The sequence below is a fragment of the Ambystoma mexicanum genome, chromosome 7q (assembly GCF_040938575.1).
Source record: "Ambystoma mexicanum isolate Mex_15411 chromosome 7q, UKY_AmexF1_1, whole genome shotgun sequence".
NCBI classification, from domain to species: domain Eukaryota; kingdom Metazoa; phylum Chordata; class Amphibia; order Caudata; family Ambystomatidae; genus Ambystoma; species Ambystoma mexicanum.
Genome location: NC_090941.1, coordinates 863,729,090 through 864,017,447, shown reverse-complemented (window position 1 = coordinate 864,017,447; position 288,358 = coordinate 863,729,090).

Genomic DNA, 288,358 nt, shown 5'->3' with positions numbered 1-288,358 from the left:
GACGCCTGGGCGCGTTTGCCTACGCAGCTCAGTCACGTCACGGATAGAGGCGGGGAACATGAATGTTTTGATAAAGTCTGTTTCAGGGGCGGGGGATTTGATTTAGTGCCGCAAAAGCAGGTGAGCCAGGGCGATGGGGGGAAATGATAGGATTATCAGAAAATGGCGGCTGATTTCGAGTGCGTTAATGGACGAAAAGTCGGGTAAGGTCCATAGGAAAGTTTTCTACGATCTACCGAGTTATGCTTAAAAACACATGGCCGAACCGTAGGGACAATAAAAAAAAAGTCCCAGAACTATCCTTTAAGACAAATGTGCAATGTGATGACACTTATCTTCAACGGTCATGTGATGTCACTTCCTGTGATATCACTCCTTTCCATTTGTTATTTTCGTGACCTGGCAGCATGGTCACCCTTCCCAGCTATTGCCCCACCTCTCCTCTGCAAACGTATATAACACGCGTACACATTGCGTTATCTTTTCAACTTCCAGCCATCATGTAAAACGCAAACACAATACATATAATAAGACAGGAAGATAACACATCTAACCACGAGCGCAAAATGAAAACTGCTCTTGGATCCGCCAATTCATAAATCAATGTTCAATTCAGAGACAACTTTGAAAGAATAAAATGTGCCTCTCGGAGCCTTTGCTTTGAAAGCAAGGCGCACGAGCGGGGGAACATATACATTTACAATGCCGAATCATCAGAGCAGCAAAGAGAGGGACAGGCGCGTCTTTGTTGTAGCTTGCTCATCAGACTTGACAGACTGGCATGTTTCTATTTGTAACAAATGAATAAAAGGTCAGCCTTGGTCGATTTGTCTTTTTCAAACTGCTTGTTTTTCCTCTCATACAAATCCAAAACAGTTTAGTGGATGATGGCAGAATCTGAGTGCAGCCCAGCTGCAAGCAGACAGCAGTGAAATCTTATATGTAGAGGTGGCTAAATCTCTCATTACATTCCCTGAGTGGCCAATTTGACACACTTTGGAAATGTAAGAAATTTAAGTGAATCGGTGCATTTTCCCTTCTCTGTTTCCCTCCAATTCTAATGCAATTAATGAAGCGCCATGGAAACGCTCATTACACACCTGGTGCCACATGGAAAACATATATTTTGAAAACTGGCAAAATTAAGTTAATTGAAATTGAATCCTCCTTGGAGCTAACCGTAGTGGGAATGCAAAAAAAGTAGCTGGCTGTCAATATGGAAGGGGCACACTGTAATCCCTACACTAGGCCGGGATCCTCAACCCACACACAAGAGCAAAACCCAGTTAGATTCAGGATAGTCACAAACATCGGTCTGAATTTTTTTAATAAGGAAGAATGTCAGCAGAGATTATTTGATAATGTGTTCCTTTTAAAAACCAGACTGAAATTCACTGTTCGGTGGTTTGATATGCACAACCCTACCACATGCAATTCAGCAGAACATATTAACAAGAGCATGCTATAAATGTCACAGTCAGATATGAGCATTCCTGTCAAAGGAGGGAATTGAGATTACATGTTTTTTTCTTCACGTTTTATTAATAATTCTGTTTTTAGGATTTTAATGTGGACATGTATATATTAATGTTATTTATACTCCTGACTTCCCAGGTTCAGTTCACGGGACTGTACATATTTCACAGCGCCAGAGTTTACAACATGTTCAGACTTTTGAGTGCTGTTCCGGTTCACCAAACGTTTTAGGTTTCACTAAGCCTCCGTGGTTTACATCTTATCAAAGTACACGGCTCTTCAGAGTGTTCTGAAAAGTGCAGGATTCACAACTTTTTACAGACTTCCCAGAGCTTCAGCCCACACTTCCTACTGCTCACAAAGCTCAAGGCCTTACCACTCTTCTAAGGGCTCTTTGAATTTACATGGATAAGTAGGGTGGTGGTAGGCGAAGCTGAGGTAGACATTCTGGAAGTAAGCTTGAGTTAACCCCCTCATAGTCTTCAGGTCCACTGCAAGTTCAAGGATTTCTTTATTTTCCTTGTCTCATCCTCATACCCATTCTGTTTCAATACATACCTAAAACCTCTTTGAAACTTTCAGTAAGGTGCCGATGTCTGCTTGGATCAAGGCTATGCTGTCAATTGTCTGTGATATGAAAGTGTCAAGACCTCTGCCATCAGGGATTTGGGTTGCTCGTGGCATTCCAGGGAAGGTGCAATTTGCACTTGGAACATGTTGTAAAAAGAGTAGAGATATTCTTCTAGGCTGCTTTCGAGTTAGTTATAACATTCTCCTGGGGAGATTTCGTTGGCCTTGCAGCGTGAGGTCAGATTCCAAGCTCCTTGCAGGGACAGATCTTGTGTCGCCACCACTGAATGACGCCTTCTGATGAGGTTGTACCTATGTTTTGCACCCTGGCTTTGGGCAGTTTGCCCATACGTTGCTTTTTTTGTTACAGCACCAATGATAGCATGCTTCTGTCAATGCATGTTGCCCTCAGAAACTGCAGGCCTCTCCATCAAAAGGATGCTGCCTCTCTGGGTTGTGATTTAGTCCTGAGTCTCTGAATACAAAGCCTGATTCCACCTAAAAATTGAGAAGTTGCCCCATGTTCTGGGACAACTTTTTCAATATGATACAGTCACGTCGTGATCCATGCAATCATCAACATCCACTATGGATGTTTAGGACTTTGTACTATAGCTCAGATATGTAGCCTGTAAAGTCTATAGGCCTCATCATGGGTCCGGTGTTAACCATGCTGGTGCTACCGGCAAGTTGCCGCCAGACCCTTAAATATTTACCAGTGCCTGACTTCCCAGTGCCCCTGGGAGATTACAAACCGGAAAGTCTGGCGCTGGTAAAATGTAAGTCCCCATTCCCATAGAGACACAGAAGCACCAGTACCGCTGCTAACAGTGCCAGTGCTTCCATGACTGGTCTGCCTACCATGGGCACTGTTCCCGGCAGGGTCACACCTGTCAGGGACACTGGTTCCTGTAGGCATACCTGTAATATGCTGGTCTGGAAACAACAGTGCAGGGAAGCATACCGGCACCCTTGTTTCCAGACCGGCAGGGTCATAATGAGGCTGTATGTTTCCTTTGTATACGCATTAGGTCAGAGACTTACAATGGTTCTCTCAGGAATAGATGGAATTTTGATTGCCCCATCAGCCGTGGATTAAGGCATTCAGTAGTGATTTAAAAGCAAAGGTGTGAAAAACAGCTTCCTCAGATGGCAATTATAAACCATGTGTAGCATGAAGGCCACTGTTGTCTAAACCAAATAAAGCAGTGAGGGCAAAGTGTTGCTTCTTGCCAGTGTCAGATTGTGTTATCCTCTGGGCTATTTGCTAACACCCTGAGATAAGAAGGCATTTATATAGTATAAACTAAGTAAATTCTGGTGTCAAAAGGAATGTAGTGTCTCCTAGAACTGCACAGGTGAGTGAAGAAGTCCAATGTTCAGCATACGAACACTGCTCAGCTATCCCTACTACAGAACCAGGGCATGCTGTTTAATGATTTGCCGTTGCTGCTAACATGGCAGCACAACCTACTATGAGTTCCACTACAGAGGTGAAACTCTCTGAATAGATTCTATCTGTGACACTACTTCTCTCCATCTCCTCAATGTATGCATCTTCCTAGCTTTGTGTCGCAATAAAGGCTCCTTTCAGAAAACAAACAAGCAACCTTCAGCAAGCACCTGATGTTCTCCGTAATGAATGGCATGCTATGTTTTACCACATTAGATATGTCCCATAAAATCCAAATAATTCAGGCTAGACAACTGCCATGAAAGGCCCTCTCGATGAAAGGTTACAAGAGAACAGGCTGTCCATGAAACCTCAACATCGTCTTAACCTTTCCCGCCAATGGTATTAGGCAACGTGTTAGGGAATGAAAGGCAGAATCAGTACACTTTGGAAATCAAGCAGAAATCGCTGTAATTGGTTTGAAAGGAATTTTGGAGTATATGTGCACACTGTTTGCACTGTGAGGCACATGTCTTGCATTCAATTTGTAATTTAAATTAAATCCGATCTAGGTTTTGAAGAGCTTTGCTGATATAGCCGTGTTTGCTGAGGCTGAAGGCCGACCTATCTACTCTTTCTTGACTATTCTGCGGTGTGCCAATCTCTTTCTTTGAGAGATAATTGTATTAAAGTTGTCTAGATTTACATAAAAAGTACCTTGATTATTTGGATTTTGTTATAACGTCAAAATTCTGCAAAGTAGATTGAACTAGAACTTGCACTGGCTCACTGTTGAGAAAATGTGTTCAGAAACTGAGAATTGCTGGTAAAATATGATGCTGATGTTTCTTGCTTAATTGACTGGGAGCAGGTCAAGCCAAGCTGAAGAGGACCAGGCTGCAATGTGGGATTTCCTTTCTTAGATTGGATCTTTCTGGTAATGAAAATTAGGTACCTTACTGACAGCCAAATTTGTAACAGAGGAATGCACAAAGATAGAGTCACATTTGTGTGTCGTCATCATACATATTGAAGGAAATGTTAAAATGATCAAGTAGTGTAGTTATTGGACAGGTGTAAATGTAGAAGAGTCATGGAAAAAGTATTCAACCCCATAGAAATGTGAAGGTAAGGGCCATTAGTTATAAAGTAACAGTGCCTCTTTTTAATGTGACTGGGCAAATTCCACCAATGTCCATACAAAATATCAATCTGGATAGTGAGATAACATGTTCTAATGTGTGTAAAGTGCAAGAGGATGACGGCTGTATGTAGGTTTCAGTCCAGGTTCTGAGGGATGCTTCTTTACTGTTGAGGAGTGTTGGTTCTATGACCCTATCAGGACAGAAGCCAGTTTGTCCTCAATATGTTCACTCCATCTCCCAGGATGTATTATTTAGGTAGCACTTTCAATGCCACTGCTCCTTTAAAATGTGCCAGGGTCAGAGAACCTGCTCCCACCCCATAACGTTATAGCAAATTGAGTCTCAATGACTGGATCTCTCACCAGAACAAATATTTTAAGAGCAAAGTCTTTGAATCAATGCACTCTCTGGTTTGGTGCATGTTGGTCTGCAGCAACTCTACTGCAAAATAAACTCACAACATGACTTCTGACAAATCTCATCACGTCTTTGGACAGTATGGAAGAATCACCACTATTGACTATATATCACTATCTGGGTCTATAGCATCTCCTAAAACACCCAGTGGCTTAAGTTTCTCAGTGCCTCTGCAGCTCCCATTGGATTGGTGCTTCTGGGTTCATACATAAATTGCTGCTTTGAAGAGGTTAAAAAGGGGTGATTCATTAGACTGCATTATTCCACCTTCTTCCTTTTCTGTGTCAGCTGCCAAAACGTAGCCATAATTTTGAAAGTATGCAATTAAAACATCTTACCTGTCATTAGGTGAAAATACAGGACTATTAACATATGCAAAAAATACTTCTCCATTCTTTGAGAACTTCGCAGTGAAGGATGATGTCCTAAAATAAACTGATTATAGAAAGCCTCTCTGAAAGAATGAGAAAACATAGTTAACTTCTATTGACTTGTGCATTTTGCTCGCTGCCATGTTTAGATAGTATGCCATTGGGCAGTCTAACTAAATGTGTGCAAACATTCTATTCAACAAAGCAACAGAACATACTCATCTGCAGACATTTCAATGTTCATTTTCAACACGACAAGGTATGAATATCATGTTATAATGCTTAAGCACCTGGTATAAATTGTCAACATAAAAATCCAACCTGGGTCCCAAAACAGTCTCACAACATTAAAGCTTAACAGGAACTGGCTTTCTTAACAATTTGCATACCATGTGATAAAGCTATCTTTACTATGTGTTTTATAGTATAAGATGATGTAAAATTAAATGTCTACCGCAGCCTTATCAGACTCTGTTCAATCATTGGAACATATAGGGTAAATTGCGCAGGCACTACTGTATATAATTTCAGTGACTTGATTTGCATATGTGTCATTTACCAAAAATAATATGAGATGTACAATTATACAGGAAATAACAATGGATGTTCTATTTTATTCTACCATGTCTGTAATTCTCATTAAAGCACACTGTATTTAAAACTCGAAGTTAGCATGGCCCATTGCTAAAAAGAGTTTGAAACTGCCCAAAGGGGAACCTGCAGCCCTTCAATGATTCACATCCCCAGGCCCACACATTAATTTATTGTGCTGAAGGCTGGTGTCTAAGCAGATAGCCATGTAAACCCACTGACACATGCCAACTAAGTGGTTTGAGTCCTGGGCTCCAAATGACTTGCAACCATCCATCAAATATCATGCCTCATCAAACCCATTTTGCCCAGATCAAAGCAGAGGTTGTCGATTACCATGCAAAAACAGAAGAATCCTTGCATTGACATTCATTATCTAATCTGGAAGGAAGCATACATCAGTTGTGTCAACAGTGCACTCTTGGGGCTGGAGCCGCAATGACTTCACTTTATAAATTGACTAGAAAGCGAATGGATCAGAGACAATTAAAACCCAGACATTCAATCATTAACATAATCATAGCATCATTATGCTATGTCAGATTGGCACAAAAGAAACTACATTTTGAAGCCAGAAGCCATGTAAAAATGTACATATTGTGCCTTGTAAAGATAAAACACATAACTACCCCATATTTTATCACAGGGCAATCATTCATGTGTCTAATTGTGTGCACTGATCTACAGAATTAGGCTTTTTAAACTGCAAAAATTATAATTTCTTTAGTGGTGCAAATTACCAATGTCATTTTCTGATGGGAATGACATAGTTTTCTAGAGGAAATTGTTGTGTAGCCTTCGAGACATGTTAGTTAAATCGTTTATATTTTCACACACTGTGATTTGTATCAGAAAAAATTCTATTGTTCATGTCTCTATATTCATAAACAGAGTCAGCATCAGTTTAGTAATGTTAGTGTCAGTCAAGTATTTATTCATTTGACATCTGCTGCATGTCCAATCCGGCTAGATCCACTTCCACTGGCTTGTTGTATGTACTCTTGTTTCTGTGTATCAATTATTGTATTAGTTTCTTAATTTCTTGTGTTCCCTGACTTCACTTTATAAATTGACTAGAAAGCGAATGGATCAGAGACAATTAAAACCCAGACATTCAATCTTTAACATAATCATAGCATCATTATGCTATGTCAGATTGGCACAAAAGAAACTACATTTTGAAGCCAGAAGCCATGTAAAAATGTACATATTGTGCCTTGTAAAGATAAAACACATAACTACCCCATATTTTATCACAGGGCAATCATTCATGTGTCTAATTGTGTGCACTGATCTACAGAATTAGGCTTTTTAAACTGCAAAAATTATAATTTCTTTAGTGGTGCAAATTACCAATGTCATTTTCTGATGGGAATGACATAGTTTTCTAGAGGAAATTGTTGTGTAGCCTTCGAGACATGTTAGTTAAATCGTTTATATTTTCACACACTGTGATTTGTATCAGAAAAAATTCTATTGTTCATGTCTCTATATTCATTAACAGAGTCAGCATCAGTTTAGTAATGTTAGTGTCAGTCAAGTATTTATTCATTTGACATCTGCTGCATGTCCAATCCGGCTAGATCCACTTCCACTGGCTTGTTGTATGTACTCTTGTTTCTGTGTATCAATTATTGTATTAGTTTCTTAATTTCTTGTGTTCCCTCTTTCACTTTAAGAATGTTTATGCACATTGTTTGTAGACATGGATTTTTTGTGAATATAATACACACATATTTACACACGTGTATACCTATTTAATATGTGCATAATTTGTTGTATGTTTTGTGTTTCATCTGGGCTTTGGTGCTTATGTAAGTGAGTTTCCTATGCACATATGTGCAATGAAACACCCCTCCTGCTTGAGCACACTGTGCAGAAGGATGGAGAAGCAATTTGCACCAGGCACCTATTTTGGTTCACTCACACACAAAACAGCTGTTGAAATATTTAGCAGGAGCAGAAAAGAATTTGGAAGTGGCAGAAAAAATATTGGAATTGGTGACAGAGATAAGACAGTGAGCATATTTGAAAGAGTGCACTTTGTGGGATGTCTCAACCCACTAGTCCAAGCCCTGCAACATTACTGTGCATTGCTTGCAGCAGAAACATCATAATGGCTGCCAGAAAGCGTGCTGCTCGCTAAAAATCACCATAAAGTGGGCAGTAAAAATCTGAAAAATAGGCTGCCATCCACTTTTGCCTATGTCAGTGGTAACACAGGAGACCACTGCCAAAACCCATCACTTGGCTACCCACAGAGCAAAATCATTGCAAGAGAAACACACAGCTGTTTTAAATATCAGTTTTTATTGGTTGTCAAAATTGCAAAAATCATGGCTCACAAACCACCCAAAAAGATCCAACCTCCTTGTTGGGTGTTGAACATCATTCTACTCCAAGAATCCACATAAATACAATGTCCACAGAAGTACACTTATCAGAGGAAAATCCACATTGAAGATTGCTTGCTGAAAGAAATCTGTCAAAAATGGGTGTAGTACCGTTACTCACCTCTGTCAGAAGCCGGCAATTTAAAACCTATCATGTGTAAAGTTGAACATTGAACTCAAACTATGCCAAAGAAGAGATTTCCTTCAAAATGCCATATAAGAGCGCCACACATTGATTTCATGTTGAAAAAGGACTGGAAGTAAAGATGGGTTTGCTTATTTTAAATGAATAAATTTATTTTTTTCACAAGAAACTATGTTACAATTGACCAGAAGGTAACCTGATTCAGTTAAAACTTCCAAGAGGCCTTCTTCCCCTGAGAAACTCACACCAGGTTCCTTCCCACCAAAAGGAGAGCATTTCTCATTGATCTGTTAATCAGAAGGGGAGGAGATTTCCTCTGCTGTCCTGAGCAAGAAACAATGGGTTCCTTGAACTGAATAGAAAATGCTAATTCGGTGTGAAGGCAAGCCATGTGACCCTCTGACTCAGCCCAGCATTGGAGACGGGCCAGACTGAAAATGTGGATTGAAGTGGAAGTAAATATATGTTTTATAAAAATGATTATAGCAAAGTGTAATGAACTGACAAAAATATGAAACTTAGAGATTGCTAAAATGGTAAATTCGCTCACAATTTAAGAATAAGCTGGAATCTGTGCAATGTTCTGAGACTGAAGCCCGGAAATTATTCATATTGTAGCCATGGTGTTTAAGTTAGGAAATGAAAAATTACAGGAATGTGCCCGGATGAGATGTGCATGCATGTATAAAAACTGGTGCAGAACTAACATTGAGAAACCCACCAAAAGCGTGAAAAAGTTGTCATTTATGAACCATAACTCATAGGAAAATGAGAGTTGGACAGAAATGTACCTTAGGCAATCTGTCATGTAATTTTGTATTATGAACAACTTGTGAATCTTGGAAATATGTTTTTTGGGAAAAATAGAGTTTCTATGTAAAAGCAAAGGGGAGGGATTTCTTTTTGATCATAAACGCAGTGTTACTCCGACTCATGATGACACACTGCTCCTTTCTCAAATCAGGAGAGGGGAAATCCTCTGACCTATCAGATCCTTAGAGGGTTGGGCATAGATAATCACCCTCCCCACCCACTTTGGAAATGGATAAATAGGGACTATTGAGGACCCAGAAGGACACACACTTTCCACTCAACTGATTCCTTTGCGAAGCACCCTGCAGGAAGATCCCGGCTCCAGACTTTAGGACCAGACCCAGAATCCAGACTCTAGAACTTTGAAGCAGAAGGGCCCAATCCCAAAAGCTGAACTCTTCTTAGCTGGACTTCAGAATCTTAAGCAACTTGATTCTAACCCCTAAACCTCCAAGGGGCACCACAAAATCCAGCAGCCTGGCTGAGCTGTTTCGCTGTTCTAGCTAAGAACCCTGTGCTAGAACCAAGAACCAGATCCGTCCAGCAGAGCTGTAACCCAGAACCCGTCAGATCCAGTCCAAGAGGCCGTGCAGACTAGAGTGCCTTGCTTAGAGTAGAGTCCAGGTGCCCTGATCCTGTCCGGTGGCGAGTGAAGTCCAAACCCTTGACCAGATCGTTGACGGGCCCATTCCATTCCAAAGCCATAGGAGTGAGTATTTAGTCTAGAACTGTCCATAGTCATCTCTTAGTTTAAAGTAATCATATTCAATCCATTGCAACCTATCCAGAACTGCATTATAGAATCTTGTGTCCATCCTGAATACTTCTCATTATATAGTCTGTGATAATTGTAGCGATAATCATCTGTGCGCTGATATTTTCTGAAGAAAAATCAGAATGGAAGGTGCCCTGTTCTGGTGGTTGTCCCGTTGGGTATCTTGCTCGTTCATCTGCCCTTAGTATATGTCGATCTTGGTTCCTAATCTTTAAAGCACATCTTTCATTTTTGAAATCTTGATTCTTTTCTGAAAAATTGACCTTCACAAAAACCTCTGTAACTTTTTAACCGCACATCCTACAAAAGGAATTTTGAAGCTAACATCCCCAGATTTCAAAAGAACCCAAAATGACATTCCAATTCCTTGTAGTTTATCCATAATCACGTATCCCGCACGTGGAAAAGTTGCCGTGATTTCGCATTTGGCTCAATTTCATTGCATGTAAAACAGCTACTTCTTATTTTCAACTTCTGAATTTCGTTTTCCACCTGCTAATCATTCTACAATAATTCCTAGTGTTGACCTGAACCAATCCAAAGCAACTCTCACTAGTTCTGAATCCATTTAGTGAATTAAAATCATTTTTTAGCATTTTCCCATTCATTGTGAATCACGTTCAAAAGCATTTTGACCTGTTTTTAAAAGCATTCCTGTTCTCTCTAAGCTTGCTGGGGGGATTGGGATTGAACTGCAATTGTTGATTGTTATTCCGGATACCTGTGTGCCCTCATTCCATCTCTTCATATTGCATAGTGGGGGCAGTGAGTAGTCACAGGGGAAAGAGTGATCACATTGTCTTTGATTGAAGTCATATCAAGTTCTATTTCTGTGTTACATTCCTTCCTATCATTGCAATTTCTTGAACCCATACAACGTATTCTCTGCTACATTATTCTTCCTATTCCTACTCCTAATTGATTAAAGAGATTGTTCATATTGTCATATTACCCATTGCTGATCATTGTTCATATTCATAAGTGTGATATTCCGATATTATTCATATTCATAAAAGTATAATCTATATACGTTCAATTCTTCAAATAAATCTTTTAATTTGCAAAACAAACCTATTTCTTGGTTCAGTGAGACCGGGGGGATTCAAAGAGAGGGGCATTATATAAGGGTACATCATCCAGAATTAAACAAACTTTTGACATAAAAATATATAAATAGGGGTTTCCATTGGGCATCCCATACTAGGCATTGATTTAGTTGGAGTGCTGGATTGAAATCACTTACAGATTGGGGGCTCGGCCGGGATTTCTGGATTAGAACTACCACTTGTGCAGCTTAATACAGTGTGCTAACTGACAGGATACATAAATCCTGTTGGGCTACTACGCTGTGTTACACTGTAAAAGCACCCCTCAAAAGGGAACACTCTAAGGAAATGGTCTGTTTTGCAAACATAAAATTAAAAAAAACTTCTGTAAGTCAGGAAGGAAATTAATATTTCCAGAATGGTGACATTGGTAGACCTCGAGATAGCTAGAGAACACCTGTTACATAAGTTATTTGTGAGAGGTGATTGGACTGAGCAGGACCAGAATGTGTGTTTGCAGGCAATCACACAACAGATCACTGCAACTGGGTTAGATATCTGGAGAGATCAGGGTCCCTTACATGTGGCCCTGAGTGAACTATATATAGCCCCTAAGGCCAAGGATGAGCAAAATAAGATTGCCAAAATAGCGGCATATTTATATTTATCTATGGGAGCCATACAGGACAAATATGCTGAAGGCCAAGATCTGGCAAGTAGGCAACTGATGGCATTAGAAAAGGCCCAATCTGACCTGGACTCTTCTGAGCAGAGGCTGCAGAGGAGCCAGAAGTCAGAAAATGACAGCAGGCAGTGTATAGTTAAAATCAAAGCGCATATGGGTATCCTGCAACAGGAAAAGGCAGAACAGGATACCAGAATTCTGGCTTTGCAGAAGGATTACAAAGAAGGTGTGGACTCTCTACTGCAGAGCCAGAAAAAGCTAGAGCAACAACTGGACTTCAGCAGGGTATGCACAGAGCAGGTAGTCACCCTGCAAAGACACCTAGATAGAGAGAAGGCAGAGAGCAACAAATTAATTCTGAAAGACCTGGACACCCAGGCAGAGTTTGATGCAGAGCACCAGAAAGCTGGTGCCCTTCAAAGACAGAGGGACGACCTGGCGGTACAGAGGCAGGCTATTGCTCAGGAAAGAGACACCTAAGGCCAGGAAGTCTGTCACTTAAAAGGGAAACTGTAAGAAAATCACCTGGCCCTCCAGGCACTGGGTGACCTCCAAAAGGAGCATGATAGAATGTTAGAGCACACCAGGAGGGTGGAAGATGCTCTGGCAAGGAAGGAGCAGGCCAGTAGGGACGGGACTCAGGAGGTAACCCTCCTGCAGCAAAGACTGGCCCAGTACTCAAAAGCAACCCAGGAAGCACAGAGAGAAAATGAGGCTCTCTGTCAGAATAATGACAAGCTCCACAGACAGGTAGCCATGCAAGAGAGACTGATAGAGACTAGTAAGGCCTTGATTGAGGAACCGAAAGCTCAGGTTCTTGCATGGCAACAGGGAGCAAGGGCTGATAGAGATGAGGTTCGCTGGGAAAGGGAAACACCTGAGCATAACCTCAGTAACCCTAGTACCAGAGGCCTTCAGCTCTCCCAGTCCCTGGACTCTGCCACCCCCATGTCCACTGGCGCACATGAGCCCAGGGCCATGGGGATGGCAGATTACTATCCAGTCAGAAGTATGGGGCTCATAGGCCAGTACCTCCCAGGAATAGATGGGCGGGCACCTGGGTATGGGTACCCAAGTACAGTGAAATTTAGTGAGGAACACCAGGAGAGTAGGCCCACTAAGGGCATCCTAAAAACCTCTCCCCAGCTAGGACAGTGGAGGGGTACCCATCAAATCCTGGGAGCAAGGAGGAATCAGAAGACTCCTCTGAGCACCCCAGGACACAGGAGATAGGTCCCCACATTCTGCTAGCCATTCCCAGGCTCTCAGAATCCGGGAGGACCTGGAAGATCACACAGGCACCTCTGGGAGCAGTGCATCTGAGTCAGAGGATGAATGGACCATGGTTACTCGAACCAAGAAGGCCAATAAGGCAAAAAGGGCCTTGCTTAAGGACCCCTTAAAACAGATCAAGGCAATAAGGAGCGTCATCACGCCTTATCATAAGAACGGTAAGTATTCTGTTTGGGAACACTTAGAGCTCTTTGAGCAAATGATGGAGACTTTCCATTCGAAGGACAGCAGTAGCTGCATTCAGTATGTGAAATGGAAATTCTCCCCAGAATACTCCAGTTTCTTTGCGGGGCTGGAGGACCAAAATCATTCAAGAACCCTCAGATGGGCATGCCGGCACAGAATGCCTCAAACTCTGGACCTGGTGCTCCAGAACAATGAAGAGGGAAGCACCCCGACAAACCACCGGTTCCCAGGGAGGAGGCACAAGGGGAAGGGGGGGTGTAAAGCCTTGGAGGAAGCTTCCTTCCCCACTTGTAAACAGCCCCTGGAAACCCAGGAAACGGAAACAAAATCTCCTGCCCCTGAAAGTCTGCCACCCAAGGAGCAGAGAGGGGGTAAGAGAAACAAAGGACCCAAACAGTCCAACTTTGTGGAGGAGGTACAGATCTTCCAATTTGAAGGAGAGGGGTCCTCAGAGGATCCTGGGAAAAGGATCTTCTCCTTCAGAGATGGGGGAACTCCTCCCAAGGAAAAATGGGTCCCAAAGAATTCAAATCCAGACTGGGTAGATGAGGTGACTGAGCTAGTGCCTCCCATCATCCAATCCCAGAACCAACAACATGAAAATTCCCTGGTTCAAACCCATCCTGGTGACTGCTTCCAAAAAGGGGGAAGGGGCGGCCCAGAACCAGAACCAGGGGAACTCAAAACCTCTCCCATCTCTAGTTGCCACCTTTTTCTTTCAGATTCCCTAGACTCCCCACATAATTCTGCCCAAATCTCTTCTCTCTCAATGTCCAAAACTAGAAAATTAACCCACCAGTTGTCCAAAAATGTGCATTATCTGTGCCCCCTTGCGGAGAAGGAGGGAAGATACTATGCCCCGGTTCAAGTACAGGGGCAGGGTACAATTTTGGCACTGGTGGACACTGGATACCAAGCTACCCTTCTGTCTAAAAAGGCCTTTGATGGACTGAATTCAGGAAGGGGGGAGAATTATCAAATTCTTCTTACTTCTCTTCCTGGACAACTTCAGAACTTTGACGGGAAGGAAATTCCTGTCGAGGGGACTGCGGATTTGGACATTAAAATTGGGCGACACAAGGTGAAGCACCCGGTCATAGTTGTGACTCCAGAGGGCACACCTTGTTTACTAGGGAATGACCTCCTGAGAAGGTTGTCACCCCTAATAGACTGTGTAAACAAGGTCCTCTGGACCCAGACTAGCCGACTGATAAAATTAATACAGAGTGTCAACCATGTTAGTTTAAACGGCACATGCCACATGGTTGAACAAAAATCTGACCAAGTAGAATTTCACTTCCAGAACAACCAAATTCCAGATGTGACATTAATAGCAGTAGGACAACAGACTGGTGATGGGGGGTCCTCTCTATTTCTGAAAATCAACCTTGCTTCCAAGGTGGCATTCCACACTGGAAGGAAACACTCTGAAATTCTTTACCAATCCACAATCAGACATTCCCACTCCTATAGTCCAGAAAGATGAGAAATCAACTCAGAGCCTGGCTGATATTCAGCAAATTGGAGAGCAGTTGTTCATCCCTGTTCAGTTAAATGAAGGGAAGGACTCTGTTCTCGCCCGAGTGTGTGTGAACAACGCTAAGACGCTAACAAACGCTTCATCAGCGAAGCCATGTTCCGCCAACTCCCAAAAGATCCAGCCATTCCCACATTCAAACTGATAGACAAATGTGAAATGGATCTGGAAACACACAATTCCAAACATCTCCTGCCAAGCTGGTGTATGCTCAAAATCTCCATAGGCAACAAGAGCATAGTTCATAATTGTTGTGTCGTGCGAGACGTCACTGCCACCTTTTACTTAGGTATTGACATTCTCAATCGCTTTGCCATTAGTTTGGACCTGATAAACTTCAAAGCTTGGTCCCGATTAGTGGATAATCCCGTGGGTTTTAATGATCCAGAGAAAGCATTTAGGTCAGCTCAACTGCTGCCTTATGCAGTTGAAATTCAGATTGGAGAGGAAGTCACCATCCCTAGAAGGACCCGACAATTCTCCCTGGAAGTGAAAGTTAAAAGAGGACAGAAATTGAAAAACACTGATGCCTATATTCATCTAAATGCTTCTCTCCAACAGCAAGGGTTGGGGATAAACCCTACACTATTAGCCAACAAAGAACATGACACCATTCCAATAGAGGTGGATAACAGCGACTTAAAGAGTATCACTCTAGCCGCAGGCACCATTATTGGAATGGCAGTTGATGACCATAATTTTTCTATTGATTTCGGTAATGAACTGTTAGGACCAATCCCCAAAGACTGTTTTGACAGTGACAGTGATGAAAACACAACACCAGACAGGATCTTTACCCGGCATGGGGGGAACTTTTTGGTGTACACTTCCTGCCCGTATGGTAAGGAAGATGTGACTTGTGACTTCAGGAGGGATGAGGTGATGTTCCAAGTCTGTGAGGACTGTTTTCCCTACCTGAAGGCACCAGTCCAAATCAACACTTTGACCAGGGACTTGTCCACCCAGCTGGAGGAGGCCGCTGAGATAGCAAAACCAGAAGTCTTTCCAGGCTTCTGGCAGATGGTTGAAGAGAGAGTCAACCTAGCTGATGCCTGTGAGACTCTAGAGCAGAAGCAAAGGTTGAAACAAGTTTTCTTGGATTTTCAAGATCTCTTTGCGGTGGACTCCTATGACTGTTGCCGCACCGACATCCACACAACAACAATTCCCATGGACCCTGGCATGACTCCAGTGTTTGTAAAGCAATATCGCTTGCCTCTCGAATCAATGGCGTCCCTTACTGAAATAATTAAGAACCTTGAGTCCCGTGGGATAATTTGTCCAGTCCACAGCACCTACAATAATCCGGTGCTGGGGATATTGAAGCCAAACGGCCAGTGGAGACTCTGTGCCAACCTTAGGGAGCTCAACAAATGGGTCCATACTTCCTGATGGCCTCTTCCCTACATTGACCAAGGGCTGGCCCAGATCCGGGGGTCACAGGTATTCACTGCAATAGACCTGACCAATGGGTTCTGGACTGTACCTGTCAGTAGGGAGGACCAATACAAGCTGGCTTTTACCTTTGGGGGCCGCAGTACACATGGACCCGGACTCCCTTCGGATGCATCAACTCCGGCAATGAGTTCAACATTTTTCTACATAAGGCCATGCCCGACCTGGGTGGGAGGGATAACCTGGCCTATGTAGATGATGTTCTCATCAAAAGCTCAACTGCGGAAGAACACATAGCAGAGATCTGTTATGTTCTGACACAGTTGAGGGCCGCCAGAGCAAAACGTTCCCTTCAAAAGGCACAGTGGTGTAGAACATGTGTCAATTTCTTGGGCCATGAGGTTTCTCCTCAGGGTCTCTGTCCCCAGGAAAAGAAAGTGGAAGCATTCCAGAAACTAAAAGACCCCACGACTCTGCGGGAACTAAGGAGCCTCCGTGGACTGACTAATTACAGTAGAAAGTTCATTGAGGGCTACGCAGAGATTACAGATTATAAGACCCCTGATTCATCTTTTGAAGGGGGGTCAAGTGGGAATGGGGTCCAGAACAAGCCGAGGCAGTAAGACAACTCAAGCAAAGCCTCTCACAAGTGCCTTGCCTAGCTTACCCTGTCAGAAGCAAGGAGTTCTTCTTGGAGACAGAGTTCTCAAATCCTTGATTGACTGCAGTATTATACCAAAAGCATGAAAAGGTCAATAAAGTAATCTCCTATGCGAGTAAAACTTTATCCTCTGTGGAGGAAACATTGAACGATTGTGAGAAGGCACTCCCTGCAATGGTGTGGGCATTGAAGAATTACCTCCCGTTTATCCAGGGGGAACACATCATAGTGGAGACTCCACACCAGCCTCTGCAATATCTCCAAAGTGACAGAATCCAGGCCGGAAATGTGAGTAATTCCCGGATTACTTCCTGGATTCTGTCAATGCAAGGCTTTCCTGTAGAGGTCAGATATGGCCAAAACAAGAAGAATCCCTGCGCGCAAAGTCTGGCTGACTTGCATGATTGTGCCAGAGAAAACTGTCTCAAGGACGAAAGTCTAAAAATCAAGGACAACATGGAGGCATACCTCAATTCCCCACACAAAGCCTTAGAAGAAAACAAGTGTGAGGGAATGCCCACTACTGTCTATGTGGATGGATGCTCTTACCATGTTGACAACAACGGAGAAAAAGAACTTGTGGCCGGCGTAGGGAATGCATGGATGAATGAGACCCCAGAACCCTCCGCTGGGTACAAGATTGGTCCCCGAAGTAGTCAAGTGGCAGAGTTGATGGCTGTGCATCAAGCCATCATCACTGCTGTCCAACATCAACTCCACGATCTGGTCATAATCACTGATTCGGATTATGTGCGGAACGGGTTCGTGGAGCACCTGGTTAATTGTAAAACCAGAGGCATGCTATGTGCTAATAACAAACCCTTGAAACATGGAAGTTAATACAAAATATTGATGATCTGGTCACCTTGAATGGGATGACCATCTTATGGAAAAAAATCAAGGGTCATTCCAAAGTAGAGGGACCAGACAAAACTGGAAATTACTTAGCTGATCAGCTGGCCAAAACCGGGGCCATCCAAGGGGATCTAATAGAGATTGAGTCCCTGTTGGGGGAAATCCAGGTCACTGCTATCACTAGGTCCCAGACAAATGCTCACAATGACCTCTCAACTGCACAATGGAGTAAGGAGACCCCAGATGCTGATTTGATTACGGCTCAGAAGGGGGATCCAATAATTGGTAAGTTTTATCAACACATTGAGGACCCTGAGAATTTTCCCCTGACGGATACCGATTACATAGGGAAAGAGGACCTCAGAGTGTTGATGAAATGCCCATAAATGTTCAGAATCTAAGACGGTTTGTGGGTGAGGAAATCCCTAGCTGGCCATGATCAATGGGTGGTTCCTACCTCATTCCAAAGTCTGATGTTACGTCATGCCCATGTTGCGGCCACAGCCGGTCATATGGGGTTTCATACAACACTTGAAATCTTAGGAGAGGTTGCATACTGGCCACACATGGGGCAGGATCTCGACCAATACTTGAAGGGGTGTCTTGTGTGTGCACAATTTCAGCCAACATCCCTCACACACGTGCGCCTCTCCAAAAGAGGGGGATGACACTGCCATGGTAAGATTTGCAAGTCGACTTTATTGGGCCCGTGATTCGCTCCTCCAGGGGGAACAAGTACATGTTGACCGTGACATGCTTGTTTACTAAATGGGTGGAATGTCTCCCGGCCCCAAACTGAAAGGCAGAAACAGCAGCTGCCCTGATGATCAACCATATCTTTTTGTGTTTTGGATTACCCCAAAGGTTCGAGTCAGACAGAGGTAGCCACTTCACCAGCGAAGTAATGACAAGGATGTGGGAGATACTTGAGGTCAAAAGGAAGCTACATATTGCTTACAGGACAGCCTCTAGTGGTGCGGTGGAGATATACAACAAAACCATTGTGAGCATATTAAAAAAGTTTGTGGCAGATTCTGGGCCAAGTTGGGATATTTGATTACCTCTTGTTCTAATGGCCATCATATCTACCCCTTCATCTGCAACTAAAATGTCACAGTTTGAGCTGATGACTGGGTGCAGGTGTTACTCACCGGGCGGGAAGTATACCAAATCGGTGGCCGGAAGGCACAGGACTGAACTATTGATTGAAGAGCTAGGTCGGGGCCTCCAACCTAGCCTCCTCTCTGTGAGGGCACAAGACCTTTTTAACGATATGACTCTCTGCTGGGTAGGACCAGGCAGAGGGACTGATCGCTCAAAAGGGTGGGGAGGACACGCCGCCAAGAACCCAGCTGTAAAGGAAAAACAAGAGGTGAGCAATTGGAAATTTAAGAAAGATCCCTTTCCCTCGATACTTCTTTCTAGTAGTACCTGAACTATGCCCTCCCCTTGTTTCAAGGCAACCAGAACCACCTACAAGTAAGAGAGGAGAATGTAACCTATCCTGACTATAGTTGTCAATTAGCTAAGGAGAATGGATAATCATACAAAAGAAAACCCTTACCACTGATGTGCTGTTGAGTCTGTGTTGTCCCAAAGAGTTCATGAAAACGGAAGTGCAAAATAACAAATGGGTAGGTTAGTTAGGGAAACTGAACCCGGGCGGAACAAGGGCCGCACTAGAGTCAGGTGGGTGCACTATCCGCAAAGCGTCCCTGTGCACTAATGAAGAATGTCCAATGGAAGTCTGATTGTAGAAGGGATGGTAACAGTAACAAAAAGGACACAATTGTGTTGGAGTATTGCAGGTGATATAGTTCAGCGGCAAGATACAATGAGTACTGGAGATATGCTTGTTAGCAAGTGGTGAAAAGAAGAGTCTTACCGATGCCGTGATCACAAGGTTCCAAAAGCGGCAGGCACAAGCAGTCTGTGAATGAGGAAACAGGTCTGGTACACGGGTAAGTAGTTTTCCAAAAAGCGGCAGGCAAAAGCAGTCCGTGAATGAGGAAACAGGTCTGGTACACGGGTAAGTAAAGTAGGATTGAAGACGGAACTTCTAAATACCGGGATGCAACTTTAATCAGAAGCAGCGTTTCGCGTGGTTCCGAGGTTTAAATCGGGAAGGAGAAGGCGGAACTGGACGAAACGGAGGCTCACGCATCATCGCCTCTCAGCTGACAGCGGGAGGTGGAAATCTGGGAATTGTAGTCCAAACTTGCCGCAGAGTGCTGCGGAGTGAGCCGAAGCCACTATTTTCCAGGGCGGTTGCCAGTGGGCGTAGAATGGGTTTGCAATATGACGCATACCCTTACGGAGGGCAATAAACTTCCTGTGGGCCTGCCGAGGCGTAACAGCAGGATGGTGCTTCCCCAGCATCTGCTCTACAGAACTCAAGAGAAGACATTGATCAATGCCTCCACAACTCATGAGTATGTTGAAAATCTAAGAAAACACCTTCAACATGCTTTTGCCTATGCTCAGCGAAATCTAGAAAGATCAGCCGACAGCATGAAGACCCACTATGACTTGAAGACTACCATAAAAGCATACAATGTAGGAGACCGGGTCTACTTATACAATTTCCAAAGGAACCAGGCCAAACAGCGAACATGTCTGCCTACCTGGAGGGGTCCTTTTGAAATGGTAGACAGAATCGCCTACAAGATCCACATCCCCAAAGGCAGTTTGGCAGAAGGGGAAGATAAGTGGGTCCATATTAATCAACTAAAGTGTTGCCATCCTAGGCACACTCTGCAGCAACTGGAGGAGTCTTCTGGAACCCCAGAGGGGGCCACTCCAGATCCATAAAACTCCAACTATAAAATATTTCACATATAGTCTATAAAATACAATAATGCAAATGTCTCTTGATTTCTCAAAATGTGTATGTCCGCCCCACTACATTAATAGTGGTGGGGAAATGTCTACAAATGTGGTTTTGCTTTGTCATCCTAGGAGAGAGCGAGATAACCCATCGTGGATTGGAGAACATGGAGACTAACCCAGGAGAACTACCCGTAGACCGTGAGCAAAGATCCGAGGGCCCAGAGTATCGCTCAATACTCCCATCAGGACTGGCGAGGAGAACCGATTGATCCACCCCTGATGGAGGAAAAGATGATGAACTTTGCCATTTGTGGAATCAGAAGAGATGAGGCTGACATCCCAGTCTTGCGAATCCCCATTGATGGACGAACAACGGCAATCACAAGAGGGGGGCTTGTGGGATGTCTCAACCCACTAGTCCAAGCCCTGCAACATTACTGTGCATTGCTTTCAGCAGAAACATCATAATGGCCGCCGGAAAGCGTGCTGCTCGCTAAAAATCACCAGAAAGTGCACAGTAAAAATCTGAAAAACAGGCCGCCATCCACTTTTGCCTATGTCAGTGGTAACACAGGAGACCACTGCCAAAACCTATCACTTGGCTACGCACAGAGCAAAATCATTGCAAGAGAAACACACAGCTGTTTTAAAAATCAGTTTTTCTTGGTTGTCAAAATTGCAAAAATCATGGCTCACAAACCACCCAAAAAGATCCAACCTCCTTGTTAGGTGTTGAACATCATTCTACTCCAAGAATCCACATAAATACAATGTCCACAGAAGTACACGTATCAGAGAAAAATCCACATTGAAGATTGCTTGCTGAAAGAAATCTGTCAATGGGTGTAATACCGTTACTCACCTCTGTCAGAAGCCGGCGATTTAAAACCTATCATGTGTAAAGTTGGACATTGAACTCAAACTATGCAAAGAGATATCCATAAAAATGCCATATAAGAGTGCCACACATTGACAACTTCCAAGAGGCCTTCTTCCCCTGAGAAACTCACACCAGGTTCCTTCCGACCAAAAGGAGAGCATTTCGCACTGGCATGTTAATCAGAAGAGGAAGAGATTTCCTCTGCTGCCCTGAGCAAGAAACAATGGTTCCTTGAACTGAATAGAAAATGCTAATTCGGGTGTGAATGACCACAACTGCTCTGGCAGGAAGGCAAGCCATGTGACCCTCTGACTCAGCCTAGCTTTGGAGGCAGGCCAGACTGAAAATGTGGATTGAAGTGGAAGTAAATGTATGTTTTATAAAAATGCTTATAGCAAATTGTAATGAACTGACAAAAATATGAAACTTAGAGATTGTTAAAATGGAAAATTCACTCACAGTTTAAGACTAAGCTGGAATCTGTGCGATGTTCTGAGACTGAACCCTGGAAATGATTCATATTGTGGCCATGATGTTTATGTTAGGAACATGAAAAATTACAGGAATGTGCCCGGATGGGATGTGCATGCATGTATAAAATTTGGTGTAGAACTAACATTGAGAAACCCACCAAAAGCATGAAAAAGTTGTCATTTATGAATCATAGCTCGTAGGAAAATGAGAGTTGGACAGAAATGTACCTTAGGCAATCTGTCATGTAATTATGTATTATGAACAACTTGTGTATCTTGGAAATATGTTTTTTGGGAAAAATAGAGTTTCTATGTAAAAGCAAAGGGGAGGGATTTCTTGATCATAAATGCAGTGTCACTCTGACTCATGATGACACACTGCTCCTTTGTCAAATCAGGAGAGGGGAAATCCTCTGACCTATCAGATCCTTAGAGGGCTGGGCAAAGATAATCAGTCTCCCCACCCACTCTGGAAATGGATAAATAGGGACTGTTGAGGACCCAGAAGGACACACACTTTCCACTCTTCAACTGATTCCTTGGCGAAGCACCCTGCAGGAAGATCCAGGCTCCAGACTTTAGAACCAGACCCAGAATTCAGACTCTAGAACTTTGAAGCAGAAGGGCCCAATCCCAAAAGCTGAACTCTTCTCAGCTGGCCTTCAGAATCTTAAGCAACCTGATTCTAACCCGTAAACTTCCAAGGGGCACCACAAAATCCAACATCCTGGCTCAGCTGTTTTGCTGTTCTAGCTAAGAACCCCGTACTAGAACCCTGATCCAGATCCGTTCTGCAGAGCTGTAACCCAGAACCCATCAGATCCAGTCCAAGAGGCTGTGCAGACCAGAGTGCCTTGCTGAGAGTAGAGTCCAGGTGCCCTGATCCTGTCCGGTGGCGAGTGAAGTCCAAACCCTTGACGAGATCTTTGACGGGCCTATTCCATTCCAAAGCCATAGGAGTGAGTATTTAGTCTAGAACTTTCCATAGTCATCTCTTAGTTTAAAGTAATTCTATTCAATCCATTGCAACCTATCTAGAACTGCATTATAGAATCTGTGTCCATCCGGAATTCTTCTCATTATATAATCTGTGATAATTGTAGCGATAATCATCTGTGCGCTGATATTTTCTGAAGAAAGTCAAATGTCCTGGCGCACAGCAATCAGAGCGGAAGGTGCCCTGTTCTGGTGGTTGTCCCATTGGGTATCTTGCACTTTCATAGCCCTTGGTATATGTCCATCTTGGTTCCTAATCTTTAAAGCGCATCTTTCATTTTTGAAATTTTGATTCTTTTCTGAAAAATCGACCTTCACAAAAACCTCTGTAACTTCTGAACCACACATATTAGAAACAAAATTTAAATGTCATTTTGAAGCTAACACCCTCAAACGAATCCAAAATGACTTTCCAATTCCTTGTAGTTTTTCTGTAATTGCGTTTCCCGCATGCTGAAAAGTTTTGCAGCGATTTTGCATTTGGCCCAATTGCTCAGGAAACAGCCTGAATGTTTATGTCTCTCCAGTCTTGTATGGATGCGGGGCACACTGAATGATTTTATCTCTACTGTATGGCAGGGATGATATTATAGCCTGAATATTTTCATCTGGCCTGTTTCGCAGAGGTTCAGGGCAGATTGTTGGCGTCCTTCCTACCTTGCAGTGGTGGAGGCACAGCCTGAATATTTGTGTCAGTCTTGCAGTGCTGATGGTAAGTGGTAAAGGTACTAGTGGACGATGTATCCAAAAGGTGGTCTAAATCGATGGAATCATTCAGTTTTAGTGGAGTGAATTTACAGGACTAGAACGCTACCAGAAGGCTACTCAGTGGAGAGTATCTGTCTCTGGGTGTCTTGGTGATAAAAAAAGCCCCCATAGTCTTCTCTGGGGGTTGTCACTGAAGAAAAGGTCCAGAAAACTGGGCTTCCTCCAGGTTAGCGCACTTTAGGGGGGAGCTGTGTGCAGGGTGTGGCAGTCAAGGCAAGAGGCAAGAGATGCTGCTACATTGTGTCCAGCTCGAGAGTCTTTCCATTACTTTCATCAAAGGAGGGGGAGACTGTATAAAACACAGCCCGCAACGTGGAGCATTCTTGGAGATGTGCGCAAAGGTGTGACAGTGAAGGTAAGAGGCAAGAGGTGCTGCTACATTGTGTCCAGCTCGAGAGTCTTTCCATTACTTTCATCAAAGGAGGAGGAGACTGTATAAAACACAGCCCACAACACAGAGTGTTCATGGCGCTGTGCGCAGAGGTATGGCAGTCAAGGTAGTCCAGGCACGAAAGCGTAAGGAGGCATGGAGAGATACCATTAATGGATGCTGTTACCGATCTAGAGCTTTGTGGCACTCTGATCCAAACTCAGAATGGAACAGGCCTGGCGGTGCCGGTACCAGACGCCATGAGAGTGAGTGAGACGGAAATGCCACTGTGAAGAAACTGATGAAAGAAGCTGCTAATAAAACGGGCACAATATTCTGTGCCCAGAAAGATGAGTCCACCCCTGTATAAGAAGGGAAGTGAGAAGGGAAAGTGCCCGCAGCGCTCTCACACATCAGGGGATGGATTCCATATCTGTTCAACATCTAGGTTCCCATCGAGGCAAGCACAGCTCTATAGATGGACACTAAGTAGGCTAAGGTCCAAACTTCCATCCTGACCGCTCGCAATATAGAGGGGGAGGGGGAGAGATCGACACTAGTACTACAGAGGGACTCCAGCCTGCCTAAAAAGACTGCAGCAGTCTATCAGGAGCCTGCAAGGACATTGCGGACTATGCTACCAGCTGATCAGGTGAAACCTGCTGGAAGCGGGAGTCAGAAGGACAAGGAAGTTGTGACGACCACAGCAGGACCAAAATGGGATTGATTACCCCGATAAATGAATGTGAGGTCTTTGACCCAGAGATGGGTCATATGACTGGAGCAACGTTGAACCCTCCAGTGTTAAAAGGTCCTGTGTCACCGTGCAGCAACATGATTAATACAACAATCACACCACTAACTGGAAACTTTCCATCTAACAACATTTCTACGTCATTCATTCAACAAGGAGGCAGTATTTAAAAAAAAATATTGTTTACCAAAAGCTTTTGGGACAAAGAAAGTGTAAAGAATTCAAGTATACGACAACAATTAGACAGAAATATATGGAAACCAACAGGATTAAAGCTGCATAATTACCTGAATGGATGCCTCTTTTTTTCATGAATTGAAACCATTAGGGGAGAGACCGGCCTTAACAGCATCCTGCACACTCAATAATCGTAAATTGGAGAATTAAATTTCAGACCACCTATTAATGGAAACCTCCTTGGTGGTTGAAATGGCTGGGGCCTCCCCTCGGAGGCAGGAATCAGGTGACTTTAACAGAAATGATTTGAGGCCAGAAGAAATGAAGGTCCCGAATAATTCAGATGAAGTATATCATTATAAAGATCTGGAGGGGTTCGCTGGAGCAGGAGTCCGCCTGAACGCAACAATGCGGTCTGATTATTCTGCCATAATCACAAATCATTCAAAAAAGTCAAACGCATAATACAAAAGAGTCAGAATAGACTCTGAGGAAAACCGACAAGAGGCAAAAGGGGTGATAATAGAGACAGTCTCCAGAGCAACGCAAATAACTCAAACGGACGACATCAACCCCGTAAATGATTAAACAGGTACTTTTCTCAGGATTCCGAGAGAACTGGACTTTTTAGCAATCTCAACTCTAGCATCTACAATGGCCCCGTTCATGAAACTATATGATCAAATGGGGGACCAATTGAAGGATCAAACCACAATGCTAGCAATGCTCCACTCAAAGCTGGTGTTCATAGAGGGGTTTATTACAGGAATCCAGAATAACTTGGATAGCAGCACAGCGCGAGTGACCACCCTACTGCACACCATACTTGACCCAATAATCAAAGAGAAACAAAATAGAGGATCATCTAGAGTATTTGATCTGATGGAGACATCAGATGACAACCCAAACCGAAGCAGACAGTTCTTTACAGGTACCTCCCACTAGCTTGGGTACATTGTTAGTGAAGCGGGTTCCTCACAACGGTTGTATGTCCCCTTAATTAATAAGGAAAGAACTGTCACAGAAGATAATGGAACTATTGAAATCTTTCAACTTAACATCTGGTGAATTAAAAATTGTTGACAAAACAAAAGATGTAATAGAAAGCAGTACTAAATCTCCACAAAAAATGTGTAAAATTTTTATCAAATCAAAGTCAAAGCTAAAAGAAAAGGTATCAAAAGGACACAGAAGGGCAGAAATAAACAGGAGGAAAACAACCCCCGAACAAGGGACCGTTGATTAAAAAAAACCTGCAATGAAACCTTAGAATCAAGCGTCCCAACTGAAACTGACATTTAATGGAAGCCCGGCCTTTATTAAAAACATCACATTAGCGAAAACAAGCGCTATTAGAATCACGACTGCAGCTAAGCGGAACCCAATGGAAAATGATAAACCATCACAGAAACAACAGACGGCAATCTATCGAGAAACGCAGCAACCCAGTGAAGAGAGAGATGATATGATCGCAGAAGATCTGTTGGACTTATCGACATACACAATCTCAGAGCAGGAATCGAATGAGATCAGTTGCTCTGAGAGTGAAGATACTACATACGACCCAGCCACTTCCGAGAGCGACTCGGATTTGATGGAGGGATGAGACCCAAGATGGAAAAAAGGCCATTAGGCCCGAAGTTATTTAAACAAAAAGAAACCAAGGAGCAAACATCACAGTAAAAACATTAAACCCACAGAGGTCTCAAATAAATCTGTGTGTGAGCTGGCAATATGACGAAGTGTCAGAAACAACAAAGTAAAAAAACAATTCTACAAGAAGTAGGGGTCGGGGGTCTTTGTTGATAAATATAAGAGGCTACCGACAACAGAAAATAGACATCAAATGACTCCGAGTGGAAACGTTAATGAGAATGATGCAGTGAGCAGTCCCATGTCGGACAAAGATGATAAATATGTAATGTTGCTACTTAAGATCTCAAAAATTAGAAGAATACCGATGGAGAGGAAGCTTGATGAGGATCGATGACCAAATAAAAAGCAAGCAACAAAGGCCTTAACAAAGGTTTGTTATGATTTTGAAAAAAGTCACACCTCGTACAAAAAGGACACGCATGTGATATCTCTTTTAAAAATAACTGATGTTATGAACAGAGGTTCGGAAAGGCAGTACCAAAAACAGACTAGCTCAAATTAGATCAATGAGGGATTTGATAGGATATAGACCTCAAGAACAGCTAACCTACTCAAGGCTTGGTATTGGAGAGAATGATCTTCTTAAATGATGGCCTAATTCAGAACAGGGCCAACTTGATTCGGCTATTGCGCCATGTCCCTAGTTTAAGACCCCTAACAATGGAAGACTTGGTCACAATCAAGTTTCCCGAAGAAGAGAGGACAGATAGGGTGATCCTATGCCCATCAACCCCATTGATAAAACAATTGTTAATGGAAGAGGCATGTCAGTTGAGGCCTATAGTATTCGATCTAACAGACCAAGAAGTTCCAAAATGGGAGGCCGTAAAAACGCAAAGAGAGAAGCCGGAAGAGTCACAAACACTGAGGTTTGAAGTGCAGCCCAAACAATCGCTGGGCAAAATCAAAGACAGAGAAAGAAGATTGAAACTAGCCATAGAAGTTGATAGGTCATGCTCCCAGAAAAAGGAGAATAAACTAAAAGACAAAGAAGGTACCGAAGAGAACTGGAAGTGGCTGGTGGACCTATTGGCCGAAAAAATGTATAAACCATAATGCCAAGGAAACCCTGACACTAAAGATTTCACAGGGGGTTCGCTCACCTGTTTGTCAATGATAATCGGTGTAGAGGAAACTATGATGCAATCTGCCTACAAGAAACTTGGCTCAGAGAATCTCCAATTTTAGATGGGTATACAGTGTATTTAAATCCAGCCATCAAAAGGAGTATGAGGTAGACCAATGTAGGGTGATTTGATAGCTATCAAGAACAAATCACAGTTTCACCTCTTAAAAGAGTTTAACCCCAACCCTTATATTCAATTATTGTCGGGTAAGATATACAGAGGACAGGAAAAAACAGAGAAAATTATGTCCTTCATAAATTTATACTGGAACCCAACAATACAGGAGACTAAGAACTTTCCTGACCAGGTGGCAGACTTGATTGACAACCAGAGAGAAACATGGAAAGGTCCCTATTTTATTGTGTGCGGCGACCTGAACTGCCAATGTTGCATCAAAAATGGACAGGCAATTGAAGATAACTTGAGGACAATTGTGGAGGAACACCATTGAATCCAGAGATATATTTATCTTAAATGGCAGCACTCAGGGTGACATCCCAGGAAAAATTACCTGGAAAGGGAATAAAGATGGTCAAATTATCGACTATATCTGCACATGTCAAAATATGATCATGGCAGTGCAGATTTTGATAGTTAAAGAGATGGCTTCAAGCGATCAAAACTTACTAAATTTGATTTGTGCGCCTTTAAATCAGACTAAATGGAGGTAAATACAGTATTGATTCATATGTGACTCCTTGTAGGAATAGATTGAGGATCAGAGGTAACAAAATCCATGGTTTAAGGGAAAAACTTAAATGGGTTATACTCCAGACAAACATGAAAAGGTGAGATCAAACAATTGACTATAACCAGTTATTGAAAGCTTTTGAAAATAAGAAGCAGACTAGGAACAGACCAGCTATCTGTCATCCCCATGCTTTTGACTTAGTTTGTCTTTGAAAAAAAGATCCATAACCATCGTATTCGCACATTAAAGAAACAACCAAGAAAACAGGCGATGGCGACAATTTGCAAACTAAGGCAACAATATCGAAACTGGTGAAAACTGCACAACAAAAGGCTAGTTCAGCAAGACCTGGAACAAATGCTTCAAAATATGAGAACTAAAAATACGTCAGAAATCTGGATCATGATTAATGGACTGGATGCGCCACATGATGCATTAACATCAATCCCTATCCCAGCGACAACATGGATGACATAATTTTTCCAAATTGTTCGATCCAGAGCAATCTAACGCGACACATAAGACAAGAAAGAGCATTGGTTTGGATCACTTAGGCATTGATATCATTTCTGTACAGGAAATCATTAAAAAATGTTACAATTCAAGAGCCCCGGGACCTGACAGGATGACAAATGCAATATTAAAACAGGATCCAATTAAGTGGTCTGTATTTTTGTTGACCTTGCTCAAGTACATTATAAAATCACAAAAAATACCACTCACATGGAAAACGGCAGTAATCATCCCGATTTATAAAAAAGGGGCCAGATCTAAACTGAATAACTATCGCCCAATTGTGTTGCTAGATGTGGCTGGCAAGGTATTTGCTTCACTGATCTTGAAGATTATTGTGTTGTGGAGAATCGATACCACCCATAGAAACGAATGGCAAGCAGAGTTGGTAAAGGGCGTAGGAACATCACTAAACATCTTCATTATCAACATTGTTAAGGCCCAAGCGGAGAGAAAAAAGAGAAGAAGATCTATATGACATTTAAAGACCTCACTCAGGCATTCGACACTGTAAAATGGCCAAAATTATGGAGCATGATTTAACATTAGGGATGTCCCAATGACGCATTGGAAGTAACCAAAGATCTTTACTCAGATACCTCAATAAAAGTAAGAATGGATAGATCAGGTCTCTTCTCAAGTGAAATACCCACTAACAAAAGGTTAAAAAAGGTTGTCCACTGGCACCTTAAATGTTCAATTTATTCTTATCAGACATAAAAGAGGCCTTTACAAACATCCAATGTTTTCCACCAAAAATCAGAAGATCTGTACTACGAAGACTACTGTATGCCGACAACATGGTCTGTTGGATGAGACGTCAATAGGCTTACAACAGCAACTAGATGCACTACAGAAATATGTAGAGTTAAATGGCCTGATAATAAATCCAACTAAATCAAGGATTATGACTTTTGGAGCTCCGAAATGGGCACAGCTGAAAAAAATCCAATGCATGGTATCTACTAGGAGAAAAGAATCCCAGAGGTGAAATCAGTTATCTAACTTGGAGTCTGCTTGAATACAAGTAAAATCAATGCTCCAGGTTCAGAATCATTGAGCTCTGAAGCCAAAAACTTGTCAAGCCAAGGAAGACTACTATTGAAAAGATTCTGCAGTTTCTCACTGAGCCCGTTGGTTTCGTTTCACTGAATGAAGGCTTTACCAATCCTAACCTATACAGCAGAAACCTCCTTCTCTTTTCATGCTGACAACTGGTCAAGGATAGAGGCAATTTTTTGGAAACAGGTACTCTGGCTTCCAAAAGGTACGCTATTCCAGGCAATTCGAATGGAACTACGTCTCACATTAATGAAGACCATCGTACCTGGAAATCCCTATCCTCTTATAGGAAATGTATTAACAAATCAATGAGAGGTTGCTTCGCAGCTCTAAAGAACACATTGACAAAAAAACCAGCGAAACCGCACTCTCAGAATGGAGAATAATCTGTGAAGTGATCTTAACTGATTTGGGGGAATCCTATAAAACTTTGTGGAAGAACCCAGATAAAGTAAAAAATAAATTGTACATACAGGACTGGATTCCAACTCAGGAAGAAAGACAATCCTTGAAATTCTATGGCAAACCTTTCCAAGAAGTGAGAAGCTTAAATTCATTGACGAAATATCTCCAGCTATTCCCGAACTGGTATTACAGGGATCAGTTTATGAGATTCCGATTGAATCTCTTGCCCACCATGGAAATTTTGAGCCAAAGAAGCAACACATGTGGGATATATTGACCCACTCAACGGCATTTCCCACATCACTAAGTCACATTTGCGCAAAAAACAGCAACCTGGCCGTGCTGGCTCCTGTGCGCACCAGGATCTCAAAACTGCGTTTTGGCAGCAACAAAAAAATGGCTGCACCATCCAGCCTAGCACACTTCAGGCAAAATGGAACAAGTTGACACACTGAAAAAGTATGCCAGTGTGTTCTGAAACATATAAATGGAATCAAGAGAAAAGGCAGCACTGCATTGCTGCAAAAGCCAAAAATCTCCTTCAAAATGAAACATTTTCACCCTTTAAACATGCTGCTTTGACGCTAATTCCATCTGTTCATTCTGAAACCACTGTGATTCAAAAGGCCCAGTCATGCCCAGGATATTTCACTGGGCTTCACCAAAACCAGGCATAATTCCTGAGTGACAGGCCCAGTCAAACCAGCTCTGAGAGAAATTTATGAGCAACTTTACTTTCACTCGCAGGGGAACATGCGTTTATTTCTTTCCAAATGTATCCAGGCTCAGCAGTTCAAAGAGACTTTAACTCTCAGAGCCAGGTCATTGGCAAATGTATCTATGCTTTAGATAAAAGTCCTGCATTCAAGGAAATGACTACAGCTGCAAAGACAGTATGGGCAGCTGAGGGACCTGCAACACCAAATTTAAGGAAAGAAATGCTAGCAATTTTAACACATGGGCTTCGCTGGCTGAAGAAAAACATTGGCCAGTTTCTTTCACAGGCTTGTTGTAATTCAGGACCCAAAATAAGAAATGAAATAGTTCAAAACACATGGACTGGTTTGCAAGCTCTCTGAAAAAACAGTCATTCCAGTTGCCAGGCATGAAATTTCCCCAAGGAAAGGAGACACACCATAAATCCAGGACACGTATGTGAAAATTGCCAGCTTGAAAAAAATTTTGAATGGGCTAGGACAAAGAAAGTTCACACGCTCGTCAGACATTTGTCTATGCTCCAGGCTGGGACAATAGAAGTCCTGGGACACTAACCAGTCAAGTGTAAGGGACAATGAAATCTTCAGTTAAGATGGGAAACCCCCCTTGCCCTGAAAGGAAATGACAGTTGCTTGCAGTTGGAGGAAGAAAAAAAAAGATCTAGTATCAATGGACTGCCTTTTGGTTACAAAGTCTAGTTTATAAAGAAACTTTAAAGACGTTTTATCTCTGCAGCAAGAAGTAGTAAAAATATAATTGTATGGGCTTTCTTTTAAAACTTGGTAGAACTCATTGCCGCATGGGGAATAGAAGTTATAATATGACAGATTACCAGGAGAGTATTAATGTTGCAAACATCACATTTTGTACATACATCCCTGGGGATAATTTGCATCTGTGTATAAAATTGTAGAATTTTAGGCCAAATCTGTTTAAAATTACCAAAATGTATCTGAAAGGCAAAACAAGGTCGCACACACTGGAGGATTGGACTGATCTGTGCTGCACATCATATGTAACCTGTGGGTATAATTTGCCAAGAGATTTCTATTGTAGAAATGTATATTTTTGGCAAAATCAGATTTTCAGTAAAATAACTGTGGGAGTTTGGACATTGTAAAACTCACCTCATAAACCTGACATCATTCCCTTAGAAATCCAACCAGTTGAGAGCAATGTGGGGACTAGCACCCCTGCCCAATCCAAGTAGTTTAGGGGCCTGCATAGTTAACCTTGCCCAGCCTATACTTTGTTGATGTCATTTTACACTTTAAATAAGGGTCCCTGACAAGACCTTAGACACAGACACTCTTCCTGATTTTCCTGAGCGAGCGTCCTGTTCCTGTTTCAGCTATCCAGACTCCATATACCAACTACAAGGCCAAGCATTGCTGATCCTGCTCCAGCAAGGCCTCCAATATAAAAAAAACCCACTAATTTTCCATTAACCAGCAGAAAACTGTGGTACCTTTGGCATCCTGATCCAGCTTGGCTTGCCGCCACTCATTGCATGCTGCTGCCATCCTGCTACCCTGATGGCCTATATTATCCAATAACCAGAATTGCCAGTCCAGAAGTGCTGCCCGGTAACCAGTCCCTGCCCAGCTGATCCTGTCCTGCTGATCTTGTCTGGCTGTCATTTGCCCGACCAGATCTGTATGGTGACCAGAGCGCTGACTGTCCAAAATCCAAAACTAAAAAGTGGACTGTGAGTATCAATAGGAACCATAGAAAACCATAGTATACCTTGCCTTGCCTTGTCCTTAGTTACCCTCTTGTAACTTGTAACTTGTAATTTTGTCATAATTATTCTTGAAACCCTGCCTTTGATTCTTGTGCTAGTGTCATCTTTGTAGTAATTCTGCCTGTGTAAATCCTAAGCTATCAATCCTATTTTGAGTGATCGGACTGGTTCCGCCAGGGCAGGCACTGGGGAACTAGGTTTGAATTTGTGAATCAACCCTGGAGCTTACTGTGCTCCTCTTTTGTATCCTAGCCTGAATGCTCTAGTGTAGAGTAAAACTCTTCTTGTCAAAACTGATTTCCTTTTCTTTTTCACCACTTTATTTTACTCAAAATGCACCTCACTCTATCTTCCAGTACTCAGTCTATTTACCAGCTAGAGACATAATTTCTATTCCATATTGTACCTATGATCGATAGCTACACCCCAACACAAAAACCGCATTGCACTTTACAAGATTTCACCCCTTTTTATTAAAAACCGCTTTGGTAATTTCAGGTGGGAATTGCAAAGGTTTGGTCATTTCCAACATGTCATTTGCTGCAAACATGTTTTAAAACCTGCCACTCATTTTCTCGAGCTGTATGCTCATGGTTATACATTGCTTGTGATTGTTTGTATTTCTACATTGTTGTGTAGTGAGGAATAATATTTGTTTCAAGGTTTTTGCACACATTCATTAATTTATTCATCCAATTCTGAGTGTCATTTTTAGCATTGCCAGGGTTTAAAATCCGTTTTTCTCTCTTTTTTGGGGAGGGAAGGTCCAATTTCCATTCTGTTTTCCATTTGTCATTCCTAATTCCCTGCTGTTTCTGTTTATCTATTTAGAATTGATTGTTTGTGGGTTGAGGGAACATTGCAGGGGGAAATTCTAACTCAAGAGCTATGTTACCTAAAATCAAAAAGGAAGGGAAAGAATCTTAGCCTAAAGTGCGAAATGGCAAAAGGTTTCCTGTATTGTAGAACCACACAAAGGCCAATAAAATAAAAAAAATCAAAACCTTTAGGGCATAAAAATAGTTCAGTCTAGAATTGTCACATATTCCAAATATGTCTGGGTATGTCTATGGGTGGGCATGCAGAGCTTCACCTGAATGTAGCAGATTCACAGGTAAGCACCACAATCATCCTGGCATCGACTGCAGCAAATAGGGGGGAGTGTAAAGTGTGTGAGTATTCCAAGCATTAGCCGCAGTGGAAGTGTTACTCGAAAAAACTGTGAGCATCTGAATGCTGGCAGGAAGGGGTTTATATAACCATTATCCCAAGATGATGCCCAGGACTTCCTGATCCCATGACATTTCACAGTCTCACAGTATTTTGCAACATGCAATTCCTTTTTTTGTGCTGCACAGTGCTCTCGTCCAGTCACAACTGGCTCCTGTAATGTAGCCTGTCTCTAATCATCCACCATATTAGATAAGGGAACCTGTGTTTGGGCCTTCTTCCTGTAGGTGATATATATGACCTGGGTGTTTCCCAGATCACATGGTTCCCAGGCCATGGCAGAAGGTAAAACAGAATATAAAGCTGTAAATCAGCTCTCAAAGCAAACTTTAAAGTTAAGACAGGAATTTTAGATCCCCCAACAATGTCCAATAGATGACATCTTCCACCCAATAAAGGCACATTAGAGGGACACAGTCTGCAGATTTAGCAAGCATTCCATGCCACTGTGTGACATTTTAGAAGCCCACAGTTAAAATGTCCTGGGTTAATTAGTGAGGACCATAACATAGGACTCTCCTCAAACCAGGTGGCATTGGCTCATTCACAATTTCGAGAAATAGATGGAAATCGCTGGCTCAGGGTTTCTGGAGTCACCCTAACAAGAAGAAGACTACTGCATTTGGTCCAGCCAGTAGCATTCAAAAATAGATATTGATGTCTCTGACTCTCTGCCTGATGGGGTAGGGAGACACCTCACTGAAGCCTCACTGCCTAGATGGCATGCTCTGTAAGGGGTTTTATCTTTGGGGCTATTACCTAATTTGGCGGTAATTTAGTATTGTGGTATTTTGGGTGGTAAATTGGCATTACATCATTTTGGCGGTAATTTAGTGGTGAGAAAATGGTTTACACTACCCCATATGATAAGACAAACCTTCTCCCTTTTATATCTATGATACACTTCGGGCTGACTATAAGCATGTACACAGACTTAGTACATTCATAGGAACCCAGGCAGATCATAAATAATGTCAAGAATCACATAAGAATTGCCAATGACTTATCTACATCCTCAGCATGCATGGTGGAACACATTCAGACAACACACAAGTTTTCTAGCTTGCATTTATATTGTCCCTTTTGTTTCTTTTTTTGTACCTCTAGCGGTAAACCCTTTCACCTTTGTGATAACCCCCCACGGTGTTTCCCAGTTACTTTTCCCCACTGAAACAGTGATCATCAGACATATGAGAAGAGAATAGAGAAGAGGAAAAAAATAGACACCCACTTTTCTGTTATTGCAGTTATTATTTCAGTAATACACCTGATTATGAAACAAAATAGTACATTTCATTATGACACAGTTATGAGCTCTTACCCACAGATCAGCACCACGGCAGTTATCAAAGAGACAAGGTATACATGTGCATTGTAAAACTTTTTCATTTTTTTCTTACAGTTCCCCATGTGCGAAATACCCATGACTTAGCCTTATTCTTTTCTAAATAGTCACAGAGAAAATTGGTAGTCACCGAACACTCTCCTCAGTTCCATAAATACTTAAATAAGAACTTGAAGAAACTGTTTTATCTGCGCGACCCATCCTTGCTCCTGCCTGCACTGAAGCCTTCCCAAGCCACACGATCCCTGACACTCCCGAGATGGCCTGGGGCTTCCTGACAGATATGACTGCGGCCCCTCTGCAGCCAGCAGTAAAAATCCAGTACCCAGCTGAAGCGTAGGAAAGAAGAGAAAAAACCCAGCCTTTCGGTACAGCCCCCTATTTAATCAATGTGCCTGTCAATCAGGAGAACAGCTGACTCCCCCTTGATGTAGCTGAACACCTCCTATACTCCTGATCCCACTGTCCAATCAATTGACAAGAGTATGGATGTATCAACTTATTTCCTGCATACACAAAGGACTCTCAGAATGCATAAACTATCATATCATATCATGAAAAGAAAATAGCTCATTCATTTCTCATTTTGTTTTTTTTAGTGTAACTTTCTCTTCCATGGAGAAACACTAAACCAGAATTTCCATCCGTGTCCACTGACATTGCATTGCAATTTTAATCAGGAGAACCAATTAGTTAGTGGGTTGTTGTTAATAGGGAAATTAGTTAATTAGCACAGGTCATTTTCACAATGCAATTTTACACAGATGGGAATTCCCATAATCCATATACATAATGCCCTTTGAATTCACTGTTTTTTTTCTGCATTCTGCTTGTCATGGTAAGCCTAATTCAATGTTAAATTGAACGAATATGGCGTCTCACCTGCTTCATATCATTTCCCATCACCTTTCTGCATTTAGACTAATCCCACTAAAATGATTACCTGTATCCCTAATCTGCTAGAGGTTTTGCATTTTACTTTTGAAATGACTGCTTCTATAGAAAACATTGTCACCTGCATTTGGCCTCCTTTTGCTGGCTGCTTCTATTGAAAACCCTGTCATATATCCTTACATTTATCCCTTCCTTTTCGGACAATTATGACTGCTCGCAATGTCATAGTTGGAGGAACTACACAGCAATGTCTCTGGTATAGCTCATTATCAGTCATCAGATAAATAACGGTTGAAAAAAATACTACAGTAATGAAAATGAACATATGGGTATTTCACAATGAATAATAGCATGAGTGTAAAGCAACATGAAACAGAATAAATAGATTGTGTATATCAGTCCTCACAAGTATGTGCATATGTAATAGACTAACATATGTGCACACTCCCGATTGAAGTGTACACATCCAACAGTTCACATGCCCATGGATTGTTCAAACCCCATAACATGTCTGAATGATTGTCTCTATCTATATGTTTTACAAGAGGGGATATGCCATCTACAGTATCAAACAGCCCTTGCCATTCCGTGAGAAATTTAGAATTTTTGAGCCTGTTCTTTCCAAAATGGTATTTGTACACCTGATCACCTATTTTATATTCTTTTACAGATGTCTTTTTATCATAATAGGTCTTTGCACTTTCAGCAGCTCTTTCCAGATTCGCTGTACAAATGCAAATGCATGTTGCAAGTACTTCCTCAATTCTTCCACATATTCCTGAACTGTGGATGCACTCACAAGTGTTTGCTCGTCTGTCCTGTACAATAATTGTTGTGGCAGTACCATTTTTCTTCCTGTCAATACTTCATGAGGGCTGATGTCTGTTGCTTTAGCAGGAGCTGACCTAATGGCCATTAATACTAAAGATAACCATAGGTCTGAACTGGAACCTGCCTCTGCTATAAAATTATTTAGTATTGCTACTATAGATCTGTTACTTCTCTCTTCATTTCCAGAAGAAGCCTGCCTATTTGAAATATGCGATTTCCTTTTTACCCCCAATATCTGCCATACCTTGCTCATCAATTCACTCATGAAATGTCTTCCTCTGTCTGATTCTATCCTTTGGGGAAACACAAACCTTGAAAATATGTGATTTACCAACGATGTGGCTGCTGTTTGTGTACTACAGTCTGGTACAGGAATGCATTCCAACCCCTTCGACATCAGACATACCACTGTTAACAAATATTTATTTCCCCTTGCTGACATTTTCACAGGCCCAACATAGTTGAATTTCAAATCTGACCATGGAAGAGTTAACCCTCTTTTCATGAATGGAGCGCTATGCATTGGTGAAGCAGGTTTAAATTGTGCATATACCAGACAACCTCTGGTGTATAGTTTTACATCTTGGGACATATGTGGCCAGTAAGCATAGTCCTTCAATATTTTTAAGGTTTTTGGTGAACCCCTATGTCCTTTAGCTATTGCGTCATGTGCGTGGTGTAACATTAACCCTCATAATGAAAGAGGCACCACCCACCGTACAGAGATCAGTGACTTTTACCAACATGCTTCTGATCTAGATAATAGACTTCTAGAAAGAGGCGATCCACGTCATACTATCTCAAGATCTAAAAAAAGAGCAAGGTTCAGCAATAGAGATTCTATGCTAGCCGGAGAAAGCACAGTAGTCAGGAAACAACATGAACCCACAACCACCTGCGTCATCACAAATGGAACACATGCCCCTCAAATTTGAAAAATAGTATCTAAACATTGGGCCCTCACAAGGCTGAGTCTACCAAAGGAACCCCTGCCCCGCATTGCCTACAAACGTGCAAAGAACTTGAAAGACCATTTCGTTCACTCTAAATTTGTACAACCGCCACCAAGAGTTGGTCTATGGAATTTAAGAACTACTGTGGGCCATTTTACATGTGATAGCTGCACAGTGTGCCGATTTACCAAAAAAATCAAAGATTTCACAAGAGGAGAGCGAGTCTGGGCACTACGAAATCTTACAAATTGTAAGACCAAGCAAGCTATTTACGTAATAGAATGTCCATGTGGCTGTCGCTATGTGGGCCAAACAACCAGACCCGTATATGTCAGAATCTGTGAACACAGATCACGAATTAGATGCAAAAATCAAGGTACGCCCCTGGTTAATCACTACCTGAAAGCACACCATACGGTAGATGATTTAACATGGTGGATCGTAGATACGATAAACAACTCAGCTAACATCACCAGATGCCTACTCATTAAAGAAGCCCGTTGGATACATAGATTGGACAGTTTCAACAATGACCTCAATGAAAATGTTCTAGTTCCAGTCTAAGCTCCATACCTAGCTTGAACATGGGCCTCACCCTACAGAGGTTAGAATCATAAGTCAGGATGCAATGGCCTCATTTAAGACTTTCTAGTCACCTACCAAGGTCCAAACCCAGTTCCAACACAGGCCCCACCAAATAGAGACCAGCATCACAAGTTTTGAACCATATTTACTATGCCTCAGCAAGGACACTCCATGTTTTGCTCCTATCCCCTACCTTAGGGCAAACTCCAAGGCCCCTTTGCGGCCATTCAACACTAGCCGTACACCAGGTTTTGATAGATCTATCTGGCCCGTATCCCTCAATCTGTCCAGACCTGAGCCCTATCTAGATTAGGTAATGGTTAGGATGAGATCAGACCCTGTGGTACCTACTGCCACACATGGGTTTAATGATGCCTAGGCAACTGCCTCTAACTATTTAAGGGCTCCGTTGGCTACTATTCCGCCACACCTTGCAATTCTCTGAATTTTGCACTATAGAAGAAATGTTGAATGCGTATGTGCCTGAACCCATAACACTAATCACTAGTGTTCAATAATGTTCCTGTACCCATGCTGCCATGGCCCTGGCCCACACTAAGAAAACATGCCTCGTTTCTTTCCCTTTCTGATATTTTAACATTACATTTACCGTTTTCCAGAAGAACAGCTCAGTTTTTAATCTGTCGTCCGTCTCCATGGCAAATATTTGAGGAACCGGAGACGCTATGTCTTCGCGCATGCCCTGCTACACTAAACGCCAGTCGCCATGGAAACTATTCGAGCAACCGGAGACACTATCTCTCCCCGCATGCCCGGTTTGCTACCATCCCTCTCCTCTTTGCAGAGAGGACGCCATCACATCTCAGACACAGCTCACCCTGAAATCGACATGAATCTCACTCCTGCCACCAGGCGTTTTGCCGTGTAAGTCCCCATTTAGCTTGAGGACAAATTTTGCACCTATAGCACATGGAGCAATTTATTATTCCCAGCAGTGGCTTTGTTTCTTACACTGTCTCCCGTTTGTTTCTTTCTGTCTCCGACAGAACGGGCAAGATTTTTTGCTTATGCTGATTCAACCTGATTGCCTGAAATACACCGCGCCCCTGCATGGAAGCTGGCAGATTCTTCAATCCACTTTCACGTGCAATTTCCCTCCCTGTGAACTACGATCACAAGGTAGGACTCTTCATCTTTCTCCTTCTTATCCATGTTTCGCATTAGGGAAGTTCTTTTAAACATAAGGCATCCATTTGATTTGACTCCGGGTACCTTTTTATTATCCCTCAGGCAGCTATCATGCACTGACTGCCGTGTATTTCAAGTCTTGGGCCAAATCATACACCCAAGAACCAGAGCACCAATCCTACATATTTTTTGACAATCCTAACTACAGCCATCAGCTAAAGCCACCACAAGAGTTCTGTGATTCCGGAAATCAGACTACACCTCAGTAGCACATTGTCTAGACCTTTCCATTTAGAATGGAAAATGCTGTTGTGTTCTTCATATTTAATTGATACTCCCCTTCTTTTTCTGTTTTTTTTTTCCACTTGCCTTTCCCCCCCTCATCTCTACCTACATTTTAGGAGACTGAGGTCATTCTTTTCGCCCTGAGGAAGGCTGAACTAAGATGCCGCCAATTCTGGCCAGCCGAAACATGCAACAGAGTTTAATCTAAACCACATTAATTGTCTTTACTTTTTTGTGTGTAATACGGTCGAGGTTTACTGATTGAGGAAGCTCTGTGTTTAACATTTTGAAACTTAGACAAACACGTTGACCTATTTGGCAAGTTTATAAATTCAGAAATTATCAGATTCTGATCATACAGACTTACATAACAAGTGCATCTACATGTACAACTAGTTAAGACGATTTACCTCTAAAAACAAAAAAGTAATATTGTTGGTGCATGTAAGCGGTGGATAAACAGAATGAAGTATCTTCTTGAACTTTGAATTCTTTTTGTATTGTTTCTACCATAATAATATTATTTATCATATTTGTTGACTGTAAATGTGCTCTCCTTTTCTTGTTTAACAGTGTGTTTCTCTTCCGTTAACACATATCTTTTGTTGTAAATTTTTCTTAATTGTTGTGCATTTTAAATCAATATTCATAAATACATTTTAACTTAGTGTTAGAATTAAAACCATCTAATTTTGAAGACACATGTGTATATTTATTATTTCTCTATCTGATGGCTTGCGTGGATCATTGGGTCAGGTCTCTTCAATAAAACCTTAATGACTAACACCTTGAAGTAATAGGGTGTATATATGTGGATTTTTGTTCTTCCTTGTGTGATTACCACCCACTGTAACAGACCTGTCACAGACTCTCTAATCATCAGACCATCCTGTAGTTTAATTCTTCTTTTATTCTTCAACAACACGTTCAGCTCTTCCTTTCCCTTGCAATCGTTTTCAGCTAGGGGATTTTGTTCAGGATCTATCAAATGATTATAAAAAACACCTAACGTTAGGTCCTCTTTTTGCACCTTAATCAGATCCTGATCTGGCCTATCATAACTCCATTGCAACACAGGTTGTTCAACTTCTTTCAGAGACTTGGAGCGTGTAACTGCATCCCCCTGCATTTCACCAATTAGGTGTTCAATTGGCAATACTTCTCCCATGACAGCCCCAGTTTTGGTTAATTGATCTGCTTTGTAATTTCCCTCCTTATCCTCTCCTGGTGTCTTTAAATGTCCACAAACTTTCCTCCAGTGTATTATCAAACCATTCTCTGACAATAATGTATCTATAGGTTGTATCATTTTCCCATGTTTGAGGGGCTTTTTGTTATATGTGAGAAAACCATTTGCTTTCCAGCCAGGTAAATATTCTACAAAACTATTTTGTGCATAATCAGAATCAGTTACTATGACAATTTTGTTTAATTTGTTTTGAACTGCGGTACCAAAAGCCTTATAAATGGCAACTAACTCTGCTACTTGGCTAGTTTAAGGGAGGAAATAAAAATGAAAATGGACAATTGGGGAAGGAAATAAGAACAACAAAAAATGTGATAGCCTTAACCTTCTCCAATTATATGCAGCAGGAGACATCCTAGGATTGGGCCTACAGCCTGTAGAAGGTGGCTGTTGCTTTGAAGAGTACTTTTACTTCCACTACACAATTGCACAAGATGGAAAAATGGAAACACTAAGGGCAAATGTCATATGAGGCAAGAAGAACACTTAACTCATGTTCGTTACATTGTCCTTGTTTTATAGAATGTGTCCTTGTTTTATAGACCTTCACAGAATTTGGCTTAGGCTTTTTTTTAAGGTAAATATAATAAAGACATATATGGCGTTAACCTGTGTGCTAACACCCCCTCTCTAACTGCATTCTTCCAATCTCTTCCATTTGTCCATGCCCATCTTATCGTCTCCTTGTTCACTCTGTGGAAAGCACACTGCAACACCATTTGTTTGGGGTGATATGTGGCACTTACACAAAGTGTGATGGCATAATTACCTAAAATATTTTTCCATCTCCCCCAATCTGCATTGTATCCTGTTACCCACCAGAATTGTTTTGGGATACCCTTCACAACCACACAACTCCTCCAGAAACTCAATCACTCTCCTCATACTCACATGTGCTGTCATCAGTATTTCTGCCCTAGTCAGAAGATATATCACCACTAAACTGTAAGTCTGTACTCCACCACTCCATATTGGACCAACAACATCCATTCATAATTTTTCCCATGGTTTTCTTGAACATATGTTGCAACCATTGGACACTTTGTGCTCATACACACATCATCACTGTTTTCACAAATGATACAATTCCTCACAGTTCTTTCTATCTGTATATTACATCCAGGCCACCAGTAATAATGTCTGATTCTCTGTTTTGTTTTCACTATTCCTTGATGACCTTTGTGTCTCAATTCAATCAAACGTTGTCCTATCCCTTCAGAGGGTACATACTTTTCTCCCCCTTATAGAACACCACCAGTACCACCCGTTGTTCCCCAGGTATGCATATGGGGGTCTGCTATAGCCTTATGTATGTTTTATTGTGTCATAACTTCCTATGTTTGAAGATTCACAAAATCTTCAATCTTCCAAAATCGCCTATACTGATAGCACAGGGCTGGATCACGCTCCACCCCTGTGCAGGGTGAATGGGTGGGGTTGGTCATATTTCACTATTGCCAGTACACCCCAGACTGGTATGCTGACCTCAGGCCAACATTTAAGCCCATCAACTGTTGTGGAATTCAAGCCAACAATTGCAAAATCGTCAATCTCCCGAAACCACCTATACTGATAGCACAGTGCTGGACCCCACCCTGTGCAGACTAAATGGGTGGGGGTGGTCAAATTTCATTATCACCAGTGCACCCCAGACTGGTATAATGACCTTGGATCAAAACTTCAGCCCACCAACTGTGCTCTAGCACCTTGAAGTGTCTCTTGTGCTAGATGGAGTTACCAATCAAGATCTCAGACCAAATAACCGGACAGACTCAAAGAATAAAGTGATGCTTGCATACTCACAAACTTGATTACACAACATACATCTATGATGTCAACATACGTGGCAAACTCGTAAACCTGTGCGGAGGAGGGATTGGTTAGCGGAACATATCTAGTTATAGAATACATATGGGTTAGTACTTTCTTGGCTGTCTCTTATCTGTAAGACACGCCTCAAACTACCTCTAAATACGTATAACACTGATTATAGTGGACACAGTGGTAGCGGATTGGCCTATGCAATGTCCATAGACGCACTGATTGGTTGGCATTACCACACAAACTGATACCCAGGAACTTGAGTCACGTTAGATTACTCACCAATTTCCAAATTAGTCCATCTCCCATCAGTCTGACCATGCGCCAAAGTTTCCCTTCTGTGGTTGACCTTGTAGTCTTCTCTCTGTTCTGAGACATTCAAGGAAGTATGAGCACATCACTATCTTCATCCACAGCTTAATGAATAGCCCTTGTCTTCAACTTTTGCATCATGTGTGATGAGACTGCAAATGTGTCCATTTCAACCTCTTATTTGCTGCTATTTGATTCAATTATGATGGGTGTTGTTGCTCCTCTTGGCCTCTAGAGACTTGCTTACTCCATTTTATAGGAACCTTTTTCATTGTTAATTGTCCAATACTTGGCTCTTAATAATGTTTTCTTCTTCTTTAATCTAAGAGAAATATGTCTCACGTTCATGGCTAATCTGTCTGCCTCCCTTTGTGTTTTGCAATTATTTATTGAAATAGCATCCTTGACCCCAGACCATCATAGACGTGTTTACACACACTGCTATTTTCCAGTGTCTCCTGACTCTGCAGCCCTTTTCTATTTCTGAGTTAGCTGGAATTAATCTTCGCACAAGTCGACATTCATTTTCCTATCGTGGCCCTCCTTGTCATGGTCTATTTTCCTTTAAAGCAAGATTCTATATTTCTCATCTACCTTGCATTACTATGTATTTACACTTATTGATCAGCAAGTTACTTCATCTTATTTTGCATACATGATTACTTTATCATTTCGTACATGTCTCTCTTGTTGCTTCAATGACATTGTTACTCTTAAGTATTTTCACATTGTTTCAGTATGTCCTCGAATATATTCTTCATGACATCACTCTGCCCTCATCAGATGTCACTCATCGTTACATAATGTCCAAAGGTGCTTGCAGACATCCTTCCACTCTCTCTCAGTGCAAGGGTACATTCGATACAGTTGTCTGTGTGCATATCGTCTCTCCTAAACTTTATGTTGTATAGGGACAACACAGGGTTCCCTACAAACAGCTCTTCTCCTAGTGTTCCAGTATGACGGCAGTGAAGGGGCAGGAGTTAGGATATATGCAGCTACCTGCTCGTCTGCATTTCACCATCTGGTCGAGGCTTCGGCCACATTCTCACCTTCAATTTCCTTCATCTTCTCTTCAAACTGTCGTTTCTTTGGTATCCACATCTTTCTCACCCCCCCTCAGGTGACCTGCATTTTTTATATGTTCATCCACACTCCAGGTCAGATTGCAGCATTCTCCTGATGCCTGATGGTGGACAGAATATACAGCGTCCTACATATTCGTATTATCCTTACGGTAGTAGAACATTGTTCCTGAAGGTTGCTTTTCTTTATATTCTCATGGATACTTTCCTTATTTTAAATTTCTAATGTGGTAAATACCATTGACCCATGCACCTGAGCAAGGCCTTGATCAATGAATGGCAGCAGCCATCTAGACACTGGCACTCTTGTATTTAATTCCCTCAGGTCTGCACACAGACGCCATTGACCATTTGGCTTTAATACACCCAAAACTACAAGAAGTAGTTATCCCTTTTCAGTCAGCGAAGAATAAGCAACCTCTTTCTTCTCTGGTGTTCATTCATTTTTGGAAATTCATCGATATTGAGATCACTTTGAGGAATCACTAATGCTGGAACATATATTAATACAATGGAATATATTCCTCCCAATTTTAAAGGCAACTGAATGGATGCTCTGGATCCAGAGGCCCAATATTGATCCATCAGTACTGTAGTTCCCCCATTCATTCCTGGGAATTCAAGCAACTGTGTGCATCCTTTATTTTCTCTAACCAGAACTGAGCCTCTATTCCTGAAGCATGTTGTTGCATTCTTCAACGGTATTATGGCTACTGGTCCTGCTTTGTTGTCGACCCATGTTAGTAACTTGGAATACTGAGCTCATGATTCTAGGCATCTGTCATTCACTATTTGCACTATGCCTACTGGTTCTTTCTTCAATAAGTGTGCAGGGCAAGATAATAGTCCTTGTTTTCATCTGGTACTAGTGGCAACACACCCACAGACCAATAGCTGAACTCTTGCGCAGCATCCTGGCTCTCCTGATCTTTCAGTCATATCTGAGCAATCCTTCCTCTTCATCTCAACAGTTGTTATTCCCTCTCCAATCTAGGATGGATACATGTGTTTTCTGCTTGTCCACTCCATCCCACTTTACATTCTTTTTGTATTCACATAAGTATCTTCATATGGAAATGTTCCTCTTGATCGCCATTGTAAAATTGCCCATTTTATTTTGAATTTCCTCTGGTTGTGCACGGTGCTAGATGACTGAGACATATTGCATCATGAATAGACATCCCTTTGGCAATAAATGTCCTTTCTACGTTCATGGCAGACAGTATTAAGGAACAGACATAACAGCTTTCATCTGAGATTCTCTCTCCCACCTCCTTCATGGCCTGATACATGGGTTATTTTTTAAATGAGTCATATTATCAAGATATGTATTTATATCTTCATGATCTTCCCCAACATCCCATTTTAAATCAAAATAGATGACTATTCAGATTATAATGGATACAGTTCATGCTTTCATCAGGGGCAAAAACTGTCTCATTGTTCCCCTCCATGTCGACATTGTTATTTGCATCGTGTCTAAATGCCATAATAATCAGGAGAAAAACACAAATTCTAACAAAGAATTATATCACAATTATTATTCCCTGAAAGCTCATTGATTTTCTTGATGTCAACAAGCCTCTTATATTCTGGAGCCTACTCATCTTGTTTTAATTCTGACTATATATAACTCTGTAATTCTGTATGAGTCACACTTTTAGATCAAGAACTGCAAGATGATTGCTATAATTACTCTAAAAATGGTATAGTTATTCTTAGGATTGCCAAAAAATGTTAGTATATTGATGCGTCATCCTAAAAATCAGGATAGGACTGTAGTATGTAAGTAAAAACAGCATACAAGAATGTGTGTATCATTATTATAAGGGAACATAAAACATGATATGATAAGTCATATATAACACGCCTGTACACAAGTGTTTCTAGGTGTGAAAAGACAAGGGAGGGAGGACAGAGGGTGGACAAAATAACGATCTTACCAGGCCTTGTGTGATTCAGATCGTGCAAGTGTGGGAAGGAGGGAGGTGTAGAAGTGTCAGGGGGTGCAGGTAACTCATAAGTGCTGCTGGTACGTGACTCCTAAGTGCAGAAAGTCAGGGGAATGTAGGGTTGCAGATACATACAAGTAAGTGCAAGGGAGGACCGGAGGCAGTGCCGGGGCAACTGAACATGTAGGAGCCTGAACCCGAGTTCAGTTGGTGTCCAGGATGCCACTGTGTGGAGCAGTCAGGGACACCAGCAAGGGAGAGAGAGAGAGAAAACAGAAGCAAAAAGGAAGTTCTTGAGTTGCTTTCGGAAACGTAGGAGGTCCTGCTCAAATGTGAGAGAGGCAGGGAGGCCGTTCAAGATGGAGGCTCCAGCAGAAGAAAGAGATCTACACTCCACTCTCTGTCTGGAGAAGCATCTGACCCTCCGAGAGTTGGAGGGAAAATGCTTATGAAGAGAAAGTTGGAGGTAGTGTGGTCCCCTATGCAATTAAATGAAGTGTGCTCCTCTTCTTGCAGCTCCAGTACGCTAGACACATTGTTCCTTGAGCTTATCTAAAAGGTTCCAGGATGATTGCAAGTCTATTTTTTCCTTATCAAATGTTGAAAGATAGTTGTCTCTACTTTAAAGTGCAGCTGTGTTCTTCATTTTCCATTTCTTTGCTCTTGGCCATTGATCGAATGTGCATGCGCAGAACTTCTTCTCTTGCTTCACCATCGGTAGTTGCAGGAGAGGTCTGATATTCTCCTTTATATTGGTGTTGTGCAAATGAAGCCAAACTCTTCTTCCTTTTAACTTCACATCTGTGGAGGTAACTCCTTCCACCTCATATGATCCTTGAAAAGAGGACATTCTCCAAGTATGTACAAACCTTCGTACCAGCACCTGCTCCTGTGAGTATAGACTGGGTTGTTTTGACAAATCTTCTGTTTCAATGGATTGATGGTCTTTGTTGCTTCTCTTTGACCCCTCCCTTTAATTCTCAACCTTGTATCCTGATGCTCTTTGTGTAGTCAGTGTACTTTTAGGTTTCTCTAAAATTGCTAAAAAGCATGCTCTACAAATAGTGTTACTGACCATCCCATTGTTATACTTGAAACATTTTCATTTTGAGAATGCAGCAGCAGCTAAAGACTGCTCACAAGGATAATGCTGTTTCATAACTGGATATAAAATCCCACTATAATAGGCCAATGCTTTGTGTCTGTGTCCGAATGTCATTTTCTTTGTAAGAACTGCTGCCATGACTTCTCCATTTGAATGAGAAAATAGGTAAAACTCTTCATGATAATCTGGAACTGCCAAGGCTGTACTGATTGCCTTTTTTTAATTCTTCAAATCTTTCAGTCATCTCATATGTCCATGTTATTTTGCTCATGCCCACCTGTGTTTCTTTAAGCCCTTTTAAAAGTGGTTGAGTATAGGTACTATAATCAAAACCCAGGCCCTACAATAGTTACATAGGCCTAAGAAGTGTTGCATTTCCCTCACCTTTTAGGTTCTGAGGTCTTCATAATTCCTTCTGCTCTCTAAGGAGTCACTTTCCTCCCTTCATGAGAAATCAGCTGTTCTATATACAAGACCTCTTCCTGACATTATTGTAGCTTCTCCTTTTCCACTTCATACCCTTTCTCTGATCTTCTCTGCATCTTTCCTCTGTCTCACTACACACTAAAATGTCATCCATGTATTGAACTATTGTACTTTTGAGCTGGACATTGCCCACGTCCATCTGAAGGACTCTGTTAAAGATTGAAGGGGACTCACAGTACCCAAGGGGCAAATGAGTATGTTTCAGGTGAATATTTCTATATGAAAAGGCAGTCAAACCGTGTAAGTCTTGGTGAAGGGGAATTGAAAAGAACACATTTGTTTAGGTCTATGACTGAAATACTTGGCATTGGATGGGATTTTACACAATATTGTTGTAGAGTGTGGAACTAAAGGAAACTCAGCTTCGACGATATTGTTTAAGGGGCAAAGATTCTGTGTAAATCTCCAGAACGCCCCATTCATTTTCTCATTGGGTACACAGCCGTGTTACATGGAGAATCAGATTCCACCAATATTACCTGCTTCATTAGAGAAGAGATGGTCTCAAATATACCTTAATTTGCCTCTCTGGACATTGGATATTACTTTGCGTGTGGTAAAAGGGCTCCTGGTTTAAGTTTAATTTTAACTGCTTCAACTCCTTTTAATAGACCCACATCATATGGACTTGTGGTCCATAAAGTATTTGGTGCTTTCTCTAGATGTTCCTGGAAAAATGATGGTGTCCTTGTTACCATCACCATTCTCTGTGGTATTTCACTATTCTCTACTGTAATCCAATAAGTAAAATTTATGAAAAATACTAACTCATCATCTGAGTATTCATCCTTAATCTGCTCCTCGTCTGTCAAACCTGTCAACCTGTATCCTTCACTGAAGGCTATCACTGTTCTCCATCCTCTTCCCTCATCATCTGTCCATTAAGAACCACCCTTTCATCTCTGGTTGCATCTCCAGTGTCACCCCACCTTCATTGCTCATCAAAACCAGTCTCTCTATGGCCATTTTTGAAAACTTCTTCTGAACTAACTTTGCTTCCTCCTGCATCCTAATCTCAACGTTCTTTTTATTTTTCTCCTGTATTAATTGGCAGTGATGCACGATCATCAGTTGTGTTTCTGGCCATAGTTTCACTTGCATTCCCACCTGTTTCTTCATCTGCCCTGGCACTGGCTCTGGCAGTCCCAGACACAAAATGTGGTAAAATAATGCCACTGTTTTATCCCAAGTTTCATGTGTCTCAAGGCACCATCTCTCTTGAATATCTTCAGAAATGCAACAGGGTTCTCATCCTCCCCCATTTTCCTAGTCATAATCACACCCATATCTGATGTATCAGGATACTGTAGTCTGAGCGCCCGCCATACATCTGCTCTACAATTATTAAATGGCACTCCATCATGTGTCGTGTTTTGTGCAGTCACACCTGCATATCCTGCTTGCTTTCAAATGTCATCAGCTTTCTCTCCTATGATGGCTGCTAACAAGCCTTTTATATCACCCATGGCTAATGTCATTCTTGATGTCATTCTCTCTAATTCATGAATCCATGTCCCAGCAAAAGAAGTTAAACTCAGCAATTTATATCTTGTATTGTCCTTATCCATTTGCAGCCATGTAATATATTGTGGTAATCCTCCCCTTTCTCCAATAATGGGAATTTTGAAAATCCTGGTCCGTAATCATACCTGCCTACACTCCTCGTTTTCCAGACTGGCTAGTCTCACCTGTTTGTCTCTGTACTTGTAGTGCCATTAATACATAAGGTGGGGATACATCCCCTGTACTGTGCAATGAGGCTTGTTGTCCCTCAGCATCTGGTCGATTCTGGTGTTCTCTCTTTCGGGTCCTCTAAATATGACTATTTTACCACTTTTTCTTCACTCTATTCTTTTGAAAATGCACATGCACCCTCCCTCCACGCTCTTATTTTTTCTTCCCTTTCTTCATCTGACATCATTATGCCCCAGCTTGTATGGCTATTATCCTTTTCCGCATCATCAAGATCAAGTCTACATAAAGACAGCATTCTGTGCTCGTCTGTTATAACGTCATCTAACCTTCATCCCGTTTCCCTCGATGAAGATCCTTCTATGTTCTCTTGGGTTTTATACCCTTCTTTATCCCTCACTTTCCTATATAAATCCCCAAGTCTTTTCTCTGTATTTTCTCTGTCTTGCACATCAGCCTAGGTTGGTATTCTTGGTATCCCTTGCAGCTCCCTACGGGATGTTGTTACCCTCTCTCTTCCTCAAGTTGTTCTTTTTCTTTGATCAGCACTATGTTTCTATGACATAGATACTCAATCACTTCAACTTTTAGTCCCTACTTTTATACATTTTTTCTTTCCTTTTCGTCATCTCCCTTAATTTATTTTCCTCTCGCCTTTGATCTCAACTGTCTATATTTCTCATGCTGTTACAGTATGAGGGCAGTGATGGCGCAGGAGTTAGAGTATATGTGTCTACCTGCTCCTCTACACAACTGTTATGGGGCTGGAGTCAACCCCGAACATACAAACAATATGCATTTATTATGTCACACTCCTATAGCCTAGACATCCATTGCCTCATCTTCGACAACACTTCATCCAGACCTTTCAATTTTGTTATTTCCAATAGTGGCTTATGGTGAGTGTGCACTTCAAATTGTGTTCCCCACACAAACCTCCTGAATTTCACTGTTGCCCATTTTATCGCAAAGACCTCCTTTTCAATCTTAGCATATGTCTTCTCTATTCCATTGAACAATCTGGATGCAAAGGCTGTTACATACTCTTTATTTCCCTTTGTCTGTATCGAAACCGCAACCAGGCCCACATTACTGGCATCAGTCATGATGGCTGTACTCCTTCCTCCTTATAATTGTGTAATGCTGGTGCACTTGCTAAAGCTTTCTTTATGTATGTAAATTCTCTCTCAGAGAGCTCATCCCATTCAAATATTACTCACATTCTCACTAGGTTCATCATTGATGCTATGTGCTTATCAAAATTCAGGATACATTTCGAATAGTGTTCTGACACTCCCGGAAATGTCCTCATTTGTTCTTTACTATTGGGAGTAGATGTTTTTCAGAATGGTGTACACAAGTTCTTGCTTGAGAGATATTCCTTTCTCAGAGATGACATGTCCGAGATATTCAATTTCTCTTCTATTCATTCTGCACTTCTCTTTGCTAACGTCATCCCTGCAATATGCAACTTCCTCAGTACACTGTGGAGTATCTTGTTGCGTTCCTCTATGCATAGACTAGAATATCTACAGAGACTAGAATATCATACAGAAAAATATTACGCCCTCATCATTGACAAAGATCCTGTACATAATCTTTTGGAAACACGGAGGCTGAATCAGCCCGAATGGCATCCTAAAATATTGATAAAAATCTTTCTGGTGTTGCAAATGCTGTCAGGTGCCGAGACTCTCTGTGGATCTTCACCTGATATGGGGATGAAGTGAGATCAAGTGTTGGACAAACATTTGCTGGAACCATTGTTGTTTTCAGATCTTGAATATTTGACATAGGGTGTCTTTCCAGTACAACACATCTATTAAGTTCTGTCTTCACCACATCTCTCATGGAGATAAGAATGTTCTGCAGTTTTTGAGCAACTCGTCTAAAGCCATCCTTTAGTTTAATCTGATGGGTGAAAACTTACAAACATCCTTTGCCCTCCTGAAATAGTACTTCCTGTATTTGTTGTGTCTCCTGTGATTTCTCACTTCCTATTTATAGTACAGCATCCTCTGCATCTGTGTCTAGTTTCACTTCTAACTTTTCCTGATGTGCCCAACTCAACAGTGTCAATGATCATTTTTTCATAGACACATACACATTTCCAATGGCTTCTCTCCCTTTGAATCATAAGGTGGCTTGCAACCAACCAATTAGTTATATTTGCACTCCTCCATATGCCTTTGGATTTATGTCAACTTCATGTAAATACTTATGGTCAAATGTACCTCTCAAATGCCACTTCCGGCAGTAAAGTGTATTTGGCTCCTGAGTCAATCATCATCATAATTGGTACATCTTTCATAGTAACTGTTGCTCTGGTGCTTTCTAGGTCATCTTCGTTGTCTCTGACTGTAGATATGCATTCAGCACCATAATCATCTTCCTATATCTTGTTAATCCAGTTTATCAAGTTGTTCTTTCTCCGGCAACATCTGGCCAGGTGACCCTTCCCATTACAGATCCTGCAGATGATCCAGAGTCTGGGAAATTTGGGCTGTTAGCCAAGAGTGACACCCCATCACATCTGTAACACTTCCTTGTTAGACTTTGAGATTTCCTGAGAAATCTCCCTCTCCACCTTGGATTGTTGAATCTGTAGGCAGCCCTCTTATAATTGTTCTCTTAAGGGACGAACCCTGGATTCTTCTTTCCGGTTGTGTGACTCCCTATGGCAGATATCGTCTCTGTCATCCCTGCAGATGAGTCTGATGTTACCTTAATTGTTGCCTCCTCCATCTTGCATTCTAGTACTGTGACACATCTTTCTATGATTTCTACTTGTTTTGCTATATTTTTCACTGTTTCGAGTGGTGGGTCAGACTCTGCCCATAACCCCAGTCTGTCATCCAGTAGTTGGTTAAAATTGCATGATCAGGCCATCTTCCATAGTTCTGTGTTCTATTGTTCTGCATACTCTCCTTCTTCTTGAACTCTCTTTCCAAACTTGTGGCATTCCAATATGGTGCTAACCCTTTTTTCAGAGTGTTTATTCCTTTTTTTAACATATTTCTCATATTCATTCAAATTGTGACACTCTCCTTTGGGTAGTTCCGGAAGATCTTCATATTTCTCCTGGCCTGCTGACCCTAGGCAATGTAGTAGTTGCAAATGTTTTCTACCTACAATGTAATTTGTGCCACACACCAGATTCACATAGTGCTCAAAAGAGGTGAGCCACCTTTTCCATGGATTTACCTCTTCTCCCACTTCTGGGATACACATTGAAGGTGAAGGTTCACTCTGCATGCTCAATAGGTCACCTTCCGCCCTCGAAGGAATCATAGTTATTTCAAATGCAGGACTTCTGCTTTCTGTCAATTTATATTCTTCTCAGTTCCAAGTGGTCTTTTATTTACTTTGTGTAGACAACCAAAGCAAAATTCTTGGCCAAAATAGATTCATCTAGTAGTCAAATGTTTTAGTATCCTCTAGGCGTATTTGTTTCCAATGATGCTGATCAGCGTGTGTAGCACAGCCGCTCTGGTTATTCCATCTCTAGGCAATAGCACGGAAGGGTGAACACGTTCTGTGTATTGAGCATCACACTCCTCCCTCATGAGGTGGCACAAACTGCCTCATTGCCAAGTGTGTAGTGTTCACAGACAGGAGACAGAGAGGGTAAGTTGTTCTCTAAATATTTATTTATTCATCTCTTTATGTATATTATAGGGTTAGGAGCATTGGTAAATGGAGCTATGCCATCTTCTTCCTCGCCACTGTCCTCTCAACCGTCCCTCTTCTCATCCCTGCATTCCACCTTCATCACGAACAAACAATATACCGTCCAGTTGATTTTACAAAGGAATGGTCCTTTATAATGAAAAGTAGGTTGATTGTGAAGGTGTTAAGTAATGACTAATGTTGAAGAAATGCCGTTGATATTTGTATATGAATGGAGATATCCGAAATCAAAATATAAATCACATGAATTGCGCTGAAGACTTGCTAGTTAAAATTAACCATGACACACTTCACTGCATTTAATATCTCATATTCTTAGCATAGCAGGGATGTAGAGTGCATTTCACTGGAAGAAACACGTCTGTTTGGCAGCCTTATATATTTCTTTGCATTTATAATTTGGTATAAATTAAGTATAAACGGAATGTACATTTCTATGTGTTTTTAAAAAAATCTAGTTTGCCATGGGTTTTGCATGGATATTTCTTCAAAATTTAATTGCATTAAGTCTTGACAGAAATCAATGAAGTGAGCAGACAAAATAAGATGTCACTGCTCTAATTGATGCACTTCACTTGGAATGCTCTCCACACAGAATGAGAAATTATCCAGGGCTAATTTCCTGATTTTGTATAATGGCTGGACATTTGCTTTAACTTTTAAAGGATCTCCAGCACCTGTATTCATATAGCTATTGTTAAGACAGCCTAGGAATTCCCCAATTACACAGAGGTTCTGGAGCCATATCAAACCGGACTCAATAACGGAAATGAGCAAAGTGAAAGCAAAACCCAGATATATTATCATCCAAGTAAGCAGGGAAAACAATACATCATAACAATCTTGACACTCTTGAGGTGCTTTTCAAACACAACTGTTTTTATGTTCAATATTAAGTGACATCACACCGTAATTTAGTTAGCAAAATCTACGGGGAATGGGAAATAGATAATGGTAGTAACTTCACATACATTCTATATGGGTTACATTTCTAATTGGGTAACACTTGCCTGATGGCTTCCTCTGAGACAAACTCTAAATTGATAAAAATAAAAATACATCATCTCTACAATAAGTTACTGGTTGACATCAGGGGTTTTTATTGGTTGGCTCTCTACCGACCAACCTTGAACAACTGAGTAGGGGTAGATAGGTCTGTGTAGGCATCATGAAGCAAGACACAGACAACATGTTCAAAGTTCAAAATAAAAGGATGTATTCACTCAAATGCCTAACTTGCCCTATACTAATGTGAGCCTTCCCTAACTGAACAAAACAAAGGAAAGTCTGAGGCTGAAAGTTCAACTTAAAAGCCTGTCTATGCTCAAAACCTATCCTTGCCCTCACAACTAAAGCTAAACAATGTGCAGGAATGTCAATAATCAAAGACATGATAATAGACAAAAAGTGCTCTGAGCTTCTACAAGATCTTAGCTTCCTTTTCAGCTTCCCTTTCCCAAATTCAAGAAAAGTCTCTGGATTACTGTTCTTAAATTTAAAATTGTTCCACAAAACCATGGGGCTCCCTTCCCAAAGATAATGAAAACAAAGTTCCACAGATACTCAGGGTTCCCTTCCCCAAGTTCAAAGCAACACAGTTTCACAGAAAAGGGCCCGATGATTCCATTCTCAAGACAACATCAAAGTTCAGCAAGTCTCAGGATTAACTTCTCCAAGACTTCAACTTGTCAGCCTCTACTTGGCTTCTGTTGTCCAGTGTTCAAAACAAAGTTATCTTTCCTTCTGGATCAGCTTAATAACTCTTTCAACATATTCTTCCCTGGTTTGCTAAAAAAGGTAATTGGCTTCTATAGTTGCGGCTTCCCTGGTCTAGGTGCAGTTTTTAGACCAAACGGTCCACCTATCATAGGTTGGGCAACCAGGAACCTTAGGCCTTTTTACCTACACAGGTTCTTCTGCTTGTGTTCCTATGTGGATGCTCCCATTCACTTGGCCTTTCATTGTCAGTCTCTTGGCATCTCCACACTGTGTTACCTAACTTGGGCCATACTTTGTCTTGCCACACTGTATCACACAAATTGGACCAATCCTTGGTCTTGCCACCAAAGAAGAAGGTCCAAGGGGCGTTGGAGTGCGAATACGCTCAGGTTTCTCACAAGTCCCTGGACTGTTTTCTTTTTAATTAAAGAAGATACCATCCCTCATTTCTAGACTATGAGCAAGGATGAACCCTTTGTATTTGGCTTTGTGTGGCATATCATGCCAGAGTGTAGGTGTAGGAAGTATAGCAGGTGTCATATTTGTGTTTTTTGCTAATAAATAGACAGTGTACTTCAATTATGGGTCATGTGTGATGATACCATGTTTGGAATTATTTCACCCTGCATTTATTAGGATTTTAGCTAATATCTGTGCAAGCTATGTTTTCTCTTACCACTGAGGACATTCGTGAGCTATTGTTCATGAGGTCACTTGGCTTAGGATTGTCATGTACCTGGCTTACAAAGGCTGGTTGTTCTTTTATAAAAACCTTAATTCATTCGGAAATATCCTTATGTTCTGGGAATTTGCTACGTAGTGCCTTCATTGCAATATTCTGACCCTCCCTTCAATCATGGTAACCTTGGCTGGGGTTGTCAGCCTGCCTGAGCTCAGTACAAATATGTACTTTGTCCAGCATGTTCAGTTCTCTTGAAGCCTTGAGGCCTTTCATTTACTTAGAAGCATGTTGTGGCTTCCATTTTGAAAAAGATGTCTGCCCACTACTGTGATTTCTATGTTAGTGAGCTATATACGCATGTGATTCATGTTACATTCAGCTTATGCATTGCTTATGTTAGTATTCTCCATGTGTTATGTAGTGTTTGCGTTCTTCATGTTGAGTGCACATTTGCATTGTGTCTAATGCATGCACATGTATTGTCACAATGTTTGTTTGATTTTACTTATGCCATCTTCAGCTTTAGATTGTGTCCATCTCCCGCTGTACCTGCCTGAGATAAGGGCAGCCTTAGTGAGCTATATACACATGTGATTCATTTTACATTCAGTTTATGCATTGCTTATGTTAGTATTCTCCATGTGTTATATAGTGTTTGCGTTCTTCATGTTGAGTGCGCATTTGCATTGTGACTAATGCATGCACATGTATTGTCACAATGTTCGTTTGATTTTACTCATGCCATCTCCAGCTTTAGATTGTGTCCATCTCCCGCTGTACCTGCCTGGGATAAGGGCAGCCTTAGTGAGTAACGCTTCTCACCTGTGCAACATCGAGCTGGGCGAGGGGCAGAAGCGATGGCATGCCGTATTCATATGCCTCTCAACATTCCCCCATGGTTCAGTCCTCGGCCATACTCTCCCTTCTACACTCCCCCACATAGGGCTGTTTAGGTATCCATATTTTAGTCACCACCTCAAGTAGCCTGCATGTCTTATATGTTCATCCAAACTCCAGGTCATATAGCAGCATTCCCCATTGGAGTCACAGTATACTCAGTGCTCGGTGTAATTGTGAGGGTCCTGAGGATGGACTCTCCATTGCATGGGAAGAGTGAGGTCATCTATTTGGGTATACTTGTGCCAGGGTCTGTGGACTCCTCCCTCCCTCCCTTCCTCCTCACCTTGATCTTCAGTGGAGCTTTCCTCAGGATCGTTCTTCTTGCACCTTCGGGTCTTCCGAGATTCTTCTTTTCCTTCTTCTTTTGAATCAGGTAGGGTCTCTCTCCTCTGGATGCCATGCTGTCAGTTGAGAATACCCCAGACAGTGTGGTCTCCCCGGGAGTGAGCGCCAAATGCAGGGGAAAAGCCTCCTGGCTGAAAAAACCATGTCTGTCCTGGGATGAATGGGGACGGTAACTTGCAAGGGAAGTTGCATGTCGGGTTTGAAACCACAAGACCAGAAGTGGTCCATTATCACGGCTGTTCATACTTTCATGCCTGATACATTGAAAATATGCTTTCACGTTGGGTTCATTCCAACACGCAGTGCACCATTATTTCTGAAGTACAGGGTGGCATTTTATATGGTCATTATGCGTACTGTAGGGGAGGCATTCATCACAAGTATGACACCGACACAAACTGTACAATTTGTAAAACTTTATGAAAGTTTCTAGGTTTGTCTTGCCCATACAATAAGAAATAAAACAGTCCCAGTGAAGCTTATGCTAACAAAACCTAATACCTGCCCTATCTCTTGTACAAAATGTGTATAAAGGAGATATGTATGTAAATTAAAATCAGTGTTCAAATATAAAGAATAAATGTGGCTGAATCAACTCTCCTGCCCACGTTAGACAGTATGGAGTAAGGTGGTCCACGTAGGCAGGATGACACACTCTGGCTTGCGTTTTCAACACAAAAAAGTTCAAGACGTGGATCGAGGCCCAGCTGGCCCTCCACATTAAAGTCTCTCTTCCCAGACTTCCAAATAACATTTGAACAAAAAGTTCATGCAGATATCCCTCTGAAGGGCTCAGACCTCTACAACATAAAAGTTCACATTGGTCCCCCTCTGTCGGGCTTGGACCTTTCACTACAAAAGTTCAACAATGCTTGCAGGGGGCTATGTTGCCCAAACTTATTACACTTTGGCTCTCCCTCAGTCAGACTCAGACCGCTTTCGGATGTCAAGACTTTTGAATGTGCGTGGCTTTCTGTACAGACCCCCGGAGGACCACTTGGACTGAAAGTTCAATGTTCAGCTTTACACTCTCCCCTTCTGTCGGGGTTAACTTTGTTTACTTTTGCTTTTACAGTTCATTCACTTTATCGCTACAAACAATGCACCTTTCACAGAGACTTTCAAGTGGGCTACTTCCTTTCGCCAGACCACTCCGTTACTCAGTATCACTGATTTCACAGCTGTCCTTACTTCAAGGTTCATTCACAGGTCTGCCTTTCTTCATAACTCATCCAGACGTGTGAAGCCTTAACTTGTGATATAATGTTGCCACTTCAGTCTTTCTTTACCACACATCGGTCTCTCAGGTCGCTTACCATCTCACTGCTGTGTGTGTTTCTTTCTTGGTTTTACGATTTCCAATTCACAAGTCAAGGTAAGTACCATAGGCTTGGTCTTGCTTCCGCAAATCTGCCGTTCACCCGGGAGGATCACTGGCATCCTTGAAACACAATGCAGTCTTCTACTTTGGGATCTGGCCTTCTTCATGTGCCTTTCACAGCCTTTTGTAGGCAGCAACCTCCGATAGGATACTCCTGTTTTTTCAGCCTCTACTTGGCTTCTGTCTTCCAGTGTTCAAAACAAAGTTATCTTTCCTTCTGGATCAGCTTAATAACTCTTTCAACATATTCTTCCCTGGTTTGCTAAAAAAGGTAATTGGCTTCTATAGTTGCGGCTTCCCTGGTCTAGGTGCAGTTTTTAGACCAAACGGTCCACCTATCATAGGTTGGGCAACCAGGAACCTTAGGCCTTTTTACCTACACAGGTTCTTCTGCTTGTGTTCCTATGTGGATGCTCCCATTCACTTGGCCTTTCATTGTCAGTCTCTTGGCATCTCCACACTGTGTTACCTAACTTGGGCCATACTTTGTCTTGCCACACTGTATCACACAAATTGGACCAATCCTTGGTCTTGCCACCAAAGAAGAAGGTCCAAGGGGCATTGGAGTGCGAATACGCTCAGGTTTCTCACAAGATCTGGACTGTTTTCTTTTTAATTAAAGAATATACCATCCCTCATTTCTAGACTATGAGCGAGGATGAACCCTTTGTATTTGGCCTTGTGTGGCATATCATGCCAGAGTGTAGGTGTAGGAAGTATAGCAGGTGTCATATTTGTGTTTGTTGCTAATAAATAGACAGTGTACTTCAATTATAGGTCATGTGTGATGATACCATGTTTGGAATTATTTCACCCTGCATTTATTAGGATTTAGCTAATATCTGTGCAAGCTATGTTTTCTCCTACCACTGAGGACATTCGTGAGCTATTGTTCATGAGGTTACTTGGCTTAGGATTGTCATGTACCTGGCTTACAAAGGCTGGTTGTTCTTTTATAAAAACCTTAGTTCATCCGGGAATATCCTTATGTTCTGGGAATTTGCTACGTAGTGCCTTTCTTTGCAATGTTCTGACCCTCCCTTCAATCATGGTATCCTTGGCTGGGGATGTCAGCCTGCCTGAGCTCTGTACAAATATGTACTGTGTCCAGCATGTTCAGTTCTCTTGAAGCCTTGAGGCCTTTCATTTACTTAGAAGTGTGTTGTGGCTTCCATTTTGAAAAAGATGTCTGCCCACTACTGTGATTTCTATGTTAGTGAGCTATATACGCATGTGATTCATGTTACATTCAGCTTATGCATTGCTTATGTTAGTATTCTCCATGTGTTATATAGTGTTTGCGTTATTCATGTTGAGTGCACCTTTGCATTGTGTCTAATGCATGCACATGTATTGTCACAATGTTTGTTTGATTTTACTTATGCCATCTTCAGCTTTAGATTGTGTCCATCTCCCGCTGTACCTGCCTGAGATAAGGGCAGCCTTAGTGAGCTATATACGCATGTGATTCATGTTACATTCAGCTTATGCACTGCTTATGTTAGTATTCTCCATGTGTTATATAGTGTTTGCGTTCTTCATGTTGAGTGCACATTTGCATTGTGTCTAATGCATGCACATGTATTGTTACAATGTTTGTTTGATTTTACTCATGCCATCTTCAGCTTTAGATTGTGTCCATCTCCCGCTGTACCTGCCTGGGATAAGGGCAGCCTTAGTGAGTAACGCTTCTCACCTGTGCAACATCGAGCTGGGGGAGGGGCAGAAGCGATGGCATGCCGTATTCATATGCCTCTCAACATTCCCCCATGGTTCAGTCCTCGGCCATACTCTCCCTTCTACACTCCCCCACATAGGGCTGTTTAGGTTTCCATATTTTAGTCCCCACCTCAAGTAGCCTGCATGTCTTATATGTTCATCCAAACTCCAGGTCATATAGCAGCATTCCCCATTGGAGTCACAGTATACTCAGTGCTCGATGTAATTGTGAGGGTCCTGAGGATGGACTCTCCATTGCATGGGAAGAGTGAGGTCATCTATTTGGGTATACTTGTGCCAGGGTCTGTGGACTCTTCCCTCCCTCCCTTCCTCTTCACCTTGATCTTCAGTGGAGCTTTCCTCAGGATCTTTCTTCTTGCACCTTCGGGTCTTCCGAGATTCTTCTTTTCCTTCTTCTTTTGAATCAGGTAGGGTCTCTCTCCTCTGGATGCCATGCTGTCAGTTGAGAATACCCCAGACAGTGTGGTCTCCCCGGGAGTGAGCGCCAATTGCAGGGGAAAAGCCTCCTGGCTGAAAAAAACATGTCTGTCCTGGGATGAATGGGGACGGTAACTTGCAAGGGAAGTTGCATGTCGGGTTTGAAACCACAAGACCAGAAGTGGTCCATTATCACGGCTGTTCATACTTTCATGCCTGATACATTGAAAATATGCTTTCACGTTGGGTTCATTCCAACACGCAGTGCACCATTATTTCTGAAGTACAGGGTGGCATCTTTTATGGTCATTATGCGTGCTGTAGGGGAGGCATTCATCACAAGTATGACACTGACACAAACTGTACAATTTGTAAAACTTTATGAAAGTTTATAGGTTTGTCTTGCCCATACAATAAGAAATAAAACAGTCCCAGTGAAGCTTATGCTAACAAAACCTAATACCTGCCCTATCTCTTGTACAAAATGTGTATAAAGGAGATATGTATGTAAATAAAAATCAGTGTTCAAATATAAAAAATAAATGTGGCTGAATCAACTCTCCTGCCCACGTTAGACAGTATGGAGTAAGGTGGTCCCCGTAGGCAGGATGACACACTCTGGCTTGCATTTTCAACACAAAAAAGTTCAAGATGTGGATCGAGGCCCAGCTGGCCCTCCACATTAAAGTCTCTCTTCCCAGACTTCCAAATAACATTTGAACAAAAAGTTCATGCAGATATCCCTCTGAAGGGCTCAGACCTCTACAAAATAAAAGTTCACATTGGTCCCCCTATGTCGGGCTTGGAACTTTCACTACAAAAGTTCAACAATGCTTGCAGGGGGCTATGTTGCCCAAACTTATTACACTTTGGCTCTCCCTCAGTCAGACTCAGACCGCTTTCGGATGTCAAGACTTTTGAATGTGCGTGGCTTTCTGTACAGACCCCCGCAGGACCACTTGGACTGAAAGTTCAATGTTCAGCTTTACACTCTCCCCTTCTGTCGGGGTTAACTTTGTTTACTTTTGCTTTTACAGTTCATTCACTTTATCGCTACAAACAATGCACCTTTCACAGAGACTTTCCAGTGGGCTACTTCCTTTCGCCAGACCACTCCGTTACTCAGTATCACTGATTTCACAGCTGTCCTTACTTCAAGGTTCATTCACAGGTCTGCCTTTCTTCATAACTCATCCAGACGTGTGAAGCCTTAACTTGTGATATAATGTTGCCACTTCAGTCTTTCTTTACCACACATCGGTCTCTCAGGTCGCTTACCATCTCACTGCTGTGTGTTTTTCTTTCTTGGTTTTACGATTTCCAATTCACAAGTCAAGGTAAGTACCATAGGCTTGGCCTTGCTTCCGCAAATCTGCCGTTCACCCGGGAGGGTCACTGGCATCCTTGAAACACAATGCAGTCTTCTACTTTGGGATCTGGCCTTCTTCATGTGCCTTTCACAGCCTTTTGTAGGCAGCAACTCCTGTTTTTTCAGCCTCTACTTGGCTTCTGTCTTCCAGTGTTCAAAACAAAGTTATCTTTCCTTCTGGATCAGCTTAATAACTCTTTCAACATATTCTTCCCTGGTTTGCTAAAAAAGGTAATTGGCTTCTATAGTTGCGGCTTCCCTGGTCTAGGTGCCGTTTTTAGTCCAAACGGTCCACCTATCATAGGTTGGGCAACCAGGAACCTTAGGCCTTTTTATCTACACAGGTTCTTCTGCTTGTGTTCCTATGTGGATGCTCCCATTCACTTGGCCTTTCATTGTCAGTCTCTTGGCATCTCCACACTGTGTTACCTAACTTGGGCCATACTTTCTCTTGCCACACTGTATCACACAAATTGGACCAATCCTTGGTCTTGCCACCAAAGAAGAAGGTCCAAGGGGCATTGGAGTGCGAATACGCTCAGGTTTCTCACAAGTCCCTGGACTGTTTTCTTTTTAATTAAAGAATATACCATCCCTCATTTCTAGACTATGAGCGAGGATGAACCCTTTGTATTTGGCCTTGTGTGGCATATCATGCCAGAGTGTAGGTGTAGGAAGTATAGCAGGTGTCATATTTGTGTTTGTTGCTAATAAATAGACAGTGTACTTCAATTATGGGTCATGTGTGATGATACCATGTTTGGAATTATTTCACCCTGCATTATTAGGATTTTAGCTAATATCTGTGCAAGCTATGTTTTCTCCTACCACTGAGGACATTCGTGAGCTATTGTTCATGAGGTCACTTGGCTTAGGATTGTCATGTACCTGGCTTACAAAGGCTGGTTGTTCTTTTATAAAAACCTTAATTCATCCGGGAATATCCTTATGTTCTGGGAATTTGCTACGTAGTGCCTTCATTGCAATGTTCTGACCCTCCCTTCAATCATGGTAACCTTGGCTGGGGTTGTCAGCCTGCCTGAGCTCTGTACAAATATGTACTTTGTCCAGCATGTTCAGTTCTCTTGAAGCCTTGAGGCCTTTCATTTACTTAGAAGTGTGTTGTGGCTTCCATTTTGAAAAAGATGTCTGCCCACTACTGTGATTTCTATGTTAGTGAGCTATATACGCATGTGATTCATGTTACATTCATCTTATGCATTGCTTATGTTAGTATTCTCCATGTGTTATATAGTGTTTGCGTTCTTCATGTTGAGTGCACATTTGCATTGTGTCTAATGCATGCACATGTATTGTCACAATGTTTGTTTGATTTTACCTATGCCATCTTCAGCTTTAGATTGTGTCCATCTCCCGCTGTACCTGCCTGAGATAAGGGCAGCCTTAGTGAGCTATATACGCATGTGATTCATGTTACATTCAGCTTATGCATTGCTTATGTTAGAATTCTCCATGTGTTATATAGTGTTTGCGTTCTTCATGTTGAGTGCACATTTGCATTGTGTCTAATGCATGCACATGTATTGTCACAATGTTTGTTTGATTTTACTCATGCCATCTTCAGCTTTAGATTGTGTCCATCTCCCGCTGTACCTGCCTGGGATAAGGGCAGCCTTAGTGAGTAACGCTTCTCACCTGTGCAACATCAAGCTGGGGGAGGGGCAGAAGCAATGGCATGCCGTATTCATATGCCTCTCAACATTCCCCCATGGTTCAGTCCTCGGCCATACTCTCCCTTCTACACTCCCCCACATAGGGCTGTTTAAGTATCCATATTTTAGTCACCACCTCAAGTAGCCTGCATGTCTTATATGTTCATCCAAACTCCAGGTCATATAGCAGCATTCCCCATTGGAGTCACAGTATACTCAGTGCTCGGTGTAATTGTGAGGGTCCTGAGGATGGACTCTCCATTGCATGGGAAGAGTGAGGTCATCTATTTGGGTATACTTGTGCCAGGGTCTGTGCACTCCTCCCTCCCTCCTTTCCTCCTCACCTTGATCTTCAGTGGAGCTTTCCTCAGGATCTTTCTTCTTGCACCTTCGGGTCTTCCGAGATTCTTCTTTTCCTTCTTCTTTTGAATCAGGTAGGGTCTCTCTCCTCTGGATGCCATGCTGTCAGTTGAGAATACCCCAGACAGTGTGGTCTCCCTGGGAGTCAGTGCCAATTGCAGGGGAAAAGCCTCCTGGCTGAAAAAAACATGTCTGTCCTGGGATGAATGGGGACGGTAACTTCCTTGATGGGATATCCTCAGAAAAAGTGCTGGTATAGGCAAACTCCTCCTACAGCAAGCAGGAACTGACAGTCATGTTACCGGAATGGAATGCAGATGAGGAGGGAGGAGCTGCTAGTCCCAGGTAGGTGAGTGGCGTGACACGGCAAGCACTGCAAAGGCAGGAAGATAGTAAGGGCAGAAAGAAGAAAGGTATATAAGTAGGAGCTACAACTCCGGCCAGAACCCCGGAATCAGGGAAACAGTAAGGAAGAAGAAGAAAGTAGCTCCTTTGAGCCAGTAAATAGCAGGCAGAGCTAAGGAGGGACAGAGGGAGTGGGCCGTAAGAAACGTGCAACGCACCAAACGCTGTCCCTGGGGGCTATATATGATGGAGTCAGCCATCTTGAAAAGAACTAGACCATTTGATGTGGAATGGCTAATACGTGGTGGAACTTGCTTATGGTGTCTCCATTGGTCCCAAACTTTCCAGGAGGGCATGACAACTTGTCTATGTGAGTATCCAAGTGTATAACTATCTTCATTTCTACTGACATTTTGGCAGTCTTTTTGCATTGGCTTACAGCAATTCTTAGAACACAGAACCCAAAAAGTACTAGTCCTAACATTGCCATCAGTATTTTGAATGCCAACCAGGAGGAAATCCTTGTGAACAGGTAATTGCACCAGTCATCATCAGAAATATCATCTACCTCCTCCACCATTCTTGTGTGTGTATATCTATTAAAGTGGCTATGGCATCTGTGAGGGTTTCATTCTTCTTATCATGGGCGAGTGGGTATGTGCAGCAAGAAGGCCCAATTTAAGTGCACACACCCACCTCCGTGGTCATTATCAGATTTAGATCATACCTGTTCTGTATGGTCATGATTCTTCTCTTAGGGCATTAAAGACTTTTACTGTTGTGTGTATTGTCTGCAACAGCTCCCAGCAGGTTATCTGCAGCCATTTTGAATTCCTGCTGGCTTGCAACCTGCCAGTAAAGAGAGATTCAAAGAACATCTCAGTTCTGCAAAACAATTAGTACTCATCTGGTATGGCGTCATACAACTCTTCCATCTTCATTGAGTAATAATTGACCCTTTTCATGCTTGCACGCATGAGGGCTCTCTCGTGTCATATGTGTGTGTTCATTTTGGGAAAATCACCAATCTGCACCTCACTCTGGGGTACTACTAAGGTTGGTGCACTAATAATTACCACAGAAGCCAAGGCCTCCCCAATTTTGGGGAAGTTGCATGTCGGGTTTGAAACAACAAGACCAGAAGTGGTCCATTATCACGGCTGTTCATACTTTCATGCCTGTTACATTGAAAATATGCTTTCACGTTGGGTTCATTCCAACACGCAGTGCACCATTATTTCTGAAGTACAGGGTGGCATCTTTTATGGACATTATGCGTACTGTAGGGGAGGCATTCATCACAAGTATGACACTGACACAAACTGTACAATTTGTAAAACTTTATGAAAGTTTCTAGGTTTGTCTTGCCCATACAATAATAAATAAAACAGTCCCAGTGAAGCTTATGCTAACAAAACCTAATACCTGCCCTATCTCTTGTACAAAATGTATATAAAGGAGATATGTATGTAAATAAAAATCAGTGTTAAATATAAAGAATACATTTGGCTGAATCAACTCTTCTGCCCACGTTAGACAGTATGGAGTAAGGTGGTCCCCGTAGGCAGGATGACACACTCTGGCTTGCATTTTCAACACAACAAAGTTCAAGACGTGGATCGAGGCCCAGCTGGCCCTCCACATTAAAGTCTCTCTTTCCAGACTTCCAAATGACATTTGAACAAAAAGTTCATGCAGATATCCCTCTGAAGGGCACAGACCTCTACAAAATAAAAGTTCACATTGGTCCCCCTCTGTCGGGCTTGGACCTTTCACTACAAAAGTTCAACAATGCTTGCAGGGGGCTACGTTCCCCAAACTTATTACACTTTGGCTCTCCCCCAGTCAGACTCAGACCGCTTTCGGATGTCAAGACTTTTGAATGTGCGTGGCTTTCTGTACAGACCCCCGCAGGACCACTTGGACTGAAAGTTCAATGTTCAGCTTTACACTCTCCCCTTCTGTCGGGGTTAACTTTGTTTACTTTTGCTTTTACAGTTCATTCACTTTATCGCTACAAACAATGCACCTTTCACAGAGACTTTCAAGTGGGCTACTTCCTTTCGCCAGACCACTCCGTTACTCAGTATTACTGATTTCACAGCTGTCCTCACTTCAAGGTTCATTCACAGGTCTGCCTTTCTTCATAACTCATCCAAACGTGTGAAGCCTTAACTTGTGATATAATGTTGCCACTTCAGTCTTTCTTTACCACACATCGGTCTCTCAGGTCGCTTACCATCTCACTGCTGTGTGTGTTTCTTTCTTGGTTTTACGATTTCCAATTCACAAGTCAAGGTAAGTACCATAGGCTTGGCCTTGCTTCCGCAAATCTGCCGTTCACCCGGGAGGGTCACTGGCATCCTTGAAACACAATGCAGTCTTCTACTTTGGGATCTGGCCTTCTCCATGTGCCTTTCACAGCCTTTTGTAGGCAGCAACCTCCGATAGGATACTCCTGTTTTTTTTTAAATCACTGCTCTCGTCCTTTGGTCCATCGCTCTGCTCCAGCAGGTTCACCTTTGTCCCATAAGAACTGCTCGTACTTGTACTCAAACTTGGTCAGAGTGTGTCTCTATGTTCCGCCTTTTATCCATGGGAGGAGAGCTAACTGGTATCAGGTGTATGCACTTAAAGTCAAGTGCCTGACTTTGCCTGACCCAATTAGCGGGAAATGTACAGTACGATGTATAAGAGGTTTGTTTGTTTGTTTATTTGTTTATTTATTTGTAGGGCGCACCAAACCCTTAGGTAGATGGGCGCACAACATGACAAGAATACTAGGTACCTATATACTAGGTAACAGGTATACTAGATAACAGGTATTCTTTTTACTCTCAATCACCCTCTTCCTCTGCCCAGTGTTTGTGCAGAAAGGGGGTGGGGGATTGGTACATCGGAGAGTCCTAAAAAATAGGATGGGTTGGATGTACAAAAAAGGGGGGAATACCACATCACACCATCAGCTGCCTAATCCCCCCACTCCCAGAAGACCCCTTGCCCAGGTGATCCTCCTGCACTGGTCTACCCTCAGGGTCTGATCCAAAGGTGATGGGCATGCCCTGGCCATCTGAAAGAGAGATCCCCTGGGACTAGCCTGTGAGACACGCTTTGGTTTCTCACAGTACCGGTCCTCTTTCATCTTCTACCCAGGTAAGTAATTTGGTATAGCTGGGCCATTCCTTGCAGCATACCCAATTAGATTGTTTCACAATGTCTAAATGTTGCTCTAGGAGTGCTAATGCTTGGTAAAATATTAATCCTTCCCCCATCCTTCTGCCGTAAGTATGTGTCCTTGTTTTTGTAACTGCCCTCTGTCCCAACAACAAGATATTTCTTTTCCTTGCACATCATTACACTGCTGCATTGTATATTCTTCTATTTTTATCCCTCCGCCATGTGTATCCATTGAGAGGTACTTTACTATTTTGTGTTGTGTGTCAGCTTTTATCAAGGTGTTCTTCTGCTTTATAAAATGATCCTGCCATGAAGACAATTCCTTTGTCATCCATTCTATGGATTAACTTACAAAAAAGGAAATCTACATTTGGGAACAATTTTTATTTCATTGTTACTTTTAAATACATTTCAGGAAGAGGGCGTTTTTGTGCTCAACGAGCCACCAAGGGAACAACACAGTGAGAGCACTCTACAGTTGAATCAAAGTTTATTATAAATACAATTAGTTAAAGCAAAAAAGATGAAGGAACAAAATCATACATCAAGGTTTGTTAAAAGTGCATGTATAATTGAAACATACATGCATACAGAAATGATCCTAAATAAAATGTGTGAAAAATAGAATCAGTAAACACATTCAAAAGCATTTGTGAAAAAAACAAGATTTGTAAACAAAAGACAACAAACAAATGGAGTAATCGTAACATTCATCTACCAAAATTGTCTGATTAGCATAGTGGAACAATTCCTACTATTAAGAGCATAGATCAGAATATAATTTCATATTGATCCTGGTACGATATAGTCATTTATTCTTGACTATGGTCATGTTTAATTTATGAACATGTCTATTGATCTGCCAAACTGCCAACGTGTGGTGATAATAAAGCTAATGGAATTTACATAGTGCTGCATAAAAAATGCTGTTGGAACAAAATCCCAATTTTTAACGGATGTGTACTAGAAACACGTTTCAGCTTTGCCAAAATTGGCGGCATCAAACTACAGCCTTCCTCAAAGCGAAGGACCTTCTTGTCTCTATATCAGAGGGAGGCAGAATGGAAATACATATGTGTATCAGTATTGTAAGTAGAAAATGGCACTTTGCTGTGTTTTGAAAACACTGTAAACCAATCAGACTGCCTAAAATTAAAAACTCCAAAGAGAGTCCACTAAATACTCACCCTGTTCTTGAGGCAGGGGTAAGTAGAACGTGTGACCTCTTATTCGTAGGTACAGAGTCGCATGTAGTAGTCAGACTGTGGGCCATTCCCAAAGACACTTCTGCATTGCAAAGGAGAAGGTATAACTTAAAGAGAGTAATGTTGTAAAGAACAGTATGAGTGGTATTGTTTTTGTTTTTGTATACCCCAATATATAGACAAAAGATGTTGACAAGGAGTAGTAGTATTACCAGTTCAGAAGTCCCGTAGGGATGTCTTCTGGGGTGCGGAAAATTGAAGTGATAGGGCCGGTGTCAGAGTCTAGTGGTCAGGGACCCAGGGTTCTTGCGTGGTTCACAACCTGCAGGGCAGGAATAAACAGAAAAACCCTAGTGAAAACGGGGTTCTTATTGCCAGTGCACCTGTGTCTAGCTATAGCTAGTGTATGTGTGTGTGCCCAGGTTGGGCCGTTTGTTGGCTAATAAATCATACCCAGACAAACTGCACTGATAATTGTGCAGACAAAAATGGGAAGGCATCGTATTAAAGTGACATGCACCGGAAAGCACCACACCTGTTACGGAGTGTGTACTGTGCACGGTGCGTATTCATGCCAGACTGAGACCCGCATGTCAGGGAGTGGGGAGTTTGGATTTAGGGAGGAAGTATGCATGAACTGCTACATGAAGATGCCTACCTTACAGTACAAAGCGTCACAGTTTTTTAATCCAGGCGGTAGAGGGAACTCACTTCCTCATAGAGGTAAGCAGGATGCGGTGGCTTGTGCAAGCTCAAAGGATTGAGCAGAATTTCCATGTCTCTAAACATGAGCACAGAAAACACACAAGAACACACAGATGCCATGAAACAGCGGCATCTGGTGTGAAGGTGCTGGTTATGTAGCTCGAAGCAGGCATCTTTTTGTTGTTATGTTTGTTGCTTACTGTTTTGTTGCCTTGAAGTAAGCCTGTGTAGACGCAAGCGCTTTAAGCAGCTGATCTTCTATGGAGGCTGACTGCCCTTGGAATTATCCTCGGGTCATACACAGTGCAAGGTATGGGATGCAATGTACTGCATGCCTGTGTACATCTGTAGCTATGAATGTTCTAGAGGCGTACATGGAGTACGGAATGAGGGAACATAGAAAACAACTCTAAACAGACGTCTCTTTCCCTACTTTTCTCATGTGCTTGTACCATAGATTGTTGGTAACATGGGCCAACTCATGAATATATTTGGTCAGGTGCAGTGAGTCGTCTAGCACATCTCTTTTTAGTCTTTTTCTCCTGTGTCTTTACTACAGGGAATGTATTATTGTTACAGTGCATATACTAATGTTTACTGGTCTATCAGTATTATAAATGATAATTTCTCTTGCTGAAATAATAAACATTATATACAAACTACAAAATGTAAGGAACAGTGTTATAATAATTATTGCTAAGGTATCTTCTTACTGCACATTTCCACAAATAAACTCTCTTCTAGGTGATAAGAGAGCATGGTCCTCATTTTGAGGTTACCGGTGACCTCAGCTTACTGATTTTACTGCCCGATATCCTGGGCATTCTCGGATATAATGGGCGGTGAAGAAACGGTAAGTTCCCATTCCGTGGAGTCCCATAAGGCTCCATGTGAATATCAACACTGAAGCACCGGCACTGTTATTAACGGTGCCCATGCTTCAGTGAAAAATCTGCTGTTAGGGGACAGGTCAGGCCTTCCTGTAGTTCACTGCCCCTACTGGCAGACTTGTAGTTTGCCGATTCAGAAAAGTTGTCAGTAGCTTTGTTACCAGCACTTTATTTCCAGACCGGCAAACTAATAATGAGGGCCAATATCTAATATTATCCAATTTATGAATTCTTGCTGCAGGAGAGGTGGTTCCTTTGTTATCCTTGAAAGCAAATGTTAACAAGAAAAATGTTAATATTGAGAGAAAAAAACAAAATGGCTTTCCAATACTATATAAGCCTTTAGACTGAATAGTAATATTGTTATGCAGATGTTCCAAGCTCCTTCCTGTTATGCAGATGTTGCAAGGGATAAGGGTTCTTAAAATGGTTTATCACCAAGAAAAATATAATTGCTGTTGGAAACATCTGCATTTTCCTTTTACTGAAGAAGTGTCATGCCTTATTTTAGGTCAGCGCTGTTGTAAGGATGTTGAAATGACTTGTCTGATCTACAGAGAATTTTTTTTTCATTATTCTTGGTGCTGATTGGTCCTCGTCATCGACCTCATTTGGATTCTTCTCATATTCTCTTCATCTTCATGCTCAAAGTTGGTGGACAGGGGCAGAGTTTGATGTCGTTGAGGTGCAATCAGGCATGTCTTCCTTTGACTTTCACTGCATTCTGTGGAACCGGCTCCACTATGACCGGTCCCTCAAAGCATGGCTTGTGTCACCGTCTGGTAACATTTCTACACAGGACCTTATCCACTGGAAATAGTAATAGTGGCTTCTAGATCAACTTGTTCATTTGATTCATCAGTCTGCTTCAAACCCCCTGCAGTGCTTGTGCCTGTTGAGGCATGCATTTAAGAGAATCCATCATAGCTGTCAAATAATCATACATTGCACTCACTATAACAGCAACAGCATTCTGTGCATCAGTTTGAGCTTGAGTGGGAGCAAGGGGGGAAGGGGTATCTGCATTCTGCGTCCCGTCACCAGCTCACGTGGAGTCAGGTGATCAGATTGCCTAATGCAAATAGGGCTTAAGGAAGGCAATGGAGCCAGCCCTTTTTCAGTGTCTCTTTTAATTTGGCAATTCACTCCTTTAGGAGGCAGTTGAGGCACCCGCAAATGCCATTTGCATGTGGTTGGTAAACAGATGAGTATTTATGCTTTACACCCAAAAGGATAGCTAAAATTCCTCATTTACAAAATGTGGTCCATTGTCAGACTGGAGCACTTTGCACACTCCCCACCTTGGAAATATCTCATGTGCAATGAACTTTGCAGCACATGTGGCATACGGATGTGTGCATGGACCTGCTTCGATCCATCAGGAAAAGGGACATACAACTACTAACATATACATGTAGCTGTTAGAAATTTGGAGCATATCTACATAGTCGATATGCAAATGCTGAAATAGTCCGGTAGGATGGGGTATTGCTTCTCCCACTGTTTGTAGTTTATATCTAGCGGTAAAAATTTGGCAGGTCAAACAATTTACAACAAAACTTGCAACATGTTCTTGCCAAATTTGGGACAAACCACTCTTCTGAAATCAGAACTGCAAGACACTCTCTTCATGTGTGCACTGGATAATGTAATTGGTCTAGTGCTACTGCGAGAAGCCATACAGGCATCACTGGTTTCCCAGTGCTGTCCTATCACCACATGGCATTTGTGGGGGACAATGAGCACCCCCTTCTTTTCCATAACTCTTGTTCTTGTCATGGTACTCTTCCCGGTATTTCAGTAGTTATTTGTGCTATGGATAGTGTATTAAAACCTTCCTTCATCACCATGTAGCATGCACATGTGTAGTTGTTCAGTGCAGTCACAATATCAGATATTTTGGTAAAATATCCTGCTCTTTTTCCTTCCAGTTTGGTGGCCATGTTGCTGTGAGAATCACATATGCACCTCTGGTGTGTGCCATACACTTCACCACAGCGATGGCCAATGGGAGTTGGAGTGCATCTATGAGCATGAGTGGTGCATGCTGCATTGGTTTGCCATCTGTGTGTAAGAAACCTCACCTTTTCTAATCTGACAGTCCTGTATGTACTGTTGACATCACATAGGCAGAGTCTGAGTACACCATTACTGCCTCTTCTTCATGCGCTTCAAGTGCCAAAATGATTGCTACTAATTCTGTTGTTTGTGCTTGTACACTTGTCACTGTCTCAAAGCTGTCATTTTCCTTTGCTTTCACTAATGCTGAGCCACTGTGTCATTTGCCAGTGTTTTAGCCTATTGATGATGACCCATCAATAAAGAGAATTATCCCCCCTCCTAGGCCATTTTCTTTGACATGTGGTATTTCATTATAGTATTCAGTGTACTTAGTGCAATCATGCATGTTGTCTCCTTCTTTTTAGTTTTGCTATAAATCTGTCTGGATTTACCAGTCAACACCTGACAAATGTGATCAATGGTTTAGATATAATTATGTAATAACCAGAGGACCTCTGTGTGGTCAATGTGCTTTTGGGCTTTTCAAGTATGTCAAATGGAGCATGCTCAACATACAATGTAACTGTGCATCACATAGTTATATAGCAGATTTCTCAATTGCAAAGGCTGCTGCTTTCAATGCTTGTTCACATGGGTAATTGCATCTAAAATCACACTGTAGAATGCTAATGGTGGATGTCCCATGGTAGTTTTATGTGCAAGGACAGCCATCATCGCTACTCCATTCGAATAGGAGAATAAAAATAATTATTTAATGTAATCAGGGATCCCTAACACAGGAGTGTTGCTAATCGCTAGCTTCAATTCATCAGAGGTATCTATCGTCTCACCTGTCCAAGCTACATCACTGTTGTCTTTCTGCACCTCTTTAAGTCCTTTCAAAAAGTGTCCTCAGATATGTGCTGTAGTCAAAAACCCACACCCTGCAATAGTTCCAAAGGCCCACAAATTGCTGTAACACTTTCCCTGTCTCTGGCTTGGGTGTCTTCATGATTGCTGCTGCTCTTTCAGTGTCACCTTTCTTCCTTCTTTTTTATATTAGATGACATATAAATAGCACTTTTTCCTGGCAATATTGCATCTACTCTTTGTCAACTTTGTACGCTTTTTTGGCCAGTACTGTCATCAGCTTTACTGAGTCTCTCCTGCACTCTTCCTCTGTGTTATTGCACACTAAATTGTCTTCTAGATATTGTATTACGGTGCTATCAAGTTGTACATTTCCAAGTCTATCTGCAGCACTCACAGATTAACAGGATTCACATTACCCCTGGGGTAACCAAGTATGTTTTAGTTTAACCCCATGTAAGTGGACAAGGTCAAATACTGGGATTCTTCATGTAAGGGTATGTGAAATAAAGAATTCTTTAAAACAATCACTGTAAAACCATTAGCTTTGGGTAGGATGTAACACAATATTGTGGCTGGGTTTGGGATCAATGAAAACTCTACCTCAACAATATTGCTCAGGGGGCATAAGTCCTGAATATATCTCCATGATCCCCTGTCACATTTTTTCATGGGTACACAGCCATGTTGCATGGAGGTTCTCAAGGCACTTATATCCCTTGTCACATTAAGGTGGCAATGATGTCATAGATACCTTCATCAGCTTCTTTTGACATGGGGTATTGTCTTACTTGAGGTAAAATATACCTTGCTTCCATTTAATATTGACTGGCCCCACTCCTTTCAATAGTCTAACGTCATATGGGCTGCTGGTCCTCAATGTGCTCAGTATATATGCCAGATCTTCCTGGAGAAAGGACGGTACTTTCTTTATTAGTGGGACTCTCTGAGGTGTCTCCCTAGTTTCAATTTGTAATTGATATGTGAGACTTATATTAAACATTACTTCTTCATCTGAGTCGTTAGCTGCAAACAAGCTTTCATCTGACAAGTCAGTTATTCGATGTCCTTCGTCAAGGGCTATTCCTGTTCTCCAAATTATCCCTTCCTCATCAACTCCATGTAAAATTATTCTGCTCTCACTATTGCTGCTTCTAATTTAATTGTAATCATCTGCCTTTCATCCATGTACGTGGGTATTTCTGATTAGAACAAAAATTCTGTAGGCAACCAAAATAGTCTGTCCTGTATTCTTTGAAGCCATGCTAACAATATGTGTACCCCGTAAAGGAATACTTCTGGGTTTAGTGGCATTCCTCTTTGCACTTCCTGACCATAAAACTCTGTTATAGATTCCTGTTCATTCAAATATTGAATCCCTGGGGTAGAATATATTATCCCGATGCCAGTAAATGATATTGCGATGTTTAATTTGCTCATCAAGCCTCTCCCCAATATGTTAACTGATGACTTGCGAGAGTATAATAATGGCATAGACATGTTGTGTTCTCCTATGGTGATGGATAAAGTGTCTGCAAAAGGAATCATAGTTGTCGCCCAGATAATCCTTGTGCTTTCATGACAATGTCTGACATTGGGAACCTTCCCTCGTTAACACAAGATCAAGTTGCCCCTGTATCTCCTAAGAAGGAAAAGGTTTTGTTACCTATGGTCAATCCAACCCTCGGTTCCTCTTGTGGGTTTAGTGTAATCTATAGGATGGAACACATCAAGTCTTTCTATGGGTTGTGCAATTTTGGACACATGTCCAGTCCTGTGCCAGTGAAAGTTTTCCCTCCCACTACTGTCACACCCCCTATTCTAGGTGTAGGTGTCTTTGGCAACATGCTCATGTCCCATGGTGTTCCTGTATTCTTTTGCACTAGGGCAAGTGTCTGCATTGGTGTTTGCTGTATATACATCAAAGTTTACTTTGTTTGCATCAGTGCTTGTGTTTGAGGCAGCATCAAGTGTTGCATTTGATGTATTTGTGGCACATGTGCCTGATACTGTGTTTGGTCTTGGGCATAATATTCAGGTGGGTCTGTGCTATATGGTGGGGGGTATGCTGTCCCCCCTCTTGGATCTGCTGCATCCCTCCCTGTTTCTGCATAAATGGGAAATGTGCCCCATGCTCCCACATGTGCAACATTGCTGTGTCTCCCCCAGATCTAGGTTGCCCCCCATTAAACCCTCCTCCTTGTGGAGCCTGAGATCCAACCCCGCTGTCATGATGCCTACCCCCGGGGACCCAGACCAAGTCCAGCAACCCCGGAAGCAGGCATCAAGTTATTCCAAGCAAGCCCAACAACCCCTGCTAGGGGCTATTTGGGTGCAGTCCTGGCGTCTATGGCGCCAGGCTCATATAGAGAGTCTGTCCTGGCACCATAGGTGCCAGGCTCATAGATTAAAATTTACCTGATGCAGACCATGCTGCAAACTTACCTGATGCAGACCATGCTGCAAGAACTCCAAGCCAAAAGAGGCTTGGAAGGGACTACTTTACCTAGGGACTATTTTTTACTTGGGTGGGGCTGGGGAGGAATACTTACCTGGGACTACTTTGGAGGCTATTTAAACCACGCCCGAAGAGCAGCACACGCTTCGCGTTATTCTGCATCCAGCAGCGTAACGCTCACCGTGCCTGCAAGTCTGCTTCCAGTCTTCTGTCACGCCCGCCTCGAGTCTGGAGCTCCTAGAAAAAGGGAGAAAGAAGGAGAAAATGTTAGAACAAGAGCAATACCTTTGATCCTTATCTGAATTCCCGATCTATCGTGCCTTCGAGCTGGAAGAAAGAAGTTATTTTATGCGTGTCGCCTCGCCTGCTGCAGCGCCGCACTGAACTCACCGGCCTTTGCAGCATCTTCACATTCCACTGCATCCTTCTGCATGTTCCCGCCGCACTCCGGCACCTAAGGGGAAGACGAGAACAGCAAGGTGAGCCAAGGGAATAAACAGAGGCAATATTAGTTACCCCCCATAGACTTACCTGATTTTACCATCGGGGGTACTATTCCTCTTCACGGGTCGGCGCAGCTTCCACTGCATCCTTGCCGAACCCTGGCCCCTAAGGGGAAACAAAAGGACAGCAAGGTGAAACAAAGGGGCAAACAAGGGGAAACCTCCTCACCACAATATACTTACCTGATTTTACCACCGGAGGCATTATTCCCCGAGACTTCAGACTTTCTCTCAGCGCCTGAAAAAGGGAGAAAGCAACAGGTTACATACTGACATTTTATTGAACTGTGTTTGATAATAAAAATCCTTACCTGAATATTATTGGTTGCCACGAGGAACTCTTTGCTAGGGTCAAGCTGCAACCTGTAAGGAATCGGACAAGAGTGAAAGTCAGACATTTGAACTCTTACAAATTACATACTTACGGCGTCTTGCTGGAAATCTCAGAGTCAATATTGTTCTGGAACTCACCAATTCCTTGGAGCCAGTGAAGCAACAGGTTATCTACGCGCCCCTGCGCTCAATGCAGGATGGAGAGCTCATCTTTCCAAACCATCAGGTGAGACTATAAGAGGGGACATCAAAGGTGATCAGTGGGGAGAACAGCGGGAGTGGGGGGGAGTTAACGCTCAACTGCACGGGTGGTTAATTCCCTTTCTCCATTTGCAGAAGAATATTCCTACGGGCCAAGCAAACAAAGCTAGGTGGGCCAGTCCAGTCTGTCATCTCGGCACTACGCGTCACATTGGTGGAGACCACAGCTCTCCAGTTCAGATCGACGCCCCTGTGGGAGCCAGGTGAGCGTAACACCCTCTGCCTCTGGGTGCAAATCCTCAACCATGTGGGAAATAATTATACTCTCCCCTTCCTGCAAAGTTCCTGATAGTGGTTGGCTGTACCAGCTGAGTTCCTTGTGCATTAAAACCTTCCCCTCCACTTGTCAATACTGCTCCTTCCACTGGCAATTTCGACAATTTCTTCTGAACTAACCTTGCTTCGCCAATCATCCTGTCTTCAACTCTCCTTATATCTTTCTCTTGTTTTAAGTGAGAATGGTGAACAATTGTCAGTTGTATTTCTGCCCATGGCTTTGCTTCCATTCCCCCAATCTTTCTCAATTGTCTTTGCACTTCCTTGGGAAGACCCTGGCATAAAATGTAATAAGCAATAGTTTTTTTACCATGTTTCTCTGGTTTATAACTGCCATTTCTGCTGGATATCGTGAATATAAGCTGTTGGATCTTTGTTCGCTATCATTTTACTAGTCATAATTGCACTCAAGTCTGAAATCTGGGTGCTGAACCCTAAGTGCTCTCCATATGTCTTCTTAACAGTTATTCAAATGTGCTCCATCATGGTTAGTATTCTGTGCCATCACTTCAGGATATCCCGCTCGCTTCCAAATCTGATTGCTCCCCGAATATGGCAGCAAGCATGCTTGTTATGTCACATACTGCTAAAGTAATTTCAGCTGCCATTCCCTCTAATTTATAGATATATTTGCCCACCCCTATGTAAGTGATGGTAATTTACAAATTACATTATTTGTGTGTATTTGTGCCACAGGATTTATTCTCAGTCCTCCCCCTGTCTCCAATAAGGAGATCCGTGTGTATCTAGTGCCCTGTCCGAGTGCAGCTGTGCCCTTTGTTTTCGTCACTTCCTCTGTCATACTAATTCTCATCCACCCTGGTAAATTCCTCAGTCTATTCACATATGATGTTCTCTCTTCTAAACTGTTTGATTGCATCTTTGGTCATCTGGGCCATTCAATGGGCTATGGCTTCCTCACCGGTTCTTCTAAATCTAACTATGCTATCTATTTCCCTGTCCCCATGTTTATAACAGGGGCTTGTGGGGCTTCCTGCTCTCCACTTTCCTCTCTCTCTTCATCTTCTAACATAGTGTTGTCACTGTCATCACCTTCATCATCTTCCCTATCTTCAAAATCTAGTCTCCCAAGGGGACTCGTCCTATTCATTCCACTCGTCAATTCCTCAAACATATTCCTTCCTCCATCTTTTGGAGACCCCCCTCTACTCCTGTTTATGCTGTTGGTGCCATCCCTCCTGCTCCTGTACAGATTGCCAATCTTTCTTCGTATGGCCCCTTCCTCTCCTTCATCTGAAAGAGTATGTTCTTTAAGAATCTCAGCCACTTCCTTGCGGCGTCTTTCTAAACTCCTCTCTCTTTCTCTCTGTTCTTATCTTTAGTCTCTCTCTCTCTCCCTGCATGAGAGTGTACGTCCCCTAATCATATCATAAACTTAATTTTGATTCCTTTCCATACGTCTTTCCACATCTCATTGTCTCTCTCTCTTCCTCTTTTACATTTCTTTTTCCCTTTCTGCAAGTCTGTCTTTCCTTTTCTTTTTCGTCTTCACGACTCTTCTCCCTTTCTCTGTCTGCCTCGCACTTCTTCTCTCTCTCTCGTTCCTTGTCATTCCTTCTTTCTTTCTCTCTCCTCTCTTTTCCATTCCCTTTCTCTCACTTCCTGTTCTCTTTGCTCTTCTTCTTTCTCCTGCGTTTCTCTATCTTCCCTTTCCCTTTCTTTCAAACCATCCATGCCCTTTCCATCTATTTTGAGCATCATCTATCCTCCTACCCATTCATGTGATACAATTACTGTCTCATCCTTCTATCTCTCTGGACTAGATCTCTGGACTTTCACCTCGGCTTGTGATAATGTTACCCGTAGATTGTGATGCTCGTTATATTCTACATGTGTGGACACTGGTCTTTGTTTGCTTATGTTCTTTCCATTCATAATGTCCTACTGTATGTTGGGGGCGCATATGTGGGATTAGTGTACCCTGCTGCTTCTTTTAATGCTCGTAATGGATATAATCCATGTGCTTCCGAAGATGGGTCACTGCTCTGGGAAGGAGGAAGAGGAGGAGGAGGAGCCATGGGTGCTATGCCCCCTTCATCAGTCTGAGTAAGCATCCATGCTTTCACAGGTGGCTCCTCCTTCTCTTCACCATACAGTTTCCAACGTTCCACAAGGGTTAGACGATTCTGCAACTGTTTCCCTTGTACGCAGCATGTAAATATGTGCACATGTGTTGCAGTACTGCCTTTGAGTGCATGCCTTCCTGTGGCCAGGGCATAAATAATTTCCTGCACTGTCTTTTACCCCCTGAGTGTGGTATTTGAGTATTTTGTCCTTGAACCGAGGTAATAATTTGCACAAGTGGATAATGGGAGTGTCTCAGTTAAACTTGCAGATACTCAACAACATTTTATTTCAATTCTCACTCACCCTCTTTTACCTCCCTTTCACAACCTTTTCCAACAATACTTCTCTTGAAAATAATACTTCTGTGTCTCTCTGTGAGACCACGCCTCCTGTGTCACCCAATGTTTCAAAGTGGCACCACAAACACCACTCACACTCGGAACAACCCCACCTTGCTGTTCCCTCAAAACGTCCTGAGTGACACCACAACTGTCACTCATGCTCTGAGCAGCCCCACCTCACTGCTCCTATACCAGACCACATTCTTTGGACCACGCCAGCACTTCACATTCTCCACAATCTATATCAATATGCAAAAAAGTCCACTTTTCACAAAGTCTAAGGTACCTGTTACTTTTCTTTCTGTTTGGAACGGGCAGTGTAGACAGGCTCTCCCATCCCTGCTGCACTGGCCGTGTTCACTTTTTCTTTCTTTCAATATGCTGTGTGGGAGCCAGCGCTCCATACCATCATGCCCCCCCACCACCGAGCAGCCCATCTATGCAGAGATTCATGCCCCAGAATGCTCTTGCAGGGCACTCCCATTCACTGGTAAGCGTCTTTTATGCACGACTGGAATCAGAGCCGTATGGCGCAGCTGGTGTGGTCTCACAGCAAAGGCCCACATAAAAGGCCTGTTCTGCCTGTCTGGGCATGTCTGGGGCTTACAGAGACTAGGCGTATTCTGTTGTCTCACAAACATGGACCTCACCTCTGTCTCTTTCCAGCACGAATTGAGCATGGCTCTCTTCATTGCTGCACAAACAAGGTAAAGAATGTTGGCCCCCCTTCCCACTGTTTTGCCTTACCTGTGCCACTACCTTTCTGATCTTTTCTCATGAAACTATTTTCCAGCAGTCTCACTGCATATGCTCTTGACATATATGCATCTAACTAAATTGACTCTCGCAGCCTGCGCTGCACTTGGCCTCTGACCCACATGTAACTAATGGATTTTACTCTTGCAGTCTGAGCTGCACTTCTATTTGACATACATGCATCTAATTGATTTGACTCTCGCAGTCTCCGCAGCACAAGTATTTGGCCCACATGCATCTAATGGATTTGAATCTTGCAGTGTGCGCTGAACCTGGCCTCTGGCCCACATGTAACTAATGGATTTGTCTCGTGCAGCCTGCACTGCACTTGTATTTGACCTACATGTATGTAATGGATCTGTCTTTTGCACCCAGCGCTGCACCTGTATTCAACAACATGTTTCTGATGGCTATGACTCTCGCAGCCAGCGCTGGAATTGTTTTTGACCCACATGCAACTAACAAATTTGTTGCACTCAGCCTGCAGCATATTTTTTGCATTGGCCACTCTCTCTGTAATCTCAGCTGCACCTGCATTTAACATATCTATAACCAGTGGACGTGACTAATAGCCTTTATCTGTATCATGGCATGAGCCCCCGCAACTTGAGGAACAGCTCTGCCTTACTGTAATTTAAGCACTAAGAGTAACAAGTATGTAACAGCGCCCTGATGCCTGAGGGTTTGTAGCGCTTTATAAATGCCAAAATAAATACATAAAATAAATAAATATCATACAACATGAGGCTGGCACCAGAAATGACTATGCAAATAAATACAATTCTTCTGTCTTCCCAACCCCTGGTAAGGTATCCACCTCTTATTATTGCTGTGTAGCAAGGTGTACCACATGATCTTTCCTAACCCTTTTCAGATGCTATTTCATTTATCTTGTATCCCTTTATTGCATCACAATCCACCAATATACAAACACACTACTAGCCCTGTTTTTTTTCCTGCCCAATGTGATACTTATATCCAAGGATCTGTTGAGGGTCTTCGGCGTCTGGCCTCCTGTATCAGTCTCACAACCCTTCATGCCCTATGGGGCAGCCTGCGGTAAACGGACAAGAGTTTCTCCAACAGGGGCTCCTGTCGACCTCTCTCTGTTCTGGGCAATCCCGTTCTCCATAGGTCACCACCGTAGAGCTTCAGAGCTGCAGCAGGGGGCTCCCCCAACGGACTGATGACACCTAACAAACCATAACCTCTGTTACCATCTGTTAAGATGGCCTGGGAAGTCCCCAATTACATGCAGGTTCTGGAGCCAGATCAAACCAGACTCAATAAAGGGAAAAGACAAAGAGGAAGGCAAAACCCAGCTTTATTATCATCCAAATAAAGCAGGGACAGCATACAAGCATAATAATCTTGACATTTTGCTTATCAAAAACAACCATTTTCATGTTCGATATTCGTTATAACTGATATTACACTGTAATCTCAGTTATAAAAACCTACAGGGAATGGGGATTAAGTAATAGTAGTAAATTCATATACATTCTATAGGGGTTACATTTCTAATTGGGCAACGCTTCCCTTATAGCTCCTCCTGGGACCACCTCTAAATTGATAATAATACAAATACATAATGTCTACAATAAGCTATTGGTTGGCATAATATGTAATGGACGGCCTAATATCAGGGCTTTTGGTTGGTTGGCTCTCTACTGACCAACCCTGGACAGCTGACAGGTCTTCAAGACATGAGCCAGACAGGAGTAGGGGGAGAGAGGTCCGCGGACTGCTTTCCATCCCACATTTCTAGGCCATGAACCAGGGTGATCCCTTTGTATTTGGTCTTGTGTGGCATCTCGTGTCTGGGTTTATGTGTCGGGAGTATAGTAGATGTCCTATATGTGTTCATTTCTAATAGACAGTGTTCTTCAATTATGGTTCACGTGTGATGAGACCGTGTTTTGAATTATGTTACCCTGCATTTATTAGAATTTTAGCCATTATTGGTGCAAGTGTTATGGTTTCTCTTGCCACTGGGTGCAATTCTGAGCTATTCTTCACAGAGTCTTTTGGCTTATGATTGTCCTGCAACTGGCTTACAAAGGTTGGTTGTTCTTTTATGAAACCTTAATTAATAGGGGAATAATCTTTGTGCGTCCTGGGAATTTGTTTTCTCCTGCCTTCACTGTAAAGTTATGACCCTCCCTTAATTCGCAGTAATATTGGCTGGGTTACTCAGCTCCTGCCTGAGCTCTGCACAAATATGTATGTTGTTATTCCAGTATTGTGAGTTCTCTTGAAGCCTTGAGGCCTTTCATTTACCTAGAAGGGTGTTGTGGCTTCTATTTTGGAAAATATGCATGCTGATTACTGTTTCGTTTCTATGATAGGGAGCTATATTTGCGTGTCATTAATGTTGCATTCAGGAGTATGAAATGTTTATGTTTGTATTCTTCATGTCTTATGAAAACCATGTTAATATTCTTCATTTATAAATGCCTGTGTTTCCTATTGTTCGCATTCTTCTTGTTGATCACACATTTGGTTTATTTCGAATGCATGCACATGTATTGTCACAACATTGATTTGGTTGTTCTTGTACCACCTTCAGCTTTAGATTGTTTCTATCTCCTGCTGTACCTGCCTGGGATAAGTGCAGTTCGGCTGTTTTAGTGAGTAATGTTTCTGACCTGTGCAACTTTGAGCTGGGGGAGGGGCAGATGCTATGGATGGCATATTTATCTGCCTCTCAATATTATAGTCATCTGATGCAAGAAATAAACTGAAAGCTAACAGATACATTAGAGAACATATTGAACACAACTTTTAAAAAAACATTATGAAGAACAAAAGTGGTAAAACCACATTTTACATAGTGGTATGCCACAAGTGTGTTATGACAAAAGCTCTTTCCTCGCAGGATTGCTCTGTTGGACAATTTGCACAGTTGCAGATATCAGGTCCAGATTGCATAGACTGTGGGGACATTAAGAGCAGTTGCAATTAAGAAACATGTTTAAAATTGAATCCTCGCCTGACACCTTTAATTGGACCCTCAGGGGCCCAACAACTTAGACGACATGGCTTTTAAGATGCTGACAAATGGTGGAGAAATTAGGGCATCCACTAAAATATAGGCACAAAAAGTTCATAAAAGTATTGCTTGATTAATAGCACCTTGAAGAGACGCTGTCAACTTGAAAATAACACACTTTATCTAAATACGTAAAATATGTCTGGGGCACTTTGCATTTACACCTAAATGTCAAGCAAACTAATAAAATAACCTGTGTTAATAAAAATTATGTTTCCCCGAGTTCTAAACTGCCTGTTATGCTCGAGATAAACAGATAGTTTATTGGTAAAAAAAAACTTACATACGAAATCAGCAAGGATACGTATTTCTCCGACTTTCTTTAGACCTAACCTCCTACCATACAAATTAAATAGACACAACTGCAGACAGCCTAAAAAAGTATGATGCCAACAGAACTAAGATGTTTGTATATGTTGGATTGTAGCCATAACAGGATCACAGGACAAGAAGATGAATTGGTAATATTTACAACATTTTGTTTCAAGCATAAAAACAAAATAACCACAGCTTGGCATACGTTTTCCTTGTCATTAATCTAACATTGTAGAGTTATTGCATCAATTTTGAACATACATTTCAGTGAATCTCTGATCATAATTTGAGACAATATTTTAATACGGCAATATCATTAACTGTGTCAAATAATATGGTCTGCCTAGATGCTGTAATATTGCACATATTCCTGTTTAAATTCAAACCGAACCACACTTGATATGTACGTATAAATATTGCTGTATGTTTCCGTTTAAGGTATAACAAAAAATGGTAGCTACAGCATTATTGGTTCATATGGCGGTAATCTATTATATTCACACTGCTGGCATTAATTTAATCAGGAGCTCCTCAGCAGGTACATTTTATGAGTATTTATTAGAGTACATCAGACTGCCACCACTCTCGTCCTTCACTGACTAGCTTTTATTCCATCGGCCTAGTATGAGGAATCCTCAATGTAAATGATGCTGACTAGCAATTCTGGATTCTACACTATGTACGTGACATGAAGTACATAACACACCTCACTTACATCAAACACATGAAAACATTGTAGAAAGACTGTTAGTGACTTTTTTCCTCTCCTAAAAAAAAAAAAAAATAAATTGCGAGCTTACTCAAACTCCACCAACGACCATCGCTAGTCAAAACACTTGTGTTTGTGGCCTTTGAGAGTTTGACATGTTTACTAAACTCGGATTCCCCTTAATGGACACTAAACCACAATATTAATCTGACCATGGGCATCATTACAAATTTGGCAGTCCGGAAATAAGGGTGCCGGTAGCAACGTTCCAGCACCCTTTCCGGACCGCCAAACTGCAAGTTTGCCAGTAGGGGCCTGGTACTCCTTGCAGGCCTGACATGTCGGGAGTTCAGGCCCCTACCGGCAGAGTTTTCACAATGTCCTGGTGTAACTAGGATATCAGGCAGCGGAAACAGTGTGTTATGTGGTCGGCGGTAGCCCACCGCCTACTACAGGCTTTTACAGCTGTGAGAAACCCAAGGATGCTCTCCTGAGTAAGACCGAGGAATCCCTCATCCAGGTGGCCAGGAAAGAGCCATTGCTGTTGGGTCCAGTTCCTGGAGGTTGACCAAGGGGGAGGATCACCTGGGTGGGGGAACCCAGAGTCTTGCCCGGGATTGCACCCCAGGTGAGACGCAGTATGATACTAGTTACTTACCCACCCTTTCTGATTATCGGGCCCAGGCCCTGCCAGTTGCCCACCCACCTGCACTGCCTCCCTGGCAACCCCTGCACCTGGGGACTGTTTTCTGTATCCCTACAGTCCACCAACCGACACTTATATCTGCACTTACCTTGCACTTGCCACCAGTGGCCATTTTTATTTATCTTAATCGGTCTCATTCCGAGTATGGCGGTAAGGGATACCGATCACCGTTAACGAGACCGGTGCCGGTAATCCCTTACCGCCACATTCCGAGTTCCCTTTGCGCCCTCGTCCTTAACGCCTGCTTTTAGCTTTTCCCTTTTAGCAGGCGTTAGGGACGAGGGCGCAAAGGGGCTTTTTAGCCAATAACGGTGACCGTTATTTGCAATTTCCCCATTCCCATTGAGTCCTATGGGGGCTCATTTGGGAATGGGGAAGGGCCCTGGGAATGGGAAATTACCGCCCTGGTCAACTTGGAATAGGGCGGTAATTTCCCATTCCACCAGGGCGGTGCCGGTTCGGGTCCGGTGCCGACCAAGGCGCTACTATCGCCATTGATTAGCGCCGGACTCGGAATGAGGCCCATTGTATTCTACTATCCCATGTACTGCACTTTCCCCTCTCCCTTCCCCACACACTTGCGCGATCTGAATTATACCTGGCCTATCAGGATTGTTGTTCTGTCTTCCCTTTTTTCCCTTTCCCTTGCCTCGTCGCGCCTTGAAACACTTGTGTATAGGCGCGTTATAAATGCTATATCATGTCATATCATATCATATCGTTTCATATCATATCATATTATCTAGGGGAAAAAGATGAGGTGGACCAAGTCCCTGAAGTTTTTATAGGCAACTCCAGATCAACCTCCCTTCCATCCAATGAATCTCACCTCCTTAAATTCAACAACCCCCCCATATCTGGTAAACCAGTTAGATATCCAAACCCTGTGGCATTGGGAAACTACATTTTCCTGAATCCCTATCGTCCTGGTGTCCACTAAAGCACTCCCAGTAATTCTTCTCACCGTCCCTCTGCTTATTATTTCCCAAAATCCCAGTTTGCTATAACCAAAAACCACCATTCCCACAACCCCCCCCTTTGTTCATTACAAGACAACAATCCCAGTCATTCCAGCTTGTTCCACAAACCGTACCCTGTAGTACATTGGGAAGGTCTACCAACACCCTCTTTTGATACACACACTTCCTCACACTGTGAAAGACAGCAGACTAAAACCAAAGCTATTTACCTGACATGTCCCAACACACAGGTCAGGCAGAGGTAGGCAATTGGCAATAACCACGCACACCTGATGACCTTTTACCTTCCCCACAGGGATAAAAGGTGGCGCATGAAAGCATACTTAGAGCAAGAGCGAATGTACAAGGAGACAGCTGCACCAAACCGACAGATCAAACGGAGAAGAAAGGCGGTGAGAGCTTGAAGGAAAACAAAGGGGTACTTGTCCTTGCCCTTTTCAAATCAGACCCCCTAAGCCTCCGGAAGGGAAAGTATAAGACCGGTAGCTGCAGCTGGCGTGCAGAGCAGCAGATGTCAATGATACACTGGGGCTCCCCATTTTGATAACGTAGCAGAAGAGGCAAGCTGGCTACTGTGGTACTACCTTGACTGCCGAGAACAAAGAAGTCAACGGGTTCAGCACAGCCGGTGAGTCAGAGGAAGCTGATAGTAAAACGAACTGTGTTGAGCTCAAGGTTGCAAGTAGCAGCATTTCAAATGCAAGGAATTCAAAAGTGTTAAACGGGATATCATATTGTACCTCCTTTATCGTATATATTGGCCTAAGCCCAGTCGCTCTGCGAAGAAATCTGCGTTGCAAGGTTCTGACCTTACATCGATTTAGCTGCCATTTTAGGTTCATCTGCCATTTTGATTCTCACTCCAAAGTCACCCTGTGTTCTAAAATGGTGGACAGTGTTCTTCTGTTTGTAACTTCGCCGTTCTGACCTCTACATGAAAGTTACTGTCTAAACTGCCCGCAGGCCAAATGTTGGGGTCATGTAAGGAGACCTTGTCCTTCGTTGACCTGTAGATTAAGGATTACCTGCGCCAACTAAGCTGGTCCGTGAGCATATATTAAGCACAATGTTGTTTAAATACTGAATGTGAACACTTGTAGAACTGCATTGTATGAAACATGTACGAAGGCTTAATGTTAAATCCAAAGGTACACTGTTGCCATTGTGACTTATTTATGTATAAACTAGGAATAATCCATATGCATAAAGGTGAATAAATTAGAAGTGAAAGCAGCACACACCCCTAGCCCAAGGAATGATTAATCTGTAGGTGGGCTGGACATCATGTTATAGAATTGTATAAAAAGAGTGAGTTTTCTGATGTACAGCCCCACTCACTTCTCACACCAAAAGGGCTGGTATTCACTGTGATATACTGAGGGCCAGATAGCTATCTGATACTTTGTTCCTTTGAAAACTGTTCAGTTGTAGAATAAAGATCTGTGTATCTTTGTAAGCCCGTGTTTGGTGTATTTCCTTTTGTGGTATTCAGCCTCGATATTCTCTTTTTGCTTTTACAAAGAGAAAGAACTTGTGGATGTGATTAACTTTAAAGAAAGCCCAGTTGAGGCCCAGGTGCAGAAGGGTCGGGCAACACGTGGGCGCGCATTAGAAGGACTCTGAAGGCGACCTGTTTATAAACTACAAGAATCAGAAGGGCCTAGGAAAGAGTGGCGTGATGCATCAGAGCAGTGCAATAAGAGTTACGTCAAATAACGTATACAATCAAAGGTCTCTGTCCCGTGGCCAGAGGAAAGCTAGGGGAAGGGAACCCTGCTTTCCTATAAGATTGTGAACTGTGAAATAAAGCAAGTGTGAACCCAACAGAGGGATGCCGAAAGAAAGCTGGGAGAAGGAAAACCCTGCTTTCTGATGTAAAGAAGCAATACATGAATGTGTTAAAGAAAGGCCGTTGTGAACCCGACAGAGGGAGGCCCAAACTGCAAAGAGGATCTGAGCCCCACAGAGGGAGATCCTAGGGGAAAAGTCAAGAAGGATCCGAGCCTGACAGAGGGAGCTCGTAGGGGTGAGAGGCAATCACCCAAGGTGCAAGACTACTGAGAGAACTTTTGTTTATTTGTTATTTTACATCAAGAGTAATACACCCGTGAACATTGTGTCGACAAGAGTAATTCCGGTCAAGGGTTGTCCGTAGTGGGGAATTGTTTTAAAAGACATTTGAATGGTACAAGCAATATTTGAAAGGCTGTAGTGAATCCGACTGAGGGAGGCCTAAATTGCAAGAGGAATCTGAACCAGGTGGATGGATCTCCAAAGGTACAAGAGCACCGAAGGTACCTTTTGTTTGTTTGTTTTTTTGTTGTTGTGAAGCAGCAGGCCTTGTAAGGAAAGAGACGTTCAGGAAAGAGATTTAGGGCCTCATTGCGAGTCGGGCGGTAAGGGTTAACGGTCACCGGTAACGAGACCGGTGCCGTTAAACCCTTACCGCCCTATTCCGAGTTCCCTTTGCGGGTTGGAACTTAACACCTGCATTTTGCAGGCGTTAAAAAACCAACCCGCAAAGGGACCTTGGAGCTAATTACGGCACCATAATTTACGGTGCCGTAATTAGCACCTTCCCCATTCCCATTGAGGCCTATGGGGCAAAAATGGGAATGAGGAAGGGCCCATGGTGAATGGGGAATTACCGACCCCGCCAACCTTGGAATGGGGCGGTAATTCCTCCATTCAGCATGGTGGAGTCGGAGAGATAACGGCGTCAACCAAGGCACTAGCAGTGCCTTGGTTAACGCCAGGGTCGGAATGAGGCCCTTAACCTCTGAAGGTTTTGATATCATTGAACCCAAACTGTGACCCTCGTCCTGAGGAGGCCCAGTAGTGTGCTGTGCTAGAGAGTCCCGTCTTGTCCCGTCCTTCAAATGTGGGGAAGGGAAACCCAACCATACCATCTTGACTATTCATTTTTTAATTACTTCTTTCTTTTCTGATGAGCATTATCCCACACTTTGTTTTATAATTTAGTAGTAAGGATTGGCAATATTTTTTCTTTTAGTATAGGCACTTTTTATTTGACAAGCCGGTCTGATAGCACAGCATGTAGACAGGTCGCTTTGATATCTGTGCAGAGCCTGCCGATGTAGGTTCGAATCCCATCAGGGCCAAACTCAGCCTTTCATCCTTCTGAGGTCGATAAATGAGCACCACACACCGTGGGGAATAATAAGCAGCGTTCAGATATCTGAGGGTTCGTAGTGCTATATAAATGCCAAATTATTATTATTATTATTATTATTATTATTATTATTATTATTATTATTATTATTATTATTATTATTATTATTAAGCTGCCACTAGGACTGCCTTATTATTATTTGATGGTTGTAGCTTGCTCCCATCTTAGATTTAGGTCTAGATTAGGCATTTATCTCACCCATTATAAAGTTCAATTTAAACCCTTGAACTGTGATCACTTGTCTGTCTTTACAGTTGCCACAAGGAGTTCTTTCCACTGCTGGCCCCGTAATGAGGCCCCAGATCTCTATCTCTCGCTCCCACATAGCCCACAGACATGTGTTCATTGTTCCTCCTTTTCATCGTATCTGTCTTCCCTTGCACAAATCTATAATCAAGTTTTGGTTGAGGCTTTGTAACTTGAGGTGCTATGATCTCCTCAGTCCACATAGGACACCTAGGGTCTCTATGGGGTCTTCCTCTCATCAATTTAAAATGTGTCTTTCCTGTGCTAGGATGCTTCCTTACCCTCTATGTATATAACATTGCATTTAACTCCTGTCTCACATCAAGATGAGAAGCTTTGCATAGCTGAACCAAATTACATACCACACTTTTAAATCTCTCAACAAGCCCATTTGCTTGGGGATGACATAACAACCTGGTTGTATGCCTAATATCATTATCCTTCAAATACAATACCATTTTCATGGAAACTAAACTGTTTTCCGTTGCCCATAATGCATTCCTTAGGAACACCTTCCCTCTGAAATACGTGTGGCATGCAATTTATTACGGTGTCTGTGGTGGCTTCCTTGACAAACTTAACATCTGGCCAGTGACTTCAATAATCAATTAAAACTAAGTTATTCTTCTTGTCAGACCTCATGGAATTAAATAGCCCTATAATATCCATAGCCACCTTCATCCATGGTCTGTTGCACTTTAGAAGGCACTAAGGGAGGGGTCCAGGTGATGAGCACCGTGTCACTGTTATTACATTGAACACATTCCCTGACAGAACAATCCAGGTCTCTGTGCATTCCTGGCGACCAGAAATGGTCTCTAAATAACCTTTGGGCCCTGTTACACCAGAGTCCCCTTCATGGGCATTAATGTTCTCCCCTCTAATATCTAAAGTTGGAACTACCCTTTGTGCTCTCTCCAACACCCCTCCCTCTAATGAAAATTCATCAGTCCCAGCCCCAAATGGTTTGATCACTTTCATTTGATGCCTTTTCAAATGTCAGCCTTCTGACACATGTTTATATACTTCTTGCAAAACATTATCATTTTTCTGTGCTGACATCCACATGCCTCCCGTATCTCAACACTCATGTCAGTTTTTTTTCAGTTTTAGATCCCACAATGGGCAATTGAGACAAACATTCAGCAACTTGGTTATGTTGTTCATCTTTAAACTGTATCAAGGAATCATGTTCAACTAATCTTGATTCAATCCTAAATAACCTCAGAGATGCTTTTTGTACACCTCCTCCAGTTAAAATTTTCAACAACAGTCCCTTGTCCACCACATTCACCTTTCGTACAATCTCTCTGTCCTGAAATTTTATTTTCTGTACAGGCCATACTATAATGCCAATTTGATGTCCGGAATAAGCACAAGGCATTTTCGTGACAGGATTCAACATTTTTAAAATTGTTTTCAACGCCTCCTTGTACATACTCCCAGTAATTAATGTGTGGCGGGAAACTGAATCTGCCATTAGAGACATCTCGATGCCTGCTATTTCTACCTCACATGATGTACTCATTATGTGCCCACATTTGCCATTGTCTTCATCAGGGTCCCATACCAAGAGAACATCCTTGCAGTGAATTGAGACACCATTTTCACATTCAGAGCAATCAGACTTGATATCCTCCACAAGTGCTACTTCTCTACTTTCTCTGTTACCATTGAACCTGAACAATCTTTTTCTGCAAGCTTTAGTAATAAGACCAAATTTACCAACTGTATTGGTTGTTTTGTTAATGGTGCAGCCGTTCTTGGAGGTGGTTTAAGACAGACCTTGATACAACCAGACACAAGTAAAACAATCCTCTAAGGAAAATAGCTTGGTGCACCTCTTTGCAAGGATAACAAGATTTATTTTGTATACAAAAAGGAAAAAAGTGAGTGAGGGTGCCGTAGAACCCAAAAGCCATGGAGCTCTCTGGGTTAGTTCAAAGCAGACCAAACATTTTAAGGAACATCATTGTCACTCGTGACACACACAGTATACAGTATCCGTTCCCCAACCTCATTGACTACCCCATATGTACATGCTACCAGTCCTGTGTAGTACCCTGACCAATTAGCTGTATCTAAACTACTCCTGCCCCGACACCTGGCCTTTTGCCCCGTTCATCTTGGGTGCTGCTTGCATGATTGGCGGGCATCTGGGAATGTTACCCTCTCCATGAAACTATTCATGTGATGTGCACCTGGTCATTGACATGAACCCAATGGATACTTTTGGGGTCAAATAGGCCACTCCAGAATAAAGAATCACTCCTTGTAATCCCAGACACGCACGCACCCCTGTCCTCCCGCCCCATCGCAGGACTTAATTTGTTGCCCTCACTCCTTGCACTTTGTAGTACAAATCACAGGGCATCTCACTCCTTGCTCCCCCCACCCCATTTATGGGCTGCCCCTCCCTGGAGCTTCATCTGGGCCTCCCCAGGACCATACTAATCAGTCAACCTGTGAAGGAATTAAGTGTTCCGTTCATGGGCAACTGGCAGTTTAAATGGGTTGACCATCCTCCTGGGGGTGGGGGCTGGGGTGGTGCCCTAAATCTAACTTAGGCCTTTTGGAAGCACACAACCTCTCCGCTGGCTCCCATGGGTCTGTCCTTTGGGACAGGCACGTCCCAACCCATTCTCACCCATTCATATTCCTTTCTGGTTTCGTAGACCTGCAACACGATACAATTGTGTTTTGTGTATCAGGCTTGAAGGCCTCCTTGTTCAGTTCCCTTGCTGGGGAATGGGATGGAAAAGTGATTCAGGACTCATTGCCAGGTTGTGCTCCTACTTCCACCTTGGCCTGCGTCAGGCTAGGCCTCACTTTAATATGGCGGTATTTCAGTATTTCCCGCAGCAGGGACTAGGGCTGGCTTACGAAAGCCAGGCAATGCTAAACACGCATTGGCCCTGCTTAAATCAACAAATCATTCATCATTTATCATATTATTTGAGAGCAAACTATTTTACAGCAACACAACTCTATGCAATCAAATACACACCTAATTTTAAGAGCAACATGCTCCGCTCGTATGGTTGTTATTCCCATTCACATATGATATGGCCCTCATTGCACTTGGGACGATCTAATGTGCTTGGTATGCAGCTTCAGGGAGGGACATGCAAGCAGCAAGAGATGTTTCCAAGCTAGTTAGCATCCAACAGTGTTCAAATAATATTTTATTACTTACGGTACTGCGTCCCATGGTGGTAAAATGGTAACATGAAAAGCAGTCTTTGTGGGAGACCACATGCACTTCATCTCATGTGGAATTATCCCTGAAATTAATGTATAAACCTGATAAGATTTACCAGAAACTGGGTGATCACTAGTGGTAGCCTCACAAATTTGATGCCATAATCCAACGCAAACGCGTAATGCATAAAAGGAATGCTAATTGACCATTATGCAATATTTCAAAACACATTAGATTACTTGAAAAGTTCTCTTATACATGCATTCTGTTAATCATAGACACAGGCATCAACCAAATTCATCTCGGATATAAATCAGTTAAATTCTTTTTAGAGAAGACATAGCTGACAGGGCACGATTTATGTTGCAGTTTACTATCAGTATATCACATTAGTGCGATGGACTGTAATGGTATTTCAAAATTAATTTCGGCTGGTTCCGATCCATGCAACTTGCGACTAAGCTCCCAGTGTCCTCTTTAACCTGGGGGTCTAACTCTTCGTATGCATGTATGGGATATCGTTGCCATCACATTGCGAAGAGAGCATAGAATGCCTGAACAAGATTGGAGAGCTGAAGAAAATTCATCTATGATATTCCAAATGAGGGCATTAGAGAACCGGCCCACCTGCTGAGTGGTGGTGATTGGCATGACATAGGAATGCACCCACCTGCTGAACATAATTGATCATCGTTCATGCCACCATCGCCATTGCTCGGTTTAGCAGGTGATTCAAGTGCATGGTTTGAACTCGTGGGTGGTTTAACTATGAACCAGTTTGAAAGTAACATCAGGCTATGTGTTGAATAGGCAAACCTATGGAACTGTAATGTGAAAAGTAGAGCTTGCTCGAAAAAGGGGCCCACAGCTGTGTTTTTCATGTGTCCGAAATCACACAATCCTTTAAAAGGACTGTTTTTACTTTGTGGACACTGCTTCTATACAGAAACTGTTTTGAGAACCGGAATAGTGAATTAATATTGGCTTTGATCTGAACCTCACTGGCTTTGAAGTTAGGCCTGCATAGGAGGACTGTGGTACTCTGTATTTATCGTTGTCAATGGATAGATGACCTATGTTGATGGACTGCTCCTTTTGGGTTGGGATGAAGCCTGATTTGATGATGGTCTTTCCCCCCTACACTGGCTTGGCAGGCTAAGAAATATTCAAAGAATATGCAAATGTTACCCTGAGTCAGAAGGGTATGCACTGTATTCTTTACCTGCCATGACAATGACCAGTGAGTTTGAAACATGCCTCGGGTAGCTTTGGGCCTTGTGCAGAAGTCATGACACCCAGGAGATTGGCCTGGACGGCCCCATCTGGCATGCAGATGGTCTTTCCTCTTATTTAATGGCATGGCAGTCAGTAAAAGCAATGACGTGGAGGGATCTCGGAGCAATGGCAGAAGTTGCGACTAATTAAAAACCTTCCAGCCACCAACCTTCTGATTTGTTATAGTTACCCCATGTGATCATGTATTAGTTTTAAGACGGCTTCTGCATATAGTTATGTACTCACATGCTATTGAATACATGTGTCTTACCAAAAATCAAGTAAACCCCGTAATACAATGCAGACATTCCTTTATTTAAAATAATAAAATGCTGTTCTGTGTTCTGATGCTGTACAAACCACCCTAAACACTTGGCTATGCCTGGAATGAACCTCTCCTAGCACTGAAAACATTTCAGCAAGAGATTATTTGCAATACCACTGGCAAGGGCAGTCAATCCCAAAATGCCATGTAAATCACCTTTGTATCCGGCTCCTCTGGCCTCATCAAGTTGGACACGGTTTGATTGTCCTAGTCCCTTAAGGTGAAAAGACAAGTGAATCACAATTCGCTTACTATATGAGAAATCTGTTGGTAAGAACAAAGTGCTGACAATAAACTCACTTCTAAGCTAAAGGTTCCTGGCACCTTGTGATATCAGCTCAACTACAATCCAGACGTTTATTCAGTAGCTTCACGAGGATATGAAAGATTGAGGAATCCATCAATTTACTCATTAATTGATATTATTATGCAAAAAAAAGAAAAAAGTCCATTAGGACCGGATGTACTATAAAGAAAATCAGAGCATACTGATGATGATTGGAAGTCAACTGGATGAGCCATCACAGAAGAGTTGAACATTTCTGGCTTCACACGTCCAAACTATGTATACAATAATCAAATCATCTACACATTTACAGACAACGCTATCAAAACAAAGATTTGCATCTGCCTCATTAATGTCGACTTACTGATGAAAACCGAAATGTTGATTTGTGGCACCACAGCCACCAACCTCACATCAATCCCCCAGCCCACAGCTGACTGTACCCATCACCCAGTAACAGTCGTAGTGAGATGTTTTTTGCCAAACTATCGTGTGCAATGCATCAGGCCTGACCTTCCTGACCAGAAACATGGCAGTATTTGCAGTTTTGCTCTCCACGCTAGTTTATACTCAAAGCATTCCACATGTATCAATTTTATTTATTTCTACATTTGTAAAGCACGCACAGACCTGCAGGCAACTGGGCGCTGGTAGTGTGTAGTACAAGAACATGAAGCAGTAAGTGTTGAGTGGCTGAGGTGAAAAAGACAGCTCAGTTTACGAGCCAAATCTTGAGGCTTTTTTTTAAGTATGTGTTAGATGGATCAGCTCAGAGTGCCCGCGCGGCAAAGAGTTCCAGAGGTGAGGGGCTTTAACAGAGAAACTAGAGCCACCTGCTTTGGTACGTTTAAATCTGGGACTGAAGTACTAGTACGAGTAAGTCTGTTGTGTTTTGTAAGGGAGAGGCTTTGTGAAAGTTAAGGCAGTGCAGAGTTAGAAAGGCATTGATGGGTAATAGCCAGGGTGTTAAATGTATTACAGTCACAGATTGGAACCAAGTGTACTTCTTTCCTTGTGGCAATAATATGCTCCTGGTAGGAGAGGTCAAGGGCAGGTGACTTTTACTCTGTCCTACTTCACTTAACTTCATTTCTCATTCAGATTCCCACCCTAATTGCCAGGGTGTTTGTCTCCACTTCTTAACACCTTCTCATTCAGTCTTATTCACTATTCTCGTGGTTACATTCATACAGTCCCACTTTACAGGCATTATTTTGAAAATCTCATCAATTTCACTTGGATGAGTTTCTCCTCTTAGATATTGATGCCCTGCCAGCCTCCTGATATTCCCATTCTCTGTGTTATCTCTGTGTTTGCAGGTTAACACCTTCTGCTAATCACTTGTTTGGGTTCTCTTCTGCTACTCTGCTGTTTGTGGTCCCCCTTGGCATTGGTATTTCTCACTTGGCTCTCTTCCTCTATGCAACTACGGGTCGGACTACATATCACAAGGTCTTTAATGGACTCTCTTGCTTGGCGGTTTTGGTGTCATTTGACAGGCGGACTGCCAACCAAAAAGTCCATGTGGTCATGCCACAACAGGGGAATGGCTTCCCCTCTTCTCTGTTGCTCTCTCTTTGGAAATTCCATGCTTCCAGCGTTTCCTTATGCTGCCCAGGACTTCTTCAATGGTTGCAGGCTCTGTGGCTCTCATTGGCTCCGCAGCTCTCCTTGCTCAGCCTCATCCAGGTGTCACCTCATCAGGAGGCTTCACCTGCTTATGCTCTTCTCTCTAGTCGTGCTTCATCGCTGCTCAACGTACTCTCCTCTATCATCCTCCTCGTCTCAGTTAAATGTATGTCTCCTCTTAAAGAGGCAGACCCTCCATGTAATCTATCTTCAGTCCTCCTCTCTGGATAAAACAAGTATTGAAGTGTCACAGCCACAAACCACTTAGAACCACACTATCACTGAGCACTCAGATATTTTTAATCTGCACTCATCCACACCTTAGGTTTTGCACTTCAAAGCCAAGCCGGTCTTCGCCGGTCCACGCCATCTACGGCATCAAAGGCCACCATGGTACTTTCACCACCATTGCTCGAGTCCGGGACCGCCTTTTTCCCTCTTTAGAGGTAAGGATGGGTTTCACATTCGAGGAGAAGATGCTGTACGATTTGCAATGGCAATTGTGCATGGCAGCAGTGCAACAAATTGCACAGAATGCTATGGCAGAAAAAGGACCACACGCTCATGACACAAAGCACCCCCTGACACACATTGAAAGCCAGTCTCCTGTTAATATCAGCAAAATATACGGAAAACCTACAATAATGCAAAAGAAGGAAAGTGACGAACTCACCACTGAAGGAGAGTCCATCTTCCAAAGGGAACAAGAACTAAAGGTATGTTTACTTAATACCAGATCTATGAATAAACATGCCCAATGTATCCATGAGTTCATCTTAGAGGACGACCTAGACATTTTATGTCTCACAGAAACATGGCTCAAGATCCCATTGGCACAACAAGTGCAAAGGCGGTACCAGAGGAAAACACAATTTTTTACAAAAACACAGAGTCAGGGATTGGGGGAGGTGTGGCCGTTATAGTCAGGGACTCTATCCATAGGTTCCCCACCACAACACCATGCTTGGTATGTGAGGTACTCCACTTAAAGCACACCCCTATGAATAACAGCTGCATTTGTGTGAGTGTGGTCTACAGACCGCTATCGTTACCAGCGGATTTCAATGAAGAAATCATGCAGCAACTTAACAATCTCAAAAGTACCAATGCAGCTGCCTTAATGTAGGGGCACTTTAACAGATGGAGGGGAAACCCCAAGGACAAAGAGGCTATTCACTTTGGGAAGGCACTGAATAATATTGGTTTTAAGGTAATCAATACAGAACCTACCACATATAATGGAATCAATTAGACTGGGTTTTCACATACAACTTGCAAACCGCATGAATGAGACCACTCCGTGCATCTAGTCGGACCACTTTAAAATGACCTTTGCAGTAAACATTAAAGATCCTCAACTGAAAAGCAGCAACAAACAAAAAAAGTACAAAACAGAAATGTCAAGAAAATAGGGACCACACAACTAGAACAGTGCATTAATGAGGTCTTGAGCGATAATAAAGATGGAGACACATGTGATGAAATCATCCGAAAATATCTCTCACATGCACAAGATCTAGTAGATCAACTAGCACCCATCAAGAGCAAACTTGTTGGTGCAAATAAAAACCACAAAAAGTGGTTTAATCCTGAGCTCGTTGAGCTAAAAAGAGAAGAGAGGGGAGATGGCTGAAACAACCATCACAGGCTCATAAGGAGAACTGGAAGGATATAGAGAGGCTCTATGAAAAGGGCATTTTTGAAGCGAAAAAAAATATATATATTTTAATGACCAGATTACATCAGCCTCCAATTCAACTAGTAAGCTGTTTGAAAAACTCAAACCCATGAAAAACCATGGCCCTAGCCCCACCCTTCCTCCCATCCTAGGAGGATTGGAAAAAGGTACAAGAGGCCATTGCTAATAAAATCAAGAAAGCAAGGGAAGTAATAACAACAGCGCAAACCACTCTCACAGCCCAGCTAGGCCTGCCAGCACTGGATAAACTACAGAACCACCAAGAAAGCTTTAAATTCCACCCAATCACCAGAGAGGATATGGTAAAATTACTGACATCCATAAAACCCAGCTCATGTGCAGAAATTATCCTCCCTCCAAAAATGATCCTGGACAATAAAGAAATATTTGCACCTTTGCTTACTAAGATAGTGAATGCTTCCTTTAGAGACAGCATAACACCAGAAAGCATTAAGACAGTCACCATCACGCCTTTGGTGAAAAAAACAGGCCTGGACCAAAAGGACCTGGGAAACATGCACCCTATAGCCAACTGTAACTTTCTACTCAAAATTATTGATAAGGTGGCCACTGCACTGCTTCAAACATAGGACTAGGCAAAAGACATTCTGCACAGTCGACAGTCAGGATTCAGAGCGGCTCACAGCACAGAAACAGCTATGTTGGATCTGCAAACCCATATGCTGAGCATTATGCATAAGGGCAAAATGGGCCTACTCGTGCTCTTAGATGTCAGTGGAGCTTTTGATCTTTTGGATCATCAACAGCTCCAATGGGCACTGGAGAAGATGGCTTATTGCGCCACTAGGTGGGTGGCTTCATTACTAGCAGGTAGAAAATCTAATATCCACTGGGGAGAGGAATTCTCACAAGAAACACCCATCTATTGTGGTGTTCCGCAGGTTGCTAATCTGTCTTCACTCCTTTTCAATCTCTACCTCAGGTGTCCCTGCATAGTGCTCGATAACATTGGAGCTTATTTCACAAACTATGCAGATGACAGCCAGTTGGTGGTGGAACTGAGTGGCTGCTACACTAATGACAGCACCAGGATGGCAGCACTATATACAATCATGGAAGCCTGGATGGAAAAGAACTGGATTTGTTTAAATGGAAGCAAAACAGAGATGATGATATTTGGATACCACCAAGCGTGGCCCAGAATATGAATCGTTGAACATCAAATATTCACCTATTCTTGTGGCAGCGAAAGTGAAAAGCTTGGGGCTTTTCTTGGAAGATTCCATGGGTGCCGAAGCACAGGTTATGTACTTAAACAAAAACTGTTTGTACTATCTACAACTTCTTGTTAGGCAGAATCACACGCAGTACCCTTGGGGAACACTACATGCAATTAAGACTACAAGTATCAGTATAATTTCACCTTTGGTATACGCCTGTACTACACAGACTTATCTCAAGAGTTGAGTGAGCAGTAGAACAGGTTACACAAAGGGCCAACAAAGACAGTGATTCAAACAAACACTTTCTCAAGGTTTCCTGGTAAAAGAATATACATTTAGTTACACAGTCAGTTTAAAACATTACACTAGCAAGAGCAGCTCAATATCATATACTAATATACAACAAATACACAACCAATCAGTTACTGAACAAGTTCAGCTCCCCTGAAGTGGGAGCTAATGGCACTTCTGATATTTTAAAAGGGGGTAAAAAGAAAAGGTTATGAGAATCAAAGGCACAGATACTGTCATAAGCAGGGCAAAGGGTTTCGGTAAACTACAACCAGCAATTCAGATCATAGGCATGGGCCAAAGTCAATGGTACAGAGTCTTTGTATAGGATAGCACAGTTCTGGTAGTAAACGGTTAAGTCTTTGCCACAGGTCTTAGAAGAATTTGGTCACGTGAAAAGTTTTACGAATGTTTAGGGAAGGACAAGCCTTCGGGAAACTTTCACTGTGGCCGAAAAGATTTCCGGACCGCGTTTGCAGAGTACCTTTAAAGTGAAGAAAGAAGAGCTGTAGCTGAGGCAGTTGTTTCTGGCAGTTCGAGCAGATCTCACTGTTCCCAAGCTTTAGTCGTGGGGACAAGAAGGAGGATGTCGGGAGGTTCCTGCACTGCCCAGGGAAGAGGCCACAAGCTTGGCAAAATGTTGGCTTAAGGTGTGAGTGCCTTAAAGTCCATAAACTCGTTTCCTTCCCACTGGATATCCGGTTTTCAAAAGCACTCTGAAGAAAATTAAACCAGGATGGGGACGGTGTCCAGGTGGCTTGAGAGTAGGTTGGTCCCACCAAACTCAAGGGAAGAAGGTAACCTTAAAGGGCTTCTCTGTCGATGGAGTTTCAGGCAATTCGGACCTGCAGCAGGGCTTCACCGGTTGTCCAGGAGTTGCAGCAGTCCTCTCCCTTCAGCTTGTCTTCGTTTCTTTCGTTCCAGTTGTCGACTCTGCTTTACAAGTCCCAGAGACCTGCTTTTAAACAGTTTTCCCCCATTCATTCCAGCCTGGCTGTCAATCGCACAATAGGGTGGCTGTCTTTGCCAAACAGCCAGCCGGCCAATCACACCAGAGTGCATTCAGTTGTCCTAGGAGACTAATTACAGTGAGTTCCGGGCACCTCCCTCACATCCTATCCATCCCAGACACTCAGGCGCCAGAGGAGCGCTTCAGTACTGAATCCCGCTAAAGGCCAACAAACAAAGGGACCAAACCTGGTTTGGCGCGCAGAGACAAGCACAAGAAGGATGTTTCTTAAAAGAAATGGTGAAAAAAGTGGACCAGTCTGTTTTTACAGATAGGTCTTGGGCGCCATATTGAAAAACATGGCTGACCCGATTTTTAGCTACCGTTGTTTGCGGTCCGGAAAAATCATGGTAGTTTGATATAAACCACTACCACCAGTGATTTCAAGTAGGAAAGGGTAAAATTTGACTGTCACATGAGTTTTTCGACTAAGGGGATGCTAGGCAACCCCTGCAGCACTCTGTAGGAAGATAGTGTGTGCTGGGCCTGTAAATTTAAAGAGACTAGTAACGTCAATTTAACTTTACATGCTCTGGGAGACAGTAGTCAGTCCCAGAGAAGGTATTTAAACCTTAGGAAGTCTGAAAGACATTTCTGTGCCACTGCACTGAAGGTGCTGTGTGACACACAGAAAACGATGATGCCCATGGGGTTGTATAAAACTCCATAACCAAAGAACACGAAAGTAAAACATACATCAAAATACATAGAAGAGTGGGGAAAAAAGGCTCACAATATTCCCAGGTAAAAAATCAAATCCTAGAAATCCAGCAAAGTCCTAGAAATCCAGCAAAGTTGCTGGGGTTCTCAAAAGGTAAGGGAATTAGCACATACTTGAGAATTCTCCCTAACACTTCTCAAGGCCATCCAACCCTACAAGAGCAAAGACAACTGCGCTACTATTGCCAGGGCCACCATTTTATCCCGGCTTGACTATGTCAAAGCATCACTGCTAGGTGCAAACAAGGGATGCATAACAAAATGCCAAGTCATTCAAAATAATGCAGTTAGAATAATGAAAAGAAAAACAAGAAGATAATACATTACTACCGACAGAGTGGCCCTCCACTGGCTGACCATGGAGGACAGGATCCAGTTTAAAATCATGACTCTAGTTCATAGATGTCTTTTTTGGAAAGCCCCGGCATACCTGAAGAAAGGATCACTCAGCATGTACTTAGGCGATCAGTTAGATCCAAGGCCTCGGGCAAGTTCACTTGCTTGCCCCATAAGCGATCAAATAGCCTAGCTAAGGTGTTTCCAGTGATTGCAGCACAAAAATGGAACAACCTACCCTTACGTCTTAGACTCGAGTCCAATGATATCGCTTTCAGAAAAAATCTTAAAACACACTTATTTTATGTGGATGCACTGACTCAGTTATCATGCAAGGCTGCCTAAGGCTGATTCAATACATGTCGCGTTTCATTCATGTTTGTTTTACTTTGTCTTTATGTTTGTGCACCCAATACCTGTGGGCTTTCGGTGCAATATAATCCAATCAATAAATACATAAATATGCCGCCCCCTCTATCACCACAACCCCTTCTCTTTATTTGTAGAATCGTGTGCAGCATGGCAACTCTAGTGGCAGATATTGTGCTTTACAACACATATGTACATTATTAACATTCCATTCCGTTACGTTTGTTACAGAAATAAAAGGTAAGTTTTACAAGATGGAGTAGATCTTAGCATGGCCATCAACCAGGAGAAGGAACTTGAAGATATCCTATGTGATCCCTTTAAGGTATCCCAATATTTGCCAAAAAGAGCAAAGGGAATGTTAGCATGTTTAGGAAGAAATATATTTGAAATTTTACAGATTTTGTACAATCAAAACAATGTTACACTATGCAAAGTGCAATACTAAACTAGGTTCCTTATATGAAAAAAACAAGGATCAAGATTAACAAAAAGAAGTTAAGAAACGCTAGGGCCCCGATTACAAGAACTGCAGAAGTAACAGTGCTATTTAGCCCCTACTTGTTCAATGGATTAGCTCAATTTCAGATAGCATCAGAGCAAAAATTGCTGTAGCACATACATATTTTCTTTCAATTTTGGGCAACGGACTAGGACTTGGGCAAACATTGCCCTGGTGCAAAATACACTAGAAGAATACATTTTTTGCAATAGGGACATGTTTGCCCTAGTGCTAATTGTAAAGTTTCTGTAATGTTGCCCATTTTTTGCCATTATAGAATGTTAAGCAATTCCAATATAAGTGTTAGGTTTTAAAATTGTTTTCTAATCGTTCATACAGTGTAATTATTTGTAGTTTGTTTACCTGCACTATACTTAGTACAGAGTCCATAGTCAGTTTTTTCATCTTCATCTCCATTCAAGTCTATGCTTTGTAGTGTCTGTTTAATCAGTGTCTTTCCATTTACCTTAGTTCCCTTCTCCCTTCTTATCCTTGCATTTCTTTCTTTCCTACATTTCTTCTCGTGATTTCTTTTTCTTTCTTTCTTTCTTTCTTTCTTTGTTTCTTTCTTTCTTTCTTTCTTTCTTGAAGAGAAAGGTAGCTGTGAACCGAAGGTGTGCAGTCATTGTTAGAGGAGAGACTATCGTTCACCACTCTTGCTGGAGGAGGTGCATCCCAGCTCACATAAACTGGGAACCTAGCGTGGAGCGTAGCTGTGGAGCTGATGTGTGAAGTCATTGTGAGAGGATAGTCTGTCGTTCACGTCTATTGCTGGAGGATGCTCATCCCAGTTTATAATAATTGGGACCAAGCGCAGAGCGCGCAGCAGAGCTATGCAGCTGAGGTGTGCAGTCATTGTGAGAGGAGAGTCTGACGTTCACCACTATCGCTGGAGGAGGTGCATACCAGCTTACATAAACTGGGACACAGCTCTTAGCTGTTCAGCTGAGGTGTGCAGTAATTGTGACAGGAGAGTCTGTTGTTCACCTCAATTGCTGGAGGAGGTGCATCCCAGCTTAGATAAACCTGGACCCAGTGCACAGCGTGCCGCAGAGCTGTGCAGCTGAGGTGTGCAGTCATTGCAGTCCGTGCATGAGGAACGGGTGAGTGGAGAGACTGAAGACGGAAGCCTCTGACCCCCATCTTGTAACAAATTGAAGGTGCCGTGAAGGTAAGACCTCGACTAGAGAGCCTGCTGCACAGGCCATCACTTCTATCTAGGTCTGCATTGATATATTAGGCAAAACAGCAAAACGTGCAAAAATTTACATAATCATTGACATTTTGCAGACAGTGCTATCACTAATTACTACTAACCAACTCCCGCTATATCACTAACACTAATATTGGCGCTATTGGTGTGGTGGTAATATGTTGCTGACAGACCCCTGCACTGTGTGCCAGGTGAAGCAGCGAGAGGAGACGGCAAACATCATGCCACACTTTGGTCTCATCACCCCGCTCAAATGTACAAATACAAATGGAGATGATGGAGGTGATGGAAATATAGATGGTACTCAAGAGGGAGAGGCGAAGGGTGTGATGGCTCAGAGAAAGTGGCTCAGGTAACCCACCTCCAGTTGAACTTGGAGTGGGGGAACGAGAAGCAATCAATCGTGACGATCAAAGGAAGGGTCCAAGAAGGGTGATCTGACCCAGGACAGGGCCAGACCACAAGAACTCGAACAGCGATAGTCAGATCACTGAGCAAACCCCTCCAAAAATCCAATCCAGCTCAAGGACAGCAGTAGATAAGAAGCTCTTTGCTCTCTTTGAAATGAATACTTACTGTGAACAAGGGAAAAAAATCGGGCTTGAACCCACAAACAAAGCCAAAAAACCAACAACTTACAAAGAAAGGCACATTTCATGGATACAGAGCCTTTACGCGAAATCTAACACTCCACGAACTCAGAAGGCCATGAATGGTCCTCCTGGGAAAGACACTGACTTAATTATATCAAAGAGCATTGGCAAGAATACCTCAGTACAACATACTACACTGGATGATAATACCCTTCTTCTGATGAATATGTCAACTTGCTCAGATGAAATGAGCCCAGAAGACTTGAATATGGTCATCACCACTTTTAATCTGGGTAAGAAGGAGAGGGTCTACAAGAGTATGTTGCATTCTGCATGCACTAAGGAACAATTAGTGACCCATCCAGTGGACTGGGAAGAGAGGACCAGTGATACTACCCTTTATCAAACATTGGAGCAAAGGAGACTCTCCTTGTTAGGAAAAAAAACAACCTAAGGTTAAACCACTGTCAAGTGTTCCAGTGCAAAGAGAAATCAACCAAAAAAGGGGGAACCGTGGCCTTCCTAGACCACAGGAGCCCCTAAAGGTGCAAGTCTCTCTGAGCGGCTGATTCCAGAAACAGATGAACTTATTATGAACAGATACAATTTACTAAAATTGCTCCACTTTTCCACCAAGCTGTGTTTCATCGGCCCAGAAGATATAAAGATAGTGGAATTTGTTAAAGAAAGCCACCTAGATTGGGTGATTTCTTTATCCTCAGTCCATCTTGGTGAGAAAAGGCCTTGTGGAAGCTGGTCCAGATTTTCTTCCACTGGGTTTCGAGGTATTGGATGGTGGCTAAAATAGGTCTCATGTAATGAAGAGACGTCCTCAATCCAGTCTAATAATAGTCTGGGACAACATTTGCCGAGCAGACTGGACATTGCTTTGATGGATGGGCCGACCTATACTTCCTCGAATAGGGGCGAAGATTGCACCTCACCCATGTTATTAGAGGTAAGCACCACGCTGAAAGTAACTTTTGGTGGTGTAAAAGGAGGAGAAAGAAAGGTAAACATGTCCCAAGAGGAAAGTAGGTCCGCAGAACCTCTGACAGATTGGGACTGGATGGTTGGCTCACTGGCACAAGCGCCATGTCTATTGCCCCTAAGGGAAATTAATCCTTACGAATGGCATCGTGGAACACTAGAGGTTTCATGCTTCTCTTTAAGGAGTAGAGTGGATCCTGCAAACTATGACATAGTTTGTATGCAGGAAACCTGGCTGTCTATTAAGCTGATATGTGAGGGCTTTGAAGTATGTGTTAACCCTGCTCAGACTAGAGCAGTGGAAATACCCTCTGCAGGCTTACTAACCCTGGTGAAACAGGGGGTGCCCTGAAGCTAGCAGAGACCAGGAACCTAAATCCTTTTATTCAAATGGTACCATTGAGCTGGGAGATGGGGGATGGTATTACCATGCTGCCATTGGCATTGATTAACCTCTACTGAAACCCTGCAGGGATTGGAGTGGATGATTTTGTTGGGGTGATCACAAACCTTATAGATGAGAAGCAAATAGATATAAGTGATCATAACATAGTGTTATGTGGCAACCTTAACATAAAATGCTTGGATAAGAGCGGGGTAAACCTGCCTAAGGTTTGGATGTGTAATAAACCTGCCCTGTGAGTTTTAGAGTTCAAAGAACAAGATATTAGCATGGTGGATGGCAAGCTAAGAGGTGATATTCCTGGTAGTGGCACATGGTCTTGTGGCATCCAGAAGGCACATCTGGACTATTACTCATTAGGTGGCCTTCATGGTTGGTTGAGTACATTGAAAGTCAGACCAATGATAAATAACGATCATTGCTTGCTGAGTCTAACCTTAAAGTGATGGGGAATGGTGTACCCTGATTTGAGGAGGGAGGAAATTAATATAAACCAGGTTGGTATCCCCCTGAGAATTTTTCCAGCAGAGGCGAAGAAGGTGACGGCTAAATATAAAACAGCCTTGCACTCCAATAGTTTGGGGGTCGAATACTCTAGTGTGTTTATGAGCTTTAAAATGAATTCTTACTCTGGGGTAAAACAAGAATTTAAGAGACTGCATTACCCGAATTAGGACTCAAGAAAGATGTATAAAATTCTAAGAGCGGAGTATAGATTGCTTACAGAATGGCAACAAAATTGCCTTAAGAAGGAAGAGGAAGCAGCATTTTAGGAATTGGTTTATAGCTACTAAAGCTCAGTGCATCCAAGCAGATGCAGAGGTTATTATGAGAATACTCTTGAATAAGCATACACGCAACCTATGAAAGTTGCTCAATAGCAATGCAACTTTCCAATTGGCTACTATGACCCCTGCAGTTTTGGAAAATATATGGATTAAATAATTCACTGATCTCTTTGCTGGTTCGGGTCATGTGGCCTTGGTAAGCCCGGAAAACATCCACACCTCATGATCTTTCGAATTTGACCGAGATGATATGGTGAGGTCATGATCATCTGGTCCAGTTGGCCTGAATAACAACATGCTGAAGAAGAATCCGGACAATTGGGCAGACGTTTCTATGGTACTCTTTCTCAATCAAGTGCTATTAGCCAGAAAGATCCCCTCGTCTTGGAGATCTGCTTTGATAGTCCCAACATACAATAAGGGCGATAGGGATAATACTCAAAATTACAGGCCTATCGCCCTCTTGGACACTCTGGGGAAGATCTTTCCTTCAATCCTCTTGAGGCACCTGAATAAGTGGGTGAGTGACTCAGGTCACTTCAACAAAAGACAATCAGGATTTGTCTCAGGGATAGGCACAAGTTTAAATCTACTCCTCTTAAACATTCTCAAGATAAGGGCAATTAAGAACAGGCAGAAGGTATTCTTAGCCTTTATCGATTTAGAGCAAGCCTTCGATAGCATTAGTAGAGGAAAGCTCTCGGAAAAAATGTCAAACTGGTCATGCCCAGCTGAATGCCTGGAGACTATTAATGCCTTGTAATCTTCAACCACAATCCAAGTAAGGATGACTGCTAAGGGAATGCTTACTAAAGCAATCCAAACCTTTGGGGGATTGAAACAAGGCTGGCCCTTGGCATCAACTATATTTAATTTGTACTTGTCTGACATGGACGATAACAAGAGGGTGTCATGGCCTTTCCACCAAAGCTGTATGAGCAATCTATCCCATGGGTTATGTACCCAGAAGACCTGGCCGTTATTGATCAAACTCTGATATGTCTGCAGAGGAGGTTGAACCAGCTAGAATTGTACTTTCAGGCAAATGAACTGAGAATAAATGTTGAAAAGACTAAAATCATGGTGCTCTCTACTGCTCTGGGAAAAGAAAAACGAAATTCACCTGAGTAGTGGGAGCCGAGAAAATAGAATGTGTTGATTCAATCATCTACTTGGGAGTACCAATTAATTGTAATATAAATGAGAAATTGGGGATGGAGGGATTGAGGTTGAAGTGTAAGGTTGACAGCTCAGACAAGACAGACACATAGTAGATTTAGAACATTTACTCTGGTTCCAATATTAACTTTATACAAACCAAAATTAACCCCAGTTCTATTACACAGAGCAGAAACGGCTTTAAATCTTCCTACATAATTCTTGATGGAGAGCCTCTTTTGGAAGCAGGCACTTGATCTTCCATAATATTTACCAGTAACCTTAAGATTCAAATTTGGCTTGCAGTCACTTCAATCAATGGTTAGGTGGCGATTTCTAAACCTACATCGGAAATGTATAGAGGGTGAAAATCTTCTAAAACGTGAAAAGAAAAGGGGATATGATGGGATTGTGGACCCCAGGAAAATGAGATACAGAGAGGGGTTGGAAATAATTGATCAACTCAAGAGGTACTTATAAGTAAGCCTGATAAGTTAAGAACCAGATAAGGCAAGCAGACTGGATTGATACTACAGCAAAAAGTAATATGTACAGATTGCCGTTGCACCTGGCTTGTGAACAGAGATCGGTAAACCAACTTCCTACGTATCTTGTGAAATTTACAAGTTGCAGATATAGAGATATTTTCATGAGGCTAAGATTTAACATTCTGCCAACGAGAGAGGCCTGCAGTGTGAGATGGCAATTCGAGGACAATACTCTGTTTTGTAGATTCTGCAAGAGGCAATATATGGTTGAGACAACACAACATCTGTTGAGAGAGTGTTGCGAGTTGGCAAGAGTGAGAAAGAAATATATGATCAAGGTGGCAGTTTAATGCAAATCATTGACATTGGAGGAGTGGTGGCAAATGTTCATAATTGGGGAAAATGTGTCAATGATTTTCGCTGAAAAGACATTTTTGAAGGAAGTCTTGAACCTTTAGTCTGTATGAGGAGGTGTTAACTGGAGCCCGATTAATGAATAGTGGGCAGGAAAATTGAGAAATTTGTTCTTCTTTTTAGGTGTTTGTTTTTACAGTTTGATGGGATGGAATGAAATGTTATTATGAAAGGTTAGTAATAAAAGCAAACATATTAAATTAAAAAAAAAATAAAGAGAAATGTACATTTAGATAAAGGGAAATGCTGCCATGATCTCTGATCCAGTTGCTAATCCAGTTAGTTACTGGATCAACAGTGTAAATTCTGTTGGTAATAGGGACTGTGTCAGCTTATTTAGTGTAACTGAAACATGCGCTCACTAAGGATGATGTTTTAGCTTTTTCTCCTTTTTAATGTACTTCTCTCAAAGCAACAGGCTTAAGGCAAATATTAAATCCAAACAGTGTTTCTTTTGTGCATTCATTTTACACAAACATGAGCTAACATGTGTCTTTTAAAAGTGTAAGAAAGTCAAAATAGTATTTTAAATTGAAATAGACACTTTGCAGACACTTTGAATAGCAAATGCAGTTGAAATCCTGCCTGCATCCTTTGTAGCTTGGTTCCCAAAGCACAGAGGTTCAAAGTTCAGTTATCTGATCCAATAAAGCCTATCATCAACCAATAACTAATCCATTAAGTCAAGTTGAAAACACATGTTGCATATTCAAAGTATATTATGATTTTAAAGGGTGCAACCATATAGGATGCCCTCATGTTTATGGTGTCTCAAATGTTATGCACAGAGAGAGATCATAAAGTCAGAATCTGTTTCCTGAGGAAGGCAATGAATCAAAAGACCAGATTTCCAGAAGTCTATGCCTGGGTCCTAAGCCATTCCTTAAAGTAATAATTAACTTTGATGGAAACATGCAAGGCACAGAATTGGAAACATGAGTTGCAATACTTGATTAAACATGGCACCACAATGGAATGACCTTATTGGTCATACCTGGAATACCTTGCTTGTTTTAAAAATGTAAAATAGTTTTCGATTTAGCAAAGCATCTCTATAAAATAAATAAATGCAAAATATCAAAATATCAGAATTTCTAGTAAATGTACACATTTGAATAACTTTTTTTTATTACAAGTCGTCAATGGATCATAAGGGATATTTGCAAATGTAGAATTATCATGCAATGTCAAACATGTTGGCCTCAATGGTATAATTCCGTAATACAGGTTATGTAAGATAAATGGGTTTGAGTCTAAATCTGATCAGAACTCCAGATGGGTGAACAAAAACCTTACATTGTCACTCGGAAAAATACATTGGACCATTCAGAATATAGGGGAGGATAACTGAGAGTGATAGTCACTAAAGAGAGCCAATGATAGGGCGCAGGCACATAGAAAATATCAGATCCCATGATGCTTCATAATTGCAGTTTATTTATCAGTATTTAAGGCCAAACCCATGTAAAATAGAAACATTCTTTTAAAACCTGTAGATGAAGGGAACATTTCTAACAGATGAAATGCTGAGTGAGATTCCACATTGGATGTAGCTGATGGGGATCTTGATTAAGAATGCCTTTTCCAGTGAGGGCCTGATGCAGAACCCTTGCTCAAGACAGAATCCGGGTTGCCTGAGAGCGATTTACAAAGCAGGTGGACAGACCGGGAGCAGTGCTCACCTGTCTCGATTGCTACGAGCTGTTGATGCCCCCTACCTTTCCAGTGCCAATAGAAAAGAAACCAAAAGTGAGTATAACATTCCCCCACGCATTAAGATAGATGTCCAAGGAATTGTAGGGGAATCAAAGCCACTGAATGGTGACTGCACTATAAAGGAACCTTAGTAGGGGTTGTGATGAACCAGAAGGAGGAGTCGGACTAAGATGTGACATATTCAAAAGGTGTTCATTTAAATAATAAAAATGTGCCTGTCTAGCCATACAGCTGTGCAGAAAGTTCCATACCTAACAAACTAAAACTAATGGCGCTAGCCAAATGTCCCAAAAGAAGTCATCCTTAGTCCAAACCGTACTTACTATTTGGCTATACCACTTAGAAAAACATAACAAAAAATAAAGGCCAGAGCAATATCCTCTATCCTTGGACCTTCCTTGGCCCGACTACTGGGATCTCTTTCAAGAGAAGGTTTTAAAAGTTTGGCACTTTTTTAAAATATGGTCTATCAGCCTCAGATTGTGAATGATCAGTCCTAATTCTTTACATGTGTCCACCACAGTCCCTTCTTCATATGGTAAAAGAGTCTCCATAATACAATGCCACTATTTCTTAATTCCAGCCATCCTCAGCAACCAGTCATCTCTAAATGCACTTCAGTGTTTGGTTGAATCATTCAACAAGTCTGGGGATGGAAGATAGAAGTGTGGAGGGTCTTAATTTTTAACAGGGTTCAATTTTTGTCCATCACTGTCCACATGAATCTCATCCCTGGTCTGAGAGAATTTCAGTGGGGAATCCCAACCGGGTAAAGAATGGTATTAAGACATTTAGGATGGCTTTACTTGTGTTACTTCTCAAAGGGAATGCCTCGGGATACCTTGTAGCATAATCCAAGATTATTATTTCTGGCTTTTGAAGGTTCCAGGGGTCCCACGATGTCCATTCCAATTCAGAAGAAGGGTACCTCAAGGATGGGGAGTGGTTGTAGCGGTGCTTATGGCTCGTCCGCGGGGGACGTCTTCTGGAAAACTGGGCAGGCAGCACAAATCTGCTCCACCTGTGCATAGACGCTGGGCCAATAGAACTGCAGGAGCAGTGTCTTGAGGGTTTTCTCCAGTCCCAAATATCCCACCATCAGATTTGAATTTGAATATGCAAGTTCTAGAATGGCCTGCTGGAATAATTTAGGCACCAAAAGGTGGTAATATGATGTCCTTTTGCCCTTCGGCTCCACATCTACTCGATACAGCAGCTCTCTGAGCTCGATAAAGTTTGGGGTACGCTGGGTTCTGCTGTCAGCTTCTGATACTAGATTTCTGCAGGCTTGCTATAGGAGAGGATCGGTCCATTGGGCCTCAGTGAAATCGATAGTTGCTGGACCAAGTACTCTGAGTGATATGCCTCTTCCCTCTTGGGCCTCTGTCATCTTGCCAAATCCAGCATTGTCTCTGTCGGTTTCCACTAATACTTCCACTTCTTAGATTCCTGGAATAAGGATTTTCTCAAAAATGTGTTGTGTCACGGGATGTCCAGGGCTCATGTTGTGGTTCCCATATTAAAGTGTACCACCTTCAGCTAACATCGATAATCCCTTTCCACAGCCCTGGCACCAATTCCGTCTGCCATCACTGTCTTCCTGAATGGAGGAGCTGGTGGTCACATGACTGTGTGCATTCATAGGAGCGTTACCTAGCAACCTACAACAATACTCCAATCCAGCAAATGGACGTGAAGCGGTCTGTGTGGCATGAAATGGAAGAACCATATCGGAAGGTAGGCACATAAGCCCATGCTCAAACAGGATTTGGGAGCCCATTGGGAGCCCATTGCCCCCTCTCCTGGCCGTCTTTTGTCCGCGCCAACACCATTAAGTGTTTTTACATCACGCAGGCCCCTTGGGGCAGAGGTACCAACCACCATTCTTTGCTTTTGTTTTTTGCAATAGATAGGCACTGCACAGACTAGTGTTTGCCACCTGCTGCTGCTATCCAGAGCACCTGTCTGAGCCAGCAGGCATGAAGGTTTTGGAAGGGAAGTAGGCACTCCACTGTTGGGGTGTGCACTCCACTGTTGGAGGGTGTGTGAGGGGGTCTGCAATCCTCAGGCACTGTTGTTGTTCGCTGTCCATATATGTGGCACCATTTAATCATTCGTGCTTGGCAATAATGCCTGTAAAAATCTGACCCATATGTCAATTACTTGAATATATGTTCCCCTTTCATTGTGGGTCACGGGATAGCAACCAGATTCTTACCCTATGGAATCATGGATCGCCATGAATAAAACATTTCTGAACCTCCTGGTCCTGAAGATGAAGACAGAATAATCAGTCATCAAAACTGGTCGACCCCTCATGTCTTGATAACCCTTGAACAGCACACACTATTATTTTAAGATTTGCACTCCCTGCCGGGGGTGATGCATTGATAATTGTAGCTACTGCTCCTTTTCCTTAAGTTTTCTCTTAAGCCTTTTAACGACACCAAGCCTGCACCTTGTTTTCTCGAACACTCTGCACTGTGGGTGAATAAAAGGAATCTAAATTTCCCTCTGGGATGTTCAGATTTTGGTAAAGTAAGGTACCTTTTGGTCTTTGATCACAGGCTGTTTACTCTTTTAGGAGCACAATACCAAATTATTGTCAAGTGGAGGGACAGCGTTTCTTCCCTTTTCTTTTAGATAGGCAGCACACCACCACAATCCTAGGGATAACAGCCCTTAATAGGGAAAGGGTGAGCTTCTGTCTAGAGTCAGTGTTAGCATGTTTTTTTATTGTTGCGTTTTTGGTGCACATGATACCTTAAACAACATCAAACGAGAAAAAAAAAAGAAACACCAACTCAACAATTATTAACTTAATTCAAAAACATTATACAATTAATCGTTCCATACATCATAAATGCATCTGCAATCCATCTTAAAAAAACAACTATTAATCATCATTTCCCACCCCTAAAAATCTGTCAACATTCATTTCACACATCAAAAAACACATACAATCCATTTCAGAGGAGAACAAAAATAAAAAACAGAATGAGAATACTTGTGACCATACTAAGTAATAGTTCACCTTGTTCAACCACCTTCAATAATTCATCAAAAATTTGAATGAAAAACCTTACTAACGCTAAAAGAAGAGAAATCTGAGTACCTGCCACCAATCTATTCCACACGTTATTACCTATAACCACAGCCGTTGAGTTAATACAGGGTTCAAAGAACGTTATCCTATCCTTTTTCAGTGCTCTACACTCAATTACCAAATGGAAAAGAGACTCTATACATTGCAACACACATAGGGCCTAATTCACGCAAGGCATTTATAATGGCAAAACCCCACTGGAAAACATTCTGTGAATAGGAGACATAATCTACAAGTCCTCAATTCTTTTGAAATGCACACTTGGTGACCTACGATTTCTAAAGTAGGGAGACAATTGACCCTAAATTTCAGATACCAAAGACGTAACTTTGAGGATGGAAATCTTTTCAAGTATGGTCTCTTATCCTTACAGGGTAGATGTAGAATGCTTTGATTTTTGTATTTGTGTAACCTTTGCAAGTCAGCAATATCCCATATCATATCCCATTTTTTGAACACACTCTTTCAGATCTATCTTGAGTTACCACCTTGTCAAGGTCCATTAGTCTAATAAAATTCATACATCTTTTCCTAAATCCTTAAAAACAATATTCAAGTTCATTAGCATTGTTTGCTTCAAATGATGTAAAATACCACTCACTTCATGAAACGCCACCTGGTATCCACAGGGACATCACTCAGCCTGTTCTGACCTCTTACGACCTCAAACCCTTCGCTGGAGTCTACTCGACTGGAGACTGGGGCTGAAACACAGGATTGGTAGAGTTTAACTCCCTATTGTCTCTGTGTGCTTGAACCCCTTCTTCCCCGGGGTCCAACCTTCCCTTTGATCCACAGCTCACCTTGTTTTCTTGGAAAGAGTGCTCTCCATTCTGCTTTCAGTGCAGGGGTGCGTTGATTGATGCGGGCTTGTTGCTGCGTAGTTACTTCACTGGCAAGAGTCCGACAGGTAAGTATAATGAGTCTTTTGAACAGTTCTCTAACTTCATTCCTTTCCTTCCTTAGATGATGGCCGGTGTCCGGGGATGGCAACGTGCTGCTGAGATGAGGAGCGCTGAAGGTGAGTGAGAGCACGATGCACGATGCAACCCTTTCGTATTTGTATTGAACTGAGTTTTTTTTCTGTGTCTTTTAGGTGCCGCAACGTTTGCAGTGTGGATGCCGGTTATGAAGAAGAAATGCGGTAAGCGCGGTATGTGGCGCCTCTAGATGTTTCCACGCTAACCTGGAGTGTCTTTTCCCTCTTGCAGATGGATGAGAAGTTCCGGAGACAGAGTTCCCCCAGAACGGCTGGGATTCAGGTAAGCGTTTGAAGCTCGTACAGTCTATAAAAACAAGCAAAGATTTGCTGAATGCTTACTAATTCCTTTTTTCTGTTCTTTTCCGTTGTCCTTAGGAAGCGGCGTGCCAGGATTGGAATGAGACCGCCGAAGATGCCCCAGAACAGAAGAAGCGATGAATGATGGGCAGAAGCGACACAAGGTAAGGCTGTTCCTAACGGTGTTCTTGTTCTTGCAGGAGCTGAGCGCAGAAGAAAGATGCAGGCCTACTGGAGACCGATCCGAACACGGTGAGTGTCACGCTGCAGGTGCAGAAAACACAAAGCATGTTTCTCAGCCTGGGCGTGGCTTAAATAGTCCCTGGGTATCCCAGGTGTCTCTGGGCTGAACCACACCCAAAACACTAGACTGCACATGCAGTTCTGGGAACCGAAATATGTGGGGGCATCCATCTTGTCCCCATCAATGCACTACAAGTCCAATACCCAATGTTATCCTATGCGAGTGAGTGAGTCTGGTGCCACAAGCGCCAAGTCTGACTCCAAGTGGGTCTTTGGAGGGATGGAGAGGCCCTTGAGGGCCATGTAGGTGATTGTGGCCTGGCTCCAGCCTGACATCTTGGAGGGCTGGGGACAAGAGGGGCAGGAATCATGACACTTCACCAACACATATTTTCCAATAAAGTGCAATAGATTTATATTGATATTGAGACCATCTAGATTGTAAACCAAGTTCTAGTATAATCACACTGATTGAAACAAATTTCGGCAGGCACAACACTTCTCTCAGGATTTACCTCTCTATTTTATCTAAAATTTCCTTTCCATCAATGTTCTTAGTTCAATACCATATAACACAATTGATGTTACCTTCAATTTATAAAATTCTATCAGTGGAATAAGTGAATATTCACAAAATCTACTCTTAACTTTCTAAATCATTATCGTACAGACGCTAACCTTTTCACACATTCTCTTATTCAAACATTCTTGTGATTTGGTGTTAGAAAACAGGAAGCCAAGGTAGCAGAAAGTGTTAACCTCCTGAACCTCCGGTATTGTTAATTGACCAAGCTTTTTAAGTTCTGTTTATTAGTATCGTTAAAATCTTTGTATTCAAAGGATTTAAAATCAGCGTATTTGTGCACAAGTAGGTCAAAGCTCCCTCTAAGGCTCTCTGCAGACCTACCAGTGTAAAGACCAGCATAATCAAATCATCAGCATAGGCTATACAACTGGCTCTTAAAGGAGCCAGTTTCAGAGACTATCCCCTCCACTCTTTGGAACAATCCCATAGATCTGACAAGTATATCTTGAAGAATGCCGGGTCTAACACACAGCCCTGTCTTACTCCTTTGTTTACAGCTATCTTACTTGACAGATCCCCTTCCAGATTTAGCCTCACTCTTACTGTGTGATTGGCATAGAAGAGTTGCAGCATGTTTAACAACCCCGGCTGCATACCCAATTTTGACAATTTACCCCACAATATTGACCGATTCACATTGGGCCTCATTACGACCCAGGCGGTAAGGGGTTTACGGCAGCGTAAACAGCGCCGACCCTTACCGCCTGAGTACGAGGTCCCTTAGCGCCATGGCGGATTTAACACCTGCTTTTAGCAGGTGTTAAAATCCATGGCGCTAAGGGACCATGGAGTTAATTACGCCACCGTAATTTACGGTGGCGTAATTAATGCCTTCCCCACTCCCATTATGCCCTATGGGGCAAAAATGGGAATGGGGAAGGGTAAATGGGGATTGGGGACTTACCGCCCCGCCAAGGTTGGAATGGGGCGGTAAGTCCGCCAACCACCATGGCTTAAACATAGTTTACGCCATGGTGGTAAAGTCACGGCCCAGGCGGTAACTTACCGCCTGGGTCGTAATGAGGCCCATTGTCAAAATCAGAGGATAAATCCAACACTGTCACATATAGGGGTCTACCTGTTCCAATTCCTGGCTGTGACAATGAATGACATCAGGGTCAGTTCACTGAGCGTGGTGCTAACTCTATTCCTGCACCCCATCTGTAATGCACTACATTTGTGAATTGAGTCGGCCCACGTGGTCACTTCCTTCAAAAATTATGTTTGCAAGAATCTTGGAAGATGTGTCTATTAAAGAGATGGGTCTATAACACAAGGGGCCGTCCCTTGACCAACTTTTGAAAACTGGAAAAATAATAGCTTGATTCCAAGAAAAAGGGAAATACACCAGTACTTAAAACCTGAGTATAGAACCTACATAAAATATCTGACCAGAGAATAGAATACTTTTTCAGAAGGCTGTTCATCAAGCCGTCTGGGCCACAATCTCTTGAGTTTTTTTAATGTATTTATCACATTCTCAATATCATCTCTGTCAAAAGTATAATTAAGATGTGATGATCCATTAAAACACAAGATCATATCACATGATTTACTATCATTTTGCTCCCAAAACCTACAGGAAAAGTGATTAACCCAAACATTTTCAGATACATAGGATGGCTGTTCGTTAATTTGGCTCCCCTGTTTTAATTTCAGATTCCACCACAAAGACTTGGTATTACTCTCCATCACATTGTTCAATAGTTCTTGATTACAACTCATATAACTCAACACTCCATGATTTTTAAACCACACTTTAAACATGTTCTTAAGGGGACGTATGTGCTTATTCTTCAGCTGTCAACTTTCAGATGATTTAATTACCAGTTTTACATCCTTCCTAAGTTTACGTTTCTTTGACGCAATCTCTTTGTCATACACATATTTCTTCTCCTCAACAAAATTCTGTTTCTTCCAAACCGATGACATATGAGTGAGATCTTTCAACATCCTTGAGGTATCTGTAAACTCTGTTGGCGCACATGCCCTATCTTTATTCACCTCCTCCAGATGATTCCACCATTTTAGCAACATGTTCTTTGCCTTTTCATTATTCTGCGCAAACTGGGCCACTCTATTACCTGTTTTATTGGTGATCAAACCAGTACATTTCATCACAGATGAGCTCATAACCATGTTTGAGATGATAAATGAAGCTGTTAACATTGCATGATCACTTATTCTAGTTATTGTGACGCTAAATGGTTTTACATTGTTTAGTTCTATACTAGCAATGCATATGTAATCGAGTGTTGATTTTTAAGCTATACCAAACCAGGTCGGGAGTACACTCACTCCTGAAAAAAGGGAATTTACTTGATGAAAACCCCACCTTGCCAGAAAGAGGGACCAGGTCAAGCCATTCCTACCCTTTCATTAGCACGTTTTAGCTAATTTTATTCCACATCAAAGTGCACTTACTTTCTCTCACCTCCATACATCCCATGTGTGTTACCCATAAGAACATAAACATGCCCCACTGCTGTTCCAGGTTCCCTCGTGCATGTCTCAAAGGTACTGTGTAACAGTACCCTGTCTAAGTAGATGCCCATAGAGAGTATACAATAGATATGGCTCCTACAGAAGCAGAACAGATGAAGTGGTTGGGGACGGGAGGTGGCAAACAGGAGTGCCTGGGAACGGGGATATAAAGAAGCAACACATAAGAACACAATGGATTCATTAGGTGCCCAGGATGCATCGCACACCCCTAACATTGTGCCTCTACACTGAAACTAACTGAACTCCAACCCACACCCTAACAGTTGTGGCCAGACATCCCAGCATCTGATCCTGCCATGGTTTGTGACACCATACCGAAACCCAGAGACTCCATGTTTTACCCTGCAGTCTCCCTCAGACCTCATCATATCATGGTGGTTGTGCCCTGATAAAGGCTGAGCTAATAATTATAAGCTCATAAAGCCGAACTGTGGGTAGGCCAGAAAAATCAGGACATTATGCATCAAGAGCTCATTACCTCTCCATGAATGCAGGTGAATAAGAGCAATGCTCACAACAATATGAATAAGGAAGTAATGGTTCCATGTAAATAATAGGACTCCTTATTGTATTTAGAATCTAAGTTTCAAACTGTTTGGGTGCATGTCTGTCTTTCATTCCTATTTGTGTTATTTTAGAGTAGTGTTCAGACACACGGTGGTGCTGGTTTCACCCGTGGTGCTGTGAATGCACGTGAGATTACATAACTGACTCCTCAATGAATGTATCTAAATTGCTTTTGCCAAGTAAATTTTGCTTTTAGAAAAAAAAATTAATGTTACAGTGGTTTTAGGTTTTTCTATGAATTTGCTGAATAAATTATTACAATTGTATTACTAGAATGCTTTCTCCACTCTGTGTTTAACTCTGTATGAATGACTGAATGGTGTTAGAGGTCTGATTTGTTTGTAGTTTGGGCAGGGGTGCCATCACGCACTGAATGGGCCTGGGTCTCTACCTTCCCCTTAGTCCATTTGGTAACATGGCTTGGTGCGCCATTTTTACTGGCCTTTTGCTTGGTCAGCACAGATTTGGCAGTGGCTTTGCTACTTGAAGTACTTTGTGCAACGATGCTTGCTGCTGGAGATGAGGTAGCACTTGATTGTGGCCACAAAGGGGGTGCTCGTGCTCACTGGTGGTGTCTACTGTGGCTACACATGAGTCACATGTGGTTCGTTTTTCTTTTTAAGGAAGTGGCTGCCATGGTACTATAGACAGTAGTTTCAACGGCATGCCTGACAGTTGTCTGGTACCATATCTGCTACCTATGCATGTGAGTCCAGGTATGTTGCGCGGACATGAAACATTCCTGTGTGTGATTGGCAGTGTTATGCACATGGCCACAGGTATGTGCCATGACCTGGGTTACCTAGTGTTCCACTATGTGCCAGCATGTGCATGCAGCATGGGTTTGGCACTATAGGAGTCCTGCTGCCTGCAAAGGTGCTATGTGGACTTACATTATGGGTGATTTTGGGGTTTACATTGTGAAGAATATATCTATGTGTGGGCCATCTGTGTGGTAGGTTCATGGGGACCCTACAATGCTTTCTTTATATCGGTAGGGTCCCCTTCCACATTTTGCTACAATGAGGCTTCCCCCACTAAAACTCGAGTCAGCTCCCCTACCCCTGTCATTGATAATGTTATTTATTTGTGGCGAGGGTACTCCCACCAGCAACCTGTGTACCTACCCCAACCTCCACATCAGCGGATTCAGTTACCCAGGGTTGTTGATGACTGTGACTGCCTTTGCCGCAAAAGATTGCATGAAATGTTCTTGACAATACCCCACCAGTCACCATGCCCTCCTTCCTGTGGTCAGTTATCATTTTGAGGCTCTACCTCTTCTGATTATACCTCCACTATTTTATGTCAATCTTGGTGTGAAGATATGGAGACAAAACCATAATTCTGTCGCACACCCTGTCCCATACCTGGACGCATTTTAATGGAGCAGTATTTTTCTTCAAGTGGCCAACAAGCCTGCGTACCTCATTAGCCATTTCCACAGATTAATGAGTCCGTTCGTTCCTGCTCTGCACTGGGTTCATGCTAACTCCCATCAGATCCTTGGCTGCCTGTGAGGTCCCATGGCTGCTATCTGCTGCTCATTGTTTGTGGATGGCTTTCTTTGACTGTGATTTCCAATGGATTGTATGCCATTCTGTGTGGTGTTCCTGCTCCCTGTAACAATATTACCAGATGCAGTGATGCATTTCCAGTATTTCCAGATTGTGATTTTGTTGTGTTTTTGCATCTATTAAGTGCTGTTACCACGTGCATTGCGGTGAAGTCCAAATTGTCTGGTACGCCACTCTTCACCAAATGTGGTAAGAATCTTTATCAGACTGGTTATTAAAGTCAATGTACCGCCTGACTCTTAATGATGTCCTTATGGAGGAAGTATTTTAAAAACTGGAGGTGTTTTAAATAATACATTTTTTTAACTCTTTCCATTATTTGTTTATTGAGGCTCTTAGACATGTCATGCTACACTCTTGGTTGATTGTACAAGATGCATATCAAATTAGGCGAGTTATGAACGCATCCGATGTATAGCAAGTCTCACGAAGCGTGATGTGCAGGGCTGCAGAGTAAAGGTCTGATTCACAGAAAGGTTTTAACATGGGAAAATCCCGTTGAAATTCTTTTTGTAAATCATGCCCTAAGCATGCTGTCTTGGTAAAGGTCGCTCGATTTAAGGCTGAACACTCTTCGTCAAATAATGAACGAGTTAAAAAGTCTGACTTGGCGCAGAATTTGGAACATGTTTTTCTGCTTGCTAAATTGTTAATTATTAACAGCTTGAAGATCATGAATTACATTTTAGTTTTTGGACTTTGCCCGAGTTGCTATTTAGCTCAAATGTTTACGAGCCAATGTATGCAGGGCATTTTTTGTGTGATTGGGTTCATTGCATACGTTTAACATATCAGTGCATTTAGTTGTGGGGTGAATGATTACGTTATTCAGCAGCAGTCTCTGTAATCTATCTCGTATATTCCACATGGCACAGGCCTAACGTTTCCAGACTGTACACATTCAACTGACCTCCCATACCACCACCCCTAATGCTAGGATGCAGCTGCCATCAGGCAATCACATCCACTGCACACATAATCGGTGCACCCAAGCACCCTACGACACCTTACTCTCCCGACTGACCTGGACTACGGTCCCCGAGGACCTTCAACCCACTAGCGATTTTAGGTCATACCAATGATATATAGAGTGCTATATAAATACCAAATAACATAACATAACATGTATGGACAGACAGAAAAGACGATGACAGCAAACGCGAGTTTTCTTTAAAAAAAATAAATATGTCCTATGTTTAAAACACCACCCAACTTGGGTTGCATGGGATATTAACAGTATGGGGCAGCATGGGGCACATGTGAAGTAGCGCATGAAGTAAATAACATATATTTACCACTTGCAGTACTTCCTATGTAACCTATGTAACCAGGGAAGTAAGTACAATTGTGTACTTTATTAATCTTAACTGTGGAAACGACTACAAGGTATAAAAGGAGAAGTACTGTGTATTGATCCCCCTGACGTGGTTCCCTTTTCTCACCTTCGCTGCCAACCATCTCCCGATCTCCGTTGCATTCCGAGTCTTGAAGCATACATTCGAGGAATGGGTTCTCGCTGTTCATTCTATGGGACACGTGCTTCAAGCTGAATGCTACACATCCCCCTCTCTTTACAAATGGCAGAAATATGCAGCTGTCATCTTTCTCATCCACACACATATTCAGCTAGTCGTCGTGGTCTACAGTAGGATCTTCCGCATCGTGATTGGCAAGCATTATCAGTATTATCTTTAGGCAAGGAAACATCCAAATTCTGTTCACTTCTTCCCATGGCACACACACGCTTCACATTACACCTTCCTTCAGTTAAAACCCTTTGACCACCATCCTTCAAACCTGTCTTAATTTTATTCCCATCAGAAACATTTACCACACCCCTCACTATACACACTCTTTCCATATTCCACACATGTCCGTCATCCACTCTCACAGCATGTTTAAACACTTCAGATACCACCAATAGTCTGGACCACTTACTTGGCCCATTCCTGAGAGTATGGGGTAATTTAATCCTGAGTGTCTCCTACCACAGGGAGCTTGTTCTTGGTTCTTCTCGTTACTCCCACTTTGTCATGTACAGCTTTATTCATGACTTGAGCACTTTTAATACGCTCTTCAAGTCCCTCTGATTTCCCTTTTGTGTTGGTGCTCCTACCTAACCAAGGTGGTACCAGTTTCGTATTGGTCTTGAAAACTCGACCAAGTTCAAAAGGAAAAACACCAGTTGTACAATCTGTGGTGAAACTATGTGCTACAATGTTATCCCTCACAGCTTTCTTCCATTCCAACCCATTTGACCCCGCCCAACGAATGGTCTCCTTGAGAATTCAATTGAACCTCTCAACGATACCGTTCATCTGGAGGTGATAGATGGCACTGAAGTTGTGTTCTATGGAATGTGCTTTGCAATAATCCGCCATCTCCGAAATTGGATTCCATTATCAGTAACCATAACCCGGGGAAAACCTTCTCGCTCATTAATCTCATATAAAAATTAATATCTCTACTAATGGTTTGTGATCAGTACGAAATTCAAATTTTGTGCCCCATATGAAATTTCTAAATTTGTCGGCAGCCCATTTAATGGCTAACGCCTCCTTTTCAATAGTAGCGTAAGACTTTTTCTACATTCTTTAAAAGTTTGGACGCAAAAGCAATTGGAAATTCTCTGCCATTTTCTTCTTGCGTGATGACTGCACCCAGACCCACATTGCTGGCATCTGTCGTGATGACTGTTTTGTGATCACCCCTGAAATTCTTCAATGCTGGAGCTGCAGCTAACGCCGACTTGATGTGAAGAAATTCCTCCTCACATTGATCTGACTATTCAAAAACACATGTTCCTTTTATAAGTTCAAACAGAGATGCTGTGTGATCAGCAACATTATGAATAAACTTAGAATAATATTCAGCCATGCCTATAAAAGTGCAAACTTCATCTTTTGACCCAGGTCTGGGCATGTTCTCAATTGCGTCTGTTAAGTGCTTCCTGGGACGTACCCCTCCCGCTGAAATGATATGTCCCAAATATTCAATTTCTGTCTTGTCAATTTTACATTTCTCCTTACTTAAGGTATTACCAGCCTGATTGAGTTTGTTGAACACATGCTCTAACCTTTCATTGTGAAGTTGTGCGTTGTCAGAATCATTACAGGAAGGTGGTCATTTGCATCCGCTGAAACTAATCTCCAAACTCCAACTAACTCTCAGATTTTCTCTTACCTATCAGTCTCTATTCCCCTTTACTCACAATAAAATAGCACACTCATGGCTAATGCAATCCTCTGAGAGCAACGAGTTGTGTGATTTTCTCTTCCCTAGTAGTCGTGTCGCTGTATTCATCCCAAACAATGGCACACTCAGTTACGGCCACATAATATTATTTGCTCCATCCAAACCACTCTGGTGTTTTTTCCTGGCTATTAAACATTAATATGCATGGAAGACTCTCCCCTGAACATGCCTGCAAACTCATAGGCTGAATTCAAGTGAATCTCCTGTAGCCTGGGGAAGAATTGTAATGTCTCATTTTCTCATGCAAGTTTGGATGAGATCGGGAGGCCCATGACAGGAATCAGGCATCACTTAAGTATTCGAACAATACTGCCACAATGATGTTGCATTCAGGAATTCTGGTGCAGTGCATGGAATGGGCTGGAACAAGGCAGAGCAGCATTCCTGCAAAAAACGTCTTGCAGGAGTGCCACTCCATCCCGCCTTGCCCCCTGTACCTGACATAAGTACACAGACACAGATCTTCCTGTTACGGGCTCCCGAGTGCACTGCCCGGGTCACAGGACCGTGCCTTTATTTATATGCACACGCGACGGCAGAACATTGCCGTCATGCCATGTGATTTTATCACATACCTCATTTTCACAACAATTGATAAACATAACTTTTCATGAACTTAAACATGGTAACATACCAAACTAGGTTAGGCCCAACGTGGCAACATGGCAACATTAGGTGACTCGGACTGGCACAGGTTCTTTCTCAGCTAGTCAACCAATAAATAGTCTCGGAACCGCACAGGGCATCTTCTGCTCTTTCGACAGGGGTATCTTCCTCCTGCTGGTTCTTCCATAGCCTCTCCTTCAACTTCACCTGGAGTGGGTCTTGCATCTTCCGCATTGCCATCCGGTGTGTGCTCCACACCTGTGGTTCCTGTCAGGGGACCTTCTTCCCTACCGTTCTCTCACTCCTTCCTTTCCTCCCAGCTTCCAAATGAAACTGGAGTTACGAGCTACTTTCCTCCTGTGATGGGCAGCAGATACCATCGAGCCTTTGACTTGGACCAGCCCCATGAGGGAGGGCTCGTAGGTGAGAGACAACGCTATGTCTGGTGGTTTGAGATGTCAGAGGATTTCCTTGTCGTTATGGATTCTTCGATTCTCAAACGTCCTGTCATCATCAATGACCGCTGGGGACCGACCTTCCACCTCCAGGAGAACTACTCGGGGCACCTTTGGAAAAGCACTTCTGTAGGGGCCACACCTGTTGATTGATGAGGGGTTGCGCTGTATTCCCTCAGGAATTTTTATAGGGTTCTCCTCAGCCCATTTCCCTGGCCTTGGGCTATGCGGAATACTTTGTTTAATGTTCTCATAAAACGTTCAGCCTCCCAGTTAGCCCTAGGCCATTCTTGTGTGACCATAAACTCAGCAAAGATTTCCCCCTGAAATGATGGCCCATTGTCCAAGCAGATGATCCTGGGGAAGCCATGTATTGCAAACATTTTCTCCATGACTTGTATCACCTGGTCACATGATGTGGAACTCGACCTCCGGGTATCGAGACCACTGGTCTATCATTACGAGGAAGTGTATCCCCCTCCCGGTCGACCCAAAGTCAGCGTGGACAATGTCCCATGGTTGTTCACTCCTGGGCATGCACTCTATCGTCAGCTCTTTGTTAGCTGGGGCGGTCATTTGGCACCAGATGCAGTTGGCAATGTGTTCATCCACTTTTGCTTCTAGGCCTGTAAAACATACCTTTGGTCATAGTCTGGCCTTCGTCTTGGCTGTTCCCTGGTGGGCACACTGGTCCAACTCCATTACTCTTCCCACCAGTGCTTGTGGGAACACTTGCTGGTGTCCTCTCAGTATTAAACCATCCTCCATTGCCGACAGTTCATGACTGACCCTCCAAAGCTGCTCCAGATGCTGCTGTGCCTCTCGGCACCTGCAGTTGGGATTTGATAGGACGATCTTCCACTTACCGCTGACAATGGAGGTGCAGATTTTGAGGCGTCTACCACTTCCTGAATGGTGATAGCTACCGGCTTGGCGGCTTTCACCGCTAGGCAAACGTGCTACTCGACTTCTACCAGTGCTTTGCTTTCTCGTTCTCCCCCTCTTCTTGGGTGCCGCGAGACGTAGTCAGTAGGGTTGCGCGCTCCGGGCCTATATGTCGGCACCACTCCATACTCAATCAGGGCCATCATCCATTGTTTGATCTTTAGGGGTGGCTTGGGCGAGGATCCCGCCATGATGGGAAGTAGTGGTTTATGGTCAGTCACTACAGTACCGGGTTTGCCCAAAATGTAAGTCTGAATATGCTGGCATCCCCATATGACTGCCACAGCTTCTCTCTCAATCTGGGAGTAGCGTTCTTCTGTGTTGGTGAGCGCCTCTCTGGCTTACGCGATTGGCCTCATCTGTCCCTGGGCATCCTGTTGCGACAGAACCGCTCCCAGCCAACCCGACTGGCGTTGACGATGATTTCAGACTCCTTCCTCGGGTTGAAGAACATCATTGATTCTTTCCCTGTGAGTGCCTTTTTGATGGGCTTGAAGGCTTCCTGCTCTTTGACGGACCATTCCCACACTTTTTCCATTTGCGTCAGCATCTTGAGGGGCTCTGAGAGGGTCACTAAGTTTGGGATGAACCAACCACAATACATCACCATCCCCACGAAGCTCTTGATTTCTGACACATTTCCTGGTGGTTTTGCGTCCAGAATGTCCTTGATTTTCTGCAGGTTTGGGGAGATTCCATTCTTATGGAGCACACATCTAAAGAATTCAATGCTGTCCTTCTGCAACTTGCACTTTTCACGATGTAAGGTGAGTGCAAGGCTTTGGATTCTTTCCAGCGTTTTCTCGAGACAAGCCATGTGTTCGGCCTCCAATGTCTTTGCTTAGATTGATGAATCCTTCGAGACCAGCCTAGGCTCTACGTATGACATTCTGAAATACATCAGCGGAGGAGGAGACCCCAAAGCTCACCTGCTTGTATTGGTAAAGCCCTTGTTGGGGCATTCGCTGGGTTGCCAGGACGACCCATAAACGCATTCTCCAGTCTGGACGCGCATTGCAGTGGCCAGACTCCACAGAGATTCTCACACACTGAGGTACGTTTTTCACAGCGCACCCGTTTCTTGTTACTCCTGCCTGTATCCCTAGCTGATGCAGCTACTTTTCCAACAGATTAGTCTGTGTTCGTCATTCGGCCCATTTTAAAGATGGACGTGCGTTTGTCCGTGAGGTTCTGTTGCAGCTTCCCGGACACGCTGGATCCTCTTTACTTACATCTCTGTCCATGGCGCGGCTCTGCCGTGCACATGGCAATCTGTCCTTTTACATGCAGTATCTCTTTTTCCACTATTTCGTATTGACCAGTAGCCTGTCCCCGCTAGGCTGGTTTCTGTCTCTGATATATGGGTCCTTTATGATCCTTATTTTAGATACTCTATTGGCCGCATCCCATCTCGGCTGTGTCCTCTGGCTTGTCCACCAGTTGGCTGGCTTTTGACTGGACGCCTCGCTTCTGTATCAGCAAGGTTAGTGTTTTCTATCCTCCCAATAACTTTAACAGACTGTATGAAATAAGATATTAGACTGATTAGTGCCTTTTCTCTGTTACCCTACAGGGTCCATGTTATGAATATTGATGTGAAATAGGAACAGTGAAAGTTTATACCCTGAAGATGGTTCTTTGAACTGAAACGCATCGGTCATCTTCCTTTTTCTAACATCCCAAAAAAAAGGAGACTTTTCCACTGGAAGTTTATGCTGTTTTAAACTATTGATTCTGAATGTATGAAGTTACAGTTTTCTGTATAAATTCTTGTGACTGATTTACACAATGCCAGTCGTTGTAAGGCATTTCCTATGTTTGATAAAAGTTCTGTACATTGTATGCTACATGAACTAATGTGCTCCCTATGGCTTTAATAGAGGACACTGTGTAAATTTGATCCTATCACTTCTAATAACTCGTTGGATTTGACAAATTAAAAATTCAAGAGTTAGCTCTATAATTCAGGCTCTGTTTTATATGTACATGTTCTACTGAAGTTTCTAAATGTCATGTTTGTTAACTAATGAGGTATTTCTATTTATCTTTTAATATTAAGAGTTTGAATGCAACCAGGTACTCCAGTACCCTGAAATTCGCTTATACGGAGCTAAAACTATTAGAGTTACTTACCTTAATAGAGGGATTTTCTTCCCTGAAGAGTGCATTTGGGCTTGCTCTGTAGCAATAGACAGCTCTGGTTCTGCAAGGTAGTAATGTAGCACAAGTCCAGGTGAAGTTCCAGCTGATGGTACCCAGACTGCTGGTCTAGCTTTGAAAATACCTTGGACCCATGCAGTTTTCCTACTATGTCTTCTAGACTCAGTGTGATGTGTCGTACACGTTTGATGGCTAGGTTTGGAAGCCTCATACTGAAGCAGATTTGTACTGAACCGGGTTGCTTCGGTTTTATTGCCACGATGATGGGAGATACCCATGGGGTAGGGCCCTCCACCCTTTCTATGATGTCAAGGTCCAACAGGTTTTGTAGTTCTTTTTCCAACTGTTGTCAGAGATGAAAGGGGATTCGACTGTGTTTTAGTGTGGTCTGGCATACTTTCTCATCTATATGCAACTTGATGGGCTCGCTCTTCAATTTACCAACTCATTCAAACACTGCCGCAAACCTTTAGAGAACCTCGTTGATCTCTTCGGCATATACGCTGAGGGCGAAGGGTACAATTCCAAGGGCCTCTTCCGCGGTGCAGTGCAGTAGAGAGTGCGTTCTTATGTCTGTAACGAAGAACTTGGCTCGAATCTCCTTTCCTTCTTGGGCAACCCTGGTCAGGAACATGCCTCTCAAAGGTATCGGCTAAGTAACACCAAATATTTTTGCCCGGGCTGTCATGAGTGCTGGAGGCCCCTGCAGTGCCTCGTAGCGGCGGGTTGCCAACACGCACACCGATGCCCCAGTGTCTACAAGTATGGCCGTCATTAATCCATCCACGGCTACGATTCACATTGGCTGCCTCCTCTTCTTCTTTAAAGAGTCTATACTTGAAATAAAAAGATCTCTTCTTCCTCCTCTTCCTCTTTCGCCATGTCTTGACTCAGTGTTCCTTGATCGACAACTGCAACCTGCCTCTGTCGTCATGCGGTATCACTGGGTGTCCTGCTGGGCCCTCTGGGAATAGTCACTGGTGTGGGGGCTTTGCAAAGTGACCCGTTGCTCCACATCTTCCGCCCACTCCCCCTTTCACCGGGCATTCCCCGATATGTGGAAGGTCATAGCCACATTTGAGATATGGCAGCTGTGTTTCTGACCTCCTTGGGGGCCATCTAGGTCTTGATGGACAAGCATTTTGTGATGGCCCAAAATGCACATTCGTCCTCCACTTTCAGCAAGCAAAGCGCAGTGTCCATTTTAGTTGTGCGGCTTTCCGCCAGTTCATATAGTCTTCCCATTCCTAAGATCCTGGCCAACGACAACCCAGCCTCACGCAGTACTTGTTTGTGCAGCTTCCTAGAAGCTCACTCTTGTATCACTGGTTCCTCAACATATCGTCCTCATTATCCCATGCACATGTGCTTGCCAGGTGACAGAGCCTGCCATAGAATTGGTCCAGGGATTCCTCCTCCTTCTGCTTCTCACTGCACATAACAAACTGTTCATTGTCTTGATTGGCTAGTGGTAGGAAGTGTTCTCTGAGGCTGTCTTTGGCAGCTTGGTAGGAGTTGTCATTGGGGGTGAGGGATTAAAATATTCTGTAAACCTCTGACCCAGCATCAGATTTGAGAATTGCAATTTTGGCTTCATCATCCTTTTCACCAGTCGCCCTAAAGTACATGTCCAACTTATCGATCCAGAGCAGTCATTATGGTCCCAGCTTTGAGGGGTTGCCTGTAGTGTGGAATTCTGGCATCGGGGCCAGTGTCCCTTGTTGGTGTGCTGTCCTTCTCACTTGCAGGGCCCTTGCCACACCCTGACCAGCTCCCTGGGGGTCCACTTCATCGCTCATGGTAGCAAACTGCACAGGCACAATCTTTGTGAAAGAAGGCCGCAATTTGCACCCACTAGCGCACCTTTATGGCTGAAAAGCACGCAGGCACCGTTTTTGTTTTAGAAGGCAGCACTTTGCATCTGTTGGTGCACTTCTCGGACTCCCAGCGCTGTCGTGTTCACCTTCTGGCACGTCAGACCTCCCAGGTGGCACTTCAGTATGGCTGAAAAATGTTGATGCCTGCAGGCACGATGTACAATTCAGTACAAAAGGAGAAGAGTAAAAAGAAAAAAAGAAATATCTCCCCTCCAAAAATTGCCCTCACGGTGCACGAGCACTCCACACGTGAAGCCGCTGCTGTAGGGACAAAGAATTGTGTTTTTTGGTTGACTGCAAGGGTTAATGCCTCTGACAGGCATCGGATCTGGCCACCAGAGCTAAAACAAGCATGGGAGCACCGTACCCCTGCCCAGCTGCATCCTCTTCGCCAATGTCTCATTTGGACTTGCCCAGAGACCCCTTTGTGAAGGCCTTGCCCCCATACCTGAAATAAGTCCACAGACACAGATCTTCCTGTTACGAGCTCCCAGCATGCACTGCCAGTGTCGCAGGACTGCCCCTTTTATTTATGTGCATTCGTGACAGCAGAACGTTACCGTTGTACCCCGTGACTTTATCTCACCAGGGGCTCCCAGATCCTGTGTCTCATCGAGCAGACCACTGTCAGAAGACAGACACGAAGCATAGCCTAGTCTTCTGAAAGCAGGTTGCTCTCACAGCACAGGCCGTTCGTCAAACAAGAGTTCAGAACACCTGATACTGGATACAGAAATTGCCGAAACCACACATACAGTGTTGCAGCTGTCCTAACTGGTATATATGTCCTGTAATTTACAGACATATTTTTATTAGGGTGAATATTGTGACCAATCAAAACAGAAAAGTCCATTATTCGCTTAAATGGTTTTCTTACTGAATCACTATAAAACATGTTTAACAATTATCATTTTGGACATTATGATGTTCGCATAATGCTAATTGCTTTTAAGCAAATTGCCAGGATTGCGTTCTATACAGAGATACTCTGGGTTATATGTGATGTTACAAAAGGTAAAAACAGAGTAGTACATTTCAGAGTGGTCCAAATACAGAAAAAAATACCCAATTGCTTTATTATTTTTTTTATTTGGGGGTGTCCCCCAATCCTCTGTTTTCTATACTTTTAATCCCACCCCAACCCCATCCCCACCCATGTTCACTCCTTACCCCACTAACATATATATATTTAATTAACATTTTCGATGTTTTGTTCGGTATCTTGGCTTTCGATGAACCTTACCACTCTGTTTTATTTTCAGTAAAATTACTGGGTACCATACTGTGTTTTGCGGAACCTGGCCCGGATCCTCGCCCCTTGGCCCCGCCCTCTCCTTCCCAAACCCTGACCTTCCTAAGAAGTGACGGTTCCCCCAATAAATGTTTTCCATTTCCAGCACTGTTCTGGTGTGAGTTCAACAAATTTATTAGGCGGAAAACGACTTTGTAAGTCTATAAAGAGAATGAGCAACTTCCTGTTTCTATCGCGGGTAGAGTGTGGCGGCAGGAAGGAGAGGCGGGGCTGACCTTCAGCAGTATTCATAGAATAAGAGTCATTTTTGAAGAGTTAAGCAGGAATGTTGCTTATTTGGATACGCTCATTTGTAGCTGGAAAACCTTTATTGTTGCTGACACAAGGGCAGGGGAGGAGCCTGAGCTGGTGGCACATCTAGTAATCAGGAGGTTCGCAGAGAGGCCTGATGAGTGTGAATATAAACGTCAAGAGTCGTTTTAAAAGTATTGGGTGGGTGGGAATGCAGCCTCCTTTGCCCTCATCCTCCTGGTTTAGGATTAATTTACTTAGGGTGCCTGATGGGGTTTCAGCAGCAGAGGCTAAATCTGTGGAGTGCACTATGCACCCGGGGTCAAAGACCATTATGAGGGTGAAAATCTCTGCTACCCATTCACTAGGTACCACGGCTCTCCTAAACCACCTGAGGCGCTGACACAGGTATATGGATGACAAGTTCCACCCACCCTAACTAATACCAGTGATGATGATGAGACTGGAGGAGGGCCCTCCCATGATACAGGGAAACTGAGAAACCCATGTAAGTGCAAGCTTTACCACGCAATGAGCGTGTCCTGCTCACACAATGACGGAGTGTTGCCTAGACACAAAAGACCCCCGCCTATCCCAGTTCCATTACAGAATGTGTTGGAGACGTCGACAGTGGGCAGGGCCATGGACAACATTGACTGACAGATTGCGACATTATGATTAGTGTGAAATCATTTCTTCCTCAGGGGATAATTGGTGCATGAGGCATCATTCTGTGAAGCACCACCCCTTTCACATGTGTAAATATTTTGGTTTTTGTTTCTGGAGAGGGGTACTTTTATGTTTACATTTTCTCTTTCCCTCCCATTAAAAAGGAATACAAAAATTACAAAAGATCAACATTTCAAAAGAATTAACAAACCAAAAAAGAAATTACACGTTGCACTTTTTTCATCTTAGTTTGCTGTAATGTTTTGGGTTTTCAATGCATAGTCAATTGGTGGGTGAAATGTAGTGTTCTGCTTCAGGAATCAGGATATCATTATTTTGGATAGGGACCGAATTATATGACAATCCTTGAGACTTTCTACAGGTTAACCTTTTTAGAAAGGCAGTGCACAGTTCTCTTGTTTAGGGAGAAAGCCCGAAAACAGGGAAACTTATCTTTCCTAACACAACATACACTAATAAGAATACATGCTTATTAATCTACCCTGTTGCAATAGTGCAGTGTGCCTGCTGAGATCTGGTGAAGAATGTGATGATATAACTGGGATTATGTCTCATGAAAGTGACATCCAAATTCACTATTTTCCCCAACCCCTGAGGGGAGAAGAGAAATGTAAACATTCAGTGTGTGCCCCTACAGTGTGCGAGAGGTGAGATGTAAGAATTCAGTGTGCTCCACCCCTGCAAGAAAGATGAAATGTAAAAAGTCACTGTGCACATTTGCCTCTCTGAGTGAGGAGTTAAAAACTGTGTGCGCCCAACCCCCAGAGAAAGCAGGGATGTGATAATCAAGTGTGTACTCACACTCTTGCAAGAGAGGAGAGACATACACACTCAGCGTATGCATCCATGTCTTCAAGAATGGAGAAAATACAAATGAAAGATGTTCTCCACCCCTGAGAGAGAGGAGGGACATACAAATGTATTGTGTGCACCCACACCTGCAAGAGAGGAGTGACACACACATATTGTGTGTGCACCCACCCCCATGGGAGATCAGAGAGGGTAAATATTCTGTTTATGCCACCACTCCAGTGGAAGAGGAAAGACATTTCTGTGTATGTGTGTGTGCCTAACACTGTCAGAGAGGAGAAATGACAAACTCATTACGGGCCCACCCATGTGAGAGGTGAGATGTAGAACCTCAGCTTGTGTCCCGACTCCTTTGACAGATGTGAGACATAAAAAGTGAGTTTGTGCCCACATCCCTGCTAGAGTGGAGTGACGTATAAAATCAGTGTGAATCTGTCCAATCATTGGAAATACTATGTTATGCTCTTATAGTAGACACGCAGAATGCAGTACACTTAACATATCACACTTCACACTCTGGTAAGCAACATCATCAACAATTGCTGTTCATCCTCTCCTTATTCACCATCCATCATTACCTCAGTGCAATTTCATCTTCATAGCCTGAGCTAGTAGTGTCAAAGGAAACCACAGTAGCAGCCACCCTACTGTCCACTGTTCAGGCTGCCCAGTCCACTGGGAGATAGGTCATCTTCTAACTAAACTATGATCTATTGCTGACTTGGATGATCGTGTTGCTGTCCTTGTGATAACAATGCTAACTTGCCAAAGTCAGCTTGAATACGATGCTAAATCATTTTAATGACTGCTTGTTATTCTACATGGGCTGATCGATAGGAGCTTCTCCTGTGGTCAGAGACAATATTGCTAGCAGCACTAAAAACATGCTCTGACTATTATCTAGCTGAGGGGCAGCTTAGGATATCAATGACTACACAGACAAGTGCTGCTGGCCACACAGTTTGCTTGAAGAACCAATAGTGCAGTGGCCAATTGTCCTTGCCAAGCTGACATGTGTTGCTCAAATACATGTCCACCATCTGTGCAGCTGTAGTTCCATTACCACTACCTATTGTTCTCTTAGGTCCAGACACATTGAAGGATGCAAAATATGGAAGGGAGACCCAAATGGGTATTTGTGAGAGTTATTCATGACATAGTTGTAGTGGAGGGTGCTGCCAGAGAAACACAAACATCTGACTGGCTGTTGGTGTTGTTAGTAGTTGTTGTTGTCTGTCCTCCAAGCTTCTACACTCACTCACAAGGTGTTTGCAAGATCACCTGCTTGCAGAGCAGTCATGAACATTCCAATTATGTCTGATGCATGTGTCATCCGCCTGCTCAGGGTCTGGAATTCAGTCACTTTAACGTTAAGTATATTTTGGCATCATTATTGGACCCCAGTTTTAATGTTTTCTTTCACTTGTTTTATATGTCGGTCATTCTCAAAGTTTGCCAGCAGTTCTGTCACCTTCTGAACAATGTTTGACTTGCTCTTGTTATCGAGTTCCATTGCTGTTTTGGAAAGTTTGAATTCAAGCAAGTAGATCAATGGTGTTGGGGGTCGCCTGCCATGTCCATCCGGCAGGCGACCCCGGGGTGCTGCTTCCTCACAGCACCAAACAGGCCCAGCGCCTGTGGGAGTCTGGGGCCATTGTTGGGGGTCGCCTGCCATGTCCATCCGGCAGGCACCCCCGGGGTGCTGCTTCCTCACAGCACCAAACAGGCGCAGCGCCTGAGGGAGTTTGGGGCCTGCCATGTCCATCTGGCAGGCCCCGTGGCACTAGGGGACACCAGCGCCATCGGGGTGGGGGCACAGCCTGCCAGGGTCCTGACCATGCGGACCTCGGCCACCGTCCTGGCACAAGGGTCCCATGGCAACAGGGCCTGCAGGCCTGTACCTCCCACATGTAGGCCTGCGGCCTACATCATCAATGAGACACGGACTCAGACCAACCTTCCACGGAGTCTGCAGCCGTTCTGTCTCACGTGCCTGCAGGGGCTCCTTTTATTAGCTTGGGCCATGACACAGTCATGGCCCATCTTAAAGGGGCAATACACGTGGGAGGGACACATCCCCTTAAAGGGGCAATACACGCAGGAGGGTCACCCATCTCACTCCTCTTTTTTCATAACAATAAACAAACGTTGCTGAGGCATACATGCATCCCCCTGTTACAGAACGACAAACTACTAACCAATTCTACACACACTCAATGGGTGACAGTCGAGCTCAGTGAGCTGCCGGAAAAATGCCGGCAGTTCTCCCAGTTTACAAAACCCTTTATTAACCTGGGGTTCGGAACAGCAAATGCCGGAACAATACCATGATTGGCGGCTGGCACCACATGCACACCCTGCAACTGCGGGACCACAGCTTCACATCATAGTTCTTTCCTGCGAGCAGTTGAAACATGTAGTGACTATGCAGGTTCACAACATCAAAGCACACAAGATTACTGAGTCATCCTTGCGCAATTGCAGGACCACAGACCAGTTCGCCCTTCATCAGCGTCGGTTCAGGAGTCACTTCCAGAGTCCAGGTCCATTGATGGCATAATTCACGGCCGGCAAGACCGCACCTGGCAGGTGGTGCCAGGGGCCACATCGGCATAGGTCCTTGATGTTGTGGGCAACTCGTGCATGAGTCACTTCCCCCAGATCCAAGTCCCTTGAGGGTACAGAGCACAGCCGGCAAAGCCGCACCTGGCGGATCCCAGGGGCCACATCGGCCTAGTCCCCTGTTGTTCAGAGCAGGGTAGTGAAACGCCGGTAGCGAGGCGTCCATGCTGCTCCTGAAGTTGTTGATGGGAGGCGTTGCGGGACGGTGCTGTAGGTCAGGACAAGAGGTGACAGGATATCACTTACCCCCCCTTGCCCGCAGTGCTCCCTCAGGCCGGAGTGTCCCCTTCCTCCCGGGGTGCCAGAGGGCGACAAGCACTCCTGATGAGCTGCAACCCATGCCCTCCCCGCTGCACGACTTCATGGTGTTGGTTCGGTCAGACACTAGTTGTTGGCCGAACTCGGGGAGAGGGCCGGAGGTACCGCCCCCAAACCCACTTTGGCCTGGTCTAACGATGGTATGGCAGGGAGGGCGACACCAGTGGCCGGCAGTCCGGGAACCTTGGTGGCTAGATGTCGAGGCCACCTGTGGGATAGGCAGGGTGGCTGTAAATTCCAAAGAGCATGAGGGTGGAAGTCCCACATTGGCCACGGGGTGGCCACAGTTGGTGTTGGGTCCGTGCCACACTCCGTTAGCATAGGGCTGCCTTTTATCTTCTCTGCTCCTCAGGTTGGTCCGGGCTGCAAACGAAACCCCGAGATGTTTCCATTCCAAACAGCGAATGCTGCGGGGTTTGGGCCAGCTCCCTCCTCGCAGCCCCGGCAATGCCGCCAGGGTTTGCAGGCTGGCTACCTCCCTGGCTTTCCCCGCCGGGCCCAGGATTGTGCTGGGGCGGCTGCCGGTGTTCACTTCGCTCCTACCAGAGCACGGCAGTAGCACTTCGAATCGGGTCACCTTCTTCATGACACCGCTGCAGGGCCCGGGATCAGGCTGGGCCTCATTTCACTTCCTGTCTGCTCTGATGACAGGAGCACGCAGTCTTTACCACCGGTAGCCCAGGATCACATAAGGGGGGCCACCAGCACCCATGGCGAGAGCAAACGTGGGGCCTCTATCCTTTGCCTCAGTCTGGAGCCTGCATCACTCACACCGCCCAGCGGCCCGGGATTTCACACGGCCGCTCTCATGCCATCTCTGTTGCGGTGGACACCGTGTAGGTGTGCAGGTCCACTCCCTTCCTGGTCGCGCGAGCACCCTCATTGCAGAGGGCCGCGGCCAGGTCGGATCGCAGACAGGGCCCCTCTGCCCCCTCTGTTTCAGGGCACCTCCACTGCTCGCTTGGTTGCGGCATCAGCCGTTTCGTTTCTTTGCGGCTCAGGGGGTGGGACCAGCACAGCTTCTCCTTGTTTCGCTTGTGGAACGCCGCCGGGGCACGATGAGGGTTCCTGGAACGCCGCCGGGGCACGCTGTTGGCACAACTTCGCTACTGGAGCACCTCCCTCCTTTCCAGCAGATAGCCCCAGATTGCGGTATGGGAGGGGCAAGTCTTTCCCTCTGCTCTGGTGGAGGTGCTTGAGCAGGAGGCGCACACCCGAGGTGTAATCCAGGTGTTAATTTTCATTCGGCGGGGTTTTCCGCGTTAGGCAGGTTGCCTCCTGCCTCCACAACATGGAGAGGCACGCTGGTGCAGGCCGTCTCACACCCCTTCCCACGGCGAGTCCACCCCCTCCAGTCTTCTTGTTCGCCATGGCCGACCTGCCGGCCTCCTCCATGCATGCAGCGGGTGCTGCAGGGAGCTGCTCGTTGGGCCCCACACGCGCTGCGGGGCCTCCAGGCGGATCCCCACTCCGGCCGCACGAGCGCCCTCTTTTCCGAGGACCGCGGCCAGGGGAACAGGACCGCCAGTAGGGCGCGGGGATGGCCCGCTCCCTCTTCTCCATCTGGGGACCGGGGTAGCATAACTCCTCGGTGTGCAGCGGATGCCGCCAGGGAGGGGAGTGTCACTCTCACTCCTTCACTTCTTCGTGGCTGATGCCACAGGGGCTGCAGGCTGGCTCCTCCCCTGGCCGCACGAGCACCCTCGTTGCCGAGGGCCACAGCCGGGGAGGACCCACTGTACCACTGAGCCCGCTGTCTTCCAGCAGGCATCCACTCCCTTTTTTTTCTCTTTCTCGGTTGATGTTGGGTCCGCCTCCCATGGGGGATGGGGTGCCGCGTCAGCTGTTTTGTACGCGGCGGATGCTGCCACTTCGTGCGGGGGCAGCCGCTCCCTGCCGTGGCCAGGGATCTTGATGCGGCCGACGCCGCCCTCTTCATTGTGGCGGCCGAAGCTGCGGGCATTTCTCCCTTTCCTTGCGGATTGTGGGTGGGGGAGGGGCAGCGCCCCCACGTCGCGGCTACCGCCGCAGATACTTTTGGGGAGACAGCATCCCCCCCCCTTCATGGGGGGGCAGACCCTCCTCCGAATGCGGCCGATGCCGCTCGCGGTTCGGGGCCGCCTCAGCTGTACGGCGGCCCCCTTCCAGCTGACACCTTCACGGCTCGCGCCGCCTCTTCTTTCCTCGGGACAATGAGATGGGGCAGCTCACGCGGCCACCGCCGCACATTCCCCTCCACACGGGGGGGAGGCAGCAGCTCCTCCTCCCGGGGCCACCTCTCATTGTTATGGGACTGCCTTGCGTCTCCCTCGGGAGACGGGCCGGTAGCTCACCGTCCTTATTTCCCTTTTTGCGGGAGGGGCCGCCAGCTCCTCTGCGGCCGACGCCGCTTCTCCTTGCGTGCGGCTAGCACCACACTGCGAACTGAGGCACCAGGCGGCCCGGGCCCACGCATCCGGGGCCCTGGGCCACCCCAGCTCCTCCATACCTCAGGCGGCCGACGGCGCTATGGGCTCCAGCCCTCGTCGCCATTGTTGGGGGTCGCCTGCCATGTCCATCCGGCAGGCGACCCCGGGGTGCTGCTTCCTCACAGCACCAAACAGGCCCAGCGCCTGTGGGAGTCTGGGGCCATTGTTGGGGGTCGCCTGCCATGTCCATCCGGCAGGCGCCCCCGGGGTGCTGCTTCCTCACAGCACCAAACAGGCCCAGCGCCTGTGGGAGTTTGGGGCCTGCCATGTCCATCCGGCAGGCCCCGTGGCACTAGGGGACACCAGCGCCATCGGGGTGGGGGCACAGCCTGCCAGGGTCCTGACCATGCGGACCTCGGCCACCGTCCTGGCACGAGGGACTCATGGCAACAGGGCCTGCAGGCCTGTACCTCCCACATGTAGGCCTGCGGCCTACATCATCAATGAGACACGGACTCAGACCAACCTTCCACGGAGTCTGCAGCCGTTCTGTCTCACGTGCCTGCAGGGGCTCCTTTTATTAGCTTGGGCCATGACACAGTCATGGCCCATCTTAAAGGGGCAATACACGTGGGAGGGACACATCCCCTTAAAGGGGCAATACACGCAGGAGGGTCACCCATCACAATTGGACTCTGTGACACAGACTTATGGCAGGCATTCTGTGCGGCTTTCTCAAAGGGCTGTATCAAACAGCAAACACTGTGCATAAGCTTCCACTGAGTTCCCTGTAGCTCTGGTCACTTACAGCGTATAGCTTTGCTCACACAGTCGGAAAATCATATGCAAAGTTTACTTCCAGAGGCTCAGCAGAGACAGCTATAGTGTGGACGTGTGTGTTCCACCTGCAGCACGCTCAACACATTTCTCTCAGTTTATCACAAGCTGAAATATCATGGACAAGAGAGCAAATGCTGATACATTCTGTTATCACAAGTTTGGGATCATGTACAAAGCATGGCACATGCATTGTACCCCCTGGTTTTAGTGCTACACCAAAGTGGGAGCCATTGCCTGCTGACGCAAATCCCAATGCTTGTTGTCAGGAATTCGACACTCTGCCACCACCGCCTCTACTTTATCCCAAATCAGAGGTCTGCTACTCAGTGAATCTACCCATCAAAGACATGAATAAAAAAGTGGATTATAAGTGGATAGCATGTTGCTGCTCCAATAACTTTGCTTGTTTACCAGAAGAGGGAAGGTGACAATGTGCGGTTACAGCCATGTAATTAGTGCTTTGCCCGCTTATCAACATATCCATAGTGAAGTGGACATTGCCACCCTCTGCCATTTCCAAGGCCTGCTCACCAAAGTAACTACTGCATCATAAAATGCAGGTACAGCCTTACCTGAAGAGTAGATGCAGCTGGGTATTTACTGGCGGGCTTGCTATCTATTCTATAAAACCTTTGTTTTCAATAAAGGGATGAAGTGGGAGAATGGAAGACCAGGCTCCCGTCCTTCACCTCTCGCGCTTGGCCTAAAGGGTCACGACCCAGACACCCGCCACGAGAAGAGTTTGTCCATTTACCAGACGACCAGATACCCTGGTACAGGAACATACGGATGTGTCCATCTGCCTGCCCAGCAGCCCGCACTGGCCATGCCGACACCTGCGGCACGGACCAACTAGACTAAAATCTACACGTCGCTAGAGATGCCATGACGACCTAGACAACGGTAAGCACACCTGTGCAAATATACACACTGGACATTCCCGCACCAATCTACACGCAGAATTTACTCAGTGCTATGACGTAGGCGACAGGCATACTCACGGACGTGCATCTTTATTATTTTCTACATAGGCTTTCAGAATGCAGAAACGCAAGACGCGTCATGAACTCCTCTACAAAGCTTGCTCACGCTTCTCTTAAAACCAGTTACCACCATGAGAAATGTAATGAAGACACGATACTGGTCATGGAACTATATGCTACTATAACCTAAAGCACCTGTGCACCAAACGGGCCACTTATGCACCAGGCCCAAGTAGGCCTCAAGCAAGAGCTCCCGTGGACATTAACAAAACAAGAGTCAGGTTGCTGATCCTGCAGAATGAGCCCGGCGAAGCAACCAGCCAAGGTCGCAATGTTGCAAACCCACATTCCAAGAGCAAATCATCAAGGGCACGATGTTGCAACCTCGCACGCCGCACACCAACGTTAAAGTCACACCTGCAAATTAAACCAGAGACACAGTGGAAAAACAATATTAATTGTGCAGAATTCTGCCTCAAACACGGTCCCACCTCACGTGACCAAGCCGAACCTGACGAGATGCCAAGCCCAGGAGAAAAGAGGCGTCTGGATCCCTCGCTACGAGACACAGGCAGATACACTTGAAAGGCTCAATGGACATTTGCGACAGTGGGAGCGGTCAGCCTTCCAGTTATGAATAAATCCTCACATTGTCTGCACGTACCCATAGTGAAACATTGTTGCAAATTGCAGGTACACCGAGAGCTGGGAACAGCGGTGGTCCCAGGCTGGGAAGCTCACGGGCGCACCAATCAGAACATGGGGCTCTTATCACTGACGCCAGTAATATTAAACAATCCTTAGGAGTCTTCATGTAACAATTCTCATGTATCTAATTGTAGGGACAGCCCAGATATATCACCTGACTAAACCTCGACCACTAACATTGTTCTCTATACGTGTGCTATACTAACCCTACCACTCGAGCAACCAATTAAGAGTGGAGATAGGTTTTTTGTTAACTTTCTAAAGTGACGCAAGTAACGCGTCATAATACAGTAAAAAGGGCCTGCGAGCCCCACGATTGTGTGTGTGTCAGGACGGACGCGTACGCTCCTTGACCCATCCCTGCCGTTTTGTCTAATAAACAGCAGAGTCACTTTGCTTCTTGCGTGTGTCTCATACTCTATCTCATCTGGGATATACGGGAGGAGTTGGGGCCTCCCTGCCCGGAGGTCTGCGGACGGCCCGGCCGACCCCGGCAGAATTTCCCCCCGACAAGTTGGAGGCACTGCTAAGATCTGTTTAAGGTCCACATTTTTATTTTTTAGTTTTTCCAGGCACTCCCGCTGCGAGGAGGCCCGGCGGCGCGGCCCCCTCTGCCGTTGCCCCCTTCTGAGGACTACAGGACCATCGCGGAGCTGCGAGAAGGCCAGACAGCGCAATCCGGATATTGGCCCTCGGGAGCCGGTTGAGAAGTATCCCGCCCGCGGTTGGCGAGTGTCCAGACGTGGTCCAGACGAGGGGAGGTGGCGAGCCGCTTGGAGGGGTGCACGCAGTCGAGCGGCCCTGCACCGAGAGAACTTGGTGAGCATGACACGCACAACAAGAAATGCGAAATTGTGAGAGAGGGGGGAGGAAGTAAATAAGGGAAGAGGGAGGTGTTGCACAGGTGCGCGAAGGGTTAACAACTTAGTGTTGCCAATGGAATGAATGGTAGCGAAACGAGTGCGAGAGCAGTCGGTTACGTCACGCGAAAGAGGGGGGCGGAGCACGAAAACATCACGTGCGGCCGCTCGTAGACACTGATTGGCCTAAGTCGCGACTACGTGTAAGGGTGGATGTGTGTGGTTTCCTACGATTTGGCATTTATTGATCAATGAGTAGATGAGGATCCCTATTGTTCGAGCAAGAAACTCGATAGGTAGATGACGTTTCCCTGTAGGCGGTAGCTAGTTAGTTGCCCAATACGGAAGATAATTGGCTGGTTAAGCCCTCCTGTTGAGGGGCGTATCACACGCGAGGCGACGCAGTGTGCGCAGTCCGATTATATTATTGATTTGATTACCTTGTTCCAGGAGTGACAGGAAGACAGCTGTAGGGTTAACGGGGGTAGATTGCAAGTGTATTTTGAATTTAAAAAACATATGAAGAACGTACCAGTAGCTCGAAGAGATCAGTGACGTCACCAGTAGGGCTTTAATAGGATATCGCAAGCACAAGGAACCTTGGTTTTGAGAGTGGTGGGGAAGAGAAATATGATAAGGGAGCGGACACGGAGATAAACGGTAAACGAGTGGACTGGGGAAAGGAAAAGGGGAGAGGGGTGTGGCTGCGCACGGAGAACGCCGGCCACGGCAAGTGTAAAAGGGGGAGGAGAACGGGGAAACAGGACGACTGTATAAGAGTGTCGTAAGGGGTACGCAGCCACAGGGGGCTGCGTGCGCTTCGGCCGCAGGGGGCCGTAAGGGTGTCGTATAAAGAAAGAAAGATAGAAGGGAATATACAAGTGTAAAACCTCATATATTTTTTTTATTTTTTTTAAATTTTTTTTTATAAATTTTGTCAAAGGATTGTCGTAAGTCCCCACACTTACGGGGCCAGGTAAACAATATAAGGTTGTATATTGTAAACTGCTAGTGAGGGGAAGGGTAACAAGTGGAGTGCCACTATGTCATACGGGACAGGGTCGGGAGGGTGGGGGAACACCCTCACTACCCCACTACAACACATATGCACCACACTGCCACCCCATAGGGAGAAATTAATTAAGTACAGCATAGAATGGACCCAGGGGACGGATAACAAAATGTTAACACCATGGCCGCCTAATGGTAGCTTCGATCCATATGCCCAACATTCACTGCTAAACCATCTGCACAATACATACAAGGGGAAGAAGTTGGCAAACCATGTGGAGGTGTTTAACTTATGGAGGATGTTCCAGGGGTCCCGACCAGGACCAAATGGAATGTTCACTATAGGGGAAACACCGGAAGAAAAAGAGATTAAGAAAGAAGGAGAGGATGGGAAAAAGGGGAGTGAAAGCACAAAGAATACGGGGTACGGAAAAGAGGGAGGAGAAAAGGTTGATAAATCAGATGACATAAAAAAGGAACCAAGCAACGAGATACCCATAACACCGGGAGTGAAAACAGAGGGAGGAGGGTTGTACCCTTTAAGAGAATTAGGAGAAATAGAAGGACAGCTAAGGGCGGCTGAAGGATACTCGAACCCGGCATACAGCCCTCCACCATATGTGGCTCATAGGAAGATGACAGTGGGGGAGGGGAGGATTGGAGAAGAGCAGACTGTAGAGATAGGAAATGATGAATGGGTAGCTGCACAGATATTATTAAAATTACGAGGTTCACTAACTGGAGAAGAGAGGGAGGTAGTAAAGAGAACAGACGAGGATAATGCCAGAGAGAGTGAAATGAGGGGGGAGGAGCTATTACGGCAAAAGGAAGAGATTTTGGAGGAAAGATTAGCAAAGCTAAGGGATGAGCAGAATGAATTGATCAAACAGCTCGAGAGGGAGGAAAGAGAGAGAGTGAGGAAAAGGAAAGAAGGTAAGAACGAATTGGAAAAATTAAGGGAACGAAATGAGGAGCAAAGGAGAGAAACTGAAAGGGTAAAAGCAGCAGCAGACAGGGTATCAAGAGTAGTGCTGAGAGAGAAGAAGAAGGAAGAAGAAGAAAAAGAAAAGGAAATGGCAATATGGAAGAGGAGGGTACTATCAGAGACAGCTAAGAAATATGAAGAGGGGAAGGTAACAGAGAGTATAGTAGAAAGAGAAAGGGTGAAATGGGAAAGGAAGAAAGAGAATGAAAGAATATTGGAACAGATGAGCAATGAAGTGATGGAGGAATTGAAAAGGAAAAGGGAGGAAAATAGTAGGGAGATGGAGGAGAGAAGTGAAGGGGGAAGAGAAGAGAGGAGTAGGGAGAGTGAAAAATGGGGGGATGTATATAGAAGTAGAGAAGTAGCGACAACATCAGCACTAGGGGGAGCAGTTGGTAATGAAGAAAAAGGAGAAATAGACCTAATAGACTTACAAACAGTAACAATAAAAGGGAAAAAGACAGAGTGGGGGATGCCATTTATGAATGATTTTTGCAGTGAGGAGGAAGAAGGAGTGGAGAGGGAAGGAAGAAAAAGTGAAAGGGAAAGCTTAGATAAGCTATACCTCACTCGAACGAACATAGACTCGCCATGGATCAGTAGGAGAAAGGAGGAGCTGGAGAGAAGTGAGGAGGGAGAGCAAGGACTAGTGGAAAGACAAACCCATGAAACCACACCATCCCCATCTCGATCACGCCCTCCCCCATCGCACCCTACATGCTCAACCACCTCACGCTCGCTGCGCAGAATAAAGCTTGCGCCCTTCATGGACGAACTAACACCCTATGCATGTCGGCTTAGAGACCTCCCTAGTCGCAGGCAGGACAGACGAATAAACATGCCCACATTAAATACAGGAAATGACGGAAGGAGGGGAAAGGATGGACAAGAAGGAGTTAGGAGCAGGGGTAATAAGGACGAAATTGAAGAGGTAAAAGAAACGGAAGAAGAGGAGGGGTGTGAGGACTCGATATTATGGAACGTAAAGGGTGACACAAGACACAACTTAATGCCACTGTTGGAGAGAGGAGGGGTTAGACCACAGTACGTCCCTTGGAAGCATACGGATAAAGAAAATATAAAATGTAGGCTTCCATCACTAAGTGGAGGTGCGGGTAAGTGGATATATGAAATGGAAAAACATACCACAGGACAGAAACTAGCAGTAGGAGATGTAAAGGGCCTGTTAATATCAATATTAGGGGATAGAGCGGATGACATTTGGAAGAGAGCGGGATTCCATGGGGTAACAATAACAAACACATCGCATGATGGGGCACCATTTGCAAACTGCAGACATGCGCTATGGCAGGCACTGAGAGTACAGTACCCAGACACATCAGACATAGGAGCAATTACTTCCCGTAAGATGCGTGAGAATGAGGATCCTGTTGATTATATCCAGGATATCCAAGAGAAGTGGCGCATGGAAACTAGAGAACAATGGGATAAAACACCAGCAATATTTTATCATATACTAGTACAAGGGCTCCCAGAAGGAGTTCAGAAAAAACTAAAGAAAGTAGTGGGAATGGAAGCAAAACCATGGCCAGAAATACAACTAACTATAGTACATCACTGCAGGACATGGCAAGGAAAAATGAAACAAAAGGAAGAGGACAGGAAAACAGAAGAGGCTAAACTAGTACAGAAAAAACTTACTAAATACACAATGGAAGGGGCACTAATAACTACGCCCACACCAATGGCCCAAAGCCCCACACAAGTAGTGGCTGCACAAGATCCCGCCCAAATAGCACCTTCACAGACTATAACACAACAAGTGCCGCCACTGCAATTACACGCTCCAAACATAGGAGGAGGGTACCCAATGCAAGGAGCTGGGTATTATGGTTATAACAGGGGGAGAGGAGGATTTATGAGAGGGAGAGGATACGGATATAACACCCAACAGCAGGTGGGAGGACTTAGAAATTCCTACCCCACAGGGCAACCAGTATACCAGGACAACACAGGGAGCTTCCCATGGCAAAGCAGGGAACCACCCGTGTGTTGGAGTTGTGGATTATTAGGACACATGTCACGCACGTGTAGGGTCAGGCCAGGAACACCAGCATGGAATGAACAGGTACAACCTAGGACCTCACAAGAACAACAGGGCATACAACAACAGCAGACGTTGCAACAAGGAAGTGAACCACAACAACAAATAACACAACAACAGCCACTGCCACAACAACAAATAACACAACAACAGCCACAAACTTATTCACTGCCACAACAACAAGTAGCGATAACACAACAACCCCAAACGCAACAAACGCAATTGGGTAGGGTGACGGTCTTGGGACACAACCCTTACACAGGGAATGGCCAATCATTGTACCCCCAATAGGACAGCCCACAGACGGCCTTGGTGTGTCCCATCCTGTCAGTAACACCTAATAGTGCGGAGGAGCCACGCATAGAGGTAACGATAGGTGACAAAAAATTATCATTCCTTGTTGACACCGGGGCAACCCGGTCTTGCATAAGGGAAGGTAAATTTAAGATGTCAGGCGAAGCCATGAACACCCAAGGATTCTCTGGGGCTAAAGGGTTGGTTCCCTTTACTGATAACGTTCCCTTATCTATTGGAGATTATGATCTGTCAGTTCCACTTTTATATTATAGTGCTTTACCAGTAAATATACTGGGGAGGGACATAATGAACAGGTTGAATATGCAGATCTCCTTTACAGAGGATGGCATAATTTGCTCTACTCCAGGGATTAACATGCTCGCAGCACGACAGATTATGCAAGCATACTGTGGACAGACAGCGATTAGGGCGGAGCCAGTAGATGGCGAGCTATTCCAGTATGGAACAGACATGGCATTTGCATGGATGCCAGGGATAGAAGGAAAAATATGGAGGAGGCCAGCAGCCTATCTGTTCCGACCAGAAACACCTGTTAATGAACCAGAAGGAAAGGTGATTGTAATGGACATTGAGAGCATTATTGCAACAGCTGATTATATTGCTGTGCACGGCCAAGATAAAGAAGGGAGAGCATGGAGGGCAGTGATAGCACTAGCAGAAGGATGTAGGCTGACCCAGGTGTCAGATGAGGAGCTGTTCTCAGAAGAAAAGGAGGAAGGTGAAATGGTGTTCATGATGAGTGTAGAAATATGGCTAAGAGTGGCTCACAAACAAGTAGCACAGAAAATTGCAATGGCACTTGAGGCACCGGCATGCACCCCAGTCCCCTTCTTTAAGGAGGATATGTCAAAGGTGCCCAAATCATTGTGGACTATTAGCCCTTATGACGTGGGATGCATAAAAAGCATAGGGGGAGTAAGGATAAAATTGAAAAAAGGTGCCATACTACCAAGAGTGAAACAGTACCCACTGTCAAAAGAGGCATATGAGGGCATATATGAAACCATAACGGCCCTTATAAACAATGGCATATTGGTCCCCTCAGAATCACCATGTAACACGGCTGTGTACCCAGTGCGCAAGGCTAAAGGGGGGTCTTGGCGCTTCATACAGGACCTCAGGCCCTTTAACAACATAGTAGAAGCAGAGTATCCAGTAACAGCAAACCCGGCCACAATATTGTGTGGCATTCCTGCGGAAGCATCACGATTTACAGTGATCGACCTTAAAAATGCTTTTTTCTCAATACCATTACACCCAGACTCACAAGATTTGACAAGCTTCACTTACCGAAATACAAAGTGGAAACATACCAGATTGCCACATGGATATTGCGAATCACCCTCAATTTTCAATAGAGTAATACAGATGGATTTGGGTAACGTTGAAGTGGAAAGCACAGTGTTACAATATGTGGATGACATAATAATTTGCAGTACAAACGAAAGTAAATGCAGAGAGGACTCCTTAAAGATGTTGACGATATTGGCTGAAAAAGGGTACAAGGTAGACATGGAAAAGATACAATACTGTCAGGAACAGGTACTTTACATTGGCCAACTTATATCCCAACATGGAAGAAAGATTGCACCACAAAGAGCACAGGCCATTTCAAGCACTCCAATGCCACAGACTGTGAGAGAACTGCAGCAATTCCTGGGGCTGTGCAACTACTGTAGAGCATGGGTATTTGATTACAGTTCATACATAGGACCCCTGCTTGAGGGTTTGAGGGAAGCTAATAAAGGGGAGAAAAAGTTGGGGTGGACTATGGAAATGAGGGAGGCCTTTGATGAATTGAAAGATGAGATATCAACTGCTCCAGTACTGGCATCCCCAGACTATGAGCGACAATTTTTTATATTTTCACACTGCGACTCAGCAGTGATGAAAGCAGTACTGGCCCAAAAAATGAGCATGGGCTATAAACCAGTAGCATTTTACAGCGGTCACTTAGACCCTGTGATGTTAGGTCACTTCCCTTGCGAACAAGGTCTCGCTGCCGCTGCTTTTGCAGTAGAAAAAGCATCAGCAATAACCATGGGGTGTCCAACTACACTGTTTGTGGAACATGCACTATTTGCAATATTGAATAAACCTAAGTCCACCCTAACCACGCAGAGGGCATCAGGTTATGAGATAATTTTGTCTAGAGCTGAACTAGCAATTGTTAGATGTAGCACGGTTAACCCTGCAAGGTTCCTAACAGAAGTAATTGAGGAGGGAGATTATGCCCATGACTGTACCCAAATAACTGAAATGTACTCATGTACTAGAAAAGTTGAAGAAAACGCACAAGAGGGAGGTGAGCTTTTGTTTATTGATGGGTCATCAACTATTGATCAAGGAGATGGGATATGGAGGTCTGGGGCAGCAGTGGTAAAAATGATGGAGGCGCCGGTGTGTGTGGCTATGAAATGTGTACAATTACCACAGCATTACTCTGCTCAAGCCGCGGAGCTGGTTGCACTAATATTGGCATTGAAGGAAAGTTTTGACAAACGAGTAACCATATACTCCGACAGTGCATATGTTACATCCACTGTCCACTCAGGGCTATCAAAATGGAGAAGAAGAGGGTTTAGGAGAGCTGATGGCACTCCAGTACAACATGCCCTCTTATTGGCTGAACTAATTGAAGTAATAAATGACCCCCAAGAATTAGCCCTAGTAAAATGCACCACACACACCAATGGTGAAGACCACGTCTCAAAAGGGAATGCAGCAGCAGACGCACATGCGAAATATGCTGCATACTTTGGTGAGATATGGAACCCCACAGAATCACAGAGAGGGAGAGGGAGGGGAATGGCTAAGGAGATGTTGATAAGAGAAGGGTACACCCATCTCCCAGCCACGCAGATTATGGAGCTACAAGCGGCTGCACCAATGGCCGAAAAAGAAATATGGGTAAAAAGAGGATGTACAATGTCACCAACTGACGCACTATGGCGCCAGGGTGGCACTGGAAAAGTTGTAATACCATTGGCACTTTTAAACACCGCCCTGAGCCAATTACATCACCCAGCCCATACAGGCAAGGAAATAATTCCAGCACGAATTAGAGAAGATTGGTTCTGCCCCGAGTTAAATTCTCATGTGTCGAATTTTATCAGCAATTGTCTCACATGTGAACAGTTTACGGCCGGTCATACCCTAAAAGTGATAAGAGGTACTATACCCCGGCCAGAGGGACCTTTTCGGCACCTTCACATTGACTATGTTGATATGATCAACATATGTCAAGGTAATAGGTATATGATTGTAGTAGTATGCCCATTCTCTAGGTGGATTGAAGAAGGGCCCTGTTCACACCCAGATGCATTTAGAGCAGCCAAATTCCTAGTAAGGGAGGTCTTCCCCAGGTGGGGAGTGTGCGAGGTGTTAAGGTCAGACAATGGCCCGCATTTCGCAAACGAAATGTTCCAGCATATCACATCCTTGCTGAGCATAAAACACAAATTCGCATGTGCATACCACCCACAGGCTAACGGTATATGTGAACGCCTGAATGGCCTATTAAAGGAGGCAATTGCAAAAATACAACAAACAACAAAGAAAAGCTGGTTGTATTGCCTTCCATTAGCCCTATTTGAATTGAGAAATAGGCCAGGGTCCGACCACCACCTCACCCCTCACGAAGTGGTTACCGGACGTCAAATGCACCTTCCCCTAACGCCAACCTCAAGGGCATTCACTGATCACGAAAGTTCAGCGAGTGTGTTAGGTGATGAAATGTACCAATATGTGTCTTCTTTCATTACTAGTGTTGTGTTTGTGTCTCAACAGCTCGAGCGCACACGGGGCGGGTCTACCAGCAATCAAGAAGAAGGTGCTAATACAGAATTGGGAAAGGAGAACCTGTGCAAGCTTGCTAAAGGTGACCACGTGCTACTTCGCAATTTCAATAGGAAGTGGAACGATAAGAGATTTACTGGCCCCCATCTGGTAGAGGACGTATCAACAAGAGCAGTAAAACTAAAGGACAAGCGTGCCTGGAACCACCTACATGATGTAAAGATCTACAAACTGCAGACCCGCCCCAGCGGCAACGACAGGTCCATTGGAAGAACAGCAACAACATCCCCGACAGCGGAAGGAAGTTCTACCACAGACAACGACCCAATTGTTCCCTTACCGTGTCACTACCCAGCTTCCCCAGAGACAATAACTGACGAAGAAAGGGGTGATCGCCATACTGCCCACCCCATGGTCACACGCTCAAAGAGTAAGAATACTCCCACCAACGGAGCCCAAACCCCCCGCCCATTGACCCCCAAATATAGTAATAACTGAACTGAAGGACATTACCTGCACAAGTACACATGTAAACACGTGAATGTTCTCTTTTTCTCTTCTCTCGCACATACAGGAACTGCGTATTATTGTATTGTTAAGAAAATAGCTAACTAACAAGTTCACTGCCCAGGCGTAGATGGTACTCCCAGACGATAACTACCCAGAAGAATTGTCACACCAATTTGTATACGAAATAAAAAGGCCAACGTACCTAAAAAGGAGAAGGGTACGTGTCTACTACACAGCATTCCTCTTGGCCATAGAATATTCCATGCCCCACCTCCGCCCATACTTGCCGGTCCTAAGAGATAGATCACTTAGAGTAGCGTGGGAACAGCTCTTCGCCTGGGCACTGAATGACTATTTGATAGGGAGAGCTTAAAGGAAACCAACAACTAACCTTTAATAACAAGCATTTTGAGAATTTTTAGGCGGGCAACTTTAACGTCGCAAGAATACGCTGCCAGGACTGCAGCAAGGTAAGAGCAAAATGCCGGTGAAATTAGCATATGTAATAAAAATAATAGGGATTTTGATGATCACCGGGTTCTTGGCTGCCTCTGTATGGCAGTACAGCTATGCTATTAATTTTATTGCTGCACCCAAACCTAATACACCCCGCCCCCTGCTGCAACAGGTGTTACGTCAGGTGATAGTAGTAACATTGCACCCAAGCAAAATAGAGTTAAACGCAGCACATACTCAGACAATAAAGGTATTGATAATTATATACAAGATTCAGCACACGTCTCAAACAACATATGGTACCAACACATGACCCGCATTGGTAAGCAGACAACTGAGGACAGCTGCTACGTTTGCTCATTAATACCATACGCCATGAGTGCTTCACGAACATTTGTTGCCACAGAAATAGATGAAAAGACAGCACAATGCATAATATACTTGGCACTGTTCCAAACTAAAGGAAGATTTCAAGGGACAGTGGTGCATATGACATGGAAAACACGAGACTCATACCCATATGAAATCAACTTCCTCAAGACCTATTTGAGTTACCACAAGAGCAGTTTACATGCTGAAGCATTCAGATACATAACAAGTGGTCCTGCAAAAGGAGAAACAAAGAAAGTAACACTGCAGTATCTACCATGTGATTGGTACGCCACTGAAGTTCCGGGTAAACAAGGATGTTGGGAGAGGCTGCTGGTGACGATAACGGGGAAGGTGTACCTGGACAACAGCTGGGAGATAGGAGTGATTGGCAGCAACATGGTAACAAAAGAAACTATCTCAACTATCGAGGCACACAACCACCGATGTTGGACGACGTGGATCAAGTATGTACCAATGCTCACGTGGGTAGAAACGGATGAAGACCCAATAACAATACTACCGCTGACTGCGCCCAAGGTATGCTACCAGCATAAAGGAGAGGTGGACGTAGGATATAACACCAACTGTGCAAGTGTGATGGAGTTACCTGAGGGGGGAGCAGGAACAGCAGTAATAATGGACCATTATTGGGCCTGTGGAGAAAAGGCATACCATACACTGCCTCCACTGTGGAATGGTGTGTGCACAATGGTGCACGTCAATGTACCATCACTAGTGGTACCCAAGAAGCATGTCAATGTGGCGAACTTTCCCAAAATGGATGAAGGGGACAAGAGGAAAAAGAGATCTGCACCACTTCAGGAGGAGCAAGGGAACAGGACCAACAGCAATGATACTGTCCTAAATAGAAGGAAAAGACAAGGAGAACCACTGACAGGAAATTACCTGTGGGGAAGGTCGGAAACGGCATTAACTTCAATACCGCCAGAACACAGACTATTCAGCAGAGCAGCAATGTTCTTCTCCTCAATAATACACCCAGGACTGCAGGCTTACGCAAACGCAAAATGGCTCCAAATAACTAGATGGGAACTAATGATGACCATCAATTGTACAGTAAATGGGTTTAACACAATAAAAGAGGAGCTGCGAGCTATAAGGATGGTAGCACTCCAGAACAGATATGTATTGGACCTTCTCACAGCAATGGAAGGAGGAGTTTGTGCGAAGATAGGACAATCATGCTGCACGTTCATACCTGCCAACGATGCTGACAATGGTACACTGACAGAAGCAGTTTCACAATTGGCCCAGATGCACTCCAAAATGATGGATGAAAGTAACGGTGTAAACAAGGATAAGAGCTGTTTTTCACTATTATGGTCGTGGATGCCATCCTGGCTGTCAGATGGACTGAAAATCATAGTGGGTTGTACTATTTTGGCTGGAGCTACGCTGATCATAATTAGATTTTGGAAGGCCCGGAAGGCACGTACCACTGACGAGTTGCTCGAAATGGTGGGACTGCACCCCTTGATGCCAGCAGATGACGGCCAACATACAGGTGTGATAATACAGGAGAGGGAGAAGTTGCGCAACCAAATCATCACCAACCATCTAGACCCACCATCAGTGAAGATCGAGAACCCAAGAAACCCAAGAAGCTACATAGGGAAATGGGTATACTGTACTCCTGGAGGAACCTGTGAATATATGTATTGGTCATTCGAAGATCATGTAAACCACTATGGACATCTAGGAGGAATAACTAAGATATGGCGAGTAAGAGGAGATAACGAGAAGGATATGTTTGTGGTCGACAAGTCGACCAGAGGGGGGGCTGAAGTGGGAGAATGGAAGACCAGGCTCCCGTCCTTCACCTCTCGTGCTTGGCCTAAAGGGTCATGACCCAGACACCCGCCACGAGAAGAGTTTGTCCATTTACCAGACGACCAGATACCCTGGTACAGGAACATACGGATGTGTCCATCTGCCTGCCCAGCAGCCCGCACTGGCCATGCCGACACCTGCGGCACGGACCAACTAGACTAAAATCTACACGTCGCTAGAGATGCCATGACGACCTAGACAACGGTAAGCACACCTGTGCAAATATACACACTGGACATTCCCGCACCAATCTACACGAAGAATATACTCAGTGCTATGACGTAGGCGACAGGCATACTCACGGACGTGCATCTTTATTATTTTCTACATAGGCTTTCAGAATGCAGAAACGCAAGACGCGTCATGAACTCATCTACAAAGCTTGCTCACGCTTCTCTTAAAACCAGTTACCACCATGAGAAATGTAATGAAGACACGATACTGGTCATGGAACTATATGCTACTATAACCTAAAGCATCTGTGCACCAAACGGGCCACTTATGCACCAGGCCCAAGTAGGCCTCAAGCAAGAGCTCCCGTGAACATTAACAAAACAAGAGTCAGGTTGCTGATCCTGCAGAATGAGCCCGGCGAAGCAACCAGCCAAGGTCGCAATGTTGCAAACCCACATTCCAAGAGCAAATCATCAAGGGCACGATGTTGCAACCTCGCACGCCGCACACCAACGTTAAAGTCACACCTGCAAATTAAACCAGAGACACAGTGGAAAAACAATATTAATTGTGCAGAATTCTGCCTCAAACACGGTCCCACCTCACGTGACCAAGCCAAACCTGACGAGATGCCAAGCCCAGGAGAAAAGAGGCGTCTGGATCCCTCGCTACGAGACACAGGCAGATACACTTGAAAGGCTCAATGGACATTTGCAACAGTGGGAGCGGTCAGCCTTCCAGTTATGAATAAATCCTCACATTGTCTGCACGTACCCATAGTGAAACATTGTTGCAAATTGCAGGTACACCGAGAGCTGGGAACAGCGGTGGTCCCAGGCTGGGAAGCTCACGGGCGCACCAATCAGAACATGGGGCTCTTATCACTGACGCCAGTAATATTAACCAATCCTTAGGAGTCTTCATGTAACAATTCTCATGTATCTAATTGTAGGGACAGCCCAGATATATCACCTGACTAACCCTCGACCACTAACATTGTTCTCTATACGTGTGCTATACTAACCCTACCACTCGAGCAACCAATTAAGAGTGGCGATAGGTTTTTTGTAAACTTTTTAAAGTGACGCAAGTAACGCGTCATAATACAGTAAAAAGGGCCTGCGAGCCCCACGATTGTGTGTGTGTCAGGACGGACGCGTACGCTCCTTGACCCATCCCTGCCGTTTTGTCTAATAAACAGCAGAGTCACCTTGCTTCTTGCGTGTGTCTCATACTCTATCTCATCTGGGATATACGGGAGGAGTTGGGGCCTCCCTGCCCGGAGGTCTGCGGACGGCCCGGCCGACCCCGGCAGAATTTCCCCCCGACAGGGATATAACAGAAGGTCTCCCAGTTTGTTTGACAATTGAGCACTGAGCAGTTGTACTTGTGGGTGCGAATACGAATATATTTTTAAATGAGCGGACTTGAGGCTGGTTTGTGCATAGGCATTGCTGCCCTACCACTATCTTACAACACTCTGAACCCATGCAAGGTTTGTGTTGATAGGTGCCGTTTCAAGCTGTTCTTGTTGCTCCAACTCTCCTTCTGGGCCACTGCTTGGGATGAACACAGTACCCGTAGCCTCTCCCAGTGTTCTCTTATGGTTTATCAATGCCCTGGTCCTAATAATCAATATGATTGCCAAAATCTAAATCAGAGGCCAATGGAGTGGAAGGGGTGGGAGATGCACATTCTGCTTCTCTAAAATGGGAAATTAGGAATGGCTCTGCTGCCCTGACCATCCGCTGTCAGCAGCCAATCCAAACCGTCCTCAAGAACATCTCCTTCTGTCGCAGATTTAGTGGCAAGCTCTTCAGCTGGAACCTCAACAGAACACTGCAGAATGTTCACATGTACTCTGGCCTGTTCTGTTGCAAAAAGATATCATAGCATGCATCCCCACTTGTTCCAGATTCTGAATTTAGGGAAGTTAGGTGTTCAGCTGGCTGCAGTGAAGAGGTATAAACACTGAAGTAAAATATGGTATTAGAAGGACCAGTAGTCACCACCACAACCAGAGTTTGAATGCATGCAGTACTTGTTGTAGCAGTGGTTGATGCTGTAGTGACTGAACAACCCTAAATCAACAATAGTAGCAGCTACCTTTTCTGCAGTGAACCATGCAAAATTTCCACAGTGCCGCCCGCCCCAAATCACATGTATGGCTGATAGATCTGAGGATATGTTAATTGGTGTTACCTTTTGCCTCAGTCACCACAGACACTGGCAGCCCATGTATAGCCTTTTTTAAATTTTTTAAAGGTGATTGTGCTCCATGCTATTGCAGCTTACATCAACCCAACTGTTAGTAGCTGAAATGTTCACACATGTAAAAAAGTGCTTCTTGATTCTTACTGCACTTAAGTACCCCAATAATGTTTACATTTCTCCCAATGCAAGTCAACTGCTTGGGTATGAGTGTACCCATTCAATTTGACAGGACCAGTGTAAACTCCCCTCCATCCACTAATGTGAGAATTTTCCAACATTTTTTCCAGGACCCCAGAATCGTTTCTGTGTCTGTGTTTCTGTGAAAGAGCTGACCCAGTCCAAATCCCTCTGCTGCCCTACTGAACAAGCAAGTAGTGCGTTTTGTCACACAGTCAGTCACCTAGCCACTAATGCCCACCATCTGTGATCACCACCTCCAAAATGTTTTCCAGTATCCCAATGCGCAATATTTTTCTGTTCCCCAAAAGCAATTGCAGTGCAGAATCTGCCACTGCCGTACTGCTTAAGAAGCTTGTTTGTCGCCTAACAGCGCCCAACAGTGCCAAGTAAACTACCAGTGATGCACACCACCTGTGATCACCACCTTCAACAATATGTTGAGCAACCCCAATTTTTTGTTCTGCTCACCCAAAGCAACTCAACTGTTTGTGTGTTTGTCTGCATGTTTAATCAAGCTGCTCAGTGCTAGGTTCCCCTCTGTCTACTTTTCAAGCAGGTGGTGTGTTGCATCACACTGCCAATCAACCCGTCACTAATGCTTACCACTTGCAATCATCACCTCCAACAGTTTTTCCGGAAGCTAAATGTTGGTGCTGTTCCCCTAAAGCAATCCAACCAATTGTGTGTGGGCACCCATTTAATCAAGCTGGTCCAGTGAACATTCTCTCCCTGTTTTATTACCCAAATGGCTTGTATGTTGTGTCACACAACCAATCAACCTGCCATTAATGGCCAACAGCTGTAATCACCACCTCCAACAATTATTCTGTCACCCCCAAATTGTTTTCTGCTCCCCTAATGCATTTCAAAAGAGAGAGAGAGAGAGAGAGAGTGTGTGTGAGAGTGTGAGTGTGAGTGTGAGTGTGAGTGTGTGTGTGTGTGTGTGTGTGTGTGTGTGTGTGTGTTTTCAATCAATCTGACAGCACAAATACTCCTCTGTCCTACAGCACAAGCCATTAGGGTCATGCAGCCAATCAACTTGCCACCAATGTCCACAGAGTTTGATCACTTCCTCTAACACATTTTACATCACTCTCCCCCCTCACATTTATTTTCTGTTCCCCCAAAGTTGTGGCTAATATATTAATTTGAACTGCCTGTGTTAAAGTGTTGTTCAATTAAAGCTTTCCCAATGCAAATAGGCAAAGAACATTGCCGAGGTGCTGGTCATCGAAAGTGAAAACTCTGGAGAAAAAAATCAAAAAGGCCAGACTGCATTTCTCTGAAAAGAATATGGGCCTCATTACATGGTAGGCAGTAACCATGGTGCTATTAGCGCCATGGTTGCCGCCGTTATTTTACCGTGTCCGCCTTGGTGGATGGCTGAATTACCCCCCTACTCCAAGGTGAGCGGGGGTGGTAATTCCCCATTCAACAAGGCTCTTCCCCATTCCCATTTTTGCCCCCATAGGGCATAATGGGAATGGGAAAGGTGCTAATTATGGTACCTCAAATTGCAGTACCGTAATTAGCTCTGAGGTCCCTTTGCGGCACCCAACTTTAACGGATGGTAAAACCAGCCGTTAAAGTCGGGTCCCGCAAAGGGAACTCGTAGTAAGGCGGTAGGGGTTTACCGGTACCGGTGCCCTTACCGGTACAGGTAAACCCGTACCGCCTACCACGTAATGAGGCCCTATGTCTTTTAAATTGTGTTTGCAAACGTTTAAACATGCATATTTTTTTTGCACTGCAAAATAGACATTGATGTGAAACTATAAGTTGTCGTGCACTTATTATATCATTTTACTAAGCAGTAAAGAAGTTAGAATAAAACATGAGCGAGCGTGCCGGGAAGTGGCAGAAAATCAGGGTCGGATTGCAACCAAGCGCAGTAGCGCTTGTGACATGATATAATTTTATCTGATAGAAAGATAGTATAGCGCTGAAGCCTACCTCCTGGTCCGCTTAGCCCATCTCTACTCCCAAATCTGCCTACACCAAGACAAGAACTATGGTTACCTGGTTTACCTATAGGATTCAGGAAATGTGGATCATGCAGCATGTTCAAATTAGCGCACTCAAATACAGAGACCTTCACGGACTCGAGAGGAACAACCTTTTCAATCAAGGACACCATAAATTGCCGCAGCAAATATGTTGTATATGCGATAATCTGTAAAGTTGACTCCTTATTACCGCTTGCCCAACATTGGCAAACCAAGCATCAAGAGGATGACAAAATGGATGTCAGGTTCATCGGACTCAGACAGGCTTCCCTGGGTGAGAGAGGTGGAGACAGGGAAACCCTCCTTCGCCAGTGTGAAGCCCGTATCATATGCAAATTCAGAGTGACAGAGTTTGGTCTGAACCGAGACCACGAGATGGCACATTTTCTTTAAAGTTATTATTTTTTGTCTATTCTGCTTACAAACATACGATATGCAGTATATTAGTATGACAGAATTTTATATTAACAAAACGCCCTGTTAACACTCCTTTCACACCTTACTAAGATATGTCTTATAAATCTGATATCTGTAGCTCAACAGAAATTATGTATAATGACATACATTAATATCAGATAACACGTAGTATAGGTTCTGTGTACATTTCTCTGCCTGCTACTCTTATTTAGTACTAAAACACTTTGTAAATATATTGCAACAAATAAGCCCTTGAAAAACCACCTAAATATCACCTCACGGGTGTTTCTGTAACATTGTCATCGGTTATGAGCCCAAAACATGGCGCTCGTTTGTTCCTTGCCTGACTTCCTAGATGAGGCTCAATGGAAATAGTAGTAGGACTTTGGGTTGCCATGACAACCTATGTAGACTGTGCCAGTGCAGCGTTCTGCACAATCCAGACGGCAGCAGACTTCAGCGGACCAGGAGGTAGGCTTCAGCGCTATACTATCTTTCTATCAGATATAATTATATCATGTCACAAGCGCTACCGCGCTTGGTTGCAATCCAACCCTGATTTTCTGCCACTTCCCGGCACGCTTGCTCATGTTTTACTCTAACTTCTCTACTGCTTAGTAAAAGGATTTAATAAGTGCACAACAACTTATAGTTTCGCATCAATGTCTATGGCACGCCCATTTGTGCGCACTTTACGGTGATTTCAACCTATTTGTGTCAGACAAACTTGTTTTTCTGATAGGCACACAACATTTTTGGCGCATATTTTGGTTTGAATAAATTACACTCCATAAACACAAATCCTTTCTGTTTAAAAGCTATGGCTTTTGAAACCAAACATACCTATAATGTGTTATTTTTAATGTTATCTTTGATATGATTTCTCATAGGGGGATTTAACCCATGACTGTGTGTTTCACCCAATTGAAAACTTTAGACTTGAGATTTAGGTAAGGCCGACAAGGGCAAAAATCTCCAAAAATGTCAATCATTCAAGCAATTGTCTTTTCTCTTTTGATTATTTATTTGCTAATGACTTTTTTGTGTTTTTTGTCATTTGTTTTTGTTTATTTTTTTTTCTCAATATGACTTACCTTTGAACTCCCTACCCTTCACCCCTCCTTATTTCTCTGCGACTACACCACACCATGATTTGTGTGTTTTTTTTTTTCGCTATGGGTCTTGTTCAATTTGATTTATCATGACCTATGATTGTAATGCATATCCGTCTATTTTGCTATATGTTCACTCTCTTTATGCTACCTATTAGCATTGCCATCAGCCCTGATTTGAAAAAGACACTGGTGTGTCGAAACACGTGTCATCCGTAAAGGGCATTTTCAATTTAATATAATAAACCAACCTACCCTTCACAAATACTCAGTGTGGCGCTTTTTTGAGGTATGGAGAAGTCTTTTCAAGTGATTTGAGATTCGGACTAATAATTTGACCCTGGCTTAGTCACTAATAATACATGTAATGTGTGTGTGTGTGTGTTCTGTCATGCAAGGGTTCCACTGGGATTGTCTACTCCATAATATTCACAAAAAGTAGGTACACTAATTTAAACCCACTTATTCTAATTGCCTGTGCTCCTCTTTCTACCACCCCTTCAACTACCCTTGTGTAACCAAAGGAAATCATTCTTCCGATCTACTGACAGGGACCAAGCCACCAGCAACCTGATAGACATGTTCTGCCTCCAAAACTGACCACTAACCCCAGTCATGTGTGCCCTCTAAAACTCATAAGGCTGAGCCCCTTCACCCTCAAACCATGATGGAAGATGGGCTTATCCAAATCTGAGGCTAGTATGATGGTTCGGAATTGAGCCGAATAAGTCACTTATATAACACACTAGTTAAAATGCCTCTTCTCCCCTGCTGATCTGCTCTCTCTTGGTACTGTGCACCTGGCCACCTTCTGTCCCCTGGGCTCAGGTACCTACTCACCCTGCCACCCTCCTACACTGCCACCTGGCCACCCCTTGCACTGGGGATTGTATCTGTGCCCATACAGCCCCCCTTTTTTTTTATTCCTTCTTTTTCTGCACTTATCAGACTTACCCAGTCTGCTGCCTTAAACACAGCACTTGCCACTTGCTGGCTGCACTACCACTGTTTATTGTCTCCATTTTCTATTTATTTTATTTATTATTATTTATCTGCTCTCTTCTGCTCCTTACTTTCCACTCTCCCCCTTCCATGCACTTTTTCCCTTTCCCATGCACTTGCGGGTTCTCAATGTCACTGGGCCTAGTAAGATCGTTGTTTTGTTGTGTTGTTTCTCCCCTGTTCCCCTCCCTTGCCTAGTCACACTCTGAAACACCTGTGTATAAGTGTGATACAAATAAAATATCATATCATATCATAAATACTTTATGAGATTAGAAAATGACTGTAATGGCATTTTGGGCATGCAGGAGATTTGTGATAGTCTTTCCAGAGCTTGCAAATGAAAGGGTACAAATATATATATTGTGTGAAGCAATGTTGCTGAGAGGTTTGCAAATGAGGAGGATAATAGAATAAATGACCTACAAATGTGCAACTTGCCCCTATCATCACCTCCATATCTAATGTCACCTTCCCACTCACACATGGAGCCCTTAACCCCTCAGAAATGTGCATTCATTATATCCACTCTAACATCCATGAACAAGAGCACATTTGAAATCAATAAATTCATTGCAACTTTTGCCTTCAAAAAATATGACTCTAACAAGAACATTGAACAACAGGGGATGGAATTCACTTGCCACAATGTTAGGGAATGCCCTTTATATCTATCACATTGACTGGAGGATAGGACTCTGACCAATCTTTGTGTACTTTGTATGACCTACAGTATGAGCATGCTCACCAAATTCACCTTTTAAAATCTACCAAAGTAGGCTTCACCCACAAATCGTTTTGCATCTGCTCCTCACTTCACCTCCCTTAAAGTTAACCTATTAATTCTACCTATCCTAAAAGCCTACATAAGGAAAGAGCTATAATGGTCATTGTCTTACTCCCTCAATGTATTTCAAAGTAGTGTAGTCTGATATAATCATACTGTATTAATTAAAACCTCACTAACAGACATTTCACTTTGCCCACTTCATACTGTTGTTAGTTGTGTGACACGTGCATCATGAATGCTGCAATCTTGCAAAGCAACTGACACAGAAGTACCTCAACATACAGTAAATGTGAATAGGCACGTTATAAATGGCATATCAGATCATATCAATAAATGTCTATGACAAATATTGCATATTGTTTTGTCTGCAAACAAAATAAATGGACTAAAACGTTCACCGCAATTGTTTTGCAGGTAATGAAGTGTGGCCAGTCTAAAGAAGAACAATGACTGCAATTTATTGACCTAAAGGTGAGAACTCCTATCTTTCCCTACACTAAGGGTTTCCTTACCTAACAAAGCTAACTAAAGTGTTCGTCCATCATCAGTGAGAGTCCAAATCAAGATCAGTTCACTGTCCAAACTAACACTACACTAACCCTACCACTATTAGAACAATACAAGTACAGGGGAATGGTCCCTTTTCAACAAAGTTCAGTTCAATTAAATATCGGCTTTTTATCAAATCATGCAGTTCTGGTACTGGGTTCTTCAAGGTTTCAACCATTGCCTTCAGTTGATTATTCTTTCTTTCCTTCTCACTCTCTTGTTCTGTTCTAGCTTATTCCTTTCACTTTATTCAAACTTAAAATATTTATTTCATGTAATGTCCATTCTTTAACTTGACTGGGACACGTATCAGGGCTCCAGTAATAAGCCTCACCCTACTCATATAATCTTGGTGCTTTGTCTGGACTGAGATGAGTATGAGCATTCCTGTGATGATTCTCAGTCTCTTCAGGTATTATCAATACTTTATCTAGACTGGGACAAGTATGAGCATTCCAAAAATGATTCTCAGGCCCCCTCCCAGGTCACCCGCTTTACCTGTTACTTGAATTGCTCATGGATAATGTCACCGGAGCTCGGAACAGGCTGGAACCTTCACTTTTAAGGTTTGCTTCTTGTTTCTTTGGCACTGTTGCAAATGGATTCTCTGTTCATTCCTTGGTCCGTTCGCCTTGTGAAACCTCAATAGGGGTGGTATCGGTGTTGTTAATGGACCTCCAGGTCCAGAGTGGCCCTTCTGTGGTCATGCCACACTTGTCTCCTGCTCAGGACGCCTTGTATTCTCCTCTGTCTCTCAAATCTCTCTTCTTTTTACACAATGTGCTTTGGGAGCTGTACCACGCGTCCAAGTTTTCCTCAGCATTCCCCGGTCAGCTGAATCTAAACTCCCGGGTTCTCTCTCTTTCAAGGTCTCCGCCTCAAGGTTTTGGTTCCATGTCATTTCATCGCGGGTTGACATTTTGCGTTTTATTTTTTCATGGATATTATAACAAAAAAACAAATAGAATGTTTATTTTTTTATTTTTGGGGGGTTTTGGGGGGTTCCCCCCAATCCCCATCGCCTTTAATTTTGTATCTATTCCCGAACACCCACACCCCATATATATTTTTTTCTAACCCCCCCTAAAAATGTAGATGAGTTTTTTCATTATAAAACCTGTGGCAAAAAACCCTGCGAAATGTCATCCCGTGATGATAGGATGTCATACCCAGGTGTTATGATGCTGCTTAGGACTTCCCCAGCATACTGTCAAAGCCCTTCTTCTCTGTTTGTCTCATACTCTGTATTCTTCCAGTAGTTTTCTTCATCCCAGTACCATATACGTTTTCCTTCACAGTTACCAACAGTGTATTTGGATGATAATAACATATTTTGATTTGTTCTTCATCTCTTTCTTCACAGGATGTTAGTGAAGGAGTTATATGTTGCTGAGGGAGTTCCTCATAAGAACTAGATTACTTGTCCCCAGAGGGGGACTCTCCCGTTGAGGACACACTTGCCTCTAGCCCTAGGCAGGGTATTAAGTAGTGGGCTCACCTCAGTAGCCTCACAGGGAAAGGATCCCCCCTGGGGAGAAGTGACAGAATCCAGCAATTGTCACATTTGGCAGAAAATCCCCTTTACAGGACGCCCCACTGTCACTTTCACAATTGTTGTAAAGGAACCTTTGGCACTGTATTCATTCAGCAAGTTCTTTTGTATATAAGAAACAGCCTGCTTCATGGCCTCATAGTCATGGATGGCTTTTCTTCACTCTTGCTCAGAAACACAATGCTAAAGGCATGATAATCATCTATCACTGTCAATGCAGCTTCACCAGTGACATGTTCATCTTATAACAATAGGCATGCCTGACCAGCTGTAAATGCTGACTTTGGAACCCCTTGGATTGTGATTAAGAGAGTAGAGATCTAACTGTTGTTTTGATTCCATTACCTGCAGTACAGAAACATTGCACCTGAGTCCTACAGCTGTCTTTGACCGAGGCAAACATTATTAAACCCTTTGCAAATTTTGGTGCAAATTGCATTGCATTGTAGCAAGTTTCCTGTAAAAATGACCAGGTTAGCTGGTGGCACAGGTGTCTTGACCAATCCTCGGTTCTAGGGGACATTAACCACTGTTTACATTCAGTCCTAACTGTGACAATTCTGCTTCATCGAATAGATCTAAAGGTGCTATACTGTTAGAGCCCTCTTCCGAAGCCAAAAGCACTGGCATCCCCAGAGCGATAGGAACAACATGTGAGGTATGGATATACGAATTAAATGAAAACACTATTGTCTATATCTTTCCCATTCAAACTCAATCTTTTGAAAATTGATTACAAGTATTGTAAACATCAACAAATTGTAGAACGTGTGTTCATAAAATGTTTGCAAGGAAATCCCTTCAAATCGCTTTGAGCAATTCGGCCATGGTCCAATCACATCAGCAGACATCATGTGTCCAAAGAACTCCATCATCTTCAAGTACTCCTCCTTCAGCGGCTTACTGTGTTCCTGATTGTGTTTTTATCCAGGGCAGGTACTGGCATTCACCATATGTTTTGGTGCCAAAATGAAACAATATCAAATGGAGGTGTAGTGATTACAAATGTTGACAGAATTCTGAAACAAGAGGTGCCTTACTCTGATGAGGAAGCTTGTGTCATGTAAACACACATGGAAGGACTTACATTGCAAAGTTACATTTAGTGACAGAGCAATCCAATACCTTACCACATTGAATCATCAGTGATTCACATAATGTGAATGCCCATAATGTGAGATCACAGTTCAATCAAAGGTAATGGGCCTGATCGCGAGATCACGGTGCTACCACCTCATTTAAGGGTCTGCCCAATTTCGAGCCTGGCATGTCTACCCCAGCACTAAGCTGGGGATAAACGCCAGAAAAATGACAATTTTTTGCTCAATTATCGCCGGCGGTATTACCGCACATAATTGCGCCAAATAATGGACCCAATGGAGAATGGGGAGTAACAGTTACCACCCAACCCATGATCTGGCAGTAATACCGCCAGACGGGAGGGTGCTAAAGCTAATAAAGTTGGATGGTATCCCAGCTGAGATACCTCCCAACTCGTGATCAGGCCCAATGTGTAGAGAGAACGACTACTCAGCATAAGCAGCGTAGCGTTGGTAACTTCCTTCATGCTTGTGATAACGCAAGAAAGATATGCTATAAAAGCCGTTTCTTGGTATCCATGGCTAAGCGAATGTATCCTATAAACATATTTACAGAGATTGATATGCCTAAGAAGTTTATTTAACTCAACACTTGTTTTTGAATTCCATGAGCTGTTTGTTTCTGTGCAATCATCTTTGCTGCCTGCCAGATCACTGTTGCTGCTAAATATTCAATTTTAAAATTATGTGTGTTTATACTTACAAGTGCCTCATTTAAAATGGATAACAGCTGCAAAGTAAATGCACTCCTCTCTCTATCTTTAAGGATTAAAATGAGCTTTGTCTGCCTTCTGAATAATCCATTCTGCTATCTGTTCCTACATTATCACGCGAAGGCATCTGTCATGTCCACGCTAATGAGACAGAGCTTCTCACTGCTTTGACCCTGTCCTCCTCCCACAAGATGCACGTTTGCCTAACACTACTTTGGCCTTCTATTCTCCCTATGAAAGGTATTTGGAGTCCTCAATGCTTGACCTTCCAGCCCAAATAATATCAGTGTACCTCAACGTGCTTTGGCCATCTCCTACATCTCCTACACCTACACGCTTCAGATGTACCTAACACTGCTTTGGCATTCCCCTCTGCCTATCAAAGGTGTCTCACTTTTTTGACCTTATCGTCTGACTACAAAATTCATATTTGCCTATCCCTGCTTTGGCCTCCTCCTATGTCTCCATAGCACATGTGCGACTAACACGACTTTGCTCTTCTCCTTTGCTTAAAAAACAGGGCTTCTCACTCTACAGGCCAAAGGTGCATAACACTGCTTTTTCTTACTGCTTTTTCATACTACTTTGGCCTTATTCTGCCTAGAAAATGCATTTGTGACTAATATATCTTTGGTCTTTGTCTCCTCTGCCCAAAAGACACATGTGTGCCTAGCAGCACTTTGTCCTTCTCTTCTGCCCACAAAACGCACGTGGGTTTCCCACTGCTTGGGTCTGCTTCTCCACTGACAATATGCAAATGTGGTTCTCACTGCTTTGGCCTTCTCTGCCTACAAACTTAAACACTGATTTGACTTTGTCCTTGCCTACAAAAAGCATAGGGGGTTATCACTATTGGTGGCCTTCTCTGCATGAAAAGCTCAAATGTGTCTAAGACTGATTTAGCTTTCTCTTCTGTCTACACATTGCAGTTGTGCCTCTACCTGGTTTGGTATCCTCCACTAGCTACAAAGTACACATGGGGTTCTCACGGATTTCATCTCCACCTCTGCCTTTAGAATGCACATGTTACCAACACTGAATTGGCCTTCTTCTTTACAAAACACACACATGCATAGCACCGTGTTTACCTTCTCTCCCACATTAAAAAGCGGGTGGGCCTAGCACCGTTGTAGCATTTTTGGATCCGCTTACAAAGCATACATGTGTTCTCACTGCTTTGACCTTCTTCCTCACATACACAATGCAGTTGTGGCACACTCACTTGACCTTCTCAACCACCTAACACATGAGATTCTCACTGATTTGGCCTTCTCTACTACAAAACTAGCATGCATACATAATAATGTTTGGCCTTTCATATCTGTCTATAAAACATACATGTGCCTAACACAGCTTTGGCTCGCTCTTCCACTCAGAAACTACAAGTGTGTCTAATACTACTTTAGCATCTTCCTCTGCGGACAAAAAGCACATGGGGTTCTCAATGATGTTGTCTTCCCCTCCACTTAGCAAATACAGGTGGGCCTAACTCTGCATTGGCTCCCTCCTCCCCCACCTACAAATGTGTGTGGTTCCCAGTGCTTTGGACTTGTTCGTCTACAAAGCGCATGTGCCTAACACTCCTTTGGTAATCTTTTCCACCCACAAAATACACATGTACCCAACATTGTTTTTGCATGGTTCTAACCTACAAAATATGTGTAGGGTGCACACTGCTTTGGACTTCTTTGCCTACTGCAAAACACACTTTCTCCTCTGACTACAAAATGCAGGTATGCCTAATCCTGCTTCAGCATTCTCCATTGCCTATGAAATGCATATGTGCTAAAGACAGATTTTTCGTTCGACATCTATAAAGTGTACATAGTTTTTTCTCACTGAGTTGGTCACATCCTTGCCTGCACAACAAGTGAGTGCCTAGCACAGGTTGTCGCTTAATGATTTTGTGTACTATCCCTCTACCCAGAATTCATGTTCACTAACTCACCAACTCTACTCAGGCCCTATTAGCAATCGAATTTTACTGTACCCTGTACTGTGATTAATTGTAAACTTCCTTATAGCTCCAATTTCCATCCCTAACTAGCCAGGAGCACTTCTTACTCTTCAACTGACAAACAGCATGTTTTCCTATTTTCTAATCACCTCTCTTTTTATAGGTGTGAGGTGCAACCTGATTGAAACCCATATTTCAAGCCTATGAAAAAACAAACGTTTTTTGATGTGGTTGAATTGGTATAAATTTGAGAGTTTGCGTTTTGCTCAAATTGTTTTGCACATTTCTTATTGCATCCAGGTGGTTTCCGATAAACACTAACAAAAGAGATAGCTTCAAGGATCTAAATGAAGAGTTTCTATTACTCTTCCTGCATCTTCTTCCTAACATGTAGGTCATGGATGGTAATCCAATTGATCTATAGATCTTGGGAAAAACCTACAGCTTGTGGCTCCTCTATTAAACCCACTGTTGAGGACTGCGATCGAGTACAGAAGGCATTTGCGGATAAATTACGCAAAGCCCAGGATAAAATTAAGCAGGAAACCCTGACCTCGTCACTTCCTATAGTCAAGTCCACATTGCTACCTAATAAGATGCAATCAACTGACACAAAATTGACGGATACGAAACATGACTTCATGACCAACACTGCCATTAAAACTGAATCCGCCTCCGGCTTTATTTTTAAGAAAACCACTGTAGTGGAAATGATAAATATACTGACATATATGCATCCTACTAATTGTCCTAGTGAACTTCTCCCATCCAAAATGATTTTGGAGCACAAAGACCTGTTTACGCCTTTCCTATGTTGATTCGCCAATGCCTCTTTTCGGTTAGGAAAAATTCCCCAGCCACTAAAAAATGTTGCGGTTTCACCATTATTAAAAAAAGTCGGATTAGATCCTTCTGATGCTGCAAACCTCAGGCACTTACGAATACTTTGTTTCTGCCCAAACTTATAGATAAGATAGCAACCCTTCAACTGCAGGACCATGTACAAACGGCTGATATACTTCATACTTAGCAGTCAGGATTTAGAAGTTATCATGGCACTGAGCGTGCCCTTCTAGACCTACAGACCTTTATGTTTTCTAAGCTGGTAGAAAGTAGGTTGGGGCTGCTGATGTTGCTGGACTTATCAGGAGCCTTCGACCGGCTTGATCATAACATCCTTCTTGACAGGATGCAGTCGGTCGGGGGCCTCTCTGTAAATGCCATAGCTTGGTTGAGATCCTTTTTAGAGGGTCGACAATCCCAGGTATATTGGGGGGGACTGTGCCTCTGAACCACAGATACTGACTTGTGGAGTCCCACAAGGGCCATGTCTCTCCCCTTTATTGTTTAATATTTATATCCTCCCCTCTGTAATGATTTGGAACTCTTTCAGATTTTCTTCTGTAACTATGCGGATGATTTTCAATTGGTCCTTGACATCACTGGCAATCATGATACTGACCAGAATTTGGTGGACATGGTGTATTAATTAATAATAAAGTGGATGTCTACCAATTGACTCTGCCTTAATGCATCAAAGACTGAGTTTATGCTTTTTGGACCCCGCCAGGCATTAACTAAACTGGACCAGGCATACTCAGGCTTTAGGATTGATGGCAGTGATATAAAAGTCATGCAGAAAGTTAAAACGCTAGGTACGTACATGGAGAGTAGTTTATATTGTTATGCCCATGTTACAAAGAGCGCCAATTACCATCTCAAAGTGCTCAGACAGGTTGCCCCACTTGTTTCCATCGAAAACCGCACTAAACTTGTGAGAGCTGTCATTTTACCTCGTGTGGATTATTGTAATGCACTCTTATGTGGGGCAAGTAAAGCTGATCTTCATGAACTCCAGAAAGTACAAAATAAAGCCATCCGCATCATCTTTCAGATAAAATGTTCTGAACTGATTACTGCTGCCAGAATAAAACTACACTGGCTCCCTGTTGAGGCTCGCATTCGGTTTAAATTACTTACCATCTGCCATAAATGTATTTATGGGACTGCACCAAGCTATCTGAAAGGTGTTATAAATGTCTACCAACCCACAAGAAGACTCAGATCAGCGGAAGATCTCTTACTAGCCCATCACCGCGTGAAACGAACCCGGGGGCTTGGCAGAGCGTTTCATATCCAAGGCGCCAAGGCCTGGAATGACCTGCCAGCTACTCTGCGTAAAACCGGGGACTTGTTTGTGTTTTGGAAACTTTTGAAGACTTACCTCTTCTATTAGTACTTTTCTCTTCACTAGTAGCTGCCGTCTTCTGTCTCTCGGCGCCTAGATGTCTACGGGCTTTGGCGCGGTATAAGAAAAATAACATAACATAACATAACATCCCAAAACTGAAAAAATCACAGTAGAACCAAGTGTTAACTTGATTACATATACGTTCTAAATAATAAAACTTCTGAAAAAATGGACAGCTTTCTATAGAAATCTCAGATTTAATTGGTATGGCTGACAATTTTGATGAGCAAATAAGATCATGCCAGCAAAGGGCCTCAACCACTCCATTAGCTTCCGAATAGAATTTCATTTGATGATGTCTAGGATAGGAAACCTACCTGCCTCACCTACAACCTTCAATCTAGTTACTTCATTTTCAAGGCCCTTGAGATTGGCGGGGTTCAAATTGCATATATCAACCACATACAAGCTGGTCACCAGAGGAGGCTGTTTTGGACCACATAATCTGACATAATCTCACAGACCATCTAATATTTCATAGATCCTGTCAAGTTCAGATCATCACTTAACTTATTGTTTTCTCTAATGCTTTTTCTGGATCCCAATCAGGTTCCCCTCCTGAGCTCAGGGACAGGATTCCATTAAGCACAATACCCAGCTATGTGTACAAAGATACAGTACACACACTTTATAGTGCCCTTCTTTTGGGTAACACATGACATAAAAGCAATGAGAGATGGATTTGGTATGGACAGAATATATGCACAGGGTATTCAATATTAAACAGGTAGGTAAGTCACTATTGAGCAAATAACAGTTTAAATATATTCTGCTATTCGATTTTTCTGCAATATTGATTTTGTACACCTATTTGTACAAATACTTTGTGGGGGTGAAGTTCGGCACTAGTGGTTGTTACATTTTTATGAGATTTCTCTACAGAGATGCAGATTGTAAAGACTATCACTCTTAAGTATTCTATAGAAGTACTGCACACTGCTGTAAGCACCTGGTCTACTGAAGAACAGCTAGGAGATACTACACCTCAGAAGCAATTATTTTAGAGACTACTCTGTATACAAATAACACCTCAGGTGACTGCTCCACAGAAGCAGAACTTGGGGAGTGTGATTTATACCGCAGGTATATACTGCCCTTTAGAATATCTGCTTTTTAGACCACTCTCAAAGGGTTCAGTCTATAGAAACTGGTATACTTAAGACTTAAGCACCATTGCAATCAATTGTTCTATAGAAGAAAAGTGTCATTGAGCTGGGCATAGATGCAATACCTTATATGACATTTTAAATATCCTAGTTAGACTCCATTATAAAATCACATACTTTCTATGTAAACCCAACATTAATTCCACTAGTACATGAAGTTAACTCAAGGTTTTGCTCATTGTATACTAGTGGTCAGTTAAATGTACGATTTCTGAGTACAGAGTGAAACCTTCAGTCTCTCTGAGGGGTAAGGATGTGTGGGGGCTCAGTGCTCTATCGCTCAGCTGTGGGCCATGTGACCTTAGCTAATAATGTTTTAGTACACAACCTACCCCATACTGCTGCCCATACTGCTGCCAGCCCACTATGTAGATTGAAGGAGCCATGCATGAGATTCAGGAGGACCACAAACTATGGGTGGTTCATCACACAATCCAGAGATCACCTGACCTCAGAGATCCAGTTGATGCTCTCCTGAATGCAAAATAAAAATAAAAATCATTTACACTACTACTAAATTAATCTTTTCCCTAGTGGTGCTTAAGTGCCACTGGAACGAAAACTACAAACTAAACAACCAAACCAAAACGCATTGTATAATTATCCTATGTGTCCTCCTTGTTTCATATTATTGACCTGGGTCATTGTGTTCTTGGCATCTTTGACAATTAGTCAGGGCTGTCAATGCAGAGATAACTTGTGTGTGGCTCATCTCTAACCTCAACAAACTAGCTGATCCGAGCATATCATCTGCTGATCCAACGCCAACTCTCTCGGCCTGTCTCTGTCTCACTCAAAGCCTAAGATGCTAAAAGATGGCTTGTCTGTCGGGTGTAATTTTGCTAAAGCCACCTCAGCCATCCCAAACAGCTGCACGACCCGAGAAAAAAAACAGAAGTCTTGATGGCGCAAGTCTGGTGTGTTTTCTTTCTTTTTTTCCTGTGCAAAATCACCTATTAAAATAACCAATAAAGTAAACAAATTTTACTAACATTGTAAACTCTTCTTCAAACATTTCCAAAAAAATGTCAATGATCAGTTCCAATGTATACTGTAATCATCATAAGAATATTACTCTTGTCTCAATATTGCATTAATAACGTGTTTGATGGGCTTCACCAACCGGTACCGCCCGGGGCCCAAGTTAAAGGCACGCGTTAAACGAGGGCCTCAACACCTGACCACTGTGTCGTTAGCTGGCTGGTGAAGCCCACCCACCAAAAACATTATAATTGCCATTAGCACCATGAGGCAAACCCTTGAGGTGCTAATAGCATTTTTTTTTAAAAAAGCCAGCGCTGCCAGGCAGAGTCATGATTGCCATGGAAATTAAAGATGGGGCTCCTCTGCAAGCCCCTCTTCCATTTCCTTGGCAGAATCAGGAAGTCAAGAGGTGCAGCCTGGGTGGGAGAGCCATGTTAAGGTTGGGGGTGTTGAAGGGCTGGAAAGGGGGTCCGGGGCAGGGAATGAGGGAGAACAGGCAGCAACGGGTGGATGGGGGATGCACAGAGCAACGGGTTGCTCCGAACCTGGGTTTGCATCATTAGATTCAGCCAGGGTTTGGAGCAACCGGATTGGCTGATGCACCCGCCAAGTGTGCTAATGAACAAATAATATTATCAAAATCATATACATGTTACCATGTGAGAAAGAGAAAATCATGCAAATAGCACTAGTAAGGGTTCCTGGATCGTTTGCATAACATTAAGGAGGATTTCTAGAACATAAGATCTTTGTTTTTTGACAAATAAATCTGTGGAGATAAAGCTTTGTGCTTGCACTAATAAATACATAATGCACACTGGGCTTGGTGCTTATTTCATTTTTCACAAAACCGGCCCTAACATCAAGATATGTGTAACATATTAACTTATTAAGTCAGGCTCGGATTGTGGATTTGAGTGAGAATGGCTGCGGCTTTAGTTGTTACATTGCCTTCCGAAGCCCAAACAGCGATTTCAGGATAAGCCTGGCTATGAACATGCTGAGTTTTCAATGCAAAGGCATCCTCAGGAAATTGTATACACAGGTTGCAAGACAAAGTTCGTCAGCCAGACCTGAGGCCAAAGACATGTGTAGCAGTCGATGTTCAAATATTAATGTGGTCAGGTGCTACTGAAATAAAACATTTGACGTATACAGCATGTTATTGAACCCAACGCATACAATCTAATCTGTCCATCATTTGTCATCTTTTCATTACTTCATTTACTTTCAGGTTTGACTTTTCATCTGTCCCAAACCTAGCATCAATTGCGACTACCTATTCCCATTATTTCAGCGCATTAGACTTTACTGGTGAGCAGAGCGCTCTCATCAAGAACAGTGAATGTCTTCACTTACAACTCATCCTTTGAATTCCTACCAGATCTTTGGTTTCCATATTCCGAGTGATTGCATGGTACGACATATAGCACTGTTTCTTAGAGATGAGGTCTTAGCCAGAGGTGCATCGACCATTGGTCAAATGGGGCTTTAGCCCCGGCTCCACCGTAATTCTGGCTCACAGTCACTTGACCTCACTCATCTGCAGAGCTGCAGGCAGGCAGAAAAGGACACAGATGATAAACGGTGCCTGGGACTGCTCTGTTAACAAAGGCCCGTCAAATACTCCGATGGCATATGCCATTGTTAATAACTGTGCTTTTTGAATGGATACATTTTTAGCTAATTAATAAATTGTAATCGGATATTAGTACTTGCATGTCAGGGGAGTGCATGGAATGGTTAGAGGTTACAGGAGATAACTCATCCTCACATCAGTACTGAAGTGTGTGGTTTTAGAGGTGAAGGAGAGACAACTGGTTTGAACATGAAAGCTTCACGAGAAGAGTCTGACTAGAATGGGTAAACCAGTTAGATGCCCTACACACCACATCTGGTCAAGGATACCCACAGAAATAAGGTGACTCCCAAAATAAAGCTACTTTTTAAAGCTAAGTTGATATCCATGAGGTCTACGAGTTTAAGATGGAAAAAAACACCAACCGTTGTTAGACTATGATTTAAGTGGTATTATACAATGATGCAGCTGGAAATGAACAATGAACTGGCAGCTGACAAACCCAACCACACACTACAGCGCAACCACAGCATTACCATGCTGGCAAGTACCAATAGAAATGTGCAGAATGAACTAGCAGCTGACAAACCCAACCACACACCACACCCCAACCACAGCATTAACATGCCAGCAAGTGCCAATAGAAATGTGCACAAAGAACAAACAGTGCTGACAAGTACCAACAGACTGGGGCACAATAATCTAGCATCTGACCAACACAACCACACACCACATACAAACCACGGCATTATCATGCTGGCAAGTACCAATAGACACGGGCACAATTAACCAACAATTAACAAAGCCAAACACACACCACATCCCAACCACAACATTATTGTGCTGGCAAATACCATTAGGCATGGGAACAATTAACCAACAGTAACCAAGCCAAACACACACCACATCCTACCCACAGCATTATTGCGCTGGCAAGCAGCAATAGACATGTGCATTTAGTCCTTCAATCATATCAAGTTTCAAGGCAGTGGCCGGATGTGCTTTGAATTGCACAATGTGCTGGTCACTTGACAATGGTTTCCAAAAACATGCCTCGGCTATGAACGCACCGACACAAGTAAGTTTGCCCCTCACACACTCTGAAATTGGCCTCTGTCCCAACATTTCAAAGTTTATCCCCGTCCCCACCTAGGTCTTAGCCTAGTTGCACCCCTTCCCTTAGCAGTATGGCCTGATCATAAAGGAACTGTTGGCATTGGTGCTGTGGGTTGAAATACATTAAGGTTTTCCGTCCCATATAAAACTGTGAGCTGATACTGTATTTACAATATAAAGTACATTAGGGGCGCCAGCGGCTGCTTGTCTCATGATCCCAATTGAATGATGAGTCAGGACGGCCATTAGTAAGTGTGCAATGACCCGAGCACACCTCACCCGAGGAATGTAGCTGTCAGAGTCATGTTACAGGGGAAGATACACGTTTATTGCTCACAGCATTACTAATATCGATTTTTCCTTTGTAACGTTATCATAAACATTGACCATGTCTCCTTTGCAATATATATGTACATTCATATTTGCTTGCAGTAGCTGTTTTGTGAATATTATAACTTCTCATGAAGAGTATGCCAATTTTACTCCCAAAAGGCCGCACATTGGGCGTCTTATTTCTAATGTGTACCGCCTGCGACATGCCACATCTTGCAGATTTATTTTGTATTAAAAAGTAGCAAAACCCACACACTCTGCCCCGATTCCCAACATTGGATAGGATATTCCAACTAAAATAAATCACCAGATTTACATGGTTGGCACATGCAGCTCTGACATTGTCCTATCGCCCGCTTCAGCATACCCACATACTCTACATCACATCCTGTTGACGAGCCTTGTGGAACACTGCTTTCTGGGCATAATCTCCCAATGCTTTTCGGCACCTTTAATGTTTAACTGCCTGGGCATGGAACCCCTTTCACATCCAAACAATCTAATCTCACACTGAACATGCTCACAGTGACGTCACTAAGCCAGACATACAGGAAGGCAAGACACAACAGTTTTGCATATTTTGCATGGTGGTTATCTTCTGGCTGCTACTCTAAAATCCCTCTTCCCTGGTAGGTGGCTGTCTATCTACACTCTTCATTCTAGTCTGCTTTTAATGTCTCTACTCTGCAGTCCTGTGTGTTCTCTATGATCACTGCTTATTGCAGGCTTGAAGCCTGGTCCCAGTGAATTGCTGATCTCTGCAAAGAGGCTCCAAAGTTCACAGAGCCACAGAACAGTCCAAGGTGATGCTCAGTTATAACATAACACATGAATCATTGGAAACTTTGTCCAGACAAGTGTGTAGGGATAGAAATGGGGCGTGACGTGTGCTTGCTATTGCTTGTTGATTCTTGGCCCACACGTCGGCATCCAGAATACTCCCATCTATTGACAGATGATGATAGCAATGTACATGGGTGGACTGACCTAGAGGGAACTCTGGAGATTTCCCAGTAGGCCTCTGCAGCCTAGGACTCTTGTGTGGTATTTCCAAATGTTCCCATAGGCAAAGGGTTGGGCTTATTGAAAATGGGAATATGGGACCACTTTGAACGTTATTTCCTGGACTCAGTTCTGGACAAGTGTCAAATAAATAAATAAATACATTTCCATTAGTCAGAGGATTAATACAACATGAAATCATGTTTGTCTTGTAGCCAATGTAATGACCTTAAGTCCTTTGAGCTACCGTCATGCTTTCTGACAGCTAAATCCACATATTCAGCAGCATTAACCGTTGCCTGTTTTTGTTAAAAATCTTTGTGAATTATCCAAAATAATGGTTGAAACAATAATCCATATTGATTTGATCGATGTTGCCAGTGAAAATGATCAAATAAATTAATATTTCCATCTGTGCTCACTGTGAAAATGAGCTCTTCACAAATGAGAAACCCTAAAGGCCAATCTGCATCACCTCAGTTGTGAGGGGCTTAAATTGTATAAATAATAAACAAATAAAAATACAAAAAAGTGTAGCCAGCAGTAGGATGTATCTATCCCTTTAAGGTGTATATGTCACACCCTCCTTTGTACACACACTTGACAATACTGCCACTCCTGCCCCTGCCCAAAACTCTAGAATCACTATAGCACACCCCGCTCCCTCTGTCCCATCTTATTCTCCCTTCACACTCCGGGACTCACGTGGGCCTCCTGATGACTCGCGTGCACATGCACGCCTCACCCGCAACAGAACGCTCTCTAGGTTGCATCCTTTTTTGCATTGGCAGCTTCCTTGGTGCCTAGGTAATCGGCGGAACTGTGCTTCTGTGTCGCGTGACCAGCGCTGTGTGCTCACGTGACCCGGGAGTCCACTCACGTGATGGGACAGCGCGTCACGTGACAGGAAGTAATGCCAGAAGCATGAGTATTTAAACACGGCTCTCCGTGTACTCGCTGCTTCACAGCTGCTCTTTGCAACCTGTTTGGCATTACGCGTCCGTTTGGATTCCTTGACTCTTTTGGATTTTGACCTCGGTTTGCTTACTTGGACTTCGCTTGGATTACCTTACTGGCTTTGTTACCTTGGATTTGCCTGTGGTTTGAATACGGACTGCTCTTTGGACTGCAACACGGATTTCCCTTTTGCATCTGGTTTTCTTTGGAACTTCTTGTTTTCAAGCTCCACAGATACCAAGCCACGTTCTTGTCATCAGGTGGTTCTCACGCCATTATTTGGGACTACAGTCTGCCTGCCCACGTGAGTCCCGGACCCTTACCTCATAGGTTCATTGCCTTTCTCCTGACCCCCTCTGGTAAGACCTTTTTCACGTTATCTTGGCACTGTCATTTACTGTCATTTGCTTGGTACTTAATCAGTATTTTCTTGCAGCGGATTGGGTTCCCAGAGGTTCGGAGTTGTCTATCTCCACCTGTGGCCTCAACGGTCACACAGGGAGTGACTTTGAGTTCTCTCTGTGTGGCATTTGGGGACAGAGGACTCTTCTGCCTACACGACACTCAAGTCTTAACAGTATATACATAGAACTAAAGTAATTTGTGCTTTTTGTGAAATGCGGGTAAATTTGACTATCATTTACATAAGAGTATTCAGAATATTCAACATAATTATGATTCTTGATGACTTCAAGTTCTTTTGGTCAGAGGAGAAATGCATCACAACAGGGTTCCGTGTTTGTCCTCATAGTTAAAGGTTTGAATCCCGTCAGATTTACACAGCCCTTTCGCCTTCAGTTGTTGATAATGTAATAATGGCCACTGAGTTGAGCACTAGTACATGTCTGCCAATTAGTACAGAGAGACCTCCAGGTGAATACGTGCCTTACAGATACATCAGTTAGGTTTATGCTCCATCAGGGATCAATATTTCAAGCTGCAAGTTACTAGCCAGGTATAAGAAGCCACTCTCCACCTCAATTCACTCCATGCACCCAAAACACCATTTCCTACTCGTCAAGAGTCAATCAACACTAGCCAATGGCTATTGACAAGTGCAAATGTTGAGGGCTGCCACACAGTAAAGTTTTGTCATATATATGTTGATGAATATGATAAATATGAGATTTTCTGATTTGGAAAGATAGTGAATAACACTGTCCAAATCTACAACCAAAAAGCGGTTGCACTAGACTGAATATTGGTCATTTATGCAAGCTGTGGTTTTCTTTCCTAAGTGATAATATTCTTTGTATATTTAATGAACTTCATTGTCTCATTTGGTGGCATATTAAACCGATGAAAAACGTCAATTTTTAAAAAAAACACAAATTATTCAATTATTATCTTTTACTCCAAATGTCTTTTTCTGCAGCTTGCACCAAAACACACTCCTTGCGTTTCATACGCATTCAACTCCCACCAATTATTTTGGCTAATTAGCACAAATACAATTAACTTGCTCACAGGATAAATAGCTTGAGAATCTGAATTGATTAGTAAAAGACACTGTATCTCTACTAGAGTGGATGTTGCTGTCCACAAAGAATGGTCTTATCAGCTCCCTCAAGAATATTAGCAGAAAGAAGTGTCTGTAATATTGCCTCCCTTGTATTTGGCAATCAGTGTGGGGAGCCCTTGAGATTTGTAACCCAGTTTTTCCATCTTATCTTTGGTGAAGGCCAACGAATTTCGAATTTCATGTTACTTGATACCAAAGAGCCGATTAGGTGACAGTAGAGTACCACAAAATGAATTCCTGTAGGTAAGTTCAAGCTAATCCCCTTTTCTTGATTGAAGTATGTTAGCATGCTTTAATGCTAGATACCCAAGGTTAGGTACACAAGGCACCATGACACCTACTCCCTGACCCTCAACAACCTCTACAACACCATCCAAGCCTGGATGGCTGACAATGGACTATGCCTCAACTCTGACAAGACGGAACTCCTCCTGGTAGGTTCCCCCGACACGCTAAAAAACCTAGATGTCCAATTTAGCCACTTCACCATTGACTCCATTAAAATCCCGGTCTCCGATTCTGTCAAAACTCTGGGAGTCTACCTGGACTCCAGCCTATCCATGGATAGACAAGTCAACGCAATAGCCTCCGCAGCTGCACATCATGCTAAACTTATCAACGCAATCAGGCCCTTTCTATCCAAAGAGAACTGCACCAACATAGCCAGAGCCATCACCGGCTCCAGGCTAGACTACTGCAATGTACTCTTTCTAGGAACCTCCATCAAAAACTTAGTGAGACTACAAGTAATACAGAACAATGCTCTCCGGGCAGCCCAAGGCATTGCTAAAAGAGAACACATCTCTGAAGCCAGAAAACTAGCCCACTGGCTCCCAATAAAGGAAAGGATCGTATTCAAAGCCCTGACACTGACCCACAAGTGTATTCACTTCACTGCTCCTGCCTACCTTTCTCAAAGGATCCACCCTGTCTCTACCACCAGGCCAACCAGATCCCCGTACACCAACATGCTCTCTGTGCCACTAGTAAAAAGAGTAAAAGCGGGTGGGTCCAGCTTCCCCTACCTCGCGCCCACCCGCTGGAATGCCCTACCTCCCATCATCCGTGGCGAGGACTCCCTCACCACCTTCCGCAAAACACTGAAAACTACCCTCTTCACATAAGGACCGACACATCAGCACAAATACTTATCATTTAGGTTTGTAATTTACGCCCAAATGCAATATTTGGAACAACAGTATGATTTCCTGTACTACTCATAATGTGTCAACAATCGCTATCATATGTACCATGTAACTAAGTTATTGCAAGTAACAGCGCCTCAATGCCCCTGAGCTGCTTGCGCGCTATATAAATTTAAATAAATAAATTTTAAAAAAGGCGCTTAACTCTCAAAGTTATGTGCTGTGCACTGCTCTTAGAGGAACACTCACCACAGATGTTGATACTAACAGAAAAATTAAGAATCACACTCACTGCTGCTTTTACCTTTGGTTTATTAACTTCTTTGTTGATGTTCTTTATAGCATAGCACAGTGAACCCATACACAGTACATACATTGTAGATTAGACACCACGTTACAAGAACACAGCATTAGAAACCCTGACTGCAAAATAGTGTGGTAGTGATAAAGAAATTATTGTGAGGTATCGCCACAAAGCATTATTGTGCATTTTCCAGCTCTTTTTCATTTTAGCTGTAATGACTAGGAAGGAAACTCTCAGCATGTTCATCCCTTGGCCATGTATAACAACACATGAACCCCGGTAAGCTATATTAGTCAGCCTAAGAATATATTCTTTTAGCATAATGTGACCATGAGGTAGATAGATCCGAGAAGTGTGTGTAGCTGGATTCTCAGTCAAGCACCAGCCCATTAAGGTACCACTGACAGTTTTGGTATAAAGTAATCAAGAAGATACTGAACTCCCTAGTTTCAGGGCATCAATTTCCAAGTTATTTAACATCTTATCAACATTAAAAAGGAATACGAAGAAGAGCAGAGCAACCTCAACTTTGGAGGTCTTCAGATGTTGTGTTTTGACAATATTTTCTAGGAGTAAGATTAGACCAATATTTACTCATGACAAAGATGGTGAGGCCAAACTAATTTATTTGGTACCTTCATTGTCTCCAACCAAACTTTCTGCCTACTGACCATGTGAAAGCCAGTTAGAGGTCAACATATGAACCTTTCACATACGTCAGCACTGTATGGCCAACAACAGTGATAGGAGGGCACTATACAAGACCACTTACATTACTGCGAATCACAAACTGGACTGTACATGGACATGTTCAAAATAGACACCCAAAGATGAGTCAGATAGATAAATATATAGGGCCTCATTACGAGTCCGGCGGTAATCGAGGTGGTAAAACTGCCTGGTCACCGCAGACTCGTATTACCATTCCGTAACTGTGACTCCCAGAAATACCAGGGCATTACGACCCTGGTGTCCCGGGAATTCCGGAGGCGGAATTTGGTTAATCCCCATTCCCATTGAGCCCCATAGGACTCAATGGGAATGGGGAAGTGAAAACACCGGCACCATCTCGTGATAGTGCTGGTGTTTCCACGTCCGCCTGCAGGCGGGCGGTGTTAAACCCGCCAGGTCAGACCTGGCAGGATCATCACCTCCCGCCTGCAGGAGTCGGGATCGGGCGGACTGGAATTAACAGTGGCAGCGGGGTTTACTGCCACTGTTATTCCAGACCGCCCGACCTGTAATGAGGCCCATAGTGTGAAGACATCATGAAGCAAGACAGAGACAACAGATTCAAAGTAACAGTACAGTCTTTATTAACTCAAATGTCAGGATGGGGTAAGGCCTAACTTGCCCTATACTAAGGTGGGATTTCACTACCTAAATGAACTAAGCATAGTTTGAGTTAGTAAATTCAACTTAAAAGTCTGCCTGTGTCCAAACCTTGTTTGGTATTTAAAAACGTACATTTCTGGGCTTCCAACCCATCGATTATTATTCAAAACTTACATTGTACTTGGCAAATTGTTAAATATTCACTCATTTATTTTTCCAGTCTCCAGGCCCAATTGGCTTATTTTTCTGTTTGTTCAGCCTTTGCCATCACCCACACAATGCCCCTGGAGCACCCAGGCTTGAGTGAAGTTTTCCTGTCACTAACCAGTGTCATGCAGCTCCTCTGGGTGCACTGGTCTCTTTCGCGGGTGTTCGCTTGCTCCTCTTTTCCAGCAAGCAGCATCCACTCTCTTGTGTTTCCTTCGGCAGCGGTCGGCACATTCTCAGTGCTCCCCAATGCCAATGGGGAACACATAGCACTGGGCCTTGTTCAGCTCCAGACTCTCACGTCCCACAGGAACCTCAGCATCTTCCTGGTTATCATTCTCTCTGCATCTTTTTCACTGCCCCATATGTTGACTGCTCCACCTTGACTGTCATCGCTCTCTGGCCCAGCTGCTCTGGCTTGGATGGTCATGCTCTATCCAGCCTAGCTTCTCTCCCTTGGATGGCCACACTCTACAGCCCAGCTGATCTCTCATACTGCTGTCTCTGCCTCCCTTTATATATCTGCAAACATTCAACAGGTTGCAGGTGTGAATGTTCAATTTTATTTACCTGTCCATAGTTATTGGGACATACCTCACTCTAACAGTACTTATCAGGTCTCTTCCTCGTCTCAGTACTAGAGTGGTCAAATGAGCTGTTAGTGTTCACTGCGCTTAGTCGTCTCTTCCTCGTTGCTGAACTCTGAAGGTATGAATGTGGAAAAATGAGGGGAAATGATCTACAGCATCCCTTAAAGACAGGAGGAGGGGGAGTTTGGTTCTCACTTGAGAAAGGGGATACCATGTCTCGCCTGTGGATATCCTTTCCCTTATCCCCAAGGACCTCCGCCCTGGTGATCCTTCCTCGCAGCTCCACCCGAGGGGTCAGGATCCAAACATGATGGCCTGCTCCGGGCCACGTAGGTATGAGGATACCCTCAGGTTCCTCACAATTGATAGATACCCAAATACAGATATATATATATAGACAGATACCCAAATACCTATTAGTAAACACCCATAAACAGACAGATTGGCAGAGAGATACATAGAAACCCAAAGACAGATTGTTAAACACGCAAAGACAGACAGATTAGCAGGTAGGTAGATAGACACCCAAATACAGCTAGATAGCTAGATAGCTAGGAAGGGAAGATAGACAAATAGATAGATGGATAGAGAAATAGATGGATAGATACCCAAAGACATATATCAGATAGATTGTTAGGCACCCAAACACAGATATATAGGCACACAGAAACAGAAAGATACCTAGATGGAAAAACACCCAAAGACAGTAAGATAGATAGGCAATCAGAGACAGAAGGACATATATAAAGAGGGAGAGATAGATAGATACCAGGAAGGGGGAGGCCCACATGCCAGTCCCAGCCCACAGGAGGTTGGGGGTGTCAGTTGAAAGGGATCCCAATTCCTTGCCAGCCTATGCAATCCAAAACTAACTCAAACCCTACCACCCTCACAACCCGATAGTGCATATCAGCTCCACAGACAAACTTGTAGTGCATGGCATGACACTCCCTATGTGTCAACAAGCAACAGCATGACTAAATAGCTCAGAAAAATGTTCCTCCAACACAGATGGAAAAATGGTATCTGGTCATTGCATTAAATGCAATAGCATTGAATGCCATACCAGAGAAAAAAAAGCATAAAATAAATGCATTGATTTTTTTTTTAAAGTAAAGGGTTTAGTTTAATTAAAATGGGCTGTAAAGGTTAAAAAAGGAGGGTTGGGGGGACCCCCCATTAAAAAAAGAAAAAAAATGCATTCAATGCTTTTTTTCAATGTTTTTTTTTCCTCTGGTATGACATTCGATGCTATTGCATTCGATGCAATGAATATAAACCAAAAAAATAATTAACTTGGTGTCTAAACTGCATAATGATTCTAAAAATTCATAACCTTGATGAAGAACTAAGTTAAGTTCATGGAGAAATTGGTACAGTTGTTGGATGCCAAACATATCCACATGACAGCAATATTCAGTTTGTTAACATCCACTTTGACAAACTTGCAGAAATTAAAACAATAGGCTGAAAAATAGCATGTTTCCTTCTTTTCAAAGAGACACACAAAGAGAACATGTTTATCTGTCTCTTGCATATGCTCTCACTATTCACAAATCACAAGGTCTAACTCTTGATCATGCATTGATTGACATTGGCAGCACAGTCTTCAAAGAAGGTTTGAGTTACACAGCACATTCTCATTTCTGTACACCCAATGTTTTCATAGTTAACTTTGATGCAAACCAAAGTCAATGCTGGCATTTCCTGCATCCTGGAATCCAACAGGATACATGCACTGTATACCCTCCATCTATATATGTACCCTGTACCTAAACAACAAAAAAAAGTTTAAAAGAAAACTAATACAAACAGAAAATATACCAGATCACCCTACAATACCACTTAAAAACAAAGAACAACTGCTGCACCATCAAAACATACAACCACAAAACTCTCTAGTCCATAAACAACTGCACATCCATCAAAAGACAAAGAGACAAATGTCTCTTCTCAAACTACAGCTGCGGACCCATCGAAGGATACAAAGGCACAACTCTCTGCTCCATTTAAATTCAGCAACACAACTGGAGTACAGTTCTATGCACATGTAGCAATCAATCTTCTATTCCAATTGCCACAAATTGTTCACAATATTTACTTAAATGGCTCGGACCAGTTGTGTTTGCAAATACTCAGCCTTCATAGAAATGCCACAAATAATCCTGACAGCAACTACAGTGTCTCAGGCGAAAGGCAAGAATTGGACTACTGTGCAGAAATGGTAAAAATTCACCATAAACACACAGAAAGATCCAAAATAATTCCTAATGTACTTACTGGATTATTAATAGTATTATTATTATTTAATTTGTACATGGCGCCACAGGCCCATGGGCCTCCGAAAGCACAGTTTACAACACAAGACAAACAAAACAGGAAAGGCACAGTGAGAAGGTCAGTGGAGGGGGTAGGCTACAGGGACATGTTTTCATTAAACTGGATTGAGGTTGAACAGGTAGGTTTTCAGGCCTCTCTTAAAAGCTGTCAGAGACTAATAGCCTCTGAGTGCTAAAGGAAGCGCATTCCATTCTTCGGGTACCTGAACATCAAAGCTGGTTCTTCCATATTTGGCCACCCTGAACTGTAGTTGATTAAGTTTATGGCTGTCATTAGAGCGTAAATGCGTAGTTGTTTAGCTCTGATGTGGTCCAAGGGATATTGGGGGGCAGTAGAGGAACAGCATTTAAAGGAGAGAGCTAAAAGCTTGTGAGAGATCCTGTGCCCAACAAGAAGCCAATATAGAGCCCTTTTTAAGTCAGTTATATGGTCACATTTGGATAAACCATACACTTCTCGTACAACGCTGTTCTTGGTGGTTTGAAGAGAGTGGAGATTAGCCTGGGTCTTCCCGATAAAAATGGTATTGCAGTAATCGAGTCTGGAGTTTGCTAGGGTGGTGGAAAAAAGGTTATCTGTTGTTGATGGAGATATATGGCCAGATTTGCTTTAAGAGCTTAATGACTTAGCCACATGACGATCGTGTATGTGCCACCTGGGTCTTCATGGTCACTTCTGCATCCAGATGGATGGCCAGGGTCTTGACACATCTGGTCACCATGATCTTGTTTTCTGCATTGTTAAAGCTTCCAAAGGCTAAATCCAGTTTCTTAAGCTGTGGCCCAATCACCACAATCAACAGCTCTGATTTCTCGTTATTGAGCGCAAGTGAGTTAGAGAACATCCTTGACTGGTGGCATACACCACTTACAAGGTCTCAGAATCTTGAACATGATTGCCAGACAATTCAAGGACCACCTGGGTGTCATCCACATCATTCCTTACTGGTTGGTCACAATCTCTTTCTCTTCCTCCTTGTATTTCTGTGGCTAACCTCTCACATGTGGTGTTCCTCAGGGCTCTGCTCTGTCTCATTTCCACTTTAATCTATCCTTTAAGCCTCTGGTTCACTTGTTTCATTCTTTTGGTGTTTCTCATATGCTGATGATTCTCAAATCTTGGTATGGCTTGTCTCGTCTCTTCCGGCGTCTGGTGAGCGCTGCTGCTCCTGCATGCTGCGATTCATCTTTGGATGGGCAGAAACTGGCTTCTTCTTAATGGCAGAAAAATAGAGTTATTGGTAGTTGGTTCCTCTATGCCGTCTTCCAGTTGGTCTCCGGCCTTCAGCCCCACTGAACTCTGCCCACGACCTACTTCATCCTCAGTAGTAAAAGATATTGGGGTTAAACTTTCTGACTTACTACATATGCAGAATCAGATCAGTGCAGTTTGTCAATCAGTTTACTTCAAACTTTGTGTACTGCAGAAAGTTCTCCCCTATTTACCCATTCATCTTCGATCACTAGTCGTGTGTTGGAATTCCTGACCCGCGTTTGAGCTATCATGCTGCAACATTTGGTGCTGTGGGCTTAGAAAATCCAAGATGGCCAAAAAGCCCACATGTACGCCAAAATAGGAAAACTGTGCAGTACTGGCATGGAAAACATCATGAAGGCCAGAACTTCCCAGAAAAGGCACAGGGAAATGCATGAAGAATAGGCTGCCACCCATTTTTGCCTAGGTTGTGAGCACAGGAGAGCACTGCCTAAAACCACCATTGGGCTACCCACACAGTAGCCTGAAACCATTGGGAATGGCAATGCTGATTGCCAAAAGCAACCTAGAACTGTGGGGAATTCATTTTCTTAAATCCCAAAAATGGTTGCATTACCAGTACTCACCACTATCAGAAAGCCGGCGTTTTAAAACCACCAGACTTTTGTGTAAAACTGATCAAATGAAACAAAACCAGACCAAGGAAAGATTTGCTAAGAGGTGGATACAATGTAAAACTATACTCTGAAATGACTTGAAGGAAGTAATTATTTAATGTGTATGTAAAAATCGTAATAGACTTAAACTGGGGGAAAAAAAGTGACATTTAGCTGAAACCTGGCTTAATGAAACTGAATTCTGCCTGACATCTAACCCCACAGGAGTTAAAACCTGCTCAGCCACTCTTCCCCTTGCCAAAAGGAGTTGTCACCTCTCTGATTAGATTAGGGGTGGAGCAGCTATAGGGAGTTGAACAAAGGCCTGTCCTGGGCCCAGGCAGATGGTTTATTGGGGGGATCGTAAATGGCTTCCTTTTGAACAAAGCCCTTCCTTGACTCAGGCAGAAGTTATATTGGGGGTGTCGTAAAAGTAGCTTCCTCTTGGCAGAAACGGGGAGGGGCAGCCCCCTCTGAGGAAAGGCTGAGCTTAAAGAAAGTGGATAGACTGGTTTCTCCACCATGTGACCTGGGAAGACACACCCCTGTTGGCCAGAATATGATTTTAAGAAAGATGTATAACTCATGGTGCTGACTTGTCAATATTATCTAAATGATACCATAATTCTTGTGATTTTTCTGCCCACATTTTAAGCGGTTTTAGGACCTGGTGGTATGATCTGGGGGGTTGCTAGCGGAAAATAGGGTCTCACTCCAAATGTCTGCATGTAAAAAATCTGACACTTCATCAATTAATGTCCATACTCCTTGCGCACATGTGTGTAATTTTGGGTAAGTGTCCGATATTGCAAAACCAGTTAAAAAGCGCAAAATGTTGCCATTTCTGAATGCAAGCCCCCAGGAAGAGCAGAGTTTGAACAGAGTATACCTCATGTGATATGTGATGGGTGCATGTAATTTTAAACAACTGTGTATCTGTGCAAAATGTATTTGGGTCAAATATAGATTTGTGGGCAGACTGACCAGGGGAGGATCCTCTGACCCATAAAACCTACAGCATCACTCTGACTCACATTTCCTTCCCCCAATCATGGGAGAGGGGAGAATTGTGCCAATGACAGGTAGAGAGGGGCAGGCTTAGCTAGGCCCAGGCTACTTCTTGGCTCAGTGGGGTCAGGGGGATTCTAAGAGAGGGGTGTTATATAGGGGTAGTCATCCAGAACTCATGAACTGGACATAAAGATTTATCAATAAGGGTTTCCATTCAGTATCCCAGACTAGGCATTGACTTAGCTGTAGTGTTGAATTGAATCTTCTTACAAATTGGGGGCTCGTCCGGGATGTCTGGGTTAGAACTATCACTTGTGCAGCTTAATACAGTGTGCTAACTGACGGGATGCATACATCCGGTCGGATCACCACGCTGTTTTACGCTGTAAAGCACTTTTCAAAGGGACACTCTAAGGAAAAGGTCTGTTTTGCAAAAATAAAATACTAATTTCTGTAAGTCAGGACAGAGATCAATCTCTAGAATGACGGCCTTGGTAGACATGAAAATAGCGAGGGAGCACCTCTTACATAAGCTATTTGTGAGAGGTGAGTGGACTCACCAGGACCAAACGGTCTGGTTGCAGGCCATCACGCAACAGGTCACTGAAACAGGGTCAGACACATGGAGAGATCAGGGTCCATTACATGTGGCCCTGAGTGAACTATATATGGCTCCTAAAGCCAAAGATGAACACAATAAGATTGCCAGGATAGCGGCATACCTGTACCTATATATGGGAGACATGCAGGATAAATTGTACTGAAAGCCAAGATCTGGCAAATAGGCGACAGATGGCGTTAGAGAAGGTCCAATCTGACCTGGTCTCTTCTGAGCAGAGACTGCAGAGAAGCCAGTAGTTAGAAAATGATAGTAGGCAGTATATCATTAAAATAAAAGAGGATATGGACATCCTGCAACAGGAAAAGGCTGACCAGGATGCCCGATTTCTGGACTTGCAAAAGGAGTACCAAGAAGGTTTGGACTCCCTACTACAGAGCCAGAAAAAGCTGGAGCAACAATTAGATTTCAATAGGGTATGTGCTGAGAAGGTAGTCACCCTGCAAAGCCACCTAGATAGGGAAAAGGCAGAAAGCAATAAATTGATTCTGAAAGACCTGGATACCCAGGCAGAGTGTGATCAGGAGCGCCAGAGAGCCGGTGCATTCCAAAGGCAAAGGGACGACCTGGCGGCACAGATGCAGACTCTTAGTCAGGAAAGGGACACCTTAGGCCAGGATGTCTGTCATTTAAAAAGGAAAATGGAAGAAAATCACCTGGCCCTCCAGGGACTGGGTGACCTCCAAAAAGAACACCAGAACTTGTTAGAGCACACCAGGAGGGTGGAGGAGGCTCTGGCAAGAAAGGAGCAGGCCAGTAGGGAAGGTACTCAGGAGGTAACCCTCCTGCAGCAAAGACTGGCCCAGTACTCCAGGACCAATCACGAGGCACAGAGAGAAAATGAGGCTCTCTGTCAGCACAATGATAGGCTCCAACAACAGGTAGCGATGCAGGAGAGACTGATAGAGTCTAGTAAGGTCTTAACTAAGGAACTGAAAGCGCAGGCTCTTGCATTGCAACAGGGAGCATGGGCGGATAGAGACCAGGTTCGCTGGGAGAGGGAGACTCCTGAGCATAACCTCAGGAGCCCTAGTACCAGAGGCCTTCATATCTCTCAGTCCCTGGACTCTGCCACCCCCATGTCCCCTCGCGCACATGAGCCCAGGGCCACGGGGTTGGCAGATTACTCTCCAACCAGAAGTATGGGGCTCATAGGCCAGTACCTCCCAGGAATGGAGGGGCGGGCATCGGGTATGGGCACCCAAGCACAGTGCAATTTAGTGGGGAACCCCAGGAGAGTAAATAATAAATAATTTCGCATTTATATAGCGCTACGAACCCTCAGGTATCTGAGCGCTGCTTATTATTACCCACGGTGTGTGGTGATCATTTATCGACCTCGGAAGGATGAAAGGCTGAGTTTGGCCCTGCCGGGATTCGAACCTGCGTTGGTGGGCTCTGCACTGATGTCAAAGCGAGCGCTCTACTCGCTGTGCCACTTGACCGGCTAATGAGTAGGCCCATTAAGGGCATCCTGAAAACTTCTGCCCAGTTAGGTCAGTGGGGGGGTACCCATCAAATCCTGGCAGCAAGGAGGAATCTGAAGACTCCTCTGAACGGCGTAGGACACAGGAGACCAGGTCCCCACATTCTGCCACCCATTCCCAGGCTCGCAGAATCCGGGAAAACCTGGAAGAGCTGACGGGTACCTCTGGGAGCAGTGCCTCTGAGTCAGAAGATGAATGGTCCAGGGTTACCCGAACCAAAAAGGCCAATAAGGCAAAAAGGGCCTTGCGTAAGGACCCCTTAAAACAGATTAAGGCAATCAGGAGTGTCATCACGCCTTATCATAAGAACGCCAAGTATTGTGTTTGGGAACACTTGGAGCTCTATGAGCAAATGATGGAGACTTTCCATTTGAAGGACAGCCAAAGCTAAATTCAATATGTAAAGTGGACCTTCTCCCCGGAATACTCCAGTTTCTTTGCGGGGCTGGAGGACCAAAATCATTTAAGATGGTCCACCTATAAGGCGGCCATCTTGAAACATTTTTCCGTTCACAGAAATCCTCAAGAGGCTCGCAAGGCAGCCTACAATTTACAATGTGGGGAGGATCAGGCCCCACAAGAATTTGTGCAGGAGTTGAAGCGTGCTTTTGCACAGACTACGAAAAGGGTGCGCACAGACAGCAAAGAGTTTGTCAATACTTTTTTCCATGCTCTGCCCAAATATACAATGACCCAGCTCGTGAGAGATTTTCATGAGAAAAGATCTTTAGAATGGGTCATTGAACAGGCTACCCGGATCTATGAGGTGCAGAAGCCCATAGAAAATAAAAGCAATACCCAGAAAAATCCCAAAACCAACAGCACCCCTGCTACTGCCAAGGTGGCAGAGGTAAAGGTCACCCCCGTTTTGGATTTGGAGATGGGGGGCCTAAGAACCTACCTGCACCTAATAATGCTAGGCCCAGAAGGTCCTCGGGCCAGTCACAGACAGGGAGTGAAAGAGGTAGTCCCACAAATGGGGTCCCCCGCTCCCCTGACTATGTAAGTCCCCGCTATAAGGGAAAGCGACCAATCCTGGGTTATGTGTGGACTCCTCCTGCCCGAGGGGGGGATCCAGCCAAGCACCTAACCCAGGGAAATTCCCTCCCAACTTCCCACAAGAGGGCAGAAATTCTCCAAATCCAGGGCAGAACTTTTTCCCCAGGTATCCACCCAATTTCCCGCCCCAAAATCATCCATCCTTCTTTCCCCAATTCCCTGAGCCCAGACAACCTAATCCGGGAGAGGGGAGGCCAAGGGTGGAGGGGTACCAACATCTTCCCAACCAGGGGTACTACCAGAGAAGGGATAGCTACCCTTCCCGGGATCAGCCCAGGGGAGAAAATAGAGCCCCGTATCAGCCTGAGCGGGTGTCCCAGTTAGAGCGCCAGGTCCAAAATATGGCACGGGATCTGGGTCACATACTGAGGGCTCAACAGAACCCTCGGATGAGCATGCCACCGCAGAATGCCCCAAACTCTGGACCTGGTGCTCTAGAACAATGACGGGGGCAGCACCCCGATAACACACCGGTTCCCAGGGAGGAGGCACAAGGGAAAGGGGGGTGTAAAGCCTTGGAGGAAGCTTCCTTCCCAACTTGTAAACAGCCCCCGGAAAACCAGGAACCGGAAACAAAATCTCCTACCCCTGAAAGCCTGCCTCCCAAGGAGCAGAAGGGGGGTAGGAGACACTAAGGACCCAAACAGACCCACTTTGTGGAGGAGGTACAGATCTTCCAATTTGAGGGAGAGGGATCCTCAGAAGATCTTGGGAAAAGGATCTTCTCCTTCAGAGATGGAGGAACTCCTCCCAAAGAAAAATGGGTCCCAAGGGATTCCAATCCAGACTGGGGAGATATGGAGACTGAGCTACCGCCGCCCATCATCTCATACCAGAACCGACAACACCGAAATCCCCTGGTTCAAACCCATCCTGGTGACTGCCTCCAAAAAGGGGGGGGGCCCAGAACGGGAACCAGGGGAACCCACAATGGCTCTGATCTCCAGTTGCCAAATTTTTCTTTCAGATTCCCAAGACTCTCCACAGAATTCTGCCCAAATCTCTTCTCTAGCAATGTCCAAAACCAGAAAGTTAGCCCACCAGTTGTCCAAAAATGTGCATTATCTGTGCCCCCTTGAGGAGAAGGAGGGAAGATACTATGCCCCGGTACAAGTACAGGGGCAGGGTACAATTTTGGCACTGGTGGACACTGGATCCCAAGCCACCCTTCTGTCCAAAAGGGCCTTTGATGAACTAAATGCAGGAAGGGGGGAGAATTACCGTATTCCTCTCAGCTCTCTTCCTGGACAACTGCAGAACTTTGACGGGAAGGAAATTCCTGTTGAGGGGACTGCAGATTTGGACATCAAAATTGGGCGACACAAGGTGAAACACCCGGTCATAGTAGTGACTCCAGAGGGCACCCCTTGTTTACTAGGGAATGACCTCCTGAGAAGGTTGTCACCCCTAATAGATTGTGTAAACAAGGTCCTCTGGATCCAGACTAGCCGACCAATAACATTAAAACAGAGTGTCAACCATGTTAGTTTAAACGGCACCTGCCACATGGTTGAACAAAAATCTGACCAAGTAGAATTTCACTTCCAGAACAACCAAATTCCAGACGTGACAGTAATAGCAGTAGGACAACAGACTGGTGATGGGGGGTCCTCTCTATTTCTGAAAATCAACCTTCCTTCCAGTTTAAGGTGGTATTCCACACTGGAAGGAAACACCCTGAAATTCTTTACTAATCCACAATCAGAAACTCCCACTCCTATAGTCCAGAAAGATGTGAAATCAGTTCAGAGCCTGGCTGATATTCAGCAAATTGGAGAGCAGTTGTTCACCCCTGTTCAGTTAAATGATGGGAAGGACTCTGTTCTCGCTCGAGTGTGCGTGAACAATGGCAAGAGCTTCATCAGCGAAGCCATGTTCCGCCAACTCCCAAAAGATCCAGCTATTCCCACATTCAAACTGATAGACAAATGGGAAATGGACCTGGAAGCACCCAATTTCAAACATCTCCTGCCAAGCAGGTGTATGCTCAAAATCTCCATTGGCAACAAGAGCATAGTCCACAATTGTTGGGTCGTGCGAGACGTCACTGCCGCTTTTTACTTAAGCAGTGACATTCTCAATCGCTTTGCCATTAGTTTGGGCCTAATAAACTTCAAAGCTTGGTCCCGATTAGCGGATAATCCCATGGGCTTTGATGATCCAGAAAAAGCATTTAGGTCAGCTCAATTGCTACCTTATGCAGTTGAAATTCAGATCAAAGAGGAAGTCACCATCCCAGAAAGGACCCGACAATTCTCCCTGGAAGTGAACGTTAAAAGAGGACAAAAATTGCAAAACCCTGATGCTTATATTCATCTAAATGCTTCTCTCCAACAGCAAGGGTTGGGGGTAAACCCAACACCATTAGTCAACATAGAACATGACACCATTCCAATAGAGGTGGATAACAGCGACTTAAAGAGTATTACTCTAGCCGCAGGCACCATTATTGAAATGGCGGTTGATGACCGACATTTTTCCATTGATCTAGGAAATTAACTGTTAGGACCAATCCCCAAGGACTGTTTTGACAGTGACAGTGAGGACAAGTCAACACCAGACAGGATTTTTACTCGGCATGGGGGGAACTTCCTGGTGTACACTTCCTGCCCCTATGGTAAGGAAGATGTGACTTGTGACTTCAGGAGGGATGAGGTGATTTTCCAGGTCCATGAGGGTGGCCTTTCCCACCTGAGGCCTCCAGTCCAAATCAGCACTCTGACCAGGGACTTCTCCACCCAGCTGGAGGAGGCCGCTGAGATAGCCGAACCAGAAGTCTTTCCAGGCTTCAGGCAGATGGTGGAAGAGAGAGTCAACCTAGCTGATGCCTGTGTGACTCTGGAACAGAAGCAAATGTTCAAACAAGTTTTCTTGGATTTCCAAGATCTCTTTGCGGTAGACTCATATGACTGTGGTCGCACCGACATCCACACAACAACAATTCCCACGGACCCTTGAATGACTCCAGTGTTTGTGAAGCAATATCGCTTGCCTCTTGCATCCATGGAGTCCCTTACTGAAATAATTAAGAACCTTGAGTCCCGGGGAATAATACGTACAGTTCACAGCACCTTCAATAACCCGGTGCTGGGAATATTGAAGCCAAACGGCCAGTGGAGACTCTGCGCCGACCTCAGGGAGCTCAACAAACGGGTCCATACTTCCCGATGGCCTCTGCCCTACATTGACCAAGGGCTGGCCCAGATTCAGGGGTCACAGGTATTCACAGCAATAGACCAGACCAATGGATACTGGACCGTGCCTGTCAGTAGGGAGGACCAATACAAACTGGCTTTTACCTTTGGGGGCCAGCAGTACACATGGACCCGGACTCCCTTCGGATACCTCAACTCCAGCAATGAATTCAACATTTTCCTACATAAGGCCATGCCCGACCTGGGTGCGAGGGGTAACCTGGCTTATGTAGATGATGTCCTCATCAAAAGTTCATCTGTGGAGGAACACATAGCGGAGATCCGTTATGTTCTGACCCAGTTGAGGGCCACCGGAGCAAAACTTTCCTTTCAGAAAGCACAGTGGTGTAGAACCTGTGTTAATTTCTTGGGGCATGAGATTACTCCTCAGGGTCTCTGTCCCCAGGAAAAGAAAGTGGAAGCACTTCAGAAACTGAAAGACCCCACAACTCTGCGGGAACTAAGGAGCCTCCTTGGACTGACTAATTACAGCAGAAAGTTCATTGAGGGCTATGCAGAGATCACCAGACCCCTGATTCATCTCCTGAAGGGGGGGGTCAAGTGGGAATGGGGTCCAGAACAGGCTGAGGCAGTAAGACAACTCAAAAGAAGCCTCTCACAAGCGCCCTGCCTAGCTTACCCTGTCAGAAACAAGGAGTTCTTCCTGGAGACAGGGTTCTCTAATACGTGCTTGACGGCAGTATTATACCAAAAGCATGACAAGGTCAATAAAGTAATTTCCTATGCGAGCAAAACTTTATCCTCTGTGGAGGAAAAATTCAACGATTGTGAGAAGGCACTCCTGGCAACGGTGTGGGCATTGAAGAATTACCACCCGTTTATCCAGGGGGAACACATCATAGTGGAGACTCCACACCAGCCTCTGCAATATCTCCAAAGTGACAGAATCCAAGCTGGAAATGTGAGTAATTCCCAAATGACTTCCTGGATTCTGTCAATGCAAGGCTTTCCTGTGGAGGTCAGATATGGCCAAAACAAGAATAGTCCCCTCGCGCAAGGTCTGGCTGACTTGCATGATTGTGCCAGAGAAAACTGTCTCGAGGACGAAAGTCTAAAAATCAAGGACAACACGGAGGCATACCTTAATTCCCCACACAAAGTCTTTGAAGAAGACAAGTGTGAGGGAATGCCCACTGTCTATGTGGATGGATGCTCTTACCATGTTGACAACGACGGGGAGAAAGAACTGGTGGCTGGCGTAGGGAATGCATGGGTGAAGGAGTTCCCAGAACCCTCCGCTGGATACAAAATTGGTCCCCGAAGAAGTCAGGTGGCAGAATTGATGGCTGTGCATCAGGCCATCCTCACTGCTGTCCAGCATCAACTCTACGAACTGGTCATAATCACAGATTCAGATTATGTACGGAACGGGTTCGTGGAGCACCTGGTCAACTGGAAAACAGAGGCATGTTATGCGCTAATAACAAACCCCTGAAACATGGGAAGTTAATCCAAAACATTGATGATCTGGTCACATCGAATGGGATGACCATCTAGTGGAAAAAGATCAAGGGTCATTCCAAAGTAGAGGTACCAGACAAAACTGGAAATGACTTAGCGGATCAGCTGGCCAAAACCGGGGCCATCGAAAGGGGATCTAATAGAAATAGAGTCCCTGTTGGGGGAAATCCAGGTCACCGCTATCACTAGATCCAAGACAAGTGCTCACAATGATCTTTCAACTGCACAATAGAGTAAGGAGACCCCTGATGCTGATTTAATTACAGCTCAGAAGGGGGATCCAATTATTGGTAAGTTTTACCAACACCTTGAGGACCCTGAGAACTTTCCCCTGATGGATACCGATTACATTGGGAAAGAGGACCTAAGAGTGTTGATGAAATGTCCAAAAATGTTCCGGATCCAAGACGGTTTGTTGGTAAGGAAATCCAAAGCTGGCCACGATCAGTGGGTGGTTCCTACCTCATTCCAAAGCCTGATGTTAAGTCACGCCCATGATGCGGCCACTGCCGGTCATAGGGGGTTTCACACAACACTGGAAATCTTAAGAGAGGTTGCATACTGGTCACGCATGGGACAGGAACCTAGACCAATACTTGAAGGGGTGTCTTGTGTGTGCACAATTTCAGCCATCATCCCTCATACACCGTGCGCCTCTCCAAAAGAGGGGGATGACACTGCCATGGTCAGATTTGCAAATCGACTTTGTAGGCCCTGTAATCCGCTCGTCCAGAGGAAACAAGTACATGTTGACCGTTACATGCTTGTTTACCAAGTGGGTGGAATGTCTCCCAGCCCCAAACTGCAAGGCAGAAACAGCAGCTGCCCTGATGATTAACCACATCTTTTCCCGTTTTGGTCTACCTCAAAGGATTGAGTCAGACAGGGGTAGCCACTTCACCAGTGAAGTAATGACAAAGATGTGGGAGATACTGGGGGTTAAAAGGAAGCTACACATTGCTTACAGGCCAGCTTCTTCTGGGGCAGTAGAGAGATACAACCGAACCATTGTGAGCATATTAAAGAAGTTTGTGGCAGATTCTGGGCCAAGTCGGGATATCCGATTACCTCTAGTCCTAATGGCCATCAGATCTACCCCTTCATCTGCAACCAAAATGTCACCATTTGAGTTGATGACTGGACGCAAGATGGTGCTTCCCCAGCATTTGCTCTACAGGACCCAAGAGCAGACCTTAATAAATGCCTCCACTACTCATGAGTATGTGGAGAATTTAAGGAAACACCTTCAACATGCTTTCGCCTATGCTCAGCGGAATCTAGAAAGATCAGCCGAGAGTATGAAGACCCACTATGACCTGAAAACTTCCAGGAAGGAATATCAGGTGGGGGATCGGGTCTATTTATACAACTTCCAAAGAAACCAGGCAAAACAGCGAAAATTCTTGCCTACATGGAAGGGACCCTTTGAGATTATAGACAAGATCTCCCCTGTGGCCTACAAGATCTGCATCCCCAAAGGCGGTTTGGCAGAGGGGGAAGACAAGTGGGTCCACATAAACCAGTTGAAGTGTTGCCATCCCAGGCACACTTTGCAGCAACTGGAGGAGTCCTCTGTAATCCCAGAGGGTACCGCTCCAGAGTAATTCAATTCCAACCCTAAAATATCCTATATATAACCTATCAAATTAGTTTATGTGTTCCTGTCGCTTAATTTAAAAAAATGCGCATGTTCATATCTTGTGAGTTCTAAAATAGATATGCCACCCCACTATATCAATGGTGGGGGAGAAATGTCCATGAATAGGTATTGCCGCTTTTCGTTTGTCGTCCTAGGAGAAAGAAAACCTGGAGACTGGCCAGGGAGGACGATCGGAGACCGGGAGCAGAGACCCAAGGGGCCCGGGGTACCGCCCAATTTTCCCATCAGGACCGGCGAGGAGAACCGATCGATCAGTACCGGATGGAGGAAAAGATGGTGAACTGTGCCATTTGCAGAATTGGAAGAAGATTATGAGGACATACCAGTGCGTGGGTCATAACCTTCTGTGCACCCGACTCCCCATCGACTCAAATTCAAAGTGCAGTCACGTGGGGGGGCTTTGTTGGGTGTCCTGACCCGCGTTTGAGCTATCATGCTGCAACATTTGGTGCTGTGGGCTTAGAAAATCCAAGATGGCCAAAAAGCCCACATGTACGCCAGAATAGGAAAACTGTGCAGTACTGGCATGGAAAACATCATGATGGCCAGAACTTCCCAGAAAAGGCACAGGGAAATGCATGAAGAATAGGCTGCCACCCATTTTTGCCTAGGTTGTGAGCACAGGAGGGCACTGCCTAAAACCACCATTGGGCTACCCACACAGTAGCCTTAAACCATTGGGAATGGCAATGCTGATTGCCAAAAGCAACCTAGAACTGTGGGGAATTCATTTTCTTAAATCCCAAAAATGGTTGCATTACCAGTACTCACCACTATCAGAAAGCCGGCGTTTTAAAACCACCAGACTTTTGTGTAAAACTGAACAAATGAAACAAAAACAGACCAAGGAAAGACTTGCTAAGAGGTGGATACAATGTAAAACTATACTCTGAAATGACTTGAAGGAAGTAATTATTTAATGTGTATGTAAAAATCGTAATAGACTTAAACTGGGAGACAAAAAGTGGCATTTAGCTGAAACCTGGCTTAATGAAACTGAATTCTGCCTGACATCTACCCCCACAGGAGTTGAAACCTGCTCAGCCACTCTTCCCCTTGCCAAAAGGAGTTGTCACCTCTCTGATTAGATTAGGGGTGGAGCAGCTACAGGGAGTTGAACAAAGGCCTGTCCTGGGCCCAGGGAGATGGTTTTTTTGGGGGGATCGTAAATGGCTTCCTTTTGAACAAAGCCCTTCCTTGACTCAGGCAGAAGTTATATTGGGGGTGTCGTAAAAGTGGCTTCCTCTTGGCAGAAACGGGGAGGGGCAGCACCCTCTGAGGACAGGCTGAGCTTAAAGAAAGTGGATAGACTGGTTTCTCCACCATGTGACCTGGGAAGACACACCCCTTTTGGCCAGAATATGATTTTAAGAAAGATGTATAACTCATGGTGCGGACTTGTCAAAATTATCTAAATGATACCATAATTCTTGTGATTTTTCTGCCCACATTTTAAGAGGTTTTAGGACCTGGTGGTAAGATCTGGGGGGTTGCTAGCGGAAAATAGGGTCTCACTCCAAATGTCTGCATGTAAAAAATCTGACACTTCATCAATTAATGTCCATACTCCTTGCGCACATCTGTGTAATTTTGGGTAAGTGTCCGATATTGCAAAACCAGTTAAAAAGCGCAAAATGTTGCCATTTCTGAATGCAAGCGCCCAGGAAGAGCAGAGTTTGAACAGAGTATACCTCATGTGATATGTGATGGGTGCATGTAATTTTAAACAACTGTGTATCTGTGCAATATGTATTTGGGTCAAATATAGATTTGTGGGCAAACTGACCAGGGGAGGATCCTCTGACCAATAAAACCAACAGCATCACTCTGACTCACATTTCCTTCCCCCAATCATGGGAGAGGGGAGAATTGGGCCAATGACAGGTAGAGAGGGGCAGGCTTAGCTAGGCCCAGGAACACACCCACTTTCAAAACACATAAAAAGAGACTGCTGGGACAGGTAGAGACATTCAATTCCATTTGCTGCAGAGCATGCTGACCGACGACTTCACATCCAGAGATCCTACACTTAGACTTCCAAGCTAAACAGAGACTACAGAACTTTGAACCAAGAAGGCCCACTGCAAGCAAAAGTGTTTGTCAGCAGGCCCAAAATCATTTGCAGACTATTCACAGCCGGGCTGAGCTGTTGATTCTGGCCTGAAACCCTGCGCCAGAAAGATCCAGAAGCAGTGCTGTACCCAGAGAAAGCAGAGCAGTATCCAGAACCAGAGGCCAGAGATCCAGAGTGACCCAGACTGCTGTGAGCAGAACCAGAGAGCTGACCCAGATCACTCTGAAGTGCCGAGACCAGAACCGGAGTCCAGTCCAAAACCTGACCAGATCCGTGGCGAGGCCTATTTCAAAAATATATTGCGAGTACCTAGCAGAACTGTGCAGAACCAATCTCTTAATTAAAATAATCTAATTCAAACTATTTTAATCCAACCAGAACTGCCTCCTAGAAGTTGTCACTTGTTATTTTGTAAAGCTGCACCACTGTCACTTGTCAATTCTGAAGCTGCAAGCTGTCACCTGTCATTTTGAGTTTACTTTAAATCCGAAAAACTACCTTTATTTAATCGTCCGTATCTCTGGAACCGTTTGGGCTAGGAACTTGGTATAACTTTCCTCTGAAAGCTTAGAATCTTACCTTTCCAACAAGCCCAGAACCGAACCGATCCTACTCCTTATACTTTTTCCACAATCACGATTCACGCACTTGCGAATTTTACCGCGATTTGCGATTTGGTTAAAAATCCAGCCACGTGTAACCATCAGCAGTCATTTCTTTCCTTACTAAAAATTTGTTTGCCTCTTAATCACCATCTCTGAATCATTGCTAAAGTGAGCCTGCACTCATCCCTAGTATCTCTTACTCACCCTGAACCTCCTAAAGGGAATTAAAAGCATTTTCAGCATATTTCTCACTTCATTGCCATCACCTTTTAAAAGCATTTTGGGCCTGTGTTTCAAACTTCTATCTGTGGTCTAAGCTTGCTGGGGTGAACTGAATTCTATTTGATTGCATTCCTAAGAACTGTGTGCTATCATCTTCATCTCCTTACATTGCATAAAGGGGAGGGGGTGAATTGTCGAAGAAAGTGATTACATTGTCTTTTGCTGAAATCCTATCAAGTTATTTTCTGTACTGCATTTTCATTCCACATTGCATCTATCTGAAACCATAAAAGTATTGTTGCTATCTTATCCATCCTATACCCACTCATCATTGATTATAAAGAAGTGTGCTAGTGCCAGATTGCCCATTGTTGATCAACATCATATGTCTAAGTGTACTATCAGATATTAATTTATTATAAAGTGTGATATATATATTGTTTAAATTCTCAAATAAACCTTTTAAACTTGCAAAACAGAACTACTTCTTGGCTCAGAGGGGTCAGGGGGATTCTAAGAGAGGGGTGTTATATAGGGGTAGTCATCCAGAAATCATGAACTGGACATAAAGATATATCAATAAGGGTTTCCATTCAGTATCCCAGACTAGGCATTGACAGCTGTAGTGTTGAATTGAACCCTCTTACAAGTGTCGTCCCTCACATCCAATTTGTTCAACTATTGTGATGTGCTGTATCTGGTGCAGCTGGTTTATATTCTCCAGTGGCTGTGAATACTGCAAAATTCTGCTGCCCGTATAGCAATGGGGGGCTCCCCGGTTCTGCCCAACTACCCCGAGTCTGCTCAAACTACACTGGCCTCCGGTGGCCTAGCGTATTACATTTAAAGCCCTTTGCCTGGTCCATCGCACGTTTTACAGCAGATGACCGGAGTTTCTGCAGGGGACATTTTGACCCTACATCCTTGCCCGGTCACTGCGCTCTGCCTTTTCCCTGAGGGTCACGGTCCCCCACTTTAAGCTGGCATGCATGGGTGGCCGGTCCTTCTCAGTTGCAGTAGCCAGGCTGTGGAAAACCTTCCTCTGCCCTTGCGTGCCTTAAAGAATCATCTCTGCTTTCTTCGGGCGTTGAAAACCCATCTTTTCACATCCTAATCTGGCTCCTTCTGGGTGCTCGGTTTCTTTTTTTCTTTTGCTCATCACCCCTAGTCTCTTGACCCATAGTGCCATGATGCGCCAGCTGGTGAAGGTGTGCTTTATACATTCTTTTTACATTACATTACCCAGGGATGCCAGGAGGTCGAGCAGAGGTCTTATATTGATATTAAATAGGGATGGTAATATGCATGAACCCTGTGGCACTCCCGCATATATGGTGGTAGTATGAGATTGAGCATTTTCTACTGCCACTCTCCAGATTCAAGGGCCCAGAAAGAAGGCAATTCAATCTCTGGCTCTGTCGGAGCAGCAGGCCAGACCTTTAAGTCTGTTGACAAGTATGGAATGGTCAACGAGGTTGAATGCTGCTCAGAGGTCTAATAGCATTAACAAGGTGGGTTGCCATTTTGCCACTATGCCTATAAGGTTGGATTTAAGATCCAAAAGGCCTCTTTCTGTCACTTGTCTTGCTCTAAACACTGATGAATGATGCATAATATGTTGTTCTTCTCTATGAAGTTCTGAAGTTGTAAATAAGCCACCCTATTCAGGATCTTGAGCAGGAATGGGACATTTGTTATAGGACGATAGTTTTTAGCCAAGGTGGGATCAAGGGTACTCTTTTTTAACAGAGGTGTAACCCAAGCCTCCTTAAGTGATAATGGCACTATGCCCTCACCGAATGACAAATTAACCATTGTGATGATCCATGGAGTCAGAACATTTAGGGACCCTTTGAAGATGTTGGGAGGGCAGATGTCTCCCTTGCTGGATGTCAGTTTCAAGTCCGCAACTATCTTCAATATTTCAGTTTCAGAGCAATGTCTTAACTTGAATGTTGGTGTCTGGTGATTAGTGGAAGAAATAGCATCAGTTAACAGGGTTGTGTGGGGGCCAAGAGTCAAGACATTGCGATTAGACCACCACATAAGTATGGCTTTTTGGTGTCCGAGGTCTTTATCAGACAACTCATGCTGTCGTTCTTGACACAGGGCTGATTCTCAAACCATATTGTGATTGTATGTTTCCTTGCCCTCAAATTCCTTGAGAAGTTTAAAAAATTCACTGGAACTGCATCTGGCATCACTGATTCTGGTATTATAATGTTTCGATTTAGCTTCTGTGATGGCATTTTTAAATTTTATCACACAATCTTTATAATTGTTGAGGGTAAGCACAAAGGGATTTTTGTGCCACTCCCTTTCCATTGCTATTTTCTTTAATCTTGTCTGGAGAACATTATCGTCGACCAAGGTTTTCTTTAAGGTCTCTGGCTTTATTATTTTTATTTTTTCTGGCACCAATGCCTCTATGGCAGAGGATATGATGGAAGGCAGGTCAGGTGTCAGGTATGTGACATTCTCTATAATCATAATTGTTCTTTTATAATGCGATTAATACCGAAGACCACTTTCTAAGCGTGAGACAGGGATTCGAAATGGTATAAATTTGGTGACATAATGTTCAGAAAGTTCTGGCCTTTTTTTGAATTCTGGGTTATTTATCTAGGTGATATGGTGCACCAGGGAGAGGGACTGTAAAATTCACCAATAGATGGTCAGACCGGGGGCATATAGATATGGCAGAATTCCTAACTTGCAGTTGGTGTGTAAGAACCCAATCAATGGTGTCTCTTTCCCTGTGGGTGGGTTCTTTAATCCATTGGACATTGCCGATGGCATCCAAAGCTGCTGGTAGTGATTTAGCTGATTTGTCTTGTTTGTGTTCAGTCCAATAATAAAAGTCCCCAGGGACACTTAAGGGTGTTTTATGGTTACTAATGTTGTTCATAAGGTCAAGAAGTTGTTCCTCAAAGTACGGCATCTCCTTAGGTGGTCCATAAATTGTTAGAATGCTCACAGAGATGTTTGGATTTATGGCACGGTTAACTGTGTGACAGTCCAAATAATCCCTTGCCATGACGGCAACCATCCACCCTATTGGGTAGTACAGACTGCTCTAAAAAAAAAGGATCCAGAAAAATGGCTAGAGATGCTGCCATATAAGTGGACTACAAGTACTAGAAACCAAAAACATCCCTTTCAATGAAATCTTCCAGATTTCATACACGTGGATACATACATGCACTCTCTGCAAACATGTTTCACAAGAGCACATTCCTAAAGAACGGTTTGTCTATGTTTCCATACCAAATTATGAATCCATTCCATTTACCAGTTTCTGCAGAATGCAAATCAAGGCATAGGATGCCCTTTTTGCAATTCACATAATCATTCCAGAATACAAGTAAACTCACACGGCCATTATGTCATACTAATGCTTCTAAGGTGCAATGCAGATGGTACCAAAAATAACTGTAACCTCACTAGCTTTACACACATCCAATTATTTCTTGGCAAGAAAACCTTTACAAAAGTAGGCATAATCTACCACACTGGTGTCAAAACCACTTCAGGCCGCTATACTACACAAATCAAAAAAAGAAGTGGTTAATTTGAATATCATATGATATGATATGGCATTTATAACACGCCTATACACAAGTGTTTCAAGGCGCGATGAGGCAAGGGAGGGGGAACAGAGGGAAGACAGGGACAGCGATCTTACTAGGCCAGGTGTCATTGAGATTGCACAAGTTCAGGGGTTGGGGGAACGGAAAAGTGCAGGGGAAAGGGGTAGCAGTGCAGTACATAGGATAACAGTAAGATAAAAAAGACGATAAATAAAAAATGCAGCCAGCTGGTGGCAAGTGCAGGGTAAGTGCAGACATCAGGTGTCAAGTGCCAGTAGGGGGCTGTAGGGATACAGAAACAGACCCTGAGTGCAAGGGTTGCCAGGGCGGCATTGCAGGTGTGCAACTGGCAGGGAGGGGACCTGGGTCCGGGATTAGAGTGTAGCCATTCAACTAGTGCAGTTTCAGTTTCAGCCATGAGATCAGCAGGGGAGAGGAGGAGAGAAAGCAGAAGCAAAGAGGAAGGCCTTCAGGTGCTTCTGGAACCAGAGATGGTTCTCCTCAAGTTTCAGAGAGGTAGGGAGGCTGTTCCAGAGTGAGGCACCAGCAGAGGAAAGAGATCTACCACCAACTTGTTGCTTGGAGAAGCGACTGACCCTGAGGGAGTTGGTGGTGGATGAGCGACGAGCTCGAGAGGGATGGTATTTAGGAAGAGAGAGTTGAAGGCATTGAGGGCCCAGGCCCCAGAAGGCCTTGTGGACAATGTAACAACACTTGCGTTACTCCAAAATATATGTGTTAGATTTGCTGGTAACATGCCTACCTAATATTCTTGCAACCCAAATGTACTCACTAAAGTGTAGTACAATACACATTTAGAATACACCAAGGGTACCTAACTACTTAAACACACCCTTCATTATAATACACTTCAAATATGCCATCACAGTTATTCTTGCACTATACATCCATACTACTAAAATACTACTTGTAAAATCCAATGGAGTCAGGATACGCCAACGGGTATCTAACTACTTTAAACATACCCATAATTACAACATACTTCAAACATGCTTCCAAAATGCATCCATAATACTACAATAGTAGTTATTGGTGATTTGAGATCCCACTCAAGTCATCAAAAGGAGGTCTGGACAAAGAGAGTAAAATTAGTATTATTACTCCAGTAACATTCATTTACATATCTTCTCTGCTTCCTTGCATGGCTTTTGATTTGCAACAAGGTTCCTGATTTGCAGTGCAAATGTATTTGCTCTCATACATTTATGCCTATTGTATGCTATATTATGTTAGTATATATTCGTACGAGATCACCACTATAGTAGTTGCAGGGTGCATAGGCTATTCTTTGTAGTGATTTACTGTGCCTGCCAGGAATATCCAGACTTTATTCTTCTGAAGAAAACAAAATGAGCAAGGGCAAGATAAGAAGATGGGTAGCAGGAAAAAGATGCCACAAACGCAGGGAGCAAAGCAGGGGGAAGAATGCTTTGTGATACCATGAGTGAATGCCAGTTCTGTTAGGTGGACCAAACTTCTGCAAAGGGTAGGAGGCACATATGTCATGAAGCATTGTGGTAATTGAGTTGTTTTTCTAGAGTATATTTGGAGAATTTTAAGTTAGTACACAATGTGATGTCAGATGCATATGTGACAGAAGAGTGTGCTCAGGAAATGCTGTAGGTTTGATGGCTTACTTGCGTGTGCATCAGCAATGAACTGTGTATAGAGGTAAATGCATTTTGTGATAGAAGGAAAGGGAATGGAGTGGTCAAATTAGTACCGTACAATTGAAAAAAAATGCTAGATCTTTGAAGAGGGTTTTTAACAGTTTGTTCATTGTCATACCATGCTAAACCTTGTTTTCTTTCACAGTGAGATATGGTGGTGTCTTCTGTGGCAGTAGGATATCAAATGATAGTAATATATAAGCCATTATGATGAAAAAATATATTCAGAGCTCCATATGCAAGCTGTGTTGATTAGACTGTGAGATGTAGGTGGAAGTGCAACAAACAGGGTAGGTAGGGAAAGAAGGGCCAGATGTCTGTCCTCGTGTGTGCAGTGACAATGTGGCATTTATGTTGTGATATGACATGCTTGGTGCCTTATGCAGTATTGTATGCCAAAGTAAAACCACCTCACAGGTTTGAGGAGCAGCGAGGGACTATTTCATGCTGCAAGCCAACAATGTAAACACAAGTGCACACAGATATCAGCAGGGGAGTTGCTAGGTCTGGAAAACACCCGGGGCTAAGCTGATGTCGGAACTGTTGGGACTGGGGGCTAGCTAGTCTTTTGGCTCTAGCTCCTGAGATTCTATCCGGGGCTACAACCAAAAGATCAGGGGCTATAGCCTCCTTAGCCCCCCACCCCCACCCTAGAAACGCCCCTGGATATCAGCATTCAAATGCCCCTCTGCCATCCAGATGGCCAACGTGGAGAGTGTGTCCGTGAAAAAGAAGGGAATGTGCTCTAAAATGGAATCTCAATTAAGAAAAACGGATATCTCAGCAGCTTGTACACCTGGAAGACCCTTTTATAACAGCAGTTGGGAATGAATACATGTCAGAAAAGCACATTTGCCATTTTCACGACTCCCTGATAAATGAGCACATTTCCAGTTTATTTGGGTACATTTTGTCATTTATTTTTAACCTGTTATGTTGCACGCTTTTTGCAATGAACCAACATATTTAAGCGCATGAACATGTATTTGGCTTAGCAATGGACAGGTTTTTAAGCCTTCCACAATGTAACAGTGTCTTTCAGAGCCCGCACATGTTGGAACCATGCACAAAGAAGCAGGACAATAAATTCCTTCAAATTACCCAAACTCCAAAAAACGACCAGACACTATATACAGGAAATCTGGGCGGGAACATGGGTATTTTTGAATGAAGGTGTGTTTTGCACCGTGTCTCCTTTGTGAGCAAATCCCTGCACTGTGTCTTCTGGAACTTCTTGTGACATGTTGGGTACTTATTGGGGAAAGTTAGAGTAGTGTGTATGAAGCAGGACTCCTCTTGGTCTAAGTATGAGCTTTTCTGGAGTTTATCAGCATAATCCAGCCTTGTCTATCCTTCCTGATGTGGGCTGCCATTACCTTGTCCTTCTGACAGTGAGATGCAGATCTTAGGTCCAAACAGGAATGTAGAGGCTGCTTCAGTTTACATTTGAAGATCTTTTTCATACACCGAGAGCCACCCCTGTGTTTCATTTAGGTATTTATTTATTTATTCATTTATTCTCATGTTTATTCATGTATTTTGAAAATAATACCTGCAACCATTTGCTGTTTTAAAGCCCCCACACATAGCCATTTTAGAAACATCATTTGGACTCTTGTCATAGCTGCTATCTTATGGGTGATGCAAAGATGTGAATGAAATGAATTCTTACAAAATACACAGCCATGTATATTATGCTCATGTAGAAGATTGTCAGAATAAGGAAAAAGTTGAAATAAGACAAAAATATTGCAGCCCATAACCTACGACCATGACCCATATCCCTCTTCCCATTGCCAGTGGGCCAACATGCCTGCAGAGGCCCATATCATCCTCACTCAGCCGTGGCCCACATCCCTCTGACTAGTAACTTAACACATCTTACCGCCGGTGGCCTTTGGCTGTGCCCATTGTCCCCAACTCACGAAACAGGTTAGAAAACAGTGACCGTGGTCAGCGGACCAGGCCTACAGACGAGGCCCTCATAATGAAATTATCAAATCACACCAGTCATGGTGCAGTAATAATGTTGGTGTCCCCTGTATGTATTAGCATACATTTTGAAAAGAGTCTGTTCTGGCACTTCCTTAGTTCCCATGCAAATGCACTGTGTAATTAGCATAATTATACAGTCATAACAGCTCCTATCAAATGAATGAATAGATAGCGGGTTACCACAGGAGTGGGAAAATGCTTGACAATTTAAGTCTTCCCCATCCCTCCTACAACTCCCAATGTTCACCCTCCTTTCTTGGCCCCCCCCTTGTGTAAATTTACGCTGACGCTTACCTAGTACCCTTTTACCTAGTACCCCTTTATCGTTACGGTTCATGTGACACATTTGTTTCATGCATGTCTTGCGACATTTCCACAGGAATTCCTTGGAAATCCAGAGACATGACAACTGCCTGCAGCAAACAGGCTTACCAGCCCACCACTAACTCCCTCACTGCACATGCGGTCTTATTTCCTCTTCCCCATCTCTACCCTGATATGAAGCCATCCCTTTCTCACCTCCATTTATCATTTTTAGCAGTTTTCCTTTTTGATTCCTTTGGGGGTACTTCAGGAATCGCTCGCATTGACGGAAATAAATGGTGACCTTTGATTTCCTGAAAAGCCTCCCTGTGGAATGCATGGCTGACATATACATGGTTTCTCCATTCATTTTTCCAAAACGACTTTACTTTGTTACCCAAAACCAACAAAATGTACTTCTACATCACTTTAGTGCCTCATTTTAAGTATGACGGTGTGGTAAAACGGCACTCCCATGGCAGTAATTCCATTACCGCTGCATTACCATACCGCTGTACAGGTACTGCCACCTCACAGACAAAAATCAGCACAACCGCCAAAATCTCCATGAAGTCCACCTGCAAATCTGTGGAAAATCCACGGGTAATAGTGGCAGTAACAAGAAATCTGGTTAGTGGTATTTCAGTGGATTTACTGCTGAAATGCCACCAAACTTGTAATGAGGCTATTTGTTTCTTATTTGGTGCAAATCTGTCCAGTGGTTTTCACTATAAGTACGTTCATTGGAAGCAACTTTTTTTCTCCAAGAGAAAATTAATGAGAGTTGGGTGGAGACCTTCTTTTCAGATTGTTTTAATAACTTTTAAACTGTTTAACTGTTTAATAACACATTTTCCCCATAACTTCAAGTTTCGAGGGCTCAGTGGCAGACATTTTGGAATACATGAGTGATTTGAATGAATCAGATACAAGTTCTCAGTAAACATATGTTTTTAATTCTCCAAGAAAGGTGGTTAATACTTAACATCTGAACATACCGTCAATGGTAACACAGAGGTCTAAAAGTAATGTTTATTATAGGATGTATATTGTTCATTCACTGGAAAAACTGTTCTTGTATTGAAAATGCTTCAAGGTGCTTGACATTAGAAATTAACATGAAATGGCATAACGGAACGTGACATCACATAATCTTTCATAACACAACCTAACCATGCTGTACAACAAAGCAGTCATCATCTCTTTAAAAAAAAATGAAAAGAAGGGGTGAACAAATGCACAAAAAATGAAAATGAAAAACAAGCAGAACCTCCTTTAAGAAATTCAAATTTGGTTGCGAGATCACAGTGGGAAGGGACATTTTAAAAAGGAAAAAACACAATGGCGGGTCAGAGTTAAGTTAAGATGTAACCGATATTTTAGTTGGTTATTTGGACGTTGTGCCAAATCACTGTGAGAATATTTTACCTGGTTTGGTTTCTGACCCTGTACTGTTGCCATTGCAAAACCAATGGAGTCTTCCATCTCCTTTCCAAGATGGATATAAAGGCCCTGTGAAACCAAAACGAAGTTGAGACAAAGAGCGAGCTGCAGTGTAGCACACAAGTCTGTGGAACCGAGATAGAGAAACAGGCCTGTTCCCCTTTGAGACAGATTGTTTTGATTGTCTGGATGGCCACCGAGGAAAGGGTTCTCATGGACGTGTGTAAATGATGCTCATGCGACATGACAGCGATGGAATAGTGTTACCAATGCCATCCATTTGCCTCCACAAGCTATGTGACTTATGCTATTGTCACCACCTTGTTATATTTAAGGCTTTCTGTTGCCCTGATTCATCCAGGGCTTTTTCTACTTCAGCAATCTTGATTAGGTTTGACTAGCCAAATTTAGGGTTTGTCTATTTATCTATGTCTCCAGTATTACGTATAATTGAATTCAGTCACAATTTGAGGCTGTTGACAACAAGGTAGCGTATCGTCCTGAGGAAGACGGACATCAACCGGCATGCGGCTCGATGGTCTCATCCTGTCGAAACTATCAACATGACTTTCTTTTCTAAGTGTTAGGTTGATTCTGGAATATTCTTTTGTCCCTACGCTAGTCTAGTCGACGAATGGCACCTCTATTCAATTATCTGTGCATTTCTTTTTTATCAAATTTGCATTATTAAAATGTGATTGCATTTCTCCTAGACTGTTGTTAGGATATCGCATCCACACGGGTGGACACCCTTTTCCCCTCGTGAGTGATCCCCTTCACTCGCTTCGGGCCTTTGGTGGTCTTGCCCGTTTTTATGCGATGTTGAACCTTCAGGTGGTCTGCTTTAAGGGTGTATAATGTATTTCTATTGTGATGCACTTTATCTGTAATATGAGCCAATATCTTGTACTGGCATATACAGACTGAATATGAATATCTATTTTTTGGTACAATAATAAAATGATAATGTATTCTTTTATAAAAATGACATAATATTGTTTGGTGTTTTTGGCCTGTTTGGTCTCGCTCTGGACCCTCTCCTCCTATCCTTTGTCTGTTTAACACTCATGTATTAGATTAAGAATTTCTTTGTTCCGCTTGACATGACCCCTGTCTGATTACTATCCCCTTTGAGACGGGGCCAGGCAGCAGCCCCATGCAGACGGGGTGGGGCGCAGAGGAGCGAGGAAGCCTGCGGAGCACTGCTTCCTGCAACCAATCATAGAACTAGAGAAGCTCAGCCCTGCCATACTGAGAAGAGATGAGACATCCTGAAACGTGGTAAACTGGCGCCTGCTGAATCTGATGCCGAAGTGCTGTCAGGAAGCACATGGGAACTGGCGAGACCTATGCACGATGTGGAAATCCAGAGAGAAGCTAGAACCAAGCTGCCACCTCGCCGGAGGAACATCAGAGCAGTGTGTCAGGTACACAGTACCTTCAGGAAACCGGGAGGAGGGCCGATCAGCTCAGACATCCCCCAAGCCCGAGTGAAAAAGCACCAGGATCAAGAGGGGCTGAGACATCAGACAGCCTGAGACTGGGCAATAACCCCCATACCTCAAACCGTGATGAGAAAGTGACAGGCCCAAGAGGGGCTGAGACATAAGGCAACCTGAGATGGTGCAATAACACCCATGCCCAAGCAGGGGTGAGAAAGCAAGACGCTAAGAGGTGCTAAGACATCAGATAGTTGGAGATAGGGCCCACATAAACCAAATCGGGGTGAGGAAGCAAAGGGCCCAAGAAGGGATGACACACCATATTGTCAGAGAAAGTGTGAGAATTCACACACCCTATGCTGTGGTAAGATGGTGAAGACACAGAGGAGGGCGTAGGCAGGAGGTTGCTTGAGTCAGATATCTTGAATAGCCCAGACCAGTGTGAGAGATGAACAAGCATGATAGGAGCTGAGAGCCCGAAGAGCAGTTCAGAGAACAAACAGCTGAAACACGAGACCCCAGGGAGGGGTCGGAACTGAAGGGGTTCCCATGCAAGCCAGGAAATACTTGACTATCCAAGGACACTTGAAGAGATTTTTTTGTATAGAACTTAGCAGCAGGCCCAAGAGACGAGAGACTTTCACTAATCCATTACGTCATGGGCAGGCAGCCCAAAGGAACATTTGTATTGGAATTTTAAGAAGCCCCAGTGACGTTGGTTGGTGAGAAGCTGGGAGAGTCCAGTGTGGGTCAGAAACCAGCAAATTGGGCAGAGGCTCTTAAGTGCTTTCATTTGTAGTTCTTGTTCTTTTGTAATAGAAGGGTTAGAATCAGGTCAGTTAGGTTTGTAGACAGATGACATATTTTCTTGTATACAACATGCTAACATGCACTCTTTTGGACTGGTCTTGTTCCTTCAACATAGCGACCAGAGTGGTAGGCTTAGATCAGGGTGTGTACGTTAAAATGAAAGCCTTTTTGTACAACACGCACTGAACTGGTGTCCTCCTAATTTTGACTAGCTATAAATAGCACTGCAGAAACATGCCTTAGCCTAGCATTACGGACAAGTAATAATGTAACCCATCACAACAGCACCACCATAGGTAGCCCACATTATATATTACAGCGGGCGCAAAAACAAACAGATACAACACAGACAGGCACAAGCAAACTGTACAAAGTGTGACCTTTTCACAAAGAAAATATTTTAAAAAGGTTCATGATCAAGAGGTCACATGACTTAATTGACACCCAATTTCTGTATGCAAAGTTGATGTGGCCAAAAGGGTTTCAATGAACAAGCAATACAAATTGCAAACACACCCACATACACAAGAAGGGCATATTTATTGAAATTAATAGTATTGCTCCTTTTCTCCTGGGTTGAAATGTGTACCTTTTCAAAATGGTGTATGTGGGTTTGTCCACAGTACAAATCCGTAGGAAGCCAATAATAGTTTTAAACATGTTTTGCATTAAATTGTGTCATTGTTTACATTAGTGCTGGCATTTGGGAACCAGCCAATCAGGTGGCTAGAAATGAGAGCTGAAACCTCCAATCTCCACCTGCGTTTGAAGCCACCGGACATGGTCCCATCGGCCGCCATCTTCCCCTCACCCTTCGTTGATTTTTTTTGTTTTGCCCATTTCCAAACCCTCACCCCAACCCCACTTATCTGTGTGTTGCAACGGTGCAGGGTGACACAGCAGTTTCCCAGCTTCTTCGGGGCGCTATGGAAAGGGAAGAGGGCTCTGTATGGAGCCCTTCCTTCCCTTTCCATGGCAGTCATGTTAGCACAGTATTTTCAGTCATTGAATGGGACGCAGACGGCATCCCATTCAATGACTGAAAATACTTTTTTTTAGCACCCCGGGTTACCACTTTGGTAATGGACTTAAGCCCCAGGTCCAAGTATTGGATTGGGGGAGGGTAACGACTTCGCTCGGACCATTAACTTGGGCTGCTAGGTCGTTACCCCCCCGTTCCAGCCATAGGAACAGGGGCTTAATGCCATATTATATGACACCACTTTCAATTTAAACTTTGTTCCCTTTCAAATTCCCACACTAAGCATCCCTACCATGGAGCTTTCATTGGAATTGTACCCTTTTTATGACAAATCGGAATCTTATATGCATGCAATATGCGGTCACCACAATTTGCACACTGTAAGCATAGGATTCTATGTCAATTTACCATGGGCACAGTCACGAATTGAGCAATTTATGGCCACAAAGTATTGTCTTTGTGAATTGGGATGAATATATCAAAGAATTTTGTTTGTGGACATTACATTTTAAAACTGTCTCTGGTGGCGCGCTGCTGAGCAGCCCAAAGATGGCCACCTGGCTCTATAGCTCTGTGTTACACCAGCATATTTCTCCTTCAAAAAGCGGTTCCTCCTCTCAACCTGCCCTGAAAAAATCACTAGCTGTCCCTGAGGGTGTCAGGCGGTTCAGCTGCATTTTTTGACAGATTGATCAAGTGGACGCTGTGTGCGGAACTGCTGTCGAGCTGGAGGCGCTGAGCTGAGCGGGGAGGCCCGTGAGCGGCCTGCTCTGTGGCGTGTCTCCCATGTGGTTCTCTCTGTGAGCTGTTGCTGGGTGGCGGTCCCTGCCCTGCATTGTGCCTGGTGCTTGTGGGTGCAACTTCCCTGGCCTGGAAGCGAACTGTCCTCTGCTGAATTGCTTGGGCTCGAGGAAGACCTTATTGGGTTATGGGTGCAGCCGTCGGAGGAGAGACCAGGCATCTGAGGCCCTCTGCTGCGGGGTCGGAGCATCGACGGGCTGCTGAGCGGGGACTCCAACATCTAGACTAACGTCTACATATCCTTGCCTGCACCCCCACCGTTGTGGGGAGCTGCGAGCGCGAGCAACAGGCTCCACATGCCAGTACATCATCAGGGGCTCATGCCCCGAACCTGCGACGCTGAGAGGAGCTGCAGCCCGTGTGCTGTGTTGTGGCCGCAATCACCAGCACCCACGCCAAGGGGACCTCCGGGCACATCGGTGATCCCTCATCATACTGTGCGCCGTGGAGTGTGGTCCGACTGTGCTTCCACTTCTCCTGGACTGCCTGCCTGGGGTGACTTTCGGCACCATCCCCTCCTCTTTCCCGGTGGTGATTGCGCTGCGGGTGCCTGGGGCCTGCCATTGTGGGATCCTGCCATTGCTGTACTGCTAGCCAGGTCGCCTCAGATCTCACAGTGGACCTGGCGGGCTGCCCACACATCATTGCAGGCTGTGGCTGGACTGCGGTGTGGGTGGCCCTGGGGACACTTGAAGTAAGTCTATCATTTAGAAGCATCCCCATTGACTGTGTCCTTACTACTTACTCTGTCCACTGAAGGCTGTGGTGTCCTGCCTCCCCCTGGCAGCTACAATAATCCAGAACACTCTGCGCTGTTGTTGGGCATTTATCACTCCCAGGGCCCTGCTCCCCCCCAGCAAACTTATCCCTCTTTGGGTTGCTTCACTCAATATTTGCTCGCACCACGGGCCATGGCCCATGCTACGCCCACCCTGCCTGACTCCAACCCCGTAAGCACGCTCTTCTCTCTGGACCGGCTCAGGAGGTGAGGGGCTGGTCACTCTCTCCAGTGCAGGGTGGCGACCGGCACTAGCCACTCCACCACCGCCTCTGCTACGGATTAGCTGTGTGTGGCCTCCAACCTTGCTTTGCCCCTCTTGCCTACTCTCCTCTGGCCAGCACACTGTAATCACTGTGGCTGCTTCCCCCTGTCGCCTTTGGCCTGCCAGAACTTGTGACACCTGTGCCCTGCTTGGCTATTGTCATCCTTGTGGATATACGGTACATATGCTGTGTCAAGGAGTGACTGCCACACAGGCCCGCATTGGCGGAAACTGGGTATAGAAATTGAAGGGCCGACGTGGCTACCCACCTGCTAGTGACCCGATATTACCAGGCTCTTGGGCTTAGGTTCACATGGCGCTCAGCTACTGGGGGAGCGCTGAATAACCCGGGAGACGGTGCCACCCCTCCAACACCTGCTTTGCCGCCCACTGGGCTTTCGCCTGCAAAGATATGTTTCTGTAACTCTGTAGGTAGCTATCCATCACTCCTACCTGCAAAGGGGGTGTTATAGGACCTGCAAGTCTGTAGCTGGCCCCACAGAACACACTGAGCCCGTCACGGATAACAGCGCTGCAGCAGACACTCTCGTGTTAGTGTTGTCTGACGGTCCTTGTCTCTGCAACAATCGCCCCTGGTCGCACACCCCCTGCCATCCAGCTGCAAACACTGTCTTACCTGTACAATGTCTAACATATCCCGGGGAGCAAACAAGGTCGTTCCTGCTCCCGACCTCACAACTATGATGGAATACATGGCCAAAAACTTTGCATCCTTTCTCGAAAAGCTGGATGATATAAATCCTAACGTGGCATCGCTCAGATCCAAACTGGACCAGCAGGGCACCAGAATTACTGAGGCAGAATACAGGATCAGTGTCAATGAAGATGGCATTCAGGGGCTGCAGGACACGGTGGCCACACTAGCCTGTGATATAAAGTGCATCAAAGGCAAATGTGAGGATTCGGAGTCCATATCGCGCAGGAATAATATCCGCATTATCGGGGTCCCGGAAAATGCACTTAAGGGTTGTATGGAACAAGCGACGGAAGGTTTGCTTAGAGAACTGCTGGACAACACTGAGATGTCTCCCTTCTTTGCTGTTGAGCGTGCTCACCGTGCACTGACCCCACACCCCAAACCAGGCGATTTCCCCAGGTCCATCATTGCTAAAATACTCAGCTATAGAGACAGGGACCACATACTCCGTCTGGAACGAGAGAAGCGTGAAGTCAGACCGGATTTGAAGATCATCAGGATTTTTCCCGGACTTCTCCATAGAAGTGCAGCAGGAGCGATGTCAATTGACAGGGGTCAAAAAACTGCTCAAAGAGAAAAATATCGATTATGCAATGTTATTTCCGGCACGCCTAAAGTTCACCTTCAGGAACAAATTCTACTTCTTCATGGTCCACTGATGAAACTGTGAAATTCATAGAGGCACACATCCCACTGCACGACACTGGGGATGAACTCATGGAAAATGACTGAACGTGGGGGCTACACTCAAGGCATTAGTATCCCAATCTTTGTATCAGTTATCCTGTTATGTCAGGAGTTGCTAGCACCCTGAAGCTAGGTGCAACACCTGTGTAATGGAACCTGGTATGTTCACATTGATGAGCCGCCCACATAACGACTCCTCATTCTAGTCTCTCATAATCCTATTGTCCATATGCCTACTTCATACATGTGTTCAGGTTACTGTTTGCCATAGTTAGGGGCATGTGAATGAGAGAGTCGTACTGTGAGCCCCATCTGACGGCTTCACCTTTAAGGCTTACTACTTTACTTCTTAGGCCCCATCACGCAGGGTGGGAGGACAAAACCGCCACAATGTATAGTATGATGTGGTAATTACCACTCATTTTCCAAGCTGGTTACACAGCAGCGCGCGCCCCATTGCGACTGCAACTGTTTTTCCTATGGTTTTTTGGTACACGAGCCCTGGTTGGTTCTGCAATACGTGTGGGCTGGTTTGGGGGTGGCTCACTGGAATTGGGTCTGTCGGGTGGGTTGGACATACTGCTGGTTCGGGAAGTGCAGTGAGGGTGGGGGGTATGTTGGGGAAAGTGAAAATGGCGCAGGAGAAGTGGCGGTGTACATGGCGGACAGAGGACACGAGGCATACACTAGTACAACCCTATAAGCGCAAAGGCGAGACAGTTAGGATGTCCATTGAAATGTTGCTGTGGCCACTCGAATAATGACATGGGATGTCCGGGGGTGGGGTAACTTCACCAAGGCCCGCAGGATCACAGCCTATGCGCAGAGACAGAGGGTGAAAATACTTTTATTGCAGGAGACCCATGCCTTGGGCTGCCTGGCATCATACCTGGCTCCATCCTGGGGACAGAATAGATGTTTCACCACATACTCCACACAGTCCAGGGGAGTGTTGATGCTGATTCACAAATCTGTAAAATTTGTTCTAAAGAAAAGCACATAGACTCTGAGGGCATATATGTAATTTTATATTGTATAATAGCAAATACAGAGTACCTAGTAGTGAATACTTATGGCCCAAATGTCGATACTCCTGAATTCTATGACACTGTGGTCTCTCTAATCATGGGGTACACTGGCATTCCGATAATCTGTGGGGGGGATATGAACTTGATACTAGACAGTGAGCTGGATAGAACTGGAACGGTGCCTAGGGCGCTGTCTCGTGCGGCTAGGAGATTACACATGCACATAGCGGCGCTCGGCGTGTGCAACGTCTGGAGGACCCTCCATCCACTAGAGCAAGAATATACATACTATTCCTCGTGCACAATAGCGCATCAAGGATAGAGCTTCTCTTGGTATCAGGCAGGCTAGTGGGTAAGGTATTGGACACCAGGATACTCACCCGCACTCTTTCAGACCACGCCCCAGTTCTGGCAGAGATGGAGCTCGGTACTACACAGCTGCCTCGCGCTGCCTGGCTGGATGTGGTGTTTAGGGCTGATATCCTCTCTGGCATAAAAACCTTCTTTGAATACAATGCACCCAATGACACTACTAATGGGGTTCTCTGGGGGGCCTTTAAAGTGTACTTAAGGGTTATGGCCATTTCACGTTAGGCTGGAATACTAAAGGCTATAAGGAGTGATCTACGCCGGTCCGAGGCCAAACTCAAGGAACTGGAATGCAAAGGTGCAACAGCGGCCACACCTTCCAAATTGGCACAAATCAGGGAGGAGCTGGAGGTCTTTGAATCTCGCGCTCAGCGGGAGATAAGATTCTTTGCTCGCCCTTGCACAGCGAGGAAATAAGGTGAGGGGGATAGGCCGGGCAGGACACTTGCTAAGCTGGTTCGATTTGAGGGGGACAGAGTCCAGATAGAATGTATCAAGGATGCACAAGGTGTCCAGCAATGGTCAGACAGGTAAATACTCAAAATCTTATCGCAATTCTACATCAACTTTTACAAGCCTCTATCTGAACACACTGTTCAGGATACTGCTGAGCTAATGAACCAAATTCCCATGACATATATATCCCAGTCTACCAGAGAACAGCTTGAAACCCCGATCTCACTGGAATAGTCAAAGCCATTACAGATCTCCCTAAAGGTAAGGCCCCTGGGCTAGATGGACTCATGTCAGAATTTTACCAAGAGCATGTGGCATTATTAGCGCCGAGACTGCTAGAGGTCTGGTCCGAGTCGCTGCGTGTATCCATCCTCCCCCCCTCCATGCGAGAGGCAATAATAACGGTCCTCCTCAAGCCCAACAAGCCCAGTGACAAATGTGGATCCTATAGGGCCCTGTCTCTCATGAACATTGATACTAAGATATTTGCCAAGGTGATAGCGAACAGATTTCTCCCGATCATGTCACATCTTGTCCATGAAGACCAGAGCGGTTTTGTACCTGGGCGGTCGACAGCCCTCAACATCCGACGCCTTTCAATGTTATGTCTAGGATAGATCAGGATGCTGATGCGGTGGCGGTCACATTAGACGCTCAAAAAGCCTTTGATATGGTCTCATGGCAATACATGTGGGTGGTCCTTGTATGATCCAATACATTAAGCTTTTGTATACAAGCCCTACAGCCAGAGTCCTGGTCAACTCCTTAACTCTGGCGTCCTTTGCATTACGTAGGGACACCCGACAAGGATACCCATTCTCCCCCATTCTTTTCGCTCTGATCATCGAGCCTATGGTGGATTATATCGCCATTCTCGTAAGGGCAGATGTATCAAGGAAGCTCCCGAGATAATATCACTATATATTGACAATGTGCCGCTCTATGTTAGGGACCCGTGAATTCATCTGGACTCCTTAATAGCTCTGGCTTCACCATCAATTACTCGAAATCGGAGATATTCCCCCTCACTAGCACCACTCAGCAACCTGTGTTCGAATACTCCCTCCATTGGTCCCCAGGTGGCATTAGATATCTAGGAGTCCAAGTGTCTCTATCCAGAACGTCCTTGCTAGCTGACAACTACACTGCTGCAGCACAGTATTTCGAGTCGAAAATAGCAAGATGCTGATCCCTCCTGCTCTCCCTAGCTGGGAAACTCTCATTAGTCAAAATAAACTTGGTTCCTTAACTCCTATACATCTTTGCTAATGTACCAACCTGGCCTGGGAAGCAATATTTCAGTGATCTGCATAAGATAGGAGCCCAATTCCTATAGCACGATTGTGCGGTCTGAAATAAATGGGAGCACATGACTCTACCTTACGAGAGAGGGGGTTTCACGGCTCCCGAACTGTCCTTATACTGGGTAGCAGAGCAAGCCCAGTTTGCTACATACTGGTACAGAAACCAGACCGCTCCGCCTCATGGCAAACTGGAAAAACTTGCCACTGCTGAGGTAAGCACTATGACACTGGTCCTCCAGCGCAAATATTAGACAGATGCTCCAACCGACCCTTTAGCGTCTACTTTGAGGGCCTGGCACAGCCTGCTAGATGTTACATCCGAACCGTACCCTTATTACAAATGGCTCCCCATTTGGGAGCTCCCCGGGCTTGAATCCACGAATGATAAGCTTCTGTCTCAACACTGGCTAGGACTAGGGTACCATGCCCGACTGATCTATTGCATGCCGGGAAGTTCATTACCCCTCAGACTTGGCGCCCAGGCCACTCGGGATCGGCACTGGAGATGCTGCAGTAGTATAGACTACGAGTCGCAGTCCGAGCCAGGTAGTCTACATACCCAAATGAACCTCCAGATTCGCCCAAACTACTTTACATAGCCATCTTCAGTTATAGCCGGGGGGTGGTGTCTTCACTATACCAAATACTGCAGGCAAAGTCCCCGGACCAACCCTTTAGAGCGCACGACGTGTGGGCAGAGGAACTTGGCCTGGAAATAACAGACTACCTGAGGAAGAGGATGTGCCTCCACACGCGCAAGGTGTCACTCAACTTCAGGTTTCGTTGTATGCAATACAAACTATAGAACAGAGTATACTACACCCCACACAAACTGACCAGGTTCAATCGCAGTCAAGTACAAACTTGCCCCAGATGTCGCGCCGAGAGCGTAGATCACATGCATATGTTCTGGTCCTGTAGCGCACACTACACAAATACTGGGGAGAAATCCTTGGGGCTCTTTCTGAGATTGTGGGAACCGATGTTGACCCTGACCCTATAGGTTTGCTATTTGAGGTCTGGAGGGGTGGTGGGAGGGTGAGAATGGCTAACCTGAATGTTGGTAGTATGGTCGCAAAGAAATGTATCCTCCAGTGCTGGAAACGCCCCTCCTCGCCCACCTTTACTACGTGGCTGAAGGCACTCACCTGGACACAGACTTGTGAAGAGGAATACATCAATTCTCTTCTTGCGCATACACGTCCCAGGAATATATGGTCCGCCTTTTGTACCTATCTCACCGAACATGATGATGATGAATCTAACTCACCCTTAACACAAGATGCGCAGGTCTGAACTGAATTTATATGTCACATGCTTAATCTGCAGTCTCTATGTTTATCATATGTACCAACCGAGATTGTACGGTGTAATGTGTGTCTCAGACTACTTGCACCATGTGCGCTGTGTGTAACTGCTACTTTTCGTCTGCCAATTAAAAAGATTTAAAACTGCCTTTGAAGCGCTAACTATTCATTTGCTGACAACTTGCAATAATGCTCTTTGTTTCAAATTGAGGGGGTGGTGACAAGGAAATCTCAATCGCCCAACTAGTTCATCATCATCTGATCTCTTGAAAAACACATATTCATCTACAAGCGGTTCAAAAGCCATGCAGATCTCTCTTCTCTTTAACAAAAATAATAAAAAATATGTTTACTTATTAGTACAACTGTGAAAACAAAATGCAGATTTAAGGACTTTGCATCAAAAAAGTAAAGTTAGAAAATCAATGTATTTGAAATAAAATGATGCTTTCTATTGTGCAAATGAACCCTTTTAATCGTACGTGTGGTCATTTCACACTGATGTAGAGCATCAATAAAATTACTATTCCACTCGCAAAATAATTGTAAAAGGACCAAGAAAAGCATAATGAAACCGTCCCGGGCACTTTAGGCTTTGAAGTATCATTGTCAAATTGCTAATATATTGCAGAGTATTTCCCATGGGTTGTGTTTATTGTTATTAATTAGCTCATTTATCAAGGGGATGTAGCCATTACAGAGATAGCACATTCAATGTGTGATTAAAAATTATCTTAAACCATGCAAATTGCGTTATTACAGTACTGCATTCCAGTCAAATTAAATGTTAGACAGCTCCCTTACCAGACACGAGGCCAGCTCCTCGCTGATAATCGTGCAGGCAAAACCAGTGCATGTGAAGTGAATTCCAAGTCTTTCATGTTCATGTTAGGAGTTCATTCAGTATGGTATGTCGCTGACAGCAATATTTCTCTTTAAGAGGGGCCTAATAAGACTCGAGTGAATCAGATAAAAGCACATGCTTCGTTTTATTGCCGAGAGACGTGCTTATTTTGAACGTAAGAGAACCAATGAAAGATACTTTTCAGTGCAGAACAGGCTTTACAGAATAGCAGGACATCGGATTGTGGAACAAAAGGCAAAGCAAGAAATGTTTATGAATTTGTTTTAAAAATTGAATGTTAAACATGCGCACTCATAGGAAAAACAACAGGATACAATTCCAGAGTCAAATTAACAGAACAGGCATACAGAGCAGGGTTGGAAATGGAGGGGATCTATTTGGATCCTGCTTGTAGCCGAGAACAGCCTGGTTAGCATGACATCAACAGCTCCCAGTAGCCACTCATGGCTCTGTAGGCCAACTGATGTTGATCAAACACACCTACGTGGATTTAACACTTAAACATGGAAAGCATAGGGAGTCATCAATGATGGACAAAATGATATGTTTGCGTCTTATGTGGAAGTTAGATTGGAAAAACTCTGTGTACGAGCTCCATATTAGCATGTGGTAGCTCTTGGTCATTGGTTAATGCTGGATATAATGGAGCTGCTTTTAGCTACTGCGTATCCAATCTTAATATCAATCGCTGTACAGTACACAACCAAAAAACAACATTTCCATCGTAAGTGCACATCAAAAAAGCGCAAAAAAACAAGCATTTACCCAGATGCACCCCAGAGTGTGGAACCCCCTATCTCTTCACATACCCAATGCAGTCTCCATCACCACTTTTAGAAAGAGCCTCAAAACATACCTTTTTAACCACACATAATTCTGCCCCCCTCTTCTGCTACCCATTGTCTATCCCAATCTTCCTACCCTATCTTGAAAATATTTTGTAACTTCTGTTTCATCTACCATTAAACTTTGAATCATAAAAGGTGCTCCGAGACACTCTGGGTAGGGCCAGCGCCAGACAAACATGCAAATAAAATGCAATAAGTGGGTTAAACATCATGTCCAAAGCAGGATGGTACATGACCTAGAGATGATAGAGAATTTACAAAATCTTTCGGGTAAAGAGAAGGAGGAAGATAATTCAAACCCTTGGGGTGACTCTAGAGAGGCTTCAGCCTCCAAGGATCTGACAGAGAAAAATTGGCACATATCTTTCAGTAACCTATCACGAAAACCACTGTAACAATATGGCTTTAGTTCAGCAAATGTGTACTGCTGATCAACAATTCGTCCATTGTCACCTAGTTAAGGCCACAACATTGTAGGCAAAACCCTGATGCTATTGAGATATATCACTACTTGCGGCCAGCCATGCTTGACATTTTGGCCATATGTATGTGAGGTTTACAACAAGTAAACATTGGTGCTGTGAAAAGGTCTCATCTTTGTTTTGTAATACTGCTTTAATATAACAGCACATCAACTATGTTGCATTAATAATACCAACCAATTCATACTTCATAATTTACAAAGCATGTATTGTATTGTAGTAGTCATTTATATAGCACCTTTTCCCATTTGTATGACCTCAAAGTGCTTTGTGTTAGGAATGGCATTGGTCCATATATGGGAAAGTTCTAAGAGGAGGCTTGAGATGCGTGTGTGCATTTTGCCAACATTAGGACTTATGAGGGCTGGTTAGGCTCCAGTAAGCAACCCAAGGTCAGGCATGTTGATGGGTGCTGAGGGAGGTCACAACAGCATGCTAGTGCAGGAACCTCAATATATACCTAGCTAGACCGAAATGTTTTTGTAAGTTGTCACTGTATTCTGATGGCAGAGATGGTTCAGTGCAACACGGTTATGTGAACAGCTAGACCAAATTTGTCAGTCATAGCTGCATTCCAAAGTTTGTGGATGGATGGCCGTGCCTGCAGCAGATGTCCACCAAAGTGGTGTGTTTATACAAACCTTAAGCTCAGGCGGAGCTTGTCTTTGATGTTTCTGTGGCATCTGATCATCTGTGAAAAGAAAAAGCCAGCTACCTTTGTAGACTTTTCTAGGCACTATGGACAGGCTACCCTCAAGTCTACCAGATGTCAAATACTGGCTATCCCTTATCCATTTCTGGCGGAGCAAACAGGCTACCATAGAAACTGGGATAATCGGAATTCTCTAAGCGCAATAAACAGATTACCTTTATAGTCTTACTGGATATCTTCCAAGTTCTATAAACGCTAACCAAAGGAGTCTACTTCTAAGTGTGATATCAAGGATACCTGCATATAACCACTGTGTGTTACAGTGGCTAGTCTAAGCAGTTAATAGTGTAATGGAGTGGTACCAACATATATATGCAAGCATCATGGGCAGGCTAAACAATTATACACTGTGAATGCATGCTCTACTCTAACTGTAACACATGTGTTAACCTGCATGTGCTTTCTTCTAGTTGGAATGCCAGGCTATCCCCATATCTAGGTACAATTCCATGGATGTCTTCACAGGTATTGTAACTGTATAAGCGGGCTAATATCAAGAAACTGTCAGGTCCATAACCAAGACCACAGAGCAGTGCAAGCTATCCTGATAGATGTTTAAGCACAGAAGAGGCATTCCTAATGCATCTTCTTGGTGCAACTAACAGTCTGTTCTCAAAGGACATCAGGTGCATTTGGCTGGTTCTCTCGATGATCTTCAGAGTGCTGGGGCTATCATCATAAAACGTCTACGTGAAAGGTACAGGCTAGCACAAGAGTGCTACACAATTCCTACTCTCCCTGAAATTCATTGGGTGCGTCACCTTTCCTACCCCCAAAGTCCATCTAAGCTCACCACATTTCCTACCCCAACAATCCATCTATCGGCGTCACATTTCCTATCCCCAAAATCCTTCTTACTGCATCAAATTTCCTGTCCCCAAAATCCACCTATGTGATTCACTTTTCCTAACCCCCAAAAATCCATCTTAATGCATCACATTCCCTGCCCCCAAAATCCATCTAGGTGCGACATATATTTACTACCCCTAACAATCCATCTAAGTGCGTTAAGATTCCAGCCTTCAAAAACCCATCTAAGTCTATCACCTTTCCTTCCCCCCAAAAAAGGACCAACTAGGTGCACCACATTTCCTTCACCCCAACAGTCCATCTAATTGAACATTCTGAGTGCTTTTTTGCAATCGCCTTAGACAATTGACATTTGAGGTGCTACCACTGTGGGACTTCTACGTGTGCAGCCGAGGTGAATGTAAGGACAGGAGCTCAGTGCATATTTCATGTCCAGATCGGTTGTCCTGTGGTTTTTTCACTGGTAATGTACAAGTTACCATCAGACTGTCAGATGTTGTAAACCAGTAGCCTGAGCACACCAGTCAGGGTGAAGGAGGCCCATGGGCTGATGTGTTATTGTGTGCAAAGAGTGGACTGGAGTTGAGTTAGCAGGGTGGGCTGACGCAGCAACAGCTGTAATCCATCTGCAAGTTTGTGTATGAGAGGTTGGTGGTGCTTGATGTGTGTAAGGTGGGCGCCCCGACTACAGCCGGCATCCCCTACAAACGTGACATGTTGGTGTTTATGAACAAAGCTATGGTGATGGAAATGAGGCAGGAAGAGGATTTCAAGTTACAGTAGGGAATAGCCAAGCTTTGAGGGCCTTTCTGAATGAGAGGTGGTTACCAATGTGGCAGATGTAGAGAGGAAGTGAGTTCCAGTTGTCAGTGGCTTGGATATAGAAAGAGGATCATCCCAATCTGTTGGAGTTTTAATGGGGATAATGAGCAGAAGAGCAGAGCCAGATTTGAGGTTTGTGGTGCGTTGGTAGCGTATGAGTTTATCCTGGAGCAATTCCCGTTTCAGTGTTGTGGAGGGCAAAGTGAGTGATGCACATGGCTTCAAAGGTACTCCCTCGACAGATAGGGAGTCAGTGTAGCAATCTGAGGGCGGGGAAAATGTGTTCTCTAGGTGAGAGGCCAATAAGAAGACAGACAGCAGTGTTTTGGATTCTTTGGATTTTCCTAAGCTTTAATGCTGGGGTGCCTAGATAAAGGCATTTTGCATAATCTATGTGGGAGAGGATGATGGAAAGGATAGCAGAGATTTGCTGTGGGTAGGTGAGGTTTAGGAAGATTCACCTGAGCATGTGTTGGTGGAAGAAGCAGGTTGTGGGCATGAGTTGATGTATTGGGAGACAGATAGATTTGAGCCTAGAATGCATGCAAGGTTTTTTTACAATCATGGATTTTGTCAGTGGGATGGCCCTAGGGATTGAGGCCAGGGGGTTGGTTGAGGAAGGAGAGCTATTTTGCCACATAATAGGATTTTAGTTTTGTCTGAGTTGTGGAGGAGGTGGTTGGTTGTCATCCAGTGGTCGATGTCAGAAAGACAGGCGGAGAAGTCCAGACGAGTGGATGCTGGTGCTTTTGGGATCTTCAGGATGATCTAAGTGTCATCTGCATACTCTTAACAGATGAAGTTATGAGATTGCATGGGTGCAGGGACAGGGATAAGATAGATATTGAAGAGGAGTGGAGACATGTAAGCTCTCTGTGTAACCCCTTTCGGCACGGGTCGTGAGAAAGAAATGAAAGGTGGGAGGAACAAGATGTGCAAGTGATTCGAAATCAAGGAGGAGATCCATGTTAGAGCTGAGTCTTTGATTCCTAAGGAGTGTAGCCTGTCTGTGAGTATGGTGTGGTCAATGGTATTGAAGCCCGCAGATATGTTGCGAAGGATGAGCGCTGCACATCCTTTCGTGTCAGCTGTTTGTTTTAAGTCATACCAAACCAACACCTGGGAGGACTAAATTCCTCTGAGATGTCTGAAACCTGTTTCGGCTAGCTCAGGGAGGTTGCTGGATTCTGTGAAGAGGCAGAGCAGTTTATATGCTGTGTAGTCCATGAGTTTGGCAATGAAGTGAGTGTTGGAAATAGGCTGGTAGTTCTGGGCAATTAGTGGGTCGAGCGAGGGTTTTTTGAGAAGAGGTTTGATATAGGTGGTTTTGAAGGCTTTCAGGAATATTACTGAGGAGAGGGACTGGTTAAGGATTAACATGCAATGCTGTCTGCACAGGGTGTTGTTAGGATGATCTTGAGGAGAGTTGGGGGTAAGGGGTCTCCAGGAGATCCTTACAGATGGCTTTGTGCCAGAAGCATGAGGAACTCATGTTGTGAGATGTGGTGAAAAAGGAGAAGGCTTTCATAGAGATGGAGGTGGGTCTGGGGTCACGTGGAGAGCGATGAGGAGTAGGTGCATCAGTGCTATTTAGAAAGGATGGCACAGTGTCTATTGCGATATTGTAAAAGTGTTAGGACAGGGCATCACATGGGGATTGGGAGTAGGGGGGGGGGGTGGGCAACCTGGTGTCTTGAATTCTGTGATGATTCTGTGCCGTTCCATGCTTGGGTTGCCAGATTTTTTGGATTCGGTTCACGTAGAAGTTTATTTTGGCTTTCCTAATTCTGTTTTTGTTTTCAGGAGTTCGGTTGGTTTTCCAAGTCTGCTCCAGTCAGTGCTTGAGAGGTTTGATAGATTTGAGATGGGTTGTGTACCATTTCGGATGGGGTCCGGTCTCTGAGAGGTATGTTTTGTTGGAGTGAGGGGGATGCAGGCACAGGAGAGCCAGTGATAGAAGAGTTCTAATGAGGGGATGACCTTTCTGGAGTGCGAGTGCTGAAGTGAGAAGATCTTTGTTAATGGTGACTTTATCCCAGAGAGGGGTGTGAGAGGCAGTGGATGGAGAGGGCAGACAAGTGAGCGGGGGAGGGGAGGTCAGGAGAGAGAAGAAGAAGATTGGAAAGTAAGCTGTCCAGGTTAGGGGACAGGAGGTGGTTTGATATGAGGTTTGTGGTGCTGAATACCGCATTGAGGGTGTGGCCTGCAGTGTTGGTGGGGAGGGATATGAGTTGTGTAAAGTTGAGGGCATCTAGGTTATCCGTGAGAGAGCGGGTCATGGGGTTTGAGGGAGTGTCATCCCTTTTCACTTTGTTTTGACTTTAGCATGCGAGGTTCAAGTTAGGACTTCGTCCACAGGACCGACAACCTTTTATTAGTAGTACATTCTGACACTGTGTAAGGGATGATTCTCAATATGTGCTAATTGCCCTTACCTTTTGAGACCCCCAGCAACTTTGCCGGATTTCTAGAATTTGATTGTTTTTTTACTCTTCCATGTATTTTGATGTGTGTTTTACTTTTGCGTTCTTTGGTTATGGAGTTTTTAAACAACTCTATAGGCATCATCTTTTACTGTGTGCCACACATCACCTTCAGTGCAGTGGCACAGGGATGTCTTTCAGACTTCCCAGGGGTTAAATACTTTCTCTGGGACTGACTACTGTCTTTCAGAGCCTGTAAAGTTAAATTGACTTTACTAGTCACTTTAAATATACTGACCCAGCACACACTATCTTACTATAGAGTGCTGGAGCGGTTGCCTAGCTTCCCCTGAGTCAAAACATTCATGTAACAGTCAAATGTTACACTTTCCTACTTTAAATGGCTGGTGGCAGTGGTTTAGATCAAACTACCATGATTTTTCCCGACCGCGAATAACAGTAGCTAAAAATCGGGTCAGCCATGTTTTTCAATATGGCGCCCAAGACCTATCTGTAAGAACAGACTCTGGTCGACTTTTCTCGCCATTTCTTTTAGGAAAGGTCCTTCTTGTGTTCGTCTCTGCGCGCCAGACCAGGTTTGGTGCCTTTGTCATTGCCCTTTGGCGAGCTGCAGTGCTGAAGCCCTCCTATGGAGCCAGGGTGTCTGGGGTGGACAGGATGTGAGGGAGGTGCCCGAAACTCCCTGTGCTTAGTCTCCTAGGAGACCTGAATGCACTCTGGCGTGATTGGCCGGCTGGCTGTCTGGCAAGGATAGCCACCCTGCTGGGTGAGTGACAGCCAGGCTGGAATGAATAGGGGAAAACTGTTTAAAAGCAGGTCTCTGGGACTTGGAAAACAGAGTTGACCACTGGAACGAAAGAACTGAAGATGAGCTGAAGGAAGAGGACTGCTGCAAATCCTGGATGACCGGTGAAGCCCTGCTGCAGGTCTGAATTTCCTGAAACTCCATCGACCGAGAAGCCCTTCAAGGTTAACTTCTTCCCTTGAGTTTGGTTGGACCAAACAACTCGCAAGCCACCTGGCCACCGTCCCCATCTGGTCGAATTTTCATCAGAGTGCTCTTGAAAAACGGATAGCCAGAGGGAATTAAACCAGCTCCTGGACTTTAAGGCACTCACACCTTAAACTGACATTTGAGCCAAGCTTGTGGGCTAATGCAGGAACCTCCCGACATCCTCTTTCTTGCCCCCACGACTGAAGCTCAGGAACAACAAGATCTGCTCGAACTGCCAGGAACAACTGCCTCAGCGACAGCTCTTCCTCAACAGAAAGGTACTGTGCAAACATGGTCCGGACATCTTTTCGACCACCGAGAAAGTTTGTGGAATTTGTCTCTTCTTTGAAGCCTTGTCCTTCCCTAAACATTCATCAAACTTTTCACCTACCCAAATTCTTTTAAAATCCATGGCAAAGACTTAACCGTTATCTACCAAAACTGTGCTATCCTATATAAATACTTTTAACCATTGACTTTGGCCCAGGCCTATTGAGAAGAATTGATGGTTGTAGTTAACTGGAACCCTTTGCTATGCCTATAAATGTATTTGGGCTGCCTTTCTTATAACCTTGTCTTTTTATCCCCTTTATAAGTAACTGAAGTGCCATTTTGCTCCCACTTCTTGGAAGCTAAACTTGTTCAGTAACATATTGGTGGTATATTGAAGTTTATTAGTGTGTGATATTGAACTGACTGTGTAAATAAATGTATATTCTTTTTCCAAGAAACATTGAATCTGTGTATATTTGAAACACTGTGTTTGTTGGTCCTTTGTGTAACTTGATCTACTGCTCACTAAACTCTTGAGATAAGTCTGGCTGCTCAGCCACTGCTACCACATAACTGTGTAGTACAGGCTTGTACCAACAGTGAAATGGTACTGACACTTGTAGTCTTAATTAATTGTCGTGTTCCCAAAGGGTACTGCATGTGATTCTGCCTAACACACAGACATTCTGTAGCTTTATTGAGGCAAGGAAACCCCTCATAGAGATAGGGAGAGGTAGGTCTTTTCCCAAAGCTCTTTTTAATTTTTCTAAAAGTCTAAAAACAACCGTCACAATAATCCTGTGTTCGCTCTGTCGTTCCCCTGACCATGATTTAATCCTGGAAACAGAATACCCCTTCTCTTCACAGAACAAGGTGTGCATCATTCTTTGAAAGAATCCGCGGCCAACACCAATCCAATCGCATCCTGCAGTACCCAAATGTCCCTCGAGTGTCACAAATGTAGGCAACTCCCGGGGTGCACAATGCAGATGTATTTGATGAGGATGTTAAATCTAGCATACTAAAATAGCATGGTCCATCTACCAAGCTCACCATCTCCCCTATGTTGGGAAGGGAAAATGTGTCCCCCACAGCATTCCTATTATGACCCCTCAGGTCAACCTAAACTCTGATCTCTCGACTCCCTTTCCTCACCACAATAATATGAGTTAGCTACTCTGACAACTCAATCCTTTCAATCACCCCCAACTCTTCCACTTATCCAACTCCTTCTACAATTCCTCCCTGAGACAGATAGGAGAATGCCTATGCTTACCCACCATCGACACAGCTCCTGGCTTCAATCATATCTTGTATTGGCATCCCTTCAGACACCTCGTTCATCACAAAATTCAACCAAATGACTGCCAGCGGTGAAGGTGGAGATTGTATCTGTGTGAGGCTATTGGCTCTGCTTCTAGAGGTGCAAGATTGTACAGGAATTCACTTTTTTTTAGCAAGGTGTGAATTCACTGCATATAAGGGAGGAACATCTATCGAACTTGCCATTGTAGCTGATGTTGGGACCTGGACAGTGTCCTCAGGGATCGGCAAAGGAGACGTCTTGGGTACTGCAGGTGCTGGTGAAGAGATTAATTCAGTTGTGTATGAGCGAGATAGGGTAATCTTACTAGCAGAGCTGGTTGGTTGTAAGGCTTCTGGAGTCTGCATCTGCAATACTTGGCTCCAGAAGGAGACAAAGCCTGCTAGCATCTAGGGAAATGCATCCACGATGGCAATCGGCTGCAGTTTTATTGGAGCGAAATGCGTGTGCTCTCCACCTGGTAAGAGTGCTAACTTTCTCTGGTTCACATGAGTGAAGACCAAAGTGCCTGACTTGAGTGAATGACTAGTGTGACAAGGCTAGCCCGGTTTGGGGGTCTTTTCAGGGGGCAACACAGAGTCAGCTCTATCCCTGTGGAGGAAGGTGGCAGCTGGTATTCATTAACCCTTCCATGTGTGCCTGTATGAAAACTAACAGTGCATTATTGTCTCACAGTATGCTTGTTGGCAATGTTACTTGCCAGAATCTTTCTGTGTGTAACAGGAAACCGCAGCCAGAGCACTGGGATAGCATCACGATACTGTCAGCACGCTATGTAAGCGTGCTGTCAGAAGGCAGAGCAGAAGGAACCCTTTCCGAACTGCATTGAGTAGAGCAACGCAGTGGAAAAGAGCGCGTAGAGAGAGCGAGAGCCGCTCACCACTGTAGCTATGTGGCAGCAAACCTCATCACGCTCTGGTCACAGGTGACAAGGAAAAGCTGCAACATGGGAAAGTGAGCCAATTAGATCACCATGGAAAACAAACAGCTAAACTCACTAGAGGGACTAAACTTACCAACGAGGAGGAAGGGGAATCAGACCCAACAAGCACCTGGACATTGAATGGTATGAACCACCCTTGACACACAGCGGTGGCACCGGCCAGGCGGGGTGGGGGGGCTTAAAGACCTTTTATGTATTAACTGCTATGTAACACTTCCAGGACTAGGATAGAAAATGAGATTGGTTCCAGAAGCTGACCAATGTCAGAGTGAGCTAAAGTATAACAGAGAGCACAGAAAGCATGTGGGTATGGGTTGTTTGGGTGAGGTCACAGTGGGAGCAGGAGGACCAAGAGACCAGAAGGAGGAATTAAGGCATGGCTGAGTCTGGAGACTATTATATGAGAAGGGGAGGTATTAGTGTTTTGAGTGCAATGATACTTACTGCAGTGTGATTGAGGATGTTGTGTAGGAAGTGACTTTGAATTTCTAGTGTAAGGAGTGCCTGTGCAGTGTATCTGTGAGTGAAAGAGGAGTTGTGTTGTAGCGAGTGGTAGGAATAGTGGATGGACGAGAGTAGCTGGGTGGAATAGAGTAGAAGTGGGTCGAGGAGAGTGGCTCTGTGGACGAGGGTAGCAGCGGGCAGAGGAGAGTAGTAGTGGATGAAAGAGTGTAGCAGTGGGTGGCAGGAGAGAAGTAGAAGGTGGAGAGAATAGTAGTGGTTGTGTAGGAGAGAAGAAGTGAACCAGAAGGGAGTAGTAAAGTGGAGTGGGAGGAGTTTGTGATCAATCCAAGGAGTTTGTCACCTCTCTCCAAGAGGTAGCTACCCCCTTTGGAACTATGGCTGTGACCCCCCCTACACTAAACCCCCCATAGTGTACAGGGTAAACTGGAGCCCTATTGAGGTGACTGCCCTTTAGGGGAGAGGAAACCCTCAAAGAGGGACTTAAGAGAACACCCCCCAGACACTAACCCCTTTATGCCAGATATAGTAACTAAGGTGTGTGGTAACCCTATGACCCATCTAATCGCTAGCATGACTTGTGGCCCACATTTTACTCAAACCTTATGGTAAACCCCAGAAAAGTTGAAAGAACAGCCTCCTGGAGGCATGTTAGCAATGGAACAAATCAAATCAGAGGAGTTCAAGGATGTTGTAGTACACACAGGGGATGTGACCGACAGGAGAAAGTGAACTCCAGATGAGGCATCCCAGACCACCGTGCTCATCTGGCATGTGTAGCAGGGCCTAACAGATGTGTGTCCAGAGACTGCCTGCCTCACAAAATGTGGAAGCTCAAAGTGTTGGAGGGCAGAGGAGAGGGTCCAGTGCGGAAACTCCCAACCGTTCCTGACATTGAGACAAGGAAGGAAGAGGTATCACGGTCGATGTGGACTCCAGCAGAAGAGTAATTTTAAAGACTCCACAGAAAGAGGAGCATCACACAGAACACACAATCCTCCCGAGAAGCACAGCCCATCACAAACCAGTATGCTGTGGTTCTAATGGAACCAGAAGTAGGAGATGCAGCAAGAGAGAGACAGGGACAAGCACAGGATTTGGGAGAATACCAAGAAACCCCAGAGAGGGGAGAAAGAGTGAGAAAAACCCCAGAGAGGGGTGTGAGAAACCAGGAGGTGCCTCACCTGCTAGTCCATGGGGATCTCTCTCTCAGGTGGTCAGGGCACAGCCATCTCCTTTGGATCCAGACCCTGGGGGTGGACCAGTGCGGGAAGATCATGTGGGTGAGCGGTCTTCAGGGAGTGGGGTGAGACAGCCTATGGTGAGACACAGTATTCCCGCCTTTCCCGAACACCTAGCCCATCCTATTTCATAGGATTCCCCGATGTACCAACTCCTCCCCTTTCCCCACAAACACTGGGCGACCGAGGGTAACAATGCTGACTCTTATACATCACATTGGACATGTCCCACTATTTGGGTCAGGCAAAGTCAGTCACTTGACTCCAAGTGCAAACATTTTATACCAATGAGCTCTCCTCACATAGATAAAAGGCAGAACATAAAGACACACTCTGAGCAAGGTGGAAAACGAGTAAGATCAGAACTTCCGGGATGATGGTGAACCTACTGGAGCCAAGCAACGGACCGAGGGATGAGAACCACTGGTAGAGAACCTCAGGTGGTCTCTGCAGGAGGTTGATGCCTCCAAAAGGCTGAGAAAGATATGTGAGAAGGCTGAATACAAACAAGAAAGCGGAATTGTGTTCCAAAGACGCCAACAACCCTCCCAGGTGAAGGGGAGCGTTGGGGAGGCAAGGCCAAGCCTGTTGTATTGACCTTGACTTATCAATTGGAAGAAAGTAAAAGACAAGAAAGAAATGCACACAGCTGTTGAGTTGACAAGCGACGTGAGGGGCTGGTGTGTGCTAAAGAAAGAGTGAAGTGGCAACATTATATTGCAAAATTGAAGGCTGCACGCCTATAGGGAGGACATTTGACGCATATTGACTCGGGAGGAAATCTCAGCGGCAATGTGCTCACCTTGGAAGCAAGACGACACAGAGCAACACAGGTTCGATCCCCGGGTACACGTTTAGAAAGCTCTGGGTATTAAGCCTGATATAAATAACATATCATATCATATCACATCATATAGATGAGACACGAAGAAAGGCAGACCTGCGAATGAACTTTGAAGAGATGATAGCTGGAAAGTCGCTGATACTGAGTAACAGAGTGGTCCGGCGAAAGGAAGTAGCCCACTCGAAAGTCTCTGTGAAAGGTAGAAGGTTGTCTTGATAAAGTGAACAAACTGTCAAAAGCAAGGTAATTGAAGTTAACCCCAACAGAGGGGGAATGTGAAAAGCTGCACGTTGAACTGTGATACGTAATACAGTGAACTACCCAGACCAGAAAGCACTGGGGTAAATATAATAATAGTGTAAACTGAAAGCTGGAAAGTTGAAGTGGTCCTGCAGAGGTATGACACAAAAAACATGCACATTTGAATGTCTTTGATATTAGGAAACGGTCCAAGCCCGACTAAGGAAGACTGGAAGTATAATAAGTTAGTGGAAGGGAACCCCTCAAAGATATGAGTCAAGCCTGAGGAAGGGATCCCCTGCAAGTGTTGTGAACTTTTTGCTGTGAAAGGTCTGTGCCCGACAGAGGGGGACTGTGACGAGTCAACTTCTGGGGCACCAGTGGTCCAGGGATGAATATCGGTTTCTAAACCATCAATCAACCCACACCTCTAGTACACCAGAAGGGATCCAAACAGATTTGAATACAAGTAAATTATAAGACCTCCTTGTCCAATTTTGATAACGTAGATGGAGCCACAAGCTTATCTCTGCAAGGTTGTGTATCGTTGGTTAGTTGCAACACAGTGAAAATGCAATTATTACCCAATGATAAAAGGGACTGTCAAGTCAAGGTTGTATAAAATATCGACTTTATTATTACTACAACAGCCAGTTCTCGCACACAACAATTACAGCTCACACTGTAAAGGAACACAGTGGACAGACAGTTTCACAAAGGAAAGGGATGCACTCTGGATACTGACAGGCGGGTAGTTGGTAAAGTCATCAGTCTTATAGTTCAAGATTATTTGGTTTCAACACCAAAGGGGCAAAGGGTTGTACCTGTCTCTAGGGGCCTTCAGAGAAGGACCAGGTGGGCAGAACCACAATGTACCTGGTACAGAAGAAATTCTTGGTGCTCAACAGGGTTGAGGCGGTTACAGGGTGCTTCGCAGCCTGTGAGACAGAGTTAGTGGTGGGATACAGCTGCGGGTAACAGGCGGCAGGCAGTTTGTCAAGCGAGACTGGATGGACATCTTAAAGCTGTCTGGCATGGTGGCGCAGGGCCACAAATCGTTGTCTCTGTGCTGGTTGGCGGATCTAGAATGCTGGTCGAGGTGTCTAGAACGGATCTGGTGACTGCGGCATGACAACAGTCAGTGGTGCAGCCGGATGCAGTTCAGGGACTCAACTGTCGCAAAACTGTCCTTAAAAAGATGGATGCTGGATGATGCTTGTGTGGCACTCCTCTTAGCTTCTTCACAGGGCTTGTGTCCTTTCAAGGCGGATGGCCCAATGTACAGGAGGGTGTTAGCAGGCAATGGCCTTGTCCTTTGTACAGAGACTCTCCAGCACTTCCTACCTATGAATCTTGCTGTCAGAACATAGCAGGCCATGCTTTGTGCTGGCAGGGTAAGAGTTCTCGAGCTGCTTGACAGGTCATTGGAGTCCGTTATCTTCCTCTGTTCCCTGGGAGATGTGTCGGGGAGGGATGTTGTTTCCCTCTTGGAACTCCTGGCTTTCCTTCACTGGCAAAAGATGTAAGGTAGACTGTACCTTCAGCTCGGGTCCAAATGAGTCCTTCTTCTTACTCCTTGCAAAATCTTTAGATGATCTGACCAGTGAGGGGCTCAGACATCTTTTAAAGCCAAATGGGCCCCAGTGATTGGTGCAGGCTAAACCCACCTTAATGAACCAATCCTGGGTCCCCACCAACAATCTTCAGTGATGCTTCAGGTCAAAATCAGAGCGCTTGGCAACAGAGAGCGGAAGTATGACACCATATACTTCTAAGTCCCACCCATCTTCCTGTCTGTTGTACATCAATGTGTCTCCCTAATTAACTGAGCCCTATGCAGTGATTTGTCACAACATGGGCCTCCTTTGAAGTAGGGTTTGCAGGCAGACTTTTGTCTCCTACAATTCACATACTTCCTAGATCTCAAAGGAGTGGTTCCAGACAGGACACTGTCCTTTCATACCAAGGAGGGGTGTTAGCACCAAATTAACACATTGCATTACAAAGAGATGTTGGTATCTGGTGTCCATTGTCACTTCTTGCACCAAGGCCTTCCCTGAGGCCTGCTAATTGGCATTCTTCAGTATTTGCCACCACCAGCAAGGTGTATTAATAGAGATGCAAATCCATTTGGCCTTGAAATGCAATTCAGGCTCCCATGGAAAATATGTGCAGGAATGGCCCCACATATTTTCAGAGGTTGATCCCCATCATTCATTCTTTTAAATCAAAAAGCACAGACGAGCACACTCTCCCTGTGCGGATGGTCGAATTCCTCACAGGGAGCCGTGTGAACATTTGCTGTAAGAGGTCTGAGCTTGATAGAGGGGGGCTGACATGAACTTTTGCTGTTAAAGGTCTGAGCCCGACAGAGGGGGACCTCTGTGAACTTTTCGTTAAACTGTGTTTGTAAAAGCAAGACTTTAACGTGAAAGGCCAGGCGGACCTCGATCCACGTTTTGAGCTACCTTGTATTAAGAGCCTGAGCCAGAGTGGGTTGTCTTATCTACAGGGACCACCTTACCCTGTGCTGTCCAATGTGGGGAGGATAGCTGACTCAGCCACATTTTTTCTTTTGATCACTGACTTTTCTATATGTACTTATATTCATTTTCACACTTTTGTACTAGGAATAGGGCAGGCAGTAGGTTTTTGTTAGTATAGGCCATTTTGATTTGATGGACACAACTAGGACAGTTTGTTTATGATTTGGTGGTTGTGACTACTCCCATCCTAGCTATAGGGCAAAGTAGGAGTTTCTCCAACCTAATGGAAACTTAAATAAAGGTTTTACAAATTGTACCTTTTGTGTTAGTGTCATACTTACATGGGTGAACACGAAGAAGACCCAGAATGTGAAGAGAGAATGAGAAAATTCCCAGAGTAGTCAGAGACCCAAGACACCCCATAGTGGGGCGAGAGAGCGAGACACAACCCAGATTGGAACACAAGAAGAGCAGAGTGGGGAAAGAGAAAGAGGAAGGCCCCAGAGTGGGGCAAACATAGAGGAACACAAGAGTGAAGGCAGAGAATGAGACCAGGCGCGGTGTGTGAAAAGACCCAATACATTTCAGAGTGGTGAGCAAGAAAGAGCATAGCCCCAGGGTGGGAAAGGAAGGAAGAATCTCAAGGGTGGGGACTGAAAAGGGGGGAGCCCTGGCGTGGCGAGAAAAAGACTGATTTAAGAGAGAGACAGAACAACTTCGCTGGACCCCTGCAATGACACTCCAGCAGTACATGAACTGTACTCTTGAGACAGTTAACATAGGCAAGGGCCTATGGTAAAGAGACACAGGGGTGGGGGCTGAAGCCAGCAGCCACTCCTTTCTTCAGGCAATGGCCTGAAGTATGCCTTGGCTGTTTGATGTTTTATTTTTCAGAAGTAGGGAAAGAAACTCTATTTGAATAGTATTCAGGACAAAAGACTGCATTTCTGTTTTGCCATCTTCACGGCCTGATGAGCACCTCTTTTGACTTTCTTTTGTATAGAGTAGTGATTAGCAAACAGGCTTAGGGAAAGATTAGATCTTCTTTCTTTTAGGAGTAAATAAAACGTGTGAAAATCATTCCTTCTTGTCTGTCTCGCGATTCTGACCTGCCACAAATGGTAACATTGAAGGGTGGAGTTGAGGGAAAGAAGAGTAAGTGGAGGGGGCTGTTAATTAAGCAATAGACCCCAAGAGGGGGCACTTTTCTGGTAGGTTAATACCCCCAGGATGATAGCTTAGCTTGGGCTTTAACGTAGCACATGGGGCATTAACCGACCATTAATGCCCGTCACTGAGGGTTCTATTGCTATTAGTATAGTACCCCGGCATGTTGTACCGGGGTACTAATAGCATTTTTTCTCAAGTTGAGAAATGGCTTTTCAACTCGAGAAAAACAAAATGGCCACCAGGGATTGGGGAGAAGAGGCTACATGAAGTCCCTTCTCCCTTTACATGGCGGCCATTAAAAATATAGAAAAAGAGTAAAGAAACAAAATGGCTGCAATGGAAGGGGAGAAGGGACTACACATAGTCCGTTCTCCCCTTGCGTGGGAGCCATTGAAATAAAAGTTAAAAAAAGATGGCCGCCATAGAAGGGGAAAAAGGGACTACACGTGGTTGCTTTTCCCTTTCCGTAATGGCCAGGAAGCAGACGCACCGGCCAGAAAAAAGGTGGTGTTAGGCTGCTAAGACCCTGTAAGGGCCAATGAGCTTGCTTGGTACAAGCTCATTGACCCTCGCCGAGTACTAATATGCAGAAGAAAAGAGGTGAGTGGGCATGAGTAAAGTAGTCTAAATACCACAGAGCAAGTGCAAGACACTATCCAAACTTCTATTAGAACACAAACCTCTGATTAGAGTAGGTAAATCTAGGAAGTGCCTCAGGGAGTTTAGGTAGCCTGCCCTTAAGGAGCAACATTAGTAGAAATCAGCTATTAGACAATAGGGATTACCTTTCGGTAGCACTAACCAGAGTTAAAGATGCCTGGATTAGTGAGGATTTTCCCAGAGAGAGAGATATCATTATTTTTTTTAAAAAACCTTGAACTGTTCAATAAAATATGATTTTCTGTGGTAGATTTTGCTGCAAATATATCCCGGGGAGACCCTCCACATCCCCCACCTATAAACCAACTACATTATTTATTCACCTAAATCCACCCCCCACATATATTTGTGGCAACATCCATTACAATACGTTTGATGCAATCGAATTCGACATAATCTGCTGCTACAAAACCTCCCTATGCCATTTTTCAGTGCGATCTGTGACACAGAGACCATCAGGAACTTTTGGGAGGTCCTCTGTCATTTTGAAATATATAGGTCTGGTAAACTTTACAAAGAACTAGTAGTAGTTCAAATAGTGATCGTCATCAAGATACAATTTAATTTCGCGGGGAGCTCGTGGAGGTATGTATTGCCATTTGCATCAGTCATCCTGTGAGTATCTAATGAGGTGAAAACCTGTGCTTATGTTTGGCGCTGTTGCAAATGTGGAGCAGGTCAAGGGGCAATGCTTCTGGTCACTTGAGGCCAATCTCCCAGAACATCTTTGAGAGATGCATTATAATGTCTCAATTTCTAGCTTTTTCAATACCACTGTACAGGAAGTGATAAGCACAGTTTAGGTTGATATGTAGAGCTTTGAATTCATCTCTAATATTCTGGCCAGTAAAATGAGATCCCTCGTTACTGTGCATTGTATCTGGGGACCAAATCGGGGAATACATTCTGTTAATAAATATTTTGTCACCTGCCTTTCTGCGGGGATAGGCGTCCACCCACACAAAAATCCATCCACTACCATGTGACTATAATCATATGATAGACTTTTGCAGAGCTGGTTCAAATCTGTTTGGATGTTCTGGAAAGGGGCTTCAGAGGCTAGATGTGTGGAAGGCGGACTCACATATATTGGAAAATGGCACAGATGCTGGAAGGAGAGTAAGCTACAGTGGGGAAATAGGAGCAAAACATGCACGGTTAATGTGGGCAATCATGCTTTTCTTACTGGCATGAGCAACTGTTTCTGTCAATCCGGTGAGGTGGGGTAAAAGTGATCTAGAAGCTACTGGGAGACTTCCAGGACTGTGATAAAGGATGTCACTTCCCATCTTAAAATGTCTGTGAGACCAGTATGGTTTCCCTTGTTAAGGAGGTAGATCCTTCAACCCTTGGAGACCAGAAAGGTTGGCGTTTGGGGGCTACTTAGACAAAACACAAATAATGATATAATTAGGGGGTAAAGAACCTTGAAATGCCACTCTTCTATTTGATTTATCTGCCGGAGAAATTCCTTGAGCAACATCAGGAATGGGTAATTTATGCGTGATGCACCTAACTTTTGCGAGTGCATACGGAAAAAATGGAACATCCAATATGGAATAAACCTCACTGTTTCCTTGAATGCTGAAAGTCAGTATAAATACTGGATGAGAGAAGTGGTTTGGGTGGATTCAAGGTGATAAATAGAGGTCATACATTCAGTATGCATCCCACCTCATTTAGATGTGAGAGCCATAATTACAGGCAAAGTTGGGCCAACAATCCCTGTTGTAAAAAAGAGAGTTGTTCCACAAGGTGTTTGTCTAGGGTCCTGTAACACAGCTAACAATTCTAGTTCTCTGTGTATGAGGCACCCAAATAAATAACATCTCGGCTACAGTAAGTAGTGCAGCCCATTTTACACGACAGATTTAATACCAAAATATTCACCGGTGTGAAAGGGATGAGCAGAAAATGAAGATGATCAGAGATAAGACCACGCGAAACCGCCAAACGTTGAGAAACGTGCGGGGTATAGGCGGACTGTATTGAAATTACCACTGTTCTATAGTAGGCCAGGGATGAGTAGTGGCAACATTGACTCCCAGCTGGCATTACTACTAAACCCACAGTGATCCCATTCAAAAAGGTGTAAAAGGCATAGCATGAGCGATATAACTCCTTCACCACTTTTGGTAGTGTAGGACAGAGGAAGGCTATATCTCCACAAGGGGTGTGAGCTGATAATGCAGCAACCAAACAGCTTCAGTACAACAATGACAAAATAAAACAATGTCCATTCAAGGTTCTATACAAATATAGGAACTTTAATTAAACACTCAAGGCAACAAACTAAAACATTACACACCCACAAATGTGGATTAGGGGGACTGAACCGCTTCACAGTACTTCTTGGTTTCTTGTCTTTGTGGGCTCAACAGTACTGAGCCAGGCTTCAAGCAGCTGCCTTTGTTGATGATTCAGTGTCAGCCTGGTGAGCTAGTGGGTGGGACCAACACGTGTTGTGTTTCAGGGAACAGCAGCGCATAGCATGAAGAACCCTGGGACAGGCAGGCAATGTCTGGGTTGGTGTAGCTGACAAGTCATTCAAAGTGGCAATCAGGGACCAGAGCTGTTCATTGACTTCTCTGCTGCTGGGAGGCCCACTCCAGGGTCCCCAGGGACCAGGTAAGTCCTTAGTCTGCATTTCCACTCCAAGAGGTTGTCTGGTGCCTACAGGATGCCCAACACCTCCAGTGAGCAGCATCCTGGTTCCATTCCACAGCCAGCAGATAGGCCTTAGTCCAACAGCAGAGTCGCACCCACTGTTCCCTGAGGATGCTTAGGTGGCAAAATTCTCCTCTGCCCTGGAATCTTCTGTCTTTACCTGTATGGCAGAGGGCTTTGGAATAAGCTGGAAACCCAACAGAGTTCCAGGTGGCCCCTTCTTCTTTCAGAGTCCAAAGATTAATCAAAGAAGGAAGCGGATTGCCACTCCTTATAATGGCAAAATGTCAAAGGGGATTGGTCCGAAACAACCCTGCTGCCACGGGTTTCACAGATGGCAATCTGTTACAATTACCAACACCACATGTTCATTTGAAAATGGAGCACTTACAAATGTATAAGCTTTCAGCATGGGGTGAAAAGCTACAGTGTCAACTAGACAAGAAACATTTTTCCCACTAATGGAACATTCTACATAAGGAGTGAGGAGGTCAAGTGATTTTAGCAGTACATTGATGTTACTGACCATGTGCTTTATCTATTGGACATTTAAAGAACCAAGGGAATGAGATGAAGTAAAAGATTGCAGAAAAGACTTGCCTGTATGTTGGGCAGGTCGGTGTGGGCATTCTGACTTCGAATGGCTGAAATCCTTATAATACTTATACTGATCATTGCATGGTTAGGCGGATGGCAGTTTTTGGTTATGGTCTCTTCCGCGACCTGAGCTAGAAAATCTATCCTCTCCCCTCGCCTCTTTGTGCTGTTTCTAACCTGTGTCCCATCCACTCTTGAGAAGGTTGCAGTTGTTGGATCAGCAATGCCATTAGCTTAAGTTCTGTTGCTTCTTTTTTGCATTCTGCTTTTTCACGAAAGTGGTGGCCAGTGGTGGAGTCGTTTGCAGAATCTTTGTGTCTACATAGAACTCTGTTTCTGGCTTGTTTGTTTGGAACCTGCTACTGCTATTACTGGGAGACACCATGGACCAGGCCACTTTCTACCTTCATCAACTTCTTTCCACATATACCGACCCCCACCGCAGAGCGGCCATGGAGTCATTTGCAGAGTTTTCTTGTCTACACAGAACTCTGTTTCCTGCTTGTTTGTTTGGAACCTGCTACTGTTATTACTGGGAGACAGCGTAGACCAGTCCACTTTCTACCTTCATCAACTTCATTCCACATATACCTAACCCCGACGTGGAGCGGCCGCAGAGTCCAAATTGGTGTGCTGTGAATTCCATGTTCCGACCATAAAAGAAGTCAGACTAAGAAGTAGCCAAACAAGGGTTAGACATCTCTTCAATGCAAGCACTACTTAATAAAAAAAATGAAGAACATGACTCTCAACAGACATTGAAAGAACTTTCTCAGCTCTTGAAAATACATCTGTTCCCCCCACAACAAGTGGGAGAGGGGAAAAAAGAGTCAAACCAATTATTCAATGATACTCCTCTCTCTGAATCAACCCTGGAGGAATTTAGGAGACTGGCCAATGTTGTAGAGGAGGAATCTGAGATGACCTGAGAATTTCCACCCTCGCATGCTGAGGGGACATCGATGGAAAAAGTTACAATAGAATCATTCTGGACCACTGCAAATTGTCAAAACTACAGAGGAAGAAGAAGAACGAAAAAGAGAGAAGGGAGACAAAAAGAGAACAAGAACACTCTCATCTCAACCTAAGAAAGAGCTAAAGAAATCTAAAAATCAGAGGAATTTCAGTGTAAAGAATACAGCAGTGAATCTCTTTCTGAAGAACATCATGCTTTCCTCGAGTAGCGAAGTGACAGACTTAGAGAAGACAACTAGCTCCACTTCTACTGGTCCAGAAGTGAGTCAAGATACAAACCCTAGTGTGGGTGCCTGTCAAAAACCAGGGAAACTTTGCAAGAAATCAAAGAAAGATAATAAAGAAATGTCACAAGAAGCGATCAAGATCGTAAAAGTGAGCATTGCCCTCCAAACAGAATCACAGGACAAACCCTCAAAAGAGATAACAACAAATAGGGGGATAACTGCTTCGAAGGAAACTGTCGTAATGAAAAATTCAGTGCAAGGAAATGCAAGAATCAATAACCATCCTGGTCCTTCAACATCAGGGATCAAGTGGGCACCAATATTTATGCAGAATAAGCTGCGTGTTTTGAAGCAGAGCCCAGTAGTTGATGCACTGCAATGTAGTTCGCTGAGGGTCCATGCAAAACTGGCAACTTTATTTCTGCAGCTGGGGAAAAAGGTATCCTCTACACCACCTATTGAACTAACAAAATCAATCCCTGGTGTGGAAATGGAAAAGGGCCAAGGAAAGTCTACCACCCTCCACAGCATGTGGAATGGCTTGGGGAAATCGATGGAGATTGAAGAAATTTCAAGAAAAGTCAAAGTCCAAGAAAGCTCCCCATCTAAAATAACGAGAAATGAGGTTTAAATCACTGATTTTGCAATTCCGAAATTATGGTTGAGACTCATGGCAAATACCAAACAGTACACATCTTTGAGCAGAACTATGATCCAAACCCATTTAAAAAAAAATATCTTTCTATTTTCATCAGAGGATATAGAGTGTTTAAGATTTCACAACATAAAAGACTCTTATATTGCGGGAATAGGACTCAAGTCAAAGAAGGAGCAGATGGCCATCTTGAGTACCGCAAGAGATTTAGAACGGCATGGACTAAAAGTGCACTCTGCACACCCGATGGAAATCATCTAGGAAAATGCTCAGGTCAGGCAAGCCCAAAAGGAGGACAGTCGAAGGAGGGGAGGGGAACCAGAAGATGCCCATATTGTAAGAAAAAAGGACTGACTCTGAGAACAATACTAATGAAAAAGCCTTATCCATCCTCCCTGAGATTCTGTCCCAAGTACTCCAGAAATTGGGAATAGGTCTCCAACATCTTTAGGCACAATAGCTTTAATTTGGTTATTTGGAATACATGAGGTTGCACTACCATTAAATCTAAAAAATGAGAGAACAGATATTTGAACTATATGATGTCATACTATTTCAGGAAACCTGGTTGGTCAATCCTATTGAAATTGAGTGCTATACATTCCTCTGCTTATCCGCTTTACAGACGGTAAATGGGAGGCCATCAGGAGGTCTTATAATGGCCCTTAAAAATCATACCGTAAAAGCGATAATTCCTATTTTCAATATCATTATAGGAATCCAGGCCTGTAAAGTTCGATTAACATTTGACATGCCAAATCCTGATTTAATAATTATTAATATCTATTGGCTATTGGAACCCCGCCTGTTTGGAACTCCAAGTTTTTCTAACAACATTGGCTTCTCTGTTGACAAAGATAAAGATAGATTATGGAGACCCTAATATAATTCTCGCCGGAGATCTAAATGCAGAATGTGTCCAGTTTCTAAGAGGGAAGGACAGCCCAGTGGTAAGAAAACTCCCAGAAAAAGGGTGCATGTGATTGGATTTTCTGGATTCATCGGGCCTGAAAATGCTGAGGAGGGGTCCTGGGGGGGATGTTAGTCCCATTTCTACCTGGCACCGTGATAAATCATCCTCCGTATTAGATTATATATTTGTTTCAAAAGGATACCTCTCTTGACAAACCATCTTGGAAATTAAGCATGACGGAGGGAGTGATCACTCACAATTGGAGTTGTCATTGCCTGACCTGTCAGCTGCACCATCTGCTACACATGAGCAAGAACTTGTGGGAAAAAAGAGAAATTCAACAAACAGGACGGGAAACGTTTAAATAAGATGTTGGAAGAAAATCCACACTGTATCTGGGAGGAAGAATGTCATCCAGATAAATGTATAAAATTCATCTGGCCCATCTCACCCCACAGTGAATCCGGAGTGGGATGCAAACAAAATCATATTCACAGTTTTGATGGGGAGACTTGGGGTAATGAAAGGGAACTTAGGCAACATCTGCGTTAACTAGGGAAAGTGTATCTTGATCAAGAGATTTATAGATGGGAGGCTAAAAAAGCAAAGCTAAAGTACAAGCATTGGTGAAGAAACCATAAAATGTTATGTTTGCAGCAGGATGGAGAACTAATGCTGCATGTATTAAAGGAAAACAACTCCAGAAACTTCTGGTCAGTAGTTGGCCAATTAGAATCCTGCTCCAATAATATGTTATGCAGTCTGGTCTCTGAGACAAAATGGGTGGAATATCTGTCAGAAACCTTCAAAAACAATAGGGCGCAACAGCATAGTGTACATTCTGATGTTCCATGGCGTCTGTTTTTCGATGAATTAGATATCATCTAAATACTATCTAAGTCTTTATCTTCTAGAGCTGAAGGTCTAAATGGTCTCCCATTCCAGGTTCTTAAGAACGACCCAGAGCTATGGCCTAAGTCATTAAAACATCAATTTACAGAAATTCTTAAAATACGCTTGTTTACACCTTCATGGAAGACAGCGCTAGTCATACCATTCTTCAAGGTGGGGGCGTTCGGTTAAGTCTGGCGAACTATCGCCCGATCGCCCTCCTAGACATAGACAGTAAAGTGTGTATAAAACCTTTACTGAATGAACTAACATTTTGGGTAGACACTGCGCAGATTCTATCCCATCACCAAACAGGGTTTAGAAGCGGACTCTCTACTAGTCTAAATGGTGGGGTCTTATATCTGGTAAGTGAGCATACAATGGACAAAGGTGAGGCCCTGCTATACGGGGCATGGGTCGATTCATCTTAAGCGTTCGACCAAGTCGACAGATAACTGCTCTGGAGTAAATTACAGAACTGGGGGATCCCAGAGGCACTGTTAGCAATGTTGATTGAACTGCACCTCAGGGTCATCTGTCCGAATTAATCAAAGTGGAGAGAGGAGTGAGATAAGGGTGTTTGGGGGCCCCCCTCTTTTTTAACTTGTTTCTGGCGAACTTGGGTATCTTTCTGGGGCCATCTGCCTTGGCCAGTCCATTGTTAAATAGGAGAAAGATCCATTGGCTGCCCTATGGAGATGACATTGTCTTGCTAGACAAGACAGCAATAGGAAGACAGCGCCTCCTAACGAAACTGGGAGATTACGCAAGAACAAATTGGTTGTCTATCAACCCTAAAAAGTCTAAGATCTTAATTTTTAGCCACCCCCAGAAAAAGATCTATGCTTCCCCAGCCATTTATAAAGTGGAATCGGAAAGTTCACGAAAAATCTCACAGATCGTCCCTCAGATGATGGAACTCAATGCAAAATACTGCAAATTCTCTATACTACCCTTGATTAAATTCTATATGTCAAAGGCAGTCCCAGTGATCTTATACGGCCTAGAAGCTAGGCCCTTGATCTGGAACTCAAACTGGAGTAAACTGGAAGGCTGCCTATCGAAGAAGGTTCTCGGACTTCCAATGTCTACTCCATCTTGGAGTCTGAGGTACAAGTTAGGTTTAAGATCACTGGGATGCTTGGCGAATTGGAAGCTGATCTTGCTTTATCGGGAGATCATCACCGCCCAGAACTCTACACTCTATGGGGACATTAAAATACATTTCAAAAATTCAAGATCTGAAATGCTAGCTATTTTAGAATTGAGAGTAAAAGATATCCTGACAAGGATCCATTCAAACCTGGAAACATTCATTTACAATCCCCAGAAGGTGAAAAGGACGCTAGAACTGAGTGATTGGACTGACAATTGCGAGATTGCGGGCTTCGGTTCCTCCAAAACAATTTTTGATGGTCGATAAAAAAGTGGGCTGTCTTTCGAGATACCTATTAAAGTTCCCTGAAAGACAAGTTAGGAATAATTTCTTGAGGATAATATTAAATATAATACGCACTGGAGACATATTGATCAAGTGAAACCAAGGAGATGAAGCCCTCAAGCTCTGTGAAATATGTGCTACTCCAAGTAATAAATCATTAAGACACCTCCTAATGGACTGTGAGGTAACTTGGTGTGTGAGAACTGCTCTATTCAGGAGATTTGTGGATGGGGAAGTGGGTTTGATTTCAGAATTTTTCTGGAACAGAATGATCTCTGGCTATGAAACCCCTCTAACATCTACTGTTGTGCAAGTTGTGAAAAGATGTAACTTACTAATTTGAAGGTATTACTGTGAAAAATTGAAATAACGTTATCAAAGTTGAATTTTATTTAGTAAGTTTCTGATTTCGAGGCAGGTGGAAATGAGAACTGGGCTATGTGGGTCCTGTGGGGTCCATGATTATTTGCATTTTATTAAACAATTTTAAGATACATGTTGAAAGTGAAAGAAATGGATGTGCAATTATATCACAGGCTAGGAACAAATGTAATGCTTGAAATATTATTTCTATGAAATTGCTGTAAATGCACATCTATATTAAGGTGTTTTATGTTCTGCAAAGAATCATCTTGTAACCAAATACAAATAATAAAAAAAAAAAAGAAAAGAGGTGGCATCCATCGGAACCTTAGTCATACTCGTTACTCCCCACTCTAAGAGTGCACAATGATGCCATTTGCACTTCCATTTAGAATGACAGCAAAGATTGTACCAACCGACGCAGACATCTGTGATTAAACAAGGGACTGCATTGTGTGATTCATTTGCCCTTTTCACTAAACAATTTGTGACAGCGCATCTCTATGGAACAACAGCTTGTTTTTCATTCTTAGACTAGGTTGGAGTAACCTATCAGTTCCATTGGTTTGCGGCCGTCATCTATTTTATTGATTAGAACAAGGACTGCTTTACCGAGCGCGCATTCACCTGACACCCCATACTCTGTCGTTGTCCATTCATAATGTTGACACAGCTGCTCTTTTTGCCACAGGGGATATCCCTCAGTACTGGTCAAAACAATGTTTAAACCCTTTCAGCTAAGCCACTGGATTTTCACCTTTAGCTTGCCTGCAGATTTTACTCTCAGTCCATCATTTGTCTTATGGCAGAAGTCAAAAACCATGTGGAGAAGTCAGTGAGTAAATTCTTTCAAGATCCCTCTTTGGGGTTCTTGTAAGGGCTGGTTTCAGTTCTGAAACTGTAATGCAAATGTGTCCAGGGAAATAGCAGCGCAGAGCTACTGGTTATAGTCAAAGCAGGTCAGATTATAACAGTTGATTATACCCGGGAGGAACCTGAGGGACCCTGTTCTCAGGTGGCCAGGGTAAGGCCATCTCTTTTGGGTCCACCATGCGGGTTACTATGCAAGGGAGGATCACCTAGGTGGAGGGACCTTGGGGAGCAGGGAGAGGATGTCTTCAGGTGAAGCATGGTATCCCCTTTTCCCTTGTCAGAATGCACCCTACACACCCCCTGCCTTTGTAGGTTATTATAAGTCTGCCGGTCTTTTACACACAACTGTCCCACATTCATATTCCTTGAAGACTGGGACGAGGAAGAAGCAACTAGGAGTAATGCACACTTCCAATGATGCGCACCACCTTTGTACTGAGACGAGGAAGAGGACTGCAAAGCATTGCTACAATGGTCAGGCAAGTCCCACTAATGAGGCTAACTATGGTCAGGAAAAGGACTTGCACCTGTAGCCAATTGATAGGCTTCAGGTGCCTAAAAGGAGAAATAGGCAAGAGGAAAGAAGAAATCCACCCAGGAACAAGGACGCAGCAAGCCGATGTGGAGCAGGCTGGAGAGGGGCCTGTGAAAAGGGCGTGAGCACTGCAGAAGAGCAAGAAGGATGCTGTTACGCTCACCTGACTCCCACGGAGGTGCTGGCCAGGTTCGCGCTGCTGTGACCTCTTCTAAGGTGATGCGCAGGGTTCGGAGGACAGACTGGACCGGGCCCCTAAATCTGGCTTGTCTGGCTCGCAGAAGTCCTTCTGTAGGCGAAAATAGGGGATTAACTGTCTGCGGGGTAATGCAATCGGCCTCCCACTTTCCCCTCTCACCCTCCTTGAAACCCTTCTGTGATTTCTCGTAGCGTCTCACCTTAGGGTCTGGAAGGACGAGCTCTCCATCCTGCTTCTGATGCAGGGGCGCGTTGGTATCCAGTTACTTCACTGGATTTTCGGATTGGTGAGAACCAAACTTGCTTGGCTTCCGGGTAAGTTTTTTTGATAAGAGGTTCCCCTTCTGTCCATGCATTAATGTACTAATGTTAGTGTCTTTTTCCCCATAGGGGCCGGGGTACGGAATGCCGGGGAACAGGCACCGACCCGAGATGAGAGGTGAAATCCTTGTAGAAATCAGGTAAGTCTTTAATGAGCGTTTTTTGGTAATGTCTTTTCGTTCGCTCATTAACGCTGATGTCTCTTTTTCCCCTTAGGGGCCGGGGTCCGGAAATGCCAGGATGCGGCGCGGACCCGAAATGAAGAGGGAATGAATCAACAGGTAAGTCTTAACATGGAGATTTAGCTTTCCTTATTCCCTTCTCTCTCTCACCTTTTGTTCTGGTCTTTTTCTCCCTAGGCGCTGGGGCGTGACTGCGAATCCGGATGATCGCTGCTGAACATGGAGGCGCCCTGTGAAGGTGAGTGGAATGCGGCGCTGCAGCGATCGACGCAATGAGCTTTTAAATTAAAATCTTCCTTTTCAGGATTGTCGTCGAGATGTCTCCGGGAAGCAGGTAAGGACTTTTCCTTCTTCTGTTCTCTTCTTCTCTTCCTTTGCAGGTGATCCAGGACGCTGGCAGGCGTGGCAGAAGTCAGGATGCAGGAGCAGACACGGTGAGCGTCCAGCTGCTAGATGCAGAACAACGCTAAGCACGTGTGGCTGTTCGGGTGGGGTTTAAATAGCCTTTTGAAGAAGTTCCAGGTATGTATCCTTCCTCCAATCAGGTATGTATCCTTCCCCGACCACGCCTGGATGGTAAATTAGTCCCACAGGTAAAGTAGTTCCTTTCAGGCCTCAAGGAGGCCAGGATCCTGCAGCATGGTCTGCATCAGGTAAGTGCACCCAAGCGCTCCCATAATGAGCCTGGCGCCTATGGCGCCAGGACTGATGTCTTTTATGAGCCTGGAGCCATAGGCGCCAGGACACTGTCCAAAGGGCCCCTATATGGGGTTGCTGGGTCCTTCCTTGGGGACTGGATGTCCGCTTTCAGGGACGCTGGGCTTGAACCGGCTCCCCGGGAGCGGGCATCATGACAGCACTCCCCCCCAAGGCCCCTCCCAAGGTTCTTCCCTCCAGGGGTTTTGGTTTGTCTGGGAAGAGTTGGTGGAATTTCCTGACTAATCGAGGTCCATGCACATGGTCGCTGGGTTCCCACGACCTCTCCTGAGGTCCGTACCCCTTCCAATCAATTAGGTAGAACAGTTTTGACCTAAACATTTTTGAGTCTAAAATGTTCTTCACTTCGAATTCGGGCTCCCCATCTATTAGAATAGGTTCTGGAGGTTTGAGTAGTCGGGTTCCGGGTACCACTGGTTTCAGAAGTGACACATGAAAAACAGAGTGAATTCGCATACTAGCTGGTAAATCAAGTTTAACAGCCACTGGGTTAATTATTATATATATTAGAAAGGATGGCACAGTGTCTATTGCGATATTGTAAAAGTGTTAGGACAGGGCATCACATGGGGATTGGGAGTAGGGGGGGGGGGTGGGCAACCTGGTGTCTTGAATTCTGTGATGATTCTGTGCCGTTCCATGCTTGGGTTGCCAGATTTTTTGGATTCGGTTCACGTAGAAGTTTATTTTGGCTTTCCTAATTCTGTTTTTGTTTTCAGGAGTTCGGTTGGTTTTCCAAGTCTGCTCCAGTCAGTGCTTGAGAGGTTTGATAGATTTGAGATGGGTTGTGTACCATTTCGGATGGGGTCCGGTCTCTGAGAGGTATGTTTTGTTGGAGTGAGGGGGATGCAGGCACAGGAGAGCCAGTGATAGAAGAGTTCTAATGAGGGGATGACCTTTCTGGAGTGCGAGTGCTGAAGTGAGAAGATCTTTGTTAATGGTGACTTTATCCCAGAGAGGGGTGTGAGAGGCAGTGGATGGAGAGGGCAGACAAGTGAGCGGGGGAGGGGAGGTCAGGAGAGAGAAGAAGAAGATTGGAAAGTAAGCTGTCCAGGTTAGGGGACAGGAGGTGGTTTGATATGAGGTTTGTGGTGCTGAATACCGCATTGAGGGTGTGGCCTGCAGTGTTGGTGGGGAGGGATATGAGTTGTGTAAAGTTGAGGGCATCTAGGTTATCCGTGAGAGAGCGGGTCATGGGGTTTGAGGGAGTGTCATCCCTTTTCACTTTGTTTTGACTTTAGCATGCGAGGTTCAAGTTAGGACTTCGTCCACAGGACCGACAACCTTTTATTAGTAGTACATTCTGACACTGTGTAAGGGATGATTCTCAATATGTGCTAATTGCCCTTACCTTTTGAGACCCCCAGCAACTTTGCCGGATTTCTAGAATTTGATTGTTTTTTTACTCTTCCATGTATTTTGATGTGTGTTTTACTTTTGCGTTCTTTGGTTATGGAGTTTTTAAACAACTCTATAGGCATCATCTTTTACTGTGTGCCACACATCACCTTCAGTGCAGTGGCACAGGGATGTCTTTCAGACTTCCCAGGGGTTAAATACTTTCTCTGGGACTGACTACTGTCTTTCAGAGCCTGTAAAGTTAAATTGACTTTACTAGTCACTTTAAATATACTGACCCAGCACACACTATCTTACTATAGAGTGCTGGAGCGGTTGCCTAGCTTCCCCTGAGTCAAAACATTCATGTAACAGTCAAATGTTACACTTTCCTACTTTAAATGGCTGGTGGCAGTGGTTTAGATCAAACTACCATGATTTTTCCCGACCGCGAATAACAGTAGCTAAAAATCGGGTCAGCCATGTTTTTCAATATGGCGCCCAAGACCTATCTGTAAGAACAGACTCTGGTCGACTTTTCTCGCCATTTCTTTTAGGAAAGGTCCTTCTTGTGTTCGTCTCTGCGCGCCAGACCAGGTTTGGTGCCTTTGTCATTGCCCTTTGGCGAGCTGCAGTGCTGAAGCCCTCCTATGGAGCCAGGGTGTCTGGGGTGGACAGGATGTGAGGGAGGTGCCCGAAACTCCCTGTGCTTAGTCTCCTAGGAGACCTGAATGCACTCTGGCGTGATTGGCCGGCTGGCTGTCTGGCAAGGATAGCCACCCTGCTGGGTGAGTGACAGCCAGGCTGGAATGAATAGGGGAAAACTGTTTAAAAGCAGGTCTCTGGGACTTGGAAAACAGAGTTGACCACTGGAACGAAAGAACTGAAGATGAGCTGAAGGAAGAGGACTGCTGCAAATCCTGGATGACCGGTGAAGCCCTGCTGCAGGTCTGAATTTCCTGAAACTCCATCGACCGAGAAGCCCTTCAAGGTTAACTTCTTCCCTTGAGTTTGGTTGGACCAAACAACTCGCAAGCCACCTGGCCACCGTCCCCATCTGGTCGAATTTTCATCAGAGTGCTCTTGAAAAACGGATAGCCAGAGGGAATTAAACCAGCTCCTGGACTTTAAGGCACTCACACCTTAAACTGACATTTGAGCCAAGCTTGTGGGCTAATGCAGGAACCTCCCGACATCCTCTTTCTTGCCCCCACGACTGAAGCTCAGGAACAACAAGATCTGCTCGAACTGCCAGGAACAACTGCCTCAGCGACAGCTCTTCCTCAACAGAAAGGTACTGTGCAAACATGGTCCGGACATCTTTTCGACCACCGAGAAAGTTTGTGGAATTTGTCTCTTCTTTGAAGCCTTGTCCTTCCCTAAACATTCATCAAACTTTTCACCTACCCAAATTCTTTTAAAATCCATGGCAAAGACTTAACCGTTATCTACCAAAACTGTGCTATCCTATATAAATACTTTTAACCATTGACTTTGGCCCAGGCCTATTGAGAAGAATTGATGGTTGTAGTTAACTGGAACCCTTTGCTATGCCTATAAATGTATTTGGGCTGCCTTTCTTATAACCTTGTCTTTTTATCCCCTTTATAAGTAACTGAAGTGCCATTTTGCTCCCACTTCTTGGAAGCTAAACTTGTTCAGTAACATATTGGTGGTATATTGAAGTTTATTAGTGTGTGATATTGAACTGACTGTGTAAATAAATGTATATTCTTTTTCCAAGAAACATTGAATCTGTGTATATTTGAAACACTGTGTTTGTTGGTCCTTTGTGTAACTTGATCTACTGCTCACTAAACTCTTGAGATAAGTCTGGCTGCTCAGCCACTGCTACCACATAACTGTGTAGTACAGGCTTGTACCAACAGTGAAATGGTACTGACACTTGTAGTCTTAATTAATTGTCGTGTTCCCAAAGGGTACTGCATGTGATTCTGCCTAACACACAGACATTCTGTAGCTTTATTGAGGCAAGGAAACCCCTCATAGAGATAGGGAGAGGTAGGTCTTTTCCCAAAGCTCTTTTTAATTTTTCTAAAAGTCTAAAAACAACCGTCACAATAATCCTGTGTTCGCTCTGTCGTTCCCCTGACCATGATTTAATCCTGGAAACAGAATACCCCTTCTCTTCACAGAACAAGGTGTGCATCATTCTTTGAAAGAATCCGCGGCCAACACCAATCCAATCGCATCCTGCAGTACCCAAATGTCCCTCGAGTGTCACAAATGTAGGCAACTCCCGGGGTGCACAATGCAGATGTATTTGATGAGGATGTTAAATCTAGCATACTAAAATAGCATGGTCCATCTACCAAGCTCACCATCTCCCCTATGTTGGGAAGGGAAAATGTGTCCCCCACAGCATTCCTATTATGACCCCTCAGGTCAACCTAAACTCTGATCTCTCGACTCCCTTTCCTCACCACAATAATATGAGTTAGCTACTCTGACAACTCAATCCTTTCAATCACCCCCAACTCTTCCACTTATCCAACTCCTTCTACAATTCCTCCCTGAGACAGATAGGAGAATGCCTATGCTTACCCACCATCGACACAGCTCCTGGCTTCAATCATATCTTGTATTGGCATCCCTTCAGACACCTCGTTCATCACAAAATTCAACCAAATGACTGCCAGCGGTGAAGGTGGAGATTGTATCTGTGTGAGGCTATTGGCTCTGCTTCTAGAGGTGCAAGATTGTACAGGAATTCACTTTTTTTTAGCAAGGTGTGAATTCACTGCATATAAGGGAGGAACATCTATCGAACTTGCCATTGTAGCTGATGTTGGGACCTGGACAGTGTCCTCAGGGATCGGCAAAGGAGACGTCTTGGGTACTGCAGGTGCTGGTGAAGAGATTAATTCAGTTGTGTATGAGCGAGATAGGGTAATCTTACTAGCAGAGCTGGTTGGTTGTAAGGCTTCTGGAGTCTGCATCTGCAATACTTGGCTCCAGAAGGAGACAAAGCCTGCTAGCATCTAGGGAAATGCATCCACGATGGCAATCGGCTGCAGTTTTATTGGAGCGAAATGCGTGTGCTCTCCACCTGGTAAGAGTGCTAACTTTCTCTGGTTCACATGAGTGAAGACCAAAGTGCCTGACTTGAGTGAATGACTAGTGTGACAAGGCTAGCCCGGTTTGGGGGTCTTTTCAGGGGGCAACACAGAGTCAGCTCTATCCCTGTGGAGGAAGGTGGCAGCTGGTATTCATTAACCCTTCCATGTGTGCCTGTATGAAAACTAACAGTGCATTATTGTCTCACAGTATGCTTGTTGGCAATGTTACTTGCCAGAATCTTTCTGTGTGTAACAGGAAACCGCAGCCAGAGCACTGGGATAGCATCACGATACTGTCAGCACGCTATGTAAGCGTGCTGTCAGAAGGCAGAGCAGAAGGAACCCTTTCCGAACTGCATTGAGTAGAGCAACGCAGTGGAAAAGAGCGCGTAGAGAGAGCGAGAGCCGCTCACCACTGTAGCTATGTGGCAGCAAACCTCATCACGCTCTGGTCACAGGTGACAAGGAAAAGCTGCAACATGGGAAAGTGAGCCAATTAGATCACCATGGAAAACAAACAGCTAAACTCACTAGAGGGACTAAACTTACCAACGAGGAGGAAGGGGAATCAGACCCAACAAGCACCTGGACATTGAATGGTATGAACCACCCTTGACACACAGCGGTGGCACCGGCCAGGCGGGGTGGGGGGGCTTAAAGACCTTTTATGTATTAACTGCTATGTAACACTTCCAGGACTAGGATAGAAAATGAGATTGGTTCCAGAAGCTGACCAATGTCAGAGTGAGCTAAAGTATAACAGAGAGCACAGAAAGCATGTGGGTATGGGTTGTTTGGGTGAGGTCACAGTGGGAGCAGGAGGACCAAGAGACCAGAAGGAGGAATTAAGGCATGGCTGAGTCTGGAGACTATTATATGAGAAGGGGAGGTATTAGTGTTTTGAGTGCAATGATACTTACTGCAGTGTGATTGAGGATGTTGTGTAGGAAGTGACTTTGAATTTCTAGTGTAAGGAGTGCCTGTGCAGTGTATCTGTGAGTGAAAGAGGAGTTGTGTTGTAGCGAGTGGTAGGAATAGTGGATGGACGAGAGTAGCTGGGTGGAATAGAGTAGAAGTGGGTCGAGGAGAGTGGCTCTGTGGACGAGGGTAGCAGCGGGCAGAGGAGAGTAGTAGTGGATGAAAGAGTGTAGCAGTGGGTGGCAGGAGAGAAGTAGAAGGTGGAGAGAATAGTAGTGGTTGTGTAGGAGAGAAGAAGTGAACCAGAAGGGAGTAGTAAAGTGGAGTGGGAGGAGTTTGTGATCAATCCAAGGAGTTTGTCACCTCTCTCCAAGAGGTAGCTACCCCCTTTGGAACTATGGCTGTGACCCCCCCTACACTAAACCCCCCATAGTGTACAGGGTAAACTGGAGCCCTATTGAGGTGACTGCCCTTTAGGGGAGAGGAAACCCTCAAAGAGGGACTTAAGAGAACACCCCCCAGACACTAACCCCTTTATGCCAGATATAGTAACTAAGGTGTGTGGTAACCCTATGACCCATCTAATCGCTAGCATGACTTGTGGCCCACATTTTACTCAAACCTTATGGTAAACCCCAGAAAAGTTGAAAGAACAGCCTCCTGGAGGCATGTTAGCAATGGAACAAATCAAATCAGAGGAGTTCAAGGATGTTGTAGTACACACAGGGGATGTGACCGACAGGAGAAAGTGAACTCCAGATGAGGCATCCCAGACCACCGTGCTCATCTGGCATGTGTAGCAGGGCCTAACAGATGTGTGTCCAGAGACTGCCTGCCTCACAAAATGTGGAAGCTCAAAGTGTTGGAGGGCAGAGGAGAGGGTCCAGTGCGGAAACTCCCAACCGTTCCTGACATTGAGACAAGGAAGGAAGAGGTATCACGGTCGATGTGGACTCCAGCAGAAGAGTAATTTTAAAGACTCCACAGAAAGAGGAGCATCACACAGAACACACAATCCTCCCGAGAAGCACAGCCCATCACAAACCAGTATGCTGTGGTTCTAATGGAACCAGAAGTAGGAGATGCAGCAAGAGAGAGACAGGGACAAGCACAGGATTTGGGAGAATACCAAGAAACCCCAGAGAGGGGAGAAAGAGTGAGAAAAACCCCAGAGAGGGGTGTGAGAAACCAGGAGGTGCCTCACCTGCTAGTCCATGGGGATCTCTCTCTCAGGTGGTCAGGGCACAGCCATCTCCTTTGGATCCAGACCCTGGGGGTGGACCAGTGCGGGAAGATCATGTGGGTGAGCGGTCTTCAGGGAGTGGGGTGAGACAGCCTATGGTGAGACACAGTATTCCCGCCTTTCCCGAACACCTAGCCCATCCTATTTCATAGGATTCCCCGATGTACCAACTCCTCCCCTTTCCCCACAAACACTGGGCGACCGAGGGTAACAATGCTGACTCTTATACATCACATTGGACATGTCCCACTATTTGGGTCAGGCAAAGTCAGTCACTTGACTCCAAGTGCAAACATTTTATACCAATGAGCTCTCCTCACATAGATAAAAGGCAGAACATAAAGACACACTCTGAGCAAGGTGGAAAACGAGTAAGATCAGAACTTCCGGGATGATGGTGAACCTACTGGAGCCAAGCAACGGACCGAGGGATGAGAACCACTGGTAGAGAACCTCAGGTGGTCTCTGCAGGAGGTTGATGCCTCCAAAAGGCTGAGAAAGATATGTGAGAAGGCTGAATACAAACAAGAAAGCGGAATTGTGTTCCAAAGACGCCAACAACCCTCCCAGGTGAAGGGGAGCGTTGGGGAGGCAAGGCCAAGCCTGTTGTATTGACCTTGACTTATCAATTGGAAGAAAGTAAAAGACAAGAAAGAAATGCACACAGCTGTTGAGTTGACAAGCGACGTGAGGGGCTGGTGTGTGCTAAAGAAAGAGTGAAGTGGCAACATTATATTGCAAAATTGAAGGCTGCACGCCTATAGGGAGGACATTTGACGCATATTGACTCGGGAGGAAATCTCAGCGGCAATGTGCTCACCTTGGAAGCAAGACGACACAGAGCAACACAGGTTCGATCCCCGGGTACACGTTTAGAAAGCTCTGGGTATTAAGCCTGATATAAATAACATATCATATCATATCACATCATATAGATGAGACACGAAGAAAGGCAGACCTGCGAATGAACTTTGAAGAGATGATAGCTGGAAAGTCGCTGATACTGAGTAACAGAGTGGTCCGGCGAAAGGAAGTAGCCCACTCGAAAGTCTCTGTGAAAGGTAGAAGGTTGTCTTGATAAAGTGAACAAACTGTCAAAAGCAAGGTAATTGAAGTTAACCCCAACAGAGGGGGAATGTGAAAAGCTGCACGTTGAACTGTGATACGTAATACAGTGAACTACCCAGACCAGAAAGCACTGGGGTAAATATAATAATAGTGTAAACTGAAAGCTGGAAAGTTGAAGTGGTCCTGCAGAGGTATGACACAAAAAACATGCACATTTGAATGTCTTTGATATTAGGAAACGGTCCAAGCCCGACTAAGGAAGACTGGAAGTATAATAAGTTAGTGGAAGGGAACCCCTCAAAGATATGAGTCAAGCCTGAGGAAGGGATCCCCTGCAAGTGTTGTGAACTTTTTGCTGTGAAAGGTCTGTGCCCGACAGAGGGGGACTGTGACGAGTCAACTTCTGGGGCACCAGTGGTCCAGGGATGAATATCGGTTTCTAAACCATCAATCAACCCACACCTCTAGTACACCAGAAGGGATCCAAACAGATTTGAATACAAGTAAATTATAAGACCTCCTTGTCCAATTTTGATAACGTAGATGGAGCCACAAGCTTATCTCTGCAAGGTTGTGTATCGTTGGTTAGTTGCAACACAGTGAAAATGCAATTATTACCCAATGATAAAAGGGACTGTCAAGTCAAGGTTGTATAAAATATCGACTTTATTATTACTACAACAGCCAGTTCTCGCACACAACAATTACAGCTCACACTGTAAAGGAACACAGTGGACAGACAGTTTCACAAAGGAAAGGGATGCACTCTGGATACTGACAGGCGGGTAGTTGGTAAAGTCATCAGTCTTATAGTTCAAGATTATTTGGTTTCAACACCAAAGGGGCAAAGGGTTGTACCTGTCTCTAGGGGCCTTCAGAGAAGGACCAGGTGGGCAGAACCACAATGTACCTGGTACAGAAGAAATTCTTGGTGCTCAACAGGGTTGAGGCGGTTACAGGGTGCTTCGCAGCCTGTGAGACAGAGTTAGTGGTGGGATACAGCTGCGGGTAACAGGCGGCAGGCAGTTTGTCAAGCGAGACTGGATGGACATCTTAAAGCTGTCTGGCATGGTGGCGCAGGGCCACAAATCGTTGTCTCTGTGCTGGTTGGCGGATCTAGAATGCTGGTCGAGGTGTCTAGAACGGATCTGGTGACTGCGGCATGACAACAGTCAGTGGTGCAGCCGGATGCAGTTCAGGGACTCAACTGTCGCAAAACTGTCCTTAAAAAGATGGATGCTGGATGATGCTTGTGTGGCACTCCTCTTAGCTTCTTCACAGGGCTTGTGTCCTTTCAAGGCGGATGGCCCAATGTACAGGAGGGTGTTAGCAGGCAATGGCCTTGTCCTTTGTACAGAGACTCTCCAGCACTTCCTACCTATGAATCTTGCTGTCAGAACATAGCAGGCCATGCTTTGTGCTGGCAGGGTAAGAGTTCTCGAGCTGCTTGACAGGTCATTGGAGTCCGTTATCTTCCTCTGTTCCCTGGGAGATGTGTCGGGGAGGGATGTTGTTTCCCTCTTGGAACTCCTGGCTTTCCTTCACTGGCAAAAGATGTAAGGTAGACTGTACCTTCAGCTCGGGTCCAAATGAGTCCTTCTTCTTACTCCTTGCAAAATCTTTAGATGATCTGACCAGTGAGGGGCTCAGACATCTTTTAAAGCCAAATGGGCCCCAGTGATTGGTGCAGGCTAAACCCACCTTAATGAACCAATCCTGGGTCCCCACCAACAATCTTCAGTGATGCTTCAGGTCAAAATCAGAGCGCTTGGCAACAGAGAGCGGAAGTATGACACCATATACTTCTAAGTCCCACCCATCTTCCTGTCTGTTGTACATCAATGTGTCTCCCTAATTAACTGAGCCCTATGCAGTGATTTGTCACAACATGGGCCTCCTTTGAAGTAGGGTTTGCAGGCAGACTTTTGTCTCCTACAATTCACATACTTCCTAGATCTCAAAGGAGTGGTTCCAGACAGGACACTGTCCTTTCATACCAAGGAGGGGTGTTAGCACCAAATTAACACATTGCATTACAAAGAGATGTTGGTATCTGGTGTCCATTGTCACTTCTTGCACCAAGGCCTTCCCTGAGGCCTGCTAATTGGCATTCTTCAGTATTTGCCACCACCAGCAAGGTGTATTAATAGAGATGCAAATCCATTTGGCCTTGAAATGCAATTCAGGCTCCCATGGAAAATATGTGCAGGAATGGCCCCACATATTTTCAGAGGTTGATCCCCATCATTCATTCTTTTAAATCAAAAAGCACAGACGAGCACACTCTCCCTGTGCGGATGGTCGAATTCCTCACAGGGAGCCGTGTGAACATTTGCTGTAAGAGGTCTGAGCTTGATAGAGGGGGGCTGACATGAACTTTTGCTGTTAAAGGTCTGAGCCCGACAGAGGGGGACCTCTGTGAACTTTTCGTTAAACTGTGTTTGTAAAAGCAAGACTTTAACGTGAAAGGCCAGGCGGACCTCGATCCACGTTTTGAGCTACCTTGTATTAAGAGCCTGAGCCAGAGTGGGTTGTCTTATCTACAGGGACCACCTTACCCTGTGCTGTCCAATGTGGGGAGGATAGCTGACTCAGCCACATTTTTTCTTTTGATCACTGACTTTTCTATATGTACTTATATTCATTTTCACACTTTTGTACTAGGAATAGGGCAGGCAGTAGGTTTTTGTTAGTATAGGCCATTTTGATTTGATGGACACAACTAGGACAGTTTGTTTATGATTTGGTGGTTGTGACTACTCCCATCCTAGCTATAGGGCAAAGTAGGAGTTTCTCCAACCTAATGGAAACTTAAATAAAGGTTTTACAAATTGTACCTTTTGTGTTAGTGTCATACTTACATGGGTGAACACGAAGAAGACCCAGAATGTGAAGAGAGAATGAGAAAATTCCCAGAGTAGTCAGAGACCCAAGACACCCCATAGTGGGGCGAGAGAGCGAGACACAACCCAGATTGGAACACAAGAAGAGCAGAGTGGGGAAAGAGAAAGAGGAAGGCCCCAGAGTGGGGCAAACATAGAGGAACACAAGAGTGAAGGCAGAGAATGAGACCAGGCGCGGTGTGTGAAAAGACCCAATACATTTCAGAGTGGTGAGCAAGAAAGAGCATAGCCCCAGGGTGGGAAAGGAAGGAAGAATCTCAAGGGTGGGGACTGAAAAGGGGGGAGCCCTGGCGTGGCGAGAAAAAGACTGATTTAAGAGAGAGACAGAACAACTTCGCTGGACCCCTGCAATGACACTCCAGCAGTACATGAACTGTACTCTTGAGACAGTTAACATAGGCAAGGGCCTATGGTAAAGAGACACAGGGGTGGGGGCTGAAGCCAGCAGCCACTCCTTTCTTCAGGCAATGGCCTGAAGTATGCCTTGGCTGTTTGATGTTTTATTTTTCAGAAGTAGGGAAAGAAACTCTATTTGAATAGTATTCAGGACAAAAGACTGCATTTCTGTTTTGCCATCTTCACGGCCTGATGAGCACCTCTTTTGACTTTCTTTTGTATAGAGTAGTGATTAGCAAACAGGCTTAGGGAAAGATTAGATCTTCTTTCTTTTAGGAGTAAATAAAACGTGTGAAAATCATTCCTTCTTGTCTGTCTCGCGATTCTGACCTGCCACAAATGGTAACATTGAAGGGTGGAGTTGAGGGAAAGAAGAGTAAGTGGAGGGGGCTGTTAATTAAGCAATAGACCCCAAGAGGGGGCACTTTTCTGGTAGGTTAATACCCCCAGGATGATAGCTTAGCTTGGGCTTTAACGTAGCACATGGGGCATTAACCGACCATTAATGCCCGTCACTGAGGGTTCTATTGCTATTAGTATAGTACCCCGGCATGTTGTACCGGGGTACTAATAGCATTTTTTCTCAAGTTGAGAAATGGCTTTTCAACTCGAGAAAAACAAAATGGCCACCAGGGATTGGGGAGAAGAGGCTACATGAAGTCCCTTCTCCCTTTACATGGCGGCCATTAAAAATATAGAAAAAGAGTAAAGAAACAAAATGGCTGCAATGGAAGGGGAGAAGGGACTACACATAGTCCGTTCTCCCCTTGCGTGGGAGCCATTGAAATAAAAGTTAAAAAAAGATGGCCGCCATAGAAGGGGAAAAAGGGACTACACGTGGTTGCTTTTCCCTTTCCGTAATGGCCAGGAAGCAGACGCACCGGCCAGAAAAAAGGTGGTGTTAGGCTGCTAAGACCCTGTAAGGGCCAATGAGCTTGCTTGGTACAAGCTCATTGACCCTCGCCGAGTACTAATATGCAGAAGAAAAGAGGTGAGTGGGCATGAGTAAAGTAGTCTAAATACCACAGAGCAAGTGCAAGACACTATCCAAACTTCTATTAGAACACAAACCTCTGATTAGAGTAGGTAAATCTAGGAAGTGCCTCAGGGAGTTTAGGTAGCCTGCCCTTAAGGAGCAACATTAGTAGAAATCAGCTATTAGACAATAGGGATTACCTTTCGGTAGCACTAACCAGAGTTAAAGATGCCTGGATTAGTGAGGATTTTCCCAGAGAGAGAGATATCATTATTTTTTTTAAAAAACCTTGAACTGTTCAATAAAATATGATTTTCTGTGGTAGATTTTGCTGCAAATATATCCCGGGGAGACCCTCCACATCCCCCACCTATAAACCAACTACATTATTTATTCACCTAAATCCACCCCCCACATATATTTGTGGCAACATCCATTACAATACGTTTGATGCAATCGAATTCGACATAATCTGCTGCTACAAAACCTCCCTATGCCATTTTTCAGTGCGATCTGTGACACAGAGACCATCAGGAACTTTTGGGAGGTCCTCTGTCATTTTGAAATATATAGGTCTGGTAAACTTTACAAAGAACTAGTAGTAGTTCAAATAGTGATCGTCATCAAGATACAATTTAATTTCGCGGGGAGCTCGTGGAGGTATGTATTGCCATTTGCATCAGTCATCCTGTGAGTATCTAATGAGGTGAAAACCTGTGCTTATGTTTGGCGCTGTTGCAAATGTGGAGCAGGTCAAGGGGCAATGCTTCTGGTCACTTGAGGCCAATCTCCCAGAACATCTTTGAGAGATGCATTATAATGTCTCAATTTCTAGCTTTTTCAATACCACTGTACAGGAAGTGATAAGCACAGTTTAGGTTGATATGTAGAGCTTTGAATTCATCTCTAATATTCTGGCCAGTAAAATGAGATCCCTCGTTACTGTGCATTGTATCTGGGGACCAAATCGGGGAATACATTCTGTTAATAAATATTTTGTCACCTGCCTTTCTGCGGGGATAGGCGTCCACCCACACAAAAATCCATCCACTACCATGTGACTATAATCATATGATAGACTTTTGCAGAGCTGGTTCAAATCTGTTTGGATGTTCTGGAAAGGGGCTTCAGAGGCTAGATGTGTGGAAGGCGGACTCACATATATTGGAAAATGGCACAGATGCTGGAAGGAGAGTAAGCTACAGTGGGGAAATAGGAGCAAAACATGCACGGTTAATGTGGGCAATCATGCTTTTCTTACTGGCATGAGCAACTGTTTCTGTCAATCCGGTGAGGTGGGGTAAAAGTGATCTAGAAGCTACTGGGAGACTTCCAGGACTGTGATAAAGGATGTCACTTCCCATCTTAAAATGTCTGTGAGACCAGTATGGTTTCCCTTGTTAAGGAGGTAGATCCTTCAACCCTTGGAGACCAGAAAGGTTGGCGTTTGGGGGCTACTTAGACAAAACACAAATAATGATATAATTAGGGGGTAAAGAACCTTGAAATGCCACTCTTCTATTTGATTTATCTGCCGGAGAAATTCCTTGAGCAACATCAGGAATGGGTAATTTATGCGTGATGCACCTAACTTTTGCGAGTGCATACGGAAAAAATGGAACATCCAATATGGAATAAACCTCACTGTTTCCTTGAATGCTGAAAGTCAGTATAAATACTGGATGAGAGAAGTGGTTTGGGTGGATTCAAGGTGATAAATAGAGGTCATACATTCAGTATGCATCCCACCTCATTTAGATGTGAGAGCCATAATTACAGGCAAAGTTGGGCCAACAATCCCTGTTGTAAAAAAGAGAGTTGTTCCACAAGGTGTTTGTCTAGGGTCCTGTAACACAGCTAACAATTCTAGTTCTCTGTGTATGAGGCACCCAAATAAATAACATCTCGGCTACAGTAAGTAGTGCAGCCCATTTTACACGACAGATTTAATACCAAAATATTCACCGGTGTGAAAGGGATGAGCAGAAAATGAAGATGATCAGAGATAAGACCACGCGAAACCGCCAAACGTTGAGAAACGTGCGGGGTATAGGCGGACTGTATTGAAATTACCACTGTTCTATAGTAGGCCAGGGATGAGTAGTGGCAACATTGACTCCCAGCTGGCATTACTACTAAACCCACAGTGATCCCATTCAAAAAGGTGTAAAAGGCATAGCATGAGCGATATAACTCCTTCACCACTTTTGGTAGTGTAGGACAGAGGAAGGCTATATCTCCACAAGGGGTGTGAGCTGATAATGCAGCAACCAAACAGCTTCAGTACAACAATGACAAAATAAAACAATGTCCATTCAAGGTTCTATACAAATATAGGAACTTTAATTAAACACTCAAGGCAACAAACTAAAACATTACACACCCACAAATGTGGATTAGGGGGACTGAACCGCTTCACAGTACTTCTTGGTTTCTTGTCTTTGTGGGCTCAACAGTACTGAGCCAGGCTTCAAGCAGCTGCCTTTGTTGATGATTCAGTGTCAGCCTGGTGAGCTAGTGGGTGGGACCAACACGTGTTGTGTTTCAGGGAACAGCAGCGCATAGCATGAAGAACCCTGGGACAGGCAGGCAATGTCTGGGTTGGTGTAGCTGACAAGTCATTCAAAGTGGCAATCAGGGACCAGAGCTGTTCATTGACTTCTCTGCTGCTGGGAGGCCCACTCCAGGGTCCCCAGGGACCAGGTAAGTCCTTAGTCTGCATTTCCACTCCAAGAGGTTGTCTGGTGCCTACAGGATGCCCAACACCTCCAGTGAGCAGCATCCTGGTTCCATTCCACAGCCAGCAGATAGGCCTTAGTCCAACAGCAGAGTCGCACCCACTGTTCCCTGAGGATGCTTAGGTGGCAAAATTCTCCTCTGCCCTGGAATCTTCTGTCTTTACCTGTATGGCAGAGGGCTTTGGAATAAGCTGGAAACCCAACAGAGTTCCAGGTGGCCCCTTCTTCTTTCAGAGTCCAAAGATTAATCAAAGAAGGAAGCGGATTGCCACTCCTTATAATGGCAAAATGTCAAAGGGGATTGGTCCGAAACAACCCTGCTGCCACGGGTTTCACAGATGGCAATCTGTTACAATTACCAACACCACATGTTCATTTGAAAATGGAGCACTTACAAATGTATAAGCTTTCAGCATGGGGTGAAAAGCTACAGTGTCAACTAGACAAGAAACATTTTTCCCACTAATGGAACATTCTACATAAGGAGTGAGGAGGTCAAGTGATTTTAGCAGTACATTGATGTTACTGACCATGTGCTTTATCTATTGGACATTTAAAGAACCAAGGGAATGAGATGAAGTAAAAGATTGCAGAAAAGACTTGCCTGTATGTTGGGCAGGTCGGTGTGGGCATTCTGACTTCGAATGGCTGAAATCCTTATAATACTTATACTGATCATTGCATGGTTAGGCGGATGGCAGTTTTTGGTTATGGTCTCTTCCGCGACCTGAGCTAGAAAATCTATCCTCTCCCCTCGCCTCTTTGTGCTGTTTCTAACCTGTGTCCCATCCACTCTTGAGAAGGTTGCAGTTGTTGGATCAGCAATGCCATTAGCTTAAGTTCTGTTGCTTCTTTTTTGCATTCTGCTTTTTCACGAAAGTGGTGGCCAGTGGTGGAGTCGTTTGCAGAATCTTTGTGTCTACATAGAACTCTGTTTCTGGCTTGTTTGTTTGGAACCTGCTACTGCTATTACTGGGAGACACCATGGACCAGGCCACTTTCTACCTTCATCAACTTCTTTCCACATATACCGACCCCCACCGCAGAGCGGCCATGGAGTCATTTGCAGAGTTTTCTTGTCTACACAGAACTCTGTTTCCTGCTTGTTTGTTTGGAACCTGCTACTGTTATTACTGGGAGACAGCGTAGACCAGTCCACTTTCTACCTTCATCAACTTCATTCCACATATACCTAACCCCGACGTGGAGCGGCCGCAGAGTCCAAATTGGTGTGCTGTGAATTCCATGTTCCGACCATAAAAGAAGTCAGACTAAGAAGTAGCCAAACAAGGGTTAGACATCTCTTCAATGCAAGCACTACTTAATAAAAAAAATGAAGAACATGACTCTCAACAGACATTGAAAGAACTTTCTCAGCTCTTGAAAATACATCTGTTCCCCCCACAACAAGTGGGAGAGGGGAAAAAAGAGTCAAACCAATTATTCAATGATACTCCTCTCTCTGAATCAACCCTGGAGGAATTTAGGAGACTGGCCAATGTTGTAGAGGAGGAATCTGAGATGACCTGAGAATTTCCACCCTCGCATGCTGAGGGGACATCGATGGAAAAAGTTACAATAGAATCATTCTGGACCACTGCAAATTGTCAAAACTACAGAGGAAGAAGAAGAACGAAAAAGAGAGAAGGGAGACAAAAAGAGAACAAGAACACTCTCATCTCAACCTAAGAAAGAGCTAAAGAAATCTAAAAATCAGAGGAATTTCAGTGTAAAGAATACAGCAGTGAATCTCTTTCTGAAGAACATCATGCTTTCCTCGAGTAGCGAAGTGACAGACTTAGAGAAGACAACTAGCTCCACTTCTACTGGTCCAGAAGTGAGTCAAGATACAAACCCTAGTGTGGGTGCCTGTCAAAAACCAGGGAAACTTTGCAAGAAATCAAAGAAAGATAATAAAGAAATGTCACAAGAAGCGATCAAGATCGTAAAAGTGAGCATTGCCCTCCAAACAGAATCACAGGACAAACCCTCAAAAGAGATAACAACAAATAGGGGGATAACTGCTTCGAAGGAAACTGTCGTAATGAAAAATTCAGTGCAAGGAAATGCAAGAATCAATAACCATCCTGGTCCTTCAACATCAGGGATCAAGTGGGCACCAATATTTATGCAGAATAAGCTGCGTGTTTTGAAGCAGAGCCCAGTAGTTGATGCACTGCAATGTAGTTCGCTGAGGGTCCATGCAAAACTGGCAACTTTATTTCTGCAGCTGGGGAAAAAGGTATCCTCTACACCACCTATTGAACTAACAAAATCAATCCCTGGTGTGGAAATGGAAAAGGGCCAAGGAAAGTCTACCACCCTCCACAGCATGTGGAATGGCTTGGGGAAATCGATGGAGATTGAAGAAATTTCAAGAAAAGTCAAAGTCCAAGAAAGCTCCCCATCTAAAATAACGAGAAATGAGGTTTAAATCACTGATTTTGCAATTCCGAAATTATGGTTGAGACTCATGGCAAATACCAAACAGTACACATCTTTGAGCAGAACTATGATCCAAACCCATTTAAAAAAAAATATCTTTCTATTTTCATCAGAGGATATAGAGTGTTTAAGATTTCACAACATAAAAGACTCTTATATTGCGGGAATAGGACTCAAGTCAAAGAAGGAGCAGATGGCCATCTTGAGTACCGCAAGAGATTTAGAACGGCATGGACTAAAAGTGCACTCTGCACACCCGATGGAAATCATCTAGGAAAATGCTCAGGTCAGGCAAGCCCAAAAGGAGGACAGTCGAAGGAGGGGAGGGGAACCAGAAGATGCCCATATTGTAAGAAAAAAGGACTGACTCTGAGAACAATACTAATGAAAAAGCCTTATCCATCCTCCCTGAGATTCTGTCCCAAGTACTCCAGAAATTGGGAATAGGTCTCCAACATCTTTAGGCACAATAGCTTTAATTTGGTTATTTGGAATACATGAGGTTGCACTACCATTAAATCTAAAAAATGAGAGAACAGATATTTGAACTATATGATGTCATACTATTTCAGGAAACCTGGTTGGTCAATCCTATTGAAATTGAGTGCTATACATTCCTCTGCTTATCCGCTTTACAGACGGTAAATGGGAGGCCATCAGGAGGTCTTATAATGGCCCTTAAAAATCATACCGTAAAAGCGATAATTCCTATTTTCAATATCATTATAGGAATCCAGGCCTGTAAAGTTCGATTAACATTTGACATGCCAAATCCTGATTTAATAATTATTAATATCTATTGGCTATTGGAACCCCGCCTGTTTGGAACTCCAAGTTTTTCTAACAACATTGGCTTCTCTGTTGACAAAGATAAAGATAGATTATGGAGACCCTAATATAATTCTCGCCGGAGATCTAAATGCAGAATGTGTCCAGTTTCTAAGAGGGAAGGACAGCCCAGTGGTAAGAAAACTCCCAGAAAAAGGGTGCATGTGATTGGATTTTCTGGATTCATCGGGCCTGAAAATGCTGAGGAGGGGTCCTGGGGGGGATGTTAGTCCCATTTCTACCTGGCACCGTGATAAATCATCCTCCGTATTAGATTATATATTTGTTTCAAAAGGATACCTCTCTTGACAAACCATCTTGGAAATTAAGCATGACGGAGGGAGTGATCACTCACAATTGGAGTTGTCATTGCCTGACCTGTCAGCTGCACCATCTGCTACACATGAGCAAGAACTTGTGGGAAAAAAGAGAAATTCAACAAACAGGACGGGAAACGTTTAAATAAGATGTTGGAAGAAAATCCACACTGTATCTGGGAGGAAGAATGTCATCCAGATAAATGTATAAAATTCATCTGGCCCATCTCACCCCACAGTGAATCCGGAGTGGGATGCAAACAAAATCATATTCACAGTTTTGATGGGGAGACTTGGGGTAATGAAAGGGAACTTAGGCAACATCTGCGTTAACTAGGGAAAGTGTATCTTGATCAAGAGATTTATAGATGGGAGGCTAAAAAAGCAAAGCTAAAGTACAAGCATTGGTGAAGAAACCATAAAATGTTATGTTTGCAGCAGGATGGAGAACTAATGCTGCATGTATTAAAGGAAAACAACTCCAGAAACTTCTGGTCAGTAGTTGGCCAATTAGAATCCTGCTCCAATAATATGTTATGCAGTCTGGTCTCTGAGACAAAATGGGTGGAATATCTGTCAGAAACCTTCAAAAACAATAGGGCGCAACAGCATAGTGTACATTCTGATGTTCCATGGCGTCTGTTTTTCGATGAATTAGATATCATCTAAATACTATCTAAGTCTTTATCTTCTAGAGCTGAAGGTCTAAATGGTCTCCCATTCCAGGTTCTTAAGAACGACCCAGAGCTATGGCCTAAGTCATTAAAACATCAATTTACAGAAATTCTTAAAATACGCTTGTTTACACCTTCATGGAAGACAGCGCTAGTCATACCATTCTTCAAGGTGGGGGCGTTCGGTTAAGTCTGGCGAACTATCGCCCGATCGCCCTCCTAGACATAGACAGTAAAGTGTGTATAAAACCTTTACTGAATGAACTAACATTTTGGGTAGACACTGCGCAGATTCTATCCCATCACCAAACAGGGTTTAGAAGCGGACTCTCTACTAGTCTAAATGGTGGGGTCTTATATCTGGTAAGTGAGCATACAATGGACAAAGGTGAGGCCCTGCTATACGGGGCATGGGTCGATTCATCTTAAGCGTTCGACCAAGTCGACAGATAACTGCTCTGGAGTAAATTACAGAACTGGGGGATCCCAGAGGCACTGTTAGCAATGTTGATTGAACTGCACCTCAGGGTCATCTGTCCGAATTAATCAAAGTGGAGAGAGGAGTGAGATAAGGGTGTTTGGGGGCCCCCCTCTTTTTTAACTTGTTTCTGGCGAACTTGGGTATCTTTCTGGGGCCATCTGCCTTGGCCAGTCCATTGTTAAATAGGAGAAAGATCCATTGGCTGCCCTATGGAGATGACATTGTCTTGCTAGACAAGACAGCAATAGGAAGACAGCGCCTCCTAACGAAACTGGGAGATTACGCAAGAACAAATTGGTTGTCTATCAACCCTAAAAAGTCTAAGATCTTAATTTTTAGCCACCCCCAGAAAAAGATCTATGCTTCCCCAGCCATTTATAAAGTGGAATCGGAAAGTTCACGAAAAATCTCACAGATCGTCCCTCAGATGATGGAACTCAATGCAAAATACTGCAAATTCTCTATACTACCCTTGATTAAATTCTATATGTCAAAGGCAGTCCCAGTGATCTTATACGGCCTAGAAGCTAGGCCCTTGATCTGGAACTCAAACTGGAGTAAACTGGAAGGCTGCCTATCGAAGAAGGTTCTCGGACTTCCAATGTCTACTCCATCTTGGAGTCTGAGGTACAAGTTAGGTTTAAGATCACTGGGATGCTTGGCGAATTGGAAGCTGATCTTGCTTTATCGGGAGATCATCACCGCCCAGAACTCTACACTCTATGGGGACATTAAAATACATTTCAAAAATTCAAGATCTGAAATGCTAGCTATTTTAGAATTGAGAGTAAAAGATATCCTGACAAGGATCCATTCAAACCTGGAAACATTCATTTACAATCCCCAGAAGGTGAAAAGGACGCTAGAACTGAGTGATTGGACTGACAATTGCGAGATTGCGGGCTTCGGTTCCTCCAAAACAATTTTTGATGGTCGATAAAAAAGTGGGCTGTCTTTCGAGATACCTATTAAAGTTCCCTGAAAGACAAGTTAGGAATAATTTCTTGAGGATAATATTAAATATAATACGCACTGGAGACATATTGATCAAGTGAAACCAAGGAGATGAAGCCCTCAAGCTCTGTGAAATATGTGCTACTCCAAGTAATAAATCATTAAGACACCTCCTAATGGACTGTGAGGTAACTTGGTGTGTGAGAACTGCTCTATTCAGGAGATTTGTGGATGGGGAAGTGGGTTTGATTTCAGAATTTTTCTGGAACAGAATGATCTCTGGCTATGAAACCCCTCTAACATCTACTGTTGTGCAAGTTGTGAAAAGATGTAACTTACTAATTTGAAGGTATTACTGTGAAAAATTGAAATAACGTTATCAAAGTTGAATTTTATTTAGTAAGTTTCTGATTTCGAGGCAGGTGGAAATGAGAACTGGGCTATGTGGGTCCTGTGGGGTCCATGATTATTTGCATTTTATTAAACAATTTTAAGATACATGTTGAAAGTGAAAGAAATGGATGTGCAATTATATCACAGGCTAGGAACAAATGTAATGCTTGAAATATTATTTCTATGAAATTGCTGTAAATGCACATCTATATTAAGGTGTTTTATGTTCTGCAAAGAATCATCTTGTAACCAAATACAAATAATAAAAAAAAAAAAGAAAAGAGGTGGCATCCATCGGAACCTTAGTCATACTCGTTACTCCCCACTCTAAGAGTGCACAATGATGCCATTTGCACTTCCATTTAGAATGACAGCAAAGATTGTACCAACCGACGCAGACATCTGTGATTAAACAAGGGACTGCATTGTGTGATTCATTTGCCCTTTTCACTAAACAATTTGTGACAGCGCATCTCTATGGAACAACAGCTTGTTTTTCATTCTTAGACTAGGTTGGAGTAACCTATCAGTTCCATTGGTTTGCGGCCGTCATCTATTTTATTGATTAGAACAAGGACTGCTTTACCGAGCGCGCATTCACCTGACACCCCATACTCTGTCGTTGTCCATTCATAATGTTGACACAGCTGCTCTTTTTGCCACAGGGGATATCCCTCAGTACTGGTCAAAACAATGTTTAAACCCTTTCAGCTAAGCCACTGGATTTTCACCTTTAGCTTGCCTGCAGATTTTACTCTCAGTCCATCATTTGTCTTATGGCAGAAGTCAAAAACCATGTGGAGAAGTCAGTGAGTAAATTCTTTCAAGATCCCTCTTTGGGGTTCTTGTAAGGGCTGGTTTCAGTTCTGAAACTGTAATGCAAATGTGTCCAGGGAAATAGCAGCGCAGAGCTACTGGTTATAGTCAAAGCAGGTCAGATTATAACAGTTGATTATACCCGGGAGGAACCTGAGGGACCCTGTTCTCAGGTGGCCAGGGTAAGGCCATCTCTTTTGGGTCCACCATGCGGGTTACTATGCAAGGGAGGATCACCTAGGTGGAGGGACCTTGGGGAGCAGGGAGAGGATGTCTTCAGGTGAAGCATGGTATCCCCTTTTCCCTTGTCAGAATGCACCCTACACACCCCCTGCCTTTGTAGGTTATTATAAGTCTGCCGGTCTTTTACACACAACTGTCCCACATTCATATTCCTTGAAGACTGGGACGAGGAAGAAGCAACTAGGAGTAATGCACACTTCCAATGATGCGCACCACCTTTGTACTGAGACGAGGAAGAGGACTGCAAAGCATTGCTACAATGGTCAGGCAAGTCCCACTAATGAGGCTAACTATGGTCAGGAAAAGGACTTGCACCTGTAGCCAATTGATAGGCTTCAGGTGCCTAAAAGGAGAAATAGGCAAGAGGAAAGAAGAAATCCACCCAGGAACAAGGACGCAGCAAGCCGATGTGGAGCAGGCTGGAGAGGGGCCTGTGAAAAGGGCGTGAGCACTGCAGAAGAGCAAGAAGGATGCTGTTACGCTCACCTGACTCCCACGGAGGTGCTGGCCAGGTTCGCGCTGCTGTGACCTCTTCTAAGGTGATGCGCAGGGTTCGGAGGACAGACTGGACCGGGCCCCTAAATCTGGCTTGTCTGGCTCGCAGAAGTCCTTCTGTAGGCGAAAATAGGGGATTAACTGTCTGCGGGGTAATGCAATCGGCCTCCCACTTTCCCCTCTCACCCTCCTTGAAACCCTTCTGTGATTTCTCGTAGCGTCTCACCTTAGGGTCTGGAAGGACGAGCTCTCCATCCTGCTTCTGATGCAGGGGCGCGTTGGTATCCAGTTACTTCACTGGATTTTCGGATTGGTGAGAACCAAACTTGCTTGGCTTCCGGGTAAGTTTTTTTGATAAGAGGTTCCCCTTCTGTCCATGCATTAATGTACTAATGTTAGTGTCTTTTTCCCCATAGGGGCCGGGGTACGGAATGCCGGGGAACAGGCACCGACCCGAGATGAGAGGTGAAATCCTTGTAGAAATCAGGTAAGTCTTTAATGAGCGTTTTTTGGTAATGTCTTTTCGTTCGCTCATTAACGCTGATGTCTCTTTTTCCCCTTAGGGGCCGGGGTCCGGAAATGCCAGGATGCGGCGCGGACCCGAAATGAAGAGGGAATGAATCAACAGGTAAGTCTTAACATGGAGATTTAGCTTTCCTTATTCCCTTCTCTCTCTCACCTTTTGTTCTGGTCTTTTTCTCCCTAGGCGCTGGGGCGTGACTGCGAATCCGGATGATCGCTGCTGAACATGGAGGCGCCCTGTGAAGGTGAGTGGAATGCGGCGCTGCAGCGATCGACGCAATGAGCTTTTAAATTAAAATCTTCCTTTTCAGGATTGTCGTCGAGATGTCTCCGGGAAGCAGGTAAGGACTTTTCCTTCTTCTGTTCTCTTCTTCTCTTCCTTTGCAGGTGATCCAGGATGCTGGCAGGCGTGGCAGAAGTCAGGATGCAGGAGCAGACACGGTGAGCGTCCAGCTGCTAGATGCAGAACAACGCTAAGCACGTGTGGCTGTTCGGGTGGGGTTTAAATAGCCTTTTGAAGAAGTTCCAGGTATGTATCCTTCCTCCAATCAGGTATGTATCCTTCCCCGACCACGCCTGGATGGTAAATTAGTCCCACAGGTAAAGTAGTTCCTTTCAGGCCTCAAGGAGGCCAGGATCCTGCAGCATGGTCTGCATCAGGTAAGTGCACCCAAGCGCTCCCATAATGAGCCTGGCGCCTATGGCGCCAGGACTGATGTCTTTTATGAGCCTGGAGCCATAGGCGCCAGGACACTGTCCAAAGGGCCCCTATATGGGGTTGCTGGGTCCTTCCTTGGGGACTGGATGTCCGCTTTCAGGGACGCTGGGCTTGAACCGGCTCCCCGGGAGCGGGCATCATGACAGCACTCCCCCCCAAGGCCCCTCCCAAGGTTCTTCCCTCCAGGGGTTTTGGTTTGTCTGGGAAGAGTTGGTGGAATTTCCTGACTAATCGAGGTCCATGCACATGGTCGCTGGGTTCCCACGACCTCTCCTGAGGTCCGTACCCCTTCCAATCAATTAGGTAGAACAGTTTTGACCTAAACATTTTTGAGTCTAAAATGTTCTTCACTTCGAATTCGGGCTCCCCATCTATTAGAATAGGTTCTGGAGGTTTGAGTAGTCGGGTTCCGGGTACCACTGGTTTCAGAAGTGACACATGAAAAACAGAGTGAATTCGCATACTAGCTGGTAAATCAAGTTTAACAGCCACTGGGTTAATTATTGCCGTAATAGAATAAGGTCCCAGATATTTTGGGTTAAAAGTTTGATGCCCTTTGAGTGGTAAATGTCTGGTAGCTAACCACACTTGATCCCCAATCTGATACGGAGGTGCTTCACTCCGATGTAGATCAGCATTCTCCTTGTATTTTCTCTTGGCTTGTTGTAAATGCGTAGTTGCCTCTTTGAAGGCTTGGGTAATTGTAGAATGCAGATGTTCTACTGCAGGCATTCCGAGGTTCTGAGGTGAGTCAAGGTTTGAGGTTCGAGGGTGATGCCCAAACAAAGTATAAAAAGGACTGTGGCCAATTCCAGAGTGTACCGAATTATTATATGCGTATTCGGCTATCCAAAGAATGTCTTTCCAGTTGCTTTCAGATTGCTGTAACATACACCGTAAGTACTGTTCAAGGGTCTGATTTGTCCTCTCGGTCTGACCATCGGTCTGAGGGTGGTGACTGGTCGATAATCTTACGTCGATCTGCGCCATTTGACAACATTTGCGCCAGAAGTGGGAAATGAATTGGCTTCCCCGGTCAGAGATTAGTATAGATGGGAATCCATGTAGCCAAACAATATTTTCGAGGAATTCTTCGGCTAGGACAGAAGCTGAAGGTAAACCTTTCAAAGGAATAAAGTGGGCCATTTTGGAAAACAAATCCACAATTACCAGAATAGTATTGTACCCCGAACAAGGAGGCAGATCCGTAATAAAATCCATTGATAGGGTGTGCCAGGGTGCTGGTGGTATGTCTAGAGGTTGAAGGAGACCGGCTGGTCTTTTCTTTTGACTTTTATTTTGGGCGCAAACACCACAGGACATCACAAAAGGTTTAACATCTTTTCGCCAAGAGGGCCACCAAAATTGTCGTTTCACCTTTTCCTCTGTCTTGGCAATACCGGGGTGTCCCTCTATTAATGTATCATGATAAACGGAAATAACTAGTTTGTGTAATTCCTTATGTGGCAGGAATAAGCGTCCTTGGAAATAAGGTAAACCATTATCTATGGTAAAGTCTGATCCCTTTTGTATCCATTCCTGTAAGGTTGTAGGGTCCAGGAGTTGTTTCACTCTGGCTTGAATGTCTTCAAGCGTCTGTAACAAAGTCATGCCTAGAATCCTCTGTTCGGGAATTATTGGTACTGGTTCTGAGTTTGTATCAGATTCTCCCATTCCAATTCGGGATAAGGCGTCTGCTTTGCCATTCTTGCAGCCAGGTCGATAGGTAATCACAAAATCAAATTCAGTGAAAAACAAAGCCCATCGGAGCTGCCGTGATGACTGAGCCTTGGTGGTTTTCAAATACTGTAAATTCCGGTGATCAGTGATCACTGTGATGGTATGTCGAGCGCCAAGCGGATAACGCCGCCAGGCTTTAAAAGCGGACTTAATGGCTAACAGTTCTTTGTCCGTGATTGCATAATTAACCTCGGGTGCCGAGAATTTTCTGGACCAAAATGCTACGGGATGCAGTTGGTTGGTTTTGGGATCTCTTTGGGACAGGACAGCTCCCATGGCTAGGCTGGATGCGTCAGTCTCAACGACATAAGGGAGATCTGGACGCGGGTGTTTCAATATAGGTGCAGAGGTAAACTTAGCTTTTAAATCCTGAAAGGCCTGCTCGGCTTCTTCAGACCATTCAAAATGTTTATTTTTCCTCAAGAGTGCAGTAATGGGTTGTACCACGCGTGAAAATTCCGGGATAAACCTGCGATAGAAATTGGCAAAGCCGAGCATGCTTTGAACCCCTTTTACAGAGCTAGGTGATGGCCATTTGAGGATGGCACCCACTTTTCTTGAGTCCATTCGTACTCCTTTGGGTGTCAGGATGAAACCTAGAAGCTCGACTTCTGTGGTATGGAAAACACATTTCTCCAATTTAGCAAATAGTTTGTGTTGGTGCAGTTTTTCAAGTACTGCCCTGACGTGTTTTCTGTGATCAGATTCCGAAGACGAGTACACCAGAATTTCATTGATATATACGACAACACAAACATCGATGTGTTCCCAAAGGACATCATTCATGAAGTATTGGAAGGCAGCCGCGCGTTACACAATCCGAAAGGCATCACCTGGTGCTCGAATAATCCGTATTTAGTACGGAAGGCAGTTTTCCATTCGTCGCCTTCTTTAACTCGTACCAGATGATAAGCCCCCCGGAGATCTAACTTGGTGTATATGCAAGCGTCCTTCACCTGGTCAGGAGTTTAGGGATCAGAGGCAGAGGATAACGGTTTTTAACTGTTATCTGGTTCAATGCGCGGTAATCGATACAAGTTCTAAGGTCGCCTTCTTTTTTGGGCACGAAGAACAAAGCCGAGGATGCCGGGGACTTTGACGGGCGAATAAAACCATTAGCTAGGTATTGATCCAAATATTGTCTCAAATTCAGATTCTCAGGTTCGGTAAGGGCATAAATCCTGCTATAAGGGGGTTGTGCACCGGGCACCAGATCGATTTGGCAATCGTACGATCTGTGAGGAGGTAACGTGTTGGCCTGTTCCTTTTGGAAGACGTCCTGAAAGTCTTGGTATTCCGGAGGTAGTTGCATGGAGGCAGAGGTTACAGATGCTAGATTAATCTTCAGGTTTTCTGGGTAGCATGTTTGTGTACAATCCGGGAAGGTTATTCTCTTAGCTCGCCAATCAATTCAAGGATTATGTGTCTCTAACCAAGGGATTCCAAGAATAACCTGAAACTGTGGAGCCTTGATTACATCAAACACAACACCCTCCCGATGGCCGTCGGGACCAATAAGAGTCACCTTAGTAGTGGAATGTGTTACCGGTCCAGAGGCAATTTCAGTTCCATCGACTGTGGTGATGACATCTTTGCTGGTTTTAGGACGGAGAGGAAGGTTAATCCTAGAGACCAATTCACGATCCACATAGTTTCCAATAGCCCCTCTATCGATGTATGCCTTTATAGCATGCAACCGCTTAGGCTGTTCTGGATCTACGAGAACCATTGGCACAATGAAATGCGAGGACTGAGAGTTAGTTTTCAAGCTCGGCAAGCAGACCCCTACACTTGTCGGGCGGAGTCGTTTCCCGAAACAGTCTTCATGGTTTTTATTTTGCAATCGGCCTCCCACTTTCCCCTCTCACCCTTCTTGAAACCCTTCTGTGATTTCTCGTAGCGTCTAACCTTAAGGTCTGGAAGGACGAGCTCTCCATCCTGCTTCTGATGCTGGGGCGCGTTGGTATCCAGTTACTTCACTGGATTTTCTGATTGGTGAGAACCAAACTTGCTTGGCTTCCAGGTAAGTTTTTTTGATAAGAGGTTCCCCTTGTGTCCATGCATTAATGTACTAATGCTAGTGTCTTTTTCCCCATAGGGGCCGAAGTACGGAATGCCGGGGAACAGGCACCGACCCGAGATGAGAGGTGAAATCCTTGTAGAAATCAGGTAAGTCTTTAATGAGCGTTTTTTGGTAATATCTTTTCATTCGCTCATTAACGGTGATGTCTCTTTTTCCCCTTAGGGGCCCTTGTCCGTAAATGCCAGGATGCGGCGCGGATCCGAAATGAAGAGGGAATGAATCAACAGGTAAGTCTTAACATGGAGATTTAGCTTTCCTTATTCCCTTCTCTCTCTCACCTTTTGTTGTGGTGTTTTTCTCCCTAGGCGCTGGGGCGTGACTGCGAATCCGGATGATCGCTGCTGAACATGGAGGCGCCCTGTGAAGGTGAGTGGAATGCGGCGCTGCAGCGATCGACGCAATGAGCTTTTAAATTAAAGTCTTCCTTTTCAGGATTGTCGGCGAGATGTCTCCGGGATGCGGATTTTAGCAGGTAAGGACTTTTCCTTCTTCTGTTCTCTTCTTCTCTTCCTTTGCAGGTGATCCAGGAGGCTGGCAGGCGTGGCAGAAGTCAGGATGCAGGAGCAGACACGGTGAGCGTCCAGCTGCTAGATGCAGAACAACGCGAAGCACGTGTGGCTGTTCGGGTGGGGTTTAAATAGCCTTGGAAGAAGTTCCAGGTATGTATCCTTCCTCCAATCAGGTATGTATCCTTCCCCGACCACGCCCGGATGGTAAATTAGTCCCACAGGTAAAGTAGTTCCTTTCAGGCCTCAAGGAGGCCGGGATCCTGCAGCATGGTCTGCATCAGGTAAGTGCACCCAAGCATTCCCATAATGAGCCTGGCGCCTAGGGCGCCAGGACTGATGTCTTTTATGAGCCTGGCGCCATAGGCGCCAGGACACTGTCCAAAGGGCTCCTATATGGGGTTGCTGGGTCCTTCCTTGGGGACTGGATGTCCGCTTTCGGGGATGCCGGGCTTGAACCGGCTCCCCGGGAGTGGGCATCATGACAGATGCCAAGGCCAGAACTACCATGAGAGGGTCCAAAGACCTATTCCCAATTTCTGGAGTACGTGGGACACAGAAAACTCCAGGACATCGCAGAGTGGAGCTGCAGGTTTTAGAAGAAGTAAGCACTGCTCACCAGAGATCCCGACAAGTGAAGGGGGAGTGAGAGAAAGCCGGTGGAGAAACCAAAGGCACCTGGGAGATCAGCTGCAGATCCGTGTGTGGCAGAGAGTGAACACTCATGCCGTGGTATTCCAAGGGTTGAATATGGGCAGAGGAAGATGCTGCTTGAGTGAAAACATGTAATGAATGGGTCTGGACACCAAATAAAAGATTAATGAATACCGAACAAGCAGCAAAGTACTGTATGAGTTATTGAATACTGAACAAAGGAAAAGATATGCAAAGTACATGGAAAATACTGAAAGAGTGAAAAGAAAGTAATGTGCATGTATGAACACAGTGAAAATCAGTAATTAGCATTGAAGGACAATGTGAAAGTATGAGCCAAGTGAAAGCCAGCAATGAGAGCTTGTGAAGCAAGTGAAAAGAAAATGATTAGAAGCAAGTGAAAGGGGAAAGATAAGCACTACTGGATAGTGTGAAAGCAAGGTGATGAGAAGGAATACACACCACAAAGTGAACTGTGTGAAAGACATGTTGTACCAGAGTCAAGAGACTAGGCGAGGTATAAATATGAAAGTGGACTAATGACACAGGTTTAGAACGAACACCTGTTTTGGCAAGGAAGTCCATTGAGAAAGGGTGAATATAACAATGGTCAAGGGTTATTGGTTGTGTGACTTGTAATGGGTGGACCATGTGGTCCGACAACTGCACTTAGACCGAGTAACCCCTATTTGGAGTGAACCAAGGACATTGAATATACCAAAGCTGTTGTGCCTAAAAGTGTTAAAGTGATTACAGAAAGGAGCACATTATGTGAACTGTTGAAAAGACTGAAAAGTTATAAAGTTGTTTTGCAATACTTATGGATAGTCAAGAGAATTGAACTTTCAAGACATGGAAGAAGCTCAGAACTTTACTTTAAACACTGTTTGTTTGGGTGCTGACATCCCTACTCATTGTATATATCTAGTTGTGAGGGCAAGTATAGGTTTTGGACACAGAAGGATTTTTGAGTTGAACTTAATGACACAGACTAACCTTAGTTTCATTAGGTAGTAGGTAAGTCCCACCCTAGCATAGGGCAAGTTAGGCCTTACTCCATTGTGACATTTAAGAAATAAATCATTTTATTTTAGAAAGCTGAATCTGTTGTCTGTGTTGTACTTCATGATACCTATACAACCCTAGAACTGAATCATTTCATATTTCAGGGAAGCATTGGACAGTGTCTAACAAGTGTCTGCCATTCCATGGAGCATGGACAGTCAATGTGTTCCCGTTGACCTGCAGTTGTCGTGCCAGAAATGTTGAAGAGCTAACTTGTGATAGAATATTAGGAAATTCATCAGACATTGGCAATACTCACACAGCAATGAGGGTACCAAAATGTATTAGATTAGGTCACATTTCTTGAAATGGTTCAAGGTATTAGCATGTTAATGGGACAAGGCTTTCCAGCCTTTGCACAGGGCACTATGCAGGAGGTTAACTCTGGGTAGAATCTGTGCTGTGAAACATAATCTGTTAATCTGGTATTGGGGTGCAGTTACCTCCGGATGCAGCTGATCAGGTGGTGGGATCGGTTTAACAACTGTAAGAATCAGGATTGTTTTCAGGAAGACTCTTTAGGTTCCTATTTCTTGGAACAGTCCAATTCACTCTAAAGTTTTTGTTTTTAATTCTTTCAGCTGATCTTGAACTTTCCCTTGGTCATCTTTAATGGCTTCAGTTGTAGACTCAATGCATCATTTTGTAGCTTGTGATGATTCACAGGATCTCGTCACTTCTTTCCAGAGGGGAGCCCCTCTCTGGGAGGCTTGAGTGTTGAGCCTGCTACACAATATTCCCCCTATGGGTGGCAGAATGTGGGACCTCACAGGGAGAGAATACCCTCTTGGGGACAAGGAATCCCGCTCTGTCCAGGAGCTCCCTAGATCTCCTTATGAGGAGTGGACAAGAACATCTGAAGACCCCTAAGTCATTCCCAAACAGTTTCTATCTGTTACTACAATACCTCCAAGAATCCACATCCTCTGGTAAAATGTACTGAGAGGAAGAAAAATGGAAGAACCATGCTGAGTATGCAGCAGTTATCAACCAACAGTACTGGGGTGAAGAAGATAGATCAATGAGCCATGAGTTCTCATGTGAAAGAAAAAAAGGACTGTGCATCTATGCTTGGCAGGACAAAGTGTGGTCTAACAAAAACATAGGAAAGACCAGTGAAAAGTGTCACTGGAGCCCAGGAAGTTCAAACCAGGGCTGTGGAAGAATCAAGGAGATGCTGACATGTCCCAAGCTGAGAGTGCACTGGAGAGCCAAAGAAGCAGACCCAAGGAAGACAGAAAGCTGAGCTGTCTACTTGGCAGGAACCTGGAGGCAGTCGTGTCACCCAGATAGGGTGGACTGTGTGGTCCTCGGACGCTGCAGAGACCGTACCAGGAAGAACTCTGTGGAGCCATATGAGGAAGAAGGAAGAAGCCAACGACCAAAGCGGTTGTACCAGAAACTGGAACCTGACCCCACTGGAAGAACCGATGACACCTACATGATTCAAAAGAGGAAATGGGAATGGCGGGAGACCAAGGTGGGGGACAGGATGGAAAGAGATTTAAGATTACCAATGGACTAAACATACTTGCCCGAGTACAAGTGAATATTATCAAGAGATGAACAATTGCCAAGGGAATAATCATTCTCCTCCCAGTACAAGTGAATATTATCAAGAAAGGAAAGATTACCAAGTGACTAATCAAATTTGTCCAATGAAAAGTAAATATTATCAAGAGAGGAAAGATTACCAAGGGGCCAATCATACTTGTCCCAGTACAAGTGAATATTTTCAATAGAGAAAAGATTACCTACGTAACTCTCACGAAATCCTGCCTAAAGTCTCCTCCAAGATTGCCAGGGGAAGCAGACACTTCCTGGTGCCAACCCTGGAGGTGGTGTACTGCGAGAGGATCACCTCAGAGGAGACAAGGCCCAGGGCGGTGAGTAGATTCTGTGGGATAAGACACTGTATTTTTCTTCTGAAGCAAGACTCTTGCCAATGTACCTAAAGAGGTAATGGCTTCCTGTCATTGTAATGTCCCCAATTCCTATATACACAAGACACAAGTCTTATAAAAATGGTACAAGCCTTACCAAAGGGAAGATCATTTTGGCTATCCCAAATCAAACACCATCCTTACTCCCAAGGGTACAATGTACAGGATTCTGGAAATGTTGTCTTTGAAAAATTACCTTCCTCTGTAACAACTAATTCTAACGGTCCTTTTCTTAAAGAGTGAAGGGAAATTAAATGTACCTGTAAAAAGAACTCAAATGTCAGAAGAACTAATTTTGTTGAAGGGAACTACAAGTCCCAGAATCCCAGAGGTACTGGGACGAGGAAGATGGCTGAAGGGGCATGCAGATGTTTTTCTTTTTTTTCCTTTGTTGTTTTTGCTTTGTTCAAACCTTTACAATGTTTGCATATGTAGTAGTCAAGCAATTAAGCCTAGTGGCCATTGCGGTACTGAGGCTGTTGAGCTTAATAGCCCACACCTGAAAATTGTTACTGAACCTGGGAGGTATAAAAGGCCCCCTCAGGAAAGGAGGAGTAGAAGGAGTTGGAACGAGAGCTGTACGGCAAGCTGTGATAGTAGAAGTAGAGATGAAAAACGAGACTGACAAATCACAAAGAAGTGGGAGCACAAGAGGGATGCTGGAACGTGGAGACAGCAAATTTCACCTGCAAGTTCTGAGGGAGTCCCGTTCCTGTTCTCTGAAAATCTAAGATGCAGAGGCTGCACAGCGGAAGACGTGCAGGAGACTACGTTTTCATCATTTGAGTCATATTGCAGTGATTGCAAAGCCGTGAACATGCTGGAAACTGAGGCCAGAAGCAAGATGCAAGCTGAGGGTCTCGGGGGGAAAAGGAACTCCCAGTGTGAGTGGCTGGATCGGAGACACCAGTGCAGGAGAAGTGTGTGGGTCCCCAGCGGGCCAGAAGCAGTAGTGGTAGTGGAAGTTGGGAAAGCAGTACAACCCACAAAGCAAATGTCTGAGAAGCAGGTGAGTGAAGCACAGCATTCTAACATGTTGCACGAGCCTTGCCAGTAACTCCTTATTGCGTCGCACATGATTTTATGCAATCAGAAGCTGTTAGTTATATTCAAAGTACTGTTTACGATGAAAATGTAGCCCTCGAGTATACTGTGAAAGACCGTACATTTTCTTGAGAGCTAAAGTCATTGAAATCCAATGCTTAGCTTCTTAAATACTGTTGCTTTCTAACAGAGTGATTGCGTGTTCCTAATTAAGAAGAGGGAATGCTCTCTAAAACATTACTGAATCATGACAATACCGAGTTACAAGGTATAAATTCAGAAAACTACATCAGAAGAAGGTTGTGTGTGCTTAACTGTGATGCCCAGAGGAAGTGAGAGCTTTGGGCCTCATTACGAATATGGCGGTAAGTGGTAAAATTGGCAGTAACTAAGTTACTGCCAGTTTTACCACTATGCTGTCATGATTCGCTGTTTCTGCCCCTTTTGGACTTCATGGTCCATCAGGCACCGCAACGTTGTACCTGCTATCCTACCTACTATCCGACCAACATGGCTGACACCAGAGAAACGCTGCTGTCTAGTGTTTATGCAAGACTTGTTGCTTCCTAGAAAACAGTCATGCCCCGCGGCTCTGCCCATCTCAGCCCTAACCTTCCGAGTACCCGGCAAGTGCGTTCCTAACTTCCCTTCATCTTCTGTGCTACTCCTCCGATAGTTATCGGTCCCAAATTCCTTCCTGGTGTGCTTATCTTGCTCCTGTCGTTCCTGCCTGAGGGTCCCCCCGTTCCTCTCTCTCCATGGGCCTTCGGTCCTGTCCTTCCGTGCTCGCACACTGCTTGCTGCACTTCGCGAGCATTACTACTCCTCCCTGGTTCCTAGATCCATCCCGGGCTTTGACAGTTACTGAGCTTACCTTCGTGGAATACTGAACATTTACCTTCTCTCCGAGGCTGGTGTCCGATCTACACACTGTAGGCAGAGGATACCCGACCATACCTGTATGAGTCCCGAACATCCAGGAACAAAGAAAGACCTCCAAGAAAGAAGACAACACAGGACAAACAGGTGAGACAAGGGCCAGAGTGTGACAGTTTTGAGATGTCAAAGACTTGATAAAGAATTCAATATGGAGGCTGCTGTCCAGGACCTCATGAGAGGAATGATATGATATGATATGATATGATATGATTGTATATTTATATAGCACCTATACAAAATGTGTTTCAAAGCGCTTCAAGGCAAGGGAGGGAACAAGGGAAAATACAACCACATTCTTACAGGCCATGAACAGTAAGAATGTGAAATTAACTATCGTACTCGGCCTGACGACATTTCAGATAGTGCAAGAGCTAACACATAGATAAGGAAGGGTGGGGGAGAGTGGGAAGGAAATGGAAACAGATAGGTGACTACCGTACTAGGCCTGACAACATTTCTGGTAGAGCCGGAGAAAAACAAAAGGTGAGGGAGAGGGGTGCAGAAAGGGAGGGGGGGAACAAAACAAGCGACTATAATACTAGGCCTGACGACATTTCAGATAGTGCTGGAGGGGTCGTGGGGAGGAAAAAAAAAGTAATGGGAGGGTGAAGGAAACAGACGAGGTGGCTATCATATTAGGTCCAGGGACAATTCTCATAGAGTAAGTGCATAGAAGAAAGTAAGGAGGAGATAGGAAAAGGGAGAAGGGAAATAAGGAAAGAACAGAGAGTAAGCAGTCAAAAAGAGTGGAGAAGCAAGAGTGGAGAGCGAATACAATTGCAGAAGTCAGTAGTAACACATAATGTTGCAAGCCAGGATACAAGATGAAGATGGGAATAGCATGATTCAGGGCCACCATGAGTACAAGATACAAAGGAAGTCCAGCATGAGAGTTGAGAAAGAGTGACGCTCTGTGAATGAATAAAGTCCATAAAAGTCAAATCCAGCATTGGCCACAAGACGGTGATGGTGAAGGAAGGCGGGCGGGGCTTGCTAAGTGGTGAAAAAGAGCAGCAGGCAGGAAGGCACCAGGTGGGTGGGGCTTAGGCCAGGTGACCTAGATCCACTTGCACCTGCTCCCCATCTGCAAAGGAAAAGAAGCTGGAGGGCTCCTTAAGTATGGAAAAAGAGAGGCAAGCAGGAAGGCACCAGGTGGGCGGGGGTGCTAAGTGGTGAAAAAGGGCGGCAGGCAGGAAGGCACCAGGTGGGCCTGGCTTAGGCCAGGTGACCTAGATCCACTTGCACCTGCTCCCCATCTGCAAAGGAAAAGAAGCTGGAGGGCTCCTTAAGTAGGGAAACAGAGCGGCAGGCATGAAGGCACCAGGTGGGCAGGGTTTAGGCCAGGTGACCTAGATCCACTTGCAAGAATGCAAGAATTGACAACAGAGGTTCAGAACCTCAAAGCCGAAAATGCAGAGCTAAAACAACTTGTGCTATCCAGAGACTCGGCATTCCCGGAAACTGCCTTGGTAGGGGGCATAGTGGACAAATACAATGGTTCCTCTAAGGCACTGCGTTCCTTCATCGATTCCTGCCTGGTGCATTTTACATTTAAACCCTACTATTTTTCCACACCCAGGGCCAAAGTGGAATTTATAATCTCACATCTCTCTGGAAATGCTTTAGCCTGGGTAACCCCCTGGTGAATGCGGGTGACCCGCTCCTGGATAAATATGACAGATTCATAACGGCCTTCACAACAAGTGTGCAGTGCTCAGGAAAAGCTGTTGGAGTTCCAACAAGGAAACCAAGACATGTTGTCTTATGTAACACGCTTCAAGAAATTGGCTAAGGAGGCAGATTGGTCCCAGGAGGCCTGCTTTACCTTGTTTTGTCGAGGATTAAATGAGGAAATCAAGGATAAATTGGCTAGAGTAGCCCATCCAGGTTCTTTCAAGGCTTTGATAGATTTGTCTCTACAAATTTATTTTCGAATTCAAGAGAGAAAGGCAGAGAAAAGAAAGACACAAACAGTTCCAACAAAGATTCCTGTGGATTATCCTAGCCCTATGGATAAAACCACTCTGCACCCCTCTGATCCTGAACCCATGCACCTAGGCTGCTTGCGGGGTCCAATCTCTCCTCAAGAAAGGATTTGTAGGATGAACATTGGACTCTGTATGTATGGGGCTTCTGATAAACATCTTGTATGAAATTGTCCGATAGCTCCACCTAGGCGTTCTGGAAACACCAGCTCCCGATCTTGTACGGAGCCCAGCTTCGGGAGAAAGGTACATGCTCTGCTTCTTCTCCTTACTTGAACTGTCTTCATCAAAACACCTTGGTGGTTCTACAAGCATTCTTGTCTTCCGCCAATAAAGAGACACAATCCATCCAGGCCCTAGTTGATTGTGGTGCTATGGGAATATTCTTGAACAACGAATGGGCCTTAAAGCACAACATTGCTCGAGAATCCAAAGAAACAATCCAGGCAGTTGAAGGGATAGATGGGAAACCACTATCTTCTGTACCCATAACCCAGCAAACCACAGAAATATTACTCTGCCCTGGCTTCAAAAACACAACCCATACATCATTGGGTGGCCGGATCCTTATTTCTAGGTTCTGAATTCTGTCTGTCTCATTGTTTATCCCAGAATGTTTTACAGACCATATCCGCGGAATCCCAGATCCCTGAACAACCTTCTATATGTGTTTCCAACATTACCCAAGTTCCGGAGATTTACCAACAATACTCAGATGTTTTTCCGACAGCCATTGTTACATCACTACCATCCCATCGACCAGAAGATTGTGCCATTGACATTGAAGCCTCCGCAGTTATACCATTTGGAAGGATGTTTATTCTTTCTGAGTCAGAGAAAAGTGCACTACGTGAATACCTGGACACCAATCTCACCAATGGAACCATCCATCCCGCTAAGTCTCCTGCTGGGGCCTCCCAGGAACTCCGACCATGCCTGGACTATCGGGGCCTTAACCAATGAACTCTCAAGGACTGCTATCCTTTACCACTCATTTCAGACATATTGGAAGAAGTACATGGCGCTGTAATTTTTACCAAACTTGACTTACGGGGCGCTTACCATCTCATCCACATAAAGGAAGGCAATGGGTGGAAGACTGCCTTCAGGATGCCCTTTGGTCACTTTGAATACCTGGTTATGCCATTTGGCGTTGCTAACGTTCCCACGGTTTTTCTGTGCTTCATGGACAGAGTCTTTTCAGATATGCTGTTCCTCTTTGTCATTGTTTACCTGGATGACATATTGATATATTCCAACAACCCCAAAGTAGATCAAGAACACGTGACCTTGGTTCTACAATGCCTGCGAGAGAATAAACTGCTGGCCAAACCAGAAAAATGTATCTTTCATGCCCCAACAGTCAATTATCTGGGATTTGTTTTAAGTTCCAAAGGAATAGAAATGGCCGGCCCCTACAACAGTAAAACAGATTCAATCTTTCCTGGGCCTTGGAAACTTTTATAGGAAATTCATTCCGACATTTTCTGCCATTGTACAACCTATAGTTGTGTTGTTAAAGAAAGACATTCCTTTCAACTGGACTGTTGCTCAAGAGACTGCCTTTCGGGAACTAAAGCAAAGGTGTACTCAAGGTCCCGTCCTGTCTCAACCTGACATTAATAAACCCTTCCTGGTGGAAACCGATGCTTCAGATTACACTATTGGGGCAGTGTTAAAACAAGAATCCGAGGACAAAGAGGAACATCCCATTGCTCGCCTATCTCAAACTTTGAATCCCAGTGAGACCCATTATTCAGTCTTGGAGAAGGAATTGCTCGCCATCCGGCAGGCCTTTACTAAGTGGTGTCATCTGCTTCTGGGTGCCAAATTCCTGGTTCAAGTGCAAACTGATCACAGGAACTTACAGGTCCTGCAATCCCTGGAGTGTAGGAACAGTCGTCAGGCTCGATGGGCTTTCTTTTTTGCCCAGTATCAGTTTTGCATTCATCACGTACCCGGAACTACCAACATAATCGCTGATGCCTTATCCAGACACCCTGATTACGAATCAGTTGAGGCACGTGCCTTTCCTAAGACGTTTCCCGACACTGTTTTCGTGGCCCAAGCCAGCTCCTTGTTGGATAATGTCTGTGCTGAGAAACCCCTTTCTGATCTCTGGAAGGATTATACCAAGACCAACCAATGGTCCCTAGTTGCCAAATATGGTTACCTTTTTAAGGACAAGAGATTGGTGATACCTACTCAGACCCTGAGAACCAAGATTATAAACCTCTGTCATGACACCTTCCATTCTGGGCATCGGAGCATTACAGCCACTCTCCATCTCATCCAGAGACATTTTTGGTGGCCTAGAATGATCAATGGGGTGAAAGCATATAACCAAGCCTGCACTGCCTGCAGTCAGAACAAGTGCGACAATAGAAAACTTGCTAGTCTTCTCCATCAATCCACATTGCCAGACCGTCTTTGGGAAATAATTGCCACCAATTACTGTGGAACTACCTCCCTCCAAGGGTTTCACTACCATTATGGTCACCATCAATCTATTCTCCCATATGGCCCACTTCACTCCCTTGTACAAGCTACCTTCAGCACAAGAAATGGCAGGGATATTTTTTAACCACATCTTTAGACTGCATGACCCCCCTTCCAAGATCATTTCAGACCGTGGGCCTCAGTACATATCCCGATTTTGGAAGTACCTGTATCAGATGTTAGGTATTCAACATGCATTATCTTCAGGCTACCATCCTCAATCCAATGGGACAACCAAACAAGTAAATCAGACCTTAGATCAATATTTACGATGCTTTGCAGCCAAGGTCAAGGATGATTGGTCAGTCTTAATTCCAGTTGCTGAGGTTGCATACAACAAATCTGACCACTCTGCTATCAGGACAAGCCCTTTCTTTTGCAATAAAGGATTCCATCCATCTGTCCTGCCAATACTCCTACCTCATTCCACCCCGGTTCCTTCGGTTGATTCCTGGATTGAACATCTGGTCACTGTACATAAGGATGTTAAGAATCATTTGGAAAAAGCCAGAATGGATGTTAAAAGACATGCTGATACCAGGAGGAGACCCGGTCCCGTGTATGCCATTGGCGACAAGGTCTGGCTTTCCTCTAAACTCTTGCCTTGACACCTGCGGCAGAGGATACCCGACCATACCTGTATAATCCCGAATGTCCAGGAACAAAGAAATACCTCCAAGAAAGAAGACAACACAGGACAAACAGGTGAGACAAGGGCCAGAGTGTGACATATGCCAAATTCGGAGTTTGGGCCTGGCGTGGAGGATTAACCTCCAGAAAAATCCTGGAGGTATATTCTGTTACTCACTGATGAGAAACGAATCAGCATTATCGGCGGAATCACCACGGCAGAAATTTACAGGAGAGTTTTAAATAGCACCAATGTGTGTTTTCCTGAAGCGTTGTCAAATGCCCACCAATACCTAGCTCATATTTTAAGTAAGCCATTGGCAAGCTATGTGGAAGGCGCAAAACCTTCTTCCATATTTGACCCTCTAATCTGGACCAGTTCATTTTCCAAGACTGTGGGTTTACCTCCATCCTATAAAGAATTGTGGGACCAACCTTGCCAATGTAAAACCTGATGAGAGGCAATATTGATAACTTATAAAAGGTGGTTGACACTTTGAGCTGTTAATTGCGCAACCTTTTGCTCAAGTCATCAGGAGAGACTGTGGTTACATTACAAATGCAATCATTATTGTTTTGAACTACCATACGTATCCTTATTTATGTTATTGCATGTTTCAGTGTAAGCGACAGATATCCTTTGTTAGAGTGTTTCCTTTTGTTTATTTTAGTCAGGGGAAGCCTTGTCCGGGTAGGTACAGTGAGGCGTTTACCCAACCTTGTAACAACAAAAAAAATGGCATTTGTTGGGAATATTTTACAAAGTTGTCTGCCTCACATTTCTGTCCCATCGTGAAGCCTGTTTGTTATGCCAAGAGTTATGCTGAACTGTATCTTGTGTCTATGAGTACATCTATGTAAAAGGTGTTCAGTTAGAGATCAGTTTGGACACAAACAAGAGCGGTCCTTCCTACACGTACCACAGGGCTAAAGACGTAGCACTACATGGTTTCACAAGGTGCACCCTGCCACAAAAGTGTGGGTGTAAATCAATTCTTCCCTCATTGCTTCTTCGCCAACCACTTGCATTTCCAAATCCTCTTTCCGGTTTTCATAACACACTCAAACCTATCCACAACCTCTCCATAACCCACTTCCCCCCATTCACTGCCTCGTGATGACCTGTTTTCACTTAACATCAGGAACCCGAGCAAAACACTGTGGGAGGGTAGTACTCCATTTGGCTTCCTTGGTTGGGGTAGAGGTGTGAATTAGCCAACTCCTTTCTGGGCTTGACATCCTAACAGTAAGTTCACAGTCCCTTTCTAAAGCTTGTTTGTTGTATATATAGTAAGCAACAATGTGACTCCATTCCATGCTCTCTTTAGCTCCCTGTAATTAGTCATTTACACTATGGTAGATACACCAAGTAATTAATTATGGAAACAAAGTAATTTACACTCAACAAAGCGAAATTAAACACATTATTTTATAATTGACAAAACACTCTGTACCAACACATGTTTCGACCCTCACGAGCTCTTCATCAGGGCTCGATATTACATGTACACAAAAAATGACAATTCATTTAAACATTCAATTATCTGGCTACATTAATTTAAGTGCACAAACCAGAAAATTATTTTAATTTGTCTCCTGGTACCTTTCTGTGTCGCAATTGTGCCAAATCATAGAAACACACAGTCTTCAGAATTTGCACACCAAACTCAAGTGCGGGAGGAGTGAGCTCACAAGCACACTGCCAAGTATTGATTAGGCTGGAGAAGTACATATAGCAGATTTCCGCTGAATGAAAATGCAAGCACATTTCTTCTCATCACCCAATAATATTTAGTTGCAGATTTGTGCTTGTATGAATCACAATCTTTGAAGAAACAATTAACTGTGTGTTTCTACGACTTGGCACAATTGGGACACAGACAGGTACCGGAGACCTGGCCTTTTTTCATCATTAGCTCTTTGATGTTCTTGGGCTTGTTCCAGATGTTTCTGTACAATTTCGCTTACCGTCATCAAAATTAAACATACATTTTTGACGGTTTGAGAAATTGGTAGGATGGCCTCCTCTCTTTCTTCTAATGTTTCCATCAGCATATCAAACACATCTCTAGGTTCCTTCCCATGAGGTAATTTAAATGGGGAATACCCTTAAAATGCTTGAGGTGTTTTTCGTATAACAAACAGTACCCATCGGATCATCACAACCCAGTTTCTTCCTTCTGCCTCTACTAATGAATGCAATATCCCTTTTTGCATCTGATTGAAGTTCTACA